This window comes from Musca autumnalis, unplaced genomic scaffold, assembly GCF_047663935.1.
Source record: "Musca autumnalis isolate F117 unplaced genomic scaffold, ASM4766393v1 scaffold_5, whole genome shotgun sequence".
Classification (NCBI taxonomy): Eukaryota; Metazoa; Arthropoda; class Insecta; order Diptera; family Muscidae; genus Musca; species Musca autumnalis.
The window spans coordinates 204,839,102-205,094,203 of NW_027412088.1; the positions used below are offsets into that span (position 1 = coordinate 204,839,102).

Genomic DNA, 255,102 nt, shown 5'->3' on the forward strand with positions numbered 1-255,102 from the left:
GATTTATATGAGACCAGTTCACCACTTTTACCATTTTTTGCCACTGTTACCATTTTTTAAAGTAAAGGAACAGACCAAATAGTAGCTTCTTGCAGGTTGAAGCTTCTTGCAGGTAGAACAGAGCAAATATTTTACATTTGTGTCATAGGTGTGGATATGGAACAAATCGACAAAGTTTTTTTTTAAAAAAATCTCTATAACTTTTATATTCCAATACATATTCCTCTGTGTTTTTGCAAATATGTTCTATATACTATTTTTAATATTTTAAGTCAAAAATATAAATATTTTCTTTATGTCTTGTTCATACTAAGGCTAATTCCCTCTCTATTCGTTGTTCGAACCCAAATTACGATATAATTACTTCATTTCCCATACAAAATTTTGAGAACGAACAACGATTTTTGTACATTGTTCAATTTAAATTACTTTCAGAACGACGATAAAATATGTCCCATCTCTAACAAATGAGAGAATTTATCGGAATAAATTAATTATGACAGGAAAAATACAAAATTTAATAATATATTAAAACCCCAAACATTTTTAGAAAAACAACAAAATATGAATGAAAAGTATACGGTTTAACGACTAGTTTACATTCATTCATTTTGTCTTCTCTTCCATTGCAGTTGCATTTCTTGTCCATCGTTTCAAATTCGCGTACAAACTTAGAAACAAAAATCAAATGCCTGCCGGAATGTCTGTATACCAAAAGTTATTGTGGCAGGTCTCTCTCTCGTTAATTTTTAAAAAGGATAAATATTATATTCAGTTCATATCAATTAACTTTACTCGTCTTTTGGCTGAAACTTTCTTTAAAATCAGTAAACAAAAACCATGAAAATATGAATCATGTTGCTATGAATGTCGTATGAACGGGTTAATTCGTGTACGTAATTATGAGAACGAACGACGTGATTCAAATGCTGGTATGAACATGGCATTAGTCAGCTCCACGCAGTTGTGGCGCAAAACATTAAAATGCGATTATCTCAAAACGGGCAAATGGCGTATGGAACACTTAAGTATGACATCGACGATATAGCATTTCCAAATTGAATGAAACCTTTTCCAAATTAAGTCCCGGTTCACACGAAAACTATTTCAATGAAATAATTTCATGAAATTAGGTGTTCTTACATCGAGTTCCACACTAAGTCCCGGTCCACACTAGCGTGAATTTCATTAAAAACATGGTTTAATAAGAAAGGTTAGCTAAAGCTTTCTGTCAGTTTAATTTTTTTCTTTCGAGTGTACATAAAACGTCAAAACAATATACACAATCTGTGTATGTACGCGTGCTGTTTGAATAATATGCAAAACAATTTTAAAAACAATCGAATTCAATGATTTTTAAAATTGTCTTTAGAACATTTGTATGGAAGAAATTCGTCAGCTTTGCATTGAAACAATCATTTTATCATATCCACAATTCGATTATGTGGAGAAACTTTTACACTTAATTCATTTTTCGCGTTTTTTATAAAATGCTCAAAAAAGGTATTGTAAACAAACCCACTTGTTGCTTTTGTGTTTACTAATTTTGAAGTTTAAGGCATGGTTAATAAGAAAGGTTTATTAATTTTAATTTTTTTCTTTCGACAGTTCCTACAATGTCAGCACAATATACACAATCTTTGTATGTTTTTGTGATGTTTGAATAATATGCCAAATAATTTTAAATGCAATCGAATTCAATGGTTTTTAAAATAGTTTTTAGAACATTTGTATGGAAGAAATTTGTCAGCTTTTCATTGAAACAAACATTTTATTATATCCACAACTCCATTATGTGGAGAAATCTTGGCCCTTCATTCATTTTTCGTGTTTTATATAAAATGCTCAACATTGGTATTGTAAACAAACCCACTTGTTGCTTTTGTGTTTACTAATTTTGATGTTTTAGGAATTCAGGAAAAACAAGGGTTCTATAGATTTATTCCATTTAAATCTACCTATTTACTTATACCATGGTTTTAGGAATTCATGAAAAACAAGGGTTCGATAGATTGTTTTCAGTTAAATCTACCTCTTTACTTATACCATTATTAAAAATTTTAATTAAATGATGTGTTCTACAGCAATTTTATGATTTTACTCTACCATGGAGGTCGATCTAGGGACTCATAATTTCATGAAATTTTTTCAGTGAAATCACTCTTGTGTGGACCGGGACTAAAGTAATTTTATGAAATTGCTGTAGTAGGGAACTCGATCGAAGAACGCCTAATTTCATGAAATTCTTTCATTGAAACCGCTTTAAGCCCTAAACATATCCAATGTTTGAGTAAATTTGGACATCTGATAGAAGAATAAAGAATAATTTAATCTATGTTGCCCTTGCTCTTCTATTCTTTTACTCTAAAGCCACACGTTGAAACTTTCACCTCCGCTCTCTCCCAAAAGCTCTGAAGGCCTGCGTACATAAGCTGCCTTGCCTAATTGCCTTGCTTTTCTGCTCCATTTATGACATAATAAAAATAAAAGAATAAAGAAGGCCGAGCAAATTTCGAACTGGGTTGCCCTTTTCTTTTTTATTCTTTTATCAGAAGCAAGCAAGGTAAGCAGGCGAGGCAGCTTATGTACGCAGGCCTTAAGGAAATCGATCCACTGAAGCCCTAAACACATCCAACGTTTCAGGGAAGTTGGACGTCATTTCAAATAGCTCTAAAGCTACACTTTGAAGCTTTAAAGGGGTGAGTATATAAAGGCCTGCGTACATAAGCTGCTCTGCCTGATTGCCTTGCTTTCCTGCTTCATTTTTGACATAGTAAAAATAAAAGAATAAAGAAGGCCGAGGAAATTTCGAACTGGGTTGCCCTTTTCTTTTTTATTCTTTTATCAGAAGTAAGCAAGGTAAGCAGGCAAGGCAGGCCTGCGTACATAGCCTTAAAGGCCTGCGTACATAAGCTGCCTTGCCTGCTTACCTTGCTTCCTTCTGATAAAAGAATAAAAAAGAAAAGGGCAACCCAGTTCGAAATTTGCTCGGCCTTCTTTATTCTTTTATTTTTATTATGTCAGAAATGAAGCAGGAAAGCAAGGCAACATGGTACAAATACACAGGTAGCCGCATAGGCAATTGTTGGTAACATAAGGTGTCAAAATTTGACATCAATTCAATGCAGTTGACACATTATGTTACCATCAGCTGGCATGATAATGCTACCTGTATTATTGTACCATGCAAGGCAATCAGGCAAGGCAGCTTATGTACGCAGGCCTTAACTGCCTTGCCTGCTTACCTTGCTTCTGATAAAAGAATAAAAAAGAAAAGGGCAACCCAGTTCGAAATTTGCTCGGCCTTCTTTATTCTTTTATTTTTATTATGTCAGAAATGAAGCAGAAAAGCAAGGCAAGGCAGCTTAGGGGTAGTTTACACTATATGTAAATGTCATATGACACAAAATAAAATCATTCCATATCTACCAACGGAGGCAATGTGGAGACGTAGTTTTATTACAGCTTCGTTCCCGTACTTTTTAATGGTAAAACTCGTAAAAGAGAGAACTGCAAAAAATTTGTTCTTACACACAAGTTTTCTAAAATAGTTCGGGAACGGAAAAATGGAAAATACGTCAAAAGAACTGGAACAAATGTCAAAGTCGGCGTATCAGCCAATCAGACGCCGGCAACCATGTTACTATTTTTTTACTCGCCCAAATTTGTCGTGTAAAAAGTTTTTAAAGAGAGCGTCATTCAGCGCCATTTTTGTTTAAAGAGAAGTGAACATTTTACAACTTTTTTGTGTACGGGAACGCTTTTTCGAGTAAAATGTGTAAAAGTCGTAAAAATAAAAACTTTTTAGTTCTGGAACACAGCTTACATTATTGCTGGTGTGGACGCACAGAGTAAATTGCGTAAGGAAAATCTCCAATATTGCACATATTAGCGAATATATAACGATGGAAAAGTTCATGTCATATGACATTTACATATAGTGTAAACTACCCCTTATGTGCCCAGGCCTTAAATCCATATCTACATTAGGCAATTTTCCTTGCGGCAATTGTCAGTTTGTCGGTGAGTGAGGGTGATGAGAGGCAAAGGGTTATCATATGCCTCAACTCTCTCTCCATCACTTGCCGCAAGGAAACTTGCCTAATGTAGATTTGAACCTACTAAAGTAATTTTATGAAATTGTGACAAACCTCTGATGTGGTTTAGCGGATGTGGTACTGAGGGTGTCAGCTGCGGCTTAGCTCGCCGGGTGGGGAGGTTCTTTTCCGCTGGAGGTCGCACATTTAAATATTGTACCACTGTATTTAAAGGAAAATTTTAGATTTCAACGGTGATTCTTTCTGTTTAAGTAATCATTTTTTTTATATTCATTTTAAATTAAAATCAACATTCAAAATCTCGTTTTGTCGAAGCTTTGGAGTCATGCTTCTGTGGCTGCCCACCCCATATGACTTGTTCAGTCATCCATGACATTTTTGGTAGCCTGTTGTTTTATATAAAAATGTCCCAATATCAATCATGTTTTGTCGACCTCTACATTTCAGCCTTTGACAAAAATTTAACACATTACCATTTTTACTTCACAATTTAACATTAATACTTTATTATAAATTTTAGAGGTTTAAATAAAAGTAATTATTATACATACATCAAATGGATGTTTGATTAAATTTTAATTTTTAAATTTAATTTCAGAATTCCCTAATGTGTTGTTATATAGGTTTCACAATTTATATATTTGTATATGTATATATAAATATATATGTATTTTTTTGCATATCAGTATTTTTTTTTTAAATTGACTGTGCCAACTTGGCATTTTGTATATCAGTTTCTTTTTATGTATTATTGTTTTATACATATATATTCATATATAGATATAAAGATCCATTAATAGTAATACTGGCCAGATTAGATCTATAAAGATTTTCTTATGAGCGGTATTTATGATAATTTTCTTTTTATAATTATATATAAAATTTTTACACTTTGTATAGACTTTAAATATGTATATATGCAGTTATTTAGATTTGAAATTGTTTAAATCAATAATTATAATATTTAATTTTTTTTTTATAAAAATTGTCTTATTGTTTCCTTATCGATATTAAGTAATGATAATTTTTTTATGGGAATATAAATTTCAGGAAATTAATTTTTTTGTTGGTATACAAAGCTTGACAGATTATGCTATTGTTTTAATTATCAAATTATTCAACTTTTTTTTTTAGGTTACAATTTTGTCAGATAGTAATTCAACGAATGTGAATTAATACTTTTATAATGTTTTCTTGAAAACAAATATTTAGCAAAATTCTGTTTTTTTTTTTTTGTGATAAGGTTTTATTATTGGTATTTCTAGTTTGATTTTAAAGCTAGAATATTTGGTAATGTAATAAAACTACAAACAAACAAAAAAAGGACGAGACAAATTCTCTACATTTCACATTTTTTTATCTCACCAGACTGGTAGTTTTTAGCCAGACTCTACTGTACTTTTTCACCATGCCCTATTATTTGTGGATGGCAACCTTCAATTCTCCTTGGTACTGTGCAGGTGTAATGGTACTGTACATGTATAGTATATGTAGTTGTTGCGCCGCTTATGAAGATGGCGTTCAGCGCTTATTAGAATTTGTCCCTTTAAATAATTATGCCAAGGTTAGTCGGTTCATATTGAAGAAAATAACTCGTTTACATGGAATTTGGAATTATGTAGAATTATGTGATAAAATACAATTAATCAATTGATTAATATTTTAATAATAATGAATACGTGTTTTATGAGTATGGAGATGTTGTCTGTTCAACATTACACATATGTGATTCGAGCACGTTTTTCTACAATTCTATCCACATAATCCCATTCATAGGCAATATAATCATTTAAATCGTACTTGCACGAAAATCCTTTTTATTTCTATTGGATTGTGAAAGAGATGTACGGTCACTTATGTTTTTGGAATAGAATTATAGATAATTTTTCTCTAGAGTGATATTTAATTCACAAGCAGAATCACTTTTCTATTTGGAATATGTTTATCACATATAGAATTTTTGGAGTCAACTGTATCCAAGAATTTGCGACTATTTCTTGATTGAAATTTAGTTCAGCTTTTAGAAAAATTTCACGAGAGAAATATCATCTTTCATAATTTTCACATTTAATTCCACATTTTATGTATTAACTTTACTACATTCTTTGATATTCAGAGAGACTCACCTCCTTTTTGTAAATTTATTAATTTGCTAATGCTTATCCTTGTCAGCTACAAATAGCTATACTGCTGCTTTAAATTAATTGACATAACTTGATAGAAATAATTGACTTCTATGAAAATGAGTTCTTATTAATAAATTCAACTTGTTAGTCTTGAAAATCAGCTTATCACACGTGTGGACTCAAATAGAAAGAAAGACGTAAAATCTGCAATCAACTCCATAGTGTGGTACAAGCACTTTATGTGTTTGACATTAGTGAAGTGGCAACTCTGTTATTTACCATATTACATCTTTGACAATCTCCTATTGTGAATGGTAACTAGATGGAACTAATTTATTTTCCAATCGGAGTGTAGAGTTGCAAATTCTAGTTAATTTGAAAGGAATTTGTACTCAATTCACAAATGCAAATTAACTTGGATATAACTTTAAAAATCCCTTGGAAAGAATTTATGTATGTAATAAGTCATGGACCTGGCAATAAAACTCTGATGTAATCAGTTTTGTTAAAATAAGTCGAATGGATTTAAATACTATGTTGAACATGAAAAATATCAAAAATATCATGTGTTCTACATGAAACGGCTTTTCTTTATCTCGACAAAATCATTCATTTAGAATAAACTATATAGATCTCTTGATCTGTTTATTCATAGCCTTATGTCACACACTGAAACTTACAAGAAATTGTATAGAGGTTTTTAGATCGAGTTATCCACAACAGTAATTTAATAAAAGGACTCTTGTATAGAACACGATCCAGGAGTGAATACTTTCATTAAATTTATTTCACTGTCATCCTTATAAATATAAAACCTCCTATATTCATAGGCCGGTTCCAACAAAAAAAGGTTAGCCCACCGTACGCTGAGCTTATGACATCAAAATTTTATTAAGGAGAAATTATCCTTACTTTTGCCCAAAACATTTTATTGTAGTTGCAAATGCATCATCATGGTGGAATAAGAAGGTGTTACATTAATAACAATAATTTGTCAAACATCATACCAAACGTCAAAATTTTGTTCACACTAATGCATTATTACAACTAGTCTGAAAATCAGCTGTTTTGGTGTTTCACATTCACATTGCAACATGGGCATCACCTACCACAAACGACGGCGTCACTTTATGCAACGTGAATGAGTTGCTGACCTAGATTTGCAATCGTTAGTTCATTGGTCGTTTAAGTGAACTAGATCAGACGCCCCTTCAATGAATAATCGAATTGAACCTATTTTGTAAACAAAACAATTCTATTGGATTAGATATTTGATATTTGTGAAGTGAAATAGAATAATTATTCATACAAAAAACTGCCTGCCGTCACAAAGCCAGTTTTTTTCTCAAAGCCTGTGGCGAGAAAAAAATTGGGAATAAAGAAAACAATTTGCAACATTTCCTTTGGACTTTCCCGTGTGTGTACGTGTTTCTTATCTATTGCTGTGCCGGCCGTCCGTCCATGTACATAAAATATTTTCTTGAAATGTGGTTACACTATATAATAATTAAACAACTTCATTTCCAACAACATGATATAAGAAACATATCCCAAGGAAGCACTGTATGTTGCCGTCTGTTGAAAAGTGGTTTTCTTGGCTGTGTATGCTGTTAACATTTCATCAAGACAAGCCCTTCTAAGTGGTAGGTAATTTTGTTTGCAATTTTTGCATGCTCCTGATTTGAAAGTTTTTGTTTTCTTTTAGGGTTGGATGGATGTCCGACGAAATTATAGTAAATAGATATTGGTTGGTTTGGTAAAAAAAAGGTAAACAATTAGAAAGTGAAATCGATTAATATGGAATGTGGCCTTGTTGTGCTTGTAAATATTACCATTTAAGGTAATCACCAGCTGTGTTTGTGGACGAATCTGTTGTGTTCTGGGTAAGAGGAGTTTATTTCTTATTGTATAATGAGTTAACATATGTCTGACCTTTTTACAGATTCGCAATTCCGATCTGTACAACTCTAGTGTTGTTTAGTGTGGCTATAAAGAAAGTATTACCACCATAGAACAATGGTATATGGAATATGTAGTCAAGCTGTGGAAAATGTGCTGTATGAAACCGATAACAACCTGTGTATCGTTGTAGGCAAGTAGTGTTAAGTTCTTTTAGAATAATAATATGTAGAATTAATATGTGCCTGATTTTTTTTACAGATTCGGAAATCCTGTATATGCAACATGATGTTCTTATCAATATGACGATAAAACCAAAGCTAATCCACCAACATAAGACAATACTCAAACCAACCATTGTTAATCATCGTCTGTGTGATGAAGAGCCTAAGTAGACGATTTGGTAATTATTTCGATTGCGACTTTATGGCATATCTGAGGTCTGACATACAACAAATATATATATTGTTGTTCTTCTTTTGGGTGCGCTGAAGACTTATACATTTGAAGGAACTATAATGGTTTCTACATGTGCATACGAGTGTGCTGTTTTGCTTATGTTGCATGTTGGAATCTCAGTGTGATGCTGTCATGAAAGTGTCAGTACCTGGCCATATGGTATATGTATTTTTGAGCGAAGCAAATTGATTATAACAGATAAGTATCTTATGACATTTCTGATATAATTTATTTATTTTTACTAACGTTTGTTTTATTTTCAGGTATTTTTTTTTTTTTTGTTTAATGTTTTTATTAACATTCTATTTCTTATTGCAGGTACCATTCCTGAGCATAAGTATTGATATACTTGTATGGGATTCAAGTATAGTTTTGCAAATGGTGTACAAGTGTGTGTTGACTATCTAAACATCATCTTTATTACGAGAAGTCGCATTAAGAAAATTTTTGCTTTTGTAAATAGTGGAGATGTTACTATTCCTGTGCAGAATTATTGCTCTCAATTAGAGAGAAAAATAGTTCACATTATATCTGCAATTTATGGATGTTTAGCTTTACGCCAAACTTCTTGTGGAAATCGATTGTAACTAAATCGAAAATGATAGAATAGCGAATCGATTACTCTGGCAAACTACATTACTCAGATAAGTTAATTTTGGTATATCTATAAATACTCCCAATAATAAACTTATTTTTTTTTAAAGGTATTTCTGCACGTTTTTACACACGTTCTAGCATTCATTTACTATATATGCGTATGGATGAAAATGAAATGGACTGAACAGTGTGGATGTGGCTGCTTAGCTGATATCTGGATGTGAATATGGCTGACATTATCGTTGTTTAGTAATAGCATTAAGTAATTATAGTACAAAATAGTGTTAAGGTATACAGCTAGCTTGTCATTTGGTTTTTTTTTTTTTTTTAAAGTATAAAAAGGACACCTTTATAGAACAAGAATTTGTAGCGAAACCTAAATGTTGTATTTTTCAAACGAATATTAGTTATTGTTTTAAATGCTGCGCATGTATTATCCCTATTAACTGTCCTTTTAGGTTTTCAATCTCGTATTGATTATTACCAATTTTCTTCCTAATACGACATTTCAACCATGGCTTGCAAAGTTTGGCATTTATGCCTTTAGCGAAGTTGCTTTGAACAAAATTTTTTCGAAATACTTCCTGGCCAGGCACATATGAAACAAATCGACTTCTTTTGTTGTAATTTCTCTCATTTCGTTCATAAGCTTGGTGAATCTGGTCACTTATTTTTTTATGTACCACCTGCATTTGTGCTGATTTCGGTAGTACAACCATTTCACCATCCTCTAGTGCTCCTAACTTTCTCAATATACCATAGGCATCTGCATGGGTTATCATATTATATCCCATTAAAGCGAAATAGGGTGTGGTACCTGTAGATGAATGTACAGTGGTACGCAAGGAACACTCAATTTTTGAAAGATTTTCATCCCAACGTGTCTGGTCAGTTTGTAGGTAACTGCGAATACCACATAATATTGTTTGGTTCACCCTTTCGCTGGCATTTGCCTGTGGTGAATGAAAAGCAGTTTTCATATGTTTGATTCCAAACATTTTTAGCATGTTTTGAAAAACCTCCGAGGTAAATTGTTTGCCATTGTCAGAGTGGACAACTTCCGGCACACCAAACTTGTGAAATATTTCTTCCATGAGAAACTTATTCACCGAATTTACTGTTGCCTTAGCCATTGCCTTTAGCAGGACAAATTTAGTTTTGTGGTCAAGGACAATAAAAATGAAAGATTTTCCAGACTTAGTGCGAGGGTATGGCCCCAGGAAATCAATATATATTTTCTGGAACGGCCTTTGAGTAATGACCTCTGTGCCCATGGGTGGTCTAAGGATTTGTTTTGGATGTTTTATTTCTTTGCACAATGTGCAATTGTTAACGAATTCCTTAATTTGGATGGTCATTGACGGCCAGTAGAAATATTCCCTAACATTATATAGTGTTTTTGCTGTACCTCCATGAGACGTATTGTCTTCATGTGATCTTTTTATAATTTCATTGGTCAACTTTTCTGGTAACCATATTTTCCAGCAATCACACTCATTTTCTGTTTCGTCTCTATTAAATTTAACACGCTTGTACACGATACCATCGCAAACCTTCAAATCGGGTAGCTGGTTTTGATTTTGTTCGATTGTGTCGATCAGTGAGAGATATTTTTCATTTTTAAATTCTTCCGAATTGAAGTCAATGAGACTATTGGATATGGATATTTCATCCATATCCAACCGCGACAACATATCGGGAACAACGTTTTTTGTACCTTTTCGGTGTTCAATGTGAAATTTGAAACCTTGGAGTTTCAAACTCCACCTAGCTAATCTACCGTTTAGGTCATTTTGACGCATTAGCCATTGTAAGCTAGAGTGATCTGTTATCACTGTAAATTCCATTAGTTCGACATATTGTCGAAATCGCTCAATGGCTAAAATAACTGCCAGGCATTCTTTCTCAGTTGTTGAGTAGTTGCGCTGGGCTGAATTCAATTTTTTTGAAAAATACTCGATTGGATGTTCGCCATCCTCATCATCTTTTTGAAAGAGTACGGCCCCTATACCAACATTTGAGGCATCACACTGAATAAAAAATGGCCTTCTGAAATCAGGGCTTGTGAGAACTGGACTTGAAACAAGTCGCCTTTTTAGTTCTTCAAATGAATTTAAAGCTTCTGGAGTCAGAACGAATTTAGGTGACTTTTTTAACGTGTCAGTGAGAGGTGCTGTCAGAGTGGAATACTCGTGGATAAACCTACGGTACCATCCAACTGTACCGAGGAATTTCCTGACATCTTTGGCATTTTTAGGTGGCTTGATGTTCATTATAGCCTCAATTTTGCCTAAGTCTGGCTTTAATTTTCCCCCTCCCACAATGTAGCCGAGATATTTAAGTTCTTTATAACAAAATTTAGATTTTTGCATGTTTATTGTGAGGCCTGCTGCTGTCAATCTTTCTCCTACTAATTGCAACATTTGCATGTGTATATCGAAGTTAGGTGACACTACAAGCAAATCGTCTAGGTAGACAAAAATACGATCTCGCAATTCTGACGGGATGACCTTATCCATTAGGCGGCACATCCGTTGAGCAGCATTACACAGTCCAAAGGGCATCACTTTAAACTGATAATGTGGCCTCCCTTGGACTGTAAATGCTGTCAACGGACGGCTGGATTCCTCTAATGGAATTTGCCAGAAAGCGTCTTTAAGGTCAATGGCTGAGATGTAGTGGGTGTCTCCTAAACGTGCTAGTAGGCCATCGATGTTAGGGAGAGGATAAGCATCCTTCCTTGTGACTTTATTTAACTCCCTAGCATCTAGACATAATCGGTTTTTATTTGGTTTGATAACCAATGTTACTCGATTATTCCAATCAGCGTTTTCAGCGATTTCAATTACATCTAACTTCAACATCCTATCGAGTTCTGCATACATTAGAGATTGTACTGCAGGGCTCACAGGAAAATATCGCATTTTTTTAGGGGGTGCTTTTCCAATATCTATGCTATGTGTCTCTACGTTTGTCCTACCTAAGCCATATTTTGTGTAGCATCGAAAAAACAGTTTAACGTTCTCAAGTCTGATCTCTTGTTCACGTGATAACTCATGCACTTGAACATTGGTCTCATTTGGTAAAGAAATTTCATTAATAGTCATATTTTTCATACATATAGAGATACCTAACTTTTGCCAGAAATCGTATCCCAATATCAGCTGTTGCTTCAAATTGGGAACCAGATAGAAAGTTACCTCTTGTTTTGACTTCCCACATTCTACTTTCAGCCTAACTTTGCCAATTATGAGTTGATTTTTGCCATCAGCAGTTCTTATGGTCGATTTATAATTCATTATTTCTGCGTTTATTCTCCTCACATTTTCAAGACAATCTTTCCCGAGACAACTTATCGAGGCCCCACTGTCCATCAATCCTCTAAATTCTATACCATTCAACATCACATTCATATATGGTCTTATATCAAAATTTGTATCTATACATGCTGAAGCTATTTCCCTACGTTCCTGTTTTCTTCTAGCATAACCCTTTCGAGCATTCACTACCTTTTTACTTAAAACAGGTACGAAATCCTTGAAGATTTCCTCTCGTTTTTCGTTATACCTTTTAAGCCTTTCTTCATATGTTAATTTTGGGTTTATAGAATTGCATTGTTTTTGAAGAATGATTTTATTTGGATTGGTATTTGTTTTAGTTTTATATACAGGAAAAGTGTTTAAGTTTTGTATATTTTCGACAATTTTGTTCTTTACTGGGCTGAATTCTCCTTTGAACATGTTGGCCCAGTTTTCATCATGTTCCGAGTGTTGTTTCCCGAACATCTAGGGCATTTAGGAGAGGTAACACCATCGAACCCACATTTGAAGCAAAATACTTTCCTTTCTTCCACTGGACACTCAACAAAAGTATGGCCACCTTGTTTGCAATTCCAGCAAACTAATTGTCGGGATTGTGTGTTTGGTTGTAACGCTTCAACATCGTATGTTTGTGAGTCGAAGTTACTGGCGTACTCATCCAACTCACTCACTCGCTTGAACGGTTGATATTGTTGTTGGGTCTTATAGGAACTTCTTTTTGATAGATTTCTTTCCGCTCGCTTGCATTCCTCAATCAGATTATCCACTGTTTCGATGTTTTTAGGGTATATAAGCTGCATCAATCCGTCCTTCAGATTGTCCTTTATAAGACGTACAATTTCATATTCAGGTATTGGGAATCGCATCTGATTCTTCAATCTAACGATTTCTGTAATGAATGTGTCAGCATTTTCGTTAGGCAGTTGTCGTCTATCCATTATTTTTCGCTGGATCTCAAAGTCACTTTCAAAATTGCGAAATTTTTTGATAAAGTGGTACTTGAAATTATTCCACTCACAGTGAGGATTCTGTTGACGGAAATCCCAAACCCAATCGTGCGCTTTTCCACTTAGAAGATGGTGGAATCCTTTTATAAATATGTCCCAAGGACAGTTGTAGTCTTGTCGGAGTGCTTCTGCTCTGAATACAAAATCCTCCACACTGACTGATTTTGAACATCCATCGAATTTTAGACCCCATTTTTGTAGATGTAGTGGTGTCATCGGTTTGTATCCTATTGGGGGATTTGGAGCAATATTATGTTGTAGTCCAGTGTAGTTATATGGAATTGTAGGCGGTTGTTGTTGATGAGGAATATTATACCATTGCTGTTGTTGGGACTGTGGATGAATGGTTGAATTATGTTGTTGTTGTGTGTTCGATTGTTGAGCAGTTGGAATTTGTTGTTGGAAGTGACTCATATACATGTCGCTTCTATTAAAATTCGAATAAGAGGAATTTTGTTGGGAATTTAGGGATTCTCGTATAGCCGCAGGTATCATTACAGCTAAATTTTCAGTAATAGTTCTCATAATGTTGGCTTGTGCTGCACCAACAGAAGCGTTCACATATTCTCGTAGACTTAACCCATTTGTGTTGACCTGAGCATTATGGTCGACATTTTCCTGTACTGTAGGTAGAGAAGGTCCTTGATATTGCCTTGGCATTTCTGCAAATGCTCGCCGTATTTCTTGGGCTGTTAGACTGCTATATTCCGGAGTGGTCATGTTGTTGGCCTCGGGTGATGACGTATTTTGTGGTCTTGGAACAGGTACGCTCATCAAAGGAGTGACGTTGTTTTGTATTGCCGTCTGGTTAGCTCCTGAAGTATTAGTCGCTGTCGAAGCAGATGATGTATTGGCTTGTGTATCGGTGACAATAAATGTCGGTATATCAGAAAAAGAGGTAGGATTGTCGAGAGGATTATTTCTAGAAGCTATCCTGTTAGATTGTCTACTAGCTGGAGTTCCCTTTCTTCTAGGCATGGTAAATTATATCAGTATTTTTCGAACTTTGTAATAGAAAAAATCCCAATTGGTAGAAAAAAAATGGCAATAAAGAGATAATTTGGATTAAGTATATATATTATTTAATAAAATTTAAAGAAAATGTTGATATTTTTGTATATAAATGTTAGTAACTACACATATAAATTATACACATTTACTAATATATAATTTGGTTATTTTGTTTTTCTTTACAGATAGACGAAGTATTATACATATATTTGGCTGAATTTTCTGTATCGGTTCGAGCTAAAACAGATAGATATAAACGAGATTTGAATACAATCTTAAATTTGAAAAAATCTAATAAATGATTTATTTCTAATATATATTAGAACAATATTTTAAGATTTTTATATGATTGTATAATAGACTTTTGTTTCTGTTTTAAAAAATAAAACATATAAAATCAAATTGATTTTAATTAAAAAACTTGATGTTGCAATTTGTAGATGTTTTTTTTTTTATAATTTTTAACCAAAAAGAACCAAAACTAAAGCAAAAATGTTGAGATAAGACCTTTCAAATTCAATTTACACTATGACACAAATTCAAAACTAATTTATAACTAGCTATATAGCCTTTTTATAATGATTTTGATTCGGACACAATGCAATTTTGAAAATGATTGGTTACCTGGTATTTGAAAAATCTTGATAAATAGTTGCGACGCAGGTATGGTATATGTAAGTAATACCTTCCGGGACATCTATTATAAAGATCAATCTCTTATCGGGCATTGGGATATTGACTCTAAATTTAAAAATGCTTGCATGTTGGGCGCCAAAAATGTGACAAACCTCTGATGTGGTTTAGCGGATGTGGTACTGAGGGTGTCAGCTGCGGCTTAGCTCGCCGGGTGGGGAGGTTCTTTTCCGCTGGAGGTCGCACATTTAAATATTGTACCACTGTATTTAAAGGAAAATTTTAGATTTCAACGGTGATTCTTTCTGTTTAAGTAATCATTTTTTTTATATTCATTTTAAATTAAAATCAACATTCAAAATCTCGTTTTGTCGAAGCTTTGGAGTCATGCTTCTGTGGCTGCCCACCCCATATGACTTGTTCAGTCATCCATGACATTTTTGGTAGCCTGTTGTTTTATATAAAAATGTCCCAATATCAATCATGTTTTGTCGACCTCTACATTTCAGCCTTTGACAAAAATTTAACACATTACCATTTTTACTTCACAATTTAACATTAATACTTTATTATAAATTTTAGAGGTTTAAATAAAAGTAATTATTATACATACATCAAATGGATGTTTGATTAAATTTTAATTTTTAAATTTAATTTCAGAATTCCCTAATGTGTTGTTATATAGGTTTCACAATTTATATATTTGTATATGTATATATAAATATATATGTATTTTTTTGCATATCAGTATTTTTTTTTTAAATTGACTGTGCCAACTTGGCATTTTGTATATCAGTTTCTTTTTATGTATTATTGTTTTATACATATATATTCATATATAGATATAAAGATCCATTAATAGTAATACTGGCCAGATTAGATCTATAAAGATTTTCTTATGAGCGGTATTTATGATAATTTTCTTTTTATAATTATATATAAAATTTTTACACTTTGTATAGACTTTAAATATGTATATATGCAGTTATTTAGATTTGAAATTGTTTAAATCAATAATTATAATATTTAATTTTTTTTTTATAAAAATTGTCTTATTGTTTCCTTATCGATATTAAGTAATGATAATTTTTTTATGGGAATATAAATTTCAGGAAATTAATTTTTTTGTTGGTATACAAAGCTTGACAGATTATGCTATTGTTTTAATTATCAAATTATTCAACTTTTTTTTTTAGGTTACAATTTTGTCAGATAGTAATTCAACGAATGTGAATTAATACTTTTATAATGTTTTCTTGAAAACAAATATTTAGCAAAATTCTGTTTTTTTTTTTTTTGTGATAAGGTTTTATTATTGGTATTTCTAGTTTGATTTTAAAGCTAGAATATTTGGTAATGTAATAAAACTACAAACAAACAAAAAAAGGACGAGACAAATTCTCTACATTTCACATTTTTTTATCTCACCAGACTGGTAGTTTTTAGCCAGACTCTACTGTACTTTTTCACCATGCCCTATTATTTGTGGATGGCAACCTTCAATTCTCCTTGGTACTGTGCAGGTGTAATGGTACTGTACATGTATAGTATATGTAGTTGTTGCGCCGCTTATGAAGATGGCGTTCAGCGCTTATTAGAATTTGTCCCTTTAAATAATTATGCCAAGGTTAGTCGGTTCATATTGAAGAAAATAACTCGTTTACATGGAATTTGGAATTATGTAGAATTATGTGATAAAATACAATTAATCAATTGATTAATATTTTAATAATAATGAATACGTGTTTTATGAGTATGGAGATGTTGTCTGTTCAACATTACACATATGTGATTCGAGCACGTTTTTCTACAATTCTATCCACATAATCCCATTCATAGGCAATATAATCATTTAAATCGTACTTGCACGAAAATCCTTTTTATTTCTATTGGATTGTGAAAGAGATGTACGGTCACTTATGTTTTTGGAATAGAATTATAGATAATTTTTCTCTAGAGTGATATTTAATTCACAAGCAGAATCACTTTTCTATTTGGAATATGTTTATCACATATAGAATTTTTGGAGTCAACTGTATCCAAGAATTTGCGACTATTTCTTGATTGAAATTTAGTTCAGCTTTTAGAAAAATTTCACGAGAGAAATATCATCTTTCATAATTTTCACATTTAATTCCACATTTTATGTATTAACTTTACTACATTCTTTGATATTCAGAGAGACTCACCTCCTTTTTGTAAATTTATTAATTTGCTAATGCTTATCCTTGTCAGCTACAAATAGCTATACTGCTGCTTTAAATTAATTGACATAACTTGATAGAAATAATTGACTTCTATGAAAATGAGTTCTTATTAATAAATTCAACTTGTTAGTCTTGAAAATCAGCTTATCACACGTGTGGACTCAAATAGAAAGAAAGACGTAAAATCTGCAATCAACTCCATAGTGTGGTACAAGCACTTTATGTGTTTGACATTAGTGAAGTGGCAACTCTGTTATTTACCATATTACATCTTTGACAATCTCCTATTGTGAATGGTAACTAGATGGAACTAATTTATTTTCCAATCGGAGTGTAGAGTTGCAAATTCTAGTTAATTTGAAAGGAATTTGTACTCAATTCACAAATGCAAATTAACTTGGATATAACTTTAAAAATCCCTTGGAAAGAATTTATGTATGTAATAAGTCATGGACCTGGCAATAAAACTCTGATGTAATCAGTTTTGTTAAAATAAGTCGAATGGATTTAAATACTATGTTGAACATGAAAAATATCAAAAATATCATGTGTTCTACATGAAACGGCTTTTCTTTATCTCGACAAAATCATTCATTTAGAATAAACTATATAGATCTCTTGATCTGTTTATTCATAGCCTTATGTCACACACTGAAACTTACAAGAAATTGTATAGAGGTTTTTAGATCGAGTTATCCACAACAGTAATTTAATAAAAGGACTCTTGTATAGAACACGATCCAGGAGTGAATACTTTCATTAAATTTATTTCACTGTCATCCTTATAAATATAAAACCTCCTATATTCATAGGCCGGTTCCAACAAAAAAAGGTTAGCCCACCGTACGCTGAGCTTATGACATCAAAATTTTATTAAGGAGAAATTATCCTTACTTTTGCCCAAAACATTTTATTGTAGTTGCAAATGCATCATCATGGTGGAATAAGAAGGTGTTACATTAATAACAATAATTTGTCAAACATCATACCAAACGTCAAAATTTTGTTCACACTAATGCATTATTACAACTAGTCTGAAAATCAGCTGTTTTGGTGTTTCACATTCACATTGCAACATGGGCATCACCTACCACAAACGACGGCGTCACTTTATGCAACGTGAATGAGTTGCTGACCTAGATTTGCAATCGTTAGTTCATTGGTCGTTTAAGTGAACTAGATCAGACGCCCCTTCAATGAATAATCGAATTGAACCTATTTTGTAAACAAAACAATTCTATTGGATTAGATATTTGATATTTGTGAAGTGAAATAGAATAATTATTCATACAAAAAACTGCCTGCCGTCACAAAATTGCTGAAGAGGGGAACTCGATGTAAAGGCCTCGCCGGGTTAACCCACTTCATAAAGATTTACTTGACGTTTGCGCTATGGAAATGAAATTTGAAACCTAAACCCACTGGGTTAATCCGGTTAAGTGTAACCGGGGTATAAGTTGCATGTTCTTCCGGCTTTAAGTCAAAAGTCAAAACATACGAAAATCGTGTTTTAGCACACATTCAGCCGCGTAGAGTTGCCGCATTTCTACGCGTTTGAATGTGCGCTGAAACACGATTTTCGTATGTTTTGACTTTTGACTTAAAGCCGGAAGAACATACAACTTAATGAACTAAGCCAGAAATCCTCTTATGTGGCAAGGTCTTAAGGCCTGCGTACATAAGCTGCTTTGCCTGATTGCCTTGCTTTGCTGCTTCAATAAAAAAATAAAAGAACAAAGAAGGTCGACCTAATTTCCAACTGATGGCAACCCAGTTCGAAATTTCGTCTTTATTCTATTATTTTTATTACGTCAGAAATGAAGCAGGTAAGCAAGGCAATCAGGCAAAGTAGCTTATGTACGCAGGCCTTTACAGGCCTGGGTACATAAAAGCTGCCTCGCCTGATTACCTTGCTTTCCTGCTTCATTTCTGACATAAAATAAATAATAGAATAAAGAAGGCCGAGGCAATTTCGAACTATGTTGCCCTTTTCTCTTTCATTCTTGGCGTTGGTGAGTTGTGTTGATTCCTTGGTGAGCTACTGCTACTCTGTTGACTACTGTGACCTGGAGAATTTGCATCTGCATTCTCGTCTAGATCTTCCTCATCATCATCCTCCTTGCAATTCAGCCTATGAAATCTTGGTCTGTCTCGTATCTCACTACTTTCATCATCATCATCCTCTTTGTGTATACCGCCACTACTCCCAGCTCCACTGCCCTGGCCCTGTGATCTCTTGGAACGTGCCAACCACTTTGCACGTCTTTCTGCAAATTTTTCCTTTACCCAAGGAATCATCTTCATTCAGGACTATTTAACAACTTGGCACTAAACTCTAAAGCATTTTACATTTTTGTTCTTTGGGCGCCTCTCCTCTCTCGAAATTTATTGTGGGAAAACGTTCAATTATCACTATATTTCCATATATTATTAAAAATGAATTTTCGCATTGTATCCTTTTCTTATTAGATATTTATGTCCTTTCCCAGCAAAAAGTTTGCATCCGCGGATGCAGTTAAATCACCAGAACAATTGCCGCTGGAGTACATCTTTTTTCTATGAATTCACCTATGAATTTTACAAGAGAGCGCGCAGCTAGGATGCACTCCATTTTGCTTCCACGGCACACATCTAGGATGCACTCCATTTTCGATCCAAATCACAGCCTTTGATGTAGTGTTTTGGATTGAATTTAAATGCAGTCTAAAGATGTTATAAAATGCAAGCCATTGCAAATATCCCAAAATAAATAAAATACATTGCTTACTCGTGTAAAACAAGAATATTAACTTTATTACATTATCACATATTATAAAAACTATCCAATAAATTTGATCGTAACTAAGTTTACTTCCTCTTCTCTGCTTTTTATGACATCGAAATTGATATTGCTTCATCATCCAAATGGTTTTTCATTTTTCTTCCTAATTCAGTTCAGATTTCCAAAAAAACTCCAACTCCACTTCAATAATAATTTGCATCTCGTGAATTACAGCAATGTTCATAACTTTAGTTTCTATTTCTTTATATTTTATAAAACAAGTTCTTAGAATTTTAACACTCTTTTTTGTGTTCAGAAAAAAGACTGCGACTGTAGGGATCAACAAATTGGCTTGCTTGGCTAGGGATCTTTAAGCGATTGCTTCCAAAATGTATCGAGGGCAGTGCATTTTCATAACTCCGTGTGGACTGCATCGAAGGATGTATTGAAATCATAACTCTGCATTGCACTACTTCCAAACTTTTTTGCTGGGTATGTTATACTTGTTTTTGTTGCCGTCGTGTTCTGTTAGTTGTCTGTTATACACAAACCCCTCTATGGTTTAATAGTAAAATTGAACTGCATTATGCACTATGTCCAATCTTTAGACCGTGTTTAGACATTCAAAATGGAAAGAAAATTTTTCTTGTCAATTTCTTTTAAAATTTCCTTGTTGTTTAGACACGGAAATCATGTTTGTGTCAATTTTATAATTTTTCTTATTGTTCTTCACACTCATTTTCTCATTGCGCCGTTCAAAAACAAAGCCAAGGCAAAATTGTAATGAAAAGTAAAAATGGACGTGAGTGATAAACAATTAATTATTAAAGCAACCCTTAAATTGCATTTTAATTTTGATATTTCGACTTATTTCGAATTGTTTTTGCTTAAAAAAATAGGTTTTCCTCCAAAAGGATTTTTTCAATTGTCTTAGCTGTTGTTTGTTTCTCGACAGAGAAAATAAAGTGAAAGAAAGTGCAAAAACAAATCTGCAGCCAACTTCAGGTTGTATACGAAGAAAACCGAAACAAAACAGAATTTGCCAGTTCAGAGGTGTGTGTGTACCCCCTCTTATTCCCCTCTACTCACTCGCCATAAACTCAATTTTCTTTCTCATCAACTTTCCCTGTATAAACACGGACTTACAATCTTTACAGTTCTATGTCTTTGGCTTGAACATGGTACAATTACTTAGGTAGATGCCTCAGCCCAGCTGATCGAATCTAAAACGTCAAAAAACTAGGAATTCGCTATGAAAAAACACAACAAAAAACCATATGATTCGGTAAGTAAGAGATAGCATGTCTACACTTTATAGACAAACACAAGCGATAAAAAGAGACAACAAGAGATCATTTGGCGAAAATTTTGACAGTTTACATTACAAAAAGAGTTGCTTGTTGTAGCAATTCGCCGATGTTTCTACCTAAGTAATTGTACCATGGGCTTGAACGAGTACCTCGCGTTGCCAACTACATGATCATATTAATTCTGCGTGAATGGCACACATGCCGATGCCGCTATCATTTCCGTGTGAAAGAGAGAATCTACAACAAAAGAGAGAGAGAGAGAGAGAAGTGAGACGGAATCAGCGACAACTGGAAAAGGATAATTGCTAGAGCTGGCAAAACATCGATGGCACTATCGATATCTTATTTTTTTTTTAAAAATTTTTACTATTTTTTCCGATAACATAAAGAAAGAAAGGTTAACGCAGTAAAAAGTAGTAGCTTCTTGCAGGTTCCGGAACAGAGCATCTATTTCCATATTAATAGTTGGTCTGTTCCAGTACTGCAAGAGTCTACTAATTTTTAAATCGATAGCTATCGAATTTTTTAATTGAAATATCGAAAATATCTAATGTTGGCAATATCGATAGTTTGCCAGCTCTAATAATTGCATGTTTACAAAAGTTTCAGCTAAAAAGGACATAAATATCTCTAATAAGAAAAGGATACAATGCGAAAATTCATGTTTAATGGGAATATATGGAAATATAGTGATAATTGAACGTTTTCCCACAATAAATTTCGAGAGAGGAGAGGCGCCCAAACAACAAAAATGTAAAATGCTTTAGAGTTTAGTGCCAAGTTGTTAAATAGTCCTGTATGAAGATGATTCCTTGGGTAAAGGAAAAATTTGCAGAAAGACGTGCAAAGTGGTTGGCACGTTCCAAGAGATCACAGGGCCAGGGCAGTGGAGCTGGGAGTAGTGGCGGTATACACAAAGAGGATGATGATGATGAAAGTAGTGAGATACGAGACAGACCAAGATTTCATAGGCTGAATTGCAAGGAGGATGATGATGAGGAAGATCTAGACGAGAATGCAGATGCAAATTCTCCAGGTCACAGTAGTCAACAAAGTAGCAGTAGCTCACCAAGGAATCAGCACAACTCACCAACGCCCACAAGACAACAACAACAATGTCATCATGCAACCCGCTCCTTACATTCGTCCCCAGTCAAGTTAGCTAAGTAAGTAATGTTTAGAAACTCAAAAAGAGTTTCATATTTCGATCATTTTCACAAAATTTCCAAGTACATAGAATGCACAAATTACGCAGTCTTTTTGTCAAGTAAATCAGCAATTTCTTCTAAATTAACAACCCATAAAATATATCCTCTTGTTTTTTTTTTGTTTCTTATTTTAGAAAAAGTTCCCGCCGTTCATCGGCAGCATCATCGTCCATCACAAATACCTTAGTTAATACCGAAAGTAGTTTTACAAGGATCGTCTCATCTCCGCGGGAACGCATTAAGGTTCGTGTCATATGTCCCTCGGCAAGGGTAATGATATTTCAAACCGATTGTCACCGGCGTTTATTAGAACTGAAAAATGAAATTATATTGGAATTATCCGATGATTTGTTAGCCAATATGACCCTCTATGCGACTGAACCTAAATCATTGGCGCCAAAATTTCGTTTATTAAAAGCCGACTATCAGGGATTTGAGTTGAATGAAAGTCAAACCCTAGAACAACTGGGGATTGGTAACAATGATACATTAGCTCTGGTGGCCAAACGCAGCAACCTACAACAATTGGTTAATCAAACCAGAGAAACACGTTCACCGTCCGACAAAGATATTGAAATGGCAACAAAAAATTTACAAATACGTTCGGCTGATGTTCCACTGGTGGATATTAATGAAATTTTCCAGCAATCAAATGTGAGTAGGCGCAGTAGTTTGTTTAAATACATTTCTAATAGTTTGTGGTTTCTTTCAGCTACACTTTGATGTCCGTAAAGTTTTAATATCTTTGGCCCAAGCCTCTGCTGTGATTATTGGTTCCGGCCCTTATGCCAAACGTTTAATAGCCGTTCTCAAACAAAAACTCATCAACAAACGAAACTATCAGAACGATACAACACAGTGCCTTGTGGATATGGGTTTTAAAAAGGAGAAGGCCGAATATGCATTGAAGCTACACAATAATGTCTATTCTGCAGCCTTGGAATGGCTAATACAGCGTCAAAGTCAAGAAACGTCAATTGAAGAGGTTGTTATGGGTATACCAAGAACAAATTCAATGGCATCACCATCGGGCATATTGTCAAGTGATGTGAGTACCACCAAAAGACCTTTTCAGAAACATATGAGAGGTTTTCGGAAAAAGGGTTGTATAAGGTCATCCTATTAGAAGATTTGAAGCCTTGATATAGAAAATTGTAAAGCCTTCTTATGGAATACTTGAACAACTTCTTAATGTAGGTCTTCGTGAAGATTTGAGCACATTTTGACCTACCGCGAAAAAATCCTTTAGAGGAGGAAATGTTGTCGATAATAACTTTTCCATAAAAATATATTGTCGATAACGATATTTCCATATGAAATGTCGATATCGACATTTTCATAAGAAAAGTTGTTGATAACAATTTTTCCATAAGGAAATGTCGATAACAACTTTTTCCTAAGGAAGTGGCGATAAGAACTTTTGTTGTCGATAAGGAAAAGTTGTCGATTATCACTTTACTATAAGGAAAAGTTTTCGATTATAATTTTTTCATAAGGAATTGCTCTCAATAACAACTTTTCCATAAGGAAACGTTCTCGATAACAACTTTTCCATAACAAAATGTCCTCGATATCGACTTTTCCATAAGAAAATGTCGATAACTTTTTTCATAAGGAAATGTTGATAACAATTTTTCCATAAAGAAATGTTGTCGATAACAACTTTTTTCTAAGGAAATGGCGATAACAACTTTTCCATAAGGAATAGTTGTCGAAAAAAAACTTTCCATTAAGAAAAGTTGTCGATAACATCTTTTTCATTAGGAAATGTCGATAAGGAAAAGTTGTCGATTATAATTTTTTCATAAGGAAACGTTCTGGATAACAACTTTTCCATAAGGAAATGTTCCCGATAATAACTTTTTCATAAGGAAATGTCGTTTATAAGGAAATGTTGGCGATAACAACTTTTCCATAAGAATATGTTGTCGATAATAGATTTTTGATACGAAACTGTTGTCGATAAGAAAAGTTGTCGATAACATTTCCATAAAGCGGGGTACACACGATCAGTTTTGACTGTCAGTTTTGCTCAAATAATCGGTTGCTTGCCAGCGTGGCCGTTCATTTTTGTCAGTCATCAGGCAACCACAAAATATTTTGTGGTTGCTGGACAGTTTGACATTTATCGATATTTCTAAAAAAATCGACAGTCAAAAGTGATCGTGTGTACCCCGCTTAAGGATAAGTTGTCGGTAGCAACTTGTCCATACAACTTCTCTATAAGAAGGCCTTCGTATTGAAGACTCAAAGATCTTTGTATGGAAGAATCGAAGGTCTTCCTACAGAAGACTCGACGATTTTTGTACAGAAGACTCTACGGTTTTCATACAGAAGACTCGACGTTTTTCGTACAGAAGACTCGAAGATCTTTGTATAATATACCAAAAGCCCAAAAGGTCTACTGGAAGACGTATAGGAGACTCGAAGGTTTTCGTCTAAATGACTCGATGGTATTTGTATGGAAGGCTTGAAGTGTTCATATAAGAGGTTCGAAGGTCTTCGAATAGAATGCTCGAATGTGTTTCCAAATTTCAATCTTCAGAAGCCTTTTTCATGATGGCCAGAAGATCCTGATCTCTTCTATTAGACGTCTCGAAGTTTTTCTTAAGAAGAAACGAATGTTTCCCCATTGAAGACCAAATGATTTTTCTACCTATGAAATATTTTTATATTAATTTTTTCCTCACTTTCTCTCCTTTTAGAATACCGTAGAGAATATTGCTGCTTTATTGGAAATAGTGCGGATATACAGCTATAGGGATATACCGCCAACACCCGATGCTGTTCAAACCTTGGTGGAAATGGGGTTTCAGGAAAGCGATGTTATTGAGGTAAGCAAAAGACGATTGGCCGTTTTGGAATATTCTAAATTTAAACTCGAGCGTTCCATTCCATTTTATAGGCTCTCAAGAAAACCTGTAACAATAAAGCGGCAGCCTGTGAATGGCTGTGTGGAAATCGTACTGGTAGTTTGGTGGAATTACGGGAGGGTTTAGCTCAAGACTCGCCAATATTGAAAACAATATTACAATTGCCACAAGTTCAACTAAGCTTAAGTAATCCTGACATTTTATTGGGTAAGTTTAAACAGGAAATGGTCTCTAGTGATTGGAAAATAAGACAAAATCTTCCGCCATAGCCTTTTTAGCAATACTGGAAAATGAACAATCAATAAGAGTGTGGGGCGATGACAATGACACAAACTCGGTTATAACACATATCCTACAAAAATATCACGAAGAGAAACATGTTTTGGGCATAAATCAATTCTATAGCAGCCGATAGTTGAAATTTATTGAAGACAAGAGGATGGACAATTGGCCTCCGGTTTATAATAGCAAATGAGGTGAATGATGTAAAAAAAATGTAATCAATCATTTGGTATTATAAGCTAGGAGGTCTTATGTTTCAAAAATTAATAATCATGTACAGTTAACTAATATACATATAAATTATAAGTAAACTATTTTCTAAAATTAAATTTTAAAAAATAACAGCACCTCTTTCACTAAAAACACCACCAAAAATGACATGACATGCCAATAACAAAAACAACAAAAAAAAACTGCTGCAATATTCTGCAATTTAATTTATTAACTTTTTACGCGCACATTTTAGTTAAACAATTTATTATTTTTTTAAAGAAAATATATTTAAAAAATATACTTATGTATGTGTGCTTTGCCAAAAATAAAAACAAAACAAAAATACTCAACAAACAAAAAATATCAAAAAACGGAAATAATAAGCAAAGGAAAAAGTGCAATTCTATTCAAATAAAAAATAAAGAGGTTATTTACAATACTCTTCTATGTATACACCAACAACAACAAAAATATAAGGAAACTCGAAACATTTTAAAGAATGTTTTGAAGACATAATTCAATACATATGTAGATGGTACCTAATTTTTAGCGTTTTAGCTTTGACAACAACACTAAATTTTAAGTAAACAACAAATAAAGCTTAAAATATTTAGTATAAATCTATGACTAAACAACAACAACAATGCAATCTACTTAAAAACAAACATAATTTGGATGCTATTCCATCTACTTTTGAGTGATATAATTTTTGTTTATATCACTTTAGTTTTAAATCCTATTAATTTATAATTTATAAAAAATAATTTAGAAAATATGAAATACCAGAAAATTGTTCCGCAAATGAATATTTATATTAAATGTCAAATGTTTAGCGAACAAAACTATAATTTTTAAGAAAATTTGCCAAAAAAAAAAAATAAGAATTAAAAACCTTTGCTTTCTATGTGCATATGTTAACCTTTATAAACCTGCTTTTGTTGTCACTAAAGTTATCTATATTTTGTAAAACAAAAAAACTTTTTCGGTGATCTCGTTATAACAAAGAAAACATCTATTTTGGTTTCAAATTCTCAAAAATGAGTTCTAAACTTTAACAAGTTCTAAAACTATCAGATACTTTCTAGTTTAGGGGTCTATAACTGTTTTTCCCACACGAAATGACCGCTTGAACTATAACGAAACATTGACTCATAATTCTTTAAACTTTATTCGGCATCGGTTTTTTATTTTCTGATACATTCTGAATGAAATAATCGCATATAAATCAAGTTTTGTTAAATGAAGCCTCTAATTTAAGAATATTTCATGTGACTACCTCTGTTTCGTTTTCTTTTTTCATTTTGGCTGCATCAGTTTTATGGACTTTTCTCGTTAAATTGTTTTGAAATCTATTTGATGAGAAAATATTCTATCTATAAAACTAGATAAAAATATTTCATAAAAATGATCTTAAAAGCAAACAAAAACTATCTCTCTTAAGCATTAAGATATTTTAAAATTTATCAAAAAATTTTAAAATCATGAAAAAACAAGCAGTTTATTACTATTAAAAATATTAAGATAAAAATAAAATCGCAATATTGAATAAGAAGAAATTCGAATTTGTTTTTATTGTCCGTATTAGATGATTTTGTAATAGATATGGGTGAGCTAAATGGTACAATTTCGAGATTTGTGTCTGTGCTAACACAAAAGAAAAGTATAAATGTACTGTACATGTTTAAGTACTGTACATATTCGACTGATAAAACAACAACAATTCGAAATTATCGGCAACTTTTCCTTGTGGAAAAGTTGTTATCGACAAAATTTCTTTAACCCTGCGTTTACGAAAGACAGGACAGTTGACTTCATGTATTGATTGTCAAAAACCCAAAACTTGCCTTTGTGACGTAGGCGTCCAGACAACTGCAAAAACAGTTTTAAAATTATGAATGAAAATCATAGATTTCTTTTTGTTTTCCGTTCACATATTTTGTTTTTGTACCTATTCTTTTGTTTTCAACACATTTAAATTATCATCTCACTTCTTTTTTCACAAAATGTCAAAAATTTGTTAACCCTACTGTCTATGAAAAAATGATGGACAACTGGGAGACAAACGACAAATGTATGTAGGTGTTAGTAAATCAGAGTTGTATTTGAAGACAAACTAGCTCTGTTCCAGAACTAAAAAGTTTTTACAACTTTTACCACTTTTACACATTTTGCGTTCCCGTACACAAAATTTATATGAAAATCGTTTACGACTTTTACAACTTTTACGACTTTTACCACTTTACAAAGTACGGGAACAGGCCAACTGTCTGGTGTAAACGCCTAGTAAGGAAAAATTGTTGTCTCTTAGGAAAATTTGTTATTGAAAACATCGTTTGGAAAATTGTTATCTATAACTTTTCATAATGGGAAAGTTGTTATTGACCACTTTTCTTATGACAACGCTGTTATCGACAACATTTCCTTATGGGGAAATTGTTATCGACAACTTTTTCTTTTGGAAAAGTTGTTTTCAACAACATTTCCTTATGTTAAAAATTTCCTTACGGAAAAGTCGTTATCTACCAATTTTCCTTGTGGAAGCTACCACTTTTCTTATGTTAAAGTTGTTATCGACAACATTTTAGTATGGGAAAGTTGTTAACGACAACATTTCATTATGGAAAAGTTATTACGGACAACTTTTCAGTGTGCGAAAGATGTTATCGACTACTTTTTGTAACGGAATAGTTGTTATCGACAACATTTCCTTATGGGAAATTGTTAGCGTAAAGTGCTGTACACATTGTCAGTTTTGAATGTCGATATTTCGCAATTATCGATAACTGTCAAACCGTCCAGCAACCACAAAACTTTTTGTGGTTGCATGATGAATGACAAAAATGTTGTGTTTTTAAGACAAATAAATGCACGCTTTGAATAAGGAATAATTCAATAATGATGTTTTATTAAAATGGTAAAAAGGAGATTAACAACCGATGTGTGTGATGGAAGAATCAAAGAATTGAAGTGAAGAGTTAAACGTTACAATTAACAGTAATCTCATAAAGTTACAAAGTGGAATAGATTTATATACAAAGAAGATAAAGATTAAAAATAGAATTCAATAACATAGAATAAATAGTTGCCATATATCAATTTTGGATACTACAAAAAATGATCGGCCACACTAGCAAGCAACAACAAAGCTGTCATTCAAAACTGACAATGTGTACCCAGCTTTATTGTTTGGAAAAGTTGCTTTCAACAACATTTCCTTATGTTAAAAATTGCTCGGTTCCAGAACCTGCAAGAAGCTACTATTTTTTACAACGATAACATTTTTTCCTTTATGTTATCGGAAAAAATAGTAAAAATTAGTAGATTCTTGCAGTTCTGGAACAAACCAAATGTTATCGACAACATTTGAGTATGGAAAAATTGTTATCAACAACATTTCCTTACGGAAAAGTCGTTATCTACCAATTTTCCTTGTGGAAGCTACCACTTTTCTTATGTTAAAGTTGTTAACGACAACATTTCATTATGGAAAAGTTATTACGGACAACTTTTCTGTGTGCGAAAGATGTTATCGACTACTTTTTATAATGGAATGGTTGTATCGACAACATTTGCGTATGAAAAAGTTGTTGTCGACTACATTTCTTTATGGAAAAGTTGTTATCGACATTTCCTTTAAGAAGTTTTGTTATTGAAAACATCATTTGGAAATTTGTTATCGATAACTTTTCATAATGGGAAAGTTGTTATCGACAACTTTTCTCATGACAACGCTGTTTTCGACAACATTTCCTTATGGGGAAATTGTTATCGGCAACTTTTCTTTTGGATATGTTGTTATCAACAACATTACCTTATGTTAAAGTTGTTATCGACAACATTTTAGTATGGAAAAGTTGCTATCGACAACATTTTCTTACGGAAAAGTCGTTACCACCAATTTTTCTTGTGGAAGCTACCACTTTTCTTATGTTAAAGTTGTTATCGACAACATTTTAGTATGGAAAAGTTGTTATCGACAACATTTCGTTATGGAAGAGTTATTACGGACAACTTTTCAGTGTGCGAAATATGTTATCGACTACTTTTTATAATAGAATAGTTGTTATCAACAACATTTCCGTATGAAAAAGTTGTTGTCGACATTTCTTTATGGAAAAGTTGTTATCGACATTTCCTTTAGGAAAATTTGTTATTGAAAACATCATTTGGAAATTTGTTATCGATAACTTTTCATAATGGGAAAGTTGTTATCGACCACTTTTCTTATGACAACGCTGTTATCGACAACATTACCTTATGCTAAAGTTGTTATCGACAACATTTTAGTATGGAAATGTTATCAACAACATTACCTTATGCTAAAGTTGTTATCGACAACATTTTAGTATGGAAAAGTTGTTATCGACAACATTTTCTTACGGAAAAGTCGTTATCACCAATTTTCCTTGTGGAAGCTACCACTTTTCTTATGTTAAAGTTGTTATCGACAATATTTTAGTGTGGAAAAGTTGTTATCGACAACATTTCATAAGGGAAGAGTTATTACGGACAACTTTTCAGTATGCGAAAGATGTTATCGACTACTTTTTATAATGGAATAGTTGTTATTGACATCATTTCCGTACGAAAAGTTGTTATCGAAAACATTTCCTATGATAAAGTTTTTATCGACTTTTCCTAATGTAAAATTTGTTACCAACAACATTTCCTTATGGAAATGTTGCTATCGACAAAATTTCCTTATGGAAATGATGTTATCGAGAACTTTTCCTTATGTAAAATTTGTTATCATAAGCTTTTCCTTATGGAAATGTTTGGTTTGTTCCAGTACTGCAAGAATCTACTAATTTTTACTATTTTCTTCGATAAAATAAAGGAAAAAATGTTATCGTAGTAAAAAATAGTAGCTTCTTGCAGGTTCTGAAACAGAGCAGTTATCAACAACAGTCCTTAAACGGGGTACATCAGTTTTGACTGTCGATTTTTCGGAAATACCGATACATGTCAAACTGTCCAGCAAAAACAAAACATTTTGTGGTTGCCTGATGACTGACAAAATGAACGGCCACACTGGCAAGCAACCGATTATTTGAGCAAAACTGACAATCAAAACTGATCGTGTGTACTCCGCCTTATGGAAATGTTGTTATCGAAAACCTGTCCTTATGGAAATGTTGTTATCATAAAATATCCTTATGAAAAAGTTGTTATCGACAACATTTCCGTATGAATATGTTGTTGTCGACAACATTTCTTTATGGAAAAGTTGTTATCGACATTTCCTTTAGGAAAATTTGTTATTGAAAACATTATTTGGAAATTTGTTATCGATAACTTTTCATAATGGGAAAGTTGTTATCGACCACTTTTCTCATGACAACGCTGTTATCGACAACATTTCCTTATGGGAAAATTGTTATCGGCAACTTTTTCTTTTGGAAAAGTTGTTATCAACCACATTACCTTATGCTAAAGTATGGAAAAGTTGTTATCGACAACATTTCCTTACGGAAAAGTCGTTATCTACCAATTTTCCTTGTGGAAGCTGCCACTTTTCTTATGTTAAAGTTGTTATCGACATTTTAGTATGGAAAAGTTGTTATCGACAATATTTCATTATGGAAGAGTTATTACGGACAACTTTTCAGTGTGCGAAAGATGTTATCGACAACTTTTTATAATGGAATAGTTGTTATCGACAACATTTTCGTATGAAAAAGTTGTTGTCGACAACATTTCTTTATGGAAAAGTTGTTATCGACATTTCCTTTAGGAAGATTTGTTATTGAAAACATCATTTGGAAATTTGTTATCGATAACTTTCCATAATGGGAAAGTTGCTATCGACCACTTTTCTTATGACAACGCTGTTATCGACAACACTTCCTTATGGGGAAATTGTTATCGGCAACTTTTTCTTTTGGAAAAGTTGTTATCAACCACATTACCTTACGTTAAAGTTGTTATCGACAACTGCTCTGTTCCAGAACATGCAAGAAGCTACTATTTTTTACTCCGATAACACTTTTTCCTTTATGTTATCGAAAAAAAATAGTAAAAATTAGTAGATTCTTGCAGTACTGGAACAGACCAAACATTTTAGTATGGAAAAGTTGTTATCGACAACATTTTATTATGGAAGAGTTATTGGGGGACAACTTTTCAGTAAGCGAAAGTTGTTATCGACAACATTTCCGTATGACATTTCCTATGATAAAGTTGTTATAGACAACTTTTCCTAATGTTAAATTCGTTACCAACAACATCTCCTTATGGAAATGATGTTATCGAGAACTTTTCCTTATGTAAAATGTGTTATCATAAACTGTTCCTTATGGAAATGTTGTTATCAAGAACATTCCTTTATGAAAATGCTGTTATCAGAAAATTTCCTTATCAAAAAGTTGTTATCGACAAAATTTTCTTTATCGAAAATTTGTTATCGAAAACATTTCCTTATGGAAAATTTGTTATCGAAAACATTTAATCGTGGAAATATTGTTATCGACAACATTTTCTTAGGGAAAACTTTCCTTATGGAAAAGTTGTTATCGACAACATTTTCTCATCGAAATGTTATCGACAACATTTTCTTATGGAATTGTTATCGACAATTTCTCCTTATGGTTTCTTTGTTATCGACAAAATTTCCTTATAGAAAAGGTGTTACAGACAGCTTCTGCTTACGGAAAATATGTTACCGACAACACTCCCTTATGGAAAATATGTTACCGACAACACTCCCTTATGGAAAAGTTGTTATCGGCAACATGTCCTTGTGGAAAAGCATTATCTACAGCGTTTTTCTTCTAGAATACTTGTTATGAACAACGTTTCGTTATGGAAAACTTATTATCGACAACTTTAATTACGGAAAAGTTGTTATCGACTACTTTTCCTTATGGAGAAGTTTGGGAAGTTGTTATCGACAACTTTTACCTTTGGAAAAGATGTTATCGACAACATGCCCTTATGGGAAAGTTGTTATAGACAAATTTTCCTTATTGGGAACGTTGTTATCGACATTTCAAAATTTCTAAAAAAATAAAAATATTTTGCTTGGCACTTTTTATAATTTTTTTTAAGTTGTTATCGACAACATGCCCTTATGAGAAAGTTTTTAACAACAAATTTTCCTTATTGGGAACGTTGTTATCGACAACATTTCGAAATTTCTAAAAAATCAAAATATTTTGCTTGGCACATTTTTTTTTGCCAAAATAATCCCCCCACAATTGTGTATTTCAACAAAAACCTCGCCCAAATAAAGACAACATATTGTTTTTTTTTACATATAACATTTCTTATTATTTTATTTCGTTTCGTATTAACATTTTTGTTCGATATAAAACTTAAACTCGTAGGTTTATTTACAACTAATAGACAAGGGATTTGGAGGAAGGTGGGGACTAGTTACTGTACAAAACATTAATTTAATTCTTTACATAATGTACATGCAGTTGTTTTTTTTCGGTTTTATGTTTTGTGATGGAACGAAAAAATTAACTTGCACAGAAAAATGGAAAGAATATTTAGAGAAAAATTCATCAGCTTGCGTAGCGTGTTTCGTTCGTTATTATGGTAAAAATCGAAATGTCGTTAAGAATTTTGTAGGTGGGTTTCGAAATGTCGTTAAGAATTTTGTAGGTGGGTTTCTTAAGGGGGGATTTGTTGTTGCAGCATCAGCATATTTTACTTCAAGTTGTTATCGACAACATTTCGTTATGGAAGAGTTATTACGGACAACTTTTCAGTGTGCGAAATATGTTATCGACTACTTTTTATAATAGAATAGTTGTTATCAACAACATTTCCGTATGAAAAAGTTGTTGTCGACATTTCTTTATGGAAAAGTTGTTATCGACATTTCCTTTAGGAAAATTTGTTATTGAAAACATCATTTGGAAATTTGTTATCGATAACTTTTCATAATGGGAAAGTTGTTATCGACCACTTTTCTTATGACAACGCTGTTATCGACAACATTACCTTATGCTAAAGTTGTTATCGACAACATTTTAGTATGGAAATGTTATCAACAACATTACCTTATGCTAAAGTTGTTATCGACAACATTTTAGTATGGAAAAGTTGTTATCGACAACATTTTCTTACGGAAAAGTCGTTATCACCAATTTTCCTTGTGGAAGCTACCACTTTTCTTATGTTAAAGTTGTTATCGACAATATTTTAGTGTGGAAAAGTTGTTATCGACAACATTTCATAAGGGAAGAGTTATTACGGACAACTTTTCAGTATGCGAAAGATGTTATCGACTACTTTTTATAATGGAATAGTTGTTATTGACATCATTTCCGTACGAAAAGTTGTTATCGAAAACATTTCCTATGATAAAGTTTTTATCGACTTTTCCTAATGTAAAATTTGTTACCAACAACATTTCCTTATGGAAATGTTGCTATCGACAAAATTTCCTTATGGAAATGATGTTATCGAGAACTTTTCCTTATGTAAAATTTGTTATCATAAGCTTTTCCTTATGGAAATGTTTGGTTTGTTCCAGTACTGCAAGAATCTACTAATTTTTACTATTTTCTTCGATAAAATAAAGGAAAAAATGTTATCGTAGTAAAAAATAGTAGCTTCTTGCAGGTTCTGAAACAGAGCAGTTATCAACAACAGTCCTTAAACGGGGTACATCAGTTTTGACTGTCGATTTTTCGGAAATACCGATACATGTCAAACTGTCCAGCAAAAACAAAACATTTTGTGGTTGCCTGATGACTGACAAAATGAACGGCCACACTGGCAAGCAACCGATTATTTGAGCAAAACTGACAATCAAAACTGATCGTGTGTACTCCGCCTTATGGAAATGTTGTTATCGAAAACCTGTCCTTATGGAAATGTTGTTATCATAAAATATCCTTATGAAAAAGTTGTTATCGACAACATTTCCGTATGAATATGTTGTTGTCGACAACATTTCTTTATGGAAAAGTTGTTATCGACATTTCCTTTAGGAAAATTTGTTATTGAAAACATTATTTGGAAATTTGTTATCGATAACTTTTCATAATGGGAAAGTTGTTATCGACCACTTTTCTCATGACAACGCTGTTATCGACAACATTTCCTTATGGGAAAATTGTTATCGGCAACTTTTTCTTTTGGAAAAGTTGTTATCAACCACATTACCTTATGCTAAAGTATGGAAAAGTTGTTATCGACAACATTTCCTTACGGAAAAGTCGTTATCTACCAATTTTCCTTGTGGAAGCTGCCACTTTTCTTATGTTAAAGTTGTTATCGACATTTTAGTATGGAAAAGTTGTTATCGACAATATTTCATTATGGAAGAGTTATTACGGACAACTTTTCAGTGTGCGAAAGATGTTATCGACAACTTTTTATAATGGAATAGTTGTTATCGACAACATTTTCGTATGAAAAAGTTGTTGTCGACAACATTTCTTTATGGAAAAGTTGTTATCGACATTTCCTTTAGGAAGATTTGTTATTGAAAACATCATTTGGAAATTTGTTATCGATAACTTTCCATAATGGGAAAGTTGCTATCGACCACTTTTCTTATGACAACGCTGTTATCGACAACACTTCCTTATGGGGAAATTGTTATCGGCAACTTTTTCTTTTGGAAAAGTTGTTATCAACCACATTACCTTACGTTAAAGTTGTTATCGACAACTGCTCTGTTCCAGAACATGCAAGAAGCTACTATTTTTTACTCCGATAACACTTTTTCCTTTATGTTATCGAAAAAAAAATAGTAAAAATTAGTAGATTCTTGCAGTACTGGAACAGACCAAACATTTTAGTATGGAAAAGTTGTTATCGACAACATTTTATTATGGAAGAGTTATTGGGGGACAACTTTTCAGTAAGCGAAAGTTGTTATCGACAACATTTCCGTATGACATTTCCTATGATAAAGTTGTTATAGACAACTTTTCCTAATGTTAAATTCGTTACCAACAACATCTCCTTATGGAAATGATGTTATCGAGAACTTTTCCTTATGTAAAATGTGTTATCATAAACTGTTCCTTATGGAAATGTTGTTATCAAGAACATTCCTTTATGAAAATGCTGTTATCAGAAAATTTCCTTATCAAAAAGTTGTTATCGACAAAATTTTCTTTATCGAAAATTTGTTATCGAAAACATTTCCTTATGGAAAATTTGTTATCGAAAACATTTAATCGTGGAAATATTGTTATCGACAACATTTTCTTAGGGAAAACTTTCCTTATGGAAAAGTTGTTATCGACAACATTTTCTCATCGAAATGTTATCGACAACATTTTCTTATGGAATTGTTATCGACAATTTCTCCTTATGGTTTCTTTGTTATCGACAAAATTTCCTTATAGAAAAGGTGTTACAGACAGCTTCTGCTTACGGAAAATATGTTACCGACAACACTCCCTTATGGAAAATATGTTACCGACAACACTCCCTTATGGAAAAGTTGTTATCGGCAACATGTCCTTGTGGAAAAGCATTATCTACAGCGTTTTTCTTCTAGAATACTTGTTATGAACAACGTTTCGTTATGGAAAACTTATTATCGACAACTTTAATTACGGAAAAGTTGTTATCGACTACTTTTCCTTATGGAGAAGTTTGGGAAGTTGTTATCGACAACTTTTACCTTTGGAAAAGATGTTATCGACAACATGCCCTTATGGGAAAGTTGTTATAGACAAATTTTCCTTATTGGGAACGTTGTTATCGACATTTCAAAATTTCTAAAAAAATAAAAATATTTTGCTTGGCACTTTTTATAATTTTTTTTAAGTTGTTATCGACAACATGCCCTTATGAGAAAGTTTTTAACAACAAATTTTCCTTATTGGGAACGTTGTTATCGACAACATTTCGAAATTTCTAAAAAATCAAAATATTTTGCTTGGCACATTTTTTTTTGCCAAAATAATCCCCCCACAATTGTGTATTTCAACAAAAACCTCGCCCAAATAAAGACAACATATTGTTTTTTTTTACATATAACATTTCTTATTATTTTATTTCGTTTCGTATTAACATTTTTGTTCGATATAAAACTTAAACTCGTAGGTTTATTTACAACTAATAGACAAGGGATTTGGAGGAAGGTGGGGACTAGTTACTGTACAAAACATTAATTTAATTCTTTACATAATGTACATGCAGTTGTTTTTTTTCGGTTTTATGTTTTGTGATGGAACGAAAAAATTAACTTGCACAGAAAAATGGAAAGAATATTTAGAGAAAAATTCATCAGCTTGCGTAGCGTGTTTCGTTCGTTATTATGGTAAAAATCGAAATGTCGTTAAGAATTTTGTAGGTGGGTTTCGAAATGTCGTTAAGAATTTTGTAGGTGGGTTTCTTAAGGGGGGATTTGTTGTTGCAGCATCAGCATATTTTACTTCAAGTTGTTATCGACAACATTTCGTTATGGAAGAGTTATTACGGACAACTTTTCAGTGTGCGAAATATGTTATCGACTACTTTTTATAATAGAATAGTTGTTATCAACAACATTTCCGTATGAAAAAGTTGTTGTCGACATTTCTTTATGGAAAAGTTGTTATCGACATTTCCTTTAGGAAAATTTGTTATTGAAAACATCATTTGGAAATTTGTTATCGATAACTTTTCATAATGGGAAAGTTGTTATCGACCACTTTTCTTATGACAACGCTGTTATCGACAACATTACCTTATGCTAAAGTTGTTATCGACAACATTTTAGTATGGAAATGTTATCAACAACATTACCTTATGCTAAAGTTGTTATCGACAACATTTTAGTATGGAAAAGTTGTTATCGACAACATTTTCTTACGGAAAAGTCGTTATCACCAATTTTCCTTGTGGAAGCTACCACTTTTCTTATGTTAAAGTTGTTATCGACAATATTTTAGTGTGGAAAAGTTGTTATCGACAACATTTCATAAGGGAAGAGTTATTACGGACAACTTTTCAGTATGCGAAAGATGTTATCGACTACTTTTTATAATGGAATAGTTGTTATTGACATCATTTCCGTACGAAAAGTTGTTATCGAAAACATTTCCTATGATAAAGTTTTTATCGACTTTTCCTAATGTAAAATTTGTTACCAACAACATTTCCTTATGGAAATGTTGCTATCGACAAAATTTCCTTATGGAAATGATGTTATCGAGAACTTTTCCTTATGTAAAATTTGTTATCATAAGCTTTTCCTTATGGAAATGTTTGGTTTGTTCCAGTACTGCAAGAATCTACTAATTTTTACTATTTTCTTCGATAAAATAAAGGAAAAAATGTTATCGTAGTAAAAAATAGTAGCTTCTTGCAGGTTCTGAAACAGAGCAGTTATCAACAACAGTCCTTAAACGGGGTACATCAGTTTTGACTGTCGATTTTTCGGAAATACCGATACATGTCAAACTGTCCAGCAAAAACAAAACATTTTGTGGTTGCCTGATGACTGACAAAATGAACGGCCACACTGGCAAGCAACCGATTATTTGAGCAAAACTGACAATCAAAACTGATCGTGTGTACTCCGCCTTATGGAAATGTTGTTATCGAAAACCTGTCCTTATGGAAATGTTGTTATCATAAAATATCCTTATGAAAAAGTTGTTATCGACAACATTTCCGTATGAATATGTTGTTGTCGACAACATTTCTTTATGGAAAAGTTGTTATCGACATTTCCTTTAGGAAAATTTGTTATTGAAAACATTATTTGGAAATTTGTTATCGATAACTTTTCATAATGGGAAAGTTGTTATCGACCACTTTTCTCATGACAACGCTGTTATCGACAACATTTCCTTATGGGAAAATTGTTATCGGCAACTTTTTCTTTTGGAAAAGTTGTTATCAACCACATTACCTTATGCTAAAGTATGGAAAAGTTGTTATCGACAACATTTCCTTACGGAAAAGTCGTTATCTACCAATTTTCCTTGTGGAAGCTGCCACTTTTCTTATGTTAAAGTTGTTATCGACATTTTAGTATGGAAAAGTTGTTATCGACAATATTTCATTATGGAAGAGTTATTACGGACAACTTTTCAGTGTGCGAAAGATGTTATCGACAACTTTTTATAATGGAATAGTTGTTATCGACAACATTTTCGTATGAAAAAGTTGTTGTCGACAACATTTCTTTATGGAAAAGTTGTTATCGACATTTCCTTTAGGAAGATTTGTTATTGAAAACATCATTTGGAAATTTGTTATCGATAACTTTCCATAATGGGAAAGTTGCTATCGACCACTTTTCTTATGACAACGCTGTTATCGACAACACTTCCTTATGGGGAAATTGTTATCGGCAACTTTTTCTTTTGGAAAAGTTGTTATCAACCACATTACCTTACGTTAAAGTTGTTATCGACAACTGCTCTGTTCCAGAACATGCAAGAAGCTACTATTTTTTACTCCGATAACACTTTTTCCTTTATGTTATCGAAAAAAAAATAGTAAAAATTAGTAGATTCTTGCAGTACTGGAACAGACCAAACATTTTAGTATGGAAAAGTTGTTATCGACAACATTTTATTATGGAAGAGTTATTGGGGGACAACTTTTCAGTAAGCGAAAGTTGTTATCGACAACATTTCCGTATGACATTTCCTATGATAAAGTTGTTATAGACAACTTTTCCTAATGTTAAATTCGTTACCAACAACATCTCCTTATGGAAATGATGTTATCGAGAACTTTTCCTTATGTAAAATGTGTTATCATAAACTGTTCCTTATGGAAATGTTGTTATCAAGAACATTCCTTTATGAAAATGCTGTTATCAGAAAATTTCCTTATCAAAAAGTTGTTATCGACAAAATTTTCTTTATCGAAAATTTGTTATCGAAAACATTTCCTTATGGAAAATTTGTTATCGAAAACATTTAATCGTGGAAATATTGTTATCGACAACATTTTCTTAGGGAAAACTTTCCTTATGGAAAAGTTGTTATCGACAACATTTTCTCATCGAAATGTTATCGACAACATTTTCTTATGGAATTGTTATCGACAATTTCTCCTTATGGTTTCTTTGTTATCGACAAAATTTCCTTATAGAAAAGGTGTTACAGACAGCTTCTGCTTACGGAAAATATGTTACCGACAACACTCCCTTATGGAAAATATGTTACCGACAACACTCCCTTATGGAAAAGTTGTTATCGGCAACATGTCCTTGTGGAAAAGCATTATCTACAGCGTTTTTCTTCTAGAATACTTGTTATGAACAACGTTTCGTTATGGAAAACTTATTATCGACAACTTTAATTACGGAAAAGTTGTTATCGACTACTTTTCCTTATGGAGAAGTTTGGGAAGTTGTTATCGACAACTTTTACCTTTGGAAAAGATGTTATCGACAACATGCCCTTATGGGAAAGTTGTTATAGACAAATTTTCCTTATTGGGAACGTTGTTATCGACATTTCAAAATTTCTAAAAAAATAAAAATATTTTGCTTGGCACTTTTTATAATTTTTTTTAAGTTGTTATCGACAACATGCCCTTATGAGAAAGTTTTTAACAACAAATTTTCCTTATTGGGAACGTTGTTATCGACAACATTTCGAAATTTCTAAAAAATCAAAATATTTTGCTTGGCACATTTTTTTTTTGCCAAAATAATCCCCCCACAATTGTGTATTTCAACAAAAACCTCGCCCAAATAAAGACAACATATTGTTTTTTTTTACATATAACATTTCTTATTATTTTATTTCGTTTCGTATTAACATTTTTGTTCGATATAAAACTTAAACTCGTAGGTTTATTTACAACTAATAGACAAGGGATTTGGAGGAAGGTGGGGACTAGTTACTGTACAAAACATTAATTTAATTCTTTACATAATGTACATGCAGTTGTTTTTTTTCGGTTTTATGTTTTGTGATGGAACGAAAAAATTAACTTGCACAGAAAAATGGAAAGAATATTTAGAGAAAAATTCATCAGCTTGCGTAGCGTGTTTCGTTCGTTATTATGGTAAAAATCGAAATGTCGTTAAGAATTTTGTAGGTGGGTTTCTTAAGGGGGGATTTGTTGTTGCAGCATCAGCATATTTTACTTCAACAAAAGCTAAAATTAAATAAAAGAAATCAAGCAAGAAAAAAGTAAAACAACAAACGAAATAAAATACAGGCATCATAAAACTAACTTAGGGGTTAAAAGAGAGAAAGTGAAAAGTTTTATTGCTAAAAATGTTATTTATTTAAAAAATCGTGCATTGCAGAGAAACAATTTCATTCAATATGAATGATGATCGAAAAAGGGTTGGTCGTTAAACTCTCGTTTACAAACTACTAATAATATTAGGGGGATGTATGTGTTCGTGTGTGTCATTAAATTTAAGTAGTAATTCATTAATAATACACAGAAAAAAAGAAACTTAAAATTATTTATGGCATTTGAGGGATAAGGTTTAATGTAAGTCTTGTGGTTGGTTAACGAGGAGGTGGTTTTAGGAAAGTTCGTTGCATTCGTTTTTTTTTGTATTTTTGTTTTTAAACAATTTTAAAAGTTAAAACTAAAACTAACTACATTAAGGAAGAAACTTAGTAATGACATTTTTAAAAATAAATTAAATGATATATAAAGTTTAAAATAAAAAATAAAATTAATAAAAACAAGTGTCTTTAGCATATGTATGTGTGTGATGTATGTTATGGCATTATTTGATGATGATGTCGATAATTGAATGATTGAATTACATGAATTATTACAAAATTAAACGTTACAATTCATTTTCCATATTGGAACGAACATTCTTGAGGACATTGTGCGTTTTGAGTATTTGATTTTTAATGTCTTTTTCGATTTGTGCTTTGCGCTGATTTGCATTGCGCAATTTCTCATAGGTGTCCTCGAAGGCACGTTTTGTGCGTAACAATTTACGACGCAATTCAGCGTTTTCTTGTTCTACCTTGGCACAATCATGTTTCTTAAAGGCAAGACTATCCTGGCCAGCAATGGTGCTGGTGTTGCTGCCAGCAGCAGTGTTGGGTGGTAAATTAGATGGTTTAATGTTTTCCAAACTTGAATCCAAAGGTTCTGTAATTGAAGAAATAAGATAAATCAGAGATAAACAAATGAGGGCTTAATAATCTGACATAGGAACTTACCTTCAGTTACATTTAGATTTTCCTTATTGGGACTAATTTCCACAGTTTTCAATAGAGGCAATTGGGCACTGCTTAATTCGGCACTTGATATACGACCGGCATCACTTTCAATGCCCAAATCGGGGGAATAGTTTTGGGTGCGTTGTTCACCCAAACGTTGTTGAGCCACAGTTTGAGCCCCCCCGTTGGCAGCCATCATCATAAGCGGCACTTCCTCCGATGTATAACCCGATTGGCAGGTGTCATCTGCTTTCTTTTCCGCCGCCCTTTTAGCCGAGGCGGCTGCCTCTTCCGCCATACGTTGGGCCTCTGCCAAACGTTCCATAAGTTGGCTTTGTTCCGTTTCCAAATGTTGTACTTGTTGTTGTAATTGATTACGTTCCGTTTGATATGCGGAGAGTTCATGATGCAATTCTTCCAAACGTTTCTCCAATTGCAGCTTCTCATTTAATGCCTTGACACGTTCTGTTGTGGCCTTCGAGGCTCTCAGCGTGCTCTCATCGATTTGTTTTTGTAGATTTCGGGCGGTCAACTCTGATTCGACCAATGTCTGTTTCAGTTCATGTTCGTTTTCTTGCAGGCACTCAATGTTACGTTGTGCCTCCATGTAATGGAGTTGTAAGTCGCCCAATTGTTTGCGACACTCATCCATTTCGTGTTGCTTGGCCTGCAATGATTCTTGCAGTATTTGTTCCATTTCTTGGCGCAGTGCAGCCAATTGTTGTTTTTGTTGTTCGTTGGCCTTCTGTAAAGCATCTTCGTGTCTCATTTTCATATTTTCCATTTCATCCTTGAGGGAGTGGATTTGCATTTCTGCTAAACGAGATTCCATTAGCAGACGTTCTTGTTCTTCTTGCATTTTTTCCAAGGAACGGGATTTCTCTTCGATTTGTTGCAACAGCATAGATTCATTGTGTACAGAGCTGGGTTCATTGGAACCAATGGCAATTAAATCGTCGTGTAGTTCTTTGTTGCGCAACTTCAAATCTTCCAGTTCTTCGGTGTACTCTTCCACCTTCATTTTCTCTTTCTTTAGCATTTCATCAGCCTGGGCCAATTGATTTTGTATTTCCAATATACGTTGGTCACGTTGTTGGATAATTTGCTCCAACTGGGTAATGCGTTCTTGGGTACGGGAAGATTTCATGTTGCGACTATCCACTTGGCCAGATTCACTGTAATCACTGTCGGTTTCTGCTTGCTGGATGGAAGATTGTTCTTTAGCTGCAGGTGGCATTAGGGAAGCAGAATGATCTTCTAGCCCTATGCGGGCCAGTGATACTTTGCGGTCTGGTTCTGACCAGGCTTCCGATTCACTTTCACGATTCTCCAACATGACACTTAGAGGCAGCGAACGCCTTTCTTTTTTATTATCAGCATTGCGTCGCTTGTCCAACTCCTTTTTGAGGGCTTTATTTTCAGCCTTCAAAGTTTCTATGGACAATTGTTGGCCACTACCACCACTGGCGGCATGTAACTCTTCGTGGGAATTAAATGTTTCGTTCGCCAAGTTGGCCTCAACATCACCCAAAATATCCGAGAGATTGTGTAACTCTGCCAGAGAGTGATCCAGCATGGAAAGGCCAGAAACGGAGAGAGTCATGTTCAAGCTCTTGGATAGGTCAAGACTGCGATCGACTGCACGACGCATTGCTTTACGTTTCTCCACGGCCAAAACACCCAAGACGTCTTTGTGTTTCAGCAGGGAATTGAGGAAACCAGCCAATTCCTCTAGGCGAGTGGATAATGTGGCACATAAGTCTCCACATTGGCGGCGCCATTTCTCTGCATGCTCAGCATCGGCTCGGGCCTGTTTTAATTCAGTACGTAACTGTGCAATTACAGCATCAGCATTACGTTCTGTGCCCAAACGCTGCAGTAAAATGTCCACCTTACGTTGCAACAACTTGTTGCGTTGCACCGCCTTGGCATATTCCACATCGGAAAAGGATTGTTGCAGTTCAGCACCATCTTGACTAATGTTGTTGTTGTTGCTACTGTTATTATGCTTCGGTGAGGTTGCAGCAGCAGCAGAGTGGGAGTTATTGTTCAACATTTTATTGAGACGTTCAATTTCACGATTCTTTTCCCACAACTCTTTGTTGACGAAGTGCTAAAAGAAGAGGAGAGAGATAAAATGAAAAGAAGAATGGTTAATGAGATTTGTAGTATTTATTGGCAATCAAAAAGAAAATGGATGAAAATGACAACCACAATCTCAATGACAAAAATGATATGTGTCGACACGGCGTATCATCCAGGACCTAAGTCTGGCATTCGAATACAAACGACGTTTTAATCGAAGTATATTTGTAAATACTAAGTTGATCAAAACCTTTCAGTATCGAATGAGAGAACTAGCCACCAGCTTTGGTATTGCACGCTTCATAACATATGTATGTATGTAACTAAATTGAGGTTATATCAAAAGCGAGGTTATGTCGCATTTACTTACCTGCAAATCTGCCGTTTTCTTTTTAATATCTGCCTTCAAGGTTTCAATAACCGTTTCCTGTTCATGAATAATGGTTTCGTATTTCTGCTTCTGAGCCGTGGGCATTTCTTGCATGGCATCTGAATCGCTGAGTGAAGGACAGAATCCGGTAACTTCTAGGCCACTTAAGCCCACAGCACTATTAACATTCTAAAAACGAAATAGAAGAAAGCAAAGATGTTTTCACCTTGGAATCATTTACAAAACTTCGTGTGTACAACTTACCTCCTTATCGTTATTCGTGGTGTTGTTATTGTTGTTGTTTCCAGCAGAGGCTGTTGATTGACTGGAATTGTGATTCTTGAGACGATTTATTTCAGCCTGCTGATTTTTAATGTGCAACATTAATTTTTGTATGGTAAAACGTGCCTTGTCGTAGAGTTGATCACGATTACTAAGTTTATCTTCCAACTCCTGGACCAGACACATTTTGTCGGCTACCTCCATTTTACATTTTTGCAAATCTTGTTTAAGCTGTTGAGTCTGTGTTCACGATGGAAAAAATGGAGAATTCAAAGTAGAGATTGTTAGAGGTTAGTTTTATAAGTTATACATAAGTGTTTCACCATAACCTTCAACCCATTGTGAATGTTGCAATGATAAAAATGACAATTGATGATTATGTGCTGAATATGAGGTTCAATTGTTGTTGTAGTTTGTTTGTGGATTCCATTAGAAAAAATATGTTGTAATGCGGACCGCAAGAACCACAAACGAAAATTTCTAAACGAACAAAGACCAGCCTAGCTGAAGTTTTTCCTAATGAAACCACTATCCAGCCTGGCTGAATAGAAGTTTTCCTAAAGAAAACACTATTCAGCCTGGCTGAATAGAAGTTTTCCTAAAGAAAACACTATTCAGCCTGGCTGAATAGAAGTTTTCCTAAAGAAAACACTATTCAGCCTGGCTGAATAGAAGTTTTCCTAAAGAAAACACTATTCAGCCTGGCTGAATAGAAGTTTTCCTAAAGAAAACACTATTCACCCTGGCTGAATAGAAGTTTTCCTAAAGAAAACACTATTCAGCCTGGCTGAATAGAAGTTTTCCTAAAGAAAACACTATTCAGCCTGGCTGAATAGAAGTTTTCCTAAAGAAAACACTATTCAGCCTGGCTGAATAGAAGTTTTCCTAAAGAAAACACTATTCAGCCTGGCTGAATAGAAGTTTTCCTAAAGAAAACACTATTCAGCCTGGCTGAATAGAAGTTTTCCTAAAGAAAACACTATTCAGCCTGGCTGAATAGAAGTTTTCCTAAAGAAAACACTATTCAGCCTGGCTGAATAGAAGTTTTCCTAAAGAAAACACTATTCAGCCTGGCTGAATAGAAGTTTTCCTAAAGAAAACACTATTCAGCCTGGCTGAATAGAAGTTTTCCTAAAGAAAACACTATTCAGCCTGGCTGAATAGAAGTTTTCCTAAAGAAAACACTATTCAGCCTGGCTGAATAGAAGTTTTCCTAAAGAAAACACTATTCAGCCTGGCTGAATAGAAGTTTTCCTAAAGAAAACACTATTCAGCCTGGCTGAATAGAAGTTTTCCTAAAGAAAACACTATTCAGCCTGGCTGAATAGAAGTTTTCCTAAAGAAAACACTATTCAGCCTGGCTGAATAGAAGTTTTCCTAAAGAAAACACTATTCAGCCTGGCTGAATAGAAGTTTTCCTAAAGAAAACACTATTCAGCCTGGCTGAATAGAAGTTTTCCTAAAGAAAACACTATTCAGCCTGGCTGAATAGAAGTTTTCCTAAAGAAAACACTATTCAGCCTGGCTGAATAGAAGTTTTCCTAAAGAAAACACTATTCAGCCTGGCTGAATAGAAGTTTTCCTAAAGAAAACACTATTCAGCCTGGCTGAATAGAAGTTTTCCTAAAGAAAACACTATTCAGCCTGGCTGAATAGAAGTTTTCCTAAAGAAAACACTATTCAGCCTGGCTGAATAGATGTTTTCCTATAGAAAACCCTATCCAGCCTGGCTGAATAGATGTTTTCCTATAGAAAACCCTATTCATCCTGGCTGAATAGATGTTTTCCTATAGAAAACCCTATTTATCCTGGCTGAATAGATGTTTTCCTATAGAAAACCCTATTCATCCTGGCTGAATAGATGTTTTCCTATAGAAAACCCTATTCAGCCTGGCTGAATAGATGTTTTCCTATAGAAAACCCTATTCAGCCTGGCTGAATAGATGTTTTCCTATAGAAAACCCTATTCAGCCTGGCTGAATAGATGTTTTCCTATAGAAAACCCTATTCAGCCTGGCTGAATAGATGTTTTCCTATAGAAAACCCTATTCAGCCTGGCTGAATAGATGTTTTCCTATAGAAAACCCTATTCAGCCTGGCTGAATAGATGTTTTCCTATAGAAAACCCTATTCAGCCTGGCTGAATAGATGTTTTCCTATAGAAAACCCTATTCAGCCTGGCTGAATAGATGTTTTCCTATAGAAAACCCTATTCAGCCTGGCTGAATAGATGTTTTCCTATAGAAAACCCTATTCAGCCTGGCTGAATAGATGTTTTCCTATAGAAAACCCTATTCAGCCTGGCTGAATAGATGTTTTCCTATAGAAAACCCTATTCAGCCTGGCTGAATAGATGTTTTCCTATAGAAAACCCTATTCAGCCTGGCTGAATAGATGTTTTCCTATAAAAAACCCTATTCAGCCTGGCTGAATAGATGTTTTCCTAAAGAAAACACTATTCAGCCTGGCTGAATAGAAGTTTTCCTAAAGAAAACAGTATTCAGCCTGGCTGAATAGAAGTTTTCCTAAAGAAAACACTATTCAGCCTGGCTGAATAGAAGTTTTCCTAAAGAAAACACTATTCAGCCTGGCTGAATAGAAGTTTTCCTAAAGAAAACACTATTCAGCCTGGCTGAATAGAAGTATTCCTAAAGAAAACACTATTCAGCCTGGCTGAATAGAAGTTTTCCTAAAGAAAACACTATTCAGCCTGGCTGAATAGATGTTTTCCTATAGAAAACCCTATTCAGCCTGGCTGAATAGTTGTTTTCCTATAGAAAACCCTATTCAGCCAGGCTGAATAGTTGTTTTCCTATAGAAAACCCTATTCAGCCAGGCTGAATAGTTGTTTTCCTATAGAAAACCCTATTCAGCCAGGCTGAATAGTTGTTTTCCTATAGAAAACCCTATTCAGCCAGGCTGAATAGTTGTTTTCCTATAGAAAACCCTATTCAGCCAGGCTTAATAGTTGTTTTCCTATAGAAAACCCTATTCAGCCAGGCTGAATAGTTGTTTTCCTATAGAAAACCCTATTCAGCCAGGCTGAATAGTTGTTTTCCTATAGAAAACCCTATTCAGCCAGGCTGAATAGTTGTTTTCCTATAGAAAACCCTATTCAGCCAGGCTGAATAGTTGTTTTCCTATAGAAAACCCTATTCAGCCAGGCTGAATAGTTGTTTTCCTATAGAAAACCCTATTCAGCCAGGCTGAATAGTTGTTTTCCTATAGAAAACCCTATTCAGCCAGGCTGAATAGTTGTTTTCCTATAGAAAACCCTATTCAGCCAGGCTGAATAGTTGTTTTCCTATAGAAAACCCTATTCAGCCAGGCTGAATAGTTGTTTTCCTATAGAAAACCCTATTCAGCCAGGCTGAATAGTTGTTTTCCTATAGAAAACCCTATTCAGCCAGGCTGAATAGTTGTTTTCCTATAGAAAACCCTATTCAGCCAGGCTGAATAGTTGTTTTCCTATAGAAAACCCTATTCAGCCAGGCTGAATAGTTGTTTTCCTATAGAAAACCCTATTCAGCCAGGCTGAATAGTTGTTTTCCTATAGAAAACCCTATTCAGCCAGGCTGAATAGTTGTTTTCCTATAGAAAACCCTATTCAGCCAGGCTGAATAGTTGTTTTCCTATAGAAAACCCTATTCAGCCAGGCTGAATAGTTGTTTTCCTATAGAAAACCCTATTCAGCCAGGCTGAATAGTTGTTTTCCTATAGAAAACCCTATTCAGCCAGGCTGAATAGTTGTTTTCCTATAGAAAACCGTATTCAGCCAGGCTGAATAGTTGTTTTCCTATAGAAAACCCTATTCAGCCAGGCTGAATAGTTGTTTTCCTATAGAAAACCCTATTCAGCCAGGCTGAATAGTTGTTTTCCTATAGAATAGAAAACCTATAGAAAACCCTATTCAGCCTGGCTGAATAGATGTTTTCCTATAAAAAACCCTATTCAGCCTGGCTGAATAGATGTTTTCCTATAAAAAACCCTATTCAGCCTGGCTGAATAGATGTTTTCCTAAAGAAAACACTATTCAGCCTGGCTGAATAGAAGTTTTCCTAAAGAAAACACTATTCAGCCTGGCTGAATAGAAGTTTTCCTAAAGAAAACACTATTCAGCCTGGCTGAATAGAAGTTTTCCTAAAGAAAACACTATTCAGCCTGGCTGAATAGAAGTTTTCCTAAAGAAAACACTATTCAGCCTGGCTGAATAGAAGTTTTCCTAAAGAAAACACTATTCAGCCTGGCTGAATAGAAGTTTTCCTAAAGAAAACACTATTCAGCCTGGCTGAATAGAAGTATTCCTAAAGAAAACACTATTCAGCCTGGCTGAATAGAAGTTTTCCTAAAGAAAACACTATTCAGCCTGGCTGAATAGATGTTTTCCTATAGAAAACCCTATTCAGCCTGGCTGAATAGTTGTTTTCCTATAGAAAACCCTATTCAGCCTGGCTGAATAGTTGTTTTCCTATAGAAAACCCTATTCAGCCAGGCTGAATAGTTGTTTTCCTATAGAAAACCCTATTCAGCCAGGCTGAATAGTTGTTTTCCTATAGAAAACCCTATTCAGCCAGGCTGAATAGTTGTTTTCCTATAGAAAACCCTATTCAGCCAGGCTGAATAGTTGTTTTCCTATAGAAAACCCTATTCAGCCAGGCTGAATAGTTGTTTTCCTATAGAAAACCCTATTCAGCCAGGCTGAATAGTTGTTTTCCTATAGAAAACCCTATTCAGCCAGGCTTAATAGTTGTTTTCCTATAGAAAACCCTATTCAGCCAGGCTGAATAGTTGTTTTCCTATAGAAAACCCTATTCAGCCAGGCTGAATAGTTGTTTTCCTATAGAAAACCCTATTCAGCCAGGCTGAATAGTTGTTTTCCTATAGAAAACCCTATTCAGCCAGGCTGAATAGTTGTTTTCCTATAGAAAACCCTATTCAGCCAGGCTGAATAGTTGTTTTCCTATAGAAAACCCTATTCAGCCAGGCTGAATAGTTGTTTTCCTATAGAAAACCCTATTCAGCCAGGCTGAATAGTTGTTTTCCTATAGAAAACCCTATTCAGCCAGGCTGAATAGTTGTTTTCCTATAGAAAACCCTATTCAGCCAGGCTGAATAGTTGTTTTCCTATAGAAAACCCTATTCAGCCAGGCTGAATAGTTGTTTTCCTATAGAAAACCCTATTCAGCCAGGCTGAATAGTTGTTTTCCTATAGAAAACCCTATTCAGCCAGGCTGAATAGTTGTTTTCCTATAGAAAACCCTATTCAGCCAGGCTGAATAGTTGTTTTCCTATAGAAAACCCTATTCAGCCAGGCTGAATAGTTGTTTTCCTATAGAAAACCCTATTCAGCCAGGCTGAATAGTTGTTTTCCTATAGAAAACCCTATTCAGCCAGGCTGAATAGTTGTTTTCCTATAGAAAACCCTATTCAGCCAGGCTGAATAGTTGTTTTCCTATAGAAAACCCTATTCAGCCAGGCTGAATAGTTGTTTTCCTATAGAAAACCCTATTCAGCCAGGCTGAATAGTTGTTTTCCTATAGAAAACCCTATTCAGCCAGGCTGAATAGTTGTTTTCCTATAGAAAACCCTATTCAGCCAGGCTGAATAGTTGTTTTCCTATAGAAAACCCTATTCAGCCAGGCTGAATAGTTGTTTTCCTATAGAAAACCGTATTCAGCCAGGCTGAATAGTTGTTTTCCTATAGAAAACCCTATTCAGCCAGGCTGAATAGTTGTTTTCCTATAGAAAACCCTATTCAGCCAGGCTGAATAGTTGTTTTCCTATAGAAAACCCTATTCAGCCAGGCTGAATAGTTGTTTTCCTATAGAAAACCCTATTCAGCCAGGCTGAATAGTTGTTTTCCTATAGAAAACCCTATTCAGCCAGGCTGAATAGTTGTTTTCCTATAGAAAACCCTATTCAGCCAGGCTGAATAGTTGTTTTCCTATAGAAAACCCTATTCAGCCAGGCTGAATAGTTGTTTTCCTATAGAAAACCCTATTCAGCCAGGCTGAATAGTTGTTTTTCCTATAGAAAACCCTATTCAGCCAGGCTGAATAGTTGTTTTTCCTATAGAAAACCCTATTCAGCCAGGTTGAATAGTTGTTTTCCTATAGAAAACCCTATTCAGCCAGGCTGAATAGTTGTTTTCCTATAGAAAACCCTATTCAGCCAGGCTGAATAGTTGTTTTCCTATAGAAAACCCTATTCAGCCAGGCTGAATAGTTGTTTTCCTATAGAAAACCCTATTCAGCCAGGCTGAATAGTTGTTTTCCTATAGAAAACCCTATTCAGCCAGGCTGAATAGTTGTTTTCCTATAGAAAACCCTATTCAGCCTAGCTGAATAGATGTTTTCCTATAGAAAACCCTATTTAGCTCAGCTGAATAGACGTTTTCCTATAGAAAACCCTATTCCGCCTAGCTGAATAGATGTTTTCCTATAGAAAACCCTATTCAGCCAGGCTGAATAGTTGTTTTCCTATAGAAAACCCTATTCAGCCAGGCTGAATAGTTGTTTTCCTATAGAAAACCCTATTCAGCCAGGCTGAATAGTTGTTTTCCTATAGAAAACCCTATTCAGCCAGGCTGAATAGTTGTTTTCCTATAGAAAACCCTATTCAGCCAGGCTGAATAGTTGTTTTCCTATAGAAAACCCTATTCAGCCAGGCTGAATAGTTGTTTTCCTATAGAAAACCCTATTCCGCCAGGCTGAATAGTTGTTTTCCTATAGAAAACCCTATTCCGCCAGGCTGAATAGTTGTTTTCCTATAGAAAACCCTATTCCGCCAGGCTGAATAGTTGTTTTCCTATAGAAAACCCTATTCAGCCAGGCTGAATAGTTGTTTTCCTATAGAAAACCCTATTCAGCCAGGCTGAATAGTTGTTTTCCTATAGAAAACCCTATTCAGCCAGGCTGAATAGTTGTTTTCCTATAGAAAACCCTATTCAGCCAGGCTGAATAGTTGTTTTCCTATAGAAAACCCTATTCAGCCAGGCTGAATAGTTGTTTTCCTATAGAAAACCCTATTCAGCCAGGCTGAATAGTTGTTTTCCTATAGAAAACCCTATTCAGCCTAGCTGATTAGATGTTTCCTATAGAAAACACTATTCTGTCAGCATGACTGAATAGATGTTTTCCTATTAAAAGCACTTTCAGTCTTGCTGAAAAGATGTTTTCCTATAGAAAACACTATTCAGCCTATCTGAATAGATATTTTCTTATAGAAAACCCTATTCAGCGTGTTTTCAGCATGACTGAATAGATGTTTTCCTGTTGAGAGCACTTTCAGTCTTGCTTAAAAGACGTTGTGCTACAGAAAACACTATTCAGCCTGGCTGAATACATGTTTTCCTTATGTATTCCTATTCAGGGTAGCTGAATATATATGTTTTTCTTAAAAAAAACTATAAAGGGTCGTTAGAAGCACTCTTTCTTTCATTTAGAAAGTTCTATAGAAGAACCTTTTCTTTCAGAAACGGTCTATAGAAGGACATTTTCTTTCAGAAAGATTATAAAGAAGGGCACATTCTTTCAGAAAGGGTAAGGATCTATTCTTTCACAAAGGGTCTAAAGGAGGACGTTTTCTTTCAGAAAGGTTCTATAGACGGACGTTTACCTACCGAAAGGGTCTATAAAGGGACCCTTTCCTTCAGAAAAGGTCTATATAATGACCAATTCTTTCAGAAACGGTCAATAGCACATTTTTTTTAAAAAAAAAGGGTCTAAAGAAGAACGTTTTCTTTCGGAAGACGTCTATAGAAGGACGTTTTTGCAGTAATGGTGAAGAACCCTTTCTTTCAGAAACGGTCTATAGAAGGACAAGTTCTTTTAGAAAGGTTTTATAGAAGGGGCCTTTCATTTAGAAACGGTCTGCAGAAAGACGTTTTCTTTGAGAAAGGGTCTATAGAAGGACGTTTTTTCAGGAAGGGTCTACGGACGGAACCTTTCTTTAAGAAGTGTCTATAGAAGGACACTCTCTTTCAGAAGGAGTCTATAAGAGGACATCTTTTTTCAGAAGGGATCTATAGAAGGACGTTTTCTGAAAGAAAGGCTCTATAGATGGACCCTTCTTTCAGAAGGTGTCTATAGAAGGGCACCCCTTTCAGAAAACTCTATTCAGCATAACTATTCGAATCACAAAGTAACATCAGTTGTCTTAAAATTTAATAATTCTGATCCAGTGTTGTATCTATCCCATTATTTGAATTAATTATCAAAGCAAAAATTTCAAAGATGAGAATATACTTAAAGACCATAAAGACAAGAAGAATATGAAATATTTATTATAAAATAAGTAAAAATAGAGTAAAGTTAAGAAATTGCCCACAAATATATATTTTTTTTAATTAAAAATTTGTACAAAAACCTATTTGTCTGGATAATTAGAATATCTTGATACACAGGCCCATGCAAAGAGATTGCTTCAGAATGACTTGGAAAACAAATTGTCGTCTAAGGAAATGTGCCAAATTTGGAATAAATGCAATTAAGACTATCTTGCAATTTGTTGTTATTCTTGCTCCATTTAAAGCTATTGGCGCAGGGTTTGGAAATCTTGTAAGGATACAAATCAAATTACTATCAATTCTCAAAAGAATTTACTAACATATACTCACAACATTAAATAATGGATTGTTATTAAAGCTACAACCTGTGGCATCTGTTTGACCTTTTCCGACATTGCAACAAATTAAACATTTGGAATTTTCTGATTTCTTGTCATTTTGGTATTGACTAAAGAGACTTGTGTCACTGATGGTATAACGTATTGGTATTCTAGAATTCGCAGTGATACCCAAGGACTCTTCTTCTGTATTATTTGGAGGCGTTAATTCCGCATAGTTGTTGTTCTTTTTACGGTAACAGTTTCCATTACAAATATTAAAAGATAGCTTTTGTTGAAAATTAAATGTTTGGTTTTGTGAATCTTTTTCTTCTTCTTTTTCTTGTCTGGTTGGGTGGCGGCACATGCTATTTACACCCAAATAATTCAATTTCAAATTGAGTTTAGGTAAAAAATTCTTCTTCGTGTAATGTGATGTTTCTTCATTTTCCTCGGTTTGCCTGCTGGCATTTAATTTTTCAATAATCATTTTAAAGAATTGATTTTCACGTTTTACAATATTACGTTCAATATTGATTTGTGTTACCATTCGTTCATAATCTTGTATTCGTTCCAATAAACGTTCAGTATTGGCTGTTTTAATGGATATGGTGGTCTTTTGAATGGAAGACACATTGTTAACAATGATGTGGGGATGAGGAAAGCCATGAATGATTTGTATGAAAACAGAGTTAATGATTAATAAAATAAAAAATTGGTTAACAAAAACAGTGATGAAACAAAATAAACATTGCTATTAACATTAGCGGAAACCAAATTTCCCAAAGATAAAGCAACTGGTGAATGGAATGTGCAAAGTAACGGTTCTTATACAAGTGAAATATGATCCTTTAAAAACATTAAAATATGTAGTACAGGTATCTTAATGGGGGAAATGTTATGGGGTTCTAGCCCCTAAAGAAATGTTTTGTTTGTCTGCCATAAAGTGTCACCATTTTGTGACAGGTTGAAACTAAAGTTACCGATATTTAGGCAACCAAGTCCTTTATATCGCTTTGAAAACCAAACTCCCCTCTTTTAAAAGTGCCAACAGAAGCAACCCACAACCAACACCATTAGCAACATACAAACATATTTCGACCTTCTCCCTCGCTGACTTACTTGCATTTTTGTCAAAGTTTCTTGCTGTTGACGCATTTGGCTCTCACATTCTTTAATATTGGACATTTCATTGGCGAAATTGTCCTGAGTGCTTTTTAATGCATTTAAAAGTTGCCCATTTTCAGATTTAAGTTCAGCATTAGCAGAACGTAGACCTCTTATGGAACGCTTAAGAAGATAATAACAATTATTTTTTTTTAACCAACAAAAATAACAATGGGTTGATGGATTATGTAATTGGATATTATTTGCAGAGCATACAAACTTACCTCCTTAGTAGCCAGCTCTAAATCACGATTTTCAACAGATTCCAATAGCTCGGCATTTTGGAATACCAGTTCCTTTACCTTTTCTTCATATTCTTGTATGGTTTCATCACGTTTGGCCAATATTTCATCCAATTTGGTTATTTGTTGTTGGAAATCTTCGAGTTTGTCATCGGATTGTTTGAGTAATGATTCCAAATCGCGTATCTGAAAAAAAAAAAACAAAATTGTTTGTTTATATAAAACCGAAAACGGGGTTATAACTCCAACATATCGATGTATTACTTTTTCAACCTCGTATCTTAAAAACTAAAATTTTTGACGAAAGAAAAAAACTATCATTTTTGGATACACCGGCGTTTTTGAAAAAGTTTAAAAGCAATTATTAGGGAATTTCTAATAATTGCGTTGAAACCTTTTCCAAAACCGCGATGCATCCAAAAATGTTCGTTTTTTTATTTCTCCTCAAAAATTTTATTTTTTCAGATACGAGTTTGAGGAAGTAAGGCATCTATAATAAGATTTCAGCCATTTCATTTGGATCATGTGGCTAAAACTTAGAAAACCGAAAATCGGACGTCGCCGTTCAACAGGGGCTATACTAAAATGTGGACCTATACCGACGATTATGTGCAGAGATATATTATGGATCTAACTGAGACTAAATAATGCCTCTAAAACCTTCGAAATACCGAAAATTTTGTACCTCCCAATTTTTCAATAGATTCAATAGGTGTATATCAAAACGTGGACCTGTAGCGAACATTCTCTGCGAAAAATTTTTAACCCGCTAACGAAATTTTTTATCAAATTTCAGCTATTTCGGTTGGATAATGTGGCTAAGACCTTAAATATTCCCAAAATCGGGAGGTACCGTTCTATGGGTACCATTATACGTGGACCTATACCGATAATTCTTTGCTGAAATATTTTTTACCCACAACGAAGATGACTTAATACCAAACTTCAGCGATTTCGGTGGTAAAATTAGGCTAAAACCTTAAAAATACCGAAAATCGGGAGGTACCATTCTATGGAGGGGCTATATCAAAACGTGAATCTAAGTCGACAGATTTTGGTGGAAAAGTTGATAATCACTGAGAACTATACATGCTAAATTACCGTCAAATTAGGACGAAAATGTAGATAAAAATATGAAAATGCCTGAAATAGGGTGATACCATTATAAGGGGTCCATTCCAAATGTGAACCTCTCAGAAAGGTTTTAGAGAAACATATTTTCTTTCAGAAAGGGTCTTTAGATGTATTCATTCTTTCAGAAAGGGTCTATAGAAGCACCCATTCTTTAAGAAAGGGTCCTTAGATGTATCCATTCTTTCAGAAAGGGTCTTTAGATGTATCCATTCTTTAAGAAAGGGTCCACAGAAGCATATTTCTTTAAGAAAGGATCCACAGAAGCATATTTCTTTCGGAAAGGTTTTAGAGAAACATACTTTCCTTCAGAAAGGGTCTTTAGATGCATCCATACTTTCCTTCAGAAAGGGCCAATAGAAGCACCCATTCTTTCAGTAAGGGTCTTTAGATGCACCCATTCTTTCAAAAAGGGTCAATAGAAGCACCCATTCTTTCAGAAAAGGGTCTTTAGATGCACCCATTCTTTCAGAAAGGGTCAATAGAAGCACCCATTCTTTCAGAAAGGGTCTTTAGATGCATCCATACTTTCAGATCGGGTCAATAGAAGCATCCATTCTTTCAGAAAGGGTCAATAGAAGTAACCATTCTTCCAGAACGGGTCTATAGAAGCAGCCTTTCTTTCGGAAAGGGCCTGTAGAAGAACTATTTCCTTCAGAAAGGGCCTGTAGAAGAACCATTTCTTTCAGAAAGGGCCTATAGAAGTAACCGTTCTTTTAGAAAGGGTCAATAGAAGCACCCATTCTTTCAGAAAAGGGTCTTTAGATGCACCCATTCTTTCAGAAAGGGTCAATAGAAGCACCCATTCTTTCAGAAAGGGTCTTTAGATGCATCCATACTTTCAGATCGGGTCAATAGAAGCATCCATTCTTTCAGAAAGGGTCAATAGAAGTAACCATTCTTCCAGAACGGGTCTATAGAAGCAGCCTTTCTTTCGGAAAGGGCCTGTAGAAGAACTATTTCCTTCAGAAAGGGCCTGTAGAAGAACCATTTCTTTCAGAAATAGCCTATAGAAGCACCCTTTCTTTCAGAAATAGCCTATAGAAGCACCCTTTCTTTCAGAAAAGGTCTATAGAAGCACCCATCCTTTCAGAAAAGGTCTATAGAAGCACCCATCCTTTCAGAAAAGGTCTATAGAAGCATCCATTCTTTCAGAAAGGGTCAATAGAAGTAACCATTCTTCCAGAACGGGTCTATAGAAGCAGCCTTTCTTTCGGAAAGGGCCTGTAGAAGAACTATTTTTTTCAGAAAGGGCCTGTAGAAGAACCATTTCTTTCAGAAAGGGCCTATAGAAGTAACCGTTCTTTTAGAAAGTGTCTATTGGAGCTCCCTTTCTTTCAGAAAGATTCTATAGAAGCACCCTTTCTTTTAGAAAGATTCTATAGAAGCACCCTTTCTTTTAGAAAGATTCTATAGAAGCACCCTTTCTTTCAGAAAGATTCTATAGAAGCACCCTTTCTTTCAGAAATAGTCTATAGAAGCACCCTTTCTTTCAGAAAAGGTCTATAGAAGCACCCATCCTTTCAGAAAAGGTCTATAGAAGCATCCATTCTTTCAGAAAGGGTCAATAGAAGTAACCATTCTTCCAGAACGGGTCTATAGAAGCAGCCTTTCTTTCGGAAAGGGCCTGTAGAAGAACTATTTCTTTCAGAAAGGGCCTGTAGAAGAACCATTTCTTTCAGAAAGGGCCTATAGAAGTAACGGTTCTTTTAGAAAGGGTCTATAGAAGCACCCTTTCTTTCAGAAAGATCCTATAGAAGCACCTTTTCTTTCAGAAAGATTCTATAGAAGCACCCTTTCTTTCAGAAAGATCCTATAGAAGCACCCTTTCTTTCAGAAAAGGTCTATAGAAGCACCCATCCTTTCAGAAAAGGTCTATAGAAGCATCCATTCTTTCAGAAAGGGTCAATAGAAGTAACCATTCTTCCAGAACGGGTCTATAGAAGCAGCCTTTCTTTCGGAAACGGCCTGTAGAAGAACTATTTCTTTCAGAAAGGGCCTGTAGAAGAACCATTTCTTTCAAAAAGGGCCTATAGAAGTAACCGTTCTTTTAGAAGGGGTCTATAGAAGCACTCTTTCTTTCAAAAAGATCCTATAGAAGCACATTTTCTTTCAGAAAGATTCTATAGAAGCACCCTTTCGTTCAGAAAGATTCTATAGAAGCACCCTTTCTTTCAGAAAAGGTCTATAGAAGCACCCATCCTTTCAGAAAAGATCTATAGAAGCATCCATTCTTTCAGAAAGGGTCAATAGAAGTAACCATTCTTCCAGAACGGGTCTATAGAAGCAGCCTGTAGAAGAACTATTTCTTTCAGAAAGGGCCTGTAGAAGAACCATTTCTTTCAGAAAGGGCCTATAGAAGTAACCGTTCATTTAGAAAGGGTCTATTGGAGATCCTTTTCTTTCAAAAAGGGTCTATTGAAGCACCCTTTCTTTCTTTCAGAAAGGGTCTATAGTAGCACCCTTTCATGGTCACAAAAAAATCCTCTTAAGCTGACTTTGTATCCGCAAAACCGCCTGATACCTTCTAACATTTAACTTACCCTCTGTAAGGCATTCATATTTTCCGCCACCTCTGAACGTCCCAGTAAATCACTCATTGACTCCGCACCAGCGCCATTGACATGTTGTTGTTGTTGTTGGCCCTTGGACTTTTCAATTTCACGATCCATTTCCATATATTGGATCTTTTGTTTCGTTTCATCCAACATCTCCTGATATTTAAGCTCTGTGTCTTTTTGTATCTTTTCCATTTGAGTCATGGCCTGGGCGGCTTCCTTTAAAAGATCCTGCTTTTCTTGGATTTCTTTACGTAAAATTTCCATTTCAACACGGGCATCGATAAGTTGTTTCATAAGGGTTTCCTGACCCTCGCTGGAATTTGAGGCTTGCTGATAGCCGGGTATACTCTCTTCAATGAAATATAGACGCAATTTTAAATTGAAATTTTCCTTGCGCAACGTGGCCATTTGTTCTTCGAATTCCCTTACAGATCTGCCTTGACCGGCCGGAGATGTAGAGCCTTGGAATGGTTGTTGCAGGCTGACACATGGTGAACGATAGCCCACACCATCTGCAAATAGAATAGAAAAAAAACATTAGTCATTTTGGTTATGGTGGTTACAAATAAACAATTCTCTACCCTGAGCGGTTAGGCTATTTTGCCACACAAATGACGAAGTCTGTGGTTTTTCAAAATCTTCTAAAAAATTATTAACATTTCCGCTGCTATTGCCTTCCTCTTTGTTGTTGCTGTTTGGTATTATGCAACTTCTTTGCATTCTATTATTTTATAATTTTCCAAATATAATTTCCAGCCAAGATTTTCAATTTATTTCCTGTTTTTATTCAGTTTTGAGGTGTTTTTTTTTTCTTTTTGTCACTTTAATTTCAAATTTTTTTTACATTTTATTCAAAACTAAGTTGTTTGTTTAACGAAAGACAAGTAATGATCTGATCAGAGTCTCTCTACTGTGGTTCTAATTTTTTCCAACTAAAAAAAGATCAGTGGGGGTGGTGGTGGCGTTGTTCAAATGAAAATTAATACAGCTAAAACAACAACAATTATAACACAGACAACGTCTGGCACAAATGAATTTCCTGGCATCCACCCATCCCATCCACAGCGCCCCACAACAGAATCGGTTTATTAATTAATGTGGCTGCAGTCTACAAGTTGAATTTTTCCAATGAAAAACAAAGAGAAAACTACACAAGAAGATAAAGAGAAAAGGAAAACATGATATTGTAATAATAAGAGAACCACCTTCTGCTATAAATAAAGGAAGATGTTTTTGAAGGGCTGAAATAACTATTATATTTATGGGATAAAGGAATTACCTACATGTTGATTATTAAATGTCAGGGATGAGTCCATCAGAACCTATCTAACGTTTTGGGTAGAGCAACGAAGAAGAAATAAAGATGGAGAGGCAAACTAACAGACCCTTCTATAAATGAAAAACTGACTTTCGACATTGTGCAAACATTTCATTATAAAGGGATGATGTCCCATGGACCAGCATGGCGCAAAAGCTCGAGTACTTCTCTCCACACACAATAACAGATTCTTATAGTAAGATATGGTGCCTACTCCTGTCTTTAACTCAACCTAAAACTGTGCCAAAAAATCAAAATTATTTTAAATTCTCTGTAGTCCAGTGTAAAATTTAGGAAAATTCAAATTTTTGCCCTAACAAAAAGAAAAGTTTAAAATAACAAAAGCAATTCAATGATAGAATAACAATTTTTTTAAATGGCCCTTTACATGGTCCAAACGACATACACAGTACACTCAACTCAGCAACGGCCACTGGTAGCTAGCTAGGCCAGCTAGCCAGCCAGACACACGTGGCCGTGCTCTTTGAAAGAAAATATGAATATTAAGTGGGTAGGCGAATGGATGGACGCACGGACAGACGACCAGTCAGCATCCCTCCCTTCCAAAAGGTTGTTTTGTTTTTCTCAAATTTGCCACTTATGTGTATTTATTTCCTTTACACCCTCATTCGTTTGGATTTTTTTGATTGTTTGCCAAGTTTTTCTTGTTGTTGTTGCTGCTGTTTGTTGTTTCAAGAAATGACCATGATTTCAGTTCATGTTTTTTTTTTTTTTTAATTTTCATATTTTTTGTTGAAATTTATTGATGAGATGTGTGAATTGAAAGCATTAAAGCGCAATGAGAGGAAACTATGTACAGACAGATAGACGTTTTTAGTAGTGTGTGTGTCTCCATAAAAAGTGCCGGCAATTTGAAAGCAATTCTTTTGTCATCTTTTTTGAAGATTTTATACAATTGAAGGGGTTATTCACAGAGATAATTACAAAATATAAAGGGAAAATTGCAAAAACTTGAAAAAGGGTGTAATGTGTATTGGTGGTAAGGATTTCTGGTCTTTAATGGGAAAATCTATGTACTTTTCTTCTATAATTAAAAGTCTACTTAGCTTAAATTATTTACAATATATTGGTTTAGTAAGAAACAAATCTGACGCCAAATGACGCTAACCAACTGGAATACATATAACAGCAGAAGTGTTGAATATACCCTAAAGCAATCCCACGGCAGCGGGTTCTTTCGTACCGGATTGACCCGGAACATCATAGTGTTTCGGCCAGCGGCTGCCAACTCAGCATAAAACCCGATGCTGCTACAACAACAACAATATATCTTAAACAACAAAGAATGTGCTGCCTAGGCATTAGCGGGGCGATGAGGACTACACCAACTAGGGCTTTAGAGACAATTCTATTTGTCCACCCGATAGAAATACAGATAAGGTATGAAGCAGCCATCGCGGCTATAAGACTGAAAGCGATGAGCGAGTGGATCGAAAGAGATCACCAAACATACCACCAATGCATATCACGGTTCACAACGGGTGAATCTATAAATCAAATAGTATCGGACCAGATACCAGAATCAAGTGAAGTAGGTCTGTGTGAAGTTCTAATACCGGATAGAGATATGTGGATCGATGGAATCCTTGCACAGATTCCCGCTGGAAGGTGCGGGTTTACGGACGGGGCTGTGTTAGGGGGGAGAATTGGACTGGGTCTTTATATCGTGGACACGGAAACGAGGATCTCCCTTCGTCTGCCGGATCATAACACGATCCTCCAGGGCGAAATCCGAGCGATCACAGATTGTCTGAACTGGTTTAAAACAAACACAAGGCCACTCACAGTTAACATCCTTACGGATAGTAAAGCAGCAATTAGAGCTATAACAAGTAAGGCAACAATATCGAAAACTGTCTTAGAGTGTACTATTTCCATTATGGCTCGGTAAACATTATATGGGTACCAGGACACATAGGGTTTATGGGAAACGAAGTAGCAAACTCCTTAGCAAAACAAGCCAGGGACCTACCTACAGTAAGTCTAGACAATGCCAAACCTTTAAAGGCGGCGCGTATAGAACTAAAAGCTTTGGCAAAGAATGCTAATGTATCCTTATGGAATAACCAGGAAAAGGGAAAAACTACAAAAATCCTATGGGGAAACACAGACCAGGACAAAACAAGTGACCTCCTAGTGATGAGTAAAAAGGATATCAGTAGACTGATCGGTGTCCTCACAGGGCATCTAGGACTACAAGCGCATCTGCACAGGATAGGCTGTGCAGAGAATAGTGAATGCAGGGTATGTGGCGAGGACAACGAAACGTTGGAACACTATCTCTGCCACTGCCAGGCTTTCACAAACTTGAGAACTCAACTAATGGGAAACGACATAATTACAGGACTCGACCATATCAAGGACATCGGGTTCAAAAACTTGAGGGACTACGTCAATGGGACGGAACTCCTAAACTAACAACAACAACTTCCAGGACACATAAAATTAGAGCGCACAACAAGCCTCTTTTGGCTTAAGTGTATGCCCTTTCTTTTTAAGGACATGTGGTGATCTTGAATCACCCCTCTTCTCAACCTAACCTACCTAACCTAACCATATGTAATTTGTAACATTTTATTTGTAATTCGAATTTATCCATTTGTAATTCGAATTCTATTTGTAATTCGAATTATTACATTTGTAATTCGAATTATTTTATTTGCATTCGAATTGCAATTGTTTTATTTGTAACTCAAATTATTCCATTTGTAATTCGAAACATTACATTTGTAATTCGATTTTTTTCAAATTTCAAATGGAAAAATTTGAATTACAAATAGAATAGTACGAATTTCAAATGGAATAATTCGAATTACAAATGAAATAATTCGAATTACAAATGAAATAATTCGAATTACAAATAGAATAATACGAATTTCAAATGGAATAATTCGAATTACAAATAAAATAATTCGAATTACAAATGGAATTCTGGAATAACAAATAAATTGTTTCGAATTACAAATAGAATAATCGAATTGCAATTAAAATGTAACGAAATACAACTGGAATGTTCCGAATTACATCTGAAAAAGGTGTATTCTCTAGTTTTGTAGCCCCAACGAAGGCTAAATACCAAATTTCTGCCATTTCGGTGGGCTATTGAGGTTAAAACCTTTAAAATACCCAAAATCAGGATGTACCGTTATATGGGGGCGTTATTAAAACGACAATTCTCTGCGGGAATGTTAAATACCACCAACGACTATATACGAAATTTTAGAAAATTCGATAGGATAAAAAATCTCTAAAACCTCGAAAATAGTTCAGTACCCTTTATGAAGGCTATATAAAAATGTAGACCTGTACCGTAACGAAGTCTAAATGCCAAATTTCTGACATTTCTATGGACTAATGAGGTTAAAACCTTCAAAATAACGAAAATCTGGAGATACCGTTCTATGGGGCCATACCAAAACATAGACCTATATGCAGGTTTTCTGACCACTGGGAACCCCAAATGCCAAATTGCAGCCAATTTATACCGAAAATACCCGAAATCAGTTGGTACCGTTTTATGGGGGCTACACCAAAACGTGGATCCATGTCATTTTTGGTATAGAAATTATTTGTCCACTATGAATGCCTGATTATAGCTAATTCGGTTGGAAAAATTAGTTAAAACCTGTAAAATAGCTGAAACCTCCTGGTACCGTTATTTGTGGCTACAACAAAACATGGACATATATCCAATTTTTTTGCGGAGAATTTTTGTGGCCACTGGGAACGCTAAAAGCCAAATTACAGCCAATTAAGACCGAAAATGTATATAAAAACTACAAAGTACCTGATATCGGTTGGATATCGTTATATTGGGGGCTATCCAAAACATGGAATTATGCCCACAATTTTTGGAGGAGAAGTTATTGTGACCACTTGGAACCCCAAATTCCAAATTCCAGCCAATTTAGACAGCAATTTTAAGAAAATCTTCAAAACACTTCTGTCGAGAAGTTTTCTGGCCTAAAGTTTTAGACCGAAAATTTAAAAAAAAAACTTCAAAAAAAAAAAAACTGAAATCGGTTGGTACTGTTATATGGAGACTGCAACGTGGACCTATATTCAAATTTTTTGGTGGAGAAAACACCTACAATCAGGTGGTACCCTCATATGGCGGCTATGCAAATAAGTGTGCCGATATAGCTCATCTTAGAATTTGAACTGCAAACAAGAGACACGTCTGTGCTAAATTTTAGTGTCCTATCTCAATTTGTCTGGTTTCTAGTTATACAAATGGACAGACGGAGCGGAAATCGGCTCAGAATTTTACACTGATCAAAAATAATGCGTTACAAACAGAAAAGTAAATTTAATATTCCCTCCATACTATGGTGTAATAAGGACGTACAAGCAAACCGAATATTTTAAAATCGGTTGAGACTTACTGATAAGGTAGCTTACCCCCCATACCAGTAGGCCTATTCTGTAACTTTTAACAACTATCGACATTGTTTAAATTTCTTTTGTTATTGTAACAAAAACAAAACAAACAAAAGAAATTTTTGAAAAAAAAAAACAATGAGTGAAGTTAAAAAATTACTGAATAGGCCTACTGTTGCTGATATTATTCGAATGTTCGGCACAACTTTCGAAAACGACTATCACTGTCGAATGTTTGGCAAATGTTTTTCGTCTGTACACAAGCACGTTGTTATTTTGTTCGTCAAAAGTTGGAAAACGATATCATTCTCGAACATTTGGTGCATGTTTTTTCTTCACAAGAAAACTTGTTTCGAGAAACATTTTTACTTTTGCCAATTATAGGGTCATACGGGTTTGGGACACATTAGCTGTACATATGTTGTTCTCGCTTAAGTCATCGGTTGTAAAAGAATAAGGGCAAAGTAGGAACAACATCAATGCAGATCTGGCAGCGATTTTTTACTATAAATATCTTAAACAAGCATGCCATGCTGCGAATGTGTCTTTTAACCATCATATACAAATTGTGTGAACGACTAAAGAAATATACAGATTATACCAAGGCCTTTATAGACCTAATTCGATCTTCACTATACGCTAAAAACAGGATGATACCTGCACCTAATCTCTGACTACAATTTTATGATCAACAAGTGAGAGAACTGGGCGCTTAATTTCTGCTCTCTACCTGAATCCAAAAGTTGCCATTGAACTGTTTGTGTGTCTGAATTGTTCTGATTACAATTTGTTCATAAAGAAAGCTATTTCCTTGCATTTGTATTCTGCTTGAAGTGTATCGCCGGACACTGTGGTGTGATCTAACCTTTTGTCTCATGCTTTAACCTCTTTTTCCCCTTCTACAAAAAGAAGTAATCAAAAATTTTAAAATAAAAAATTTGCACATCTGCTTTATTCAATACTTACATGGATTGTCCATTGTCACATCTTGTAGAGTGCCAGGGCTAGTGCTGAAAATACAAAATAAGAATACAAAGAAGACCATTAATAAAATTCATAAGAACTATTCAAAGCAACTAACTACTTTATCACAAAAAGAAGATCAAAAGCCATGTCTGTGTGTGCAGAAGACAATGTGCCACCACAGACATACACACGATATACAATTGAAAAATTAATTAAATGTTTTAAATTTTAATTTGATTATGTTTTGCAAAAGAAAACGCAGACACTTTTGTTGTCTCATTTCATTTTGGGAAGAAGAAGAAGAATGAATAAATGACCTCATGTGGCAATTATTTAAATGCCCTCCAATGAATGAGAATGGATATGAAGTAATTGTTCGACATATTTACGTACATTATCAACATCATCATCATCATGAGTATCATCTGTCACGATTGCGAGGAAGTCATCGCACCAAAAATATTCCGAATTCATGGTCAAAAGATGAGTAAATCAAAAAAGGAGAAAATCATTCGTAAGTTATGGCCTGTTTAACGTAATTTTTTACAACAATAACTTCTTCTGAATAAATTCTGAATTGAATTTTGGTATATTATTGAGTTTTTGAAATTAAGTGTCCATTCATAACTCAATAGCTTTACTCACACCTCTTTTTCTTATGACCACACCAATGTACTTTTGATTTACAACAATAACCCAACAACCATTAACAACACATTACGAAAAAAAACTTCCATTTCCCTTAAAAGTTGGGCCGGTTGTCGGCCATACCATAGAAAACAACAAACTTTGGCATAATTTACATTAATTATTGTTGTGCCGTGTCTGTTCTGTTTCTCTTTTCGTATTTTAAACATCCGTTTAAGGTCAGTGAGAGTGTTTGACCATTTCCTCAAGAAAACAACAAACAACCGACCAATACCCACCCAATTACATTAAATGCAATCGAACACTTAAGAAATAAGAAGAATTTACATAAATTATGGCACATTTTGATAAAATATTCGTTTTGAAATTGTATTACATTAATTTGTGTTGTAATGACGGTGTTATCTCTGAAATTTTATTCCAATTTATTTTACAATTCAAATCAATCTGTTCAAATAGGCCTCCAATGGTTTGCTTTTTTTATGACCATCATCCATATCAGTCTGTATGTATATGCCAACTCCACTCACTCACATGATGTTCCTTTGAATTCTAAATATAACTCATGGTGTATGGTAGGGAAAAAATCAAGCTACGCGGCAAATGTGCGCCTCTATGAGTTATTTTTATAAAAAAAACAAATCCACAAATCTCCTAGTCTGGATGGGTGAATGCCGGCCGTCGTTGTTAAACGTAATCTAATTTGATGTCAGAGTTGTTGCAATGTTAAGTCCATAATTTATAATGAAATTTTACAAAAATTATGATTTTAGCCTGGAAATAGCTCATCAATCATGTAAAAGTAGGAAGCTGAACAAAGTGTTGCTGGGATTTTGCTTTGATAATCCACTTCCGCACGTTTCAAATATAAATTTTAAAAAGCATTCATCCATCAAATTTCGTGTTATTGATGTCATATTAGCAAAGAGAGAGAGACAGAGAGAGAGAGAGAGAGAGAGAGAGAGAGAGAGAGAGAGAGAGAGAGAGAAATATGGAGTAGAGTCATTTCTTCCTAGTTAACGTTGAATAAAGTTTTCCTAACGAAAACCTTATTCAGCCGGGCTGAATGAAAGTTTTCCTAACGAAAGTTTTCCTATCGAAAACCTTATTCAGCCCTGGCTGAATGAAAGTTTTCCTATCGAAAACCTTATTCAGCCCTGGCTGAATGAAAGTTTTCCTATCGAAAACCTTATTCAGCCGTGCTGAATGAAAGTTTTCCCAACGAAAACCTTATTTAGCCGGGCTGAATGAAAGTTTTCTTAACGAAAACCTTATTCAGTTGGGCTGAATGGAAGTTTTCCTAATGAACACCTCATTCAGCCGGGCTGAATGGAAGTTTTCCTAATGAACACCTCATTCAGCCGTGCTGAATGAAAGTTTTCCTAATGAACACCTCATTCAGCCGTGCTGAATGAAAGTTTTCCTAACGAAAACCTTATTCAGCCGTGCTGAATGAAAGTTCTCCTATGGAAAACCTTATTCAGCCAGGCTGAATGAAAGTTTTCCTATGGAAAACCTTATTCAGCCAGGCTGAATGAAAGTTTTCCTATGGAAAACCTTATTCAGCCGGGCTGAATGAAAGTTTTCCTAACAAAAACCTTATTCAGCCGGGCTGAATGAAAGTTTTCCTAACAAAAACCTTATTCAGCCGGGCTGAATGAAAGTTTTCCTAACGAAAACCTTATTCAGCCAGGCTGAATGAAAGTTTTCCTATGGAAAACCTTATTCAGCCAGGCTGAATGAAAGTTTTCCTATGGAAAACCTTATTCAGCCAGGCTGAATGAAAGTTTTCCTATGGAAAACCTTATTCAGCCAGGCTGAATGAAAGTTTTCCTATGGAAAACCTTATTCAGCCAGGCTGAATGAAAGTTTTCCTATGGAAAACCTTATTCAGCCAGGCTGAATGAAAGTTTTCCTATGGAAAACCTTATTCAGCCAGGCTGAATGAAAGTTTTCCTATGGAAAACCTTATTCAGCCAGGCTGAATGAAAGTTTTCCTATGGAAAACCTTATTCAGCCAGGCTGAATGAAAGTTTTCCTAACGAAAACCTTATTCAGCCGAGCTATGGAAAACCTTATTCAGCCAGGAAAACCTTATTCAGCCGCGCTGAATGAAAGTTTTCCTAAGGAAAACCTTATTCAGCCGTGCTGATTGAAAGTTTTCCTAACGAAAACCTTATTCAGCCGCGCTGAATGAAAGTTTTCCTAAGGAAAACCTTATTCAGCCGCGCTGAATGAAAGTTTTCCTAAGTAAAACCTTATTCAGCCGCGCTGAATGAAAGTTTTCCTAAGGAAAACCTTATTCAGCCGCGCTGAATGAAAGTTTTCCTAACGAAATACTTATTCAGCCGGGCTGAATGAAAGTTTTCCTAACGAAAACCTTATTCAGCCGGGCTGAATGAAAGTTTTCTAACGAAAACCTTATTCAGCCGGGCTGAATGAAAGTTTTCCTAACGAAAACCTTATTCAGCCGAGCTGAATGAAAGTTTTCCTAACGAAAACCTTATTCAGCCGAGCTGAATGAAAGTTTTCCTAACGAAAACCTTATTCAGCGGGGCTGAATGAAAGTTTTCCTAACGAAAACCTTATTCAGCCGGGCTGAATGAAAGTTTTCCTATGGAAAACCTTATTCAGTCCTGGCTGAATGAAAGTTTTCCTAACGAAAACCTTATTCAGCCGTGGTGAATGAAAGTTTTCCCAACGAAAACCTTATTCAGCCGTGGTGAATGAAAGTTTTCCTAACGAAAACCTTATTCAGCCGTGGTGAATGAAAGTTTTCCCAACGAAAACCTTATTCAGCCAAGTTGAATTAAAAATTCTATTGGAAGTCTTTCCCAAAGAGAAAAAATATTGTTTTTTTTTATATTATCTACTTGTTTTTATTCTTAATTACATTACACTCTAATGCACACACATCAACTCTTAGCCGCCTAATTAAAACACTCTTCAATTTCAATATCACCATATTCCAGAGTATTGGTGCTATTACAAAATTCTCCGTATACCGACCATGCTGACCATCCCTGTTGTTTACGAATAAGTTTTGCACACTGCACCGCTGCCGTAATATCATCTTGCATTAAATCCATGCAATCCACATTGCATTCATTGAAATAATGAAACAGCGGTTCCTTGGGAGGTCTACACCAATATTTATCACTGATTTGAAATATCCCATAATCCAATGAACCATCCGTGTTGCGGGAACCAATGACATGGGTATTAAAACGGCTCTCATATTGAACTATGCACAGCCATAGTGGCAGCTCCTCTTTGGGAATATCCAAGATATACAGCTGACCTGCAAATTCGCATGGCTGTAGACGACGCGTCTGGGCCTCTTGAATAATAACTGACAGCAAAAATAAAAATGTCACGATTATGGAAATTTGTAGGGTAGGCACACGTGCCACCTTCCAAGTGTTATTTGGGCGTTGTTTTGCATAATTAATGGGAAGAGATTGCGGCGGAGGAGAATAAGTCATGTTGCTTAAATTTCTTGTTAATTTTGTAAATTTATTTATTAAAGTTTTCAATCACAGTTAACGTCCGTCTCGCTAGAATGGCTAATAAACTATGCTAATAATTGTAAATCATCATTCGCTGAATCGATTGGGGAGTTGACCGCCACCACCATTACCATCCCATGTAGTGGCAGCAGCAGCACCGCCAGCGTGATAAGCAAACAATAGTTTATAAATTAAACAACTTTCAAGTAAAACGCAACGCTTTGTTCGGTTTTTTTTTTTTGAAATTTATTGCAAATTATGACAATAAACCGGTTTATTTTATTCTGTAAACAAACCTCAATCACGAGAGGAACAAAAAGAAACACCAAACCCTTTTTATGAAAATTTCTAAACGTTTAAGTTTTATGCTTATGCAGAGTAGAGGTTTGCAATAATACGTTTCATATGTTTCAACATTGCATTTAAATTAGTTTTCTAAATTGCTGTTGTTGCTGCAAGAAGTTTCAATTTCAAAACATAAAGAACAATTTTAATTGTTTGACCAAATCCCCAGAGTTATACGGTTTTTGTTTTGGAGAAATTGCTAGCTGGCCATTTGCCTCCCAGGTGGTCCTAATTATTATATTTGTTTAAAGTAGACAACAACCAAAACCAATTGCCTGCCTGCCTCTGTTTATGGGTGGTCAGTATCAAGTGGCGGCATAGCCCCTATTTTTAATGGCAAATTTCTTCAAAAGTTTTGGTTTCAGAAATGCGATGCGTATTAAAAGAAATGTAAACAAAATGTTAATTGATTTTTCTCAATCAATGTCCAAATGCTGTCTGTCATTAATGACCTGTGCTATTATGTTACAACAACAAGTACTTTAAAAATGTTTATAATTAAGTTTTGCTGTTAAGCAAAAAAAAGAAGATCTTGCATATTTGATGTTGTCCGAAAAACCTATGGGATGGGGTGGTATAGATTACCAATAGAGGAAGATGCAACGAATTCTTCATGAAAAACCAACGAGAAGATGATTGTGAGACAAATCGGATAGCTTTCGTTAGAAAAACTTTCATCCAGCCCGGCTGAACAAGTTTTTCCATAGGAAAACTTTCATTCAGCCAGGCTGAATAAGGTTTTCCATAGGAAAACTTTCATTCAGCCAGGCTGAATAAGGTTTTCGTTAGGAGAACTTTCATTCAGCCCGGCTGAATAAGGTTTCTGTTAGGAAAACGTTCATTCAGCCCGGCTAAATAAGGGTTTCCTTGGGAAAACTTTGATTCGGCCTGACTGAATAAGGTTTTCCGTGGGAAAACTTTGATTCGGCCTGGCTGAATAAGGTTTTCTTTGGGAAAAGTTTGATTCAGCCTGGCGGAATAAGGTTTTCCTTGGGAAAACTTTTATTCAGCTTGGCGGAATAAGGTTTTCCTTGGGAAAACTTTTATTCAGCTTGGCGGAATAAGGTTTTCCTTGGGAAAACTTTGATTCGGCCTGGCTGAATAAGGTTTTCCTTGGGAAAACTTTGATTCGGCCTGGCGGAATAAGGTTTTCCTTGGGAAAACTTTGATTCGGCCAGGCTGAATAAGGTTTTCCTTGGGAAAACTTTGATTCAGCCTGGCTGAATAAGGTTTTCTTTGGGAAAACTTTTATTCAGCTTGGCTGAAAAAGGTTTTTCTTGGCAAAGCTTTGATTCAACCTGGCCGAATAATGTTTTAGTTAGGAAAACTTTCATTTGGTCTGAAAGACTTACTGGCATTGTAATGTATGAATAATAAATGAAACGAAAAAAACATTCCTATAGAGAATTGTGGGTATATATGCACGTTTTAATATAGCCTAGAGATTTTTCGCTTAACAGCTTTTCTCGGATAGTTTGAATTATTGATCGTTTGAATTATTCCTAGGATAAGGGAGCGAGAAATCCAAAAGCATAACTCTCGATAGGTTCAAACTTTTCAAATTATATCGATCAATTCTGTGGTTATTTGTCTGCTCGAGAAGGGTTCTGAATTTTTCACCTCAGGTATTCCTTGGGATCCTAACCCTTTATTATAACCCCCAGGTCATATCACCAGAAATAAGTAGTTATTTTTTGCCACTAAAGGTCGTGACTTCTTATCTATGGAATTTTAGTGGCCAAAAACTAACTAATTAATTCAGGTAACATGTAAAAATAATAGGTTAGTAGGCCGATTTGTAATGACGTTTTGGTGGGAGATTTTTTAGCGGAATGCCTAAATTTTTCGCCCCTATTATTCGCATAGGATATGCCATCGAGTATATAGGTCCATTACTTTATGTTCTTTCCCCTTCTTACATTTTGCATCCGAGAATTTGTCTGAATCCCTGAAATTTAAATTTTTATTATTCCCCTCCTTGTCGCAATTGTTTGTTGTGGCGTTAAAATTTATTTTGTGCTCTTGTTTTGTGGATGAAATCATCAAAGTTTTCACTTTTTTCTTTTTTATAAATAAACATCAGGGGTCATAACATTAACAAAACAAAATGAAAAAAATGTGTATTAAACACACGCTTATCAGTGACAGAATAGGCGTGTTGTGGCTGTGGCGGCTGTAGTCAGCATCACTCGTCAACCACTCAAGCGGCAAAGGAATACCAATTCTAAACACAAATTGCTCCAATTAAAGAAAGAAAAAAAAAAAATAATGCACATCACATCACCAAAAAAGAAAGAAGGAATGACCATCACACGGTGGCGATCAAAGTGATTGGTATTCCAATAAGAAGAAGAACATCCAATTAACACAAATTTTTAAAGTTAATTATGGTGTTTGAAAGAATATTTTATTTAATGAACCTGCACTTGGGAGGTTTCGTGTCACGAACTTTATAAATGTTCTTCAAATGGTCACAAGTAAAAATATTTAAAAAAATACACATATGGCCAAAATAATAAGTACAAACATAAGTATGCATATTTTTCGTTCAATTCAGGAAATGTATTCACTGTAAGACAAAGTTCAGTTTAAATTTAAGCTTTGCAACATAAATGACACTTAAAAAATACATTTTGTGTAGATCGTCAAGATAAACAAACTTCTAAATGCGATATTAAGAAAAAAGTCATAAAAATTGATGGACAAAAAAATAAGTACATTTTGGAAATCATTATTTAATATTAGTATATTCAATTGTTTTAGGATAGATTGTAATTTAGGATGTTTATATCATTAATATTTGTTGCTTCCACCTTTATTTTGACCTACTTTTTTTATTCATTTTGGCATAATGCTTAGAAGTTTGCCGTAATTTTCAAAAGTTATTTAATACCACATTTTTTGAATAAAATTCCAAATTTGATGTTTATTTTGGAACGATTGTGTACCAATGCGCTATTTTAAGTGTCCGCAAAGGTTTACTATTGCATTCATGTCCGATTACTGCATAGGCGAGTCAAGTAACTTTATTATATTGTCCTCGAACCCATCCTTGACATATAGGAATGCATGTTTTGGTAGTTCTGTTGAAAGATCCATATAAAAAGCTAATTGTCTTCTGTTTGTAGCAACAATGTGTTGACCAATATGTTTTTGTATTGGAAATGGTATATGTAATGTGATATGTTGGATAAAGACCATACCAGGAAAAATAATCAGCCTCACACCATTAGGTGGCTACCTCCGTGTTTAATTGGATTTTTGTAACTATTGTATGAAATTCCTCTCCCTTGAGATTGAAATTCATCTTGCCGTAATTGTTACTAAATAAATTTATTTTTTCATTTTTATTTCATTGCTCTAGAGGAAATTTCGCCAATTTTGTCCATGTACCTTTTTGCCGGACCAACCCATATGATTGTTAGCTAAGGAAGACCTCGTCAGCAAAATTTTTTCCTGGAAGATTTGAACGCCTTTTTTTAATTATTCTGGTAATTTGGTAGCCCCTAGTATTCTCCGAGCTATTCGGGTGAATATAACATTACATATGCCAACAGTAATTACCCAAGATGAGTTTAATAGGTATCTAAAGCGTGAGCTACAATGGGTCTATCGATTGTTTATTATTGCCTTTCTAGCCCTACAACGTGTTTCTTAAGTTTAATTTTGGTTTCAATGTGTTTTAGAAAAAACCCACCAGCTTTTCCAGGGATTTGGCTATTATCGAACATTTGTTCCCTCATTTCTTAATTTTGACGCCAATCTCCTCTCTCCAGTGTAATAGTGCTCATTTCGTCCCATCCATCAATTAATTTTAATTTTATTTTGGTCTAATATTATTAGCACAGTTAAATTACTAAACAACCTTTATTAAAATTTACTCGATTATTGGTAAAAAATAAAAAATCCAAAATGTACTTATTTTTTTGACCAACCAAATTTTGAACTTTTAGAAAAAAGTGGCACAGAAACAAAATATTACAATTTTTTGCATTTTTATGCTTGTTGCATCATTGATTATGAATAGAAGTTTCGAAATGTAAAGCAATTCACATCTTTTTTGATAAAAAATGATTGTGCAGCACAAAATCAAACATAAACAATGATGTATTTATTACTTTGACCATATGTGTATATGTTTGGCTAAGAAGTCTAAGGCATGGTCTTCTCACTTAATCGCCTACCTTCAAATATAAACGAATAAAGGACAAGGGATACCAAATTCAAATGTGACTATGACAATCCTTAATTTCTTTACTGTTTAAGTCAGCTGATGACTTGAGAAGTGAGAATGACTTTTACAGAGAGCATATCAAAGAAGAAATAACACTAATATAGAGTTTGCAGATGGTATAAATATTAATTAGCCTTGTTTTTTTTTTACCAAAAACAACAACAAAATTATTCATATTTTTTGTTTATTGGTGTTTATATCTTCCTATAGTAACACAAAATCTATTTCATCATGTCTTTGCTTGCAGCAACAGTGCAACAATGTAAACACTTCGGTTCCACTTTTCTGCCACAAAAAGAGAAACATTTGGTCGGTTAAGTGTTGCAACATTTCATACAAAATAATGAGTGAAATATATTTCCTCATTATAATGGCCAAAAAAACAAACGGCAAAAAATAGAAGAAATTTCATTTTCCCAAAAAATAAGTACAAGCAATTATAAAATCACTTAAAATGACTATAATTTGTTTTATAAGTACTTTGTACCTACAACCACTCCTCAGGGCATTGTTGCAGAAATATAAAACTGTCGTAATTTATCATTTAGTTTCCTCACACACACACCACCCTCCCTTCTCTTGTTCAATAAAAAAAACTCGCAAATATGCAGGAATTTTTCTCAACTAATTTTATTCACACTTCAGATTTTCTTTTTCTCCCGTCAAAAACATTCCTCTATTGAGGGCAAAAGTTTCACATTCTTACAGCGTCCATTGTACACCGCCCATGCCTGCCATCCTTGCAGCTTCTTCACTTTTTGTGCACATTTTATGGATTCTTTCAAGTCTTCGGAGTCGAGTAAATGTTGACAATTAATTTGACATAAATTTGCTGAACGTCTTGATGGCTTCACCGATGACTGACACCAGTAACGATCACTAAATTGAAATAGGCCATAATCATTTGACCAATTACCATTTAAATGTCCCACGGCAGTGGCATTAAAACGGCTTTCGTATTGGACGATGCAACACCAGGTGGCCAGTTCAGATTTTGCAACACCTAGGGCCAGCATTTCGCGAGCCAGATCACAACATTTCAAAGTGCGTGCTTTACAAATATTGGGATTTGCCAGGAAGATTAGTAGCAAACAACAAATAATGTAACAAAATTTCAATTTCTTCATAGTTTTTTTTTCGTTCTTTGCGTGGCAATTTAAATATTCTAACTAAAAATTAAAAACAAATGCCTAACTAATAATTTGCCATAGTCTATGGCATATCTTTGGCCAAGAAAACAAGTTTTCGGCCAGTCGCCTCAACTAGAGGAGAGACAACACCCTAAAAATATTTCAATCATTTATTACTTTTTTTAACGACTCGTAAGCTATTAACTATGGCAATTTATGACATAGATTTCAAGACACTCTATAACAAGAATGTTTAGAATTTGAGAGCGTTGATTAATATTGATATTAATATTATTGATAAGCGGATATGAGGATAAGGCTGAATTAAAGTTTTCCTAACCAAAACCTTATTCAGCCGGGGCTGAATCAAAGTTTTCCTAACGAAAACCTGATTCAGCCAGGCTGAATCAAAGTTTTCCCAAGGAAAACCTTATTCAGCCATGCTGAATCAAAGTTTTCCCAAGGAAAACCTTATTCAGCCAGGCTGAAACAAAGTTTTCCCAAGGAAAACCTTATTCAGCCAGGCTGAATCAAAGTTTTCCCAAGGAAAACCTTATTCATCTAGGCTGAATGAAAGTTTTCCTAAGGAAAACCTTATTCAGCTAGGCTGGATGAAAGTTTTCCTAACGAAACCCTAATTCAGCCGGGCTGAATGAAAGTTTTCCTAAGGAAAACCTTATTCAGCTAGGCTGAATGAAAGTTTTCCTAACGAAACCCTAATTCAGCCGGGCTGAATGAAAGTTTCCCTAACGAAAACCTTATTCAGCTGGGCTGAATAATACATATCGAATACAAAATACCTAATTTCAGTCATTTCGATCGGTCGTTGCAGTTCTATGGAGGCTATATCAGAACGTGGACCTGCACTGACAAATTTCTGGGGGAGAATTTTGTAGCCCCAACGATGACTAAATACTAAATTTCAACAATTTTGGTACCATACCGTTGTATGGTAGCTATGTCAAAACATGGACCAATGGAACCCATTTTCAATACCAAACATCCTAGGAGTAATTAAATGCTCAATCTTAAATATTGCGAGCTCTATCTTGATTTCCACAGACGGACGGCAATAGTCAGTTTTTCGGCGAGGAAGGGTGTTGAGAGGCAAAATGTTAACATATGCCTCACTTCGCTCTCCATCAAACTGACAATTGCCGCAAGGAAAATTGCCTAATATAAATATGGACTTATATACTTCATGGGGTCCCCGACGAACATTTCGATGTGTTACAAACGGAATGACAAAGTTAATTATACCGATTTTGCAACATTATTCAGATTTCATTGATAACAAGTAAAAAAGTATCAGTCAGCTTTGCTGACAGACATATACCCTCAGCCTGTGTATATTGAAAAAATTTTTCCCAAAAAACGTATGTATGTATTTACGGGGTTTTCAAAATTTTGGATGTATGGACCGACAAAAATGTTGATTAGGATTAAAGATCAAAAGTTTTGCGGAGGTGATACTTTAAGGAGTGGATCGACATTGACCATTATGGAAGTGGATCTCCAGCCACTACATATGGTGCCATAGGGGGTTTTTACACCCTTCGGGATGTTTGCTCAAGAAGTATGGACTTACGCCTGAAAAAACGTTTACCATCGTAATTGAGTCAGCGAATGCAAGTGGCTTTAACAAAAATCAAAGTGATTCGAGAGCAGGTCTGAAAGTGAACTTATCCGAAATTTTGTGTGGGAGGTACCGGATGGAGTGGACAAATATAGTCCATATTTGAATCTGATCTATATCTAGTAGATATATTAGGATGTGTAAAGTATGGACCAAATCAGTCACTCCCATCAAAAGTTATCGTGCGCACAATTTTTCCGAAAATTTTTGAACTTTTGTGGGGGAGGTACCTGAAGGAGTGGACCGATAGGCTTATCTTCCAATTTAAACTATGTTTGGACAAAATATTACGAAGGCCAAATTTTGGACCGAATTGGCAGATCTGTTCGAGAGTTATCTTGCGCTCCAACCACCTCACACGGTGTCATAGGGGTTTTTTGCAACTTTGGGGCTATTTTCTCAGGAAGTGTAAACTTGCCCCTGATGAAACTTGTACCGTCGTATGGAGGGCAGTGAATACAAGATTCTAAAGCAAAAATCAAAGCGATTTGAGAGCAGGTCCTAAACTGTACTTATCCCAAATTTTGTGTGGGAGGTATCCGAAGGAGTAGACCTATTGAGTCCATATTGGAAACACATCTAAGTCCGGTAGACATTTCACGATTTGCAAAGTATGGACCAAATCGGTTACTCCCTTCAAGTGTTATCGTACGTACAAATTTTCCGAACATTTTCGAACTTTTGTGGGGGAGGTACCCGAGGGAGTATACCGATATAACCCATCTTCGAACTTAAACTAAGTTTGGACAAAATATTAGGAAAGCCAAATTTTGGATCGAATCGATTGATACGTTCGAGAGTTATCGTGAGCTCCAGCCAGCCAGACAGACAGACAGCGGGCGGACATTGCTCAATCAACTCCAAATTGTCTGAAACACATTTCGTCCAAACATACTTGGGGTCCAAAACCATTATTTCGATGAGGCACATTTTGCCCATATGAAAGTGTATATACCCTCGTTAGCATAAATGCTGAGGGTATACAAATTATAAAAATGACAAAGCCTTTAGATTCTTGCAGGTTCTTGAACAGACCTAATGTACATCATGCTATTTTTGTTATTTTTATCTCCTTCTTGTTGTAATATTTCAATGTTAGCTCCATAATTCCGGTGTTTTGCAATATAAACACTCTCTCCCATTGTGCTCCCATAAAAACTGTTAATTCGATAACGGAGACTCATTGAGACTAATGCATAAAGGAAATGAGTTACTCTTCATCATAACAGTAACTCTGTTATGACTGGCAAACAATTCTGCATAATTTTTTATGATTAATTTAAAGTATTTATTATTATTTACTCTTTTAAAAATTAGTAATATTGTTTGTTAGTAGAAAGATAAGAAAAGAAAAAATAAATAAATAAAAAGTTGCTTACCAAAATGCACTAAACGAAAAACGTTTATTGGGCGTTGATTCATTGCTATGATTTGACATAGAATTACTGCGAAATATTCCCGACATGTTTAAGGCATTAAAAATTAATAATAATTTAGTTAAAAAAATTATATAAAATATAATTTTAATTGTGTTGTGTGTTTTTTTTTTCAAATTAGACTTGATCAGACTTTGGTGTTGGTTCCTTTTTTTTATAAAATTTTCTTTGGTTTTTTGTGTAGTTTTTGTTTTTGGTTGAGTTGCGTTAAAATCTAAAAACAGAACGCTTTTCTTTTTTTGGTTGATATGCGTTGTTAATTGTCGCTGCTGTAGATCTTGGCTTTTTTCCTTTTTTGTTTTAGTAGTTGGTTTTTTTTAACGGCTGCTAAGGTCTTCTCTTTTTCCGTTTTTTCAAATTTTCAGTTTGAATTTGATTTCTCAATTTAATTAAATTAAGTTGATGTGGTGTAGTAGCAGGCATATGATGCAGCCTTAGCCGCATGAGTCACACGTTAAGGAGAACAGCCAGCCAGCCAGCCAAGCAATGGTTGTTTATTGTTGTGCCAAAAGGCAGCAGCAATGTTGCACCATGCAGTGGACGAATTTCGCCGTATTAAGGGACATTTATTGCAGACGTTTTTTTTTATTCTGTGAATATGGTTGATGTTTATTTGTGTTTCATCTAAAAGAATTAGGAGTTTAGAAAGAATAAAAAAATAAATAAGAAAACGTAGCACAACAAAATTACACATCAAAGACCACCAGACCATTGCATCAAAATACCAAAAAAGAAACGTACGTTTGCGAGTTGTTTTTGCGGTTTTTTTTCTTGAAGTTTAGAAAAAAATAAACATCCATTTTTCGTCAACATCAATTATTTCAAGATAGTGTATTGACAATTTCATTTCACACCAAATTGTGACTAAGCAATTTAGTGACCAATCGAAGGCAAGTTATTCATTACACGGCCCAATTTGTTAGAAATTTTGTTTGTTTTTCAGGGGAAGTGAAAAACTCTTCCCTTTGTTTCTTCCATACCCTCATTTCATTCTTCAAACTAACTTTGGTATTAGATACGAGATTGTGTTGAGCCATCAACATTATCCCAAAGAAATTTCTTTACATTTTCCTTGATTTCCTTTCCTTTTCTGGCCACAAAGCACTTCACATGCAATCAGCCATACACCAAGTTCTAGTTATAATAACAACAACATAATTTTTCACACATTCATCAAAGAGAAAAACAAAAATCCCATTTCATGTCAACGCTTAAAAATTTACAAGACTACATCAAACATTTTTTTTATCTTGAAGAAAAGTCACGATTTTTTCCAATTTGCATTCATAAAAAACAACAACAATGCACCATTGCATTGTTGGGCCTGGCAAAAATACACAGAAGAAGATGAAGAATAAAACTAGAACAAACTTTAGATGTAGAAAATATTGTTCACCAAAAAAAAAAAAAAAACATTTCTGACAAAATAATGAGATTTTTAGCACTTACTTTATGTAGATGGGAGACATCATCATGTAAGGTTGTTGTTGGTGGTGGGGTTGTTGTTGCATGTTCATTAGTTGTTGTTATAATTTAGTTTTTTTCGATGTTTTTGGGACACACTTGTGCATTCATCACTCACTCAATAAATAAAAAAATCAGTTGAGCAACTTATTTTTGGAAATTAGCAAATCTTGGGACCAGCCAACAAACCGAAACTACTTGAAATTTTAGAATTATAACGACTGAAAACATTTTTTTTTTTCACTATGACAAATTTCCTAGCCATTGGTCAGTCGGTAAAAATCTCTTTGTCATTTTGTAGCCATTCAAATGTCAAATACAAAAGGAAATAGGTTGACAGGACAACCAAAACTGGTTTGCCATGGTAACCCAACCAAAGGACACAACCAGCAAAAAGGATATCCACTACCACTCCATATTTTGTAGTCACAACAACAACACCGCCATGACCACACCACCACCACTACTGCCAATTATAATGCACCAATCTAAACAACAAATGTAGGTTAAATGTAAATTTAGCTGAGCAGCAGCAACAAGTTGAAAGGAAGACAGGCAGACAACCAGCCAGCCAACAAACAAAAACCAGAAATCGTGCGAATTTTTTTAAACTAACATTCCGCCAGTCTGTTTGTTAATTTATTTATTTTGTATAGCATGGAAAAAATTAGTTTATGCGTAGGTTGCGGTAATTGAATTATGCGAAAATTGTTTAATTTTCTTCTTTACACAATGTTCATAATTATAGGAAACATGTCTTGAAGAAGTAAGTGGAGGATGTGGGTAGATTTAAATTGAATGCCGCCTCAACCTGCCGCCGCTACAGTGAGTAAAATGCAGGGATTAAATGTTGATGCAAAATGTAAATAAGCGATAGGGTCAACTACTCTGCTGCAGATGACCAAAGAGGTAAATGAGCAGTAGATGAACAATAAGATGACCAGAGAATAACCAATGGCCATTTACTCTTCAATAGATGATCAAAAACGTTATCTACTCTACAGTAGATGACGAAAAAGGTCATCTACTTGACAGTAGATGACCAAAAACGTCATCTACTCTACCGTAAATGACCAAAAAATGCAGATATTCTACAATAGATGAACAAAAACATCATCTACTCTACAGTAGATGACGAAAAAGGTCATCTATTCTACAGTAGATGAACAAAAACGTCATCTTCTCTGCAGTATATGACCGATAACGTCATTTACTCCACAGTAGATGACGAAAAACGTAATCTACTCCACAGTAGAAAACGAAAACGTCATCTACTCGACAGTAGATGACCAAAAACGTCATCTACTCGACAGTAGATGACCAAAAACGTCATCTACTCTACTGTAGATGACGACAAAGGTCATCTATTCTACCGTAAATGTCCAAAAAGTTCATATATTCTACAGTAGATGAACAAAAACGTCATCTACTCTACAGTAGATGACGACAAAGGTCATCTATTCTACAGTAGATGGCCAAGAGCGTCATCTACTCTGCAGTATATGACCGAAAACGTCATCTACTCGACAGTATATGGCCAAAAACGTCATCTACTCTACCGTAAATGACCAAAAAATTCTGATATTCTACAATAGATGAACAAAAACGTCATCTACTCTACAGTATATGACCTAAAACGTCATCTGCTCGACAGTAGATGACAAAAACCGTCATCTACTCGACAGTAGATGACCAAAAACGTCATCTACTCTACCGTAAATGACCAAAAACGTCATCTACTCTACCGTAAATGACCAAAAAATTCAAATATTCTACAATAGAGGAACAAAAACGTCATTTACTCTACAGTAGATGACGAAAATGGTCATCTATTCTACAGTAGATGACCAAAAAGTCATCTATTCTACTGTATATGTCCAAAAACGTCATTTACTCCACAGTAGATGACGAAAAACGTCTTATATTCTACAGTAGATGACCAAAAACGTCATCTACCCTACAGTAGATGACCAAAAACGTCATCTACTAGACAGTAGATGACCAAAAACGTCATCTACTCTACTGTAGATGACGACAAAGGTCATCTATTCTACCGTAAATATCCAAAAAATTCATATATTTTACAGTAGATGAACAAAAACGTCATCTACTCTACAGTAGACGACGACAAAGGTCATCTATTCTTCAGTAGATGACTAAAAACGTCATATACTCTGCAGTATATGACCGAAAACGTCATCTACTCGACAATAGATGACCAAAAACGTCATCTACTCGGCAGTAAATGACCAAAAACGTCATCTACTCTACCGTAAATGACCAAAACATTCAGATATTCTACAATAGATGAACAAAAACGTCATCTACTCTACAGTAGATAACGAAAAGGTCATCTATTCTACAGTAGATGACCGAAAACGTCATCTACTCCACAGTAGATGACGAAAAAGGTCATCTATTCTACAGTAGATGAACAAAAACGTCATCTTCTCTGCAGTATATGACCGAAAACGTCATTTGCTCCACAGTAGATGACGAAAAACGTCATCTACTCCACAGTAGATAACGAAAAGGTCATCTATTCTAGAGTAGATGACCAAAAACGTCATCTACTCTGCAGTATATGACCGAAAACGTCATCTACCCTACAGTAGATGACGAATAAGGTCATCTATTCTACAGTAGATGACCAAAAACGTCATCTACTCTGCAGTATATGACCGAAAACGTCATCTACCCTACAGTAGATGACGAATAAGGTCATCTATTCTACAGTAGATGACCAAAAACGTTATCTACTCTACAGTATATGACCAAAAACGTCATTTACTCTACAGTAGATGATAAAAAAATAATCTACTGTAGATAAAAAATTAATCTACTCCACCGTAGATGAATAACAAAGTCATCTACTCTACAGTAGATGACCAAAAACGTCATCTACTCTGCAGTTTATGACCGAAAACGTCATCTACTTGACAGTAGATGGCCAAAAACGTCATCTACTCGACAGTAGATGACCAAAAACGTTATCTACCCGACAGTAGATGACCAAAAACGTCACCTACTCGACAGTAGATGACCAAAAACGTCATCTACTCGACAGTAGATGACCAAAAACGTCGTCTACTCTACCGTAAATGACCAAAAACGTCATCTACTCTACCGTAAATGACCAAAAAATTCAAATATTCTACAATAGAGGAACGTCATTTACTCTACAGCAGATGACGAAAATGGTCATCTATTCTACAGTAGATGACCAAAAAGTCATCTATTCTACTGTATATGACCAAAAACGTCATTTACTCCACAGTAGATGACGAAAAAGGTCATATATTCTACAGTAGATGACCAAAAACGTCATCTACTCTGCAGTATATGACCGAAAACGTCATCTACCCTACAGTAGATGACGAATAAGGTCATCTATTCTACAGTAGATGACCAAAAACGTCATCTACTCTGCAGTATATGACCGAAAACGTCATCTACCCTACAGTAGATGACGAATAAGGTCATATATTCTACAGTAGATGACCAAAAACGTTATCTACTCTACAGTATATGACTAAAAACGTCATTTACTCTACAGTAGATGATAAAAAATAATCTACTGTAGATAAAAAAATTAATCTACTCCACCGTAGATGAATAACAAAGTCATCTACTCTACAGTAGATGACCAAAAACGTCATCTACTCTGCAGTTTATGACCGAAAACGTCATCTACTTGACAGTAGATGGCCAAAAACGTCATCTACTCGACAGTAGATGACCAAAAACGTTATCTACCCGACAGTAGATGACCAAAAACGTCACCTACTCGACAGTAGATGACCAAAAACGTCATCTACTCGACAGTAGATGACCAAAAACGTCATCTACTCTGCAGTATATGACCGAAAACGTCATCTACTCGACACTAGATGACCAAAAACGTCATCTACTCTACAGTAGATGACCAAAAACGTCATCTACTCTACCGTAAATGACCAAAAAATTCAGATATTCTACAATAGATGAACAAAAACGTCATCTACTCTACAGTAGATCATCTATTCTACAGTAGATGACCAAAAACGTCATTTACTCTACAGTAGATGACAAAAAAAAATAATCTACTGTAGATAAAAAAATTAATCTACTCCACCGCAGATGAATATCAAAGTCATTTACTCTACAGTGGATGATCCTACTCTGCAGTAGATGATTAAAAAAGCCATATACTCTACAATAGATGATCAAAAACGGCATCTACTCTACAGTAGATGACCAAAAAAAGTCATAAACTCTACAATAGATGATAAAAAAATGCATCTACTCTACAGAAGACGACCAAATAAGACATCTAATCTACAGTATATGACCAAAAAAGTCAACTACTTTACAGTAGATGAATACCAAAATTATCTACTCCAATGTAGATGATTAAAAAAGTCATATATTCCATAGTAGAGTGCGAAAAATCATCATCTAATCACAATGTCATATGTTCCAAATTTGAGGTCCAAAAACTTCACCTACAACACCATAGACTCCTGACAACTTCATTCATTCTACCTAGTCAAAACGATAAAATTGTTATATGTATAAAATTTGTGTATCACTGTTCCCCATAACAATCATAACAATTGCATGTATGTATGTAAATATGTTTTAAGAAAATGCATTCAGTGCCCAAGATTCTGTGTATCTGGCGGAGAAAAACATGTATAGCAGACAACAATTCACACCCGCCGCAGCATCAGCAAAACTGCTGCAGACAAACAATTGTTTAAACAATGCAGAAGAGAACAACAACAACACATTTGGATATCTTTGTTCGATTTCGCCATAACAAGTGGACTTTGATAGAACTCAGGCTGGAAAGACAGAAAGTCAGCAGTCAAGACCATATTTTTTATAAAAAATAGAACAACAACAAAAACATAAATAAAACACAGATAAAAATGAAAACACTTGTTGGTTATATCTGTCAGCATTAAGAAAAAATATGCTATTCATAAATTTGCAGTTCGTTTCCTTTTTTTTAATTTTTCCAATGCCTTTAAATTACAACATTGTGTGTGGGGAATTTATGAAGAATTGGTGGCTATTGGAGTAATTTCAGATTTGTTGATGTTACAGCAAATGGGGTTTTTAGGGGAACAAATGCACTATAAGAAAATCTAATGGTTGTTTTTAAGTGATTTTTTAATGAATTCCATAGAAAGTTGGATTTTTTATGAGAAATAATAGCAAAATATTGCAATGATTATCTATAGAAAGAAAGCCTTATGTGTAGAAACTTGTTGTTTTTTGTCTTTTTTTAATTTAAAAACAACAAACTTTTGTTTACATGAATATTGTATAACTTTGGCTAAAGCTAAAAGGGGCAAATATTCGGTTGAGTTAAAAGAGCAACCTGGTTGTTTGCAAATAGATTTAATGGCTTCCTTTTGCTTTATTTGACACCATCCTGTGAGAAAACAAAGATTTATATTCTGTTTTTTTTCTTTTCTTTTTTTTCAGCGTTTCGCTGTTTACCCACTTTTAGTAAGATTTTTCTTGTACTTCCTTTATTTTCTTGATCTACTCCACTAATTTTTTTTCTTCTCATTTTAAAGAAAATAAATAAAACATCATTTTACACCACCCCCTCAAAGAGATATAGGTAAATGTTGTTATTAATATTTATCTAACCTCAATATGAAACAACAACAATAACAATTGACTACAAAGAGGAAAAAAGGCGCCTTAATAATTGCAAGTTCTTTATGAAAATGACTTCCTGTGGCTCTCCCCTGTGCCTTGGCTGGCTGGCATCTTTACACAAAAAAATTACAAGGTGATAAAATTATTTCAAATCTCACCTGGTGCACCAGGTGTTAGTGTACTGTGCATAGGCACCCCAAGGCACATTGTGAATAAAGAGGAGTAGAAAAAGAAAAACATAGTACACTTTATGCCATAAAACTGATCTAGTTGGGTGTTAAAAGTCAATTCTACAACGATATGGGCCCTACATATAAATGATTTGTTAACACTTAACCAAAAAAGAAAAACTAGAACTTGCTTTCCCATGCAAGGAAGAGACCAAAAAAAACGTATGATAACGTCTAACGTATGCACACATAAAACACTCAACAGTTGCGTTCTCAGCATAACTTGCTTGCTTTATCATCATTTCAAAACAATAATAACAACAAAAATAGCAACGAAATATGTATTCGACAAAACATCGGCCCCACTATCATGAAATATTATTTGATATACATTAATCCCTAACCCATATACATAAATTGTGTATATTTATGTATAGATAATATTGAAAACAAACAAATGTGTAAACAAAAACTAAAAAACGCAATACTTTGCCCATTAACAACAAAAACAACAACAAGAGAGGTATTTGAATGTGTCATTTCAATGCATTTAGTTTTGTGTGGTACCCTCCTAAGGTATGATTAACTAAAAAAAAGAGTTGTTATCACATAACTCATACTCCCTCTCTCCCTAATTTTTTATATCGCTCTCCCTTTTAAACTGACTATAATCAATCATTACAAAGAAAACGAAATGTAAACAATGCCCACAGCTGTTCAATGGGGGTTTATCAACAAGAAAATGCAAACAGAAGTCATTTACACACCATGTCAAATTGAAATGCACACAAAAACACACACTAAAGATACCTCAATATTTGCACTACAAAAGTTTAACTCATAATTCATACTCCCCATGGTACATTCCTTTCCTTCCATCCTCTCATCCTAATTTAATTGTTACAAAGATGTTGAAAAATTAAAAAAAAGAACATCACAGCTAAACAAAAGGATACGAGTAAGAACGTCACAGATCTAAACTATTTGAATACCCTGTCAAATGTAAATATGGAGCGGAAATAAAAAAAGTTGACCAAAATATAAAAAGAACACCTCAACAGTGTCATTTGCAATGATAGCCTGGCAGAAAACTGTTTCACATAACCCATACTTCCTCTCTTGCTTTCATGCTGTTCGATAACAAACTTCTTCAATAAAAGAAAAATGAGAAGCAGTTGCAAGAACTTGCAAACACTTTTTACTTGCGACGTTATCGAACAGACCTAATATCTATTACAAAGAAAAAGAAAGGTAAACAATGAATTATCAATAAGAACTATACATGGAGAACTCGCCATCTACATACCTTTAACGGTTTAATAAACAATGAGACTGACGCAGTGTAGTAATTCGTGTGATTTGTTTACATGGACATCGGGTAACACAACAATGTCGGCCGACGTTGCTTTGTAAACAAATCGTATCATTTCTTTTTTTTCCCTTTTTGCCGTGAGACTCTCATAAAAATTGCCGAATGTTATTGACACTGTTGCAATAATCACACACCAATGCAACCATCATTTGCAAATTTTAACTTCCAACCGAAAAAAAGACTCTTCGTTAGACGTCGTAGTGATAAATGGTCTGTTCCTTTACTTTTGAAAATGTTAAAAGTAAAGGAACGCTTTTCGAGTAAAAAGTGGTAAAACTTGAAGATTCTTGCACGTAAAGGAACAGAGCTAAAGTAAACCATGTCTACCGGTGTTGCCATATAAACAAATCACATGCTTTCTTACATCATTCATATCTTTCATTGTTGTGAGTACGTGGCATCGATGTAAACGTAGTTGATTTAATAATAATGTCCACCCGATGAACAGTGTTGTCGTGTAACGATATCACACTTATGATCTTTATTCGTCATTCGTTGTTTAGGAAAGTTAAATTATGCTTACAAATATGTGGCCGCATATTTTAGAAGGCAAAACACGTGGCACATTGTTGCAATGAACACACCATAGTGTGTCCATTGCAATTAAACCCCTTGCAAATCATGTAGTCATCTCATAATTGAAACTCCATCGCATTGTCGAAGAACGACTGTTATGTAGCAGTAGCATGGCACAATTACCCAGGTAGTGGCATCGTAAAATTTTGAATATGTTATGTCAAAACTTTCTTTATGTTGTTGGGGAAATTACAACAAAAATAATTTTTTTATAAAGGGATTTGACTTTTCATATTCGATCAGCTGGTGTGATACCACTACCTGGTAGTTCTGTCATGAGCAGTAGTAAAACAGTGATTGCTTAGGGGTAGTTTACACTATATGTAAATGTCATACGACATGAAATTATCCATCATTATATAGTCGCTAATATGTGTAATATGGGGATTTTCCTTGCGCTATTTACTTTGTGCGTCCACACCAGCAAAAATGTAATAAAATTACGTCTCCACATTGCCTGCGTGGGTAGATATGGAATGTTTTTATTTCGTGTCATATGACATTGATAGATAGTGTAAACTAGAGTTGTGCCAAAGGAATTATATGGAACTATATAGTTCACTTCGCAGTTCCAATGGCCCATATTTTTTCTTTGAACAAACTGTGTATACTTAACAGCACACGTTATATTTCATGATGTTAATCATACGTTTTGGAACTAGTACAAGGAACTAGGAACTAGATTACCCAACTCTAGTGTAAACTACCTCTTACATGGCAAAGTACATCGGCTGACATAGAAACTCTCTCGCGTTGACTAAAGTGGGGTACACACGATCAGTTTTGACTGCCGATTTTTCGGAAATATCGATAACTGTCAAACTGTCTAGCAACACCGAATATTTTGTGGTTGCCTGATGACTGACAAAAATGAAAGGCCATACTGGCAACCAACCGATTATTTCAGCAAAACTGACAGTCAAAACTAATCGTGTGTACCCCGCTTAAGAACAACTGACATAGAGGAGTAGTAAAATATATGATTTGTTTACAAAACATCGGTTGACATCAATAGGCACAGTTACTTGTATCTCAACGATATACAGTGTTGCCATATTTACAAACCATACATATTAGAGTACGTTTACACAAACGCTTATTATGATAAAATAACTTTTAAAGTTTGTAAATTATGAAAGAAAACCTTCCTATAGAAAGAAAACCTTTCTATAGACACTTTCTGATAAAAGGGTGCTTCTATAGACTCTTTCTAAAAGAAAGGGTGCTTCTATAGAAACTTTCTGAAAGAAAGGGTGCTTCTATAGAAACTTTCTGAAAGAAAGGGTGATTCTATAGAAACATTCACAAAGAAAGGGTGATTCTATAGAAACTTTCTCAAAGAAAGGGTGCTTCTATAGACCCGTTCTGAAAGAAAGGGTGATTCTATAGAAACATTCACAAAGAAAGGGTGCTTCTATAGAAACTTTCTGAAAAAAGGGTCCTTCTATAGAAACATTCTGAAAGAAAGGGTGCTTCTATAGAAATTTTCTAAAAGAAATGGTGCTTCTAAAGAAACTTTCTGAAAGAAAGGGTGCTTCTATCGATCCGTCCTGAAAGAAAGGGTGCTTCTATAGACCCGTTCTGAAAGAAAGGGTGCTTCTATAGACTCTTTCTGAAAGAAAGGGTGCTTCTATAGACCCGTTCTGAAAGAAAGGGTGCTTCTATAGACTCTTTCTGAAAGAAAGGGTGCTTCTATAGACTCTTTCTGAAAGAAAGGGTGCTTCTATAGACTCTTTCTGAAAGAAAGGGTGCTTCTATAGACTCTTTCTGAAAGAAAGGGTGCTTCTATAGACTCTTTCTGAAAGAAAGGGTGCTTCTATAGACTCTTTCTGAAAGAAAGGGTGCTTCTATAGACTCTTTCTGAAAGAAAGGGTGCTTCTATAGAATCTTTCGGAAAGAAAGGGTGCTTCTATAGACTCTTTCTGAAAGAAAGGGTGCTTCTATAGACTCTTTCTGAAAGAAAGGGTGCTTCTATAGACCCGTTCTGAAAGCAAAAGGGTGTTTCTATAGACTCTTTCTGAAAGAAAGTGTGCTTCTATAGACCCGTTCTGAAAGAAAGTCTGCTTCTAAAGACCCTTTCTGAAAGAGTGCTTCAATAGACCTTTTCTGGAAAAAAGAGTGCTTCTATAGACCTTCTCTGGAAAAAAGAGTGCTTCTATAGACCTTTTCCTTTCTGAAAGAAAGGGTACTTTTAAAGACCCTTTCTAGAAGAGTGCTCCTTCCTAAAAGAAATAGTGCTTCTATAGACCTTCTCTGGAAAAAAGAGTGCTTCTATAGACCTTTTCCTTTCTGAAAGAAAGGGTACTTTTAAAGACCCTTTCTAGAAGAGTGCTCCTTCCTAAAAGAAATAGTGCTTCTATAGACCCTTTCGGAAAGAGAGGATGCTTCTATAGACCTTTTCTGAAAGAAAGTGTGCTTCAATAGAAACTTTCTCAAAGAGAGGGTGCTTCTATAGAAACTTTCTCAAAGAAGGGGTGCGTCTATGGACTCCTTCTGGAAGGAAGAGTGCTTCTAGAGACTCTTTCTGAAAGAAAAGGTTATTCTATAGAACCGGTCTGAAAGAAAGGGTGCTTCTGTAGAAACTTTCTCAAAAAAAAGGGTGATTCTATAGGAATTTTGTCAAAGATAGGGTGCTTCCATAGTAATTTTCCCAAAGAAAGGGTGCTTTTGTGAACTCCTTCTGAAAGAAAGGGTGCTTCTATAGTTTCTTTCTAAAAGAAAGGGTGATTCTATAGTTTCATTCTAAAAGAAAGGGTGCTTCTATAGACTCTCTCTGAAAGAAAGGGTGCTTCTATACTCTTTCTGAAAGAAAGGGTGCTTATATGGACTCTTTCTGAAAGAAAGGGTGCTTATATGGACTCTTTCTGAAAGAAAGGGTGCTTCTATAGACCCTTTCTAAAATAAATAGTGTTTCTATAGACCCTTTCTAAAAGAAAGGGTGCTTCTATGGACCTTTTTTGAAAGAAAGTGTGCTTCTATAGAAACTTTCTCAAAGAGAGGGTGCTTCTATAGAAATTTTCTCGTTGCAATGAAATCTTTCAATAAAATAAAACATTTATCTCATAACTCGCACTCCCTACCAGCCCTTCTGTATCCCTCCCCCTCCCTCCACAATATAATCAATTAAAAGAAAACGGAAATGTAAACAAAGCCATTTAGAAGAGTTTAATCTTATTGTTTATCAATAAAAACACACACTCGCACTGAGAGAAAATGTTACTTCACCAAATAAAACTTCTCTTGTGAGTGCATATTAAATGAGTATCAACAAAAGAAATCAAGCCAGGAAATGACATGAATTTCAAAAGAAATGACCAATATTGATACACCACCACAGCATTAACGGCGCTGATAAGTCGTCCGTCTTTGTAAATGACAAATGGAGTAAGAACAAAAACAACAAAGTGTTGATAACCCCCAAACAAAGTTATGAAATATGTAATGGAAATATTTAATAAATGTGTTAAATATTTGTTTAAAAATATTTAAAAAATACATAACAATAATGAGAAAAATGAGAAGAAATCAAATTTCAATGAACTTTTATTTACAATAATAATCGATTAAAATTAAACAATATGTTAATGATATTTTTGTAAATATCAAGGCACTTTAAAGAAATTCTCCGTTGAAGGGAGAGATAAAAGTGAGGGCAAGGCGAATTTAGGAAGGTGATACAAAATGCGAATTCACGCCATAGTCTTCATTTGATGTCAAAAGTTTTTTTTTGCGAAGAATCCACAAAAGATAGAAGAAAACGATAAAACGATTCTTCGGGAAGTTTAAATAAAAATGTTGTACACACACAGTTTTGATAGAAACAACATATGAGTTATTTATTTTTGATTAAAAATATGTTTTGACAGCAAATGAAGACATCAGTGAGGATAAGGGACAAGAACTAATCATTCACTGAAGAACTGAGTATTCTTGGAATTAAAATTACAGGCACTTTGACGAATGGTAAGGGACAAGAATCCCATATCTTACCGACGAACTGAGAATTCTTGTTATTAAAATTGCCTAATGTAAATTGACAGTAACCAAATTTCGTTAAAGAAATTAATGGTCTAAAATTGAGATTTAAAACTGTGCAAATTATCCAACATCGCAATAAACTCAGCATGATAATAAATGGGGATTTTTTAAAGTCGATATTTTGAACGGTATAGTGCAGAAATGTATGGAAAACGAATCCGTTCAAATTCTACATTATGCTTTTTCTTAATTATGGACATAATATAAATTAAAAATTCCTACATCAGCTTATGCACACTCACTTTCTAACTTTATTTTGCTAACCAACACATATTTTCTATTCCTAATATTTCTATGCAAGTTACGTATTAGCGTAGCGGCTTAGTTAAAAAAAAACAAATCAAAATAAATTAAAATTGAAATGAAAAAATAATATCCACTAGCCTAACCCAAATCAAATCACAATATCAAAAGGCCGGTACACCACAAATGGATAAATAAAAAAATACTCCGTCGCAAATATTTGCAAAAAATAAAAAAAAAAAAAACAAAATAATAAACGTGTAAAATGTCAATGCACAAATAAATAACCTAGAGAGGAGGCATTTTTTCACAAAAACACAAAATATTTAATTAATCAGTTTTCAATTGAATAACAACAACCGCGACAATAAGAAAACCGGGTGTGGGGCAATATTACCTTAAATGGCATTTAATTAACACAATAGTAATGTGTGTTGTTGTTGCTTTTTTCTATATAAAGTGCCTATTACATGATTTATTACGCGAGACATGATGAGAACGTTTTATAGATTTGTTACACTTTTTGTAAACTCGTTTTTTTGTAATTAATATGATTTAAAATAGAAACTAATTATGCCGATTGTTGTGAAATTTGAGGGACAATGTTAAAATTAGGTATGTGGAATGAGATTAATTTACCTTTTATAATTAGAATGTTTTATGGGTATCTTTTTGTAGTTTAAGCAGATCTAATGATGGATCTGGAAGATCTAATGATGTTATCCTGTTATGGAAACTATAACTTTTTCAGTTGTAATTTGTAATTCCACAATTGCATTTGTAATTCTAAACATTTCAATTCTGTAGAGTTAATGACACTTTGGGTCGTCTACTGTAGCGTTGATGGCCCTTCGTGTCGTATATTGTAGCGCAGATGGCCGCAGATGGCCCTAAGGGTCGTCTACTGCAAAGTAGTTGGCCCAAATGGTCTTGTGGTATAACAGTAAAGTAGATGGTCATAAGGGGAATCTACTGTAGAGTAGTTGACTCAAATGGTCGTCGGTGGTATTACAGTAAAGTAGATGGTCCTAAGGGGAGTCTACTGAAGAGTAGATGGCACTAAGCGGTGTCTACTGTAGGTTATATGGCCCTAAGGGGCGTATACTGGAGAGTAGATGGCCCTAAGGGGCGTCTACTGTAAAGTAGATGGCCCAAGGGGAGTCTACTGTAAAGTAGATCGCCCTGACGGGCGTCTACTGTAAAGTAGATGGCCCTAAAGGTCGTCTACTGTAGAGTATGTGACCCTAAGTTCGTCTACTGGAGAGTAGATGGCCCTAAGGGGCGTCTACTGTAAAGTAGATGGCCCTAAGGGGCGTCTACTGTAAAGTAGATGGCCCTAAGGGGCGTCTACTGTAAAGTAGATGGCCCTAAGGGGCGTCTACTGTAAAGTAGATGGCCCTAAGGGGCGTCTACTGTAAAGTAGATGGCCCTAAGGGGCGTCTACTGTAAAGTAGATGGCCCTAAGGGGCGTCTACTGTAAAGTAGATGGCCCTAAGGGGCGTCTACTGTAAAGTAGATGGCCCTAAGGGGCGTCTACTGTAAAGTAGATGGCCCTAAAGGGCGTCTACTGTAAAGTAGAGAGGCACTAAGGGCGTCTACTGTAGAGTAGATGGTCCTAGGGGAGTCTACTGCAGAGTAGATGGTCCTAAGTGGAGTCTACTATAGAGTAGATGACCCTAAGGGGCGTCTACTATAGAGTAGATGGTCCTAAGGGCGCCTACTGTAACGTAGATGGTCCTAAGGGGAGTCTACTGTAGAGTATATGGTCCTAAGGGGCGTCTACTGTAAATGACGCTAAGGTCGTCTACTCTAGAGTAGATGGCCCCTTGGGTCGTCTACTGCAGAGTAAATGGTCTTTTTGGTCGCCTACTGTAGAGTAGATGGTCCTTTGGGTTGTCTACTGTAGAGTAGATCGCCCTTTGGGTCGTCTACTGTAGAGTAGATAATCCTAAGGGGCGTCTATTGTAGAGTAGATAATTCTAAGCGGCGCATATTGTAGAGTAGATAATTCTAAGCGGCGCATATTGTGTTTGACCTTTTGGGTCGTCTAAGGTAGAGTAGATGGCCCTTTCGGTCGTCTACTGTATACTGTAGAGTAGATGGCCGTAAGGGGCGTATACTGTAGAGTAGATGGCCCTAAGGGGCGTATACTGTAGAGTAGATGGCCCTAAGGGGCGTATACTGCAGAGTAGATGGCCCTAAGGGGCGTCTACTGTAGAGTAGATGGCGCTAAGGGGCGTCTACTGTAGAGTAGATGGACCTAAGGGGCGTCTACTGTAGAGTAGATGGCCCTAAGGGGCGTCTACTGTAGAGTAGATGGCCCTTTGGGGGGTCTACTGAAGAGCAGATGGTCCTAAGGGGCGTCTACTGTAGAGTAGATGGCCCTTTGGGTCGTCTACTGTAGAGTAGATGGCAATTTGGGTCGTCTACTGTAGAGTAGATGGCAATTTGGGTCGTCTACTGTAGAGTAGATGGCCCTTTGGGTCGTCTACTGTAGAATAGATGGCCCTTTGGGTCGTCTACTGTAGAGTAGATGGCCCTTTGGGTCGTCTACTGTAGAGTAGATGGCCCTTTGGGTCGTCTACTGTAGAGTAGATGGCCCTTTGGGTCGTCTACTGTAGAGTAGATGGCAATTTGGGTCGTTTACTGTAGAGTAGATGGCCCTTTGGGTCGTCTACTGTAGAATAGATGGCCCTTTGGGTCGTCTACTGTAGAGTAGATGGCCCTTTGGGTCGTCTACTGTAGAGTAGATGGCCCTTTGGGTCGTCTACTGTAGAGTAGATGGCCCTTTGGGTCGTCTACTGTAGAGTAGATGGCCCTTTGGGTCGTCTACTGTAGAGTAGATGGCCCTAAGGGGCGTCTACTGTAGAGTAGATGGCCCTAAGGGGCGTCTACTGTAGAGTAGATGGCCCTAAGGGGCGTCTACTGTAGAGTAGATGGTCCTAAGGGGCGTCTACTGTGGAGTAGATGGTCCTAAGGGGCGTCTACTGTAGAGTAGATGGCCCTTTGGGTCGTCTACTGTAGAGTAGATGGCACTTTGGGTCGTCTACTGTAGAGTAGATGGCCCTTTGGGTCGTCTACTGTAGAGTAGATGGCCCTTTGGGTCGTCTACTGTAGAGTAGATGGCCCTTTGGGTCGTCTACTGTAGAGTAGATGGCCCTTTGGGTCGTCTACTGTAGAGTAGATGGCCCTTTGGGTCGTCTACTGTAGAGTAGATGGCCCTTTGGGTCGTCTACTGTAGAGTAGATGGCCCTTTGGGTCGTCTACTGTAGAGTAGATGGCCCTTTGGGTCGTCTACTGTAGAGTAGATGGCCCTTTGGGTCGTCTACTGTAGAGTAGATGGCCCTTTGGGTCGTCTACTCTACAGTAGATGGTCCTTTGAGTCGTCTCCTAAGGGGCGTATATTGTAGAGTAGATGGCCTCTTGGATCGTTCCTGCAGAATAGATGACCCTAAGGTCGTCTACTCTAGAGTAGATGGCTTTTTGGGTCGTCTGCTGCAGAGTAAATGACCCTGAGAGACGTCTAAATTTAGACTATAGATATATACAATGATTAAATGCATTATCTCGATTTATTTGCCATATATTGTATGGAAATGACAACTTTAATCCACTGGTTTGGTAAATGAAGCCTAGTCTAAATGTACTGTAAGTCCCTATCAATCCCCCTATAAAATTTCGTTGTTATTCCCTTCAACCCAATATTCTCGAAAAATGACAAACTGTACTCTACATTTCACATTTTTCGCAAAAATTGGCAAACGAAAATTGTGACAGCTGGGAAAGAGAATGTCATTGAAAATGTTTTTTTTTTTTTTTTTTTAATTGAAAATGATGATTCATAACCACTAAATATCACATTCATTGTCAATACCCCCTCCTTTAACTATTGAAAAACTGTGAGAGAGATGAAAACAAAATAAAGAGCGACATATTGCAGAGATTAACAGAGATGTGCCCTAAAACACTGATGCCCAGCCACATCCATTTTCGTTACAACAAACCACATGTATTCTCTCTTATTTTTTATTTTTCATTTACCGGAAAGTCTAATAAAAAAAATCACTAAGGATTAAATAGTATGGACATCCCTGACTTAGAAAAATGAAGAACAACAACACAAGGGATGGAAACAAACAATGGCTGGCTGTATGAGTGTGTCAATGAACTAAACAAGAGAAGAATGGAAGAAACCATCATCCCATGGGGGTTGAGTGTAGAAGATAAACATTACGAATTTCTAATTGTTATCCTGGTGTGATGTGAATAATCGACAGCATGAACAGCAGCTACAAAAGGGGATGAAGAATACAACTCGCAAATGTTTCTTTTTTTTTTTTGTATTTGTTACAATGGAGAATGGAAATTATGTAAAATTATATCAAGTCTACTTACCACATAGAATTCCAAATTGTGTTTCTGCCACTGCTGTTGAACATCTGTAAAAATATTCCTTATCTTGATGATGGGACAACGCTGGTAGAAGTTGTCTGTTGCTATTCCAAAGAACGACGACGACACAAATAATAGAGTTCAATTAAAATAAATTAACACGATAACAAAAACACAAACAACAAGTGATGCGACTACGATGAATTCAAAAAGAAATTATGTTATAATTTCTGTTTTATATATAGAACGCGAGGCGACGGCATCAGGCGGCGTGTAGATACGTTGTTGCTAGTATTTTGTGGCTTTTTTTCCTATATATACAGTTAAACACATATGGTTGGTTGTATATAGTACACACTGTTTACTTTTTGTTTAAATTATTCATTCGTTCTCATATTTAATAGACTTGGAAAAACGAAAAGAACGTCGTTTAAAAACAACAATAATTTGCGTTGTGTATTTGTGTATATAAAAAATTATATTTTTTTTGCAGCATCCGCAAAAACAAAAGCAAGCATAAGAAAAGCGCCTTCAATAAATAAAATACACACTAGGGGTCAGGCCACACCACCAACCAGAGGTGCTGTTAATATACACACCACTTTCGTCGTAGTTATAATTTGTGAGCAATTTTTGTAGTTTTCTTTGGTATTTTTTAAATTATTCTTTATTTTTATTTAGACATTTGCACTTTTTATTTTAATTCACTTTGTTATTTTTACAAGTTTTTTTTTTTTTAATTTATCATTATTGTCACTGTTTTTTAGTTTTGTTTTTATTCACTGTAAATAATTCAGAGATGCTTGCATCTTTCTCCACTACTCCATCTACTCTTTTGTTGAATCAGAGTATCGTATTTCCGTTTGAAGTTTCTTGTATCTCTTGGATTGACAACGACGAACTCATCAAGCAAATCAGAAGAAAACTTTGTTGTTCCATACGAAAACGGCAAGAAAAAGCAAAAGCAACTTAAAAGATGCAGAATATTTTATTTTTTGTAGTTTTTCACTGTTGTGTGTAATTAAACCGAAGAAAGCAAGAACAGAACTAAAAGTAAATCCATTGAACATTGGCTCGTGTACTCATCAGCAACATTTAATTTTGCTCCGACAACTCACGACGAGCACCACACAACAAACGAAGAGTGGCAGGCAGATGTTGCCCGTTTGTTCGCCACCGTTATGTTGTTGTTGTGGTTATTGTTTTGTTAACCCAGCGGGAGAATATTTTTCCTATTTGCTGTGACAAAACAATAGGAATGGAAGCAACCAGGCGGCTGGGCAGGCAGGCAGGCCAGAAATTGGGTAAGGGATTCTGATAGAAAAGCGCGCATTATTACTGTTGCCTGCCTGGTGGCATTTAGGTTTTGTTTAGTTTGCATTATCCGAGAGTGGGGTGAGTTTTATCCTCCTTTACCACATTTTTAACTCTCACTGTAGCAATATCTCTCATTTAGTGGCACACAGTGGCTCTTTCTCTCACCCAATTGCATTATTGATAAGGTCAATAAGTGACATTTTCTCACATGAATGATTTGACAAGGCAAAATGATTTGCTTATAAGTGAAATAGTAACCGTTATAAAGAAAATTAAAGATAAAACGTTAATTTAAAATGTTTTGAACAACAAATTCATAGTTTTATTGTTTAATTACAGAAAGTAAAGGTGAGAAAGGAGAAAATAAATAAAAAACTACCAGTACATTACCTCCAAGTCAATTTGAGGGCCTACGAAGGGTTTCTATTTATTGCAAAATTAGCAGCAAAATTGGATTAAGAAAAGTGATACCTAAGTCCTAAAAAGTCTTCCAATGAAAAGGCATGACACTATCAATGCTTTCAAGAATAACGTGTAAATTAAAACCAGTAAAAATTAAAAAGTGTCTGCTAAAGAGGTTCGGGAAGTAAACTGTCACTTACGATACTAAAGCGCTAGACGTCCCAGTTAAGTCACATCAACTGTGTATGTTAAAAAACTACAAATCCGCGATAGTTACTGAACTTTCAAATTATGTTTAAGGAAAACAAATCTTCGAAAGAAATGTGCGAAAATCTCCATTGACGATGAACCCATTACAAAGTAATGTAAATAAGCTACTTTTTGCATTAAATTTGGTAATTATTTATTATTTTTCTCATTGCAAGAAAATTAGCGACGGTGATGGCAGAATTGGCGTGCCTTACAAATAAACCGAGGGTTATGAGCTCGTGACCTAGCCTTTGCAAACGAAACAAGTAAGAAAAGCGTTAAGTTCGGCCGGTCCGAACTTTTTATACCCTCCGCCACGAACTGTATTGAAGTGAATTCCAAAAATTCCGAAAATTGGGAGATATCATCCTATGGAGGCTATATGAGGGAGTTGACCTATACCGACAAATATCAGGTGGAAAGTTGTATACCCTTAACGAAGACTAACTACCAAATTTCAGACATTTCGGTGGGATATTGAGGTCACAACCTTCAAAATACCGAAAATCAGGAGGCACCGTTCTATGTGGGCTATATGAAGACGTGGACCTATACCGATAAATTTCAGGTCGAAAGTTGTATACCCTTAACGAAGACTTACTACCAAATTTCAGTCACTTCGGTAGGATATTGAGGTCAGAAGCTTCAAAATACCGAAATCAGGAGGTAGCGTTCTATGGGGGCTATACTAAGGCGTGGACCTATACCTACAAATTTCTGGCGGAAAGTTTTATACCCCCAACGACGACTAAATACCAAATATCAGCAATTTCTCGGGAATTTTTAGTCCACAACCTTCAGAACCGAAAATCGGGAGGTAAGTTTTATGGGGGCTATATAGAGGCGTGGACCTATACCAACAAATTTTCTATGGAACGTTTAATACCCCAAATGAAGACCAAATACCAAATTTCAGCTATTTCGGTGGATTAATGTGGCCACAACCTTCAAAATACCGAAAATCTAGAGGATTCGTTCTATGGGGCCTATATGATGGCATGGACCTATACCTACAAATTACTGGGGGAAAGTTTTATACCCCCAACGAAGACTAAATACCAAATTTCAGCCATCTCAGTGTGATAATGAGGCTAAAACCTTCAAAATACCGAAAATCGGGAGGTATCGTCCTATGGGGACTATATCAAAACGTGGACCTATGTAAACATTTTATGGTAGAAATGTTTCTTAGCCTCTGGAAACACAAAATACAAAGTTACAACCGATTCTGTGGTCAAATGGGACTAATACATTCAAAATATATTAAAATGACGCTTACTTTATATGAGGCGTAATATGGGGGCTATACCAAAACGTGGACCTATATAAACAAACTTTGGTAGGAATGTTTTTTGGCCTCTGGAGACACAAAATATCAAATTACAACCAATTCGGTGGTAAAATGGGACAAATATCTTAAAAATTCCTTAAAAAAACGACGCGTCACGCGTCACTTTGTATGGGGGCTATACGAAAGAGCGGAACTACATAGCCCGCTTTCAATACCCAAAGTCCTAAGTACATATAATAGATTTTCCCAAAATTTCATCCACCTACTTCAATCCGTTCGGACGCTAGAGTGATTTCCACAGACGGACGACATGGCTATATCGATGTAGAATTGCACGCTGATCAAGAATATATATAGTTTGTGGAGTCTATAATGATTATTTCGAGTAGTTACAAACGGAATGACAAACTTAATATACCCCCCATTCTATGGTGGAGGGTATTTAAACTACGATGATTTGTTTTTTAATTAATCTCTTGTTGGAGTCGAGCTTAATGATCAACAACTTTTTGCAAGTGAAAAAGGAAAGCCATAGATTTGAACCCACACAACCACCATCATGTGAAGGGGTTTCGCTGTTGGTAACGGCTCATCAGATATGTAAGTTGTGGAGTGGCTTCTATGTCATCGAACTTTTCATTTCTCACATGCAATGTGTTTTTTAGAGTGATGAGCTTTTTTTTTCATTCAACTTGTATGGGTTGTTGGTGGAATGTAAACCTACGATGGTCTATCGGTTTTCCTTATGAGACCTGTAAGTCTTCCTGTAGAAGAAGTCTACAAAATCCTCCGAATCACAAGAGCCTCTAATAGACGATCGCAAGATCTTCCTGCAGAAGAACTCTCGGATTTCTATATATAAGTCTTGTAAATATCCCTTTAATATCTTCCTTAGGAGACATGTAGTTCTTATTTAGAAGATATGTGGGTCTTCCTATAGGAGAAGTCTATAAGGTTCTCCAATACAAAATCTCAAAAAGAACACTAGGCCCTATCATAAAGGACCTCAAGGTCTTTTCATTGAAGACGGGAACGTCTTCTTATAGAAGACCACAATGTATTCTTATAGAAGACAACAGACCCAGCAAAATTTGTCATGTCAAAGCATTGGTGTAAATGACTTGCTTTGGATCCAAAAATGAATAGCATCTTTTGGGGTCCATGCTCACATAAAAATCATCGATGAAGATGCTAAAAAGATGACATGCCAGATCACTTGCACCCATGATTGAATGGCATCTTTGGCATCGAACATTTTGCTGGGAGAGTATTCGTATAGATGATCACAATAACATCACAATAGAATACCGGAAGGTCTTATAGAAGACAACAATGTCTTTTATAGATGATAAGAAAATATTCTTATAAAAGACTAGAAGGTCTTCTTATAGAAGGCTAAAAGGACTTCGAATAGAAGGCCACTGGACTTTCTTGTGGTGGTCTATATGAAGACTTTGAGATCTTCTATAATAAGACCTCTTCAATAAGAAGACCGTGCGGTCTTCTATAAGAATACCTTGTGGTCTCCTATAAGAAAACCTTACGGTCTTCAACTAGTTCTTACTGAACACAACTGTTTCTTACGGAAGATCGGAGGGTATTCTTATTGAAGACCACAAGATTTTCTTACAGAAGACCACGAGGTCTTCTTATACAGGACCACTACAACTTCTTATAGACACCACAAGGTTTTCTTATAGAAGACCACAAGGTTTTCCTTTAGAAGACTAAATCATCTTATAGAATATAGAAGGTTTGGTGCTCCTTCCTTTATAATTCTGAAAGGTCTACTTATAGAAGAAGACCTGGTACTCTTTAAAAGAACGCTTGGTTTTCTTATAGAAGACCACAAGAACTTATTATTGGACCATGGACTGTTATTGTTGTTGTTGTAACAGTGTTTTTATTATGTTTATATGCTCGTTCCTCTGTTCAATCTGGCTCTGGGTCTATCTCCAGTTCCAGAAAAATTGCTGCTTCGATGGGATGTAGCCACAGATCCACTGGGGTTAGATGGGTAGGTTTCGCGGGGCAGTTAAAAAGGTGTTGTGTGTCGTGCGGGCCCATGCCGCATACTGGGCATATGTCCCATCAGATCTCTTCCTGCCGAGGAGGAACCACCACAGTTTACAATGGATGATGTTGCCAATGCCATCAGGAACGCTAAATCATCCAAAGCGTTAGCCCCTGATGGAATCTCCATGGTAATGTTGAAGCAGCTGCATGAGCCGGGAGTCGAGTATCTCACCAAAGTCTTCAACTTGTCGCTAGCCACCCTCGTTGTTCCCGAAGTTTGGAAAATGGGCAGGGTGGTCCCACTACGGAAGCCAGGCGAGGATGCCAGCAAAAGTGAATCGTACAGACCGATTTCGCATTTGTCGCCCGTAGCAAAGACACTTGAGGCCTTGCTCTTCCCCAGTATCAGAAATAGCTATCAAGTTGCCGATCATCAGCATGGATTCCGTAAGCAGCACAGCACGACAATAGCGCTGCACGCCATTACCACATATATCTGTAAAGGACTCAACCAGAGACGGCCGTGCGACAGAACAGTGATGGTGGCGCTTGACTTATCAAAAGCCTTTGATACAGTCAGGCACTCCTCGCTGTTTGAGGACATTGAGCAGACAACCCTCCCGCCAAGCTTGAAACGTTGGATAGTCAACTATATGTGTGGACGCCAGTCGTACGTGGAATTCAGGAATAAGAAGTCCAAACCCCGTAGATTGAAACAGGGAGTTCCCCTAGGTGGGGTGATGTCTCCGGAACTGTTTAACCTCTACCTCTCCTGTATTCCACCCCCTCCAGACGGCATTGAGATCGTGACGTATGCGGATGATTGCACGATCCTGGCGTCGGTACCTATCCTGATGACATCTGTGAGAGACTGAACAACTATTTAACCGATCTTACCACCTTTTTCCATTCGAGGAATATGCAGATTTCCGCCACAAAATCAACTGCCACTCAGTTCACCACATGGACAGCGCAGTTTGGAAGAGAATTGAATGTCGTGGTCGACGGTAGCAGAATTCCGACCACAAACTGCCCCAAAATTTTAGGGGTCACATTCGACACTACTTTCACGTCGTGCGCACACGCCACAGCTATCTGCGACAAGTTGAAAAGTAGGAACAAGGTCCTCAAGTCCCTGGCCGGCAGCACTTGGGGTGCAGATAAAGAAACCTTGTTGGCCACGTATAACGCGATAGGTCGGTCTGTGGTAAGCTATGCGGCTCCAGTCTGGTCCCCGAGATTGTGTGATACGAACTGGAAAAAGATTCAAACTTGCCAGAATGCCGCCCTGAGAACAGCGACAAGGTGCCTCCTCAAATCTTCACTGGACCATCTACATGAGGAGGCAAAAATTCTTCCAGTAAAGCAACACAATGAGATGCTTTCGTTGCAGTACCTGCTTGGATGTTATCGTGTGAGCCATCCCAATCACCATCTTGTGGGTAGGCCCGGCCCATTCAGGGAGATCAGGAAGGATATCCATTCTCTAGAGGGAGAGGTCCAACGATACAGGAGAGAACCCCTAGATCAACAAGAATATCAAGCAGGATTGAATAGCATTCACACGGACGCAGTTGCCAAGGCCTTAAGCAATTATAGTGTGAATAAAGTACTCGGAGTACATCCTCCATCTATCGCAGCTGAGGAGCGTCAGCTGCCACGACAAACCAAAGTAGTTTTGGCTCAACTACTCTCGGGATATTGCAGTCGCCTAAATTCGTATTGGGCGGAAATCGATCGCGCCGTGCAAGACTGTTATTGTGTTCAGTTATATTGGCCTTTTACGCATTCGTGCCATGATCTCAGAAAGTATAAAATTATATGTATCGTTGTAATCAGTACAACAGGTATCACCAGAAATATAATGAGAACTGGTCTTAAACTGTGTGTAATAGTACGATTACACTAGAGTTTTTTGCCGGGTTAACGCACTTCGAGATGATTTATTTGACGTTTGCGCTATGGAATTGACATCTGAAATCTGGGTTAATTCGGTTAAGTGTAACCGGGGTTTAAGCGAAAATTGGGCTGATATCGTCCATCCTCTGAACTGATCTAAGTTTATCGGAAATACTGCGATATGTTTGGACAAAATCGCTTATTATCGTACGCACCAGTCAGACAGATAGGCAAACATGACTCAAAATTATTTGAATCGGCTAAGTCTTGAGGAAATTTTTCAATTTTTAATTATTATATACCCTCTCTAGCCATATGGTAGAGGATATAAAACGTTCTTTATACTCATCTAAATAGATCAGACGGACATGTACAGTTAAAATCGCTTATCACGACATCGTTTATAACGACATATCGTTTTATAGACCATACTACAGAATATCGCTTGTAGCGACGGAATTTCGTAGATTTCTTTTGCCTTCGCTTTAAGCAATTTCGACTGTAAATGTAAACTGAATATGCCGAAGTAATATGATTCAAAGTGAATATTTCTAGGAGTAACAAACTATACCGCCATTGTGTGTTATATAATTGATAAACTGATTCCAACAACAAAACCAAAGTTAGCATAACAAAAGGACATATGTCATTCATATTAGAAGGACCCCTATGTGGCTCACACATGATTATGCATGTTACAGATAATACAAAAAATATGTTTATTCCAAAACTAAAGGTTCTTATAACATCACGTCCTGGCATGGCATCGAATACACAAAAAACATGTGGGTATCTCGCTCTAAGCAATAGAGGTCATGTTATGGAAACAAATTGACGCGCTTGCCTGTCTTGTTTGTTGTTTACAAATCACAATGCAAATTTACCTAGGCAGGATAGTCGAACAAATAAAACTACCTGTTGTTTGTTTTGAGTTTTTTTGTTTTTACACTTAGTGGACTTAAATATCATTGTGATAATATTTAAAAATAAAAACAAATATTTAGGTATTGATTAAAGGATGTGTTGTATGAAATGTGACCCCTTTTTAAGGACAAAGAGATGGTTTTGATAAAAAAATAAACTCTTTAGGTAAAATATTTGATTGTTGATCTCTCAAATGTTTTTTAGAGAATCAAGAAAAGTTTTGAAATCATTTGTTAACCTTTTCGCTATAAATTATGAATTTTAAAATAAAGCCAATAGGCTTCTATCGCAACGTACAAATAAATAAATAAATAAATAAATAAATAAAATATATAGAAATATAACTAAAATATAATACCAATATAACTAAAAATAAATACCAATTTTTACCACAAATCAATGTCTGCTATGATGAGGTGAATAGAAAATTTTTGCAAATATCGATCGAAAGATAATATTTGCAGTTTTGTTTAATATTTTCCAATACGCTTTGGAGCATAAAAGGCAAAAAGCAAAACGGTTTTAAATTTCATAATTTATTATTTTTAGTGACAAAACTAAACCAAAACCGACCAACAACAATACAAAAACAGAGATAATGTTGTGTTTATATGGGAAAAACGCAACAAAAAAAACCGTCGTTGTTGTCGTCGTAATGAAATTGATTAATGTCAAGCTTGACTAGTTTTCCATTAAACGTTTGGGAACGAAAACAAAAAGAGGGTGTGTATGTTACTGGATATTTAGGCTAAAGTTAAAAAAGCATAGCGCGATATGCCTGCGCAACAACAACATTTCCACATTTATAGATAATCGACTAAGTTTTGTAGAAATGTATGTTAATAGGTGAAAATGTCATACAGAGATCCACTGTAGATACCATTTGGGAATTTGTGTAAAACATCATTGATTTGCATTTGAGAAAAAATAATGAAATTGTTTGAGGTTATGTTGTTTGTAAGGTATGCATGGATTGCTTACCTTTCAATTACAGATGAGGGTTTTGTCTGTGTTGTTTAATCTGAGGTTAATGAGATATTTTAGCATAGAATTATAAAGGCATGATTCGGATGGCCCACCATTGCATAGAGAGCTTCTAATAATGACGTTGAGTCGATTACGGCCATATTCAGCAATTTTCTAAAAGAAAATTCTTTAGTCCCTTTCTAAAAGAAAGGCTGCTTCTATAGACCCTTTCTGATAAAAGGTTGCTTCTATGGAGCCTTTCTGATACAAGGTTGCTTCTATAGACCTTTTCTGAAAGAAAGAAAGACAGAAAGAAAGAGTGCTTCTATAGATCCTTTCCGAAATAAAGGTTGCTTCTATATACCCTTACTGAAAAGAAGGGTGCTGCTATAGACACTTTCTCAAAGAAAGGGTGCTTCTATAGACCCTTTCTGAAAGAAACTGTGCTACTATGGACCCTTTCTGAAAGAAACTGTGCTACTATGGACCCTTTCGGAATGAAAGGCTGCTTCTATAGACCTTTTCTGAAAGAAAGAAAGAAAGAGTGCTTCTATAGATCCTTTCCGAAATAATAGTTGCTTCTATAGACCCTTTCTCAAAGAAAGGATGCTTCTATAGACCCTTTCCGAAAGAAAGGGTGCTTCTATATACCCTTTCCGAAAGAAAGGGTGCTTCTATATACCCTTTCCGAAAGAAAGGGTGCTTCTATATACCCTTTCCGAAAGAAAGGGTGCTTCTATATACCCTTTCCGAAAGAAAGGGTGCTTCTATATACCCTTTCCGAAAGAAAGGGTGCTTCTATATACCCTTTCCGAAAGAAAGGGTGCTTCTATATACCCTTTCCGAAAGAAAGGGTGCTTCTATATACCCTTTCCGAAAGAAAGGGTGCTTCTATATACCCTTTCCGAAAGAAAGGGTGCTTCTATATACCCTTTCCGAAAGAAAGGGTGCTTCTATATACCCTTTCCGAAAGAAAGGGTGCTTCTATATACCCTTTCCGAAAGAAAGGGTGCTTCTATATACCCTTTCCGAAAGAAAGGGTGCTTCTATATACCCTTTCCGAAAGAAAGGGTGCTTCTATATACCCTTTCCGAAAGAAAGGGTGCTTCTATATACCCTTTCCGAAAGAAAGGGTGCTTCTATATACCCTTTCCGAAAGAAAGGGTGCTTCTATATACCCTTTCCGAAAGAAAGGGTGCTTCTATATACCCTTTCCGAAAGAAAGGGTGCTTCTATATACCCTTTCCGAAAGAAAGGGTGCTTCTATATACCCTTTCCGAAAGAAAGGGTGCTTCTATATACCCTTTCCGAAAGAAAGGGTGCTTCTATATACCCTTTCCGAAAGAAAGGGTGCTTCTATATACCCTTTCCGAAAGAAAGGGTGCTTCTATATACCCTTTCCGAAAGAAAGGGTGCTTCTATATACCCTTTCCGAAAGAAAGGGTGCTTCTATATACCCTTTCCGAAAGAAAGGGTGCTTCTATATACCCTTTCCGAAAGAAAGGGTGCTTCTATATACCCTTTCCGAAAGAAAGGGTGCTTCTATATACCCTTTCCGAAAGAAAGGGTGCTTCTATATACCCTTTCCGAAAGAAAAGGTTGCTTCTATATACCCTTTCCGAAAGAAAAGGTTGCTTCTATATACCCTTTCCGAAAGAAAGGGTGCTTCTATATACCCTTTCCGAAAGAAAGGGTGCTTCTATATACCCTTTCCGAAAGAAAGGGTGCTTCTATATACCCTTTCCGAAAGAAAGGGTGCTTCTATATACCCTTTCCGAAAGAAAGGGTGCTTCTATATACCCTTTCCGAAAGAAAGGGTGCTTCTATATACCCTTTCCGAAAGAAAGGGTGCTTCTGTATACCCTTTCCGAAAGAAAGGGTGCTTCTGTATACCCTTTCCGAAAGAAAGGGTGCTTCTATATACCCTTTCCGAAAGAAAGGGTGCTTCTATATACCCTTTCCGAAAGAAAGGGTGCTTCTATATACCCTTTCCGAAAGAAAGGGTGCTTCTATATACCCTTTCCGAAAGAAAGGGTGCTTCTATATACCCTTTCCGAAAGAAAGGGTGCTTCTATATACCCTTTCCGAAAGAAAGGGTGCTTCTATATACCCTTTCCGAAAGAAAGGGTGCTTCTATATACCCTTTCCGAAAGAAAGGGTGCTTCTATATACCCTTTCCGAAAGAAAGGGTGCTTCTATATACCCTTTCCGAAAGAAAGGGTGCTTCTATATACCCTTTCCGAAAGAAAGGGTGCTTCTATATACCCTTTCCGAAAGAAAGGGTGCTTCTATATACCCTTTCCGAAAGAAAGGGTGCTTCTATATACCCTTTCCGAAAGAAAGGGTGCTTCTATATACCCTTTCCGAAAGAAAGGGTGCTTCTATATACCCTTTCCGAAAGAAAGGGTGCTTCTATATACCCTTTCCGAAAGAAAGGGTGCTTCTATATACCCTTTCCGAAAGAAAGGGTGCTTCTATATACCCTTTCCGAAAGAAAGGGTGCTTCTATATACCCTTTCCGAAAGAAAGGGTGCTTCTATATACCCTTTCCGAAAGAAAGGGTGCTTCTATATACCCTTTCCGAAAGAAAGGGTGCTTCTATATACCCTTTCCGAAAGAAAGGGTGCTTCTATATACCCTTTCCGAAAGAAAGGGTGCTTCTATATACCCTTTCCGAAAGAAAGGGTGCTTCTATATACCCTTTCCGAAAGAAAGGGTGCTTCTATATACCCTTTCCGAAAGAAAGGGTGCTTCTATATACCCTTTCCGAAAGAAAGGGTGCTTCTATATACCCTTTCCGAAAGAAAGGGTGCTTCTATATACCCTTTCCGAAAGAAAGGGTGCTTCTATATACCCTTTCCGAAAGAAAGGGTGCTTCTATATACCCTTTCCGAAAGAAAGGGTGCTTCTATATACCCTTTCCGAAAGAAAGGGTGCTTCTATATACCCTTTCCGAAAGAAAGGGTGCTTCTATATACCCTTTCCGAAAGAAAGGGTGCTTCTATATACCCTTTCCGAAAGAAAGGGTGCTTCTATATACCCTTTCCGAAAGAAAGGGTGCTTCTATATACCCTTTCCGAAAGAAAGGGTGCTTCTATATACCCTTTCCGAAAGAAAGGGTGCTTCTATATACCCTTTCCGAAAGAAAGGGTGCTTCTATATACCCTTTCCGAAAGAAAGGGTGCTTCTATATACCCTTTCCGAAAGAAAGGGTGCTTCTATATACCCTTTCCGAAAGAAAGGGTGCTTCTATATACCCTTTCCGAAAGAAAGGGTGCTTCTATATACCCTTTCCGAAAGAAAGGGTGCTTCTATATACCCTTTCCGAAAGAAAGGGTGCTTCTATATACCCTTTCCGAAAGAAAGGGTGCTTCTATATACCCTTTCCGAAAGAAAGGGTGCTTCTATATACCCTTTCCGAAAGAAAGGGTGCTTCTATATACCCTTTCCGAAAGAAAGGGTGCTTCTATATACCCTTTCCGAAAGAAAGGGTGCTTCTATATACCCTTTCCGAAAGAAAGGGTGCTTCTATATACCCTTTCCGAAAGAAAGGGTGCTTCTATATACCCTTTCCGAAAGAAAGGGTGCTTCTATATACCCTTTCCGAAAGAAAGGGTGCTTCTATATACCCTTTCCGAAAGAAAGGGTGCTTCTATATACCCTTTCCGAAAGAAAGGGTGCTTCTATATACCCTTTCCGAAAGAAAGGGTGCTTCTATATACCCTTTCCGAAAGAAAGGGTGCTTCTATATACCCTTTCCGAAAGAAAGGGTGCTTCTATATACCCTTTCCGAAAGAAAGGGTGCTTCTATATACCCTTTCCGAAAGAAAGGGTGCTTCTATATACCCTTTCCGAAAGAAAGGGTGCTTCTATATACCCTTTCCGAAAGAAAGGGTGCTTCTATATACCCTTTCCGAAAGAAAGGGTGCTTCTATATACCCTTTCCGAAAGAAAGGGTGCTTCTATATACCCTTTCCGAAAGAAAGGGTGCTTCTATATACCCTTTCCGAAAGAAAGGGTGCTTCTATATACCCTTTCCGAAAGAAAGGGTGCTTCTATATACCCTTTCCGAAAGAAAGGGTGCTTCTATATACCCTTTCCGAAAGAAAGGGTGCTTCTATATACCCTTTCCGAAAGAAAGGGTGCTTCTATATACCCTTTCCGAAAGAAAGGGTGCTTCTATATACCCTTTCCGAAAGAAAGGGTGCTTCTATATACCCTTTCCGAAAGAAAGGGTGCTTCTATATACCCTTTCCGAAAGAAAGGGTGCTTCTATATACCCTTTCCGAAAGAAAGGGTGCTTCTATATACCCTTTCCGAAAGAAAGGGTGCTTCTATATACCCTTTCCGAAAGAAAGGGTGCTTCTATATACCCTTTCCGAAAGAAAGGGTGCTTCTATATACCCTTTCCGAAAGAAAGGGTGCTTCTATATACCCTTTCCGAAAGAAAGGGTGCTTCTATATACCCTTTCCGAAAGAAAGGGTGCTTCTATATACCCTTTCCGAAAGAAAGGGTGCTTCTATATACCCTTTCCGAAAGAAAGGGTGCTTCTATATACCCTTTCCGAAAGAAAGGGTGCTTCTATATACCCTTTCCGAAAGAAAGGGTGCTTCTATATACCCTTTCCGAAAGAAAGGGTGCTTCTATATACCCTTTCCGAAAGAAAGGGTGCTTCTATATACCCTTTCCGAAAGAAAGGGTGCTTCTATATACCCTTTCCGAAAGAAAGGGTGCTTCTATATACCCTTTCCGAAAGAAAGGGTGCTTCTATATACCCTTTCCGAAAGAAAGGGTGCTTCTATATACCCTTTCCGAAAGAAAGGGTGCTTCTATATACCCTTTCCGAAAGAAAGGGTGCTTCTATATACCCTTTCCGAAAGAAAGGGTGCTTCTATATACCCTTTCCGAAAGAAAGGGTGCTTCTATATACCCTTTCCGAAAGAAAGGGTGCTTCTATATACCCTTTCCGAAAGAAAGGGTGCTTCTATATACCCTTTCCGAAAGAAAGGGTGCTTCTATATACCCTTTCCGAAAGAAAGGGTGCTTCTATATACCCTTTCCGAAAGAAAGGGTGCTTCTATATACCCTTTCCGAAAGAAAGGGTGCTTCTATATACCCTTTCCGAAAGAAAGGGTGCTTCTATATACCCTTTCCGAAAGAAAGGGTGCTTCTATATACCCTTTCCGAAAGAAAGGGTGCTTCTATATACCCTTTCCGAAAGAAAGGGTGCTTCTATATACCCTTTCCGAAAGAAAGGGTGCTTCTATATACCCTTTCCGAAAGAAAGGGTGCTTCTATATACCCTTTCCGAAAGAAAGGGTGCTTCTATATACCCTTTCCGAAAGAAAGGGTGCTTCTATATACCCTTTCCGAAAGAAAGGGTGCTTCTATATACCCTTTCCGAAAGAAAGGGTGCTTCTATATACCCTTTCCGAAAGAAAGGGTGCTTCTATATACCCTTTCCGAAAGAAAGGGTGCTTCTATATACCCTTTCCGAAAGAAAGGGTGCTTCTATATACCCTTTCCGAAAGAAAGGGTGCTTCTATATACCCTTTCCGAAAGAAAGGGTGCTTCTATATACCCTTTCCGAAAGAAAGGGTGCTTCTATATACCCTTTCCGAAAGAAAGGGTGCTTCTATATACCCTTTCCGAAAGAAAGGGTGCTTCTATATACCCTTTCCGAAAGAAAGGGTGCTTCTATATACCCTTTCCGAAAGAAAGGGTGCTTCTATATACCCTTTCCGAAAGAAAGGGTGCTTCTATATACCCTTTCCGAAAGAAAGGGTGCTTCTATATACCCTTTCCGAAAGAAAGGGTGCTTCTATATACCCTTTCCGAAAGAAAGGGTGCTTCTATATACCCTTTCCGAAAGAAAGGGTGCTTCTATATACCCTTTCCGAAAGAAAGGGTGCTTCTATATACCCTTTCCGAAAGAAAGGGTGCTTCTATATACCCTTTCCGAAAGAAAGGGTGCTTCTATATACCCTTTCCGAAAGAAAGGGTGCTTCTATATACCCTTTCCGAAAGAAAGGGTGCTTCTATATACCCTTTCCGAAAGAAAGGGTGCTTCTATATACCCTTTCCGAAAGAAAGGGTGCTTCTATATACCCTTTCCGAAAGAAAGGGTGCTTCTATATACCCTTTCCGAAAGAAAGGGTGCTTCTATATACCCTTTCCGAAAGAAAGGGTGCTTCTATATACCCTTTCCGAAAGAAAGGGTGCTTCTATATACCCTTTCCGAAAGAAAGGGTGCTTCTATATACCCTTTCCGAAAGAAAGGGTGCTTCTATATACCCTTTCCGAAAGAAAGGGTGCTTCTATATACCCTTTCCGAAAGAAAGGGTGCTTCTATATACCCTTTCCGAAAGAAAGGGTGCTTCTATATACCCTTTCCGAAAGAAAGGGTGCTTCTATATACCCTTTCCGAAAGAAAGGGTGCTTCTATATACCCTTTCCGAAAGAAAGGGTGCTTCTATATACCCTTTCCGAAAGAAAGGGTGCTTCTATATACCCTTTCCGAAAGAAAGGGTGCTTCTATATACCCTTTCCGAAAGAAAGGGTGCTTCTATATACCCTTTCCGAAAGAAAGGGTGCTTCTATATACCCTTTCCGAAAGAAAGGGTGCTTCTATATACCCTTTCCGAAAGAAAGGGTGCTTCTATATACCCTTTCCGAAAGAAAGGGTGCTTCTATATACCCTTTCCGAAAGAAAGGGTGCTTCTATATACCCTTTCCGAAAGAAAGGGTGCTTCTATATACCCTTTCCGAAAGAAAGGGTGCTTCTATATACCCTTTCCGAAAGAAAGGGTGCTTCTATATACCCTTTCCGAAAGAAAGGGTGCTTCTATATACCCTTTCCGAAAGAAGGGGCTCTATACCCTTCCGAAAGAAAGGTGCTTCTATATACCCCTAAGGGTCTTCTATACCCTTCCGAAAGAAAGGGTGCTTCTTATACCCTTTCCGAAAGAAAGGGTGCTTCTATATACCCTTTCCGAAAGAAAGGGTGCTTCTATATACCCTTTCCGAAAGAAAGGGTGCTTCTATATACCAAAGGGTGCTTCTCGTTTCCGAAAAAGGGTGCTTCTATATACCCTTTCCGAAAGAAAGGGTGCTTCTATATATCCTTTCTGAAAAGAAGGGTGCTTCTATATACCCTTTCCGAAAGAAAGGGTGCTTCTATATACCCTTTCCGAAAGAAAGGGTGCTTCTATATACCCTTTCCGAAAGAAAGGGTGCTTCTATATACCCTTTCCGAAAGAAAGGGTGCTTCTATATACCCTTTCCGAAAGAAAGGGTGCTTCTATATACCCTTTCCGAAAGAAAGGGTGCTTCTATATACCCTTTCCGAAAGAAAGGGTGCTTCTATATACCCTTTCCGAAAGAAAGGGTGCTTCTATATACCCTTTCCGAAAGAAAGGGTGCTTCTATATACCCTTTCCGAAAGAAAGGGTGCTTCTATATACCCTTTCCGAAAGAAAGGGTGCTTCTATATACCCTTTCCGAAAGAAAGGGTGCTTCTATATACCCTTTCCGAAAGAAAGGGTGCTTCTATATACCCTTTCCGAAAGAAAGGGTGCTTCTATATACCCTTTCCGAAAGAAAGGGTGCTTCTATATACCCTTTCCGAAAGAAAGGGTGCTTCTATATACCCTTTCCGAAAGAAAGGGTGCTTCTATATACCCTTTCCGAAAGAAAGGGTGCTTCTATATACCCTTTCCGAAAGAAAGGGTGCTTCTATATACCCTTTCCGAAAGAAAGGGTGCTTCTATATACCCTTTCCGAAAGAAAGGGTGCTTCTATATACCCTTTCCGAAAGAAAGGGTGCTTCTATATACCCTTTCCGAAAGAAAGGGTGCTTCTATATACCCTTTCCGAAAGAAAGGGTGCTTCTATATATCCTTTCTGAAAAGAAGGGTGCTTCTATATATCCTTTCTGAAAAGAAGGGTGCTTCTATATATCCTTTCTGAAAAGAAGGGTGCTTCTATATATCCTTTCTGAAAAGAAGGGTGCTTCTATATATCCTTTCTGAAAAGAAGGGTGCTTCTATATATCCTTTCTGAAAAGAAGGGTGCTTCTATATATCCTTTCTGAAAAGAAGGGTGCTTTTATAGACCCATTAACAAAGTGCACCAAAAGGAGGTTTAATATCTTAGAGATCTTCTATCAATAGAAAACATAGTGTCTTCCATTTATAGAAGATCACCTAAGGGTCTTCAATACAGAGAAGGCCTCCGATAGTGTTTTTTTTTTTTTCTATTATCATTGACTCCAGAAAAAAATCCAAAGTTTGGTCATTCCAATCTATGAATAGCATTATAGCACCATTACCCTATACTTTACTCGATTTTGACGAATGCTGTTGTTGGTGCAAGTAGGATTTTGTGTGCCTCTATGCCGTTTTGTTCGGTTTTCATCACTCTAATATCTAGAACATACATATCAACAACATTATTAGTTTATTAATAAAAATCTTAATTTTCTACATGGCAAAAAAATTGCGGATACCTTGCCTTTATTTATTGCCGCTTCCAAAGAAAATTATGTCATATAAAATTAAGGCGTTACTCGGCAACAGCTATTCTTGATACTTTTTTTGATTATAATGAAATTCTCTAAAAACTACTACACGAAGAAATTGTGAATGTGAATGGGATGGTGACGAATGCCTGATGTTCATGATGATGATGATGACGGTTCGTTGGCCCCTTTTTTAATACTGTTTTTGTATGTTTTCGTATTATCAATGATGTAAATATATATTAGATTGGAATATATGTACTATATAGATGAAGATTTAAGTCTTCTAAAAAATATACAGTGCATTAGAAAAGTATTTGTATATGTAATATCTAGATATTTTTGCTTACAATAAAAAAATTGGCATCATAACTGGTCTACACAGATCTGATCTTTCGATGTTATCTCTGCAAACTATGACATTTTTTATGTTATATTTATTTTATCTACTTTCTGACATTATTTTTTGCATCCAAGTGTAAACCATTCATTCACATAGTATGTAAATTTTGGCGTCACTTTGTCACCATAGTATATTCTACAAAAATCGTCAGCACTTGTGCCAATTGTATTAGCGCGCTAGGCACATTTGTGACATTAGTCTCACTTGTGTTTTCTTTCTTAGTTTTAACGAAAGGTAGACAACACAACACTCACAAAAGATAAAAATACTTTAATTTGGACTTTTGCCAAATAGATGTGCAAAAAAACGAATCAAAGAACAAACAAACAACTTCTAATATGTAAAGTGTGTTAATGCTTGGATGCTGTATTAATGACCCTTAACAATTGTATCCCAAATGGGGTAAATAAGATAAGAGATAAGTTGACTTATAAGGATCCATCTTATTGTTATTTGGTGATCAATCTCCAATCATTTAACATTATATTGCTGTGGAACTGTAAACAAAATGCATGTACAGGTTACTTACTCATTCAAATGTTTGGTCAAAGCCAATGCCATATTCCGTAGAATTTTCTTGTCAACGTCAACAGCACCAGCTTCCAAGAAACTTGTCATATTGTCAATTAGATCGGTGGAATCTAAAATTGATCTGGAAAGAATTTCCTTATTGTCCACCATGCCTGAATCGGCAGCGCCTGTTGAATCGCAACTCATTTTTTACACAAATAAACAACGAAATTGACACACAAATTGAAAACACAAAATTCACAACAAGAAAAATCTGAAAATATAGAAAAAAAAGGGAGGAAGACAAAGGATTAAAATATATAAGATTGGATTTTACATCAAGGACTATAAATAAGGACTTAATGCTAACCTTAGCATTGCTTTTTTTAGAGGCTTTTACATAACAAATGTTCTAATCTATGTGCCAAGGGTTTAAAACGTACCTAATGGGCCATTATTTATAAGTTTTCTTTCGCTAGTCGTTGGATTTTAAAATGAGAAAAATTAGAGGCTTTAAAACAGTGTTCACCAGCGAGCTGCCACTGAGAGCAAATTATCGTAACTTTCAATCCAAAACACACGGTAATGTATTCTCAGTTGCTCTCAGTACGGGCTCGCTGGTGAACACTGCTTTAAAAGTATAAATTTTACATGACTAGTTAATGTTCACCAACTACTCAACTAACTCCAGCAGCCCATCGCAGCCACATTCCTAGAGCTGGAGATAAACCCAGAACAGAACAATGAACATACAAACATATATGCTGCTACAACAACAATCGTAAGTGCATTCAGTGAATAAATCAACAAGATGAGCATTCTCCAGGAATTTTTTCCCCTTAATCACCATTTATCATTTTTTGGTTGATAGCAAGAATTGGGGTATTAGTCAATTTGCTAAATTTACACGCTCTAAACCCTAGAAAGAACTTGAAAGGCCCATACATACTAACAGGTACTTAAACTGAGTTGCCTTTAATCAATATCCAGGATTTTGACCCACTGATAAGTACAAGTTAAACGTTTCCCATAAACATTCGTTTAAACAGTAATCGCCTTTATAGGTTTGCTACTACATACTTCTTGGCATCCTTCATATTAACTTAGCAAGAAGAATATCTAGCTTCCAAAGTATTAATGTTTTCCTATTTTTTTCCTATTCTAAAATTAATTATTCTTTAATTAAAGTTACATTGCAACAACAAAATTCATTTCATTTACTTACCTTTCACAAATATTATACACTTTTTTCCTTTCAACACTGAAAACGCAATTAAATCCTTTATTTATTTGCAAAATAACAAAAAAAAAAATCGCAATTGAATCGAGCGGGAACAGAGGAGGAAGCCAGTCGGCTGAAAATCGGCGGCGCGCCGCCGCTCGTTTTCTTCGAGTCGAGCCGCCGCCGATTTTGTCTTGGCGCTGAGCACCCCAACTAAAATATCTTGATGTGTAGGCGTGAGGAAAATCAGACTTATGTGGTACGAATTGTACTTACATGAAAATAAATATCAATTAAAATAGGAATTAGTACAAAAAATTTCCATGTTCACCGTTCTATATTATATATTTGTTTTGTATATCCTTTCCGCATAGGAAGTAGCGGGTACTTTGCTAGTTAAGTATAACGACCTGGTTATTATATAGTTATCTCATAAGATCCCAGTTACTTGACATTCAACCTCGAAGTGGGGAAAGAAAAATTAAGACACAATTGTGCTCTAAGAATACTAAAAACCCTTACATACATATATAAAATTGTGTACCAAAAGAATTAAGTTTACATTTTATTAAGTCTGGATTCTCCCTCTTGCGTTGAGAACGTCAAATCATCGTGCCGAAATCAAACATGCATTTAGTTATCGTTACCCTATACAACTTTAAATTCGACAAGTTCCTAGTACTAATTCAAAAACGTATGAGTAACGTCATTCAAACTACTGTGTTATATTACGTGTACGCAGTTTTTTTCATAGATCGTTCAATTGAATTAGATTGGCACAAATATGCATTTTACACAAAATATTTTTCAAATTTAAAGGTATCTGACATTAACAACTTTGCCCGTACCTTGTGATCGTTAAGTTTAGTTTACTTTAAAGAATAAAAATATTACTATTTTTTAAGCCGGTTAACCGACCCAATAACCGGATTTTTCGGTGGCTTATCTTTCCTTTACCGACCCACCGCAGAAAATTAAAAAAAAAACAAGTGTGAAAAGGCTATAGTCGGTACGGGGCGACTATGTGATACCCTACACCACTACTTCTGTCGTTTCACTCGAAAACATATCTTTTAGGGAGATACGAAAGTTTTCACCTATCTGGCTTTTATACCAAATGACTTAAGGCGAACTGAACCAAAATAATTAATATTTAATTTTATATTTGACTACTATCGACATCACCAACATTAATATGTTTCTATCTCTGTGAGAAAATTTCGTGATGAGCGATCAAAATTCCGGCCTGTAGTGTGATTACAAGGTTTAGATGAACAGACGGACGGACTGACGGACGGACACACATAGCCAGATCGACTCAGCTCGTCGAGACATTCATTTTGGTATATATAAGTATGAGTCTATGACCATTATTTCGATGAGTTACAAACTTTTTGGCCAAAACCAACTTATAATACCCTCCCCACATAGTGGTGTAGGGTATAAAATTTACCACAGATCGTGTTTTTTATCCCGATTCCAATGATGTATTGCTTTTGTTGCGGAAAAGTATACTTCCCTAGATATGGGCCTCCAAAGTTCCACAAAGGCCCTAGTCTAAAATTCATCATTGGAATCGGGATAAAAAACACTATCTGTGGAAATTTTTTTTTTAAATTTTCTGCGATGTTTTGCCAAAGTTATAGGTTAGGGCCTTTGTGGATCTTTGGAGGCCCATAACTCGGGAAGTATACATTTCGGCAACAAAAGCAATATAAGGTTGGAATCGCGATAAGAAGCGCTATTTGTAACTCAAAACCGTTTAACCGGTTTCGGTTTTCGACACCCTAATCAAAACGAACCTCAACGAAGTGTCGCTGTTTCGGAGGATATTGAAGCCAAACCAAACCTTTAAAATAGAAGCACCCTTACTTACATGGATAGAAGCAATAGCAGACCCTTGTCTCGGGAAGTATAGACATCAACACGGAAAAGCCGTTGTAATCAGGAATCATCAGGGTCCCTTGGGAGGGCTGCGGCTAAAATAACCTCAAGACCCATATCTGCATGTATATACCGATGCCGATACTTGCTTGTGGTCACTGTCGTAAACATTTTGCTCTCCACTTAGTTAGTTATCCAATCAAATCCAAAAAATCCAAGGATTTTTTCCCTCCAAACAAGAAAATTCTTTTATTTTTGCCGTTTCCTCCAGTCTCCGATTGTTCCGATAGCTCGTCCTCTTCTCGCATTCCCATAATTCCAAAAAAATTAGTTGATAAGATAATTTCCCTTTGCGGAATAGATAAATCGCGTAACGGAGAGAAAGAGATAGGAATAGTTATCTATGGGAATTGGAAATTGGAAATCAACGAATTTAATTTTCGTTGCTTCCAGACGTTGTTCCGCTTTGTGTTTCCATTCGTTGAAAATAGTGAAAATAGGGATGTCAACACTGAACCTTGCTGAATAGGAAAATAGGGATGTCAATACTGATTTTTTTTTTTTGAATATTTAATTTAATAAACGTCGACTCAAAGTCGACTTTAAGTCGCCGCCGCCGATTATGATTCTTCGATTCTTGCAGAAGGTTCAATTCTGTTTTGACTTTTTAACGTACCACGAAAATGAAATATACAGAAATATACAGTTAATCTAACGGTACGGCAGTGTTAAACGCGAAGCATTGTACACTAAAACGTTCACATTTTCAACTAAGGAGTCATCTCGACCGAACGATTCTTTTATCCAAGTGAGTTCTAAGTAAGAATCAAAGGATCGAAAAATCGATTCTTGAGTTCTAAGTAAAGCATAGTACACACGGTCCAACAAAACTGACAGTCAACGTACTTTTACGGCAATTTTCTGGCAAATTAAAACTTTTTGTTAGCTAAAAATGATTGAAATACAACACTTAAGGTATAATTTAGTGATTAGGAAAGTAATTATTCAGCTAGACTTTGATATTAACGAAATAGACCTCGATGACTGTCAGTTTTGTTGGACCGTGTGTACTATGCATAACAAAAAAATCGCAATTGAATCGAGCGGGAAGAACAATGTAATGGAAGAATCAAGAAAAAACATTGAACACATTCACTGGGAAATGATAACTTTTTATAAAGATCAATTTAAATTTACCGTGTTTCCGTATAAAAACAATTAAAATAGCGACGGAAACGTGCTTTTATAAAGTTTATTAGTTTTCTATTTTCGCTTTGAGTTTATTTTGCCTACAAGAAACGCTTGAAAAATAAACAAAATTTTCAAAAAGTACGTTGGAAATCAAGCCTTCGCTGGCAATCGATAGTTTTAGACGCCACTGGTAGGGATATGTAATCGAAGACAAGAGACGATTTTATGCAACGCATAAGCTAGAAAGCATGAGCTTTGTTCCCGTACTTTTTAATAGTAAAACTCGTAAAAGAGAGAACTGTTAAAAATGTTTTCTCACACAAAAGTTTTTTGAAATAGTTCGGGAACGGAAAAATGGAAAATACGTCAAAAAAACTGGAACAAATGTCAAAGTCGGCGTATCAGCCAATCAGACGCCGGCAACCATGTTACTATTTTTTTACTCGCCTAAATTTGTAGTGTAAAAAGTTTTTAAAGAGAGCGTCATTCAGCGCCATCTTTGTTTAAAGAGAACGGGAACGCTTTTTCGAGTAAAATGTGTAAAAGTCGTAAAAATTGTAAAAACTTTTTAGTTCTGGAACACAGCTATGGTATAAGTAAAGAGGTAGATTTAAATGAAAAAATCTATAGAACCCTTGTTTTCCTGAATTCCTAAAACCTCAAAATTAAGCAACAAGTGGGTTTGTGTGTTAACACCAACAGACTTGACGATAGTTGTATGAAGTACAAAAAAAAAAGTGGGTTTGTTTACAACACCAATTTTGAGCATTTTATAAAAATCGCGAAAAATGAATGAAGGACCAATGTTTCTCCGCATAATCAAGTTGTGGATATGATAAAATGTTTGTTTCAATGATAACCTGATGAATTATTTCCATACAAATGTACCAAAAATAATTTTAAAAATCATTGAATTCGATTGTTTTTAAAATTGTTTGACATATTTGGTCTGTTCCTTTACTTCTGAAAATGGTAAAACCGGCAAAAGTAGTAAAAGTTGAAAACTGCTCCCATATGAATTGTATTGTGTCTGAAGTAAAGGAACGCTTTTCGAGTAAAAAGTTGTAAAACTTGAAGATTCTTGAACGTAAAAGAACAGGGCTATTATTCAAACACCACACACACATACACAGTTTGTGTATATTGTTTTGAAGTTTTAGGAATACTCGAATCAAGGCATATTCATATAAGGTAAATGCATGAATTACAACAACTAACAAATTTACAAAAACAACATTGTTGTTATTGAAAATTAATTGTCAAAGATAAATATTGAATAATAGGGTCGTTCACAAAAATTTGTTCAGGAGAAACATAAATACATTTTGAAAATCCTCTAAAATTGAACAATATTTAATCAAAATGTAATTATTCAGTATTCAGAACTGTCGTAGGTCATTGTTATTACACGTTTACTGTGAAAAGAAGCATTTTATTTTAGCAAATTTCGAAGTTTCAAATTTCATGAGTAGACCCTATTACATTTTGAAAACTAAATTTACAAACAAAGTAAGAATACAGCTGATTGTCACTTCTACCTTGTATAAATATGCCTTGACTCGAATGAAAAAATTTAAATTGACATAAAGCTTTGGCTAACCTTTCTTATGCCAAGTTTACACTTGCGCTCCAAAATCCACTGGATTTCACGAAATCCTGAAATACACCCCGGTGTTTAAAAATAATTTTTGTTGATTTCAAACATATCACAATGATCAAGGTAGATGCATATGGGCAGCTGATCGAACATGAATTTTCAACACAAGTTGTTGTAAATTGAATAAATAATCAAAAACTATACGACAATATAGAACTTTACAACTTTATTTGGGAAAATTATCTATGTATATATCGTATTAATTGTGTATAGTACTAACAAATGAAAAAATAAAACATGATTTTATCGTTGAGGCATCGTTGCACAATATTAGTACTTGCAGTAGTTTTCCCGTTTAGTGTTAAAAATGGGTTCCCGTACTCCGAAATCTAGCAAGACTTGCACTTCTCTTTAAACAAAAAAGCGCCGAATAACACCCTCTTCTCCTGTTTTCTGCCATACAATTTTTGCATAGTAGAAACTAGCAGCAAGCATGTTCATTGGCATCTAATATGATAGCTGATACGTTTATTTTGACATTTATGCTGAAGTTTTTGCAATTTCCATTATTTTTCCGTTCCCGTATTTTTTAAGAAATTTGTATTTTTGACAATTCGCTCTATTTTCTAACATTACCATTAAAAAAGTACGGGAACACAATGAAAAATAGCATTGCAACAAAGTAATTTAATATTTTTTCACATTGTTTACGAATTTTGATACTAAAATTTTTTGTTGCAGCAATTGACCATCTACCTTGTTTATTGTGATACGTGAAAAGTGTTGCAACTTTTGGTACTACTTTTTTAGGCAAAAACAGGGTTGTATATCATGTGTACTGTGATTTCGATGTTGATTTCGCTGAAATCACGAAATGAGATGATTTCATTTTTATATGCGAAATCATGATAAATTTTGCTTGATTCCACGCGAAATCACGAAACGCCTTCGAAATCACGAAACGACGCCAAATGTAAACTAAGCATTATTAAACCATGCTAGAAAGCCGTAAACACAATCAACGATTTTCGACTTTTCTTACGCCTGCTCTTTTATTCTTTTATCGGAAATGACGCCCAACATTACTGAAACTTTGGATATGTTTTCGACTTAAAAGACAAAGTGCAGCCAAGTTTGAATTATTCTCTTACCAGAAATGATGCAAAATTTAAGTCGAAAACACATACAACGTTTGAGTAAAGTTTTGCGTCATTTATGGTAAAAAATAAACAAAAATCTAAACATGGCAGTACTTTGTCTTTTATTCTTCTACCAGAAATGACACAAAACTTTACTCAAAGGTTGGATGTATTTTCAACTTTATTCTTCCGCCAGAAATGACGCAAAACTTTAAGCTGAAAACACATTCAACGTTTGAGTAAAGTTTTGTGTTGGGTGTTGAGAAAAAACAACAACAACAACAGGCCGACGCCGACAGCAAAGTTCAGCGTTGATATGTTTGCCGGGATATATTTCAAATGAATTTGAATTTTTCGGCATCATGCCGAATAGTGTAAAAACGCTCAAAACGACACTTTACCCAAACGTTGGATGTGTTTTCAGCTTTACTTAAATTTGTTTTCGGCTTTACTCAAACGTTGATTGTGTTTTCGCTCGTATTAGCGGACTTTTCGATTTTTGCCTAAAAAGTCGAATTCGTTTATAATAGACTTTTTAAAGAAAACATCGATTAGTCGACAGTCGAGTTACCAATCCCTTGCTGCGTGTAAACACCTATTTTGATAAATAAAGAAAAAATTAATTTACATAAAGTTCTGATAAGAAAATTAGGAAACCATGCCGAAAAGAACGTAGAAAATTGGCTGTACATTCCATTAAAATACAGTATTTGAAATAGTTATAGCAATTTCTAGTCTATTTTTATCAAATCCTCACCATGGCATAAGAACTTTTGTTGTTGTGGTGGTGTAAAATTTGTGCAATTCTTTTACCAACAAAATCAAATCTATAAGCGACGACAAAATGTTTGCTTCATTAAAAAACAAAATAAAGGAGGAAACAGGCTCCGAGGTAAATTCTGGCATAGCGCCACATCAGCGTTCGATGATTCATTCTAATGCTTCTAACAATAACAATAATCGTTTGAAAAGTCGTGTCTCCTCTTCTATAAGTATAACTTCCAACAATGACGAAACACAGGTGAGTTCTTCTAGAAATGTATCGTGGACTAGTGATTATCTCGATTATCTCTTTATAATCTTATTTATGTTTTAAAGAATGAACAAATTTCGGCTTTGCGTCAAGAAATTACGAACTATCAAACACGCCTACAACAATTACAGGAAGAAAAACTAAGGGTTGAGAAGACAAATGAAATCCTATTGGAAACGGTTAAAGTTGCTCAAACCCAAAAGGATATTTATTGTGAAGAACAGGAAAAGATCCAGAACATGCAACAGAACGAAATAGAAAAGCTGCGTAATTTACTTTCATTTAGAGAACAGGAGGCTGTGGATCGTCTCAATGCAATGCGGCAACACCAAACACAAGTAGAGAATTTAACATCAGAATTGGAAAGACTAAAACACTGTGAACCTCAGCTGGAAGAAATCAAGGTGGGTATGCTAGTGAAACATAAAAAATACACACGATTTGTAACCTTTCTTATTTTTCTTTGCAGGATGAATTACAACAGTTAATTCATTCCTCACAACAGGAGAAAAATAACTTGACCATCACCTTAGCTGCCATTGAAGAAGAAAACAGACACTTGAAAATGCGTCTACAAATTGTGGAACAGACTCGCCTAGAGGCTTTGGGCTCCTTAGGCTCAGATGAAAAACTACAAACCCTAATACAAGAACGCAAACATTTGGAACAACGTCTCGAAGAAGCCCATTTACAATTGTCCGATATAAAAAGCTCATGGATGGGTCAAAATCTGGCACTTGAAACGCAAGTTAGCCGTTTGTCCAAACAAGTCGCCGAAGAAACCACCGAAAAACGCAAAATCCAAAAACAAAAAGATGACCTCATCGAAAGGGTTAAGCATTTGGAATTTGAGTTACTTAAAAGTACAGAGGAAATAAAGCAGAGGGATGATAAGGTGGATATATACATATTTTAATATTCTTTTAATTTTTCGCCATAAAAATTATTGAAATTATTTTGCAGATAAAATTACTGGAGGAGGAGATTGATGAACTGAATGCCGCCTTAAAGGAATGTCGTGAAGAAAATGAGCAACAAGTATTATTTGAGCGCAATAAAGTTGTAAGTATGTCACCACAATGTGATGAATTATCCTGGGATGATATGTGACTAACACCAAAACAAACAGCAAAATAGTACACAACTGGCACGCTTTTCGAAATTAGTTTTTAACTTTACCCACCCCAAAAAACAACATCCAAAGACATTGTTTTTTATGCTTTATGTTTGCATATATTGAAAATTTTTGTTTTTATTTATTTAAGTATTGTTTTTATTTAATAAAAATGTTTTATTATTTTAATGAAAACAATTTTTGGTCTTTAAAAAGCTTCGTTACTCTAATCGTTACTATTTAAATCACTGCATACACCTATTTATTAAAATATATCTAGGAATCACTAGAATTACAAAATAAAGAGTTACAAAACAGACTGGAGGCAGCTGATGAACGTTTTGGCGAATATGCAGCCAATTCAGCAAATGTTACCCAATCGTTAAGACAACAAATTAATGATTTACAAACACAAATATCAGAGACCCAAATGTTGTTGGACACGGAAAAGGAGGAGAAACTAACAGCTTTATTGAAAAATGCCGAAATTTCCCAAAGCGAAGAACTGTTGAAAAAAGAACTGAGACAGGAAAGAGATGAAGCCAATGATATACATGAACAAAACAAGACTTTGGAGTCACAACTTAAATCCAAGGAACAAAGCATACAGGAGTTGCAAAATAAACTCTCTTCGAGTGACAAGAAACTAAAGGAATTGGATGAAATGCAACGGGATATAATTGAAAAGAACAAGGTACATAATAAGGGACTAATTTATTTCCACTTAATAATAAGCATTCTTTTTTTAGACCATAAAAGTTCTAAACCAGCGAATAAACGATCTGAAAAAAACATTGCAAAAGGAGTTTTCATCCGCCAAAGTTGTGGGTGCCAGTGAGGAGTCAACAACAACAACTGATAGCCGTAAGGAAACAAAATTGTCGATTACTGACAATCATCATCCTCGTTGTCAAAATTGCGTTTCCTTAGACGCCACACCAGGCAGTGTTGTAATGGATGAAGTCAATTTCAAATATTTAAAACATGTTATAGTCAAGTTTCTCACCAGCCGAGAGGTACATATCCCACACCACAAACCAATAACAATTCTATTGAGTTCTAATCTTAACATCCATTGACAGGTTGAAGCCCGCCATTTGATAAGAGCTGTAGCCACTTTACTTAAATTAACAAAAGAAGAAGAAAAACTGTTGCATGATACGTTAAATTGGAAAATGAGTTGGTTTGGCTCGAAACCAGATCATGGTCGTGGTCAAAGGGCCTTTTCCATACCGCCTAGTTAATAACTTTGAATCTCATTTGATAATAAGCTTTAAAATATTCTAAAAACAACAACTAACATATTTTCCATTATTTACCTGATCTCTAATTACCCTCCAACAAAATTGGTTTCTCATTTAGTTCACTTTGTTGTTTTTTCTGTTTAGTATTGCTTAATGTAATGTAAAAGTATTATCCTGTTTGTTTTAAACATAATTTATGCATTCCCATTTATATATACCTATATATTGTTAAGGAATTGTATTTGTATTTAATATTTTGTTTGATTTTTATATATAAAATTGTTATAATTTATAGAAATAATAAAAAGCATTTTTTAAAAATTAATAATTTTGTTATGATAACTATAGCCTTGTTCCTTTACGTTAAAGTTTCTTTAAGATTTGCCATTTTTGGAGCAAGTTGAATGTTTGGACTGAAATTTTTACCACTGGTAGGGATATCAGGAAATCCATACTTTCAGAGATATAGGCTCCGAAAGTCAAAAAACTCCCTTGGTTTTTACATAAGTTTTGTTTAAATTGAAATTTGTTCGTAAATTTAAAACTTTCTCCTATGGTCATGAACAAATCTTGGCTAACGCGAACAAAATTTTCTTTTAAATCGAAATTTTTATGACCGATCCGAATCCAGTCCAAACATTCAACTTATGTCCCATTTTTAACTCAGAAAGCGTTCCTTAACCCCAAAAAGTAGTATAACTTGAAGCAAATGTAAGAGGAGCATGCCAAAATGGCTTTCTCTTTTACTACTTTCTGCTCGACAAATTTCGTGGTGTGAAAAGTGGAAAATCTGTCAAACTGCTGATTTGACAAGGCGAAAGGAAATAACGCACACTGTCGAAGCAAAATAAAAGGAAATAAAATAGAAATAAAAAATTTAAATTAGACAGACGACAAATGTATGTGTTAGTAATTCAGGATTGTATTCCAAGACAAATTGTCTTGTGTAAACTCCTAATTCAGCCCAATCATGAATATTCTTGGGAAGTACAACTCTCGCGGAATAGATTTTTCTCGGGAGAACATTCTTCCTATCATGAATAAAAGCTTTGTTCCCGTACTTTTTAATACATACATACATATGTTTCCACAACATCCCTGAAGGGACAAGGGAGACTTCTCTCATATCAATGAGTGCACGCCGATTCATATTGGCTCAATGATATGGGACCTACTTTTTATTGCCGAGTCCGAACGGCGTGTCTTACGACACCACTTGTAGAGAAGTTTTTCATGGCTTAAATACTCAGGAAATGTCGCCAGCATTACTGAGGGGGAATTTTGCCACCGTTGAAAATTTGATGTTGCTTGGCCTGGGATTCGAACCGCAGACCTTCTGAGTGCAAGGCGGACGTGCTAACCATTGCACCACGGTGGCCCTCCACTTTTTAATAGTAAAACTCGTACAAGAGAGAAAGAGAGAAAAATTGTTGTCACACAAAAGTTTTTTCAAAAAGTTCGCGAACGCAAAAATAGAAAAAACGTCAAAAAAGCTGGAACAAATGTCAAAGTCGGCATACCAGCCAATCAGACGCCGGCATCCATGTTACTATTTTTTACACGCTCAAATTTGTCGAGTAAAAAGTTTTTAAAGAGAGCGTCATTCTGAGCCATTTTTGTTTAAAGAGAAATTAACATTTTACAACTTTTTTGTGTACGGGAACGCTTTTTCGAGTAAAATTTGTAAAAGTCGTAAAAATTGTAAAAACTTTTTAGTTCTGGAACACAGCTAATGTGAGAAAAAAATCATTAAATTTGGCACCACTCATGGTATAAGTAAAGAGGTAGATTTAAATGAAAAAAATCTATAGAACCCTTGTTTTTCTTGAATTCCTAAAACTTCAAAATAAAAGCAGCAAGTGGGTTTGTTTACAATGTATTTATTAAGTATTTTATAAAAAACGCGAAAAATGAATGAAGAGTTAAGTTTTCTCCACATAATCGAGTTGTGAATATGATAAACTGATTGTTTCAATGCAAATCTCACCAATTTCTTCCATACAAATGGTCTAAAAACAATTTTAAAAATCATTGAATTCGATTGTTTTTAAAATTGTTTGGCATAATATTCAAACACCACACACACATACACAGTTTGTTTATATTGTTTTGAAGTTTTAGGCATACTCGAATGAAAAAATTTAAATTGACATAAAGCTTTGGCTAACCTTTCTTATTAAACCATGGCACCACTGAAGGGTCTTTTTCATACCTTGTGTGCCCTAATTGTTGTGAAAACAAAGAGAAAATGGTCTGTACGATAACCCAACAATTTGTACAAATTCGTACAAATTTTTACTGAATCTAAAGCGTTGTGTATAGTATTTAAACATTAAATAAGTAAACTGCAATTTTAAAATTTATGTTTTTGTTCCGTTTGGTTTAACATTTTAAAAGAAAGAAAAACAAATTTCATACATTTTTAGAAACAGCTGACTTTCTTGCAAGTTTTTGCAAAATGCTGTTCGATAACTTTCTGCAATTTTTCTGGTTTGAGAGAGCAAAATTCACAGAACTGTGAACTGTCTGAGCATGGTACAATTATTTAGGTAGAAACAATGGTACAATTAGAAAGGTAGATGCCTCAGCCCAGCTGATCGAATCTAAAACGTCAAAAAACTATGAATTCGCCATGAAAAATCAAAACAAAAAACCATATGATTCGGTAAGTAAGAGATAGCATGTCTACACTTTATAGACAAACACAAGCGATAAAAAGAGACAACAAGAGACCATTTGGCGAAAATTTTGACAGTTTACATTACAAAAAAAGTTGCTTTGTTGTAGCAATTCGCCGATGCATCTACCTTTCTTATTGTACCATGCAAAAAACCATATGATTCGGTAAGTAAGAGATAGCATGTGTTCACTTCACTGTACAAACACAAGCGATAAAAAGAGACAACAAGAAACCATTTGGCAAAATTTTTGACCGTTTACATTACAAAAAAAGTTGCTTTGTTGTAGCAATTCGCCGATGTTGTACCATGCAAGAGATCATTTGGCGAAAATTTTGACAGTTTACATTACAAAAAAGTTGCTTTGTTGTAGCAAATGCATCTACCTTTCTAATTGTACCATGGTACACACCTAAAGACAAAATCAACAAATTTAATCAAATAAATTACACTTTTATACAACAAAGAAATTCAGAAGATGTTACTAATTATGAAAAACATCATATGTGATTGGAAATTTCTAAGAAGATAGTGCAATTGACTCCATCTATGGAACCGCCATATCATGAATGTGTTAGAAACGAGTATTTTTAATTAAATAATGGCAAAAGTTGAAAAAATTTGAATTCTGAAATAAAAATAATTGAAAATATGCATTCATGGTTTAATAAGAAAGGTTAGCCAAAGCTTTATGTCAATTTAAATTTTTTCATTCGAGTATGCCTAAAACTTCAAAACAATATAAACAAACTGTGTATGTGTGTGTGGTGTTTGAATATTATGCCAAACAATTTTAAAAACAATCGAATTCAATGATTTTTAAAATTGTTTTTAGACCATTTGTATGGAAGAAATTGGTGAGATTTGCATTGAAACAATCAGTTTATCATATTCACAACTCGATTATGTGGAGAAAACTTAACTCTTCATTCATTTTTCGCGTTTTTTATAAAATACTTAATAAATACATTGTAAACAAACCCACTTGCTGCTTTTATTTTGAAGTTCTAGGAATTCAAGAAAAACAAGGGTTCTATAGATTTTTTTCATTTAAATCTACCTCTTTACTTATACCATGTATGCATTTATCCAGTGGTTTTTTTTTTTTCAATAATTGTTGTGCAACAATTTTGCATGTTCAAAATTCTCTCATCCCTTCGTTGATCGGTACAAAGTGGAGAGTGACTAACAGCCAGTTTCTGTATGTCGATAGAAGAATGTGTGCGAATGAAACACGCCAAACTTTAGTTTTCGAAATAATTTTACCTTTGCTTTTGCTTCAAAACAAAAGACAAATTTGAAAAGCACCCAAGTGTTTGGACGTGTTTCTTTCGCACACATTCTTCTTTCGACATACGGAAACTGGCTGTAAGTTTGCAAAGTGATGTTATTTTGTAACATTTTTTTCAATTTTTAATAAATTTCCAACCACAAGTAAAAAATTTTAGTTTAACATCCCAACAAAAGTGTTTATTTTGTGGGAAATACTAAGAATTTTTGTAAACTCCCTTCAGTTTTGCAAGGGATTTTTTTGGAGGAAACCACATGTTTGAGAACGTTCATGATCAGCCCAATCATGAATGAAAATTCCGTGCGGAAATTCTCTCTTTTCCCTTCTTTGCTATCACAAACAAAAAAGCCGCACGGAAAAAAAATTCCGATGGAGAAAAAGTAGGTATCATGAACGCCCCCAAACATGTGTTTTCCTCCAAAAAAATCTCCCTTGCAAAACTGAAGGGAGTTTACAAAAAATCTTAGTATTTCCCACAAACTTTGTACAAAACATGCAAAATCAACACTTTTGTTGGGATTTTATACTAAAATCTTTTACTTGTGGTTGGAAATTTATTAAAAATTGAACAAATTTTACAAAATAACATCACTTTGCAAACTCAGTCACTCTGAACTTTTTGTACCGATCAACGATGGGATGAAAGAATTTTGGACATAGAAAATTGTTGCACAACAATTATTGAAAAAACACTGGATAAAAGCATATTTTCAATTATTTTTATTTCAGAATTCGATTTTTTTCAATTTTTGCCATTATTTAATTAAAAACACTCCTTTCTAACACATTCATGATAGTGGCAGTTCCATAGCACAATGGAGTCAATTGCACCGTCTTCTTAGAAATTTCCAATCACATCTGATGTTTTTCATAATTATTAACATCTTCTGAATGTTGATTTTGTCTAAAAACACAAACACTTAAAATGTACTCTTTTTTTCACAACAATTAGGGCACACAAGGTATGAAAAAGACCCTTCAGTGCTGCCAAATTCAATGATTATTTTTCTCACATTATTCATGATAGGAGGAATGTTCTCTCGAGAAAAATCTATTCCGCGAGAGTTGTATTCCGCAAGAATATTCATGATTGGGCTGGATACCTACTTCTTGTCCATCGGAATTTTTTCCTTGCGGATTTTTTGTTTGTGATAGCAAAGAAGGGAAAAGAGAGAAATTCCGCACGGAATTTTCATTCATGATGGGGCTGGTTATGTCTTAGGGGTAGTTTACACTATATGTAAATGTCATATGACACGAAATAAAAACATTCCGTATCTACCCACGCAGGCAATGTGGAGACGTAATTTTATTACATTTTTGCTGGTGTGGACGCACAAAGTAAATGGCGTAAGGAAAATCCCCAATATTGCACATATTAGCGACTATATAATGATGGAAAATTTCATGTCATATGACATTTACATATAGTGTAAACTACCCCTTAGCAATTAAAAAAAATTCAAACCTGGAACACACCTATCAAAATATAACAATAATACTAATAATACTGGCAACCCTCTTGTGGTTATGTCATAACAGCTGACATTTTGTTCACTCTGATAGGTCGCAAATTGAACGGGATGTCTTTGGGTAATTTTGGAAGAATTGCAATTGGTTGGTAAGGTGTTTTCTACTGTTTTATGTGAAATTGATTAAAAACATTTAAACTAATATCTCACATTGTTTTCAATAAACAGGACTATTTTAACTGCTGTTGGCGTCTATTCTTTTGTGCTGTCCAAGGAATCAGTGGAAAAGCGTCGTTACGAGGATATGCAAATACGTGATCGCATGAAAAAAGCTAATCTTGGAGAATACGAATCAGTTGGAACAAGACGTTTTAACGCTTAGACACCAAGACACCAGACAAGTGACCCACTCACCAACTTACAAATAATTTTCTTTTTTCTTTCTGCAAAACAAGAAAAAAACAAGCACGTGCTAGATTAAAATGGCTATGCCACAAATGAACTTGAGTCCCGCCGAACAGGCTAAATTGCAAATGATGCAAGAAATGGAAATCGAAATGATGTCGGATTTATATAATCGCATGACAAATGCTTGTCACAAGAAATGTATACCACCACGCTATGGAGAAGCGGAATTGGGTATGTAAACTTAACATGTTTGATTATAAACAACAAAAAAAGGTAATTGTTCTATGTTGTTGCTTATAGGTAAGGGAGAAATGGTCTGCATTGATCGCTGTGTGGCCAAGTATTTAGATATCCATGAGAAAATTGGTAAAAAATTGACCGCCATGTCCATGCAAGATGAGGATCTCATGAAGAAAATGTCTACATAAAGTTTGGAACTTCTTTTGTGACACATTTACATTTATTTATGTACTCTATTATACTACAGCAATATTTGCTTTAAAATTTTCATGGTTACTTTAATTTGTTATAGACCCCTGTTCGATGCATTGATGAAATAAACCGTTTTAAAACAACATCCCGCACAATTGGCAACGTTACGTTATTTAATTAAAATTTGTTATATAGCGCGATAACTCTGGTATAAGAATTGAAATGTCCTGAAATGAGGAAAAAATATTTTATTAAGCTTGAAGACAGGTAAGGAGTTTAGCAATTTACCTCTAAATTAGTTTCTACGCTACTTGAGTCTGTGGAATCCAAGTCGCTGGTTTCTACGGAGTTTTCCCAATCTGATTGATATTCTTCATCCTCGGCATCCTCCACATTGTCTTCATTTGCCAGTTCGTCATTGGTTAGCCCATCGTGTTGGTTACTGTCACACAATATATTACCATGTTCCTAAGAGCCATGGGAAGTATGTTAAATTATTGCTCACTACATGTCACTTCAAACAACTTCATACCTTTAATTTTTCCTGTAGTGATGGAACATCACACACAGGATTATCACAGATATTAAGCATACGTATGTGCGTCAGCGATTTTAACAATTCCTCTGATGTATATGTGGTTATACAATTACAGTTGAGAAACACATATTGCAGTTTCTTTAGATGCTCTAAACATTTCGGTATGTGCGTTAAAAGATTAGATTTTAAATTGAAATGTATTAAATTTTGTAGTTCTCCCCACGAATCGGGTATTGTTGTGAGGCGATTATTTTCCAAAGTCAACCAACGCAGTCTTTTTAGGCGGCAAATTGTGACCGGTAGTGTCTGTAGTAAATTTCCTCTTGCGCCCAATGTCTCAAGACGATCACAGTTACCCAACTCCTCGGGCAATTCCAATAGGCCCGTATTGTTGCACCAAAACGTTTCCAATTGCGTTAATTGGCAAATTTCACGCGGCAGTTTGGCTATAGAATTACAACTAATATTTAACGATTTTAGGCTAATCAGTTGGCACAACTCCAGCGGAAATTCATTTAGTTGATTGTAATCCAATGTCAATATTTGTAGGCTTGTAAATTTGCAGATAAATGATGGTATCTAAATAGAATTTTTGTTGATTTCAAATTTCGTTACACAGAACTGCGAAGCGAGTGTGACAACATACCCTGGTCAAGTGATTGCGATTCAAAAATAACTTTAACAAGATTTCACATTTTTCAACCAAATCCGGTACTTCAGACATTTTAAAATGTGATAAATTTAGGGTAAAGGATTTCTTGCAAATTGCATCTTCACAAATGGCCAAAATATAATTGTTACGAAGAAATTGATCAACAATATTCATGTTTTTTTTTTTTTGTTCTTCCTTATATTACCAAAACAAAAACAGACAGAAATTGTTTTTAATTTTTCGGTGGGAGGAATGGTGATGTTATGATAGGAAACATAAAGGCAACTGAAAACGTAATCAAAAAATGAATATAAAGAGAAAACATGAAATGAAACTACAAGATACAGATAGGAACAGAGCAGCTGATGCATTCACTCAATATTCTCTACTTTACAGTGATGTCTGCTTAAATGACATAGAAATGCAGGACATTTTCCATATGATTTCAGTGTGTCATTGCATTTACAGTATATCTAGCAATGTATCTCGCCGAGCTGCAAACATTTTGTAAATACCCTACAGGGCGCCAGACAAGGTTGTTGAGGTCTAAAAATCTATATTTTTGAGTGATGATCCGACTAAAACTTCTTCATCTGGCTGAACTTAACCTTCTGCTGCAATTTTAGATCCATAACTTGTCTGCAGAACGTTGTCGGCCCATTTAATTATATATTGTGACGATATATTGTTTATTTTCATTACTTTTCATACCTGAATTAGTTGACCTGTATTTATTTATAATTTCAATTTTGTTCTACCATAATCGGAAGCTACTGTAGTTTATTCCTATATATTCCCTCTATGCTCTTTATGAACGTGAAATGAAATAAATATGAGAACCGGTCCATTTATATACTATTCACTTATTTGAGAGTCCCGTAGTCATATCTTTCTCTTTTCGAAAAAAAAAACAAAAAATAAAGTATGCTTTTTACCTCAAAGATAATTTAAGAAAATCTGCCAAAACACAAATACAATACGGAGGTTTGTGTGTTTATTTATGCTTTAATGATTATTTATTTGCAAATGATTTGCTCCATAGATTAGTAATTGAAAACCAAAGTTTGTTTTTCCGGAATAGAAAAAAATATCAATTTTTCTACAGAAAAATTTTCACTGATGGCCATTTGCTACATAATAAGAATCACTCGTGAACTTTTTCTATAGAAAAAGCTTTTTCTATAGAAAAAGCTTCACTGATGACCTTTTTCTATAGAAAAAGCTTCACTGATGACCTTTTTCTATAAAAAAAGCTTCACTGATGACCTTTTTCTATAGAAAAAGCTTCACTGATGACCTTTTTCTATAGAAAAAGCTTCACTGATGACCTTTTTCTATAGAAAAAGCTTCACTGATGATCTTTTTTATAGAAAATGCTTCACTGATGATCTTTTTCTATAGAAAAAGTTTCACTGACGACCTTTTTCTATAGAAAAAGTTTCACTGACGACCTTTTTCTATAGAAAAAGCTTCACTGATGACCTTTTTCTATAGAAAAAGCTTCACTGATGACCTTTTTCTATAGAAAAAGCTTCACTGATGACCTTTTTCTATAGAAAAAGCTTCACTGATGACCTTTTTCTATAGAAAAAGCTTCACTGATGACCTTTTTCTATAGAAAAAGCTTCACTGATGACCTTTTTCTATAGAAAAAGCTTCACTAATGACCTTTTTCTATAGAAAAAGCTTCACTGATGACCTTTTTCTATAGAAAAAGCTTCACTGATGATCTTTTTTATAGAAAATGCTTCACTGATGATCTTTTTCTATAGAAAAAGTTTCACTGACGACCTTTTTCTATAGAAAAAGCTTCACTGATGACCTTTTTCTATAGAAAAAGCTTCACTGATGACCTTTTTCTATAGAAAAAGCTTCACTGATGACCTTTTTCTATAGAAAAAGCTTCACTGGTGACCTTTTTCTATAGAAAAAGCTTCACTGATGAACTTTTTCTATAGAAAAAGCTTGACTGATGACCTTTTTCTATAGAAAAAGCTTGACTGACGACCTTTTGCTATAGAAAAAGCTTCACTGATGACCTTTTTCTATAGAAAAGCTTCACTGATGATCTTTTTTATAGAAAATGCTTCACTGATGATCTTTTTCTATAGAAAAAGTTTCACTGACGACCTTTTTCTATAGAAAAAGCTTCACTGATGACCTTTTTCTATATAAAAAGCTTCACTGATGACCTTTTTCTATATAAAAAGCTTCACTGATGATCTTTTTCTATAGAAAAAGCTTCACTGATGATCTTTTTCTATAGAAAAAGCTTCACTGGTGACCTTTTTCTATAGAAAAAGCTTCACTGATGAACTTTTTATATAGAAAAAGCTTGACTGATGACCTTTTTCTATTGAAAAAGCTTCACTGATGACCTTTTTCTATTGAAAAAGCTTCACTGATGACCTTTTTCTATAGAAAAAGCTTCACTGATGACCTTTTCGTATAGAAAAAGCTTCAACGGTGACCTTTTTCTATAGAAAAAGAATCACTCATGACATTTTTGTATAGAAAAAGCTTCACTGATGACCCTTTTCTATAGAAAAAGCTTCACTGATTAACTTTTTCTATAGAAAATGCTTCGTTGATGAACTTTATCTATAAAAAAGCTTCACTGATGGACTTTTTCTATAGAAAAAGCTTCACTGATGGACTTTTTCTATAGAAAAAGCTTCACTGATGGACTTTTTCTATAGAAAAAGCTTCACTGATGGACTTTTTCTATAGAAAAAGCTTCACTGATGGACTTTTTCTATAGAAAAAACTTCACTAATGAACTTTTTCTAGAGAAAAAGCTACACTGATGAACTTTTTCTAGAGAAAAAGCTTCACCGATGAAATTTTTTTATAGAAAAAGCTACACTGACTAACTTTTTCTATAGAAAAAGGTTCACTGATGACCTTTTTCTATAGAAAAAGCTTCACCGGTGACCTTTTTCTCTAGGAAAAGCCTCACTGATGAACTTTTTTCTATAGAAAAAATTTCAATGATTAACATTTTCTATAAAAAAGTCTAACCGATTAAAATTTTTTAGAAAAAGCTTCACCGATGACCTTTTTCTATAGAAAAATCTTCAATGATGAACTTTTTCTGTAGAAAACGCTTCGTTGATGAACTTTTTCTGTAGAAAACGCTTCACTTATGAACTTTTTCTATAGAAAGAGCTTCACTGATGAACTTTTTCTATAGAAAAAGCTTCACTGATGACCTTTTTCTATAGAAAAAGCTTCACTGATGATCTTTTTCTATAAAAAAAGCCTCACTGATGAACTTTTTCTATAAAAGAATTATTAATGATTAACATTTTCTATAAAAAAGTCTCACCGATTAACATTTTTTAGAAAAAGCCTCACTGATGAACTTTACTATGTAAAAGACATAAAAAAACTACCAATTTATTTGTTTTTTTTTTTTTTTTTTCTACAGAAAAGTTGTCTCAACTGAAATCTTTCTCTTCCTAAGTGACCAAAATCAATTTTTTTTGTTCCCCACAAACTGTAAATGAATTTCAGAATGAGATGTTTTTAGGGAAAAAAGCAAAAAATGCAAATGCAAATTTGTTTAGAACTTTTCGTAAAAACTTATTATTGGTGTGATGTTTTTTATTGCTTTTATGATTTCTACTTTTATTATTTCATTATAAAAAACGGGAAGAAATATAATACATATTAAAGTGTTTAGATATTTTATTCTATGGTAAAGATTTAAATGCTACATCTTCCTTGTAATATAACTATCCCTTAATGTCCCATTCTCCTTTTTGGGGTATTTAGAAAAGCTTCTTTAGATTTATTTTAAATGGTGTAAAGCTATAGTTCTCTATTAAACGCGCCAATATAAAATTATTTACAACAAAAAATAACACACCCTGGGTGCCAATCCAATAGAATGTATTCCAAGATTTAAATTCTAATAAATAGGCGGGTAATAACCACAAACCCTGAAACAATAACCATATTCCAAAATAACCACAACATTGCCTTAATGACATAGACTGGAAATTGTTAATGCACAGAGGCAACAATGCCAAATACCAAATAAAGTATTGCGAGGTGACCACTGTATTAAAGGTGACCATGCTATAAGCAACTGCAAATATACAGAAAGGTAAAGTTTGACGAAACTGACCAAAACCAATACTTAAATATAAGATTAGAATTATTTGTGGTGCCACAGTTAGGAGCTTTTGCAATCCACCTGCTCCACCCTGATCAGCGCTACCCAAATACTGCATTAGGAAATATAAGGAGAAATTGTGGCGTATATCCTTGCGCACAAAGTGATATAGATAAGCTTCATAAATATATTGCCAGCCATAGAGTCTGTAGAAGAGACCCGTTACTACGACAAGACTCAACAACGTGCCACTTATTAAGATTAACTGTTGGACATTGGGAAATAAAACTACCTTTAAAAAGTCTTTCAACGATTTCACTAATCTACTGGATAATGTCAAAAAATAGGCTAAACTAAATAACAAAGGATACAAACGTAAGTGTATGGCAAAACCATGTATCAAACCGGCTACAAATATTAACCAATTACGCTTTTTAGTACTATTGCTACAGTCATCCGATTTGATGATCAAATATAAAGTAAAAATAACAAAGAAACTGGAAAAACTATCACCATTTCCACGCGTTGAAATGACAGCGGTCAGCGGATTGTATAACCAAAAGCAGGCAGATGCTTTGGCAATTTTCTCTGGACTATTGCGCGAATCAGAGTCACCATAATTAAGTTTGGAAGAAAATTGTGATGCTCTTCCATACTTCGTCAATAGATATTTCACAGCCTTATTGCATTGTGATTGCAATTCATTGCGTACTATAACGTAAATCAGTAAAGCCACTAGAATGTCAAAGCATGAATAGATGAATTTACCCATTTCATGATACACCACCACATTGGGTATTTGCATAAAGGCCAATATTGGACTGTAGCGGTAAGTGTGGCGTCGAAAGGGGCTGTTACCCCTCAGCATTTGCCTGGCTCCATCGGTGACAACATTGTAGTCTATATCCGTGTACGGCACTTCCGCATGTTTATCATGAAATTGGCCGTAGATAATAAGGCCAATGCGTATTAGTATTGATATTATGATATGTGAACGGAATGTTATGGTTAGTAAACGCTGCTTAATTTTGTGATAAATCTCCATTCCACCTCCCATCTCTATTGTGATGACTAAGCTCAATTATGGAAAAAATTGATTTGATTGATCCCCTTTTTGTTGGTTTAAAACTTGCAAAATTTTCTTTTTTATAATTTATAATTTTGTTTTCATTTCTTTGGTTGCTTGTTTCAAACAATCTTTAAATAATTGAAACTCCTTGTCACACGATTTGTGTTGAACATTTAAATCTCTCGATACACAAGCTGCATAAACTGTTGCCGACTCGGCACATTTTCCCAATAGCAGTGGATAGTTGCGTAAACGTTGTTTTGCCTTACGCACCGATTCCATTACTTGTGGCGTCTTTCAATTACAATGGAGTCAGCTGCTGACGGTAATGATGGTTCGGAAAAGATGTCGTAGAGTGGGCGTGAAAATAATATCAGTAATGAACCAGTTATGAATGTCAATTGAAAGGCACGTGGATTTCTTTGAATCCAGTTACGTTTTGGCAACTGAGCGGTACGTTTTCTTTGCGTGGCTTGTTGATTGAGAATATCTTGCAATTCTTTTGGCGGTTTGTATGGTGGCGTTTGCATTATTTTCTGAAAAGAAAATATGAATGTTAATTCGTCGTTTAAAATTATACATATGTACATATATGAATATTTTTATATAATTTTTTATATTTATCACTATAATGGATTCGAAATCCTCATAAGCCTAAAGATGAGCTTAGCTTTTCTTTAAAATCTCCCCTATTATAGAATCCCGTCTAGAACGGGGAGTATATCATATGTTTAAATTAAATACACAAAGCTCGGGCAATTGAATTATTCAGTTGAACAGTTGTAAACATTTCAAAAGCTCTGAGCGGAGTCTGTAGATTGAACTCAAGTCAAGAAAATGGATATGTAAATGAATAAGTTTATTCCTGTCCGTCCTTATCCATTTACTCTGGAATCTTTCAATCTCTACTGTTTCCTTACAAACACTCCAGCAACTTATTCGCCGGCATTCAAATAGAAGAAAGCCAAAAAATAAAAGTACTCACCTCTAAAGATTGTTGACAACTACTTTGTATTCTTAGGCTCCTGTACTTCCTCCTCGGATAAATATGAACGGTTTAAATCAATGCCAGAACAACACACTGATTTCTTGTGCCACTTCTGACAACAAATTCGCATTTGTTCCAATACCTCCTTGCACTTTTCTTCTTGGAAATTGTTATCTGCAAATCAGAAAAAAATTCCGGTATGTTACATAATAGCATTGTAATAAACAAATTGTATATTACCTTTCAAACAGGCTTGTATTCTGCAAGCGTTTGCTTTACAAGGATCCTTTTTAGTATTATATGACATAAAGTTCGAGAATAAATATCATATGCAAAATAAACTTTTTTGTCGTAATCTTCTTCTGCTTAAGTATCAAGGGTTGCCACAGATTTAAAATGCGTAGGAATAAAAAAAAAGGTCACACAAATCGAATGGTAGTTGCAAGACACATTAGCTTTGTTCCTTTACTTGTTTAATGGTAAGAGTGGTAAAAGAGAAAAGTGTCAAAATTGTTCAAAATTGCTCTCTCATGAACATTTTTACCACAAAAGTAAAGGAATTTGTGAAATAATCGTCAAAAAAAGTCGAAAAATCAGTTCTGCCATTTTCTACCTGCAGAAATTTTGCTGGTAGCCTGTGGTAGAAGAGAAAGCCATTTTCGCTCTCTCTCCTCTCACTCTCTTAAAAGTTGCTTCCAGTTTTGCCACTTTTCGGGGTTAAGGAACGCTTTGCGGGTTAAAAATGGTAACAAATGGTTAAAATGGTAACCTCAGGTAAGTAAAGGAACACCGCTATTTATAGAAGGTAGAAGTGACAATCAGCTGTGTTTTTACTTTTTTGTATATTTGGGGTCTGTTCCTTTACTTTTTAAAAAGGTTAAACCGACAATATTAGTAAAAGTTGTAAACTGCTTCCATATGAATTGTATGGCGTCAGAAGTAAAGGAACGAGTAACAAGTGGTAAAACTTGAAGATTCTTGCATGTAAAGGAGCTTTGGAGCTTTGGTTTTTAAAATGTAATAGGGTCTTATGCTTTGTTTACATTTACAAAATCCACTCGATTTTAACTGTCAATATCTTTGCGTATACTTCAAATGAAAACTCATCTGAAATCCATAGGATTTCATTTGACGTTTATGCAATGGAATTGGCAGTTGAAATCGAGTGGATTTCGTAAATGTAAACCAAGCATTACTCATGAAATTTGAAACTTCAAATTTGCTACCATAAAATAATTCTTTTCATCATAAACGTGTAATAAAAATGACCTATGACAGTTCTGATTGCTTTATACGTATTTACATTTTGACTCAAATTTGTTATATTTTAGAGGATTTTCATGTTTTTCCTGAGAAAATTTTTAGAACGACCCTATTATTCAATATTTTCTTTGGCATTAAAGCTCTGTTCCTTTACGTTCAAGAATCTTTAGGTTTTACCACTTTTTACTCGAAAAGCGTTCCTTTTCTTCCACCACCATACAATTCATATTGGAACAATTTGCAACTTTTGATACTTTTGCCGGTTTTACCATTTTCAGAAGTAAAGGAACAGACCATGGTGAAACAATAATACCAACTAATGTCTTCATTTGCTGTCAAAACATATTTTTAATCAAAAATAAATAACAAATATTTCGCTTCTATAAAAAATATTTGTGTACAACATCTTTGTTTAAGCTTCGCGAACAATATTTTAACGTTTTCTTCTAACTTTTGTGGATATTTCGCGCAAAAAAAAAAAATGACAGCAAATGAAGACTACAACCTAACGTCAACTATTGGATCACCTTGTTAAATTCGCCTTGGAACAGACCATAAATTTTCAATAACAATAATGTTGTTTTTGTAAATGCATTTACCTTATATAAATTCGCCTTGGGTAATCGAAACAGCTGTTGATACCCAGCAAACCATATGTCGGTATTCCGACATGTATACACAATTCCGTTTATAAATACACAATTGTATTAAATCCTCGGCACACACGTTCCTCACGAAAAATGTGCAAGTGATGCCAAGTTTGTCCTTTAAGTTTTCATGTGGTTGTTGTAACGCGACAATCAACGGACCGTATGTGCCGAGGCCTTTAGTGGTAAAAATAGCAAAAGAACGAACTGTCAAAAATGAGGTCCACATACAATTTTTTTAAAAAAGTATGGAAACGGAAAATTGTGCGACATGCAGGAATTTTTTTATTTCAGTTATCAAAATTAATGAATATAAATTAAAAATATACAGCCTGTTTCTGTATGTCGAAACGAACATGTATGCGAATGAAACACGCCCAAATTTTGTGTGCTTTTCAAATTTGATTTTTTTGTTTTGAAGCAAAAGCAAAGATAAAAATATTTCGAAAACCAAAGTTTGGGCGTGTTTCATTCGCACACATTTTCGTTTCGATATACAGAAACCGGCTGATAATATTGTAGTAGACTCTAATAATTTTTGGCTCGATTTAGAAAACTTTCAAACTCGTTTGGTGTGAATCATGGTTTAATTAAGAGTCGTTTACACACTAGTGGTTTTAGCCCAGCCTGAATTCATATTGCAGCCCGAATTGACGCCTCGATACCCAACACATGCCCAGCATGTGGATTGGGACCACACGATACACTGCATTTGTTTAGCTGTCTGATTCCTTATGGACGCAACTAGTCCAGGTTGCAGAATTCTTGAGTCTGGATACAGAGGAACCGCAACCTGGGACTGGATTCTTGTTCTATGAAAATTTGAAATGAAAAATATTTCCTTTATTTTTTTTTTTTTCATTTGACAGTTTTTTTCTTTATAAAAGTTTTCATTTCACATTTTCATAGAAACAGATATGAGCCCCTGATAACTGAAATAATACACGAACAAACATATGGTCGTTTCCAGAACTGCAAGAATGTACTAATTTTTACTATTTTTCCGATAACATAAAAAGGAAAAATTAGTAGATTCCCAGCAAAAAGTTTGCCTCCGTGGATGCAGTTGAATCACTACGGTACATTTGCCGTTGGAGTACATCTTTTCCTATGAATTCACTTATGAATTTTACAAAAGAGCGCACAGCTAGGATGCACTCCATTTTCGATTCAAATCACAGCTTTAGTGGTGTTTTGGATTGAATTTAAAGGCATTTTCGGATTGCATTTTTAATTAGTCCAAAGACGCAATTAAAATGCAAGCCATTGCGAAATATCCCAAAATAAATCAAATGCATTTATTATTTTTGTAAAACAAGAACACATAGAACTTTATTATATAAACACAAATTAAAAAAAGAAAATTCCATTAAATTCAATCACATTTGCGCTTACTACCTCCGTTCTCGATTTAATCCAAGCGCATCTGATTTTCTTTAATCATCCTTAAGTTTTTTTATGTCACTAGTTCAGCTTTCGACATGGACTCCAACTCCACTCCATTAAAAATTTCCGTCTTGTGAAATACCGCAAAAATGTTCGCAACTTAAGTTATTTCTTTATTTTATAACAAATTCTTCGAAAATCCCGGTCCACACTAGCGTGAATTTCATTAAAAAATTTCATGAAATTAGGCGTTCTTAAATCGAATTCCCCACTACAGCAATTTACGATTTTACTCTACTATGGAAGTCGATCTACAGACGCATAATTTCATGAAATTTTTTCAATGAAATCACTCTAGTTTGGACCGGGACAAATTTATACACTCTTGTTTATCTTTTGAAGAAATGTGTAGGGATCAACCAACCTTTTTTTCTGTAGAGATCTCTACAGCAACTGCTTATAAAATTTATCGAACGGAGTGCATTTTTCATAATTCTGTTGGACTACATCCAAAGATGTTGTGAAATCATAGATACAATTGCACAACATCCAAAATTTTTTGCTGGGACCAGACAAATTTCTGCAGGTAAAAAATGGTAGAACTGATTTTTCGACTTTTGTTTGACGATTATTTCACAATGAAGAAAAAAAATGGACGAAGAACAGAAGAAAAAGTCGAACGCTGACAAAACTAAATTAAAACCTGTGAAATAAAAGACGAAAATTTATTTTTTTATGTTTCTTTCTGACAGTGCTACCAGATCAGGAAGGAACAAAGCTATTAATTAAATTCAGTTATCGACTTTTTTCATATACCCAAGTTTATTTTTTCTTTTTCGTTTCGTTTTATTAATAGTCGATTTGTTTATCCCTATAACGGTTAAAAGTATTCGGTACTTCTAAGTACTTCATAAATACTCTGTCAAAGTTAAAGAACAATTAAAAATATTAAATAAATTTATATTAATTAATTAAATTTATTTAAATTATTATTTAATTAATTGTTAATATAAATAATAATAATATTTTGAATATCAAAGTAAAGCTGGTGGATAATCAAATAGATATTTGGATTGCTTTTGTGTACCAATGAAAATGCAAGCCAGAACATTTTGAGTAAGAAGAAGAATCAATCTTTTGCAAAACTGATAGAAGGAAGAAAAACACGCGAAAGGAAGTAAACGAAGACAACAAGGCCCACCAATCTAAAGTTTAGCAATTTGGATTTGGTGGCTTGGAGACGTATTTGGATATTGTTTGTGAGAGCAGCGCCGGTACAGAAAACATTGAAAATGCCATCCAAAAAGAAAAAGTATAATGCGCGTTTTCCAGTGGTAAGTTGTTGTGAAGCGGGGAGACACAAACATTAGTAAAACAAACAAAAGCCAAGCAACATCAGCGTATGTTTTGTAAGGGATAGTCATAAATCATAGAACAACGCTATGGCTGCGATGGCGATGTTGCGTCTTTGCAAATATCATGTGTCTTTGCAAATTTCATTTTTAAAAACATTCTGTAGAAAAAGTTTTAAATCTTGCTCCAAAATAATCCACATATTGCAATTTTTTATTACTAACATTTTTTTAACTCTTGTTTGCAGGGACGTATCAAAAAAATCATGCAAAGCGATGAGGAAGTCGGCAAAGTAGCTCATGCTGTACCAATTATAATCTATATCCTTTTCAAAACAGAAACTTATAATTTATATTTTTATTATTAAGTACATTTTAGTAACTTTTTGGATCCTAATGACATTTTGCCGTGAGGTTCCGATTAAAACGATATACGTCGATGGGGACTTACCCTTCAAACACGATGTTGTTGTCAAAATGTTGTTGATATTTAATGCTCTGGTTCGGTATTATGCTATTAACTTGCAAGAAGCGGGGAAAAATAACCAAAAAAACTTCAAGTTCGACAACTTCAGCCAAATATGTTAACTTGTTTATTGAAAGCTTTCCCGAAATGTGTCCGAAGGTCCATTAGTGCATAAAAAAGTAACTTGAACTCTGCCAGCTGGCGGAAAAATCGTAAATTTTTTTTTAAATTGTAAATATTTTCTAATAATCCACCCTTCGGTCGACTTTCGCACACGGGAAACATTTTTCTTTTAAATATAAAAATTTCCAAGTTGCAGGACTTTAGGCCTTTACACGAGCGAAATTCTTCGGAGGTCCATATCTCGGGAAGTATGGACTTCCCCCCATCGAACTTTATATTTTTGTAATCACGAACGAAAAGATCTACCTGTTGTAAAAATTTCATATATGTACCCAGCAAAATGTTCCATGCCAAAGATGTCATTAACCCAGCAAAATGTTCAATGCCAAAGATGACATTCAATCATGGGTGCAAGTGATCTAGCATGTCATCTTTTTAGCATCTTCATCGATGAATTTTATATGAGCGTGGACCCCAAAAGATGACGTTCTTTTCTGGATCCTAAGCATGTCATTTTAACCAATGCGTTGACATGTCATTTCCACCAATGCTTTGGCATGTCATTTCCACCAATGATTTGACATGTCATTTTCACCAATGCTTTGACACGTCATTTTCACCCATGCTTTGACATGTCATTTTAACCAATGCTTTGGCATGTCATTTTCACCAACCCCTTGGCATGAAATTTTCATATTGTTTGGAAAATGGAAATGCTGTATTGAAATATGGTTTTCATGAAAAACAAAATTCTTTATTAATTCAAACGGATTCATGAAATAACTACAATTAATTTATCAGTTTAGTTTTTCAAAAGTTTACATCCAAAATTGCAATGTAATCACCACCGCTGCAACGCAAAAGATTACTTCCTCCGTTCTCCGCAACTGATATTCTTTCATCTTACAAAAGGTTTTTTCAATTATCTTCCGATCACCAGTTCAGATTTCGACATGGGCTCCAAATGCACTCCTTTAAGTATTTTTATTTCGTAAATTACTTTTATTTTATAATTTTGTTATTTTATAACAACATTTTGGTAATTTATACTCTTTTGTTTAGTGACGGAATATGTAGGGATCTACAACCCGGCTTGCTTTAGGGATCTCTAAGAACAAAATGTAACGAACGGGGAGGAGAGACTTTTTATGGAAAATACCATTTATGCTTAATTAATTTATTTTTAATTGTTTCTTTCCAAAAGTAGTTTCTTCTTTATTTTCAGATTCTTGTTCCTTTTCGTTTCGGACTTTTTTTTCAAATTCCAAGAAGCGAGATTTGATTGATTTCATTCTATGTCAGATTTAGAACAGACAAGGGATCTTTTAAAATAGCAATGTGTGCAGTCCGATTCTATTTTTAGCTCGATGGTTGGGACTTCATATAATACCAATTGTTTAGAAGTTTTAGTTGTTTGATATGCAGGAAATGTAAGCCAACATCACGACGACAGTTCTAACAACTTTGGTCTGTTCCAGAAACTGCAAGAATCTACTTATTTTTACTACGATAACAATTTTTCCTTTATGTTATCGGAAAAAATAGTAAAAATTAGTAGATTTTTGCAGTACTGGAACAAACCAAAATGAAAATAAACAGGTGTGTAAATAAAAACACAAACATCATCTCTATTGGATCGATGGAATGGGTACAAATGCTGATGAAAAGATCGGATCTTTCACCACTTCCTTTGCATTGGTTCAAATCCTAATGAAAAGATCGGATCTTCCACGACTTCCTTTGAACCAATGCAAAAGATGACATGAAATCACGTCATCGCAAAGAACCCCTTCCGACAAATTTTGCTGGGAAATCATGGGTGAAAGTGATCTGGCATGTCATCTTTTTAGCATCTTCATCGATGAATTTTATATGAGCGTGGACCCCAAAAGATGCTATTCTTTTCTGGATCCAAAGCATGTCATTTAGACCAATGCTTTGACATGTCATTTTCACCAATGCTTTAGCATGTCATTTCCACCAATGCATTGGCATGTCATTTTCACCAACTCTTTGCAATGCCATTATCATTAAGACGAGAGTTTTAACAACGTTGGTTGTGATTTCGAGTCTCCGACAACATCAAGCCTATTGTAAATAATTAATCTTATATATTTAGAAAAATTTGTATAAATAAAAACACAAAATTCATCTCTATTGGATCGATGGAATGGGTTCAAATGCTGGTGAAAAGATCGGATGTTTTACGACTTCCTTTGCATGGGTTCAAATGCTGATGAAAAGATCGGATCTTTCACTACTTCCTTTGCATTTGTTCAAATGCTAATGAAAAGATCGGATCTTTCACGACTTCGTTTGAACCAATGCAAAAGATGCCATGAAATCACATCATCGCATGGAACCCCTTCCCTCAAATTTTGCTGGGTAGTATTCAATTTACACAAGGGAAATTCTTCGCAGGTCCATATCTCGGGAAGTATGGACTTCCCCCAACGAACTTTATATTTTTTTAATCAGGAACGAAAAAATCTACCTGTGGTAAACATTTCAGATTTTTTAGTATTCAATTTATGTCATTACCCGTTATTGCAGATAAACCCATAGTTCGCTCGAAGTTTTTTCTCAAACAGAGTAGCATATTTTGCCAATAGTAATATTATTGTCTTTATTTCAAAACTAATGCTCGTTTTATGAAGGACTGTCTTGGGTAAAAATGTCAACATAATCCGTTAGAGGCTCTTAAAAATTCACATAAACTCGTAAATATTTTTCCAGCAAATAATTGTTTTCATGGTTTCCTTAACTATGCACATGTATGGGCTTTGGCTCAATTCTTATCACTTCTTTTCGTTTACCTAGGACATTAGAGCTTTTTGTGGAATCACTATTAACAAAGACTTTAAAGATTACCAATTCTCGCAATGCCAAGACATTGTCAACATCACACATGAAACAATGTATTATGTCTGAACAACGCTTCGATTTTCTGCGCGAACTGGTAAGAAATATACCAGACATCAGTGTGGCAGAAGAGGCGGCCAACTACAATGAGGAAGACAATCACAGTTCTCCAGATGAGCCATATGGTGATTCAGATACACCCTATGACTTGAGTATGCCATCAACATCAGCGGTACGGAGTTCAGTGACACGTTATCAACAATTCCATGGAGGTACGGCAACAAATGGGCAAAATGGTGGTCACGGAATGGCGGCGGCGGCTGGCCATGACAATCCCAGAAATTATCTAAAAAGATCAGTGAGTTCAAATGCCAATTCTGTTATTATGCATACCACATCATTGGCAAATGCTGCTGGATATGGTTCAACAGAATGTTTGCCTCCAAAGTTATCACGTTCCGAATCAACACCAGTTCCTCCTCCACAACAAACCCGCACGCCAATAGCAGCAGCGTCACATCCACGACTGAAACATCAATCATTCTCAATGCCGTCTAATTGCGTTTCAAGCAACACCAACAACAAACCAAATAACTCTCCACAACAACTACGGCCGCCCTCACAACAGACTGCCATACCCGCACCCATTGTCAGCATTGATTACTGCAATAAGCCGGTTGTGAAAATAGACTATAGCAATTTGCCACAAATAACATCGGGCGAAACCACCGGGGCTGCGGCACCCATGAGTGCCCCAGCTAATATAGCAAGTATGTCCACTAATGCGAACGCCTTTAATTTTACAGCAGAACCAGTTATCAATATTGACCTCTCAAATATTGTGGCATCGGTTGGCGGTGTCACTGCCAATACTAAAACATCGACACCTCCAGTTGCCACAATAAGTATCGGTACCTCTCAACAATCTCGTAATTCCAAAACAGCAATGGCGGAGCCATTCGATTCCTCTTCAGCAAATACAACAAGGTCTGCTGTTGAAATAGCTGCCGCTATGTCCATGACAAACCCAATGGTTAATAGTAACAGTTCCTGCCTGGAGCTTGATGAAGACTATGATAACATATAAGAGCATAGGATAGGAGGAGTACAAGCTACGCGTGTGTTTAGCTTGAATGAGAATAATTGACACAACATCTAGAATGACTGTTGTTGTTTTCGTCGATTTTGTGTGGACCATGTTGATCAAACCACATTGTGTAAATGTTCAAAACTGAGTTTTGTAAAGAACAGAGAATAAAAACAAACAAAACCATCAAAATTCCCATTGATCCTGACTTTTACTACCCTTACCCTTCTACTTCTATTTACCTTCCTTTTGAAATTGAATTTGAAATGAATGCACTGATCTTTTAAGATTTGTTTTCTTTGCTTTTTTTAAATGTATTTTCTTAATTTTTTGATGTCCATTGATTTACACTTTAAATGAATAAATATAATGTATGTATGTGTGTTTTTGTTTCTTTTTTTTCTATTTTTAAATATAAATTTGACCACATTCTTATTGTTTTGATTCGGACATTATTTTTTGTGTGTCTGAGACGCGAAAATATAAACAAAATACAATAATAGATTTTTTCGCTTGTTTTGTTTTTGTTTGTGTAAAAAGTCTGCTATAGAAAAATGTTTTTGTAATAATGTGCCGAAATGTCATTTAAAATGGAATAACAATTTTGTTGCTCGCGGTACGGTTCAGTTGAGTGTCATTTTGTACTTTGTTTTGTTGTTTCTTTAAAAAAAATACGACGGGATTCCTTTCCAATGTTGTTGTTGCTGTTTCTCTTTTCCTACTAAAATTGTAATAAATGCTCTTCTAATCTGTCTAATCTTCCGGTACTTTCCACTGCAGTTGTTTGCCACGATCATAGAGATTTTTTAGGGCCGCCAGGAATTTCTTTTCCGCCTGCAATTGCAAGTAATGTTTGTACAGCTGCAAAGTGGTGCGGGCATCTTCCACAGAATCATGGGTTTCCGATTGAATTTTTGTGCCCAAAAAATGCCATGCCAAAAATCTCAAGGATACCATACGATGGTGGGGCAAGTGGAATAAGTGAACAGTATCAATTATTTGCTCCGACGGTACAAAGATGTTGATGACGCTGTAATAAAGAAAAGTAAAAGAGATGATAATAAAAAGGAAGAGAGTTGATATTTGTGACGCACATACCGGAAATCATTTTTCAAGCCATGACCCACAAACAATACGCCCACATCTACCAAATATTTTAGTTTTTGATATGAATTCTTCATGCTATTCAAACGTTTGTTGCTGAAGTTTGCATCCAAATCTCCGGGTTTAATGCCCGAAAACTGGGTAAGATAATCTGCCACTTTTTCTTGGGTCGAAATATAGTCATCGATAAAGGGAACACCTTCATCAGGTCCTTGTCTGGAAGGAGAAAAAGATGGAAACTATTTAGAAAAATAATTCTTAAAGGGATGAAAAGTATATTTGGAGCAAGTTTACGGACAAAGCTCAAAGCTATATCATTGGGTTTTGACTACTCCAAAACAATATTTAAAATAAGAAAACCTTTAAAGGAATTTGAACTACTCCAAAACATTTACAAAGCGAGACAATGAGGCCTGTTTTGTTTCGGTATACTTACCCCCGTATACATGAAATCCTGGCAACACTCATGTGACATGGTTTTATTGTTGCTGTTTTGCCATCTGGTCGCAGTTCATTTTCTTCCGGATTAAGTGTAACAAATTCAGCATCCATGGCAACCAAATCACCAGCCTGGGGCATTTCGTGTGTTTGCAAAGGTTTAAACAAGGGGTCACCGGTATTATTTCCATGGGCAACATTTTCAATATCCTGGAAAAAATGCACAAAAAAAAGAAATTATTTGAAGGACTTCTTTTCTTGATATGAAGCCCTTAAGGGTTTTGTTCTTGCAGAAGTCTATGTTTCGGTAGATATTGTCTTAGAAAGTTCCGAGAGTATCCTTGTTGTTGTAACTATATGATATGATTCCATGTTATTCAGGGTAATCATGAATGTCAACACACCTTGAGCCTTGTCTTTCTGCCGTTTCAACTTAAAGGAGAAAGTGAGAAAACTCACGGGGAGTTGATATTCATGATTGGGCTGATTTTCTTGCTTATTGTCTATCTGGATAATTTATATTAAAAGTTTACAAAGAAATCTCCTTTTCAAAAAGAAGTTTTTGTTCAGAATTGCTGGTGTTGAAATTGTTACATTCGTGAAATGCTTATATTCTCGACACCTATATTGTAGTAATCAGGACTACAAGGACTATCTATCTATCCGTGTTAAAAATGTGAAAAAGATTCGAGACCGGGAATTAAACTATTGTTCCAATAAATTCCACTGCGTCAGAAATAAAAACCAGTAAGGAAAGGATCAAAGTCGGGCGGGGCCGACTATATAATACCCTACACCACAGTGAATATGTAAAATATAAATCGGAGCTATATCCAGATCTTAACCGATTTTGATATAATTTGGCACATTTATTTCCAGACCGAATTCAGTCACACATTCCAAATATCATTGAAATCGGAAATATATAGCGTGTTTGGTACAGAAAATACGTGAAATCGGCCGAAAATATATATGGGAGCTATATCCAAATCGGAACCGATTTTGATATAATTTGGCACACATATTTCTAGACCGAATTCAGTCAAACATCCCAAATTTCATCAAAATCGGACGTATATAGCGTGTTTGGTGCAGCAAATAGGTGAAATCGGGCGAACATATATATGGGAGCTATATCCAAATCTGAACCGATTTCGATATAATTTGGCTCAATTTAAGTGGCGAAATTTCGTGGCCACTGGGAACCACATATGTAAAATTTCAGCTAGTTCAATAAAAAAATGTGGCTAAGATCACTAAAATACCTTAAATCGGGAGGTATCGTTATATGGGGACTATACCGAACCGTGGACCTATCTTGACAATTTTTAGTGGAGCAATTTCGCGGCCATTGGGAACCTCAAATGTAAAATTTCAGCTGGTTTGGGCAACAAATGCGGCTAAGATCCTTAAAATACCTTAAATCGGGAGGTACCGTTATATGGGGGCTATACCAAAACTTGGACCGATATAGCCCATCTTCGAATTTGATCTTCCGACGGCTAAAAAAATGGTATTCCCCAATTTTCAGCGAAATCGGTCAACAAATGCGACCTGTATGTTGCGAACGGACGGACATGCATAAATCGACTCAGAAAGTGATTCTATGTATATCCCTAGAAGGAACTATGGGTCTATCTCGCTTCCTTTTGTATCCCAGCTAACATTTTTTTCCGAATTCGTTTCGAATTCGGACAGAATTTCTGAAAAAATATCCGATTCTGATGCCGAATTCGTACCGAATTCGGTACGAAAGTTGTATGGACGTGGTCACCGAATTCGGAAAGAATTTTCTAAGAAAAATCTTAAAAAATATTAGAGTTTCGCGACGAATTCCGTCCGTATTCGGAAGTAAATTCTTGGAAAATTCGGAGAAAAATTTAGATTTTCTGACAGAATTCGGTCCGAATTCGGAAGAAAATTCTGGAAAATTCGATGAAAAATTTAGATTTTCTTAAGAAAATCCGTCCGAATTCGGAAAGAAATTCTGGGAAAATTCGGAGAAAAGTTCAGATTTTCTGAAAAAATCGGAAACAATTCTGATGCTGACACCACGTGTCGTACTGTACAGAACAAACCCCACTCAGAGACAATTTTCTTTCAATGTGCTATTTATGGAAGATTCTAATTTCAAACTTTCTAATGATTTTGCCTGTTGTTATCATTTTATGATTAACAGTAGAACAAGTATACTTCTACATATTTGTTGAAGCTATCAACACTAGCTTGAATAATTATATGTAGCATTTATATTAAAAAAATTTTAAAATTGTATATGCGAATTTTATGACCAGCCATTTTGTTCTTCGACATCAAACGAAAAAAAATTGACTTAGAAATTCCATTAGAAATCGGAACGAATTCGGAATGACGATTCTTAAGATTCTTTAGAAAATGTGCAGAGACTCTAAAAATAAACTTATAGAAAATCGGTCAAATTTCTAGGAAAATATTAGAGAAATCGGCCGCAATTCTAAAAAATATTCAGAAAATCTCAGAAAAAATCTGATATCAGAGCCCTCGGAAAAAATTGTTAGCTGGGATGTTACATACAAATGCACTAACACATAATACCCCTTACCACATAGTGGTGTAGGGTATAATGATGAATGTTCGTTTTCAACGGCATTAAATATGCGTTCTTCAAGAGCAGCATTTCACTCTCGTAAAAGATCGTTTTCTTTTTTGAAACAGCCCTGCCAATTCGTTTGTAGTGTTTGTGTTTGAATCGTTTGCCTACAGTCGTCTCATAGAATATTTATAGCTTTCTGATATTTATAGATTTCTGATTGGCTACTTTTAACACAGCTAGTCTTTCCACCTACCTCTAAAAATGGATTATACAGTGGTTGCGGTTCATTATGCGGTATTTCATCTAAACCATCCAATAATTCATTTCTCTCCGAATTGACACTGCTGTAAAATAAAACACAAGGCACTTTCCAATCCAAAGTAAACCATACGGATTCTTGGTTGGATACTGGAGAAATACTGGAGGAGAATGATGGGAAGTAATAGTTCATTAAACAAAACTAGTTTCTATTGTAATTATTTTTGGGATTTTTCTTACCAAAAATCATTGAAAATATACCACTGTTGTTGCTCCTCAGAGTTGTTCATGGTTTCCATTTTCATGGTGTGATATTTTTTGCTAACATTTATTAAAGAAACCAAATTTTTCTGGTTGCCATCATCAATTTGGCAAACGACGGCATGTAATGCATATTCGCGATACGATTCGGTAACGTCTGGTGTGGAGACTTCTGTAAAATAGGAGGTGTAAATATCAATGAACATTTTCGAGGAAGAAAGTATTTCATGGGATTTTTTATAGAAAAAAAAATTTAAAGGAAAGACGATTTTTTGAAGCCCTTCTTTCAAATAGAACGTTTTCCAATTGAATTCCAAAACTTACTTACCATTACTTTTGTTGTTGCCATCACTAGTTTCCACTGTTGTTTTGGTGTTACTATTATCCGTCTGTACGCTCAATTCACCCTGATCATTGAGAGACATTGAAAACGACAAGGGGAACCATGAAGTTTGTCTTCCACTTGGTGATATGTTTACATTTTGCTGTTGTTGTTGTTGCATTTGGGTATTGTTGGTAGCCATGGAAGGCGATTTTCGATCAGGATGTAGAAAATGACAATCACTGCGTGAACAATTGATGCCATAACGACATGGTTTGTTGGTATTCAATGTAGCCGGACTTTCGGATAAATTGAAATTATTACGTTGCAGGTGTCTTCTCAAAAAGCCCAGATCCTTGTCATTATTTAGGCCACAATTAACGGTTAATATTTGTGGAAGACTTGTAACCTTAAAGACAATGTGAGGAACGATTAATTTTAGAAAATTTAGACAATATTGCATCTCTCATATAACCGTTAAATTCTATTAGAAAGATGACCGGTATTGGAGCGGAATTTTTTGTGTATCAACGTACACAAAAACATGTACAACTTTTTAAATTTTGTAATGAAAAAATACAGGGCAATCACGAATAAAAATTCAGAATTTTTTATTTCCATGTTTATCTCCAATAAGATACTATTTTTGTCGAATCAGCGAGAATATTGCATAATTAAGTGATTTTAGCAGTGTCCAATGTTTTAAAAAATTGATTTTAAAAGAATTTCACTTTTTAAAAATTTTTTCCGTGCGGAAAATTCCGATGGAAATATTCATGATTGCCCTGATAGTAAATATTTCGAATATAATAGATTTTTGAAGGTTGTTGAAAATACCAAATATTTTTTTACCCACATCTATTTTCGATCATGGTAGAACAAATACAAGGTAAAGTTAATACTACAACAAATACAACTCGAACAACAACCACAAAGGAATTTGTTTTTGTTTGTAAACCTTAGTGTCAACGTAAATGTAAACAAAACAAGGAAATGTCTATAAATTATTGGAATTTAAAAAACTAATAATTTTTCACATTTGATTGAATATTTTGGAAAACATGAATGAAAACTCGTTAGATTTTCAATTTGAATGTTTCCATATCATTCCACTAAATGCATAATTTCTCGCAGAAAGTAGAATACTTGCAAAAATGTTTCGGGTCGCTGGTAATTCATTGAAAAAAGAGAAGCTGTTTCAATCATTTGCTTTTGAAAACAAAAAAGCACATGTTTATTAGGGCTTTATTCTTTTCAAGTTTAACAAAATACCACACATATTAACAAATATTGTACCGCCTCTATAAGCGGTGTTTTAGTGTGCGGCATGTCGTTCGGACCTGGAGGAGGTTACATGTCAATGATATGAAGCCGTCTTTATGGGAAATAGTTTTTTTTCTGATGAATAAATTTGTTCTTCAAAAATATATATCCCTAATATACATCGAACATAGAAATAAATACATAAAATGTCGAATGGAATTTGACACTAACACTACAACCCAGTTCAGTCAGCTGGGTATTGCTGTTACCTTTTCTTGTTCTACCATGATTTTCGATGAAAATTAAAATAGGGAAATATTTCCGGGACTTGTTGACTTCGTAACACAATAAAGGGAATCCGTATCATGGATGTCAACTGTTCCTACGTAAAAATCGCTACAGACCACAGATTTGTATAGAACTGTAGCTATTTTTACCTCGCAACAGTTGACATTCCTAATTAAAAAGTGGTTTTTGTACGCCAAAATTCACAACTACGTATAACAATGTTCACACATGATAACATTTTTAGACGGTTCATCTGTGAGAGATCTAAATAATAAACGTCATGCACAAATTTCCACCCGCGTACTTACCTTAACCATTTGCTTGGTCGGTGAAAACTTTTTGCAATTTTCACAAAACGCCTGAATACTCTTCTCTGAACTCAATGAACCCTTTAGTATGCTGCCAAAACTAAAATATTCCGTTTCTTTCGAGTTATGGGGATAGCTTAGGTTGCAAGTCAATAAAATACTCTGCTTGGTTTTTTCCTCATTGCATTTAAGGCAACGATTGACGGTTGTTTGTTTTGTGCCAAAGAGACGACTTATATCAGTTTCGGTGTTGACCTTACTACGTTCTCGCGTCTCTTGGTCTTGATCATCCCTGGTGGTTTCATCTTAGAAGTACGTGGAAAATTAGAAACTGGAGCAAACTGCAAACAATCTCACTCTCAAACTTACCATTTTTAACATCAATACCTTGAAATATTTCTTCAGTTTCCTCGGGGACTATGTCCACCACAGAGTTTTTACCTATTTAAAATCACCTTATATACTAATTTCAAATAGTTTACACCAAACGTATACTCTTACCTCCTATTCCAAGGCCAGTTCCATATTTTGAATTGTTCAAGTGGCCATTTTTCGACGATTCCAGAATCTCATAGTGCATTTGATGCAAAATAAAACGATTCCAGTTCTAAAAGAAACATTCCAATAATGCTCAATCTCCCAAGATCCCAATATGACATACCTGTATCAAATTCATTAGATTAACATTTGAAGAACGATCCGATAGTATAAGACCCAATGCAGATGCCTCTGGTACAGTGCGAAAAGAACGCAAGAAATTACTGGCCTGACATGGTGTAGAAGCTGTTGTTGTTGTATAATCAACACCACAATATCATCATCAAATAATAGAAGTGTAAATCATTGATTTGAGTTTTCATACCTGTACACTTGTCAAACATATTAAAGAGGAAACCCAATTCACATGTCAAACAAAACTCCTTGCTGCAACGATGATCCAATAGTTTTTGTCTTAGGGGTTCAATGAAATACAAAATCTGCAACATAGCATTACAGTACGAATTGGGCAGCGTTGCCTCTAACCCAGCGAAACATGTCTGGTTGTGTTGTTCAAAATCAAAATCTTGTGTTCCCAATTTAGAATATTTTAATTCAACTTTACGATAGCGACGTGGTATAATCTTAACTCCGGGATCTGAAGACTTGATGGTGTTTGTAAGACCATTACCGGCTCCAGCAATTCCGCTTATATTCTCAATAATGTAGGGTATTTGATTGCGCCTTTGAGTCCTTGGGTTGGGAGAATAGCCAATGGGTCCCTGCATTTTCATATGATTCAATATTTCCGCTTCAATGGGTTTGGGACGCCGATATTGATAACTCAGAAGCTCAGTTGGCCAATCGGAAAACCAACGAGATCCGGTAACCAAATGTGGCAATGCAATCGATGATAGAGGGAATGTGGTATCCGTTATCGGTACAATCGGCAACTGGGGCAAGGGATCTGGAAATTCTGTTTCCCTAGAGAAACTATTGAACTGAGGCTGTGGTACATTTACTGCCGTCATAATGCTAATATGTCCAGATTGATCGCCAAATGCCAAAGCCTGTGAAGATGAGCTAACATCAAAACTCAGCAGACAAGGAGTGCCTGTTGTATTTATCTGATACATGGATACTCGGGGCTCACTCAACTCCACCGTATCCACTAACTGAACCTGGCCATAACTTGAAACCACAGCCAAACGTGAAGTTTGTGATGGTAAAAATTTCAAAAGCTGTGGATCAATTAACACTTGAATTGGTGATATCAGGCGCAGCATACGCAAATCATAAACCATAAGGAATCTATCAACAGCCAAGGTTCCTTGGCGGCCACTATAGCCACATGATATCAAATAATTTCCTTGGACATCGAAATCGGAGAGACTGCCGGTATGAGTCTTAATGGTATGTTCCACATGCAGAGAATTGAGGTCACGCAATGTTACATTTCCAAAAGGGTCTCCGGCGAAAAGGAAACGTGAATTTTGACGCAATACCGTGCAACCAGCAGAACCCACATGCTCCTAGAAAATACATAATTAAACTCAGTAATTTATTTAATTATTTCGTTCATTCCTGGACTTACCAATTTTGTTTCCTTTAAAGTTCTCAAATCAAAGTCAATCATTTCATCCTGAAGTCCAGCCATTATTAAGCGATGCGGTGACAATTGTTGCATACACACCATCTCTGTCATATTCTTTGACTTGTGAGTGAACTTGGGAATGCCTCTACGTATTTGGTGTCTCAAAGAAGTTTGTGTCAAAGCCAAGATGCCCGAATCAATAGTGGATATTTGGCGCACAATGTCTGAAGGGTGGACTTGGAATGATGTATACTTTTGCAAAGTGTTGCTAAAGTAATACGATGTAACATGGCCCTGAAATTAAAATAGAGGAAATTAGGTATACTGTACATTAACTTATAAACACTATATTTACCCCCTGATTGCCCATCCACAAGAGTTCTTCATAGTTATCAAAAGCAACAGTTGAAACGCCAAAACTCTCCCCACCATCCGCCAATATTGGAACCATTTCCATATAGTCTGCTTCGGAGCCCAAATTAAAGCCAGCAAAATTTGGCGAATAATGAGTTGCTGATCGCGTTCCTCCTCCTCCATCGTAGACATCTAAAAAAATAAAAAAAATACGAAACCAATTACAATTTGTCAATATAAACAAAACCATAGCGCTCACTTAGCATTTCATCACCTGCTATATCTCCACCACAATAAACATAGTCCATATTGGTGGAATTTGATTTCCTTATTGGAAGAAGTTCACTTTTTTGTTAGCTGGCTCTGGTTGGTTAATTGTGTGAGTACGTCTCTTTGTTTGTTGTGGTTCGGTCAAGTCGTCTACATCAAACTTTCTCCCTTTAGCAATTTCATCAATTCAATGCTAAAGTTGCTCGCAATAGGCCTTTTTAGATTTTCTTTTATATGCAATAACGTTCACATTCAACATGCCACAATAATATTACTTGAAATATCAATAGAAAATAATTAAAAATCTTTAAGGAAAACAAAATACACTAAATAATTATGACAAACAGTTTGTTAGTTATACATAAACGAAGAGTTGTATTTCATAACTGTAAACGTCAACGTATGTTTTCTCTGTCAAATATAAATACAACTCGGTTAAATATGACAATAGGTGTGTTCCAAGGTGCAATAAATAAGGTGAAATAGTAAGGACAGCTGATTTCCAACCATGGTGGAATAAGATGTTACATCAAATCATGTCAAACGTCAAATTTGCTCACAATAATGCTTTACTGTGAATTGCTTGTTTACATTTTGTATGTGATTTTATTCACAATAACGCATTTTGACAACTGGTATGAAGATCAGCTGTTTTTGGCGTTACACGTTATTATTGCACCACGTTTCCCACAATCTGTCAAATTATCTGTTATTGTGATTTAGTCGTATGAAAACTTTAACAAAAAATTGATACCTTGAAGGGCTTTCAAAAATTTTCAAAATAGTCTTGTTGTTATAGTTTCGGGTTCACGTGAATAATCACATCATTGGCGTGTTCGTTATAACATACTTATGCGGCCATCAGACCATCTGCTTTTTCACATGTATGTTGTCACTTTCGGTATACTAATATACAGAACAGCTGATGTCATACATGTGAAAATGTCTGATGACGGCCTTATGCTATTTTTGGAAGTGTATAGCAAATTTGCAAGTTAAGTAAAACATAAAAACCCCTGAAACCCATATCTTTTTATGAAACTTTCAAGCTGATTTTCTCAGAAGTGCTAGTGAAACATCTTCCTCAAGTAAAGATTTATTTTTGGGCTCATTATTACCGTGCAACCATAATTGTGCCATTTACCATATCAAACGTTAAAATTTGCTGACAATTAATATGTGTGTTCGTTTACTCAAAATTTGTACGAATTGTTACTGGATGTTGTTCGTTTACTCTACAATACAATGCAAAAGACCTTAGCCGATTACAAGAAGTTACTGAACATGTAAAAATCTGTACAAATTGTTGAGTAAACGAACACACCTAACGTGAATTGCTTGTTTACCTTTTGTATTTGATTTTGTTCACAATGATGCACTTTGACAACTAGTGTGATAATCAGATGTTTTTTGTGTTGTACCTGTATTATTGTGCACACCAAAGACATATGCTTTGTTCCAGAACCTGCAAGGAGCTACTACTTTTTACTACGATAACGTTTTTTCCTTTATGTTATCGAATAAAATAGTAAAAATTAGTAGATTCTTGCAGTACTAAAACGGACCAATAAATATATTGCTCTGTTCCAGAACATGCAAGAAGCTACTACGATAACATTTTATTTATTTATTCGCTATCAATACAAAGAAAGCCTACAAGGCCAATTATACATGTATTGTGAGATTACAATTAAAATTTAGATTCCATGGCAGAAGGCCATTTAAAAAAATTAATTCAATAGAAATTCAAATTAAATAGGAACACCATTTAAGAACGCTTTTAATTTCTTTTTAAAAGTATGGTCAGTGTAGCAAAACATTTTAAGCGAGTTAGGTAGATAATTCCAGACTCGATAAACACGCACTAAAAATGAATGATCAAGGACAGAAGTATGAGATATGGGAACGTCAATTTGCACATTACGAGTAGAATGTATAAAAGCGAACTCACTCACTAAAATTTCAGGTTGTTGTGATTTCATAATTTTATAGAAATGTAAGACTGTACGTAGATCTATGTAATCACGACAACTTAATCCAAGTAAATCAGAAGTTAGCTCAATTACTCGAACATGGTCATGTACTCTCTGTTGAAAAACATACCGGACAATCTTACGCACTATTTTCTCAACTAAGTCTATGTTATAGGACCAAGTCCCAGTATAAATTTCAAGACCGTAATTGATTAAGGGCATCAAAAAAGAAAAAGCTAGATGTCTTCTTATGTTCCTTGGGGTATAAGCTTTTAAATTGTAAAGTCTTCTCAAAATAAGACAAATCTTTTTCGAAATTCCGTTTATGTGGTCATTGAAATTTAGATCAACATCAACCAATATACCGAGACATTTTAGAGAATCAACAAACTCAATAGACTGTCCACAGACCATTATGTTAGGGCATGAGGTATTATTTCGAGGATGAAAATACATTGCTTTAGTTTTTACCGGATTTATTTCTAACTTGCTTAGTGAGAATAGGTCAGAGACGAATAGGAGGTGGGCATTTATAGACTCCACAGAAGAATATGATTTGAATAATAAATATATATCATCCGCAAAAACGTAGGGCTGACAAACGGGGCTATTCATAGCAGAAACAACATCATTTATGTAGGAAAGAAACAGAATAGGTCCCAAAATAGATCCCTGCGGAACACCGGAAGTCACAAAACCCACACTCGAGTTTACACCTTTTATTGAGACATATTGTCTTCTATCTAAGAGGTAGGAATAAATCAATTTACATGCAGTTTTTGAGAAGTTGAAATGATCACGAATTTTTTTTAACAAAATAACATGGCTAATGCGATCGAATGCCTTTGTAAGATCTAGAGAAATCAGCGTACAGCTATGATGCACATCTAACTGCTGCCTGACAGAATCTGTAATAGCAAGTACAGCCGAGGTAGTGTTATGATGCTTGCGAAAAGCAAACTGAAACGGACTGAAAAATGAGTGGCGTTGGTAATGCTCTAGAATTTGGTCTTTCATAATTTTCTCTACAATCTTGGACATGGACGGTAGTACCGAAATTGGTCTAAATGTATTAGCAGAATCACGAGCATCCTTAGGAATTGGTACCACCCGAGCCAACTTCCAAGCAGAAGGAAATTTAGAAGTAGTAAGAATCGTGTTGATCAAATGTAGCAAAACAGAAGAGACAAATGGAAAAATCAGTTTAATGAATTTTATAGGAACCAAGTCACAGCCTAAAGCATTTGATTTTATAGAATTCAGAGCAATAGATACCTCACACTCTGATACAGAGCGAAATGAAAAAGAGTCAGAACGATCCACAACTTCATCAAAATTGAAGGAAATATCGTCAGCAGGCCGCATGTTGTCCAGGAAATCAATTGCAATATTTTCAACATCAGTTTCTTCACAAGCGGAATTTTCTTCTTCCTTTATGTTATCGGAAAAATAGTAAAAATTAGTAAATGCTTGCAGTACTGGAACGGACCAATAAATATATTACTCTGTTCCAGAACCTGCAAGAAGCTACTACGATAACATTTTTCGTTTATGTTATCGAAAAAATAGTAATAATTAGTAAATTCTTGCAGTACAGGAACAGATCATATGTCTTTGTACTCATTGCTGTACGTACTACGTATTCGATTGTTAAACATTTCTCATGATGTGATCATACCTATTATTATTTGTTTACTTATATGTGACACCCTGTTAGATTTACCAAGTAGTTCTATGCAGAATCAACTCGGTTGTTATAGCGATCTGACTAATTTTGTTTTATTGTATTAAAAATAGTGAAAAAAAATGCCTTGTTCCTTAAACGAATTACCCAAAGAAGAATTGGATATATCTCTTCAAATCCTATCGCTTTATAATACTCCACAACATGCTGATCCCGTAACTGACCCTCAAGTTGTGCGTGAAATAAGCCAAACCGATCATCTAAATAAAAAATTACTCTCAACATTTCTCCAAAGAATGAATGATGTTATGGAAATCACACCCTTATCCAATAACGAGCACAGTGATGACGATAACTCCAATGAATTCGATGATTGATTTTTTTGCAGTACTTCTTTTCTTTGTTTTTGTATGTAACTAAACTTATGGAAAATAAAACTTATAAATAAGGAAATGTGTAAATAGTTGTATGTAGTACAATTATTATATACGTCGCCTTTTGTTACTTTGGACGGGTGGAGGTGGTGTTGTAGATGGGCTATTTGATTCCAACGACATGGAACCTCGTGTACGCTTGGGAGTACGTTTGGGACCATCTGAGAGCTTTGCTGTAAGTTTCTTATCCAACTCCTTAACTGTGGGTGTTGTTGTGCTGCTAGGTAATTTGGTTTGGGTAAATGATTTGTCTGCAAAAGGATTTGCCTTATATTTTCATTGACGGACATTGATGACAACTTACCTCCTTTTGTTGTATTATCGGTAGCTACGGCAATAATTGATGGTGGGCCTTCGTTGGTCGTTTCTTCCACGATATTTCCCCGTTTCTTTGACAACAGCAAAGAGAACTCGGCTTCAGGCAAGGAAAACTCTTTTTCATCGTTGGGAAATGGCAGTGGTTCCAATTCATCTAAGGCTTCGAGATTGTACAATGTTCGCAAATGACCCCAAATACTTTCAGTATCGCGATTTAAACCTGTGAAGAATATTTGATATCACCAATTTCGCAATTATACCTTCTATTGTACTCACGTTCTGCAATACATGCTATGTAAAAATGTTTGTTAACTCCGACAGGTTTTAAACCGGCCATAGCATAAAATAACTGTATCTCCTCCTCCGGAGTCCATTCATGTTCTGCAGAAGCTGCTAATGTGCTTCGTTCTCTTGCCGTCATAGTCATTGTGTTGAAAAACTTTCACTGAATAAATGTTTAAGAAAAAAATAAGAGTTTTTAATATACGCTGTTTGACTTTGCTGCAAAAATAAAAAGAGGAAGAATGTGTTTCAAAACAGGGTGTATCATGACAAGCGTGTTTTTAATAAAATTAGGAGATCCACCCTGTTTTAATAATAACAGGGTTGTCAGTGCTGATTACAAAACTGATTTGTAAACTCTCAAAATTTTCGCCAAATGGTCTCTTGTTGTCTCTTTTTATCGCTTGTGCTTGTCCATGGTACAATTAGAAAGGTAGATGCCTCAGCCCAGCTGATCGAATCTAAAACGTCAAAAAACTATGAATTCGCCATGAAAAATCAAAACAAAAACCATATGATTCGGTAAGTAAGAGATAACATGTCTACACTTTATAGACAAACACAAGCGATAAAAAGAGACAACAAGAGACCAATTGGCGAAAATTTTGACAGTTTACATTACAAAAAAGTTGCTTTGTTGTAGCAATTCGCCGATGCATCTACCTTTCTTATTGTACCATGGTCACAATAATACATTTTGACAACTGGTATGAAAATCAGCTGTTTTTGCCGCTGTACCTTATTATTGTGTAGGGATGTCCACGCCTGCACGTTGTCGTAGCAACAGAGAATAACGAATTCAAATGAGAGCATGGGCTGGATTCTTGTTCTATGAAAATTTTAAATGAAAAATATTTTCATTTTTATTTTGTATGACCGTGTTATTGTTTTTACTTTTGTTTGTATATTTTTTATTCGACCGAATAAAATATACAAACAAAAGTAAAAATATTTTCTTTATAATTTTTTTCATTTGACAGTTTTTTCCTTTATAAATTTTTTCATTTCATATTTTCATAGAAACAGAATTGAGCCCCATATCAGCCCTTGTTTAACAAAGGGACATTACTCTTCCATCAATTTTCTCACATTTATTTTGGACACCAATGTTATTGTGCCATGATTCCATCCATGATACCATGGTAGAATAAAGTAAAGGTAGGCCACAGCTAACAGCTGATTACAATTTTTTTCTTTTTATGGCCTAATCTGTCAAAAGCAGGGTTGACATTTTGTACTGTTTTTGACATTATGCAATCATAAAGGTAGATGTATCGCTGAATTGTTCCAACAAAAAACTGCTGCTGTAACACTATCAGCCCTATTCTGAATATTCCCATGGGAACTGTTTCCCATGGGAGCAAAATTTCCCATTCCCACGTTTTCCATATTCTCAACGACGTGGGAACAGCAAACGATGGGAGCTGAAATTTCGAAATTCGAAATCAGTTACACCAAATTATTATAGCATACTTTTGGGGGGCTGTAATTTTGTTTTGTAATACAAAATGCCTATTTGCATTGAATTCGCGGTTTTTGAATTAGATTAGCAAAGCACAAGTCACTTAATTCCACAACCGTGCATTGATTTATGGATTTTTTAAGTGAATGGAGTCAACGATGTGTGGTGTTGTTCTAATAAGCACATTTTCTTCAGAATTTGCGAATTGGTGTAAGCATTTTTTTAATTAGTAGGCAAACATAAGTTTTGTGTATAAAGTAATAGGAACTTTTTAAGTTTGCAACGAATTTAAAAATTGTATGTTGATTCGGAATAATTTTAGTTAGGGGTTTAACGCGTATATCGCTAGTTTTACTTATTCCAAATGATCGCTAGAACTCGTATTTTGCATATTTTTAAAAAAAAATTCAAAAAGATAAATTCGGATATTTTTCTCGATTATTACATATTTCAGAAGACGTATCTTAAAAAAAAAAAATAATAAAATACCTTTTTGATTGAATCTAAAACTAAAACACATGCCCTTGCAAAACTTTAAGCTTCTACTTTCAAAAATAACGATCCTATTCAAGAAAAGGCATTTCGGAAAATGGAATATTACGAAAATGAATAAAACTTGTAAAGATTGTATATATTATGGTTATTTTCCAATATATTTTAATAATTATTGCCAAAAATTCTTTTGAAATTGATTTGTTTTTACTTGCTGTGCTGCGTTAACAGAATCAACCATGACTCTTTTTCTCGTATTTCAATACATATGGTCTGTTCCAGAACTGCAAAAATCTACTAATTTTTTTTTTTTTTTTTTTTTTTTGTTTTATTCGTTAACATAAAGGAAAATTTTTTATCGGTGTAAAACATGTTAGGTTTTTGTATGATATAAGAATATGCAAAATGCGAAGTCTACTAATGACATATTTTACAGAACATTTTGTATGCTTTTATTAAGCAAACACATTGCGATTATAAATATTTGCAATAATTTTGTCGTGTAGATGTCTAAAAATATGAAATTTCATAAAAATATGAAATTTCTTTTCAAACTCCCACACTGTTTGCTGGGGAGATTTTTCCCACAAAAAGACACAAAATTCTCCCACAATTCAAGATAGAGAATGTATACTTTTTTCCCATGGGAACAAATTCCCAATTCGAACTTCATTCAGAATGAGGGGAGATGGGAAATGGGAAAAAAACTCCCACAAAATTTTATTCAGAATACGAAAATGTGGGAATGGGAAAAAATTCCCAACTCCCATGCGTTCAGAATAGGGCTGTATATCTTAAAATTGAAAACAAGGACAAAAAATATGTATTCGCGCGGCAAAATCAAGTTGTCGATTTTTTTGCAAAACTTACGAATGAACCATTTATCAAATATTGATATTAATTTAAATTTGTTCCAAAAGTATAGGAATGTAAAAATTACAATTTTTGTAAAAACTCTGCTGACATTTATCTGCAAATCGGATACCAGCAATCACGATGTCAGATTAGCCAAACTTGTCAAGTAGAAAATAAGTGAATGGCATTTTTTCACTGTCATAAGTTTTGGAAGAACTTTTGCTATTTTTGGAACACTTTTCCAACAAGAATATTCTGGAGCCTAGCTAAAGAAATGTTTTTACACTATATGGCACTTTTAACATATAAAAAGTGAAGTTTTAAGTTCCATATATATTTGTAATACGGGATAGCTATGCAGGTACATCTACCATTATTATTGTACCATGCCATTTGACGTTTTAAGCCATGGCTGCAGGGTGGCATTTCTCAGTGATTTTCATACCTGGCCTACCTCTACTTTATTGTACCATGCATGATACAATAAGAAGGTAGCAGCAACTGCCGTTTTTGGTAACATAAGATGTCAAAATTTGACATAAATTCAATGCAATTGACACATTATGTTACCATCAGCTGGGCTGATAATGCTACCTTCTTATTGTATCATGATTCCATCGAAAAAGCATGAAATGAACCCATTGTGAATTGTTATTCAGTTTGACGTTTGTTTTAAGGTATTTATAGTATAGTTGAATCGCCCTGTTAGTGTTATTGTAAATTGTTTACTCTCAGTTTCGTAGTGCATGTTGTTATAATTGAAAATTATGTTTGGTGACCAGCACGTGTTAGGCTTCTCGCCTGATGGCAAACTTTTTGCCCTTATCAATGACCAAGGAATTCTAAAAATATGGGATACAGATACAAATGAACTCAAGCAGGAATACACACCGAATCTACATTTGTCTGGACCATGTTCCGCGTTGGTGTGGATATCGGTTTCTTTGCCAGCAAGTACCACCGCCGTCAAAGACAAAAAGGTGAGTAAATGCCACATGTCTCCATGCATTCGATAACTAACTAAAAATATTCTTTTGGTTGACAGGGTAAAAAGGCAAGAAAATCCAGTGAGAGGAGTGAATCCCTATATATTGCCCTAGGCACATCAAAGGGCCAAGTGTCTTTGTATTCATATGCAGAGGCTAAGGTAAGGAGTTAACTTGTTGCTTGTTTATGGGAAACACTACTCTTAAACTATTTTGTGTCTTGCAGATTGAGCGTAGTCTCAAAGGCGAAGGCCACAATGGTAAAATCACATCAATCATAAGGGACACAGAAGGACACCTTTACACCTGCGGCGAAGATTGTCAAGTTATTGTTTGGTCATTGGCTGAAGAAAAACAGTTAAAATCCTGGAATGTTGGACCTGAAAAACCTTTTAGTATTTCCTTGATGCCCAACTCCAAATCTTTAGTGGTTGGTTCGCGTTCCATAAAAGTGTATTCCAGTGAAAACGAGGAATTGCTGCAAACCTTCACTGGTCACACCTCAGAAATAAACCTTATGGCACAGTTTGCATCCAACGATGGTCGAGAATATGTTCTTACAACATCAAAAATGGAACGTATTATATGCCTATGGAAAATAGGAAAGAAAGGCCGCCATAAATCGGCAGCTTGCACCTTGCTTATGGAGGATATAGCCCATTGTCTGACCTGTCATGTCGATGATGAAAATACACTGCGTGTTTCCAGTGTTACAAGGAGCGGTGTTATCCATGTATATGTTCTAGATGTAGATAGTATAAAGGCAGACAAACCATTGAAACCGAAAGTTACCATTAGCATTGCCTCCGATAGTGCAACAGTTATTGAGCCGATTACAGCAGTGGCAGCTTCATTACAACATTCAACCAAACAAGGTGAATTGCTGTTCGGCTATGGCGATAAACATTTTATTGTATTTGAACAGTTGCAACCAAGTTTTGCTGAAAAAATGCAAGTCTTGGTACGCACAGATCCAAGGAAACAAGCCAAGCAACAGCTATTGGGCAAACGTAATGAAATCGGTTCGGAGAAGACACTTAAAATGATTACCCCCATAATAGATGCCAAGGATGTTGACTATAAGTCTGCAATATCAGTGTCGAATAAGAAAGTGAAACCCTTAGATATGCCCATGGAAGCTCGATTGCAAAATCTTAATCTGGCCGATGGCAAGGCCGTAACACCTCAAGCTCAAAGTAAAGTTCAACTGTTGGTCCAATCCCTGCATAGTAAAGATGAAACGTGAGTTGGAATTGAAATTATTAAGACTTCTAAAATATGTTTGATTGAATTGTGTGTGCTTTTCCTCAGATTACTGCGTTCCGTACTGTGTACAAAAGATATGAAAACTATACAGTTGACATTACAAAAATTACCTGTACAATACGTTGGCACCTTGGTCAATGAATTGACTTTGTTAATGCAGCAAAGACACACCAAGTAAGTATGGAAATGTAGTGACAAAACAAAACAAGTTTAAGGACTCCATTTGGACATTCAGCCTTATTCTGAACTTTATTATGTTATTCTGTGAATTGCTTACATTTTGTATGTGATTTTATTCACAATAACGCATTTTGACAACTGGTATGAAGATCAGCTGTTTTTGGCGTTACACCTTATTATTCCACCATGATGTAGACTTAGGGGTCGATTATGGATAGCAACCCAGCGTTGTCGACAACAAAATTAATAATATAAATGTACATTTCCTCATTGATATTCACACTTTTTTACAATTAAGTTAATAGCTAAAGCTTCGAAACACTTGTATTGAATGAATTTGACATAAGTTTCTGTCATTTCACTTGTTTCAATTGTATGATTTTCTCTTCTGGCACGTAACTACAGTTGAGTTGCTATCCATAATCGACCCCTTATTTCACAGTGTAGTCTTCACAGAGTAACTTATTTTTATTAATAACTTTTCTTTAGCGTGGAATATGCCATGAATTGGCTGAAGGTGTTAACGCAGACCCATTCAAGTCAACTTATGGCCCTGGGAGCTGAGGATTTGCTTAACAAATTTGGACCTTGCATTGGAATTATTGAACATAGAGCAAATTGCCTTAAGGAGCTATCAAAGTATGCATCACTACAAATTGATATTTACGAAAAAAACCTCTAAAATTTCTTCTTATTTCCAGATTAAATGGCCGATTACAGCTGCTGGTTAGTCAAATAAAACGTAATAGTGAACAGGATCAAGACAATCTTAAGAGTGATAATGTTTTGGTATTTGAGGATAATGATGGTAAGTTATACAACTCTATTTTGTATATGATTCTAGTAATATACAAATGTCTCTATTTTTTAGATTCCTCAAATTCCGATCTAGATGATGCCATTAACAAATCATCATCAGATGATGAATGGGAAGAAGGTGAGGACGATGATGAGAAAAATGATGGGGAATCTATGGACCAAGATGAAGATGATGATATGGAAATTTAGTTAGAGGAATACCCCATTAAAAATTCTTATCTTAAGTTTTATTTATAGTTAGCTTTCTTGTTCAATATCCCCCCAAAAAACTGATAATGAGAAAAAAGGAATTCAAATACAGTTATCGCCGTATTTTTTAAAACATCTAACAAATAGGTCTTTTTATTTTTTGATACATTCTACATCTATTTTGTGGATGATGAAGTACATTAGACAATAGGATTTAACAATTTGTATATCTCATATAGATGCATTTAAATATGACAACGACAGGGCAATAACGCTGATACTCATTCTCTTTTTAACTTATAATATTTCCTAAAGAATATACTTATAACATTTCTTTTTTATGTATGTAAAAGCTTATAATTTGTGTGTGAGTAAATTAGAGATTAAGCAAATGAATTCTACAGATTGCACTAGACCTCCAAGAAATCAGAAATTTCTTTAGGGACAACAAATTAGAGGACATTTGGTGTGTGTGCGATTGTGGCTTTTCGAAAGATCTCTCGCTAAACATTTAAGACCAATTGGTTTTGATGAAATTAATGAGACCATTGGTGGAGGAGTCATGTGATGAAACGGGATCCTTGTTGGCCAACTCAGGTTCTATGGCCTTGGCCAATTGTTTGCCAAGTTCAACACCCCATTGATCGAATGAGTTGATGTCCCAAACAATACCTTGTGTGAAGATTTTGTGTTCATACATTGCTGTAAAGAGATGGATTGTGGAGGTTAGCATATTCTTGAAGTGTTTGTGGGAGGTATTCGAAACTTACCAATCAAAGCTCCCAAAATGAAAGGACTCAATTTCTTAACAACAATTGAGTTGGTGGGACGATTGCCGGTGAATACCTTATGAGGCAAGAGTTGTTCCAATTTTTCTCCCTTGACGCCAGCCTTTTCAAGTTCAGCCTTAGCTTGTTCCGGTGTCTTGCCATATGCCAAAGCCTCAGTTTGAGCCAAAAAGTTGGCAAGCAAAATTTTGTGATGAACACCACCAGCAATTGGATTGTGGGTATTTGCTGGAGCAATGAAATCGCATGGAATCAATCGGGTACCCTGGTGAATGAGTTGGTAGAAAGCATGTTGACCATTTGTACCGGGTTCACCCCAAATAATTGGTCCGGTATTGTAGTCGACGACCTTGGAACCAGTCTTGGTAACAAATTTACCATTACTCTCCATATCACCTTGTTGGAAATAGGCAGGGAAACGATGCAAATATTGATCATATGGCAAAATGGCATGAGTTTCAGCATTGTAGAAGTTAGAATACCAAACGCCTAACATGGCCAGGATAACAGGAGCCTGTAAGTATACATTTTATTTAAGTTATATGGTTTTCTTTTAAAGAAATTGTTGGTAAAAGTAAAGTTAATGAACACCAACACTATTCGAGTAGAATTTTTTACAGTGTTAGGTCTTTTCGGTCCAATTAGTATAATAATCATGTTTTATGGGTGAACGATCACGACAATATATAATTTTTTTAAAGCTCCGAATACTCGCTCGAATTCCACACGCGAGTGAAACTCTTCTCGAATTCGAGCAAGAAGGGGTCCACCTTCCCCCAACTATACAAAAGCTTATCCCACCCAAATAAACTCGGCCCACCCCCACCAAAAATGGCACCCAAAAAATCTTAGCTTACCTTATCTTACTTACTTAAAAAATCTTGTCCCTAACCTCAACTTCTACCTTCGCTTAAATTTTCTTTAGCAGTGTTAGGGACTGTTGTTTTGAGATTTTTGTTGAGTAACTCCAAACTTCCGGAAGTATGGGCCTCAGCATTTCAAATAATTCGGATGCACCACACTGATTGTTATCAAGTTTTCGTCACAGGTTTCATTGATGTCGTGATTTCTTTTATGTAAATACTTTGGTGAGGATATTAAATATGGGTAAAGAATTGTCCTGGTCTCGTGTGATGTGTCCAAACGAAGCAGGTTATTAAAAATAAGTTATTGCTATTTACTTACATTTTGCTCAAATGGTGCAGTTTTGAAATGTTTATCCATGAAGTGGGCACCCTCTAACAGCTGTTCGAAATGCTCAAAACCAATGGAAAGGCAAATTGACAAACCAATGGCTGACCACAAAGAATAACGGCCTCCAACCCAATCCCAGAAACCAAACATGTTCTTGCTGTCGATACCGAACTCGGTGACCTTTTCCTTGTTTGTTGACAAAGCAACAAAATGCTTAGCAACAGCTGCGGGCTGAAAAAATACAAATACAAAATTAAAAAAAAACCACAGTATTTGAAGATAATAAAAACTTACATCTTTTGTTTGTTCCAATAACCAATTCTTGGCTGATGTGGCATTTGTTATGGTCTCTTGGGTGGTAAAGGTCTTTGAGGCAATGATAAATAGTGTGGTTTCATAGTTAACCTTTTTCAAAACCTCGGCCATATGAGTACCATCAATGTTCGACACGAAATGAGAACGTAAACCCTTGCAATAGGGTTTCAATGCTTCAGTGACCATTAAAGGACCCAAATCACTACCACCTATACCAATATTAACAACATCTGTAATTTGCTTGCCAGTGAAACCACGCCATACACCGGAAAGAACTTGATTGGTAAACTCTTTCATGTGAGTCAATTCTGCCCGAACATCGGGCATAACATCCTTGCCATCAACTAAAATTGCATCATCACCGCGATTGCGCAAGGCAATGTGCAATACAGCACGATTTTCAGTAATGTTGATTGCTTGACCGGACATCATGGCATCACGGGCCTCAGGAACGTGTCTTACTTTAGCCAACTCCAACAGAAGATTCCATACTTCAGGAGTAATGCGATTTTTGGAATAATCTAGCAAAATATCACCATCATTGGGAGTGCTGATGCGCAAGCTGAAATAAAAGGAATGATTGTCGTTATTTTAAATTAAAAACAAAATCTAATATTTTCTTCGCATAGTTATGTCCAAATATCCGATATTGATTAGTAATAAGAATTGGTTGGGGGCTTGTATAAAACAACACCTAGATGACAGAGTGTATCCTTTTAATTGAAAACAGATTGTATAAACAGGGAGTGGCAAAAAGTATGAGGGGTGTGTTGTGTGTTCCGCACTATACATTCCCAACACTTAAAAGAAAATTATTTTTATTCGTAACGAAAGATACATCTCAATTTCATATGTTTCAATTAATTTTGAAATTCAATTAATTAATAACCAACCATTAGCCATACCTACATACATACATACGTTATGATGAATTTCAAAAAAAGATACAATTCAATTAGCAAAAGATAAATGGGGCAAACAGAGACATCATTGAATTGTTTGAAAAAAATTGTGTACTGCTAACGATTTTTTTTATTTTTTAGTTTTACTTTCACTTTACTTTTAGTGAATGTAGATGGCCTTTAGTGCATTAATATTCATAATATTCATGGTGGTGATGGTTTACAGGTAGCCAATAAGTAAATGGTATCATGTAATAGTAGAATACAAGTTCTATATAATAACCTTGATGTAACCGCTGCTCTGGACTATGTACTTGTTTAAAAAAGGATTAACATGTGGGCTTTTATTAAACACACAAATAAAAAGCTCATTAATAGATAATGTAATTCAACATCTACTTATTTCTACTTTACCTGAATTTCTTGAAACGTTCAGCATCATTTTCAAAGAGATTTTTTATATTAATTTTTTCGCCATTCTCTTTGTAATAATCGACAATCTTCTTGTATACAGCTTCAGTTGTAAGTAAAGGTAAGGGACCAGCCATTTTAGTATAAGTTTTCCAACAATTAAACTTTAAATATGTTATAAAAAAATAATTTCTTATACGCCGAAATGCTGGATACGTGCCGTGCCGAAAGAATTTTGAACTTAAACTCCAGCGAAATACACACTGAATACAGAAGTTTCAATGTCAAATGAAAAACAAAATTTTGCAAATTCACATGGAGATGACAACGCAAAGAAATTATTTTTTACTGACTCCCGGTGATTCTCGTCATTTTCGTAGCTAACTTCCTTGCTTCCATGACAGTCTCTTTATTTTCGTTATGTGGCTTGCCAACACATAAAACTGTGTAATAGATATTTGGTCTGTTGCTTTACTTTTGAAAATGGTAAAATCGGCAAAAGTAGTAAAAGTTGTAAAGTGCCGCCATATAAATTGTATACTGTCTGAAGTAAAGGAAAACTTTTCGAGTAAAATGTGGTGGAACTTTAAGATTCTTGCACGTAAAGGAACAGAGCTTTTGCCACACCAAGACCAGAGTGATATTTTTGTACTAGAGTGATTTCTTTTTTTTTTCCTTATTAACTTAAGTGTGTAAGCCTCCTTGGCCCACTCCCTTGCTGTGGGGGTGTTAAAAACCATCACCAATTATGCAAACTTTGTTTTCAGATGTATGTTAAGGATGATGGGTGACTTACCCTGCGATTACAAATGCCAGTATTGGCAGGACAATAGTAAAAATAGCTTTGTTCGTTTACTTTTTAATGGCAAGGGTGGTAAAAGAGAGAAGTGTCAAAATTGTTCTCTCATGAACATTTTTACCAGAAAATTAAAAGAACGGAAAAATGGTAGATCTGGCACCAATGTCAAAAAGAAACATAAAAAAAATCAATTTTCGTCTTTTAATTCACAGTTTTTTAATTTAGATTTGCCAGCGTTCGACTTTTTCTTCTGTTTTGCGTCCATTTTCTTATTCATTGTGAAAAATTCGTCAAACAAAAGTCGAAAAATCAGTTCTGCCATTTTTTACCTGCAGAAATTTTGCTGGTAGCCTGTGGTAGAAGAGAAAGCCATTTTCGTTCTCTCTCCACTCTCACTCTCTTAAAAATTGCTTCCAGTTTTGCCACTTTTCGGGGTTAAGGAACGCTTTGCAGGTTAAAAATGGTAACAAATGGTAAAAATGGTAACCTCAGGAGAGTAAAGGAACACAGCTAATACAAACCTTTTTCACAAATACATTTATACATTTTTAAATATGTATAGAGAAAAGTATGAATGTATTGGTGAAAATGGTTTGTAACTTTGCTATTGTCTTGCCAATACTGTCTGTGTGTAAACGCCTAGTTAGAAATGGTGTTAACAGGAGCTTTGTTCCTTTACTTTTTTAATGTTAAGAGTGGTAAAAGAGAAAAGTGTCAAAATTGCTCCCTCATGAACATTTTTATCAGAAAAATAAAGGAACGGAAAAATTGTAGATCTGGCAGCAATGTCAAAAAGAAACATAAAAAATCATTTTTCGTCTTTTATTTCACAGTTTTTAATTTAGTTTTGTCAGCGTTCGACTTTTTCTTCGGTTTTTCGTCAATTTTCTTCTTCATTGTGGAATAATCTTCAAACAAAAGTCGAAAAATCAGTTCTGCCATTTTTTACCTGCAGAAATTTTGCTGGTAGCATGCATGGTACATGGTCGATACATCGGCGAGTTGCTACAACAAAGCAACTTTTTTTGTAATTTAAACTGTCAAAATTTTCGCCAATTTGTCTCTTGTTGTCTCTTTTCTTCGCTTGTGTTTGTCTATAAAGTGTGGACATGCTATCTCTTACTTACCGAATCATATGAGCTCTGTTCCTTTACGTGCAAGAATCTTCAAGTTTTACTACTTTTTACTCGAAAAGCGTTCCTTTACTTCAGACACCATACAATTCATATGAGAGCAGTTTACAACTTTTCCTACTTTTGCCGGTTTTACCACTTTCAAAAGTAAAGAAACAGGCCGATGGTTTTTGTTTTGATTTTTCACGGCCAATTCCTATTTTTTGACGTTTTAGATTCGATCAGCTGGGCTGAGGCATCTACCTTTGTAATTGTACCATGCCTCAGGTAAGTAACCCTGCGTTTATAAATGACAGGACAGTTGACTTCATGTATTGGTTGTCAAAATCCCAAAACTTGCCTTTGTGACGTAGGCGTCCAGCCAACTGCAAAAACAGTTGTAAAACTATGAATGAAAATCATCAAATTCCTTTTGTTTTCAGTTCACATATTTTGTTTTTGTTCATGTTCTTTTGTTTTCAACACATTTCAATTATTATCTCACACATTTTTACCAAAAATGTCAACATTTTGTTAACCGGGCTGTCTGCGAAAGAATGATGGACAGCTGGTAAACGACAAATGTATGTATGTGTTAGTAAATCAGAGTTGTATTTGAAGACAAACTGTCTAGTGTAAACGCCTAGTAAAGGAACACAGCTAGGATGATTGTGATGAGTAAATAAGTCCCGGGCCACACTACAGTAGTTTCATTGAAATTTTGATATGAAATTATGCGTCTCTAGATCGACGTCCATATTAGAGTAAAATCATAAAATTGCTGTAGTGGGGAATTCGATTTAAGAACACCTAATTTCATGAAATTTTTTTATGAAATTCACGCTAGTGTGGACCGGGACTAAGTGTAGCGATCGATGTGTTGTTGTATAGATGTTGATAGTATGATGATAATGAATGATGTGTTTTGACAGGTAACTAGAGTTATTTCATTGGAAAAAATTAATGAAATTAGGTGTTCTGAGATCAAGTTCCTCGCTACAGCAATTTCGTGATATTACTCTACTATGTTCCGGTCTACACTAGAGTGATTTCATTGATAAAATTTCATGAAATTATGCGTCCCTCGATCGAGTTCGTCACTAGGGTGTATTTCATTAAAAAATTTCATGAAATTATGCGTTTCTGGAATTTTATCTTAGTCCCGGTCCACACTAGCGTGAATTTCATTAAAAAATTTCATGAAATTAGGTGCTCTTAAATCGAATTCCCCACTGCAGAAATTTTATGATTTTATTCTACTATGGACGTCCATCTAGAGACGCATAATTTCATATCAAAATTTCAGTGAAATTACTGTAGTGTGGCCCGGGACTAAACTAGTTAAAAGAGAAACATGAAAATTTGCAAATCCGCCTGCGTTCTTCTTTAGGAGGCTCCGGCATTCGTTTATAAATTGACATTTCGGTAGCAAGCGAGATTGACCTTATGTATTGCATCATGGTCAGAGTGGTTTCGTGAAAAAATTGCGTTTATTTAGTGGTTCTTCAATCGACTTCCACACTACAGTAAAATAATGAAAATACAGTATTGGAAAACTCTAAAGGCCGCTGCACATACGGCGCGTTGAGCATTGCGTTACTACAATCACATGAAAACTGCAAGAACAAACATGGCATCACTGACACATTTTTCATGAGGTTGTTGTATTTGGGGCATAAGTACGCCTCAGTTAACGCAATTTGTTTCAAGAAACCACGCACTAGTGCGACTTTTGTCTAATATAAGCTCTGTTCCAGAACTAAAAAATTTTTACAATTTTTACCACTTTTACACATTTTGCGTATATATACACAAAATGTATATGAAAATCGTTTACGACTTTTACAACTTTAACGACTTTTACCACTTTATAAAGTACGGGAACAGGCCAATAACTGATTTATAAATCCATTGTCGCATAGGCAGTAACACTTATTTGCAATGACAACTAAAATATGAGAGTAAATATTCTATTTATTTGACAGAAATTCAACGCAACTGACTGGATTTAAATTTGTTGTGGGAATAATAAAAAAATTAATTTTTAAAAAATTACTGACTTGGTAACCCTGTCCAAATACAACACTGTAAATGTCGTAATGTCAAAATAAAGCAAGATGGCGACAAGTAATTAAAGAAGTCGAAAATTCTTTTGCTGTGGCTTGTGTGTTTTTTTATTTTCGTATTAATTATTAAATAAAATAATTATTTTATGCAATTAATATTTCCAAGAATGAATCTTGCCAGCAATCAACATGAAACCTATCGTTCGGGTAACTGAATTGTACACGAAAAAAACAAAAATTGTTGTGCGCAGCAAACAAAACATTTTAACACAGTGAAAAAAGGTAAATAAAAGAAAGATAAAAATCAACAAAATCCATCAAATAGTCAATGGAAACGAAAGCCCATGGCCTAGGACTGACCAAAGGCAAGGAACAAAAAGGATTGCTACTGCTCTTGAGACTGCACACGTAACCTTGTTGTGCGTAGCACAGTAGGCCTTTTGTTGGCAATGGCATCACTACTATGCGAGGCAAACGAACGAACGAGCCATGCTATACATGCTTATGAGCGTTTTCAGGGATTTATTTAGTGTTGATTTTGTTGTTATGGTATATTTTCTTTTAAACCGTGAAATGTAAATAACAAAAAGTTTATTTTCGTTTTAGGAATAAAGCAAATCTTTATTTGGTCTGACTAGTGTTCCAAACTGTTGGTGCAAAGAAGAGAGAGAGAGTAAGTGAGAGAGAAAAGACGTCGGGAACGTCTCTTAAGCTACTGGAGTTATGTCTTCGCAACAGGATACACAGAATAGGCCAGACATCAACTTTGTACTTAACGGAATGCCTTCCACAGTTCAAAATTCGAATAACAACAACAATAGTAATAATATAAATGCCAATATTAATACATCATCATCGTCAGGTCTTATGAACAACAACAGTAATAGTGTCAACCATGAACAGCCCCAAACTAAAAGGCAGAAAATTGAAAAAATTAAATCACCTACAACGGTGGCAAATTCGTCAACGGTTGCAAATGTCCCCAGTTCCGCAACCATACCATGTCCTCCGGATATAATACAATACAACAGTGATAAGATTCCTTTGTGTTCCTCTCTGTCTTCATCGATTAATTCTATATCCACACACAGTTCATCATCCAACAATTCACCATCATCCACACCGTGTAGTTCGAGAGCATCCTCCCTTACACAACTGTTAAATGTTCAAAACCTTGCTGCCAGCATCTTGCCTCCTCCCGCATCCAAAGAAGTTACATCGCATTCAATACACAATGATCATAATATGGTTGCAAGTGCTTCCAGTGGCTGCAGCAGCAGTAGTGTATGTAGTTCCAATGACCACTCAGCCGATGAGGTGGATCGTGTAACCCTGCCTGATTTGTTGTCATTGTCTTCATCTATGGCTGTCAACAATAATGCTGCTGCAACCAGTAGTAATGGCAAATTACTAATTAATAACTTATCCTCATCCTGCCATACTGTATCAAATGCTAATGTCGTCTCAACGGCGGCGGCGCTTTCTGCGAGGACACAAAGGTTGGATGAAATAAGTGCATCCCAGGATATGCGTGAATTTGAGGAATCTTTGAATAGACAATGTTTGTGTGGAGTATCGGAGCGTATGCTGAGAAAACCCTTCCAATCCCATTATTCCATGGATGCCAATGGCCAAAAACGTGTTGCAAATTTAAGTGAATGGCCAACGAATAAACTTTTGCAATTTCTCTCGAATCTACAGTTACTTTTCGATATATATCTAAAGCAAAATTCCAAAGGCTTTATATGTGCCCGCATTATGGATGTTTGTGATGCCCTTATACGCAACGACCACAATCTAATCGATGAGATAATTGTATTGGCAGGCTATAACAATATGTATGTGCAGTTTTTGGCTGGTCGTGTGCTGGCTTCCTTTCTTGTTATTGCCAAGCAGGAAATGGATGATGACTGGTTGAAGAAGCTTGTGGATAATCTGTTTAATTTTGATCGACTGGATCATGTGGCTGTGCAAAAAATGCATTTTAGTTTGGAGATAATTAAGCGAATTGTGGAGTGGAAAGATATTGATTTACACCCATTGGAGGAAGAAATTGCTGAGACCCATAGTATAGCAGAGCCAACAGCATCAACATCGATGAGTGAAAGTAGACATGGTTATCTACATTTCCAAACACAACAAACTCCTCTGGAGACTAACTACTTTGCAATGCATTATCGCTCCACAGAGAATATTGATGATGCGGCGGTACCTAATAATGAGGGGAGTAGTGCCGGTTTATATACCCATAGTAGTAGTTCGAGCATGCATCAATTGCCTGGAAGTAACAGCCATCATCATCTGCCACACCAACACCATTTTAATGGTTTGGAAAGTCACATAATCAACCATCATCATACGGCAGCAGCGGCGGCGGCACTAGGCCAGAGTTGTCATTTGGTTACTCTCACCGATTCGGAAAGTTTCGATACCACACACCTCAAATGCATTACCATAAAAATACTGGAAAACAAATGGCCAGCATTGGTGAAAAATATGTCTGCCCTCATAGCCAACCACTTGGATGTTGAAAACGCCGAAAATTGTATTTTGAATTTCCTCCAGCTGTGGGAGAATATCATATCGGTAAAAGCCAATCTTTCCATAGTGGAAACGTTGCCATTCTATGCACAATTGGATAAATTCGAATTACTTCTGAATCAGCACCTCCCCTGTACAGTGTACAAGCAAATGTTGTGTCTGTTCAATGAGGCCTTGTGTTATGGCTCCACATTGGCACTGCAGGATATGTTACCCGATGAAACGTGTATGTTGGCCCATCAAATAGTTCGTCATGTCAAGGATTTTCGCATTCTAGAATCTCTACCTCGTCGACAGCCGGAAAATATAGTTGGTTTTATTGGTTTCAAAAGGAAACCAGTGTCATATGCTGCACAATCACTTCAACATCATACCTATGGTCATCATGGTGGTGACGACGATGATGTTAATTCAAGTGCTTTGAATGCAGCCGAAGTTATTGAAATGGACAAAACAATTTTACAAAAAATTGTCTTATTGGTCCTGAAGTCAATAGCAGTCACCGTCAAGGAGATACGTAGCGATTCATCAGATTCTTCGATTGATTCCACAGACTATGATGCATTCCAGGATATGGTGTTGATTGAACGTTCCATTAGAGATGTTCTACGCAAGCTGGAATCATTTATAAAACACACACTGGAATTTCATCCTGAATGTCATTTTAGTAAAATTCTAATACATTTATTCGATGATCAGGACGATCATCTGATCGAGGCCATGGTGTGTACGCTGGACGTCACGGCTGGCATTTCATTTCGTAACAATGCATTTCCCGAACTGGTATCTATGTTGAATCCCGTCTACACATTCCTAGAGTTCCTCAAAATGATTTCGAACAGTTCGGATTTATTGCTCGATTTGTTGGTTAGCAATGAGACCTGTTTCCTGTTGTACTTGTTGCGATTTCTCAAATACATACGCATGAATTGGTCTATGTTTGTACAAAGCTGCCATGACTTTGGTATGGGTGCTAGCACTCTCGATGAAGCGATGAGTGTTCTGATACGACTGAGATTACAAATATCAAGGCTGGTATCGAGGCAGTTGTACCCCTATGACATATCGCCGGTACTACGTCTACTGGAGAGTTGTGAAAGTCTTTATGAAGGTAATGAATTGAGTTAGCCAACCACCTAGAACTAATACCAATAACCGAGCGAGAAGAGCAGCAGAGCAAAGACGTCTTCCATTCCAAGTAAACAAAATGCATATCACAAAGCAGAAACGCATCATAAAAATGCAAAGTAGTATTCCAAACCACACACACACATTTTTGTAATTTGAAATCAAATAAGTGACAAATAATTGTTCAAATATCTTGCCTTTTAGCGTGTAATATTTCTAATATTTTATTTAATTAAAAAAAGTACACAATAAGTTAGTTTATAGTGTTAATAATATTAATAATAAAATGTACATTAAAGTGAATCATCAAAAAGAAGAAAAAAAAAAAACAAGAAAATGTTTACATCTCTCAACACTTTGAATTATTTGCTCGTATCGTATATAAAATGTTATTACTTTGTATTACACATAACACCGGCAAAAACAGTTTAGGATTATTTACAAAAATTTGAAAAACAAGAAAAATGCCCATTAATCATTTAGTAATTAAATAATTTTAACTCTTATTTATATACTATTTTGTTTGAGAGATAAATGTAAATAACACACAAATATATATTTTCTTAAATATATGAGCTTCATTCATATACATATTTTGTATGTTTTGTAGTATGTTTCATAATACAATAATAATAAGATTAGGGCCTTAAATATAACGAAAAGAAGATTACACCAATAACGTTACAACACTACCACTACTAAGTACCACACTACATTCTTACATCCTTACTTTTTACATACATATCAAATAGTTTACGAATAAAATCCGTATAAATTTTTTGTAAATTGTTTCATAAAAACGCTTTTTTCATTTTCCATTTAGTGCCTGTTTATCATGCGTACTCTACGTTTAGTGCCATCGGGAGCAGCCAGTGGATCTAAGCTATCCAGGGGCATTGTTATAGAGGTACGTCTTGCTAAAGGATCTGTTATTGTTCCCAGAGGCGGAATTGGATTTGAAGGATTTTTATTGGTGATTTGTCTTTGGTAATTTAGAGCAATCGGCACAGAACAACGTCTTCTGTTCATCATGGAGGAAAACTCTTTAAAATGAAATGAATGTAAATGAGGTTTTTTTTTTTTGGTTTAGGGAGAAATGGAAATGTAAGGTGTATTTACAAACCTACCTGCTGGTTTTGTCAAGGGTGTTACAATTAAATCCGAATTATCTACAGACAGTGTCATGTGTTGTCGTAACAATTGCCAATTGTTGCTGCCTGTGCCTGCTCTGCTGCGATTGAATGCAGGAGTTAGTGTGGTGGGAGGTGTTGGTGGTGATGATGTTTTTTCGGTGATGTGATGATAAAAATGCTGTTGTTGTGATGCTGGCTGTTCAGCATTAATTGAGCGTTGCGATGATGCCAATGTGCGTTGTTGCTGTTGTTGTTGTTTTATTTTTAATGCCAATTCTAATGGTGTTGTTGTTGTTAGTAGGATTAATTTTGGTGGTAAAAAGGTTATTTGCTAATAAGTGGATATTGTACAAAATTTCGTTGACAACAAAGGCATTAAGGACAAGAAGTAGAGCACACGGAAACACCAAAGAAGGAAAGTGTGATGTGTTTTTGTTAGAAGTAAAGGTTTCGTAAGTGGTGAGTTATAAAAATAGGAATAAAAAAAAAAACACGAAGAAAGTAGAGAGACATACAATTATAGAGCTTTTATTCTTTTGCATTAGTTTCTAAATACATATAGACGGGATACAATGATATATAACAACTTTAAAAGGAAGTAAAAAAAATTCAAATAATGAGACGAAATTTTTAAGGATAAAAAACTTTATACATCCTTATACTGAATGTAAACTCCCCATGAGTTATGTCTCTCTGTGGTTTCAATTTAAGGGAGAGAGTGTGAAAACTCACTGGGAATTCACATTCCTTGTATGGAATCTAATTTTCTATAGTAGACCTTTTAAGGCATCTTTTATTTTATAGAAGACCATTTAAAGCATCGTCTGTTCGATTGAAGGAATACCTCTTGAAAAATCTTTTTTTCTATAGAAGACTTTTTAAGATATCCTATATTCTATAGAAGACATCTTGAAGGATATTTTCTATAGAACTCATCTTCTATTCTATAGAAGACCCCCCTAAGCGACCTTTTTGCTATAGAAGACCTCTTAAGGCATCTTATATTTATAATCTATAGAAGTTCCCTTAAAGGATCTTATTTTCCATAGAAGACCTCTTAATGCATCTTCTATTCTGTAGAAGATCTCCTAAGGGATCTTTTTTTCTATAGAAGACCTCTTAAGACATCTTCTATTCATAGAAGACCTCTAAAGGGATCTTCTATTCCATAGAAGACATCTTAAGGGAAATTCTATTCCATAGAAGACCTCTTAAGGCATATTGTTTTCTATAGAAGACCTCTTAATGCATCATCTAATCTATATAAGACCTCTTTTCCATAGAACACATTTTAAGGTATTTTCTGTTCTATAAAAGACCTCTTAATGGATCTTCTTTTCTATAAAAGACCTCTTAATGAATCTTCTTTTCTATAGAAGACCTTTGAAGGGTCGTATATTCTATAGATGACCTCTTAATGGTTTTATTTTTCTATCTTAGGGCATCTTCTATTCTATAGAAGACATCTTAACGAATTTTCTTTTCTATAGAAGACCTCTTAAGACAACTTCTATTCTATAGGAGATGTCTTAAGGCATCTTCTATTCTATGGAAGACCTCTTAAGACATCTTCTTGTTTATAGAAGGCATCTTATTTTCTATAGATATTTTCTATGGAACTCATAATGGATCAAAGACCTCTTAATGGATCTTCTTTTCTATAAAAGACCTCTTAATGAATCTTCTTTTCTATAGAAGACCTTTGAAGGGTCGTATATTCTATAGATGACCTCTTAATGGTTTTATTTTTCTATCTTAGGGCATCTTCTATTCTATAGAAGACATCTTAACGAATTTTCTTTTCTATAGAAGACCTCTTAAGACAACTTCTATTCTATAGGAGATGTCTTAAGGCATCTTCTATTCTATGGAAGACCTCTTAAGACATCTTCTTGTTTATAGAAGGCATCTTATTTTCTATAGAAGACCTCTTGAATGATCTTTTTTCTATAGAAGACGTCTTGAAGCATCTTCTATCTTAATGAATTTTCTTTTCGATAGAAGACATCTTAATGCATCTTTAATTATATAGAAGACCTCCTACGACATCTTCTATTTTATAGATGACCTCTTAAGGCATCTTCTATTCATAGAAGACCTCTTAAGGGATCTTTTATTCCATAGAAGACATCTAAAGGGATCTTCTTTTCCATAGAAGACCTCTTGAGGCATATTGTTTTTTATAGAAGACCTCTTAATGGATCATCTAATCTATATAAGACCTCTTTTCTATAGAACACATCTTAACGCATCTTCCGTTCTATAGAAGACCTCTTAATAGATATTATTTTCTATAGAAGACCTCTTAATGGATCTTCTTTTCTATAGAAGACCTCTTAAGGCGTCGTATATTCTATAGAAGACCTCTTAATGGTTATACTTTTCTATCTTAGGGCATCTTCTATTCTATAGAGGACATCTTAACGAATTTTCTTTTCTATAGAAGACCTCTTAAGACAACTTCTATTCTATAGGAGATGTCTTAAGACATCTTCTTGTTTATAGAAGGCATCTTATTTTCTATAGAAGACCTCTTAAAGGATCTTTTTTCTATAGAAGACGTCTTAAAGCATCTTCTATCTTAATGGATTTTCTTTTCGATAGAAGACCTCTTAAGGCATCTTCTATTCTATAGAAGACCTTTTAGGGATCTTTTTTTTATACAAGGCCTCTTAATAGACCTTCATTTCAATAGAAGACCACCTAAGACATCTTCTATTGCATGAAAACCTCACAAGGTATCTTCTATTCCAAATAAGACCTCTCAAGGGCTCTTAAGGAATCTTCTTTTCTATAGATTTTCTATTCTTTAGAAGATCTCGTAAGACACATTTTTTCTATAGAATGCATCTTAAAGCGTCTTTTTTCTATAGAGGATCTCTTGAGGCACCTCCTTTTCTATATAAAAAACCTCTTTATCCATAGAAGACCTCTTATGGGAAATTCTATTCCATAGAAGACCTCTAAAAGCATATTGTTTTTTATAGAAGACCTCTTAATGCATCATCTAATCTATATAAGACCTCTTTTCTATAGAACACATCTTAAGGTATCTTCTGTTCTATAAAAGACCTCTTAATGGATCTTCTTTTCTATAGAAGACCTCTTAAGGGATCTTCTTTTCAAGGGAAGACCTCTTAATGAATTTTCTTTTCAGTAGAAGACCTCTTAAGGCATCTTCTATTCTATAGAAGACCTTTTAGGGATCATTTCTCTATACAAGATCTCTTAATGGATATTCTTTTCAATAGAAGACCTCTTAAGACATCTATTTCATGAGAGACCTCATAAGGTAACTTCTACTCCAAATAAGACCTCTCAAGGGCTTTTAAGGAATCTTCTTTTCTATAGAAGAGTTCTTAAGGCATCCTCTATTCCTCCTCTTAAGGTATCCTATTTTCTATATAACTCCTCTTGAATCGTCTTATTTTCTATGTAATATTTTCCATTCTTTAGAAAATCTCGTAAGGCACCTTTTTTCTATAGAATACACCTTAAAGCAGGACCTCTTGAGGCATCTCCTTTTCTATAGAGGACCTCTTGAGGCATCTCCTTTTCTATAAAAGACCTCTTGATGCTGTTTTTCCATAGAAGACATCTTTTGTTACTACCGAACTTCTGTTTCTGAATAATATTTCAATCAACCAAGCTAATTTCAAAGCAAAAGGGAGTTTGGTAGTAACTCAAACTATTTCCCAATTTACATTAGGCGAGTTTACTTGCGGCAATTGTCAGTTTTTAGGTGAGAGAGGGTGCTGAGAGGCAAAGGGTTACCATATGCCTCACCTCTCTCTCCTACAAAATGACAATTGCCGCAAGTAAACTCGCCCAATGTAAATTGGGACTATTAGTACGTATTAAATTTTACAGAAACATGCTATTAAATAAGATTTCGATAGATACAAGACTTCTTCCATAGATACCCTAAAGAAACAAACCCTTTTCCGTAGATCTTCTATATATGAATAAATAATAAATAAATATACATATATAAAGCGCCTTATCCACAGGTCTTCGTTATATATAAATTCAATTTAAGGGATCTTTTAAACTGCACCTAAAATTCTAACAGCTAAAATTACAAAAAAAAGATCCTTTCAATTCTTCTAATCTTGGAAACATAGAACATTATTATATACAAAGGGCCCTAAAGAAAAACATTTTATCATAAAAAATAAAATCTCAAATAAAGAACATCTAAGTATTTTCTTTTCTAATAACAATTACTTTTTTTGTTTCAATAGTGTAAATTTAAGTTAGGTACGGAGGGAAGGCTTTACATTAAATAGTTATATAAATCTAAATCACATATTAGGTATTACACACTCAAAAGTTAAAACGTTCCTTACTTTCTACACATTCTACACTTAAAAGTATGCATATAACAAATACAAATAGAGGAGGATAAAAAACCCCTATTGTTTTGGGGTTGGTGTGTACGAGTGTTGTATGCATTTAAAGCTAATATAAGTGGTCTCAAAAATTTTGATTTAAGTCATTTTTTTCAGATTAAATGCTTTTTACTGTTACTGTTTTGTTGAATAGTTATATCAACAAGTAGTAGTAGTAGTATGTAGGTAGGTAGTTAGGTAGAGATGATTGTTTTAAGAAATTTAAAATTTCGGCAAACTTTTAGGAGAAATACCTTTTGATGAACGTCGATCCCTGTGGGCTTGGGCATACGATTGTAGGGAACAACGTCTCATGAAACGTTTGTCATTTTTATTTTCCTGAAAACATGATAGAAATGTGATATAAGTGATAGATATTTCCCCAAGTACGTGTGTGCAACTTACAGATTTGTAATGCTGATTTATATCAGATGCCGCTTTAATTAACAAATATATAAACACCAGGGCAAAAAGATAAATAATTGGCTCTGCCGAGGAATTTTTCTTATTTATATTCATATCCTTTTTATCATGTTTGTTGGCATTTTTAGCTTTAGTTGATTTATTGTATTTGTGAAAACCATTTTTAGCGTTAGTAGGAAACTTTATAGAATATTTAGATTTTGGTTTTTTATTTTTATTCTTACTGTATGACTTGCTGCTGCTGGTACATTCTTCTCCACTGCCATCAGCAATAGAAGCATGGCCACTTCCACTACCACTATTTTCAATTTCCAATGAAGTTTGTTTTGTCTCCGCAACTTTGTTTTGTTTCGTTTTGTTAATTTCTTTCGTAAATATCTCTAAATCCTTGCATATATCCTTGTATTCCAATAAACGTTCCAATATAACTTGTGGATCTTTAATATCATTATTTTCATATAGGAGATTTTGGGCTGATTTTGGAATGGTTTCATTTTCTGAACAATTTACAAAACATCTTTGCAATCCACTCAACCCCAAATAAATAGTGACCAATACAATTAGCAGGCCAATTGGAACAATGTGTTGTTGATTATTTTTATTATTATCCATAAATTTCACTTTTTTATTTGTATCTGATGGTGTAGTAGATCCCTCATTTGATAAATTGAAACCATCTTGTGTTGAATTATTTTCGACGAAGGATTCTTCCTCCATTTTTATTCTTTATTCGTTGAAATTTGTGTATCTGTGTATCCTTATCTTGGCAAAATCTTTGTTACGATTGTTACGAACAAAAATCAATAGTTACGAGGGCACGAATAGCAGTATAACAGTGAATAACGTAACGGTAAGAAATGAAACACAATGAAGTGAATAACATAACGGTAAGAAACGAAACACAATGACGACGCCGACGCCATCCGCATTAAAAGACTGCTGTGGGCATGGTGCATGGTGGAATAAGAGCTTTGTTCCTTTACCTTTTTAATGGTAAGAGTGGTAAAAGAGAAAAGTGTCAAAATTGTTCAAAATTGCTCTCTCATGAACATTTTTACTTGAAAAGTAAAGGAACGGAAAAATTGTAGATCCGGCAGCAATGTCAGAAAAAAAACATGAAAAAATCAATTTTCGTCTTTTATTTCACAGTTTTTAATTTAGTGTTGTCAGTGTTCGACTTTTTCTTCGGTTTTTCGTCCATTTTGAGAAATAATCGTCAAACAAAAGTCGAAAAATCAGTTCTGCAATTTTCTACCTGTAGAAATTTTGCTGGTAGCCTGTGGTAGAAGAGAAAGCCATTTTCGCACTCTCTCCCTCTCACTCTCTTAAAAATTGCTTCCAGTTTTGGCACTTTTCGGGGTTAAGGAACGCTTTGCAGGTTAAAAATGGTTAAAATGGTAACCTCAGGTAAGTAAAGCTAAGGTGTTACATGAAATCCATGGCACAATAATACACGTACAACGGCAAAACAGCTGATTATCACATTAGTTGTCAAAATGCATTATTGTGAATAAAATTACATACAAAAGGTAAACAAACATTTCACAGTAGACCGATATTTTGACGTTTGGTGTGGTAAATGGGCCCATTATTGTTATCGATGTAACACCTTCTTATTCTACCATGATAAAATCATACCAAACGTCAAATTTGCTCACAATAATGCATTACTGTGAATTGCTTGTTTACATTTTGTATGTGATTTTATTCACAATAATTCATTTTGACAACTGGTATTAAGATCAGCTGTTTTTGCCGCTGTACCTGTTTATAGTGCCATGACATGGCGGAATAAAAAGGTGTAACGCCAAGAACAGCTGATCATAATATCATAATACTAGTTGTCAAAATGTATTATTGTGAATAAAATCTCATACAAAATTATGGTGGAATAACAAGGTGTTACATCAAATCATACCAAACGTCAAATTTGGTCACAATAATGCATTGCTGTGAATTGCTTGTTTACATTTTGTATGAGATTTTCTTCACAATAACGCATTTTGACAACTAGCATGGTGGAATAAGAAGGTGCTACACCGCCATGCATTGGTGTGAATTGCTTGTTTACATTTTGTACATGGTGGAATAAGAAGGTGTAGCGCCAAAAACAGCTGATCATCATACTAGTTGTCAAAATGCATTATTGTGAATAAAATCTCATACAAAATGTAAACAAGCAATTCACAGCAATGCATTATTGTGACCATATTTGACGTTTGGTATGATTTGATCAAGATCTATCTAACAGGTCACGTAAGTAGCACAAATACAACTCTGTTTTGGCCAAAAATTCTTCAATATGTCAAAATGTTTGTTTACGTTTTCATACAATTTATTCACAATAACAAAAAATTTGACAGATTGAAACCAATCAGCTGGCCGTTTTACGCCACCTTATTATTTCATCATGGATTTGATGTAACACCTTCTTATTCCACCATGACAACTAGTATGATGATCACCTGTTTTTGGCGCTACACCTTCTTATTCCACCATGTACAAAATGTAAACAAGCAATTCACACCAATGCATGGCGGAATAAGAAGGTGTTACATCGATAACAACACCAAACGTCAAAATATCGCATTACTGTGAATGGCTTGTTTACTTTTTGTATGTAATTTTATTCACCTGTATTATTGTGCCATGCACCAATGCATTATTGTGACCAAATTTGACTTTTGGTATGATTTCATGTAACACCTTATTCAATGCCCATAAAAGGTCGGCCATTCAGAGTTCTTTTTTTACAACTTTTAACAACAAACATAAGGGCGAAACCTATAGCTCTGCGTGTTGCGTGTGCGTTCAAAAATACAAAAACATAATACATGTATTTCAAATTTGAAACAACAACAAATACATGTATTTTGTTTTTATATTTTTGAACGCACACGCAACACGCAGAGCTATAGGTTTCGCCCTAATAGATTTTATATTATTGTGATTTGAGTTTCATTGTATTTTAAATCACAATAACGTTTGACAACAAACATAACAATCAGGTGGGATTAGTCCCGGTCCACACTAACGTGAATTTCATTAAAAAGTTTCATGAAATTAGGCCTTCTTAAATCGAATTCTCTACTACAGCAATTTTATGATTTTACTCTACAATGGAGGTTGATCAAGACACATCATTTCATGCAATTTTTTCAATGAAATCACTCTAGTGTGGACCGGGACTTAGTGTCCAACTGTATAAACTGTGACCTTATTCGACCATGGCTGTAGACTAATGGCCTATATTACACCATATGATTCTTTACCATTTTTTCTACCGAACCGATATCGTTAGTTAACGAAAATGTTCGGTTGAAATACCGAAAGTGCTATTCTGTAACTGGTAACATAACCAGTAACTTGCGAAAGAACGATTCGTCAAATATTGATATTTGTTCCAAAAGTACGGGAATGGAAAAATTAAAATTTTTCCAAAAATTCTAGCTGAAATTTATCTGCAAATCGGATGCCAGCAATCACGATGTTAGATCAGCCCATGATGAAATTATAAGGTGGCGTAAAACGGCCAGCTGATTGGTTTCAATCTGTCAAATATTTTGTTATTGTGAATAAATTGTATGAAAACGTAAACAAACATTTTGACATATTGAAGAATTTTCGGCCAAAATAGAGTTGTTGTTGTGCTACTTACGTGATCTGTTAAATAGATCTTGGATCAGCCAAACTTGTCAAGTAGAAAATAAGAGAATGACATTTTTTCACTGTCATAAGTTTGGGTACAACAATGGCACAATTACCAAAGTAGTGGTATCGTAAATTTTTGAATATGTTATGGCAAAATTTTCTTTATGTTGTTGGGGAAATTACAACAAAAATATTTTTTTATAATGGGATTTGACTTTTCAGCAGCTGGTGTGACACCACTACCTTGGTAATTGTGCCATGGGTACAACTTTTTTTTTTGTTATTTTTGGAACACTAGCAACAATATTCTGGAGCCTAGCTAAAGTATTTTTTACTTTTTACACTATTTGGTACTTTTAACATATAATGGCTATATTACACCATATGCTTTTTCACATGTATGTTGTCAATCTGGGTATACTTATATACAGACCAGCTGATGTCAAACATGTGAAAAAGCATATGGTGTAATATAGCCTTAAACAGCGAAGTTCTAAATTTCATATGTTTTTGTAAGACGGGCTAACTGTGCAAATACATCTACCTTTATTATTGTACTATGCAATTTGACTTTCTAATGGGTACTTTACACGATATGTAATTTACATATGGGTTGTCACTTTTTATATACAAAATGCATACGCAAAGTGACAACCCATATGTAAAATACATATCGTGTAAAGTACCCATAAGCCATGACTGCAGGGTTGTATTTTTCAGCGATTTTCATACCTGGCCAAGATCTATTTATTTATTATTTCATCATTTACCTGGCCTACCTCTACTTTATTGTATCATGCCTTTATTATTGTGCCATGGCACAATCATACAAGATACCCGCATCGGCCCAGCTGATGTACTGTGAGCTGTCAAAAAAAAAATGTAATTGAAAACACAAAAATAAAAAACAAAACATTCAATGAAAAACTGTGAATTTTTTTTATGGATTTTTGTAATAATGCGTTTATTAATACCTGCCTAATAACATTTTGTTGAAAAAATTATGTGAATAGCTTTATTTTTGGAAATTATTTTTGAAATTTCACAGTACCGAACTGTTTTTTGTTGTAGTTGTCTGAATTACAAATGAAATGTTACGAATTACAACTAAAATGTTTCGAATTACATCTGAAAAAGGTGTAGTTCCAATGTAACTACTCACTTTCGAATGACACGTTCATACAAAATGTCTATAGTAAATTACAAGAGTTGTCTACAGTTTGTCAGTAGTACTGTTGACAATAGGTCTGTACGATAACTCACAAGTTTGTACAAAATGCTGTTCGATAACAAACTTGTTCAGTAAAAGAGAAATGGGAACTACTTGCAAGTAGTTGCAAGCACTTGCAAATACTTTTTACTTGCGAAGTTATCGAACAGGCCTAATGTCAGTAGTAAATCAGTATAGATTCACTATTGACATTTCCTACAGGGATGGTACGCCGACCGACTTGTTTAACGCCGTATTCTAATAATTTACTGGCTCTTAGTTCTGGCAAACATTTGACGTCATTGGCTTGTATACGTCATTGTTTATTGTAAAACATCTTCTTTCGTATTGTTTATTAAAAAAAGAAAAAACAAAATCGAACTATTCAAAGAGAAACATATACAAATCAATAGAATAACCACAATGCAAGAGAAAGAAGACGCAAATTTGTCAACTACAACGGATTTTAATAATTCTTCGACATTTCATTCATTTTCTAGTCACAAGCGGCAAAGCATCATCGACATAGCAAATTTAAAGGGAAATAAAAAAGTTTTGTTCGATTTACGTTTAATAACGTTATTTATTTTTCTTTCTTGCACAATATTGATCTATAAAATGGTTATTGTTAGTAAGTAAAAAACGCTTATAAATAGCAAACAAGGGAAATGAATAATGGAAAGGGGGAGGAAGAAGGGTAGAAGGGTGTTGCTCAATCGTTGGTGGTAGTTTTGGTAATGAAAAATCGAATTGGAAATGCATTTTTTTTGTTATTGTTCCCAATCCGTAACAGAGTACAGACGAATAGAGAAATTATTTGAATAAGTGTCCGTTTAGTTTATTGTAAACAACTGCAAAGTGTCTACTGATGACATCACTGTGTGCACTTGACATAAATTACATTCAACTTCCTAGTTCTGTGTCGTGCCGCTAACCTAGCCTTCAGAAAGTTCAATTAGTGGTTTTCTTGCTGTTTGGTTTGGACAAACCAAAATTATCAAGGTAGTAATTATAAACAAATGTCTAGACGTGCTACTTTTTTTGCATAATATCCCATTACAAAGAAAACTTATCAAAATTTGTTAGTATTTTTGTTGTTATTTGTGTTTGATTAGGGTCAAAATGTTGCCGTTATCATCACCTTTTCTATTGTGGTGGTAGTATATCAACAGCAATTGATACTGATGAATAACAATGAAAAGAGTAGTAGGTGTTTTATCAAATAGAAAATATGATAAAAACTTAAGCAAAAATATGATGTATTTTGGAAAAAGTATTGTATTGAAATTGCATTAATAGATTATACATGGTCTTTGTTGTTTATTTTAGACGTAATATATGTGTGGTTTATGCGTATTGAAAAAATAAACAATCTTCAGTGTGTCTATCTAATGATGATCTCATTACTGAAAGTAGTGTCTAGATGTTAGCCCAACATCCAATCCACCTCCCCTTCTTCATATCTACGTGCAAATTGATTTGCATACGTACAAATAATAAAAAATTATTTATACGTAGTTTTGCATTTCCAAATATGGTGTTGAATTTTAAAATATAATTTTCTAGACTTTAAGCTCACTTTAGTTTGATTTTATTTAAATTTGCATTTTATCTCTTCCAGTGCCTTATTCCAATATGGAAAATGCTGCAAATTTTAAAGGATTCATTGAAGACAGTTATCGCAGTGCTGTTGTTTGGGCCAATGATCATGAATTGTTGCATATCCTACAGCCACTAGTATGTGGTCTACTTGTTGCAATATTCGGTTATAGTCTTGTGTATTTGGACAGTAATGTGCCGGGAGTCAGCCCTCCATCGCCATTTTCGCCAAGGAAGAAAGTCATGTAAGTCTAATTTAATTTAAACATGTGCAAACTATTCAAAAATATTTTTCTTATTGCATTGCAGGTATTACCAACAGAAAAGCAGTGTCCACTTGGGTTATTTAAGCGCTCTAGGAGCCGGGGTTGTAATTGCAGTTCTCATGTATTTAGATATTTAAATATTTTCAATGTACAACTGCTATATGCTACTGGTGGCAATTCAATATTTTATTTAAGCTTTCATTTTATTTAAAGATATTTCTTTATTTGCTTTGCATATTTGATCTGGATCAAAGTAACTTATAAATGAAATTTCTCCTTTCTAAGTACAAAGTAATATAGGTTCTTCCTAGTAGTTAACATGAATTAAAATGCTTTAAAATTCCTTCTAAGCACTAAAAACCTTAAGTATTAATACATATTTTATAAGAAAATTGAATATATTTACATATATATTTTTATATACATAGAAATTCTAATTGGTGTTTTTATTTTGTAGCAAAACGAATGAGTTTACATTTTGTATGCGTATAAAATTGGATTGGTGTATATCTCGTATACACTGATCGATCCGGAAAGTGCGCAAGCAGTTAAGGCCACATAGTTTGCCAACAACTCGAATTTTGGAACCTAAGTGGGGAAATTTTTGTTCATAAATTTGAAGTAGTGTACAGTACACTCAAGTCCTGATTTGCGTCGTCAATGGTAAATGGAAATATGTTAGCGCAATAATTTCAGATCTCAGGCAAAAATTATCAACAAGACCCTAACACGATATCTGACGCAAATCAGAGCCTGCGTGTGATCGTATACCGAAGCCTGATAGTCGGTTAGATATTGACTCCATCGACGGTATATAATAATTTTATCTTTGGACAATATTGACCGAAATTTCCCTTGAGTTTTCTAAATTTCTCCTTTAAGTTGAAACGGCGGAAAGACAAAACTCATAGGGAATTTTCGTTCAAAATAATCCTCTAAATCTTTTTGATATTCTTTGAATTTTCTGATCTTTATAGCGACGGAGGGCAATCAGGTTAACAACAAGTACATCTTGTGAAAAAGGAACAACAAAGGAAGCTCTTATTCTCTTATTACACTGATTATTATATGTCACTGTAAAGTATGTATTCCCCACAAGAAGTATGCGACCTATCTCTGATACAATTTAACAGCATTCGGTGGTAATGAACTTAAATTTAACTTAAACCTAAACGACTATGAAGCTTACGGAAACGAAATTATCCGTTTTATCTTTAATTTACATACCCAATGTCATACGCTGCACAATATTGTCGAAATCAAAATAGGCACACTGTAATATGGGTCCACTTCCATCTAGGTTGCGTATCAAAAGACTCTGTTCAAAGCGATGTTTTCCTTTGGTAACTTTTACCAGCTTTCCTGCAAGAAAAAAAAAAAACGAACATAAACAAGGAATGTAATATACGAAAACGTTTGACCATACATACCATAAACATCCCACAAAGCATTAATATCAGGTTTTAAATTGCATGATTTTATAACAAAATCCACATTGCCCACAAAAACTCGCATATTACGCTGGGGAGTATCCATGGGATCATCGGTGGTGTTTGCGCCCAATTCTTCATTATTTTTAATAAAAGGTTTCTCTTCTACCATCTGCTGACCTATAGTAGTGGAATTTAACTTTAGTCGTTCATCATTGTTAGCCTTGGTCTTATTAGGCATTGGCATTAGAAAAAGTTCAGTTTTGGTTTCCAACTTATCGGCCGTGATAAATGAGGAATCATATGGCCGTTTAAGTGACCGTCGAACACATATTTGGGTTTGTCTTAAAGTTGCTGGCTTTTTGCTCAAAGAACTTTGTACGGTGTCAAAGCTACTATTGAACACTTTCTCCTCGTGATCCCTTAATTCATTGACAAATCTACTTCTCGAGTTTCCCTCACGGAAAATCTGAGCAAGAGGTTTCTTGGAGTCTGTAAAGAAAACAATAATATTTAATTTTTATTTAATTATTTAAAGAAAAACTATACTTTACTTGATAAAAACATGTTTTGCGTTTGAAAAACACATCCAAAATGGCTATTTGCTGAATTATAACTGTATATTTTATAACGGCTGATTGCAATGATAAAAAGTGGTGGCATACTGGAAGTATATTCCACTGATTTATGACTGCATTAAGTTTTTTATAAATTAACGACTAGAAAAATAAATATTTCCATAAAGTATATTTAAAATTTTTTATTTTTAAAGTAAGACCAGCTATATTACAGATTTATTTAAAAAAACTAATTTATTTATTTGCATTTTATACCAATCATGCCCATTTTTACGTTATCGTAACAATAAATCGCAAATACTCACTCTTTTCAAATACTCACTCTTCACAAATACTCTCTTCATCTATCTTCCACTTTACCAAAAAATGAGCATCTGCTTCCCTAGTAGGGATGTAATTTTCCTATTTTCTTCTTCCATATGCCATGCTTTGCGCCAACAAAAAAAATGGCCCGAATGCAGGAAAACTATACCTTCTAGAAAAAAAGTTATTTTATCAAAAATGCCTAAAAAGTGTCAAAAATATAATTTTCATATAAAATTTTAAGTTTTCTAAAAAAAAAGAAGAAAACTCCGCGCAAAATTGGGAAAAAATTGTGCATGTAGACTATTTTAATATTTTCTATCAATCAAAATTTCTAATTATTATATCTCAACGATAAAATAATACTATAAATACACGAATTTACGATCATTTTCGAAATATAATAATATAATATTATTGGATTATATTATTTTGGAAATTCATGTTCGATTAGCATCTACTTTGATTATTGCGATATGTTTGAATCCCGTTTCATAATAGGTGTGTTCGTTTACTAAACAATTTGTACAAGTTCAGAGTCCAGTAACTTCTTGTAATCGGCTAAGGTCTTTTGCATTGTACTGTAGAGTAAACGAACAACATCCAGTAACAATTTGTACAAATTTTGTGTAATGTGTGTTCGTTTATTCAAAATTTGTATAAATTGTATACAAAAGACCTAAAGGCCTGGGTACATAAGCTACCTTACATGTAGTGCGATTCTCTAACTCATTTTTTGAGTTACCGACAATTGTAGGTAAAATTAAATTGCTTATAATTTCGGTAATTACCGATATTTTTCGTTAAGTTAGCGGCGAATAAAAAGCAATCGTAAAGTTCTACCGATAGCATGAGTGTTGTCAACTTTTATTGGAACTTTTCATTCATAATTTGCGTTTTAATTTTACCGATTTTTGTCGGTAACTCCAAAAATGTGTTAGAGAATCTCACTACTGATTGCCTTGCTTTCTTGCTTCATATATGACATATGCCCTGTTCCCGTACTTTATAAAGTGGTAAAAGTTTTAAAAGTCGTAAACGATTTTCATATAAATTTTAGCTTTGTTCCTTTACTTTTTTAATGGTAAGGGTGGTAAAAGAGAAAAGTGTCAAAATTGCTCTCTCATGAACATTTTTACCAGAAACGTAAAGGAACGGAAAAATGGTAGATATGGCAGCAATGTCAAAAAGAAACATAAAAAATCATTTTTCGTCTTTTATTTCAAGTTTTTAATTTAGTTGTGTCAGCGTTCGACTTTTTCTTCTGTTTTTCGTCTTGAAATAATCGTCAAACAAAAGTCGAAAAATCAGTTCTGCCATTTTTACCTGCAGAAATTTTGCTGGTAGCGTGTGGTAGAAGAGAAAGCCAGTTTCGCTCTCTCTCCACTCTCACTCTCATAAAAATTGCTTCCAGTTTTGCCACTTTTCGGGGTTAAGGAACGCTTTGCAGTAGAGCTGGCAAAAAATCGATGGCACTATCGATAAAATCGATATTTTTTTAAAAATCAACTATCGATAGATAGTTTTGCCTATCGATATTATCGGAACAAAAACCCCCAACCTAAAATTCATTGAAATAAATAGAAATTTCGCTGTTTTTCGGTTTTGCGTGTGTGAGAAAGTAAGTCCGTAGTCACACGTACACATTTTTCGGTAAATTAAAATGTATTTTTTAATATTTTTATAAAATAAAAGCTATTGTCTATTCTCCTTTACATTTCTGTGAACTACTTGGACCAAATGTCAAGAAAAGCATTGGCATTTCCGCCATTTTCATCTCCAAAGTAATGGTGTTGACAAATTAACGATAATATCGATAGCAATCGATATTTTAAAATATTATATCGAAAATATCTAATGTTGGGAATATCGATGGTTTGCCAGCTCTACTTTGCAGGTTAAAAATGGTAACCTCAGGTAAGTAAAGGTACACAGCTATTGAGTAAACGAACACACCTATTTCTGTCATTTATGGCCCGGCCATGGCACAATATTACAGGTACAGCGGCAAAAACAGCTGATCTTCATACCAGTTGTCAAAATGCATTATTGTGAATAAAAACACATACAAAATGTATACAATTCACAAAAATACATTATTGTGACCAAATTTGACGTTTGGTATGATTTCATGTAACACCTTCTTATTCCGCCATGGGCCGGGCCGATAGCAATAATCGGACCATTTACCGCACCAAACGTCAAAATTTGTTCACAATAACAATTGCTTGTTTACATTTGGTATGTAATTTTATTCACAATAATGCATTTTGACAACTAGTGTGATAACCAGCTGTTTTTGCCGCTGTACCTGTATTATTGTGCCATGGCCCGGCCATAATCGATTTTCGATTATTAGATTTTGCGATTATCGAAATTAGATAAATATCGACTTCATATTCATTTTCGATATTTGTATGTCAAATTTGATGTTGTGTTGTGAGAATTCAATCCACGCTAGTTCTTCTTTTTTCTAGATTAGATTAGGAGAAAATCAAAAATATATTTTTTATTAATTTAAACAAAGTAAACAGTTTTTAAATCTTTGGCAAGATGAGTACGATTTTGGAAAAAATCGCGGCCATTGAGTCTGAGGTTTGTATTCATGATATTGATCGTTTTATTCCCAAAATCTAATGGAAACTAACCTCTTTATTGTTCTTTGGGCCGTAGATGGCACGTACTCAAAAAAACAAAGCCACTTCAGCTCATTTGGGTCTACTTAAAGCTAAATTGGCCAAATTGAGAAGAGAATTGATTTCTCCAAAGGGTGGCGGCGGTGGTGCTGGTGAACAAGGTAAGTAGGAATACATAAGTTAAATTAACAATAAGGACACTATCTGAACATAACTTTGTTATCCTGTTACAGGTTTTGAAGTGGCAAAAACAGGTGATGCTCGAGTGGGGTTTGTGGGCTTTCCGTCAGTGGGTAAATCTACGCTGCTGTCCAACTTGGCGGGAGTTTATTCTGAGGTAGCGGCATACGAGTTCACAACGCTGACCACCGTGCCCGGTTGTATCAAATACAAGGGAGCCAAGATTCAGTTACTGGATTTGCCTGGTATTATTGAGGGTGCCAAGGATGGTAAAGGTCGTGGTAGACAAGTTATTGCCGTCGCTCGAACCTGTAATTTGATATTTATGGTACTGGATTGTTTGAAACCTCTCGGACATAAGAAACTTCTGGAACATGAATTGGAAGGTTTCGGTATACGCCTAAATAAGAAACCACCAAATATCTATTTTAAACGTAAGGATAAGGGTGGTGTTAATCTCAATAGTATGGTACCACAATCTGAATTGGATGCGGATATGGTTAAGACCATCCTGTCGGAATATAAAATACACAATGCTGATATTACACTGCGCTATGATGCCACCAGCGATGATTTAATTGATGTCATCGAAGGCAATCGCATTTACATACCCTGCATATATCTGTTGAATAAAATCGATCAAATTTCCATCGAGGAATTGGATGTTATTTATAAAATTCCCCATTGTGTGCCTATATCTGCTCATCATCGCTGGAACTTTGATGATTTATTGGAGAAAATGTGGGAATATTTACAGCTGGTGCGAATGTAAGTTGTTGTGAAATGTGATGTTTGGAAATTTGGGAAAAAGTTAGATTAAGGGGGACCACACGACTTGAAGACGTTTCCTAACAAAATGTTCAGCTATAAGAATCTTTTTAATTGTTCCCCTAACATTCCAGAAGGGACATGGGAGACTTTTCTCATATCAATGAGTGTACCCCATTAATATTAGCTCAATGATACGGTATCGACTGCTTATCGGCGAGTGCGAAAGGCGTGTCGTACGACACCACTTGTAAAAACGTTTTCCATTGCTAAAATACTCAAGAAATGTTGCTAACATTGCTGAGGGGTATTTTGCCAACGTTGAAAATTTGATGTTGCTTGGCCTGGGAATCGAACGGCAGACCTTGAGAGTGCAAGGCGGGTGTGCATACCACTGCACAACGGTGGCACCCATAGAAGAATCATTTATAGGACAAAATAAATTCTATTCCTATCTCAGCCCTAAAAAACTTAGGCTCTTTTTTAACGAGTTGCTTCTTTCCGTATTATAATGGAGACCCCACATCTCGCGAAGTATGGATTTCCTCTACAAGAGATTCACATTAAAGTAATCCGAATAAAAAAACTTCTCGTCAATAGAAAATTTACTGCATTTAAGGTGGTGCTTCTAAATCCAACGTGTTTCCCTTCAACATAAATTTGACCCCCCACCTCACATATTTTTTTGTTGTAACTCAATATTGATTTTTGCGTTCCTTCTTTACAGTTACACCAAACCCAAAGGACAATTACCAGATTACAGTTCTCCCATTGTATTGAACAGCGAAAGGACAACCATTCAGGATTTCTGTAATAAATTGCATCGAAGTATTGCAAAGGAATTCAAATAGTAAGTATTGAATATATGACAGGTAATTAATGTGAGGAATGTACATTTTTATACCTTGTCTATTTCAGTGCCTTGGTATGGGGTTCATCGGTAAAACATCAGCCACAAAAGGTCGGTATCGAACATGTACTCAACGATGAAGATGTTGTACAAATTGTTAAGAAAGTCTAAGACAAAAAGAGAGGAGCATTCATTACTTTTGAAATTTGGAATTTTGAAATGTTTGTGTTAATAAGTAGATCAGATGAAGATGTGAAAACATATACTTGTAATTATTTTGAAATAGCGTAATAAGAGCCTAAACGCCACAAATAAAGAAACAACACTTCCCCCAGCTAACCCAGCAAAAAAGGAAACAATTTCATTGTTTTTTTTTTAAGAGTTATGTATGTGGATACGTTTCGGTTACACAGAGTATCGCAGGAAGAGAAACAAAATAAACAAGAAAACAATATAATTTGAGTGGAGTCCTTTGCCTTAGGCATACTAAAAAATGTTGCGTTCTCACATATGTTTAACAGGGAAGTAGACAAATGGAAAATTAAAAATGAAAACCCAAAATACAGCCTGGTTGAATGGAAGATACTTTACAGCAAGCAAACATTTTCGTCCCAACGATGAATTTGGCGGTCCCCACCTACCCTTACCCGTAACCTTCATGGTAAGGGAAATGATATATCAAATAATAATGAGATTAATGTAGAACCCATAACATCACAGGACAGGAGCAAATAATAATGAAGAACCCATACCGCCACAAAATGAGGTTTATATTGTTCAACAAGAAGAACTATTTTATTTTTCAAGTAATGCGGAATTTAGCACTGGAGATGTCATAGACGTTGAACACATTGCTTGCCGTGATCCCCATGAAGAACTTTTGGAGTATAATAATAAATACAATTAGATTAGGAAGATGATGAAGAGTATGCCCCTCCAACGCATGATGTTGAAGGATATGAGGAAAATTTAAATAATCCTATGACAGAATTATCTTCAAAAGAAGATGTTGATATTATTTTGCCATTATTACTTGTTTCTACAAGTATACCTAATCTCCCAAACAGCTCCAAGTACTTACAAAAAGGTACTAGTTTCTAAAATGGACTATGAATATTTAAGGGAATCCGCAAATTATAATTTACCCCAGCGGAATTTTTCGCACGGAAAATAATTTTAAAAAGTGAAATTCTTTTAAAATCGATATTTGTAAAAATTTGAAAACTAGATTCGCCTAATTTTTGGGGTATTCTTTTTGGCATAAATATGGAAATAATTGGGAAAGGGAACGAATTCCGCACGGAATTTTTATTCATGATTGCACAGATAATATGTATGTCTGGTTTCTTTCCCAGTAACTTTCTCAGAGAGTAAGGAGTATTTATTCTCTTTTGCTAGAAAATTATAAAAAGTAAATAGACCCCTTCCATGATACAATAAGAAGGTAGCAGCAAGCATTTGTCCAGCAAGAATTTGAAAACTCTCAGTAAAAGAACTGTAAAAATGCCTCTCTCGAATCGCTCTCTTTTGCTGACTTTTTGTGTTAACAGACAACTTCCAGCAACAATTGGAACAAATTGTTACAAATTTTAGGGTAACCAGACGGACCTAATGTCTACAGCCGAATTGTCCGAAGGGTAACTGTAATTTTACAGAAATTATTTTGTGAAATACCTGAACAAAAAAGGCGGAGTGTATTGACGAGTTTTGGTTTTCTTGGTCCAATATGATCGTTTGTGTTATTTTTTAAGCTCTGTAGACCTAAGTATTTTTCAAATAAAATTGCTTTTTATTTCATTTGTCCCGACCTTTCGTCAATATTTGTTGACATCTTCAGGGGGATACGTAATAAATAAAGTTAATTTTACATGAAGTTTTTTGTCAAGAAGCACATTCAAAATACAACACAACTTAAAATTAGTTGGCCAGTTCCCGTACTTTATAAAGTGGTAAAAGTCGTAAAAGTCGTAAACGATTTTCATATAAATTTTGTGTACGGGAACGCAAAATGTGTAAAAGTGGTAAAAATTGTAAAAACTTTTTAGTTCTGGAACAGAGCTATTATCACATAACGATTGTATTATATTGCAACTCGGTAACTGACATTCGATGGAATGTACATACAAACAAATTATGAACTTAGTACCGCATATATTTTCCAACTACAAGACCTGCACTCTGATTGGGAAATTGTACTAGTCCTTAAAATTTTTTCCGGATTATTTAAAGCAAAATATCTCCATAATACTTTACGTAAATTTTATTATTCAGATATACGCCACAATAGACTTAAATGTATGTGATAGATGACCACCTCATCCTGACTGACTACAGTTTGGAGATTTTTGGAGAGTTTTGTGACTGAGAACTTGCAAATTTTTGCTGGGAAAATTTGTACCCAAAAATTTGCAAGTCTGATCAGCTGAATTTTAATCACCTGTTCAATGTAAACAACTCGAAATGTTAACATTTTTGTGGATAGGATTAAAGCATTAAATAAGTAAACTGCAATTTTAAAAATTATGTTTTTGTTCCGTTTGGTTTAAAATATCAAAAGAAACAAAAACAAATTTCATACATTTTGGGAAACAGCTGACTTTCTTGCAAGTTTTTGCAAAATGCTGTTCGATAACTTTCTGCAATTTTTCTTGCTTGAGAGAGTAAAATTCACTGAGAGAAGTTGCTGGAACTGACTGAGTAATTATTAGGTGTGTACGATAACTTCGCAAGTAAAAAGTAGTCCCAATTTACATTATGCGAGTTTACTTGCGGCAATTGTCAGTTTGTAGGTGAGAGAGGGTGCTGAGAAGCAAAGGGTTACCATATGCCTCACCTCTCTCTCCTACAAAATGACAATTGCCGCAAGTAAACTCGCCCAATGTAAATTGGGACGTACTTGCAAGCACTCAGCAAGTTCTCAGTAACCTCTCTCCACCATTTTTACTCTCTCGAAGCAAAAAATTTGCAGATTGTTATCGAACAGCAATTTGTAAAAACTTGCAAGAAGTCAGCTGATTTGATAAACAAGAATTTGGCGGAAAAGATTAAGGGGTCGATTATGGATAGCAACCCAACTTAAGTTGCGTTGCCCATAGCAAATTTAATGATAAAAAAATCCAATTTATACATTGAAATTCTAACTTGTTTACAATTAAATTAGTAGCTGAAGGTTCAAAACACTGATACTGAATGAATTCTTCAAACATTTCTGTCGTTTCACTTACTTGGCTTATCTTTCCTTTACCGACCCACCTCAGAAAATTATGAAAAAATTACCACAGATAGTGCTTTTTATCCCGATTCCAACCATGTATTGCTTTTGATGCGGAAATGTATACTTCCCGAGATATGGGCCTCCAAAGTTCCACAAAGTCCCTTGTATAAAATGTTGGCAAACCACCGCAGAAAACTATGAAGAAAATACCACAGATACTGCTTTTTATCCCATTTCCAAGCATGTATTCCTTTTGTTGCGGAAATGTATACTTCCCGAGATATAGGCCTCGAAAGTTCCACAAAATTATTAAAAAATTACCACAGATAGTGATGTCTATACTGATTTCAACGATGTATTATTTTGTTGAAGGGTATGTATATACCTCCAAAAATATCTAATTTAAAAGAAAATTTTGTTCCCATTCCCGAGATTTGCACCTGTCTATAGGAGATGTCTTAAATCCCGGCCGAAGGCCGGCTATTTAGAGAATACACTTTGTGGATCTTTTCAGGTTGAAATCGGGATAAAAAGCACTATATGTGGGAAAAGGAAAGGAGTTCCAATTTAACAATTGAAGGTGTCTACCATTTTTTTTATTTTCCATTTAAAATTCTTCTTCGATCCATAAAATCTTGTCACACTTAACAGCTATATTATTTGATGTGAAATCTTGTTCTGAGTGCGAGAATGCGGATTGGATTATGACAATAGTTTGTGAGATAGCGCAACACGGAAATCCAATGATGTTGTAGCTTGTGCCTTCAAATATAGTGGCTCTCCTTCCACGTTCTTATTTGATAGTGGTCGATTGACTTATGCAGGCAAACCCGTTGACTTGACTTGTGCCAATGATCCGGAACGGTGTTCCACCCGGCTAGTGTGTTAAGGCTTCGGTACATAAGAATCATGGCTTTCTGGCTGAAATCATTTCTGCCTCTTATGTAACGAGGTCCTTAGTATTGCTACAACTATAATTCCCTTTCCAATGCACAAATATAAAACATACTGGAACGCAGTGCGATGTTTGGCATACATATTTATTGATATCGTTGGGAATACCTGGCCGTTTTCATTGTGTTTCTCCTGCTCCATGGATGCACTGCTTTTTGCTGAGATTTGATACCTTTAAAATAAAAAAATAGTCACCAGAAACTACAAAATAAGTTATTTTACTTACATTACCGTTTTCCATAATTTATTTAATAATTTTTTCCCTTTTTTATATCTATTTATTTTAATAGCCAAACGTTTGTTTATGTTTTTGCCAAGAAGTCCGCCACAAAACATTCGAATTTAAATCAGCTGATCAAACTTGCATATTCTTACAAGAAAAATTTTCTTTGCAAAGACTTGTAAACAAAAGTCTCCAAAACTCTCCAATATTCTCTCACAATTGTCTCCAAATTCTCTCTCTTTTACTTTGCAAGTTTGTTATCGAACAGCATTTTGTAAAAGTTTGTGCAAATTTGCACAAACTTTTGGGTTAGCGTACAGACCTATTGCTGGGAAAGTTATCGTACACACCTAATGTTAACATTAGCTGTGTCTGGTTACCCTAAAATTTGTAACAATTTGTACCAATTGTTGCTGGAAGTCGTCTGTTAACACAAAAAACCAGCAAAAGAGAGCGATTCGAGAGAGACATTTTGACAGTTCTTTCACTGAGAGCTTGCAAATTCTTGCTGGACAAATTTCTTCTAGCAAGCACTTGCAAGCTCTTCTTCTTCCTGAAAACAATCAATCAGCCGTTTTTAGTTTTTTGTTGATTTATGTTTGTGAACATTAAAAACAATTTTATACCCCGTTTATATATAACGGGATTTAACAAACCGACTGGGTTTTAACTGTCAATTCCATTGCTTATATTTCAAACAAATCCTCTCAAAGAAGGTTAACCCTGCAAAAAGCTCTAATATAAACAGCATATTATTGTGGAAATAACATAGCCTAGTTGTATTGTTTTATGGAGAACAAATTTGTAAAGTGGAAAAATACTTTTTTGTTTCATTTTCTTTTTTATTTTTAATAAAATACAACGTGTTTGCTTCCTTTGTTGGCGGACAAATTGTTCTGTTTTGGCAAGTCAGCTGATTGCTTGCTGGTTTTTGCTGGGAAGGTGTCTCCCAGCAAAATTTGACGGAAGGGGTTCTTTGCGATGACGTGATTTCATGTCATCTTTTGCATTGGTTCAAAGGAAGTCGTGAAAGATCCGATCTTTTCATTAGGATTTGAACCAATGCAAAGGAAGTCGTGAAAGATCCGATCTTTTCATCAGCATTTGTACCCATTCCATCGATCCAATAGAGATGATGTTTGTGTTTTTATTTACACACCTGTTTATTTTCATTTTGGTATGTTCCAGTACTGCAAAAATCTACTAATTTTTATTATTTTTTTCCGATAACATAAAGGAAAAATTGTTATCGTAGTAAAAATAAGTAGATTCTTGCAGTTTCTGGAACAAACCAAAGTTGTTAGAACTGTCGTCGTTATGTCTTACATTTCCTGCATATCAAACAACTAAAACTTCTAAACTATTGGTATTATATGAAGTCCCAACCATCGAGCTATAAATAGAATCGGACTGCACACATTGCTATTTTAAAAGTTCCCTTGTCTGTTCTAAATCTGACATATGCTAAGTTTACATTTACGAAATCCACTCGATTTCAACTGTCAATTCCATAGCTCAAACGTCAAATGAGATTTCATTTGACGTTTAACCTATGGAATTGACAGTTGAAATCAAGTGGATTTCGTAAATGTAAACCAAGCAATAGAATGAAATCAATCAAATCTCGCTTCTTGGAATTTGAAAAAAAAGTCCGAAACGAAAAGGAACAAGAATCTGAAAATAAAGAAGAAACTACTTTTGGAAAGAAACAATTAAAAATAAATTAATTAAGCATAAATGTTATTTTCCATAAAAAGTCTCTCCTCCCCGTTCGTTACATTTTGTTCTTAGAGATCCCTAAAGCAAGCCGGGTTGTAGATCCCTACATATTTCCGTCACTAAACAAAGGAGTATAAATTACCAAAATGTTGTTATAAAATAACAAAATTATAAAATAAACGTAATTTACGAAATAAAAATACTTAAAGGAGTGCATTTGGAGTCCATGTTGAAATCTGAACTGGTGATGGGAAGATAATTGAAAAAACCTTTTGTAAGATGAAAGAATATCAGTTGCGGAGAACGGAGGAAGTAATCTTTTGCGTTGCAGCGGTGGTGATTACATTGCAATTTTGGATGTAAACTTTTGAAAAACTAAACTGATAAATTAATTGTAGCTATTTCATGAATTCGTTTGAATTAATAAAGAGTTTTGTTTTTCATGAAAACCATATTTCAATACAGCATTTCCATTTTCCAAACAAGACATGAAAATTTCATGCCAAGGGGTTGGTGAAAATGACATGCCAAAGCATTGGTTAAAATGACATGTCAAAGCATGGGTGAAAATGACGTGTCAAAGCATTGGTGAAAATGACATGTCAAATCATTGGTTAAAATGACATGCCAAAGCATTGGTGGAAATGACATGTCAACGCATTGGTTAAAATGACATGCTTAGGATCCAGAAAAGAACGTCATCTTTTGGGGTCCACGCTCATATAAAATTCATCGATGAAGATGCTAAAAAGATGACATGCTAGATCACTTGCACCCATGATTGAATGTCATCTTTGGCATCGAACTTTTTGCTGGGCTGTTTACGTTTTACAATTTTCTAGCAAAAGAGAATAAAAACCCCTTACTCTCTGAGAAAGTTCTTGCTTGACAATTCTTGCTGGGAAAGTAACCAGACAGACTTAATGTAAACAACTCGAAATAACTCCCAATTTACTGACAATTGCCGCAAGTAAACTCGCCTAATGTAAGTCCCAATTTACATTAGGCGAGTTTACTTGCGGCAATTGTCAGTTGGATGGAGAGAGAGGTGAGGCATATGGTAACCCTTTGCCTCTCAGCCCCCTCTCTCACCTACAAACTGACAATTGCCGCAAGTAAACTCGCCTAATGTAAATTGGGACTAAATTGGGAGTTATTTCGAGTTGTTTACATTAAGTCTGTCTGGTTACTTTCCCAGCAAGAATTGTCAAGCAAGAACTTTCTCAGAGAGTAAGGGGTTTTTATTCTCTTTTGCTAGAAAATTGTAAAACGTAAACAGACACCTTCCCAGCAAAAACCAGCAAGCATTGTCGCTGGATAATTTTGTTATCGAACAGTATTCAGTAAAAATTTGTACGAATGGTTATCCTACATACCTTTTATTACAAAGTGATGTTTGAAGTAATTATAGCTGAGATAAACGAAGTCATTTTCAATGGTGCAATTGAGACGTCTCTACGCCTTTCAAATTTACTTTCAGATCAATTTTAACAGGACCTTTTCAATTATTTCGGTGTCAGTGATATCTGCGTAGGCAAGTACAATGGCTGACTTCCGTATCGTCAGTTGCTTTACAAATGACTGAAAATATGCGAAGCATTATGTTTATTAACGTCGTTGCAATTAACAACTACGAAGCTACGTGTTTCAAAACAACAAAAATGTGCATTTTCAACGCCGGTAAAAAGCAAACATGTATCATTTTTATTTCTATACGTTCAAGAATCTTCAAGTTTTACCACCTTTTACTCGAAAAACGTTCCTTTACTTCAGGCACAATTCAATTCATATGGGAGCATTTTACAACTCTTACTACTTTTGCCGCTTTTACCATTTTCAGAAGTAAAGGAACAGAACATTAGTTACATTTTCGAGGAACAATGTATGAGTGTACAATTGAAACATTTTGACGAAGTTTAAACAACACAAAACAAGTGACGATACGCAAGTCAGCCAATCTGTAGCTTTGTGTATAGCGAGTCATTTCATTTTATATTTCGTATGATGACCTTATTCCAGTATGATGTTAACTTGTACTGAAGGACTCCAAGTGGTTCTCCTCTACTTTTACTGCTGACCCTGTAAGGACATCCGTTAAGGACATTCTCCACTGTCATCGTTTTTTTTTTAACTCCAAAAATGTTAGGCATTTTCATTTTTTCTCTCTTTATTTTTAGTATTGAAAAAAAAAAAAAACAATATATTTGTTTTATATGTATGTACATACAGATCAGTAGATGTTGCTTCTTTTTGTTTGATTGGTCTTATTTTTAATAGAGTTTCTAACGTTATCTTGTATTTAGAGACTGTGTATATTTTTATTGGTTTTTAAACTTAAAAACTAACTTTCAAATGATTGGTGGTGGGTGGCTGATTAACTGAATACGGATTACATCGAAAGATTACACTCCGGAAAACGTTGCAGTAGTAGCGGACGACCACCGACCAGCTCTAACGACACGACATTGCTAACTTAGAAAAGAAAACGTAGCTTAGAGAAGATAAAAAATAGTTTTTTTTCGTATTTACTAAAAACGCAAATTATATTCTACGACATTCCCTTAGATTTCTTATAGTTTGTAAAAATAAATGGGAAGAATTAGAACACATGTAAAAAAGAAAGACGGAACAGCGAAATAGAATTGAATTAAACAAAAAAGGAAGAACAAAACCTGGGAAGGAAAGAATATTTGAAATAAATAAACAAGAAAACTAGGTAAAGAGTTGCAGATAGGTTTAGTAAAGCTGATTGATCTCTGTTTTTGTTTTACACATTGTATTGTTTGTTTAACATTAATTAACATTTGTTGTTGATTTTAGCAACTGATGGGTGGTGAGGTAATGTGGACTTTCAATGAAAGCTTCACAAACTCCCAGGAAAAAAACAATACCGTAGCTGTAGTTAAAGGTTATTTGTTTTCTGTAAATTATATTAGACCACGGATAAAGGCATCATTATTATTATTATAAATCATCTTTCATTCTTTCATCCATCCAATCGTTTGTGGATACGATGTGACGACACTTTGTGTAAAATATGACGACAAACTAAACAAATGTTTTTTACAAAAAATATTTGTTCTGTTTTTTTTTTATGTTTTGTTTTGCTTAACGACGGCGCTATAAAAACTGGATCTACCATGAAATCTTCTTCTTAAGTGCTAGCTTAGAATGTTATTATTGGGGAAAATGGTTTACGTTTTTCCGGCACGCATAACACCTCGTACCTTTTTGGTAACTGGTTCGGATTGGTCATCCTTCATTGCCTCAAACAAAGAGGCATTTTCCTGCAATAGAGGGTGATAATATTAAGAATTTGTTATTTAATGTCCGGCATATATGCCACGCTTACCAGTGAATTTTGATCTATAGATGTTAGGTGATCGGAGGCTGGACGTTTTTCTGCACTTTTTATTATTGATGACTGACCACCACTGGTGGTGGGTTTCAAGGCATTTGTTACTTTCTTATGAGTCCCTAAGGTTGTTATTATTGAATATGTATCAAAAGGTATATATATTTTAGTATTTGGAAATTCCTCAGCATCCGGTGGAGGCTCTTGGAAATATAGAGGTGGTAATGTAATGGGTACATTGAATGTTTTGTTTGGCGTTAAATCACACTGTCCCATTTTGGAACATATAATAAAGTTAGCGAGATCGCAACAGGCCCATAATTTCTGTGAAAAAAAGGAAAACTCACATGGTAAAAGGTTGTGTAAAGATAGGAGGTGTTTTGAGCGAAATCTCAAAACAAATGTAGCGAATACGTTTTTCATTTGATTTTATTGATTTTATTCGATTTGAAATATACAGCCTAATTCTAAATTTTCATTAGTGGAAAAATTCTCATCAAGGTGTCTTAAGATGGTTATTTTTTGATTTTGTTCTATATTTTAATATAAAAAATTGAAACTTTATTTCATGTTCATATTTAGTGAATTTCAAGAATTTTTCACTAATGAACATTCCGAACTAGGCTGATAGACAAACAACCGAACTGATCTGCATTACTTACCAAATTATATGCCTGGTTATCAGCATTGGGTGTTACAACATAATGATTCTTCATCATTTCAATAAGATTCTTATAGAAGCTATATGAAAATGTTTCAGATTTTGCCATCAGAGGTTCCAAAATGAAACGCAGACATTTTTCGGCTTGTTTCAATTGAGCAAGATCCTGGTAATTGGTAAACTTTGGATCATGCACAAGTATGGGTAGGGCAAAAGCCAATATAAAATCAGGTAATATGTGCAAACGTTGTTCCTCTGTTGCATCGTGGTCTGAAATACACAAAAAATGACGAATAAGAAAATGAGGACAATTTTTTTTAAATATGGGGCCACTTACTTGTTGCTTGTAATGTTTTAAGATATTCTCTTCTTTTGTTGACATCAGCTTCCAAAAATTGACGTTTTAGTTCAAAAAGCCTAATAATTAAAAAAGTGAGAAATAAATTAAAAATTATGCCCAATTTAGGGGCTCCATACTAATGTGTACCCAGTACGCCTGTAGTTATCCCAACAATATAGGATTTTGATACTGAAGGTATTGGCCAAAAACACAAGGACAGTATCAAATCGGGTGGAACCTATGAAGAGTTCACTCTTTGCAGATTAGTGCAGATATAAAAGATTTACATTCTTTAAGCGAAGGCTCACCGTACCTCTGCATTTATAGGTTCTCAGAGTCCTCATATGGGATTGAGTCCACTTTAGGAGCTCCACTCAAAATGTTTTGAATCTTGTACCACCGCACCGTGTACTTCTTAATTTATTGACACCACAAAGCTATACCCATTATTTTCGGGAGAACAACCAAATCTCAGCAGTTACTTACTTACTTAGCTGGCCTTTTACAGAACATTTGTTCCATAAGCCGAACTAAGAAAAAATCTCCAATCCTCTCTGTTTGCTGCTGTATTTTCCCATCTCAGCAGTTATGGTGCTTTAAATCTACGTATGGCTACTTTCGGGGCTTCACATGAATCCCATACCATGCGTAAGTGCAAAGGTCAACGCCTGTACATTAATATTATGCAACAGCTAAGCCTTGGTATAGAGGCCACAGCTACATACTTTCTAAGATGGAGGTCAATACTTCTGCAGTTATGGTCCTAAAAACCTATTTAAATCAGTTTCTTCGGAAGGTTGGCCTATGTTTTATCAACAAGAAAATTTGTTATCACAAACTGCAATTTGATTTTGTCTAAATATTTCTTTACATGAAAGTAGTAAATCCTGGCCAAAGGAACCTCTTAACTACACATCATCCTCTTCACTTACATGTTTAAAAAAATGAACTTACTTCTTATCCGTTTCATGGCCTGACAACGCATAGAAACCCATAAAGTCCAGTGGCAAACAATTACTAGGCAGTCCCTTGTTCAGACCTTTGTGTAATTTGCGGGCAAACATCTCTCTGACTTGGGGCACAGGATCACACTTGAAATAGACAAAAAAAAAAGAAGAAGAAGAAAAAAAAAAAACGTAAAGCAATTGCTTTCTACGCATTAGTTCTAATTCACCATTAACTGGGCCAAACTGTAATACTGCTCAGCGGTATACTGATCACCAACACCTTTTTGTTCGCATATCTTTAACATTGCACAGGCGGCTGCTGCCCTAAACCACGACGATTCGGCGGCAAACATTCGCTTGTGATCCAACAAATCACCGCCGTGATGTATAAAGGCTATCAGCATACGAAATGTTTTCTTGGCAGAGGCTTCATCATCCTTCAGGCCCAACAACCAACGGGCCATTGTTTTTAAACCCTCCAATTTGCACAGGGTGTCTATGGGTAATTCCTCCTGATCGCACCAATCACCTTCGATTCGATTACAGTTTCTATCCTCAGGTACTGGCTGTATTAACAATTCCTTAACAATGCGTCTGGCTATCATGTTCTTTATCTTCTCTGCAAAGGCTCGTGGCATATTGTAGGCTATGTGACCCATTGTGACAACTTTTGTCCGTTGGTGGGCACAGTTAGGTTTGAGGGTGAGTCGCAAATTATCCATAATCTCGTGGAATATGGGATGTACAGTCTTTGGTGTGTCCAAAATTTCGGTGCCACCATTCAACTGAGCCTGGGTATTGACAAAAATACAACGTACCGCATGCTTGGCTTGTTTCGGTGTGCCTTCTACAGCAAAGTCTTTACAAACGGGAGCCAATTCCTCCAAAATAGCAGAATCTACTGAAATCAGTGGTTTATAGCGACCCAGATGGGTAAGAGATTTCAATATTAATGGGGCCGAGTAGTCGTTATCATAGCTCAGTAAAGAGATTAAATGACGTAATGCCTTGTCCGTAAAGAAGTGCGGTGAAAATAAATACGATAAAGCCTAAAGAGTTGTGGAATTAGAAGTTACTAAGACGTTATATTTGCAGATAATCTTTATACTCACAGTCAATAATTTAAGGCCTTGCTCGCCAGCCTCATTTTCAGGCAAGCCAATTTCCTTGCAGGTTTCACCACCACGCATGCACTCCTCAATTAAACTAAAGAAAAACAACAACATTATATGCAACTTCGCTTGACAATTTACGCCTCCAATTCAATGCTTACCCAATTAATATTCCCAAAGAGTCCTTATCGATCATTACCGAAGCTATCCTTTCTATTAACATTTTCACAGTCTGATAATAGAGATTAGTCATAATAGGTGTTCCCAGCTTTTTCAATAACAATGACATGGTGTCCGCACACTCCTTACATGAGACATCTCGCTTTAGAATAATTTCCATATAACGCAGCAGAGTTGGATCTTTTCTCATGTTGGTGCTAAACTTTCCAATAAATTCCGATGCTTTTAGGGGATCTGCTAAGAGTTTACAAATGATAGTTTGTTTTATTGCCAATTGACTTTGCATTGATGGTGTCATGTCTTTAGTTTTGTGCAATTTTACCCATTCCAAGACAGTTTTACGGGTCTTCATTTGATTCTTTTGCAGTTCAATAAATGCCTTGGTGGCATTGTCGTCAAAGGTGCCCATTAGATGATATAATTGTTTCATACGCTCCAGCGGAGGCATTTTATAGGGCACTAGCGATGTAATTAGCAGACGTTCCACTTGCAAACGATCTTCCAGAGTGGGCATATAATAGCCATGCATTATTTTATTCTTAATCCATTCAACGTTCTTCTTAACCTCTGGCGACAGATCGTTTGGCTCACATATTGCCTTCTTGTAGACAAAGGCCAAACCCAACATGGCCTCTTTACGTATTTTGAATTTTTTATCTAAGGTACGTTCGCGTACAATGTCCAGTAGCTCTTCAGATTCGCATACTATGGAAAATTCTCGTTTGGCTGTTTCAACAATAGCCATGACCACTTCGTAGCGTACATTTTCATCGGAGTCATGTTGTCGGGCACGCAGACATTGTATGACATCCTCTCGTAGGTGGGCTTGATTGAGCAGAAAGTGCATTGAGGATTGAACACACTTGACGCGTATCGAATATGATATGTCACAGAAACGACCAAAAAACATGCGTAGCAGGTTTGGATGTTTTTTCGAGATTTGTGAATCTTTTTCGGAGAACATGCGGGCCAGTAAAGCAACAGCTTCTGCAAAGTGGCAAGTGGTGGTAAAACAAATATTCGAATTTAATTTTTATTAATGATTTGCCAGTACTTACTCAGACGCTCCTGTTCATTTGAAGATTTTAATTTACATTCCAGTTGTGGCAATACCGAACACAAGATATTCGGACAAATTATATGCAGTTCATAAATTAGGTCATAAACTTTAGTACAAATTTCATAGTTTTTGTCGATTTTATCTAAAACCAAAACCTGATTGAAAAACTGAAAAGAGAGAAGAAGACAAATGGGGATAGTTACGATAGTATAAAAAGTTTCGTTTAGAGCCGGCCTCGATTTTTTTGGGACAAACTTTTTTTCGTGGATGAATGCCATTCCCCTTGGAATTTATAAATTTCATCTTTGGGCCCCTTTCTGATCTGTTGCTACATCTTTGCTGCAGAAGTCCATACTTTTTTAGATATTTGCCTCGAAAGTTCAGTACGCCCCTAGAGCTGATACAGATCATACCAGTCACGTTGAAAATTAAAATAATTATAGTATGTGACGGATTCATAGGATGATTGAAGGCACATCAACTCCCGTAGTATTAAGTGAAGTATATGGTGCCACAAAATAACTCGAGCACCTATCTTAAATCGAATTTGTGATTTTGTTTTAGTTTAGGGACTCGAATCGGTTTGAGAACTTAACTTGTCCCGCATTTTTTCATTTACCTACCATTTTGATTATCGTTTCTAATGAATCGGCTGTCTTGATGATCAATTGTTCGGCCAATTGATAAGCGTATTTGTTTTGTGATTTCCGGGGTTCCACAATATTTATTAAGATTAAATCCAATATATCTGTGGTGAAGTTATCTGCCTCACTTATTAAGGGACTCATTATATCAATCATAAAATTCTTCACTTTGGTGCTATGCTCCTCACTGAAAGGAGGAAACAGTATTAAGGAATTGCGCATTATTTTCTGCTGTAGTTGCCTCTCTCATTAACTTACTTGACTATTTTAAACATCATGCCAAACAATTGGCAAAAAATCTCTGCACAATCTTCCAGCTCGAAGCACATATTAAACGATTTGACATAGGCAAGATTTTCCAACAAGTAGAAATAACGCTTGAACGAGGGATCTTTAGGGTCTTTAAGACCATACAGTTGTTTAATAAAGAATAGAAATATAACTTTGATTTGTTCCTGATCCTTGTAGGGTGCTTCGGGAGCATAAACACGTAACACATCGGCAATACAACAGGCAACCAACAATTGAACGTCTCGGGAGGGATGCTGCAAAAAATGATCATCGGCCAGTTGTAATGATAATGGGACATACTGCTGATAGACACCATCATCCTGACCCATTGCTTGTAAAACATTCGCCAGAGTCTATGTTTAAGGGAAAAAAGAAGGGTGTTAAGATTTGGGAATACTAGAACGCATATGTTACGGTTTACCTTTAATCTACGTATCAGTTCATCCGTGCCCAGATCTTCGGACAACGGCCTGCATCCTGCTGGATACACAATATCCGTCATAATGTTCCAGCCCTATCACCTTATTCCAGTCAGATTTGTGGGTTGTTGGTGGTAGCTTAGAATACCAACAAATCTATAAAATAAATATTTAATTAAACGTCATTCAACAATTCCTCTGCACTCCAACAGATAAACAGCCAGCAGCAACAGCAGAAGGAAGTTCCAACTGCTTAATTATTGGTACAGGCAAGCAAACACAAGCTTTAGTTTTTTTATTTGCATAGGTGTGTTTGTGTGTGTCGCTGTTTTTGATTGTGTGTTTGTGCGTTATAAAGAGGGCTGTGTTCAGAAAAAAAGTTACTTCAAGAATTTCTATTATTGTCCCACCAAAGGAATTTAGATTAGAAATATTATTTTTCTCGATTTCCACAATAGTTATTTCGATCCGTCTTTTAGATTATTTGCCATCTTTCTAGTGTTAAATTTATTTTTTCTGTGTGTATTTTCACTAAACCATTTTTTCGTTCTTTTTTGTTATTACTTTCGTGGGACTGTGCTCTGCTTTCGATTTTATTTCTCCTTTAGCCGCTTGCAAACCATATAACACTTGTTTACGCACAAAATATTCATTGAATTCTTGTTTTTATGAAGAAACAGTGTTTATATTTTTCAATAATATTTATATATTTTTATTTTATTTCCCCGAGTTATTTTATTTTTGTTAGCACTTATCAGAAATTAACAACGCCATCTTTCAATTTTCATCTTCATCAAAACGTCAAAACACAGTCAAAGAGGTAGGGTTGTATAGTTCGTGAATGAACTAGTTCAATTGAACGATTCATTGAAAAGTATGGACTAGATCAGTTGATACATGGTACAATAAAGTAGAGGTAGGCCAGGTATGAAAATCACTGAGAAATGCCACCCTGCAGCCATGGCTTAAAACGTCAAATGGCATGGTACAATAATAATGGTAGATGTACCTGCATAGCTATCCAGTATTACAAAAACATATGGAACTTAAGGCCTGCGTACATAAGCTGCTTTGCCTGATTGCCTTGCTTACCTGCTTCATTTCTGACGTAATAAAAATAATAGAATAAAGACGAAATTTCGAACTGGGTTGCCATCAGTTGGAAATTGGGTCGGCCTTCTTTGTTCTTTTATTTTTTATTGAAGCAGCAAAGCAAGGCAATCAGGCAAAGCAGCTTATGTACGCAGGCCTTTAGAGCTTCACTTTTTATATGTTAAAAGTGACATATAGTGTAAAAACATTTCTTTAGCTAGGCTCCAGAATATTCTTGTTGGAAAAGTGTTGCAAAAATAGCAAAAGTTCTTCCCAAACTTATGACAATGAAAAAAATGTCATTCACTTATTTTCTACTTGACAAGTTTGGCTAATCTGATTGATTGCTGGCATCCGATTTGCAGATAAATGTCAGCAGAATTTTTACAAAAATTGTAATTTTTACATTCCCGTACTTTTGGAGCAAATTTAAATTAATATCAATATTTGATAAATTGTTCATTCGTAAGTTTTGCTAAAAAAATCAACAATTTTATTTTGCCGCTCGAATACATATTTTTTGTCCTTGTTTTCAATTTTAAGATATAGTATTACAGCAGAAGTTTTTTGTTGGAACAATTCAGCGATACATCTACCTTTATGATTGCATAATGCCAAAAACAGTACAAAATGTCAACCCTGCTTTTGACAGATTAGGCCATAAAAAGAAAAAAATTGTAATCAGCTGTTAGCTGTGGCCTACCTTTACTTTATTGTACCATGAGTTGATATATGCACTGCTCCAGAACCTGCAAGAAGCTACTATTTTTTACTGCGATAACATTTTTTCCTTTAAGCTGGGTACACATTGTCAGTTTTGAATGACAGCTTTGTTGTTGCTTGCTAGTGTGGCCGGTTATTTTTGTCATTCATCATGCAACCACAAAATCGTCATTCAAAACTGACAATGTGTACTGTACTTTATGCTATCGGAAAGTTCAAGTACAAGTTCGTAGATTCTTGAAGTACTGGAACAGACCAATAGTTAATTATAGTTGACTGATACTATGTTTACATTTATGAAATCCACTCGATTTCAACTGACAATTCCATTGCTCAAACGTCAAATGAAATCCAATCGATTTCAGATGAGTTTTCATTTGACGTATACACAAAGGAATTGACAGATGAAATCGAGTGGATTTCGTAAATGTAAACATATGCTAAGTTTACATTTACGAAATCCACTCGATTTCAATTGTCAATTCCATAGCTCAAACGTCAAATGAAATCTCATCTGGATTTCATTTGACGTTTCACCTATGGATTTGACAGTTGAAATCGAGTGGATTTCGTAAATGTAAACCAAGCAATTGTCTAAATTAGAATCAATCAACGGACGTATCATGGTGGAATAATAAGGTGTATCGCCAAAAACAGCTGATCTTCATACCAGTTGTCAAAATGCGTTATTGTAAATAAAATCACATACAAAATAGTCCTGTTCCTTTACGTGCCTGAGGTTACCAGTTTTTACCACTTTTTACCCGCAAAGCGTTCCCTTACTTTAAAAAGCATACAATTTATAAGAGAACAGATTACCACTTTTACCATTTTTTGCCACTGTTACCACTTTTAAGAGTAAAGGAACAGACCAAATGTAAACAAGCAATTCACAGTAATGCATTATTGTGAGCAAATTTGACGTTTGACATGATTTGATGCAGAGTAATGGGTACTTTACACGATATGTTTCTTACATATGAGCTGTCACTTTGCATATATATTTTGTATGGGAGAAGTGACAACTCATATGTAAAAAACATATCGTGTAAAGTACCCATAAGGCAGAGAAATTTTTTGGGCATCCCTTGTGCTCTCAACGAGCGTAATACTATGTTTACATTTACGAAATCCACTCGATTTCAACTGTCAATTCTATTGCCCAAACGTCAAATGAAATCCAATCGAGTTCAGATGAGTTTTCATTTGACGTATACACAAAGAAATTGACAGATGAAATCGAGTGGATTTCGTAAATGTAAACATAGTATAAGTTTGTTGATGCTCACAACGTGTTAGTATCTACACAGGCTGTGAGCGATTACCAATTTACGCAACTGGAGTTGGGTTGCTATCAATAATCGACCCCTTAGTTTTCAAAATGTAATAGGGTCTACTCATGAAATTTGAAACTTCGAAATTTGCTACCATAAAATACTGCTTTTCATCCTAAACGTGGAATAAAAATTACCTACGAGAGTTCTGAATGCTTAACATTTACATTTTGATTAAAATTTGTTCTCTTTTAGAGGATTTTCAAAATGTATTTGTTTTTCCTGAGAAAATTTTTGGAACGACCTCATAATTCAATTTTTTCTTTGACAATTAATTTTCAATAACAACAATGTTGTTTTTGTAAATTTGTTAGTTGTTGTAATTCATGCATATACCTTATATAAATTTGCCTTGCATCAAATAAATCGAGATAGTAGGTCTGTTCGATAACTTCGCTAGTTAAATTCAAATTCGTTATCGAACAGCATTTTGTAAAAGTTTGTACAAACTTTTGGGTTATCGAACATACCTAGAATGCTTTCAGGGCATTCATGAATATTTCCCTTTTATTTTTTCAGTAGGGAAAATAATATAAAAAGGTTAAATTCTTTAAAAATCAATATTTTTAAACGTGGAAAACAACTAGAAACACCTAATTGTGTAATATACTTGCTTAATCAACAAAAAATATACCATTTTTGGACTTAAATAATAATAATAATTGTTCCACAAACATCCCTGAAGGACAAGGGAGACTTTTCTCATATCAATGAGTGCACCCCGCTTCATATTAGCTCAATGATATGATACCTACTGTTTACCGCCAAGTCCGAACGGCGTGTCTTAAGACACCACTTTGTAGAGAAGTTTTACATGGCTGAAATACTCAGGAAATGTCGCCAACGTTACTGAGGGGGTATTTTGCCACCGCTGAAAAATGTTTGATGTTGCCTGGCCGGGGAATCGAACCCACGACCTTCAGCGTGCAAGGCGGACATGCAACCATTGCACCACGGTGGCACCCTAAATAATGGACTTAAATACCGAAATAAAAATTGTGAATTTGTGGAAGGGGAACAAATTCCACACGAAATTTTTATAAGGACACATGCTTTAAACACGTTACGTAAAATAATTCGAGTTCGAACATTGTATCATTGCTACACTTACAGTCTGTTTCTGTATGTCGAAAGAAGAATGTGTGCGAAAGAAACACGTCCAAACTCTTGTGTTTTTCAAATTTGTTTTTTGTTTTGAAGCAAAAGCAAAGGTAAAACTATTTCGAAAACTAAAATTCGGGCATGTTTCATTCGCACACATTCTTCTTTCGAAATACAGAAACTGGCTGTTAGAATGAAACCATAAAACTAGATTTATGTTAATTTAAAGGTCGACATCTTCGGAACTATGGACTTTCAGCTTTCGTTGTGGTCACCACACCAAGTGCCCAACTTTCCTTGCTTGACACGTTTTTAGAACTCCTCCTTTGAAAATAATTTTAAATAAAAATTCTTATAAATAACGACATGTTTATTTGTATACAAAACATATCAAGGACTAGTGTTTTTTTTATAGTAATAATAATAATAATGTTAATAAATATAACTTAATAATCTGTATATAGCATCTTTTGTTAAGTAAAATATAGGTAATTGGATTTACATTATATTGGAGTTCTGTTTTTTAATCAGGTATTGCATCTGAAATGCGTTGGTACTGAGTTTGATTGAATTTGGAGATCTTACGAAATGGGCAACGGGTCATCATGCGAAAAACCAAAGACATACATATTGCAAATAATAACCAAAATACATAAATCAATAAGTACACAAAACGATTTGGCAACCAAAGGACAGTATAACGGAGATTATAATTTTCTGAAAAGAGCCGAGAGATAAACACATTAAACAAATTATATTCCATAAAAGATTACCCATCTGCCTAACAACTTACCGAGAACAGCATAACCTATGCCAATATTTACTTTTCCCATTCTATAGGAAGATGTAGGCACCATAATTTCCAAATAATTGTGTTGTTTTTCTTTCAAGTCCTTTAAATTAAAACTTTTAACTGCCTTATCATAGAAATTAATCACTTTAGTGGAGGGATATAAAAATATACGAGATTCATGCCAATGCCCAGAGAAAATAATGTGAGGATCCAGCTCATTGATGACAGAACGTAATAGGGGTCCACCACCAATAAGTATGGGAGCATGTGACAAACCAATACGCAGCTTTTGATGATTGTGTGTCTTGTCGGGATTGGTAAAGTCCAACATCATACGATTTATTTTGAAAAAACGTAAATTCGATTCATAATCAAATATATCACGTTGGGTAAAAGCCTCTTCAAAGCGATGGATATTTAAATTCGATATATACTCCCCATTTTCTCCGCCAATATCATTATCACCCGGAACATGTACAACCTGATGGAAAGCAGAAATCATTTTAAACTTGAAAATATAATATAATTAGGCAAACGTCCACTTGGAAAGCGTTGTAACATACTTTTATACTATTATCTGTTTGATAAATATTGCGAAATCGTTGAATATAACTTTGAAATTCTTGTGGAGAAGCCACATTTCCCTCGTCCAATAAGTCTCCTAGGAAACATATAATGTGAGGTTGGGTAAACTGTAAGGCTTGTTGGAAGGTATTTTTTAAATATCTAAAAGTGAGAAAAAGAATCTTTAGCTCTCAAGTTAAATTATTGTATCAGGAAATTTTTACTAACCTGTCAGAATCATAACGCGCCAGACCGCTAAGTATTGTCTTTTCATATGTTAAACCTAAAAGTTGGGGATCAGCAATCAAAAGCATTCTAGTGCAATTGTCTGTGGCGAGAAAAAAATAATAAATCTATAAATTTAATCACACTCACTACCTACCTACTTGACCAACTTACCGAAACGACAATGGATTTCCGGCCAAGAGGATCGATTAAAGTGATACACAAGTATCTCATTATAGCAACACAACAAAAGCGTAAGAAGCAGAAAGGTCCTTGTAATCCATCTAAGAAATTGATAAATTATTACTGTCCTTGGAAAACAAATATTCTTACCTGGACACATAACGTATAGGTGGCATTTTATTAAGCAAAATAAATTAAAACAAAAAGATTTTGCAGCTCTTTAACATTTAGGCCATTTGTTTGAATGGATTACATTGTTTTAATATGCCTTTTCCTTCCCTAGTTTTGTAATTTCTCACTTCACTTCAAGGGGTCATCATCTGTGTATTGGGAATTGTGTGTCAGTCAGCTTTTTAATTCAATTAGTGTGGTGGTGGGGTGAATGATTTGTTTTGATAGCTTGCTTTTTTGCAAATAAGAGAAGGGATAGAGAAGAGATTAATATGATTTATAAATATTTAGTAATCTTTATATATTTAATAAAAATATGTTTTTAACTTAAATCAAAATACTAACCAGCCACAATAAAAGAAAACAAAACAAACGTGACGACACTTCACAATCACATCGCTTCACATTGGTGAATAAGGAGTTCAACAAACGAAACAATCCCAAAGTCCTTCCTGTAAAGCAATCGCCGTTATATTTAGAAAAGAAACTTACAGGGATTTTTAAATCGAAAGTGGCATTTGTTTGGTGTATATAACTAGGCGTTTACACCAGACAATTTGTCTTCAAATACAACTCTGATTTACTAACACATACATACATTTGTCGGCGGGCTTCCAGCTGTCCATCATTTTCTCAGAGACAGTAGGGTTAACAAATTTTTGAAATTTTTTGTAAAAAAAGGTGAGATAATAATTGAAATGTGTTGAAAGCAAAAGAACATGAACAAAAACAGAATATATGAACGGAAAACAAAAAGAAATCGACGATTTTCATTAATAATTTTTGGAACTGTTTTAGCAGTTGTCTGGACGCCTACGTCACACAGGCAAGTTTTGGGTTTTTGACAATCAATACATGTACTCAAATTTCAGCGAGCAAAAATGTGCAACATGTTTGCCGGCTTCCGTTTGACACCCCGACTTTGACATTTGTTGCAGTTTTTTTGACGTTTCTGCCATTTTTCCGTTCACGTACATTTTGGAAAAATGAGTGTGTTGGACTCATTTTAAACAGATTGCTCTTTTGACACATTTATCATTAAAAATGTACTGGAACGAAGCTTATATTAACTGAAACAGTTCAGTAAAGCTGTGTTCCTTTACTTACCTCAGGTTACCATTTTCCCATTTGTTACCATTTTTAACCTGCAAAGCGTTCCTTAACCCCGAAAAGTGGCAAAACAGGAAGCAATTTTGAAGAGAGTGAGAGTGGAGAGAGAGCGAAAATGGCTTTCTCTTCTTCCACAGGCTACCAGGAAAATTTCTGCTGGTAAAAAATGGCAGAACTGATTTTTCGACTTTCGTTTGACGATTATTTCACAAATAGACGATAAACAGAAGAAAAAGTCGAAAACTAAATTAAAAACTGTGAAATAAAAGACGAAAATTGATTTTTTATGTTTCTTTTTGACATTGCTGCCAGATATACCATTTTTTCGTTCCTTTACTTTTCTGGTAAAATGTTCATGAGAGAGCAATTTTGAGCAACTTTGACACCTTTCTCTTTTACCACCCTTACCATTAAAAAAGTAAAGGAACAAAGCTTAATATAGTTCATAGTTCAATATCTAGCGATTCTCTAAAGGCCTGCGTACATAAGCTGCCTCGCCTGGTTGCCTTGCTTTCCTACTTCATTTCTGACATAATAAAAATAAAAGAATAAAGAAGGCCGAGCAAATTTCAGACTGGGTTGACCTTTTCCTTTTTATTATTTTATCAGAAGCAAGCAAGGTAAGCACGCTAGGCAGCTTATGTACGCAGGCCTTAACAGCTACACCTAACTCTCAGCGCCACGTACAAAAATTATTCACCAACCTACCACAACAACGCTCTCTGAGCGTCCGTATTACCCAAATACGTTGAGTCCAACATCACATTTAAAACACAAAATCCGCGTCCGAAACTTACTTAAATGTTTTCATTATTCGTAAAACAAATAATTTTCTTTTCCTTTCCTTTCTTTGCAATGAGTTGTATTTCATGTTTTGTTGGGCTTTTGTTTTTAAAATACAAAGCACACACACATACAAACAATAACGTTCTGTCAAAGTTAAATTTTTTCAACTTACAAAAAGTATACGCTCGACCTACTTCGGTAGTTCTCAGAAGAATACATGTGTTCTACTTTTTTCACTACACACGCCCTGGGTATACGGACTAATATAGTTATGGGCCTTACGGCCTGGGTACATAAGCTGCCTCGCCTGATTACCTTGGTAGGACCACAGTTTATACAGTCGAACACCATGGTGGAATAAGAAGGTGTTACATCAAATCATATCAAACGTCAAATTCGGTCGCAATAATGTATTATTTTGAATAGCTTGTTTACATTTTGTATGCGTTTTTATTCACAATAATGAATTTTGACAACTAGTGTGAAAACCAGCTGTTCTTGCCGCTGTACCTGTATTATTTTGCCATGGCAGAACACTAAGCTAGCCTGATTGTTATGTTTGTTGTCAAAAACATTATTGTGATTTAAAATATAAATAAACTCAAATCACAATAATGTAAAATCTTTTATGTTTGTTGTCAAAAGTTGTTAACAGAATTCTGAATGACCGACCTTCTAAAGGCCTTGGTAGGACCACGGCACAATTACCAAGGTAGTGGTATCACACCAGCTGTTCGCATATAAAATGTCAAATCCCTTTATAAAAAAATTATTTTTGTTGTAATTTCCCCAACAGCCTAAGGCCATGTTTATATTATAGCCTTTTGCAGGGTTAACCTTCATAATGAGGATTTATTTGACGTATACGCAAAGGAATTGACATTTGAAACCCAGTGGGTTTGTTAAATCCGGCTATATATAAACGTTTTATAAAGAAAATTTTGACACTTCATATTCAAAATTTTATGATACCTTGGTAATTGTGCCATGGGTAGGACTGAAGGCCTGCGTACATAAGCTGCCTCGCCTGGTTACCTTGCTTGCTTCTGATAAAAGAATAAAGGCCTGCGTACATAAGCTGCCTTGCCTGCTTACCTTGCTTACTTCTGATAAAAGAATAAAAAAGAAAAGGGCAACCCAGTTCGAAATTTCCTCGGCCTTCTTTATTCTTTTATTTTTATTATGTCAAAAATGAAGCAGGAAAGCAAGGCAATCAGGCAGAGCAGCTTATGTAAGCAGGCCTTAAAAAAGAAAAGGGCAAGGCAGTTCGAAATTTGCTCGGCCTCCTTTATTCTTTATTTTTAATTATGTCAAAAATGAAGTAGGAAAGCAAGGCAACCAGGCAAAGCAGCTTATGTACCCAGGCCTTTAGCGACAGCATTATTTTCGATACATAAACTGTTTATTAGAAAACTTATAGTACGTTTATATATAACCAGATTTAACAAACCCACTGGGTTTCAAATGTCAATTCCTTTGCGTATACGTCAAATAAATCCTCATTAAGAAGGTTAACCCTGCAAAAGGCTAACATGGCCTTATAGGCCTTCTATTGGAAAATTTATTATTCTTTTTAAATCTATAGAACTTCTGTTAGAATATCTATTGGGGATTTTCTATTGAGGATTTCCAGAAGTCATTTTTGACTTCTATTAAAATATCTTTTGAGCTTTTATTCTAATAGTTATTGAAGACCTTTAGGAATGATATTAACAGGTCTATTCACTTCCTGTTGTAAGATATGTGGTTCTTCTATTAGCAGAACTATTGCCTCGTCTATTAGAAGACATATTGTTCGTCTAAAAGAAGGTCTATTAATTATCCGACCTTCTATTGGGGTATATATGAGACTTATATATACATACATACGTATATAGAAGACATAGGACCTTAGGCAAGGTGAATTGGTACAACTGTCAATCTGGGTCCATGACAATGGTCGTGGAAACGTAAACTGTACGATTATCTGAAGTTGGAAATAAGGCACTAATGTCCAAACTATACGGTTTGCAAAGGGTGGCGTCAATTCTTATCACCGGAGCAATGAAAAGCACCTCTTAAGCTGCCTCGAATGTGATTCTGGATCACCAAGCTCTGGGCCACTTTCAAGCTGCAAGGACGGCTTTTAGTCTACGAGAGTCTATTTTATATCACACCCAATAGCTCTTCTAATAGAAGCCCAATAAATCGTCTTAGAAGTTATCTTAGAAGAACAACTTCCCACAAACCCTAAAATATTGCTACACCCTTTACAATATTAACTCCCACTCCCTACGCAAAGAAATCCACAAAAAAACTTACTGGTGCAACGTTACTGCCACGGGCAAACATAACCATATGCTGTTGTTTCAAGGTAAGCAAACAAGCCAATTGCCAAAATTTTTATAACATTTCAAATTTTAGCAATTCGTTTTTTTGGTTATACTTCTTTTTCAGCTTCAAATCAATAAATATTTTCATGAACATCAATTAGAAAAAAAGGAAAAACAAAACAAGAGATAGCCCATTTAGAAATGATTGTTTCCAAAAAATTTGTTTCGCGGACATGCAGACATACATAAAACATACATATGTATGTATGTATATACATACATTTGTATGCCCAAAGTAAATGGCAAACACAATATAACCCAGCTCCAATCTTCCACATGCATTCCGAGCAAACGAAGTGCATTCATCAACACTCGCTGATGGATTTGCAATTGATGACATCAGGTGAAAACGTGAATGATGATGCCAAAACGGAAATAGTTTAGAGCGCGCTTACAACTCTCATACAAACATTTGAAACATTTGGCCTTTGCTTAGACTAACAAAAGCGCCAGGCCGGGCCGACTATTGACAAAACCTCCATGGGCATGAAAATTTTGGGAATGAAAATACATATTGGCATCAGAGAGAACATAAAAAAACAATGCATGGTGACTATGCACCTACCATGTGTACATACATTCGTATGTATGTACGTACAGATACATTTTGTATGGCCGTCTATCGCGCCATATCGACTAACATTTTATATGAAATATTTGTAATCGACGACAGACAGACTATTGTTTGGGAGATTTGATGAAAAATAACATTTGAAGCGTGAATAGCAGATTAAGCAAACAATTTGATGTCTATATTCGAGCAATGCAATTGGCTCACACTCCTGCATATGCACACACAGATACTGACTGTATTTTTCATTTTTCAACTAAATGTCAAAATAAAACAATAATTTCATAAAATATTAGGACGAAATCCATTTGTATGTTCTCTTCAATAAAACGCCATACAATGTTTCTATCTCCTCTGCATCTCTACATAATCTACAGTAGTCTATGCCACAGTCAACCCATCTTGAAGTTATAGATTTAACCATGGTGGAATAACACTATGTTTACATTTACGAAATCCACTCGATTTCAACTGTCAATTCCATTGATCAAACGTCAAATGAAATCCAATCGATTTCAGATGAGTTTTCATTTGACGTATACGCAAAGGAATTGACAGTTGAAATCGAGTGGATTTTGTAAATGTAAACATAGCATAAGAAGGTGTTACAGCAAATCATGTCAAACGTCAAATTTGCTCACAATAATGCATTACTGTGAATTGCTTGTTTACATTTTGTATGTGATTTTACTCACAAAAAAACATTTTGACAACTGGTATGAAGATCAGCTGTTTTTGGCGTTACACCTTGTTATTCCACCGTGGATTTAACCATAAAGGCCAGAACAGAATCAATCGTCGCTTGCTTCCCCAAATGTCAAATTATAAAGGAGTGCCAGAGCCTCTGCAGATCCGCCTGCGTTCCCCTTTAGGAGGCTCTGGCATTCCTTTATAATTTGACATTTGGGAAGCAAGCAAAGCAAGCGACGATTGATTCTGTTCTGGCCTTAATGCATTATTGTGAGCAAATTTGACGTTTGACATGATTTGATGTAACACCTTCTTATTCCACCATGGATTTAACCATACAATGTCCCGTATTAAGTACCATAGTGATCTTCTACCCGAACTTATCGAGTGAGAGGGGCAAAATGGTTCTACGTTGGGAGATTGCAGGACATATTGCTTTGAATATCCTACATCCAGGTTCCATAAAACATATGCTTTGCGCCTTCTCAAGGTAAATCTCACAAAGTGTGCGATGTAGGATAACATCGGTGGTCTAACAGATGTATCAATTGGTGAATCGATCGACATAGAGCGCCCCGGGCTTGTAAATCTACTTGTACATCTTCTATGTTGCTATGTCGAGGAATTCAGGCGAAAATGCATTTCTGCAATTAAGGATAGCTCTCGAGTTTATGATCCATGAATTGGGGGCTTTTAGGGCCGCCTGAATATAAAAGAATATATACATACATTCGAACTTCTCTATAACTTAGCACTTGAGAACTTGAGTCAAATAATTACTTTATAAAAAAATCGCTATAGAGATATTATTTTGTGTGAGAATTTCCACTTGGGCCATGGCAGAAGTACCAGGTAGTGGTATCACACCAGCTGATCGAATATGAAAAGTCAAATCACTTTATAAAAAAAAACTATTTTTGTTGTAATTTCCCCAACAACATAAAGAAAGTTTTGACATAACATATCCAAAATTTTACGATGCCACTACCTGGGTAATTGTGCCATGACTTGGGCCTTCGTTTGACATACCAAAAATAAAGGCCTGGGTACATAAGCTGCTTCGCTTGATTGCCTTGATTTCTTCTGATAAAAGAATAAATAAAGGCCTGCGTACATAAGCTGCTTTGCCTGACTGCCTTGCTTTGCTGCTTCAATAAAAAAATAAAAGAACAAAGAAGGCCGACCCAATTTCCAACTGATGGCAACCCAGTTCGAAATTTCGTCTTTATTCTATTATTTTTATTACGTCAGAAATGAAGCAGGTAAGCAAGGCAATCAGGCAAAGCAGCTTATGTACGCAGGCCTTAAGGCCTTGATTTCTTCTGATAAAAGAATAAATAAAGGCCTGCGTACATAAGCTGCTTTGCCTGACTGCCTTGCTTTGCTGCTTCAATAAAAAAATAAAAGAACAAAGAAGGCCGACCCAATTTCCAACTGATGGCAACCCAGTTCGAAATTTCGTCTTTATTCTATTATTTTTATTACGTCAGAAATGAAGCAGGTAAGCAAGGCAATCAGGCAAAGCAGCTTATGTACGCAGGCCTTAAGGCCTGCGTACATAAGCTGCTTTGCCTGATTGCCTTGCTTTGCTGCTTCAATAAAAAATAAAAGAACAAAGAAGGCCGACCCAATTTCCAACTGATGGCAACCCAGTTCAAAATTTCGTCTTTATTCTATTATTTTTATTACGTCAGAAATGAAGCAGGAAAGCAAGGCAATCAGGCAGAGCGGCTTATGTACGCAGGCCTTTAAGGCCGAGCCAATTTCGAACTAGGTTGCCCTTTTATTCTTTTATTATGTCAGAAACGAAGCAGGGGCCCAATTCTGTTTCTATGAAAATGTGAAATGAAAAATTTTATAAAAGAGAAACATTAGTTGTGTCTTTTTACTTTTTCAGTAATAATTATTCAGTAACTTCTTTTCAGAGAGTAAGAGAGATTTTGCTCTTTGATACGAAAATAGAGAAAAAAGTAAAAAGACAGCATTTAGTAAACTTTAGCAAGATAACAGTTGATAACCAAAACAAAAACATTGGCGCCAATGCATGAACGAAAAAATAACTCCAAAGCAAAGAAAAAGTTCTTCAATTTTAAGAAAATAAATAAAAAATAATGAATATATTAATAAAATAATCAATAAATAAACCCGAGATATAATATTTATAGTATTTTTCCACAAAAATAAGATAAACATTGAGCAGCTGACCATTAGCAGATGATTAAAAAACAGCTGATCGAACTTGCTAAATGTTGCTGGGAAAAATTCTTTCAGCAACTTTCAGCAATTTCTCAGCAAACAACTGTCAAAATTGTTCTCACACTTCGCTCTCTTTTACTGAACTTTTGTGTAAAAAGACAGCATTTAGTAACATTTCGTAATAATTATTGCAAATTATCACGTAAAAAGACACACCTATTATAAACATGGTACAAGAAGAAAGGTAGTTAGTTTCATGCTCACAACTGTTTAAATTTTTTTTCAAATTTCAAATTTGAAGTACGTTCATTGTCAATCGGGATTTGACACTAAATGTAAACATGTACACAAATGTCATTTTCATTTACAAAAAATATTGAAAATAAAAATGTTTTGTTCAATATTTTCTTTCTGTTTGATCGTCATAATGTGAATGTATTCACCGCTGCTCCCGCGGTTGGTAGCGCTATGGACCTTAACCAAGTTACGTGAATTGGTACAAAAACTCAACGATAATTTGACTGAATGGAGCGGTAAGGCCTCGGCAAATAATGAAAAGAAATCTTTGCAAGTTAATCAATTGAATATTGCCACGGAATACCGCAAATATAATTGTCTCAAGCTAGTGAGCATGTTCAAATATTATCTGCCTTTATGCTCGAGTCATGATGGTGACCACGATAACATTTCCTGCTGTTGATAATATCACCAAGGAGTCCATAGCAATTTGATTTCAAGTGTCCATTTACATCAAATTCTCTATGGCCTGAATAGTTGTCAACCTGATACATTGTTGACGACTGGTTTCTCTTTACCAGAAATGATCGGCCAGAAAAAGACAATTTATGACTCTATTGAATTGTTAAATCAAATCAGTTGGATGAGAACTCCACCACCGACAACATTGAGAAAATGTGGATTTTCTTAATGCCTTGAATTCTGCGCTATTGAAGAAGATTTCTTGAATGTGGCTCAAATAGTCAGAGAGAACGGATAAGGAATAGAAACCTAAGCACAAAAAAGCGTATTATATTCACTAAAACCTCATAGAAGCTAGAAAAAGATTATATATAAATTTTTAGTAACGTTTTTCTTTTATCTTAATATAAATTAAACTTCATTTGGTTATAATAAAATATTTTGAGAAAAAACAAAATTGGTTTATTGTTCCGTTTAATTTACATATACGCATACATATGCATGATCCCAAAACATTCCCGAAGGGATAATCTATCACCACTTATAGGGAAGTTTATCATGGCTGAAATACTCAGGAAATGCATGGGAACTCTACTGAAGAGATTTGGCACCGCACAAAATTTTGATGTTCTGCAGACCTTCTGAATGCATGACGGTCGAGTATATCACGGTTTCTCGCTTGAATTTGTACCAACCATCCTGTGACCATCTTTCATAACTCGGATTCCAAGCCATAACGTACACTGCAGGACCTTGTGGACTAAATTGGATCTGTTGTTTTTTCATGTTCTGCAATTTGGACCTACCAACAAAATACAGGTTTAAGTGATTTCATCTTCGAAACATGCATCCACATACACAGGCATTGGTAGGCATAGTAAAGGACTATTCCAATATCACATCAGATTTGCAGCAACACAAATGAATTTGAAGGGTCGCACGCATGTACAAATACATATATTTTACTCTTTTTTGAAATATTTGGATAATAAATTGTTACTTTTGGTATTTTCAAAAACAAATAACAAATAATTATATTTTGTTTTTGTTATTAAATGTCATTCATTTTTTGTTTTGCTTTGTATTTGACACGGTAACGTACAGATATACAGAGTTGCATCTACATACATTTTTGAGATGCGACTACCTTTAATCATTTTACCATGATTATAAAGAAAATATTTTTTATTTCAAATTTTCATGGAACAAGAACCCAGCCCCAGGAAAGCAAGGTAAGAATGCGAGGCAGCTTATGTACCCAGGTCTTAAATGCCTAGCTACATAAGCTGCCTCGAACTTGGTCTTTACCCTGCGTTTACAAATGACAGGACAGTTGACTTCATGTATTGATTGTCAAAATCCCACAACTTGCCTGTGTGACGTAGGCGTCCCGACAACTGCAAAAACAGTTGTAAAATTTTGATTGAAAACCGTCGATTTCTTTTTGTTTTCCGTTCACATATGTATTTTGTTTTTGTTCATGTTCTTTTGTTTTCAACACATTTCAATTATTATCTCACTTATTTTTACAAAAATGACAAAAATTTGTCTTCCCTACTGTCTGTGAAAAAATGATGGACAGCTGGGAGACAAACGACAAATGTATGTATGTATGTGTTACCTTAAAGTTGAGAACACAATGAGAAATTCAGGCTTATCGAAGCCTCATTTTCTGTAAAAGAATAAAAAAATTAAGATCGCATTTATATTAGGTAGTACCTGGCATTTGTTCATTTACATGAGCGTGAGTGAAGGAAGCAACAAAAGTCATTGTGTTTCTACCTTAAGATCTTTCTTTGTCCGATCCTCGATATTTGTTTTCCATGTCATACGATGCTCCGAGCTAGTTAGCCTCAAGAGAAAGTTCTAATGCAACTCCATACAAAATTAGTGGCTGGTAATTGAAAAGTTTGCGCTTCTAGGTGAAAAGTATGAGTTCCGTCTTCTTCAGGTTCTCTCCAAGACCACTGTCATAGTCAAGCCGGCTGGTAAACATTTACCTTAGATTTCAGCTTATTACCAAAGGGCACAGTAGTACCATGTTTAGACTATTGCTTGGTTTACATTTACGAAATCCACTCGATTTCATCTGTCAATATATATAAATATATCGAGATAATTCAATTAATCAGTTTAGGTCTGAAAGAACCAACCCCCATGGTTGGTGTACATCCGAAAACACAACAAACGTTTCCATACATTTTTGGTTAATTTCGGGGTAAAAGAATTAATTAAAATTCGAACTTGGCTGCACTTTTTCTTTTAATCTTTACTCGAAATGACGCAAAACTTTAGCTCTGTTCCAGAACTAAAAAGTTTTTACAATTTTTACCACTTTTACACATTTTACGTTCCCGTACACAAAATTTATATGAAAATCGTTTACGACTTTTACAACTTTTACGACTTTTACCACTTTATAAAGTACGGGAACAGGCCATTAGTTCAAACGTTGATTGTGTTTTCGACTTATCTTTGCTAACAGATTTCCTCATAGAACTCTGTCTCTCTCTGAATTTCGAACTGATGATTCTGCTCTTCAATCCGTTCCATTGGGATGTAATGTAGAGTCATGATTTCACTGCTTGTTTCGATGCAGTGAAAACGTGATGCAACCAAAAAACATGCTAACATCCTAGCCACACATCTTCTTGTAAAAAGTATAAGAGGAATCATATTACAATAGATGGGTTCCAGAGGCTCTTGTACTGGTGATTGAACTGCATTTTCAGATTTAAACTTTTTGTTGGGTATGTACACAAAACTCGCTTCCCCTATTTCCAATTCGAAATAATTTTTTTTCTTTTGTCCACATTTCATAATTTCATATTTTCAAGTATGAAGTCATATCTTCTGTTGACTTTCCCCTTCCCCCACCATTAGGATGAGGCCAATTATTATTTCATATTTCAACATGGAACGTGTTTGCAAATAATATGAATGAAGTTTGTTGAATGAATTGCAACTCCTTGGGCAAATTTTTGACGACTACGGAAGTGATGAACAATGCAGAACCCAAGGTGGATTGGTTGAAGGATTATGCGTCGTTATTCTCAAATTGGGAATTGTGCGAAGCTTTCGCGTGAATTAATTTCAAAATGCATTAAAGTATGGAAAGTAATAACTGTCATGTTGTGTTTGGCGTGTGTTTACTTAGCAGCCTGCACTGCATCATCCATCCAACCATCCATCTATCCTGAAGTCCTTGATTGTTTTACAGTTAATTAGTATTTCAGTTTAATAAGTTGACGACAACAGCCTGACATGCAAATGATGATGATCATTATAAGGACCTTAGCTGCGACTGAAGATGATGATTATGACGTATGCATTACTGGAAACAAAATGATGGATGTCATAAATATGTATGTATTTTGGGAAGGGTGCCACTCTACATTCCTTGACTAAAGTAAAACTGGAGTTTGCAGTTGCTTGCTGTGGCTCCTGATTCCGTTGTCAAGTATCCTCATTCAAAATACATTATTTACATTATGTTTTGTTGTTGTTGTTGTGTTGGCATTCATGCAATTTGTTGCATTCACCAACGAACTGCTTGCATTGTTCAAGTACTGAATGGGGACCCCAGCATCATCCTAGCTGCAATGCAATGTTACTGCTGTCGTTTCCCCATAGTCTTCGTTTTGTTAGTTTAACATGGAGTTGGCCAGGTTGTTTGGATTGTCTTGAGGGTACATAAGGTTATCCTACCTATCACCACCACAAATGATTTGGCAAGCAATTTCACCAAAACACACCAACGTTAAGGACTTTTCTTTTGTATGACTTTTTAATAACAGCCCAGCTGGCTGGAAGAAGAACAAGAAGTAATACAGTAGGAGAGTTATTCATTCATTCATTTATACTCAATATTACTTAGATGGGTGTGAGTGGCATCACGAGGTGCTGGTGCCTCGTATTCAAAATGGTTTGGTTTTCCATCCCCGGTTCCTCTTCATTGCATTTGAAAACAAAACAAAAATGCCACCGAAGTTGGGTATGGCTATGCTGCTGTCTATGTTTGTCATTACTGGATAATGTGATGGAATGTCGTCGTCATCATCATCACCATCCCCACCGTTGTTACCGTTGTTGTTGGCGCTAGCTGGGAGGTGAGAGTATTTTGTTCGTAATTATTTACATAGAACAAGTGTTAAATGATAAGATACCAATTATAACCGAGCAAATAGGCGACGACAACAACAGGGACAGCGTAGTTGGATATTGACGATGAACACGATGTTGGGAATAATCATGTAAATGTGTGTGTATGGATGTAAGGTAAGTGTGCATGTCTTTCGTTTCCATTTCTATGCAAGAGTGATTGTTAACAGATACTGCCTAAAAGGAAACTTCCTGAGCCATGACGATGTTGTCCAAACGAAAGAAACATTTTGGCGTCAGTTGTTTCAGAGGCAGATTAATAAATGATTCCTGACATTTAAGACAAATGATCATGAACTCTTTTTTGGGGACTAAAAATTGTAATAGTGAAACTTTAGAGGGCAATTTTGGAAAAAACATTTGGAAATGTAAAAATATGTGATATAGAAGGGTTTCGTTACATAAAATACCGGCCCTCGATCACTGGAAAACCGTTATAAGCCCTTATATTCTCTATTTAGGAATACTCATCTGTAACAGGCCGAAAACTGGGTTTCATTGAAGACCAATAAAAGGTCGATCGATAACAGTTATAGAAATCTGTCAATCAAAAGAAGACCCTCAGCTATTCACCGAAGAAAGGCAGCCTATAGAGGGTCTTGTATTCAGTAAAGGCCGATATGTGGTCTTCACTTCATGGAAAATTAGTCTATAGAAGACATGTGGAAAAATTATGTCTTCTCCTGCGCCATGTTTTCATTAGAACTTTTTGCCGGGTTAACCTCCTTTATGATAAGTTTTTTTTACATATACACAATGGATTTGACAATTAAAATCCACTGGATTTATTAAATCCAGTTATATATAAAAAGTCATTCAGACCAGTAGACCATATCCTACAAGCCCAAGTGGTCATATTTCAAAAGAACGAAATGCTATTCATCAGGAATCGCCCGATTTCCAGTCACCACTTTTGGACCGAGTTGTATTTGAACTTTGACTTGATGCTAAATAACTCGGTACAATCCTGGACCATCACATGACATGGAAAAGGAATATTGAGGAGCGGCCGAAAAAGGCCTTATTACACTCTGCTTCTGCATGAACTCCATTGTCAGTAGTTGTTTACTCAGGGAACAAGTAATCTATGATGGACATCTTAAACTATGATGGACTTGCCTGATAGGAAGCACTACTGCCCAAACTATCAAGTGTGCAAAGAGCTGAGTCAGTTATGATCACCGGAGCAATTGAAAGCACAACTTATACTGCTATGAATGCAAGCTACGAGGACGGCTTTTAGACTCCGAGAGTCAGGAACGTGGCGATTTTTACAGTTTGGACATATGCAGGTATGATTGCCAGCTTGAATCTGGGGACTGCGATAGTACAAGCGATTATATACCAATCGTTTTCAGGTTTGACTCACCCAAGCAAAGCCATTTGAGCTGAAAGAAATGCTCCTCTGCACCGTCTGGCAATATTTGCAGATGGATCCAAGATGGGGGAAGGCACTGGCACCAGTGACTAATACGAAAATTTTCTAGTAGAGCAAGTCATTGTGTTGCTGTAAAATCTTCGTCTCCTCATGCTGGTGGTCCACTCATGACATGAGGAGGCAACCTGTTACAGTTCTCTGGGCGTCATTCTGACAAGTACTTATACTCACGCTGGCGCCCGATAGCATACCACACACCAACCTATCGCGGCAACAAGGTTTCTATCTCTGCATCCAAGTGCGGCTAGGGGCTTCAGGGCTTTATTCCTACATCTCAGCTTGTCGCAGATAGCTGTGGTATGCGAGGACAACGTGAACATACTGTCAAATGTGACCCTTAGAATCTTGAGGTAATTACTGGTTGGAATTATTTTACCATCGAAAATAACATTCAGCTTAGTGTTCATTTCCGCAGTTCATGTGGTGAATAAAGTTGCCGTATTTTTGTGGCGGATATGTGCATATTCCACGCACGGAGAAAGGTGCTAAAATCTATCAAATAGGAATTCAGTACTTCACAAATGTCATCCGAGAAGGTACCCGACGTAACGATCTCAATGCAGTCTGGAGGGGTTGGAATACAGAAAAATTGACGTTAAACAGTTCCGTAGATATCACCCTACCTTGGTGAACCCTCTGTTTCCCTCTACAGAACCTGTACTTCTTGATCCTGAATTCCAAAGTTTCAAACTTGGTCAGAGTGTAGGCGACTCGATGTCCTTAAACACAAAGGGCTTTTATCAGAGACTTTTGATAAATTGGGCGCCACAAACAGTGTTCCACCGCACGGGTTGTTCTGGTTGAGTCCCTGACTTGTATATGAAGAGATTGCGTCCAACGCTGTGTCACTTACGAAACTCATGCTCGGCAACTGGATAGCTATTTCTAACGCTGGGGGGAGTCGTTGCTACGGGAGACAAAAGCGAATTAGGTCAGTACGATTCACATTTGTTGACATCCTTGCCAAAGGAGGGAGGTCTGGAGGTCTTCTAAAGGCATCATAATACCTTTGGCGATCTTCTAAAGCCAAAAGAAGACCTTTGGTGGTCTTCTAAAGCCAAAAGAAGACCTCTGGAGGTCTTCTCAAGACAATAGAAGACCTTTGGAGGCCTTCTAAAGGCAAATGGGGACCTTTGGAGGTCTTCTAAATCCAACAGAAGACCTTTGGAAGTCTTCTTAAGATAACAGAAGACCTTTGCAGGTCTTCAAAAAAAAACAACATAAGATCTATGGAGGTTTTCTATAGACAACATAAGACCTTTGGAGGCCTTCTAAAGCCAACAGAAGGCCTTTGGAGGCTTTCTAAAGCCAACAGAAGACCTTTGGAGGCCTTCTAAAGGCAACCGAAGACATTTGAAGGCCTTCTTAAGACAACAGAAGGCCTTTGCAGGTCTTCAATAAAACAACATAAGATCTATGGAGGTTTTCTATAGACAACATAAGACCTTTGGAGGTCTTCTAAAGCCAACAGAAGACCTTTGGAGGCCTTCTAAAGCCAACAGAAGACCTTTGGAGGCCTTCTGAAGGCAACCGAAGACATTTGGAGGTCTTCTAAAGCCAACAGAAGACCTTTGGAGGTCTTCTAAAAGCAACATAATACATTTGGAGGTCTTCTTAAGCCAACAGAAGACCTTTGGGGGTCTTCAAAAAAACAACATAAGATCTTTGGAGGTCTTCTGAAAGGAACATAATACATTTGGAGGTCTTCTGAAAGGAACATAATACATTTGGAGGTCTTCTAAAGCCAACAGACGACCTTTGGAGGAATTCTAAAGGCAACTGAAGACCTTTGGAGGTCTTCTAAAGCCAACAGAAGACCTTTGGACCTTCTAAGGCCAACAGAAGACCTTTGGATGTTTTCTAAAAGCAACATAATACATTTGTAGGTCTTCTAAAGCCAACAGAAGACCTTTGGAGGCCTTCTGAAGGCAACCGAAGACATTTGGAGGTCTTCTAAAGCCAACAGAAGACCTTTGGAGGTCTTCTAAAAGCAACATAATACATTTGGAGGTCTTCTTAAGCCAACAGAAGACCTTTGGGGGTCTTCAAAAAAACAACATAAGATCTTTGGAGGTCTTCTGAAAGGAACATAATACATTTGGAGGTCTTCTGAAAGGAACATAATACATTTGGAGGTCTTCTAAAGCCAACAGACGACCTTTGGAGGCATTCTAAAGGCAACTAAAGACCTTTGGAGGTCTTCTAAAGCCAACAGAAGACCTTTGGACCTTCTAAGGCCAAAAGAAGACCTTTGGACCTTCTAAGGCCAACAGAAGATCTTTGGAGGTCTTCTAAAGCCAACAGAAGACCTTTGGAGGTCTTCTAAAAGCAACATAATACATTTGGAGGTTTTCTAAGCCAACAGAAGGCCTTTGCAGGTCTTCAAAAAAACAACATAAGATCTTTGGAGGTCTTCTAAAGGCAACTGAAGACCTTTGGAGGCCTTCTAAAGCCAAAAGAAGACCTCTGGAGGTCTTCTTAAGACAGTAAAAGACCTTTGGAGGCCTTCTAAAGGCAACTGAAGACCTTCGGAGGTCTTCTAAATCCAACAGAAGACATTTGGAAGTCTTCTTAAGATAACAAAAGACCTTTGCAGGTATCCAAATAAACAACATAAGATCTTTGGAGGTCTCCTAAAGCAAAAAGAAGAACTTTGGTGGTCTTCTAAAGCCAACAAAAGACTTTTAGAGGTCTTCTAAAGGCATCTTAAGACCTTTGGAGGTCTTCTAAATCCAACAGAAGACCTTTGGAAGTCTTCTTAAGATAACAGAAGACCTTTGCAGGTATTCAAATAAACAACATAAGATCTTTGGAGGTCTTCTAAAGCCAAAAGAAGACCTTTGGATGCCTTCTTAAGACAACAGAAGACCTTTGCAGGTCTTCAAAAAACAACATAAAACTTTTGGAGGCCTTCTAAAGCCAAAAGAATACCTCTGGAGGTCTTCTCAAGACAATACAAGACCTTTGGAAGCCTTCTAAAGGCAACTGAAGACCTTTAAAGGGTCTTCTAAAGACAACAGAAGACATCTGGTGGTTTTTTATAGACAACATAAGACCTTTGGATGTCTTCTTAAGACAACCAAAAACCTCTGGAGGTCTTCTAACAACCGAAAACCTCTGAAGGTCTTCAGAAAACCTCTGGAGGCGTTCTAAAGACAACATTATGCCTTTGGATGTCATCTAAGGACTACATAATACCTCTGGAGGTATTCTTAAGACAACAAAGACCTCTGGTGATTTTCTAAAGACAACGTAAGACCTTTGGACGTCTTCTAAAGACAACAGAAGACCTTTGGAGGCCTACTAAAGCCAACTGAAGACCTTTGGAGATCTTCTTAAAATAACAGAAGACCCTTGCAGGTCTTCAAAGAAACAACATAAGATCTTTGGAGGTTTTGTAAAGGCAACATAAGATCTTTGGAGGTCTTCTAATGACATTAGAAAACCTCTGGACGACTTCTAAAGCCAACAGAAGACCTTTGGAGGTCTTGTTAAGAAGAAGAAGACCCTTGCAAGTCTTCAAAGAAACAACATAAGATCTTTGTTTTGTAAAGGCAACATAATACCTTTGGAGGTCTTCTAAAGCCAAAATAAGACCTTTGGAGGTCTTCTAAAGGCAACTGAAGGCCTTTGGAGGTCTTCTAAAGTAAAAAGAAGACCTTTGGAGGCCTTCTAAAGGCAACTGAATACCTTTGGAGGTCTTCTTAAGATAACAGAAGACCTTTGCAGGTCTTCAAAAAAATAACATAAGATCTTTGGAGGTCTTCTAAAGACAACAGAAGACCTCCGGTGGTTTTCTACAGACAACATAAGACCTTTGGAGGTCTTCTTAAGACAACAAAGACCTCTGGTGGTTTTCTAAAGACAACGTAAGACCTTTGGAGGTCTTCTTAAGACAACAGAAAACCTTTGAATGTCTTCCAAAGACAACTGAAGACCTTTAGACCATTTTCCAGACCTTTGGAGGCCTTCTAAAGCCAACAGAAGACCTTTGGAGGCCTTCTGAAGGCAACCGAAGACATTTGGAGGTCTTCTAAAGCCAACAGAAGACCTTTGGAGGTCTTCTAAAAGCAACATAATACATTTGGAGGTCTTCTTAAGCCAACAGAAGACCTTTGGGGGTCTTCAAAAAAACAACATAAGATCTTTGGAGGTCTTCTGAAAGAAACATAATACATTTGGAGGTCTTCTGAAAGGAACATAATACATTTGGAGGTCTTCTAAAGCCAACAGACGACCTTTGGAGGAATTCTAAAGGCAACTGAAGACCTTTGGAGGTCTTCTAAAGCCAACAGAAGACCTTTGGACCTTCTAAGGCCAACAGAAGACCTTTGGATGTTTTCTAAAAGCAACATAATACATTTGGAGGTCTTCTAAAGCCAACAGAAGACCTTTGGAGGTCTTCTAAAAGCAACATAATACATTTGGAGGTCTTCTAAAGCCAACAGACGACCTTTGGAGGCATTCTAAAGGCAACTAAAGACCTTTGGAGGTCTTCTAAAGCCAACAGAAGACCTTTGGACCTTCTAAGGCCAAAAGAAGACCTTTGGACCTTCTAAGGCCAACAGAAGATCTTTGGAGGTCTTCTAAAGCCAACAGAAGACCTTTGGAGGTCTTCTAAAAGCAACATAATACATTTGGAGGTTTTCTAAGCCAACAGAAGGCCTTTGCAGGTCTTCAAAAAAACAACATAAGATCTTTGGAGGTCTTCTAAAGGCAACTGAAGACCTTTGGAGGCCTTCTAAAGCCAAAAGAAGACCTCTGGAGGTCTTCTTAAGACAGTAAAAGACCTTTGGAGGCCTTCTAAAGGCAACTGAAGACCTTCGGAGGTCTTCTAAATCCAACAGAAGACATTTGGAAGTCTTCTTAAGATAACAAAAGACCTTTGCAGGTATCCAAATAAACAACATAAGATCTTTGGAGGTCTCCTAAAGCAAAAAGAAGAACTTTGGTGGTCTTCTAAAGCCAACAAAAGACTTTTAGAGGTCTTCTAAAGGCATCTTAAGACCTTTGGAGGTCTTCTAAATCCAACAGAAGACCTTTGGAAGTCTTCTTAAGATAACAGAAGACCTTTGCAGGTATTCAAATAAACAACATAAGATCTTTGGAGGTCTTCTAAAGCCAAAAGAAGACCTTTGGATGCCTTCTTAAGACAACAGAAGACCTTTGCAGGTCTTCAAAAAACAACATAAAACTTTTGGAGGCCTTCTAAAGCCAAAAGAATACCTCTGGAGGTCTTCTCAAGACAATACAAGGCCTTTGGAAGCCTTCTAAAGGCAACTGAAGACCTTTAAAGGGTCTTCTAAAGACAACAGAAGACATCTGGTGGTTTTTTATAGACAACATAAGACCTTTGGATGTCTTCTTAAGACAACCAAAAACCTCTGGAGGTCTTCTAACAACCGAAAACCTCTGAAGGTCTTCAGAAAACCTCTGGAGGCGTTCTAAAGACAACATTATGCCTTTGGATGTCATCTAAGGACTACATAATACCTCTGGAGGTATTCTTAAGACAACAAAGACCTCTGGTGATTTTCTAAAGACAACGTAAGACCTTTGGACGTCTTCTAAAGACAACAGAAGACCTTTGGAGGCCTACTAAAGCCAACTGAAGACCTTTGGAGATCTTCTTAAAATAACAGAAGACCCTTGCAGGTCTTCAAAGAAACAACATAAGATCTTTGGAGGTTTTGTAAAGGCAACATAAGATCTTTGGAGGTCTTCTAATGACATTAGAAAACCTCTGGACGACTTCTAAAGCCAACAGAAGACCTTTGGAGGTCTTGTTAAGAAGAAGAAGACCCTTGCAAGTCTTCAAAGAAACAACATAAGATCTTTGTTTTGTAAAGGCAACATAATACCTTTGGAGGTCTTCTAAAGCCAAAATAAGACCTTTGGAGGTCTTCTAAAGGCAACTGAAGGCCTTTGGAGGTCTTCTAAAGTAAAAAGAAGACCTTTGGAGGCCTTCTAAAGGCAACTGAATACCTTTGGAGGTCTTCTTAAGATAACAGAAGACCTTTGCAGGTCTTCAAAAAAATAACATAAGATCTTTGGAGGTCTTCTAAAGACAACAGAAGACCTCCGGTGGTTTTCTACAGACAACATAAGACCTTTGGAGGTCTTCTTAAGACAACAAAGACCTCTGGTGGTTTTCTAAAGACAACGTAAGACCTTTGGAGGTCTTCTTAAGACAACAGAAAACCTTTGAATGTCTTCCAAAGACAACTGAAGACCTTTAGACCATTTTCCAGACTTCGGGGACGGCCTGGGTGGCTATCGAAAGGTTGAGATCGTTAAAACTTGACCGAAGGGTAGTCTGGTCAATTTCTTCAAAATGTGTGGAGTGCTTGCCAGTATCAGCGGCTGTTGATAAGTCGGGCGCCACCAACACTGTCCTATTGCAAGGCTTGTTCTGGTTGAGTCCTTGAGTCTTAATGTGTGTGTGAGTGGATATGGCTTGCAGTGCTGTTGTTACGCAACAAATATGCTCGGCCATCGCTGCGTTGCATATACACATTCCTGTTAATTCCATCTCCCACGTCACTCGCAACATCCCCGAAGCGATAAGAGAGACTTCTCTCATATAAATGAGTGTACGCCTATTCATATTGGCTCAGTGATAAGGAACCTACTGCTTATCACCGATACCGAATGGCGTGTCTTTCACACCACTTGTAGGAAAGTTGTTCATGGCAGGAAATTCAAGCCAACATTACTCTGGGAGGATTTGTCACCACCAAAAATGTTGAAGTTCTGGTTAGAGATTGAAGCGCAGACCTTCTGGGAGGAAATGCGGACGTGCGTAGCACTGCACTATGATAGATCCAAATAAACTCCATACATTCTTTGCAATTTATCCAAAACATTATTTGGAGAAACATAACCTCGTTTCGGCGCAAAGGCTGTAATAATTGGTGTCATATGCGGGGAGATACCAAATCAAGTTCTCAATTGGACTTGAGTTATGGGTTCTTGATCGCCTGCTACCTCAAAACCTCACACAACCTAAACTAGCGTTACTTCTATACCTTCATCGAGTACTACGACTAGTTCTCCATCCAGTAGCTTATCTTCTTCAAATAGTTCCCTAATTCCCTTGAGTACTTTCCAATTCCAAAGGAAATCAATGAATTTTATTACATCCTTTATTGGTTCAAAATTACATGGAGATCATGGGGCGAGATGAAGTGGCAGTTTTGGAAGAGAGGGTAGGGGTAGAGATCATTTAAGTTCCAATAATATTAACAACAATGTGTTCAGCACATGCTATTATTGTCTGGATGGCTGGCTGCTGGAATTGGTGATCTGTGATGTGATGTTTACTTTAATGCACTTGTTAATTGATGGATTTTCTTCATACCAATTGATTAGGTCTGAATGAAACTGCTGATGTCGTAGTTGTTGTTGTTGTTCTTGCTAGTATGTAATAGAGTTCATCCCTGCCAGCAATTGGAAGTGAGTTTTATCTAATTTTATAAATGAGGATCTTTTTGGTGTCTAATTTTCTGTAAAAATGCGACATTTGTCTAATATACAATAACAATTGCATTGTTATCCCATTTGTATCGTATCCAGTCACCATTTAGGAAAGAATACGATAGGCAAATAACAACAATAACATATGTATCTAAAAATAAATGTAAGCTATCTCATTTATGTCCCAATGAAGGATGGAAATTAGATAGACATATCTATTTTCCATCCTTTATTTGGATACAAATTAGACAGCTTACATTTATTTTTAGAATTGTTGTAAGTTGAATAAATAAGACATTTGTACACATATGGTTATATACGCAGGTGGTGCAATGGTAAGCATGCTCGCTTTGCAATGTGAATGTCCGGGGTTCGATTACCAGGTCAGGCGACATCACATTTTTCAAATAACAAAATTAATATAAGCGACAATTCCTGAAACAATTATAAAAATATAAATAATGAATTAAATTAAATAATAAAAAATCAAAAAGTCAAAAATAACCCAAACAAAGGATTAACGACACAACAACAACAATAAAAAAATAAAATAAAAAGGAATTAAATTAAGTTAAAAAGAAAATGAAAATAAAATGTTGTTCTTGTTTATTTATTATTATTTTTATCAAGTTTTTAGCTATATTAATGTTTTATAGTTAAAAAAAAGATTTGTCATTAAAAAAATGTCGACTGGCCTGGGAATCGAACCCGGGCATTCAGATTGCAAAGCGATCATGCTTACCATTGCTCCACCGATATTATCGTTTTAATAACTTTCTGAAGTGTCCAATTAGACACTCAAAAAAGTATCTAATGAGTGGAACAGTTCTTCCCGAGAGCTTTATCTTTTTGGATAAGAATGCGACTATCGCATTCGTTTGTGCAATCTAATTGAAGTGACTCATTGGACAATAAACAGATAGCAAATGTTGGCAGGGATTTGGCGTGTGCTAGTCGCATGTCTTGTATTGGTATGTTCGTTTATGCATACATACATATGTAAATGGGTGTGTTCATTTTGGGTGTTCTTTGGTATGATGTTATTGTTGTTTTTCGGTAAACACCACACTTGAACATGTTGTTGCTGTTATTGTTGTTGTTACCGCTATTTGCCTGACGAGGACGTCTGCGGCAAAGACTGGCGGCCGGCGGCATTATCTCCCATTGATCAAAGGAAATTAGCTGATGATGATGTGAATGATAATGACGATAATGATGCTACCGGCGATGCTGCTGCTTGGAGCATTTAATTTTAGACAATTTCTCTATTTTCTAATTGATATGTATGTTTCCTGAGGACCGACCCATAGCACACATCCACAGAGTTTTTCCATTCAATTTTTGTTTTTAGGCATTTATCAGCTGTTTATTATTTTGAAGTTTTTTGATTTCATTGCGGCTCTTTGGTCTTTCGGTCTAGCTTCCAATAAAAACTAATGGAGTTCTAAAGAAATGCAAACTTTGCCACTGCTGCTGTTTGTTGTTTTTGTTGTTCAAAGCGAATTGTGGCGGTGATTTTTCTTGAAGTGCTGAATTAAGAAAAACAAGTTCTTTGAAAAATAATTTTCATAAATTCCCTCAAAAACAAAGAAGTGTTTATGAGAATTGCTTCAATAACAAAGAGAATGGGGAGAGGGAGGACGAGAATTGATCATTAATAAAATTTTATTTTATTATTTTTTAACTACAAAGGCTAATGAAGGCTTTAACGACGTCTATATTGATGCATTAGGTTATACCTAGTACGTTAACATCTTCATAAATTGTCAATTGCATGCCATACACGTCAAATAAATTCTCGGTCAAAAACTCTAATGTAAACATGCTATAACTTGTGTGTTTAAATCAGAAGACTATATAGACTCTTTATAGTCGTCTTTGTAGTCGTCTATAAATAATTTTTATAGAAGTCGTTAAAGGGTAATTTTTATAGATATACAATAGCTTGCTCGTACATAAATACATACATATGTATATTCCCACAACATTCCCAAAGGGACAAGGGAGACTTTTCTCATACCAATGAATGCACGCCGATTCATATTGGCTCAATGATATGGGATCTACTTTTTATCGTCGATCCCAAACGGCGTCACCAATTGCAGAGAAGTTTTTAAATTTTAATGATCTGGTCGGGGATTGAACCGCAAACCTTTTGAGTGCACTGTACCACAGTGTTTCTAAATTTGGGGAAAGTCAATAAGGCAGTTTTTATAGAAAGTCATGAGTGATATCCTTACGATAGTTTGCTTTGTGGGTAGTTATCTATAAAGTACACCGTGAGGGGTCAGAAAATTTCATTGCAAGCTGTTGTCTGCAGCCCACAATATCCATCACTTTGTCTCCTGCATCCCTGAGAATTCCATTTATTCTTCGTAATCTATCCAAAACAGAATCTGTAGAAACATAACCTCAGTTTAGTGCAAAGGCTGTAATAATTATGGCCACACAAGGAGCTAACAGCTTGCATTCCCCAAGGACTTAAGTTTCGGCTACTTGGTCGGCTGCTGCCTTAAAACCGCACACAACATCGACTAGTGTTCCTTCTGGACCTTCAGTCAGTACTACAACCAGCACTCAATCTAGTTTTTCATCCAATACCGCCAATACTAGTGTCCATGCTAGTACTACAGCACTCATACTAGAAACTCATAATACACTTACACAAGTTCCACTGAATCCAGATTAAAAAATTCTGCAACCTGGGGCTCAATTCTTTTTGTATGAAAATGTGAAATTAAAACTTTTATAATGGCAGAAAATGTTAAATGAAAAATTGCATAAAGAAAACATTTTTCATTTCAAATTTTCATGGACTGGCTGCGTCCATAAAGAATCAGGAGAGAGGGATTAGCTGAGCAATTAAACAAACGCAGAGTGTCGTGTGGTGCCAATCCACCTGCAGGGCATATTTTGGTTATCGAGTCATCAATTCGGGCCTAATACGAATTGAGGTGGCAGCACCGTCCGAATCTTAAGTGGGCTGCAACAACTCGTGTTAGCAATGGCAGCTGGCGTTTTTCTGCTACGATGAATGGGCGAAGTTCTTCGAGTGCGGCGTTAACACTGTACCTTTGTAAAGCCTGCGAAACTGCATCAGCATAAATGATATTAAAGTCTGCATGATAAGCTCGTTGATCTAGAGGTTCCTGCTTATACATTTTGGACTTCTCTCTCCAGTGGGTGGGGGATGCCTACTAAATCGTGGCCCGATGCTCACTGCGTTAGCACTGAAGCAAGTACTGCATAGACAACATTTTGTTGTGCTGATGTACTGGCAAAATCTTCGTCTCCTCATAAAGATGGTCCACTGGTGTCCTGTTGCAATTATATCTTTCTGATAGGTTTGAATATTCTTCCACTGAGTATCTCTAACATTTGCTTAACTCGATAGGATGCCAACACGGTTTCTTTGTCAGCACTCCAAGTGATGTCGGGGTCAGCGACTTGAGAACCTTGTTCTATTTCTGATCATGTTGCAAATAGCTTTGGCTTGTGCGGACAACTTAAACATGCGGTCGAACGTTACACCTAATATTTTAGGGTGATTAGTGGATGTTATCAGGGCACAATTGACCAATATATCCAGGAGGAGCTTCATTTCATCCGTCCAGGTGGTGAACAAGGTGGCTGTGTATTTAGCGGCGGGTATTTTTATATTCCTCAAATGGAAGAAGTTCACCAAGTCAGCTATAAGATGTGATGCCAAGATCTTACAATCATCCGCATATATTACGAACTGCCTTGGGGGAAGAATCTTTGACTCCTCATGCAGATGTTACACTGTTTCCGATCTCAGGTCGGCGTTCTGACAGGTTCGAATGCTGTTCCATCGTATTGCACTTATGTTCGCGGGCCACACTGGCGCCGCATAGCTTACCACAAACCGACCTTTTGCGTTATTTGTGGTCAACAAGGTTTTTTTATTTGCACCTCAAGTGCTGACGGCTAGGGACTTGAGGACCTTGTTCCTATATCTCTTTATGTCGCAAATAACTGTGACGTGAGCGAAAGTCGTGAACATGCTGTCGAATGTGACCCTAAGAATCTTGAGATATGTAGTTATCGGTCTGAATTTGGTCACCATCGACGAGGACATTCAAATTCTCGGCCCATCTTCACAATCAATATGGCGAACAGAGTAAAATTAGAGTGGCCGTAGACTTAATGGCGGATATTTGCATTTTTCTTGAGCGGAATAAGGTGGTAAGATCGAGCAAAAATCTGAGTTCAGCCTTTTTCAAACGAAATCAGGGCGGGTACTTTCCAAGATTATACAATCATCCGCATACGTAACCCTGTAAATTCCATCTACAGATGGTGGAATACAGGAAAGGTAAAGGCTAACAGTTTCGGAGATGTCACCCCACCTTGTGGAACTCCCTGTTTTACTTTGCGGGGCTTCGACTTCTTGTTCCACAGCTCCATGTACGACTGGCGCCCACACATATAATTGAGTATCTAATGTTTCCAAACTAGCCGGAGGGCAGTCTGCTCGATGTCCTCAAACAGCGTGGAGTGTTGACAGTACCAAAGGCTATTAATATGTTGGGCGCCATCTACACTATACTATCGCACGGCTTGTTCTTGTTGGGTCCTCAAGAAGTAAAGCCTCAAGAGTCTTTGCTACGACGACAAAATCGGCCTATAGGCTTATCTATATATATAAAAGAGTAGTGAGGTGAGTGACTGACTGACTGACTGACTGATTGACTGACTGATTCATCAGCGCCCAGACGAAACCGCTGAAGCTAGAAAGTTGAAATTTTGGGTGTAGGTTGCTGTTGGTGTGTAGGGGTGAGATAAGGCTGGGTTTTTGGAAATTCGACCTAGAAGTGTACGAAAAGTACTAAATGGTACTAAATGTGGTACCCTTTGTATTAGGCAAACGGTAAGAGCTAGAATTCTGAAATTTGGAATGAGGGTAACTGATGGAGAGCTAGAAAGATGTACCAAAGGGTTTTTTGGAAATTCGAACTACAAGGGTACGAAAAGTACTAAATGGTACTAAATTTAGTACAATTTGGATTTGTGTGAACGGATAGAGCTGGAATCCTGAAATTTGAAATTAGGGCAACTTGTGGAGAGTACCAAGGAAAGGTTTTTGGAAATTCGAACTATAAGTGCACGAATAGTACTAAATGGTACTAAATTTAGTACAATTTGGATTTGGGTGAACGGATAGAGCTGGAATACAGGCATTTGGAATGAGGGTCACTGTTGAAGAGTAAGAATGAAAGGTTTTTGGAAATTCGAATTACAAGGGTACGAAAAGTACTAAATGGTACTAAATTTAGTACAATTTTGATTTGGGTGAACTGATTGAGCTGGAATACAGACATTTGGAATGAGGGTCACTGATGAAGAGTAACAATGAAAGGTTTTTGTAAATTTGAACTATAAAGGTACGAAAAGTACTAAATGGTACTAAATTTAGTACAATTTGGGTTTGGGTGAACGAATAGAGCTGGAATCCTGCAATTTGGAATGAAGGTCACTGATGGAGAGTAAAAAAGAAAGGTTTTTGGAAATTCGAACTATAAGTGCACGCAAAGTATTAAATGGTACTAAATTTAGTACAATTCGGATTTGGGTGAACGGATAGAGCTGGAATCCTGAAATTTGGAATGAGGATCACTGATGAAGAGCAAAAATGAAAGGTTATTGGAAATTCAAACTATAAGTATACGAAAAGTAATAAATGGTACTAAATTTAGTACAATTTGGGTTTGGGTAAACGAATAGAGCTGAAGACCTGAAATTTGGAATGAAGGTCACTGATGAAGAGTAAAAAAGAAAGGTTTTTGGAAATTCGAATTACAAGGGTACGAAAAGTACTAAATGGTACTAAATTTAGTACAATTTTGATTTGGGTGAACGGATTGAGCTGGAATACAGACATTTGGAATGAGGGTCACTGATGAAGAGTAACAATGAAAGGTTTTTGGATAAGGGTACGAAAAGTACTAAATGGTACTAAATTTAGTACAATTTGGATTTGGGTGAACGGATGGAGCTAGAATCCTGAAATTTGAAATTAGGGACACTGGTGGAGGGTAACAAAGAAAGGTTTTTGGAAATTCAAACTATAAGTGCACGAAAAGTTCTAAATGGTACTAAATTTAGTACAATTTTGAATTGGGTGAACTGATTGAGGTGGAATCCTGAAATTTGTAATGAGGGTCACTGATGGAGAGTAACAAAGAAAGGTTTTTAGAAATTAGAACTAAAAGTGCACGAAAAGTACTAAATGGTACTAAATTTAGTACAATTTGGATTTGGGTGAACGGATAGAGCTGGAATCCTGAAATTTGGAATGAAGGTCACTGATGGAGAGTAAAAAAGAAAGGTTTTTGGAAATTCGAATTAAAATTATACGAAAAATACTAAATGGTACTAAATAAAGTACAATTTGGGTATGGGTTAACGAATAGGGCCGGAATCCTGAAATTTGGAATGGGTGTCACTGATGAAGAGTAAGAAAGATGTACCAAAGGTCGAAAAGTCCTAAATGGTAGTGAGTTTAGTATGATTTGGATTTGAAGAGCTGGAATCCTGAAATTTGGAATTAAGATTACTGTTGGAATATAGAATTGAGATATGGAGGTAGCTATGGAAAATCGTACTAATGTGCACGAAGTAGTACTAAATGGTACGAAATTCGCTTTAATTTGTATTTTCGTGAACAGATTATTGTTGGAGTGTAGGATTGAGGTAGTTTTGGAAATTCGTACTTATGGAAAAGTGCTAAATGGAACTACATTGGCTATAATTTGGGTTTAGGTGAACGGATAGAGCTCAGATATGAAAGTACATTTTGGAAAATCGTGTACGAAAAGTTCTAAATGGTACAAACTTTGGTACCTTTTGGTATTTGCTATATGGTATAGAATTTTGTACAATTTGTGATTTTGTAAAGAATTGAACTGGAATTTTGAAATTCGGTATTAGATTAGCAATTGTTGTTTTGAGTGGAGGTAGGGAGGAGGTTTTGAAAATTCGTACTTATTTATGCAAAACTACTAAATAGTCCTCAAATGGGTTTCAGGGGAACTGAGGTTGGGATATATGTTGAATATACGGAAGTAATTTTTGAAACGTTTACCTATGTGTACGAAAAGTTGGGTAACATGTTGATACTAAAACCATTTTAAATAGTTAAGGTACTAAATTTGGTGTGTGGTGTAGGAACAAACCTGGGATTATATAATTTAAAAACACGCTATTTGTACAAAAAATACGAAATAGAAAAATATTTGTTATGAAGATCGCTCTAAAGTTTGAGACAAAGTTCTGAGTTTGAAAAATTGTACTGAATATTGTCCCAATTATTTGATGATAACGCCAAGGAGTTTCTAAATAATGTACTGAAATTAAGTAGTCAAACGTGAAGTATCTTTTCAAAAAATGTTTTTTGTTCTGACCGCTTTGGTATGTAAATTTTAAAACGTGGTCCAATGCGACAATTTTGTATTTACCCTCTGATATTAAAAAATCCTAAATGGAAATGCCTTCAAAAAATTTTCCGTTATATACGGTTGGCATACCGGTGCACATTAAGTAAAATTTTTTGTAAGAAGTTTTCTAACCTTTCATGCCACAAATTCCGAATTTCGGTTGGAAAATGTGCAGAAGATCTTCAAAATACTCTAAATCTTCAAAATATCTCTTCTAATAAACGTGGATTGAAGTGGAGATTTTTAAAATTATACTTCTATATCCTCGGAGTATTCGAGGTCCAAATTTAAAGTAAATTGGACAATATACATTTGTTCTTCTTTAAAAAGACACTAAGTCGAGAGGTACCGTTATATGGGGATATACGAAAACGTGGCCGAAAATTTAACGGATTGTTGTTGTGAAGGGGTGAGATAAAGTTTAGTGTTTAGAAATTCGTACTGGAAGAGAATGCTGTGTTAGTGAAGGGGTAAAACCAGGAGTCAAATCTGAAATTTGCAATATGAAACGTAGTTTTGGAAATTCGAAATAAAAAATATGGTAGCTGTGTAGGGATGCGATACGGCAGATTTTTTTTTTAAATTCTGACTACAATCGGAAAAATATTGGTAATAAAAATAGGTCTTAGTACAACAGAATCTCCTGTATTCACCATTCCCGTATTAAATATTGTTTATATATATTTCGTTTCCTTTCCGCATACGAAGTAGCGGGCATTTGCTAGTATTGCATAAAATGAAATAAATAAATAAATAAAAAAGAGAAATCGGCCTGTATAATTCACCTTTGATGGCATGGTAGCGGCACCACCCATTTTCCACATTTGGGGCACGATGTGGGTGTGGGTCTATAAAAACGATCTACAGACCTAAATATGACCTTTCGCTCGTCTATAAAGGCGACCTTGCGCTCGACTATAAAGACGATCTCCCGCTCGTCTATAAAGACGATCTCCCGCTCGTCTATAAAGACGATCTCCCGCTCGTCTATAAAGACGATCTCTCGCTCGTCTATAATGACGATCTCCCGCTCGTCTATAATGACGATCTCCCGCTCGTCTATAAAGACGATCTCCCGCTCGTCTATAAAGACATTGCGTCTATAAATACGACCTTGAACTCGTCTATAAATACGACCTTGCGCTCGTCTATAAAGACGAACTTGCGCTCGTCTATAAAGGCGACCTTGCGCTCATCTAAAAAGGCGACCTGGCGCTCACCTATAAAGACGGCATTGCGCTCGTCTTTAAAGGCGGCCTTACGCTCGTCTATAAAGGCGAACTTGCGCTCGTCTATAACCTAAAGCTCGTCTATAAAGACGATCTAAAGCTCGTCTATAAAGACGATCTAAAGCTCGTCTATAAAGACGACCTAAAGCTCGTTTATAAAGACGACCTAAAGCTCGTCTATAAAGACGACCTAAAGCTCGTTTATAAAGACGACCTAAAGCTCGTCTATAAAGACGATCTAAAGCTCGTCTATAAAGACGACCTTAAGCTCGTCTATAAAGACGACCTAAAGCTCGTCTATAAAGACGACCTAAAGCTCGTCTCTAAAGACGACCTAAAGCTCGTCTAAAAATACGACCTACAGCTCGTCTAAATAGACGACCTACAGCTCGTTTAGAAAGACGACCTACAGCTCATCTAAAAAGACGACCTAAAGCTTGTCTATAAAGACGACTTAAAAGACGACCTAAAGCTCGTCTATAAAGACGACCTAAAGCTCGTCTATAAAGACGACCTAAAGCTCGTCTATAAAGACGACCTAAAGCTCGTCTATAAAGACGACCTAAAGCTCGTCTATAAAGACGACCTAAAGCTCGTCTATAAAGACGACCTAAAGCTCGTCTATAAAGACGACCTAAAGCTCGTCTATAAAGACGACCTAAAGCTCGTCTATAAAGACGACCTAAAGCTCGTCTTTATAGACGGTATATGTCCTCCAGCTCGTCTATAAAGACGACCTAAAGCTCGTCTATAAAGATGACCTAAAGCTCGTCTATAAAGACGACCTAAAGCTCGTCTATAAAGACGACCTAAAGCTCGTCTATAAAGACGACCTAAAGCTCGTCTATAAGGACGACCTAAAGCTCGTCTATAAAGACGACCTAAAGCTCGTCTATAGAGACGACCTAAAGCTCGTCTATAAAGACGACCTAAAGCTCGTCTATAAAGACGACCTAAAGCTCGTCTATAAAGACGACCTAAAGCTCGTCTATAAAGACGACCTAAAGCTCGTCTATAAAGACGACATAAAGCTCGTCTATAAACACGACATTGCGCTCGTCTATAAAGACGACCTTGCGCTCGTTCGTGAAAACGAGCTAGATGTCGTTTGTATAGACGACCTAAAGATTGTCTATAAAGGCGACGTATAGGTCATCTAAAATATGTTTAGGCCATGTGCTCAAATAGTTTTGAAATCTATAGAAATGTGTAAAGTTTTCTCCTAGTTTTCAACATCGAAAAAAATCGGGTCCTGTCAAAACCACTATACAAAGCATTACAAAGAATCAATAGCAAAACTAAGAAGGACAACACCAACAACAATAAAGAAAACTTCTATTTTGTCACACTTTGTGTCTGTGGTGCTTGTGTTTTTGTTGTTGTAGTTGTTGCTGTTGTTGTCATTTCATTCTCTGTCATATCATAGATAATGTATCATTAACATTCTTTGTTGCTGTTTGTTGTTTATGTTGGTATTATTGACAAAAACAGCAGCAACAAAGAAAACAACAACAACAACACCAGCTACAATCGTAAAACTTTAATTATAACACAAAGACAGCACATACACACACTCTCAATACATACAAGTCATGGATATCATAACACAAAGGATATGATGATGACGAAGGAAGACAACGCCACCAATGGATGGAAACAAAAGCGATTTAACGGCGTTACAACGATGGTGACGACAGCTCGCCAAAAGCAAAGCAACGGAGTTTTGGCATTAGAAAATTATTGTTTTTGTTACGACTTCGGCTTCGACTACTGCTGCTGCTGTTGTGGCGGCTCCTGCTACTACCGCTGCTGTTCAAACATTTATGCTGATTATTGAAAACTTTTTGTACGTCATTTACGAAAAAGTTTACGACTTTTTTATGGCAGCATTTCATGACAGACAGCAACAAGAATTAAACTGTAAAACAGCAAAAGAAAGAAACATTGTAGAAATTCTACTGCTGGTGACTCCGGTTGGATGGTTGGTTTGGTTTGATGTTGTTTGTCATTTGCTGAGGACTCATAAAGATAGCAAAGGCACACACACTCACACACCTAACCACTCCGTGGTCGGTCTGTCACTCTCACCGGTTTTGAAGTCTTAGCATAAATATCACTTTATGACACGAAAACAGCCAAGGATATCAAATATCGGGTGCATGTGTGTGAGTGTGTTTGTGTGTGAGTTAGACATTCATTGCTCATAATTTTCTTGGCCAAAATTGTTTAGCCCACACCAGCTCGGCAAAATGGGACCAATTCACAAAATACAAACACATGTCTAAAACTCCACAATAAACGAGTGAATGAATAAATGAATGAAAGGACGTAAAAATCCTTACAGGAACTGAAATACACACACTCACGCACACACAACTGATTGGAGAAATTGAGCCAAAAGAATGAACATTTTTATGTTGCTCCGAAGGAGTGGAGTACGCTGTAATTCCGAAGAGGTGGAGTGGGGTGCAAGGGGGGAGAGGTTTTTACGAGCATTTTTACGACAAACACGAGTCAAACATAAAACTGTCTTAAAAATTCAAATGTTCCTTGAACAAAACAACACTTGCCCGCACTCACACACACTCGCATTCACACATTCTCGCACACATCCTTAAATGAAAAGTTTGTATGGTAAACAACAAAATGTAGTCATTGTTGTTGGTGTTCAAGAAGGATACTCGATTTCTGCTTGAATTGTTTGTGTTTTTTTTTCGAGTTATGAGGAACAGTGGAATAAAATGGGAAATATTTTGAAGTTGTGGAAAAGGAAAGGGTCATAACAAGCACTCTTTGCTTTGGAAAGGGTCCTTAGAAGCACTCTTTGCTTTGGAAAGGGTCCTTAAAAGCACTCTTTGGTTTGGAAAGGGTCCTTAGAAGCACCCTTTCCTTTGGAAGGCGTCATTAGAAGCACCCTTTCCTTTGAAAATATCTATAGAAACATTCGTTCCTTTGGAAAGGTCCTTAGAAGCACTCTTTCCTTTGAAGAAGGGTTTTCGAAGCATTCTTTTCTTTAGAAAAGGCCCTTAAAATCACACTTGCCTTTGAAAGGTGTCAAAAGAAGCCACCTTTCCTATAGAAAGGGTCATAAGAAACCACCTTTCCTTTAGAAAGGGTCATAAGAAACCACCTTTCCTTTAGAGAGGGTCATAAGAAGCACCATTTCCGGTGGAAAGGGTAATAAGAAGCACCCTTTCCTTTAGAAAGGGTCATAAGAAACCACCTTTCCTTTAGAGAGGGTAATAAGAAGCACCATTTCCGGTGGAAAGGGTAATAAGAAGCACCCTTTCCTTTGGAAAGGTTCATAAGAGTACCCTTTCCTTTGAAAAAAGTCATAAGAAGCAGCCTTTCCGGTGGAAAGGGTAATAAGAAGCACCCTTTCCGGTGGAAAGGGTAATAAGAAGCACCCTTTTATTTGGAAAGGTTCATAAGAGTACCCTTTCCTTTGAAAAAAGTCATAAGAAGCACCCTTTCCTTTGAAAAGAGTCATAAGAAGCACCCTTTCCTTTGAAAAGAGTCATAAGAAGCACCCTTTCCTTTGAAAAGAGTCATAAGAAGCACCCTTTCCTTTGAAAAGAGTCATAAGAAGCACCCTTTCCTTTGAAAAGAGTCATAAGAAGCACCCTTTCCTTTGAAAAGAGTCATAAGAAGCACCCTTTCCTTTGAAAAGAGTCATAAGAAGCACCCTTTCCTTTGAAAAGAGTCATAAGAAGCACCCTTTCCTTTGAAAAGAGTCATAAAAAGCACCCTTTCCTTTGAAAAGAGTCATAAGAAGCACCCTTTCCTTTGAAAAGAGTCATAAGAAGCACCATTTCCTTTGAAAAGAGTCATAAGAAGCACCCTTTCCTTTGAAAAAAGTCATAAGAAGCACTCTTTCCTTTGAAAAGAGTCATAAGAAGCACCCTTTCCTTTGAAAAGAGTCATAAGAAGCACCCTTTCCTTTGAAAAGAGTCATAAGAAGCACCCTTTTCTTTGAAAAGAGTCATAAGAAGCACCCTTTCCTTTGAAAAGAGTCATAAGAAGCACCCTTTCCTTTGAAAAGAGTCAAAAGAAGCACCCTTTCCTTTGAAAAGAGTCATAAGAAGCACCATTTTCTTTGAAAAGAGTCATAAGAAGCAGCCTTTCCTTTGAAAAGAGTCATAAGAAGCACCCTTTCCTTTGGAAAGAGTCATAAGAAGCAGCCTTACCTTTGAAAAGAGTCATAAGAAGCACCCTTTCCTTTGAAAAGAGTCATAAGAAGCACCCTTTCCTTTGGAAAGCGTCATAAGAAGCAGCATTTCCTTTGGAAAGTGTCATAAGAAGCACCCTTTCCTTTGAAAAGAGTCATAAGAAGAACCCTTTCCTTTGAAAAGAGTCATAAGAAGCACCTTTTCCTTTGAAAAGAGTCATAAGAAACACCCTTTCCTTTGAAAAGAGTCATAAGAAGCACCCTTTCCTTTGAAAAGAGTCATAAGAAGCACCCTTTCCTTTGAAAAGAGTCATAAGAAGCACCCTTTTCTTTGAAAAGAGTCATAAGAAGCACCCTTTCCTTTGAAAAGAGTCATAAGAAGCACCCTTTCCTTTAAAAAGAGTCATAAGAAGCACCCTTTCCTTTGAAAATAGTCATAAGAAGCACCCTTTCCTTTGAAAAGAGTTATAAGAAGCACCCTTTCCTTTGAAAAGAGTCATAAGAAGCACCCTTTCCTTTGAAAAGAGTCATAAGAAGCACCCTTTCCTTTGG

At 35.4% G+C, this 255,102-nt stretch overlaps 23 protein-coding genes and 2 long non-coding RNA genes across 67 annotated transcripts; 10 read left to right on the forward strand and 15 right to left on the reverse strand.

The window, feature by feature from the left end:
- Positions 1–21,629: 21,629 nt before the first annotated feature.
- On the forward strand, positions 21,630–27,520 carry Kpc2 (Kip1 ubiquitination-promoting complex subunit 2). Of its 3 annotated transcripts, XM_073990772.1 has the most exons (7): positions 21,630–21,785; positions 21,992–22,554; positions 22,731–23,250; positions 23,309–23,644; positions 25,302–25,430; positions 25,502–25,676; positions 25,739–27,520. In XM_073990772.1, exons 2-7 carry the CDS (start codon positions 22,187–22,189, stop codon positions 25,882–25,884), a joined length of 1,674 nt encoding a protein of 557 aa, XP_073846873.1. In that variant the 5' UTR covers positions 21,630–21,785; positions 21,992–22,186; the 3' UTR covers positions 25,885–27,520. The 3 variants fall into 3 exon arrangements, with proteins under 3 accessions (XP_073846873.1, XP_073846872.1, XP_073846874.1); XM_073990771.1 differs by lacking the exon at positions 21,630–21,785 and having other exon boundaries at positions 21,944–22,554; XM_073990773.1 differs by lacking the exons at positions 21,630–21,785; positions 21,992–22,554 and adding an exon at positions 22,573–22,655 and having other exon boundaries at positions 25,739–26,435.
- Positions 27,521–40,601: 13,081 nt separating this feature from the next.
- cnn (phosphodiesterase 4D interacting protein centrosomin) lies at positions 40,602–118,138 on the reverse strand. Of its 15 annotated transcripts, XM_073956553.1 has the most exons (13): positions 117,767–117,965; positions 117,610–117,712; positions 115,737–116,004; positions 114,531–114,785; positions 65,165–65,208; positions 58,462–58,991; positions 54,770–54,973; positions 54,501–54,668; positions 44,757–45,014; positions 44,493–44,681; positions 42,038–44,150; positions 41,654–41,966; positions 40,602–40,994 (listed from the first exon to the last, which is right to left on the reverse strand). In XM_073956553.1, the coding sequence occupies exons 4-13, from the start codon at positions 114,716–114,718 to the stop codon at positions 40,985–40,987; spliced, it is 4,017 nt and encodes a 1,338-aa protein (XP_073812654.1). In that variant the 5' UTR covers positions 114,719–114,785; positions 115,737–116,004; positions 117,610–117,712; positions 117,767–117,965; the 3' UTR covers positions 40,602–40,984. The 15 variants fall into 15 exon arrangements, with proteins under 15 accessions (XP_073812654.1, XP_073812658.1, XP_073812660.1 ...); XM_073956557.1 differs by lacking the exon at positions 54,501–54,668 and having other exon boundaries at positions 117,767–118,138; XM_073956559.1 differs by lacking the exon at positions 115,737–116,004 and having other exon boundaries at positions 41,839–41,966; positions 117,610–117,992.
- LOC141387218 (uncharacterized) lies at positions 59,281–65,097 on the reverse strand. The gene is made up of 2 exons (XR_012408505.1): positions 64,929–65,097; positions 59,281–59,626 (listed from the first exon to the last, which is right to left on the reverse strand). It is a non-coding gene; the product is annotated as an uncharacterized lncRNA (long non-coding RNA).
- LOC141387216 (lysozyme 1B-like) lies at positions 68,689–69,383 on the reverse strand. Its single transcript, XM_073956568.1, has one exon. It carries the CDS (start codon positions 69,295–69,297, stop codon positions 68,743–68,745), a length of 555 nt encoding a protein of 184 aa, XP_073812669.1. The 5' UTR covers positions 69,298–69,383; the 3' UTR covers positions 68,689–68,742.
- LOC141387217 (uncharacterized) lies at positions 79,991–86,575 on the forward strand. The gene is made up of 4 exons (XR_012408504.1): positions 79,991–80,244; positions 80,315–80,391; positions 85,042–85,065; positions 85,137–86,575. It is a non-coding gene; the product is annotated as an uncharacterized lncRNA (long non-coding RNA).
- Positions 118,139–122,097: 3,959 nt separating the features above from the next.
- On the forward strand, positions 122,098–125,257 carry Golgin97 (Golgin 97). Its single transcript, XM_073990287.1, has 7 exons — positions 122,098–122,565; positions 122,643–122,981; positions 123,047–123,472; positions 123,541–123,639; positions 123,972–124,385; positions 124,441–124,707; positions 124,774–125,257. Exons 1-7 carry the CDS (start codon positions 122,389–122,391, stop codon positions 124,933–124,935), a joined length of 1,884 nt encoding a protein of 627 aa, XP_073846388.1. The 5' UTR covers positions 122,098–122,388; the 3' UTR covers positions 124,936–125,257.
- A 5,164-nt stretch (positions 125,258–130,421) lies between these two features.
- Positions 130,422–130,794, forward strand: LOC141404786 (uncharacterized). Its single transcript, XM_073988504.1, has 2 exons — positions 130,422–130,525; positions 130,605–130,794. The coding sequence occupies exons 1-2, from the start codon at positions 130,488–130,490 to the stop codon at positions 130,756–130,758; spliced, it is 192 nt and encodes a 63-aa protein (XP_073844605.1). The 5' UTR covers positions 130,422–130,487; the 3' UTR covers positions 130,759–130,794.
- A 64-nt stretch (positions 130,795–130,858) lies between these two features.
- Positions 130,859–131,371, forward strand: Tim10 (translocase of inner membrane 10). The gene is made up of 2 exons (XM_073988500.1): positions 130,859–131,015; positions 131,085–131,371. The coding sequence occupies exons 1-2, from the start codon at positions 130,859–130,861 to the stop codon at positions 131,210–131,212; spliced, it is 285 nt and encodes a 94-aa protein (XP_073844601.1). The 3' UTR covers positions 131,213–131,371.
- Positions 131,223–135,032, reverse strand: LOC141404781 (uncharacterized). 2 transcript variants are annotated; one of them, XM_073988498.1, is made up of 5 exons: positions 133,642–135,032; positions 132,401–133,561; positions 131,749–132,333; positions 131,505–131,684; positions 131,223–131,443 (listed from the first exon to the last, which is right to left on the reverse strand). In XM_073988498.1, the coding sequence occupies exons 2-5, from the start codon at positions 132,578–132,580 to the stop codon at positions 131,390–131,392; spliced, it is 999 nt and encodes a 332-aa protein (XP_073844599.1). In that variant the 5' UTR covers positions 132,581–133,561; positions 133,642–135,032; the 3' UTR covers positions 131,223–131,389. The 2 variants fall into 2 exon arrangements, with proteins under 2 accessions (XP_073844599.1, XP_073844598.1); XM_073988497.1 differs by having other exon boundaries at positions 132,401–134,419.
- Positions 135,033–135,966: 934 nt separating this feature from the next.
- On the reverse strand, positions 135,967–137,583 carry PIG-M (Phosphatidylinositol glycan anchor biosynthesis class M). Its single transcript, XM_073988496.1, has one exon. It carries the CDS (start codon positions 137,581–137,583, stop codon positions 136,180–136,182), a length of 1,404 nt encoding a protein of 467 aa, XP_073844597.1. The 3' UTR covers positions 135,967–136,179.
- LOC141404785 (uncharacterized) lies at positions 135,967–137,877 on the reverse strand. The gene has a single exon (XM_073988503.1). It carries the CDS (start codon positions 137,875–137,877, stop codon positions 137,680–137,682), a length of 198 nt encoding a protein of 65 aa, XP_073844604.1. The 3' UTR covers positions 135,967–137,679.
- Positions 135,967–138,125, reverse strand: LOC141404783 (uncharacterized). Its single transcript, XM_073988501.1, has one exon. It carries the CDS (start codon positions 138,123–138,125, stop codon positions 137,877–137,879), a length of 249 nt encoding a protein of 82 aa, XP_073844602.1. The 3' UTR covers positions 135,967–137,876.
- Positions 135,967–138,973, reverse strand: LOC141404784 (cx9C motif-containing protein 4). Its single transcript, XM_073988502.1, has 3 exons — positions 138,824–138,973; positions 138,581–138,757; positions 135,967–138,131 (listed from the first exon to the last, which is right to left on the reverse strand). The coding sequence occupies exons 1-2, from the start codon at positions 138,888–138,890 to the stop codon at positions 138,600–138,602; spliced, it is 225 nt and encodes a 74-aa protein (XP_073844603.1). The 5' UTR covers positions 138,891–138,973; the 3' UTR covers positions 135,967–138,131; positions 138,581–138,599.
- Positions 138,974–142,869: 3,896 nt separating this feature from the next.
- NC2alpha (negative cofactor 2 alpha) lies at positions 142,870–148,147 on the forward strand. The gene is made up of 3 exons (XM_073957968.1): positions 142,870–143,213; positions 143,480–143,552; positions 146,637–148,147. The coding sequence occupies exons 1-3, from the start codon at positions 143,172–143,174 to the stop codon at positions 147,767–147,769; spliced, it is 1,248 nt and encodes a 415-aa protein (XP_073814069.1). The 5' UTR covers positions 142,870–143,171; the 3' UTR covers positions 147,770–148,147.
- Positions 148,051–157,701, reverse strand: PAN2 (PAN2-PAN3 deadenylation complex catalytic subunit PAN2). 2 transcript variants are annotated; one of them, XM_073957967.1, is made up of 14 exons: positions 157,283–157,701; positions 157,010–157,200; positions 156,655–156,948; positions 155,446–156,592; positions 155,245–155,366; positions 155,085–155,190; positions 154,953–155,024; positions 154,584–154,888; positions 152,731–153,133; positions 152,382–152,574; positions 152,137–152,302; positions 149,310–149,521; positions 148,868–149,089; positions 148,051–148,799 (listed from the first exon to the last, which is right to left on the reverse strand). In XM_073957967.1, the coding sequence occupies exons 1-14, from the start codon at positions 157,314–157,316 to the stop codon at positions 148,523–148,525; spliced, it is 3,744 nt and encodes a 1,247-aa protein (XP_073814068.1). In that variant the 5' UTR covers positions 157,317–157,701; the 3' UTR covers positions 148,051–148,522. The 2 variants fall into 2 exon arrangements, with proteins under 2 accessions (XP_073814068.1, XP_073814067.1); XM_073957966.1 differs by having other exon boundaries at positions 157,268–157,694.
- A 3,599-nt stretch (positions 157,702–161,300) lies between these two features.
- Positions 161,301–162,298, reverse strand: MrgBP (MRG/MORF4L binding protein). Its single transcript, XM_073989443.1, has 3 exons — positions 161,964–162,298; positions 161,674–161,907; positions 161,301–161,620 (listed from the first exon to the last, which is right to left on the reverse strand). Exons 1-3 carry the CDS (start codon positions 162,112–162,114, stop codon positions 161,418–161,420), a joined length of 588 nt encoding a protein of 195 aa, XP_073845544.1. The 5' UTR covers positions 162,115–162,298; the 3' UTR covers positions 161,301–161,417.
- A 3,163-nt stretch (positions 162,299–165,461) lies between these two features.
- LOC141387786 (WD repeat-containing protein 43) lies at positions 165,462–168,362 on the forward strand. Its single transcript, XM_073957969.1, has 7 exons — positions 165,462–165,758; positions 165,824–165,925; positions 165,991–167,006; positions 167,076–167,204; positions 167,700–167,849; positions 167,912–168,018; positions 168,082–168,362. Exons 1-7 carry the CDS (start codon positions 165,546–165,548, stop codon positions 168,216–168,218), a joined length of 1,854 nt encoding a protein of 617 aa, XP_073814070.1. The 5' UTR covers positions 165,462–165,545; the 3' UTR covers positions 168,219–168,362.
- On the reverse strand, positions 168,342–172,228 carry Pgi (glucose-6-phosphate isomerase). Its single transcript, XM_073957970.1, has 5 exons — positions 171,832–172,228; positions 170,495–171,077; positions 170,192–170,431; positions 168,989–169,520; positions 168,342–168,920 (listed from the first exon to the last, which is right to left on the reverse strand). The coding sequence occupies exons 1-5, from the start codon at positions 171,963–171,965 to the stop codon at positions 168,730–168,732; spliced, it is 1,680 nt and encodes a 559-aa protein (XP_073814071.1). The 5' UTR covers positions 171,966–172,228; the 3' UTR covers positions 168,342–168,729.
- Positions 172,229–175,823: 3,595 nt separating this feature from the next.
- Positions 175,824–180,274, forward strand: lin (protein lines homolog). Its single transcript, XM_073957971.1, has 2 exons — positions 175,824–176,087; positions 176,412–180,274. The coding sequence occupies exon 2, from the start codon at positions 176,529–176,531 to the stop codon at positions 179,472–179,474; it is 2,946 nt and encodes a 981-aa protein (XP_073814072.1). The 5' UTR covers positions 175,824–176,087; positions 176,412–176,528; the 3' UTR covers positions 179,475–180,274.
- On the reverse strand, positions 179,673–186,234 carry LOC141387789 (uncharacterized). Of its 5 annotated transcripts, XR_012408641.1 has the most exons (5): positions 185,646–186,233; positions 185,404–185,549; positions 185,253–185,337; positions 180,602–180,938; positions 179,673–180,517 (listed from the first exon to the last, which is right to left on the reverse strand). XR_012408641.1 is itself a non-coding variant. In XM_073957972.1 (4 exons), the coding sequence occupies exons 1-4, from the start codon at positions 186,136–186,138 to the stop codon at positions 180,814–180,816; spliced, it is 849 nt and encodes a 282-aa protein (XP_073814073.1). In that variant the 5' UTR covers positions 186,139–186,233; the 3' UTR covers positions 180,546–180,813. The 5 variants fall into 5 exon arrangements, 1 of the variants encoding a protein (XP_073814073.1); XR_012408639.1 differs by having other exon boundaries at positions 185,404–186,234; XM_073957972.1 differs by lacking the exon at positions 179,673–180,517 and having other exon boundaries at positions 180,546–180,938.
- Positions 186,235–190,574: 4,340 nt separating this feature from the next.
- On the forward strand, positions 190,575–192,578 carry LOC141406619 (uncharacterized). Of its 5 annotated transcripts, none has more exons than XM_073992409.1 (3): positions 190,575–190,913; positions 191,904–192,126; positions 192,191–192,578. In XM_073992409.1, exons 1-3 carry the CDS (start codon positions 190,706–190,708, stop codon positions 192,282–192,284), a joined length of 525 nt encoding a protein of 174 aa, XP_073848510.1. In that variant the 5' UTR covers positions 190,575–190,705; the 3' UTR covers positions 192,285–192,578. The 5 variants fall into 5 exon arrangements, with proteins under 5 accessions (XP_073848510.1, XP_073848512.1, XP_073848511.1 ...); XM_073992411.1 differs by having other exon boundaries at positions 190,603–191,749; XM_073992410.1 differs by lacking the exon at positions 190,575–190,913 and adding an exon at positions 191,052–191,284.
- On the reverse strand, positions 192,286–207,044 carry LOC141406617 (uncharacterized). Of its 15 annotated transcripts, none has more exons than XM_073992396.1 (6): positions 206,379–207,044; positions 194,478–194,621; positions 194,132–194,296; positions 193,578–194,069; positions 193,375–193,509; positions 192,286–192,735 (listed from the first exon to the last, which is right to left on the reverse strand). In XM_073992396.1, exons 3-6 carry the CDS (start codon positions 194,238–194,240, stop codon positions 192,581–192,583), a joined length of 891 nt encoding a protein of 296 aa, XP_073848497.1. In that variant the 5' UTR covers positions 194,241–194,296; positions 194,478–194,621; positions 206,379–207,044; the 3' UTR covers positions 192,286–192,580. The 15 variants fall into 15 exon arrangements, with proteins under 15 accessions (XP_073848497.1, XP_073848494.1, XP_073848495.1 ...); XM_073992393.1 differs by having other exon boundaries at positions 194,478–194,627; XM_073992394.1 differs by having other exon boundaries at positions 194,478–194,630.
- 128up (GTP-binding protein 128up) lies at positions 196,872–199,344 on the forward strand. The gene is made up of 5 exons (XM_073992391.1): positions 196,872–197,053; positions 197,132–197,255; positions 197,328–198,042; positions 198,770–198,892; positions 198,961–199,344. Exons 1-5 carry the CDS (start codon positions 197,012–197,014, stop codon positions 199,061–199,063), a joined length of 1,107 nt encoding a protein of 368 aa, XP_073848492.1. The 5' UTR covers positions 196,872–197,011; the 3' UTR covers positions 199,064–199,344.
- Positions 207,045–207,151: 107 nt separating the features above from the next.
- Positions 207,152–214,869, reverse strand: pds5 (cohesin associated factor B pds5). The gene is made up of 13 exons (XM_073992390.1): positions 214,576–214,869; positions 214,014–214,167; positions 213,560–213,945; positions 213,281–213,488; positions 212,656–212,824; positions 211,579–212,584; positions 211,418–211,511; positions 210,533–211,354; positions 210,313–210,449; positions 209,356–209,435; positions 209,020–209,288; positions 208,355–208,681; positions 207,152–208,289 (listed from the first exon to the last, which is right to left on the reverse strand). The coding sequence occupies exons 2-13, from the start codon at positions 214,092–214,094 to the stop codon at positions 208,197–208,199; spliced, it is 3,672 nt and encodes a 1,223-aa protein (XP_073848491.1). The 5' UTR covers positions 214,095–214,167; positions 214,576–214,869; the 3' UTR covers positions 207,152–208,196.
- A 3,741-nt stretch (positions 214,870–218,610) lies between these two features.
- Positions 218,611–220,658, reverse strand: Mppe (Metallophosphoesterase). 3 transcript variants are annotated; one of them, XM_073956609.1, is made up of 7 exons: positions 220,543–220,658; positions 220,177–220,429; positions 220,018–220,127; positions 219,847–219,946; positions 219,618–219,780; positions 219,055–219,535; positions 218,611–218,978 (listed from the first exon to the last, which is right to left on the reverse strand). In XM_073956609.1, the coding sequence occupies exons 2-7, from the start codon at positions 220,200–220,202 to the stop codon at positions 218,785–218,787; spliced, it is 1,074 nt and encodes a 357-aa protein (XP_073812710.1). In that variant the 5' UTR covers positions 220,203–220,429; positions 220,543–220,658; the 3' UTR covers positions 218,611–218,784. The 3 variants fall into 3 exon arrangements, with proteins under 3 accessions (XP_073812710.1, XP_073812709.1, XP_073812711.1); XM_073956608.1 differs by having other exon boundaries at positions 219,055–219,562; XM_073956610.1 differs by having other exon boundaries at positions 220,177–220,425; positions 220,543–220,591.
- Positions 220,659–255,102: the final 34,444 nt, after the last annotated feature.

Excerpts from the sequence above, each read along its gene's own strand:
- Kpc2 (XM_073990772.1), top strand. The coding sequence starts at position 22,187 with ATGAAGATGATTCCTTGGGTAAAGGAAAAATTTGCAGAAAGACGTGCA. Across the intron at positions 22,555-22,730 it reads TCCCCAGTCAAGTTAGCTAA|AAAAAGTTCCCGCCGTTCAT; the intron begins GTAAGTAATGTT and ends TTCTTATTTTAG. Across the intron at positions 25,431-25,501 it reads AGGAAAGCGATGTTATTGAG|GCTCTCAAGAAAACCTGTAA; the intron begins GTAAGCAAAAGA and ends TCCATTTTATAG.
- LOC141387216 (XM_073956568.1), bottom strand. The coding sequence starts at position 69,297 with ATGACTTATTCTCCTCCGCCGCAATCTCTTCCCATTAATTATGCAAAA.
- cnn (XM_073956552.1), bottom strand. The coding sequence starts at position 114,718 with ATGAGTTGCGATTCAACAGGCGCTGCCGATTCAGGCATGGTGGACAAT. Across the intron at positions 58,992-65,164 it reads TGTGACAATGGACAATCCAT|ATGGTGTGGGCTATCGTTCA; the intron begins GTAAGTATTGAA and ends TTCTATTTGCAG. Across the intron at positions 41,967-42,037 it reads AAATCTAAATGTAACTGAAG|AACCTTTGGATTCAAGTTTG; the intron begins GTAAGTTCCTAT and ends CTTCAATTACAG.
- Golgin97 (XM_073990287.1), top strand. The coding sequence starts at position 122,389 with ATGTTTGCTTCATTAAAAAACAAAATAAAGGAGGAAACAGGCTCCGAG. Across the intron at positions 122,566-122,642 it reads CCAACAATGACGAAACACAG|AATGAACAAATTTCGGCTTT; the intron begins GTGAGTTCTTCT and ends TATGTTTTAAAG. Across the intron at positions 123,640-123,971 it reads TATTTGAGCGCAATAAAGTT|GAATCACTAGAATTACAAAA; the intron begins GTAAGTATGTCA and ends AAATATATCTAG.
- LOC141404786 (XM_073988504.1), top strand. The coding sequence starts at position 130,488 with ATGTCTTTGGGTAATTTTGGAAGAATTGCAATTGGTTG. Across the intron at positions 130,526-130,604 it reads GGAAGAATTGCAATTGGTTG|GACTATTTTAACTGCTGTTG; the intron begins GTAAGGTGTTTT and ends TTCAATAAACAG.
- Tim10 (XM_073988500.1), top strand. The coding sequence starts at position 130,859 with ATGGCTATGCCACAAATGAACTTGAGTCCCGCCGAACAGGCTAAATTG. Across the intron at positions 131,016-131,084 it reads CTATGGAGAAGCGGAATTGG|GTAAGGGAGAAATGGTCTGC; the intron begins GTATGTAAACTT and ends TGTTGCTTATAG.
- LOC141404781 (XM_073988498.1), bottom strand. The coding sequence starts at position 132,580 with ATGAATATTGTTGATCAATTTCTTCGTAACAATTATATTTTGGCCATT. Across the intron at positions 131,685-131,748 it reads CACTACAGGAAAAATTAAAG|GAACATGGTAATATATTGTG; the intron begins GTATGAAGTTGT and ends CATGGCTCTTAG. Across the intron at positions 131,444-131,504 it reads GCGTAGAAACTAATTTAGAG|GACATTTCAATTCTTATACC; the intron begins GTAAATTGCTAA and ends TCCTCATTTCAG.
- PIG-M (XM_073988496.1), bottom strand. The coding sequence starts at position 137,583 with ATGGGAGGTGGAATGGAGATTTATCACAAAATTAAGCAGCGTTTACTA.
- LOC141404785 (XM_073988503.1), bottom strand. The coding sequence starts at position 137,877 with ATGGAATCGGTGCGTAAGGCAAAACAACGTTTACGCAACTATCCACTG.
- LOC141404783 (XM_073988501.1), bottom strand. The coding sequence starts at position 138,125 with ATGCAAACGCCACCATACAAACCGCCAAAAGAATTGCAAGATATTCTC.
- LOC141404784 (XM_073988502.1), bottom strand. The coding sequence starts at position 138,890 with ATGTCATATAATACTAAAAAGGATCCTTGTAAAGCAAACGCTTGCAGA. Across the intron at positions 138,758-138,823 it reads AATACAAGCCTGTTTGAAAG|ATAACAATTTCCAAGAAGAA; the intron begins GTAATATACAAT and ends TCTGATTTGCAG.
- NC2alpha (XM_073957968.1), top strand. The coding sequence starts at position 143,172 with ATGCCATCCAAAAAGAAAAAGTATAATGCGCGTTTTCCAGTG. Across the intron at positions 143,214-143,479 it reads ATAATGCGCGTTTTCCAGTG|GGACGTATCAAAAAAATCAT; the intron begins GTAAGTTGTTGT and ends TCTTGTTTGCAG. Across the intron at positions 143,553-146,636 it reads TGCTGTACCAATTATAATCT|CTAGGACATTAGAGCTTTTT; the intron begins ATATCCTTTTCA and ends CTTTTCGTTTAC.
- PAN2 (XM_073957966.1), bottom strand. The coding sequence starts at position 157,316 with ATGGACTATGTTTATTGTGGTGGAGATATAGCAGGTGATGAAATGCTA. Across the intron at positions 157,201-157,267 it reads AGCAGGTGATGAAATGCTAA|ATGTCTACGATGGAGGAGGA; the intron begins GTGAGCGCTATG and ends TTATTTTTTTAG. Across the intron at positions 148,800-148,867 it reads GGCTTGAAAAATGATTTCCG|CGTCATCAACATCTTTGTAC; the intron begins GTATGTGCGTCA and ends TCTTTATTACAG.
- MrgBP (XM_073989443.1), bottom strand. The coding sequence starts at position 162,114 with ATGACTATGACGGCAAGAGAACGAAGCACATTAGCAGCTTCTGCAGAA. Across the intron at positions 161,908-161,963 it reads CATAGCATGTATTGCAGAAC|GTTTAAATCGCGATACTGAA; the intron begins GTGAGTACAATA and ends TATTCTTCACAG. Across the intron at positions 161,621-161,673 it reads CGATAATACAACAAAAGGAG|ACAAATCATTTACCCAAACC; the intron begins GTAAGTTGTCAT and ends ATCCTTTTGCAG.
- LOC141387786 (XM_073957969.1), top strand. The coding sequence starts at position 165,546 with ATGTTTGGTGACCAGCACGTGTTAGGCTTCTCGCCTGATGGCAAACTT. Across the intron at positions 165,759-165,823 it reads CCGCCGTCAAAGACAAAAAG|GGTAAAAAGGCAAGAAAATC; the intron begins GTGAGTAAATGC and ends TTTGGTTGACAG. Across the intron at positions 167,850-167,911 it reads TGCCTTAAGGAGCTATCAAA|ATTAAATGGCCGATTACAGC; the intron begins GTATGCATCACT and ends TCTTATTTCCAG.
- Pgi (XM_073957970.1), bottom strand. The coding sequence starts at position 171,965 with ATGGCTGGTCCCTTACCTTTACTTACAACTGAAGCTGTATACAAGAAG. Across the intron at positions 170,432-170,494 it reads TATTGGAACAAACAAAAGAT|CCCGCAGCTGTTGCTAAGCA; the intron begins GTAAGTTTTTAT and ends GTATTTTTTCAG. Across the intron at positions 168,921-168,988 it reads CATTTTGGGAGCTTTGATTG|CAATGTATGAACACAAAATC; the intron begins GTAAGTTTCGAA and ends ATCTCTTTACAG.
- lin (XM_073957971.1), top strand. The coding sequence starts at position 176,529 with ATGTCTTCGCAACAGGATACACAGAATAGGCCAGACATCAACTTTGTA.
- LOC141387789 (XM_073957972.1), bottom strand. The coding sequence starts at position 186,138 with ATGGAGGAAGAATCCTTCGTCGAAAATAATTCAACACAAGATGGTTTC. Across the intron at positions 185,550-185,645 it reads CAGCAGCAGCAAGTCATACA|CTAAAAATGCCAACAAACAT; the intron begins GTAAGAATAAAA and ends AATCAACTAAAG. Across the intron at positions 180,939-185,252 it reads GGATCGACGTTCATCAAAAG|CAAATAACCTTTTTACCACC; the intron begins GTATTTCTCCTA and ends TCCACTTATTAG.
- LOC141406619 (XM_073992409.1), top strand. The coding sequence starts at position 190,706 with ATGCAAGAGAAAGAAGACGCAAATTTGTCAACTACAACGGATTTTAAT. Across the intron at positions 190,914-191,903 it reads CTATAAAATGGTTATTGTTA|TGCCTTATTCCAATATGGAA; the intron begins GTAAGTAAAAAA and ends TATCTCTTCCAG. Across the intron at positions 192,127-192,190 it reads TCGCCAAGGAAGAAAGTCAT|GTATTACCAACAGAAAAGCA; the intron begins GTAAGTCTAATT and ends ATTGCATTGCAG.
- LOC141406617 (XM_073992396.1), bottom strand. The coding sequence starts at position 194,240 with ATGCCACCACTTTTTATCATTGCAATCAGCCGTTATAAAATATACAGT. Across the intron at positions 194,070-194,131 it reads GCAAAACATGTTTTTATCAA|ACTCCAAGAAACCTCTTGCT; the intron begins GTAAAGTATAGT and ends TTTTCTTTACAG. Across the intron at positions 193,510-193,577 it reads TGCTTTGTGGGATGTTTATG|GAAAGCTGGTAAAAGTTACC; the intron begins GTATGTATGGTC and ends TTTTTCTTGCAG.
- 128up (XM_073992391.1), top strand. The coding sequence starts at position 197,012 with ATGAGTACGATTTTGGAAAAAATCGCGGCCATTGAGTCTGAG. Across the intron at positions 197,256-197,327 it reads CGGTGGTGCTGGTGAACAAG|GTTTTGAAGTGGCAAAAACA; the intron begins GTAAGTAGGAAT and ends ATCCTGTTACAG. Across the intron at positions 198,043-198,769 it reads TATTTACAGCTGGTGCGAAT|TTACACCAAACCCAAAGGAC; the intron begins GTAAGTTGTTGT and ends CCTTCTTTACAG.
- pds5 (XM_073992390.1), bottom strand. The coding sequence starts at position 214,094 with ATGACGGATATTGTGTATCCAGCAGGATGCAGGCCGTTGTCCGAAGAT. Across the intron at positions 212,825-213,280 it reads TAGAAACGATAATCAAAATG|TTTTTCAATCAGGTTTTGGT; the intron begins GTAGGTAAATGA and ends CTCTCTTTTCAG. Across the intron at positions 210,450-210,532 it reads ACAGTTTGGCCCAGTTAATG|TGTGATCCTGTGCCCCAAGT; the intron begins GTGAATTAGAAC and ends GTCTATTTCAAG.
- Mppe (XM_073956608.1), bottom strand. The coding sequence starts at position 220,202 with ATGCCACCTATACGTTATGTGTCCAG. Across the intron at positions 220,128-220,176 it reads CCTATACGTTATGTGTCCAG|ATGGATTACAAGGACCTTTC; the intron begins GTAAGAATATTT and ends TCAATTTCTTAG. Across the intron at positions 218,979-219,054 it reads CATAGGTTATGCTGTTCTCG|AAAATTATAATCTCCGTTAT; the intron begins GTAAGTTGTTAG and ends GGCTCTTTTCAG.